The following is a 288,358-nucleotide window of genomic DNA, read 5'->3' as shown; positions in this document are numbered from 1 at the left end:
TCATAGGATTTTCTGCAACTAATCAACTGCAGAGTAGACAGTCTGCTTCCTGTTTACACCGGCTCGCACATGCCCAGTGTACATGACTGATCATGTGATCTGTGTTTTTAGGTGTGATCATATAAACACAGATTGTGTCTGATACAGAGCTAAAACAGAAACTTTGCTGTTATGGCACAAGGTGCATTTCTAAACTGTGTGTCTGTCCTGTTACAGAGATATCTCACTCACATAAGCAAATTCATGTTGTATAATTATACCACCATATGTGAATAGAGTCATGAGCCACATGTATCATTACTATGGAGGAGCTGTGAATCAGAGCTGGAGCATGTTTATGTCCACAGGCTTTTTATCAGAGAACCAGATATTTTCCATCACAGTCCTGACTTTGTGCTCATTCAGGTCTTCAAACGCTCCACCTGTCAGTCACATAACATTGCAAAAAGCAAGGGAAACCTTCACCTGAACACTCCCTGGGATTTATAAAGTGGTTTGGGTTATTTCAGGTACAGCAGGTTCCAGGAGTAAAAGTCTCATTTATTTTCAAAAAGGAAGAAACTGTTAAAAAAATAACTAGTTATGTGTTGAACAGCCTGTTTACTGTACAGAAGTGGAGAAGTGAACCTTTCCACAGCAGTGACAGACAAAGCTCATGGACGCTGGCTCTCACTAACTGATTAAAAATAGTTTAAACTGAATGAACTTGAACCCACATCTTAGTTATAGTATCCAGGAGATTGCTGTGTTTTTATCTTGAGCAACATCAAGTTTAAAAGGAAGCAACTCTTCAAATGAAAATGCCTCTATAAATCATTCAGTCATACATCATCCATATTGATGAGATTTGATTAATTCGCTTTAATTACAGTTAAGTTCATAGTTTAATGCCACTGAACTTTAACCCAGAGACACTCACACTGACACACTTGCAGTGTGTGTGACCTTCAGCAATGAGTGGGCTGTGGTACCCCGTCACTTCCCCCTAACAGCAGGTGTCTTAGACACAAACCACTGTCAGTGGCTTTCACTGTTCTGACAGAAACCCAGGCTACAAGCATGTTGTGAAGGAGCATGGCTGAGTGTTGGTCTGGACTGTGACTCAGTCTGAGGCTGGACAGTCTGCTTTCCATTTAGGCCCACAGAAACATCAGATAAATCCAAGACCAGATCCTGGAGCTGAACCACTTCCTGGGGCTGGAATAGGGTATGACAAGTCCAAAGGGACATTTTCCATCTCTGATCCACTGCCCTGGTTACACTGGCCATGCTGATCTTTACCTTTTCTTTTCAATTTGAATTGGTCTCATGCTGCTGAAATAGCAAAGACAGTTGAATGAACTTGAGTCCCAGCTATGGTCACTCTGATCAAGTTCTTTGGGTCCAGTTGGTCTCACTGGATTCTGTCTGTCCTTTTCAGACCAGACCAGGCTGTGACAATAGTTTAATGCAGTATTGATTGAGTGACGTGCTCCTCACTAAAGCTTCAGCACCGTGACTGTTGTCAGAGGAGGGACAGCAGGTCCTGCTAACGTCTGGTCCACTGAGTGATGGGCTCTGCTGCTGTGTGAGGGTCTGGGTGTGTGTGTGTTTGTCTTTTACACTGGCAGCGTGTTTGTGTGTTGTCTAAATCAGTACATGACCACAGTCTTTCCCTCACCTTAACCAAGTAGATCTGGTTCCATAAACCATAACCTCAGTCATACCTCACCACAGATCCAGAAATTAGTTATTTAGTTAAATAATTAAATAAATAAATAAATAAATAAATAAATAAATAACCACCAGAAGAGAAACTGGTTTGGTCAATTAAGACAAGACATATGACTCAGACAACACATGAACAACTTTCTGCCACATTCTGCTACATTACAAAACTTCAAAATGAACACTACATCAGAAATCTAAAATTACTATGTGAAGTATATGGACATCAGTAACTGCTCACAACCCAAACACACAAAGTCTGGTTTGAGCTCTTCCTCTGGTTCTTTCCTCCACGACCATTTCTAATGAATCAGGAGTCAAACTTTCATATTGTACAACCACCTTTTTTTGATTTGTTTTGTTTGTTTTTTTTATTAACTTAAATATATAAATAGAAGATTTATATGAACATTTTCAAAAACTTTGAAAATGAACATGAAGCCTGAGACATGAGCATTAGCACTGTACAGAGGTTGCATAATGTTGCTGTTTGCAACTGAGTAAAAAAAAAAAAAAAAAAAAAAAAAAAAAAAAAATCAACATGTCTTCATGCTGCTGTAAAACCTGTTGTGTAAAGTCACTGTGCACCTCATGTCAGATATGTCAGAAGAGAGAAGACATCAGCATGTTTCTGCAAACATGCAAACACAATAGGAAACATTATCTGTTATGTGAAGATGATATGTTGACCCAGGTCACACAGCATCATGGAGTACAAGCCTCTATATCTGCGCTGGTGCAGTGTGTGGTGGTTTCAGGGGCCTGGACAGTGCAGCACTCGCAGCTGCAGTCAGCCGCCGTGCACCAGAGACACAGCAGCTCTTTGGTGACACGTACACCCTGAGGTTTTCTGGGTTTGGTTTGGTTGGAGAGGGTTGGTTGGCCTGAGCAATAACACAATACATCCAGAAAAACAGATCTCTCACACACACACACACACACACACACACACACACACACACACTCTTACTGGTGGGCACAGCTTGTATGCATGCACAGCTGAGTAAGGTGCAGCGTGGAGGATGTGGTTTTACTCATTCTGTGTAGAGGAAAACACCTCTGATGCTTGTTATTCACCTTGTGGGGTTTGAAGAAAAACAGTTGCACAGTTGAGTTCAGTGCTGACTGCTTGTTAGCTGTGAAGGTGATCAGTCAAGTCATTGCTTTGCAAAATAACATTAATGATAATGATAACCCACCAATTAAAACATTGGCAGCACACTACTCCTTTTGGGCAGTAATCCAAGCAGGTTTCCATGAAAAGAAATGTTTTGATTTTAAAATGTGTTAAGTTCAGTAAGTGGATTTCAAAGAATAGCTGGTGTCTGTCATGTAGACAGACAGCAGTCCAGATAGGCCTGGGAGACTATCACTATGAATCAGGTGGGGGTCTTTAAAGTGAGCTGTCGAAACAAAGAAGAAAGAAAATCAGGAGCTGTTTATCACTCCGATGGCGATCAGGACATGTCAGTTAGAAAACGGTTACGAAAATGTAGAAAATCCACAGAGTCAGTTCTGAAACTAATCACAGCCACAGAGAACTGACAGGGAGTGTCACGTTCTTCTCAAAATATCAACATCAAATCACTTTCAGCCGTTTCATGGTTTGAATCAATGCTGTGTCAAGTTGTCATCTCAAGACAAATCACTGTTTCACTTGTCAGTGTGCAGTGGGTTGTGCTTTCAAGGTCTTATTGAGGCGTAGGTGTTGGACTGAGGACTGTGCTTAACTGACGTGTCTGCAGAGGAATGTGCAGTGTTTACATGGCAACCAGCAAATCACATGATGATAAGCAGAGACGAGTCCCATTTATTATCTTTCCCTCCATCAGTCTCTGATTTTCCAGCTGATCAGCTGATTGGGAAATGACCGCTGAGTGTGTTTATAGATGAAGAGAAACGAGTAACAGACCCACATGATGGACAGGTTTTCTTTATATTCTACCATCTGGTAACAATGTACATTTATACAACTGCACATCACAAAATGTACAGTACATCTGCTCTTCTACCTGGCCATGGGAACCTGCTGGACACATATTAGCTGCTTGTTAAGTGGCAGAACATGAAGCTGCTGCTTGTTGCTCTGTTTCTTTTCACCGTCGTCCTGAGAGCGCAGCTGAGAACACACTGCAGCTCAGAAAAAAGTGTTTCCATGGAACACAAAAAGTGATGAACCTGGCTGGGATGCAGTTGCTCAGTGATTTCTGACTTTAAGTTAGACACATTGCAAAAGTGCTCATGGATCCATGCAACTGTGTCCTAGGCAGGTTCATCACTTTTGTGTTGCGAATATTTGCAGCACATCTTGTCAAATTGATGAAGATGTTTTCTGAGTTTGTTTGTGTTTTCTGATGCAGTGTGTTGAGCTCTCAGGGCCACCGTACTTTTAGGTCCAGCATGTGAAGACTTGTGAAGACCTGCACTGTGAGGTCACACATGTACATGAGCTGATACATCCAACAAGTCACACACGCACGCACGCACGCACTGGGTCTACCTTGATAGTGCTTGTAATTAGGTGGTGTTCTCTACAGGGGGGGTGGCAGCCTCTGAACTACAGCGGAGAAAAGCCACTCATCAGCTGCTCTGTTTGATGCTCACTCACACACACACACACACACACACACACACCAATGGTCAGAACACTATTTTATTTGCCTACCACTACCATCATCATCATCATTATTATTGGTTTCTCCTGTCTCCTGCTCACTGTCTGGATGCAAAGGTAACATGTGTAATGTTTAGGTGTTAATTCAGGCTGTGTATTTGACTAAACTCACTTTATTTCCACACAGCTTACTATTTAAATATTTTTGTTTACACAATCATTTAAAAATATTTACACGTTTAAAGGTCCCATATTTTACACTTCTTCTGTGTTTTATTTGAAGTGTTGATATCAATAATAATTTATATTTGTGGTTTTAAAAACAAAAAAACACAAACAAAAAAAACAAAAAAAACAAAAACACACTTTAGACTGTATGGGACCTTTAAATATTGACTGGATATATCATGTTCAACAATTTAGCCTCTAAAGGAAAAACAACTGTTCACAACAACTGATATTAGCTTCTTTTTTGTGGGTGTCTTTTAAAGTGGCTGTAGCACATATCTGCTGACCCCGCCCACAGCAGCTCATCACTCAGCTCCTGCTGCTTCTCTGAACTGTCAGCTGATCTGAATCTACTGCAGGTAACACACTGACTATAGACAAGTACCTCACACAACCACATATCTGATAACCTGAACTGTCACTTTGAGGCAGCAAAAGCACTTAATGTTAGGAAAAGATGGCGGTTAAGGTCACATGTATCGGAACGTGTCTGAAGTTACAAAGTGTGTCTTCATATTTTCCTGATACCTTCCGTATAAACATATTTATGAATTGTAATTGTTGTAATTAACAACATCTGGTTGCAACTACATTTCCCACAAAATGTATTTGTAGTTTGAGTTTAGTTAGTGAGTTTTTAGGAGACTGGTTGTGTGAAGACATTGTAGAAACAACAACAACAACAACAACAACAACAACAACAACAACAACAACAACGACTGAATGTAATCCTGGAAGTGAAGTTGGACCTTTTATCCGTAAAAGCGTCTGCTAAATGAAATGAATATACTTACCAGCTGAACTGTAGATTTGTGCTGAAGAAAACAATGAACTCGGTGGTGAAGAGTGCAGATGATGGTGCCTGTGAGAGCATGACATCTAGTCTGGAGAATACAGCTGCTGTCACTGTGTCACTTCTGTGTGTGTGTGTGTGTGTGTGTGTGTGTGTGTGTGTGTGTGTGTGTGTGTGTGTGTGTGTGTGTGTGTGTGTGTGTGTGTGTGTGTGTGTGTGTGTGTGTGTGTGTGTGTGTGTGTGTGTGTTTATATATATATATATATATATATAAATAAATAAATAAATAAACCTTCAGGCTCTTTCTGTGCTGTTGATCTGCCATTTTGCTGAATATGCAGAACAAAATATCCACAGATCAGGTGGATTTTTCTCCTAATCAAACTTTCTGTTTAAATTTGTAGTTTCACATAGAAACATAGTCATCTCTTGACAGAGTTTTTAAAAAGGTAAATGCTGCTGATGATGAGCCTGGATACTGCAGATATAAAAAAAGAAGGAGGTGATGGTGGGTGTGAAAGTTAATTCCTGATCATGGAACAGCAGTTTGACGCTGTTATACTCAGGTCCACTCACTAGCTTTTTCTGGATCTTTCGACTACATCTCATTGTCTTACTCAGCAGAGAATTTGCTCAGCTGTTATCACCTGAGCCATGACTGAGCAAACTCTTGATGAAGATCATGAAGTACAACCCTGCTTCCAAAAAAGTTGGGTCTCTGTGTAAAATGTAAATAAAAACAGAATGTGATGATGTGCAAATAACGTAAACACAGTTCATTGAAAATAGAACAAAGACAACACATCAAATGTTGAAACTGAGAAATTTGTTTTATGAAAAATATTAGCTCAGTTTGAATTTGATGCTGCAACAGGATCATGTTTACCACTCATCACCTCTTCTTTTAACAAAACTCTGTAAACATTTGGGAGCTGAGGAGATCGGCTGCTGGAGTTTTGAAAGTGAAATGTCTCATTCTTGCCAGATACAGGATTTCAGCTGCTCAACAGTTCAGGGTCTCCTTTGTCATATTTTTAGTTTTATGATGCTCCAGATGTTTTCAGTGAGTGACAGGTCTGGACTGCAGACAGGCCAGTTTAGTGTCCGGACTCTTCTACTACGGAGCCATGCTGTTGTAATACACTCAGAATGTGGTTTGGTGTTGTCTTGCTGAAATATGCAAGGCCTTCTCTGAAAAAGACGTTGTGTGGATGGCAGCATATGTTGCTCCAAAACCTGTATATACTGTTCAGCATTAATGGAGCCTTCCCAGATGTGCCAGCTACCTAAGCCATGGGCACTAATGCCCCCCGCAGCACAGCGTCCATGAGCTCCAAAAAGAATTAGAAATTCTGATTGGTCAGACCACAGGACAGTTTTCCATTTCAGCTCAGACCATCTTAAATGAGCTCGGGGCCAGAGAAGTCAGAGATGTTTCTGGATCATGTTTAGATATGGTTTCTTCTTTGCATGGTGGAGTTTCAACCTGAATTTGTGGATGAAGCAACGAGCTGTGTTCACAGACAATGGTTTTCAGAAGTGTTCCTGAGACCATTCAGTGATTTCCACTATAGAATTGTATCTGCTTTTAATACAGTGCTGCCTGAGGACCTGAAGATCAAGACCATCCAGGACTGGTTTTCGGCCATGTCCCTTTCATACAGAGATTTCTCTGGATTCTCAGAATCTTTTAATGATATTATGAACCGTAGAGGCTAAAATTATCAAATTCTTTGCAGTTTTACGTTGAGGAACATTATTCTTAAATTGTTGCACTATTTGTCCACACAGTCTTTCAAAGAGAGGTGAACCTCTCCCCATCTTCACTGCACAGAGACTCTGCCTCTCTGGAGGCTCTTTTTATACCCAATCATCTACTGACCTGTTGCCAATTGATCTCATTACTTGTGAGATATTCAACCAGGTGTTTTTTTTCCTGTTTGTTTGTTTTTTTATTTATTTATTTTTTATTTATTTATTTATTTATTTATTTATTTTTTTTTTTTTTTTTAGTATTACACAACATTTTGTTGCCCCTGTCCCAACTTCATTTAAATGTGTTGCTGAATTAAATTCAAATTGAGCAGATTTTTCATAAGTCAAAATTTGTTAAATTTATTGATTGCTGGTAAAACTGGGAGGTTTGAAGATAAGAGCTTGTTACACACAGTGATGATCTAATGCCAAGATGCATTATGGTAAATGTAGGATCCAGTGCAAACTTGTAGAACAGGTTTTGAAAGTCAGGATGTCTTTACCTCTGCCGATCTGATGGGAGTTCAGACTGAATTACTGGATGAATTACTTATCAACCTGTGCAATATCATCAGAGATTCTGTTTCTGGAGACAAATAAACCTATAAGAGCAAAGTGATGTCCACTGACACTGATCTCAGACATGAACACACTGAGGATCTGACTGATGCTTGACTTCCCTCTGAATCACATTCATTCTTGTGTAGCAGTGTTTAACTGAGGTATAGAACTGGATCATAATTTCAAATGTGTGGGAAATCTCTGTATTACAGACCTGTTGTCAGATGTGTGTGAACTCTCTGTCACGCTCACTGGTGCAGACGAAGGAGAACCCAGAAGCACGACAATGAGGCAGACGAGTAACAAGGGAATATCAGTTTACTTAGTTCAAAAAACAGGCAGAGTCAAAACCAGGAGATCAGAAACAGGCAAACAAATCCAACAAGGAGCAGGCAGGTATCCGTAGAACAAGAAAGGCAAAACAGGGTCAGAACAGGAAGGCAGAACTGGAAATGCTGGAGAGCTTGGCAACGAACAACACAAGACAATCTGGCAGGGAACAAGTGAAAATGGACTAGTATATATACACTGAGGAACTAATGAGCAAATGGACTGCAGGTGAGGAGGAGATGGGCGGGGAAACCCAGGTGAGGGAAATGAGTAGATTGCATGGCAGGGAGGGAAGGCAGGATCTGAAATGACAGGAGAGTTAGTGACATGAAACCAAAATAAAAACAACAAACTAAGAGTTAGTGTAACTACGTTACAGAATCATATAATCTTGTGAGTGTGTGTGTGTGTGTGTGTGTGTGTGTGTGTGTGTGTGTATACTTGGTAAGGACCAAAAAAAGTATTTTACTAACAGAGTGAGGACATTTTGGGAAAGTGAGGACATTTTGGCCGGTCCTCACTTTTTGAGACACCTTCAAATCACATGTTGAGGGTTAAGACTTGGTTTTAGAGTTATGGTTAGAATTAGGTTTAGGTTAAGGTTAGGGTTAGAGTTAGGCACTCGGTTGTGATGGTTAAGGTTAGGGTAAGGGGCTAGGGAATGCATTATGTCAATGAGTGTCCTCACAAAGACAGAAGTACAAGTGTGTAAGTGTGTGTGTGTGTGTGTGTGTGTGTGTGTGTGTGAGATCTTCTGATGAGTGACTCAGCACAGTTATTCATCCGTATCCATGGTGCTGAATTAAAAACACACTTCACACTTCACTGTTCATCACACAGGTTTCCACTCTGACATGTATCATAGGTCATTTGGTAAATCCTCTCCCCACTCAGCAAAATCCAAAACAATATACACGTATCAGATCTCTGCTCTTCTTCCCTTATGATATTTAGAAACCTACAAACCTGTGCATGAAAATGAAATAATAAACTATATTTGTACTTCAGCATGCAGCACAATGTGCTTCACATGCACCTGCTTAAAAATACATGAACAAGTAAACAAGTAAATGAAATGAATGCAAAACAGTTTAGAATATATTAATCAGTCAGGTTACTTAGTAAGATTAAACATATTTCATGAAGGAATTTGCAGAAGGTTCAGGTCACAGTTGTGGTCTGTAACACAAAGAGGCTTCCTTCAGCCATATGTCTGTGTCTTAACTGTTGGTACATTTAATGCTGAAGTGCTGGATGGCCTGAGGTGATGGTTGTGAGAAGGACAGACAGTGGACAGTGGTGGTGCTCAGAGTCTTGTGAACTAGTTTAAAACTGAGAGGGGTCCAGTGTCTGTGCGGACCAGATGTGCTCTTCAGCACTTCTACAGTCAAAATGAGAGAAAACAAAAGCGTGTACAGTGGAAACATGCCAGGATCAACTCAGTGGTGTGTGGTGACTTTTACAGACAGACAAGCAGAGCTGAACAACCACCTAATCCAACCATCCCACCCTCATCCCCAAATCCCCATCTCAATGAGAGGTTCAGCAGTTTACTACCCCAGAGAAAAAAATGTGGAGCAAATTAAAACAAACCTTTTCATGACAGCAGCAAATCAAACCTCTCATAAACTCCGGTCCTGTCCTCTCTTATGGTTTTGTGCTGTCTGTCCTTCCTGTGCTGAACATCTCTCTCCTCCATCTCCTGCTCTCTGTCTAGACATCTTCACCTTTCTCCTTCCTGTCTGAACAAGTTTTAGGATTATTCTTCTGAACTGACACTAAACTGATCACATGTGCAGTATGGAGGGAAAATATCTAAAAATCACTTCAATGGTGATGTTCAACATATTTACCATTAACTGACACTGTCTGGACTGTAGCTGAAGCTCAGAGCTGCGGGAACTTCAGTCTTGAGGAGTCGTTGCTTTTATTTACTGACAAACAGCCTAAAGTGAACAAATGTTACACTGCTACGTTCACAGCTACACTGCTAACTGCTAACTAACCAGCTAACTCTCTGCTCCTGTCGCCAGCCTCACCACTCACTCTCTCTCTCTCTCTCTCTCTACGTACTGATCTCTTCCTGGAAGGAGCTGCTCTCCTCCTGTAGCAATATTCTGTATGAAACTTCTCAGACTTGCACAGTGACGATAGATCAGTGTAATTTGCTATTGCTGCCTTTTAACATCTTTACTTTTACTCACTGTTGAAGTAACTTTTCTAATGTGCAAGTTTGCATAATATTGCAATATCATAACTGATCTCAGAACAGTAGAAGTTGAGTCAAGGACAGTTTACCTAATACACTTTGGCTGTAGCTAATCACCAGTCATATATCTATGATTATCCTCTCTGTGCAGCACAAAAATCCAAAAATGCTGCTCCACTCTCCGCTTGGTAAGCTCCAGCCTTTATCAACAGGACACAGTCACACCCACGAAAATTACGGAAACTATGGGTGCAACGTGCGTAGCTAGCTTCACAGACATTAGCCCCCTGCCACCAGAAGTGGGCAGTAAATTACATGATGAAGGCAAAGGCACCAGATCCATTACGATACTGGTTCTCAAACTTTTCCAGATCAAGGACCCTAAACTTACACAAATTAGACCATGGACCCCAACTGATAATTGCTGTGTGAAAGTGTTTGAAACCCATGACCAAAATAGTCCTATATTCTGTCATTGTGTTATTTATGGGTGGATTAGACCATATTCACTGGAAAGGTAATGTCATACTGCTGTGTCTCAGGTTGCAAGTCATATAAAAGTAGGAAATCTGACAAATCATTCTCATTTCACTGTTTCCCAATCAATCAGCAACTGACTAGACAATGGATGGTGAAAATCCAGAGGGACATCGGGCCACATTTCAAAGTGAGACAGCATATTAGATAACTCATTAAGTATCATTAGACAACAGCTAATGTTATCATTCAGCCTCTTCATCAGATATAAGGAGAGATATAGCTTCCATACCATCTAATTCATGTTTTTGGCTCCAGCTGGTCAAACACTTCTCGTCCTAACGGCATGTCACTGTATCACAGTCTCGTGCCAGGTCAACTCACCCAGTAGTTTTCCAGCTCTCGTCCTATCTTGAGCCCTACAATGATAAATCCCAGAGTAAAAACACCTGACGCCACAAACACACATCTCGGTGTGTATACAGACCGAGAGCTACATGGAGCCTCCAAGACACAGAGGCACCAAACACCACAACATCCCCATGCCTTCCATTTCTTATTTCTCTGCAGATTAAACAAACACAGACATACAACAACCTTGTGCCACAAAGACACAATCATGTGGTGCCTCCAAAACACACAAGCATCTCAGCCGTCCATGCTTTCCTTTTTGTCCCAACTTAGACAAACAAAGACGGACCCAACTGGTATTTTCCAGCGTCTGGTGACTTATCATGCATCAGTGCCCTGCTCCCAGTATTATACCCCTCAGCCAGCCTAAATGTTCCACGGCACAAAACCAAAAACATGCAATTACTGTATTGTGTAAGACTATCAGAAGGTGAGTGTGTGTGTGAGTGTGGGGTGTGAAGTACCTAAGTTTGTGCACATGTGTCTACAATATATTGTGTGTGTGTGTGTGTGTGTGTGTGTGTGTTGGTCTGAGCCTTGGAGCCACCCAGCTGTAGTTGGTATGTTTGTAACCAGTTCTGTGTCCTGTGTTTGGACTGAAGAAGAAAAGACCACCCTGAAAAAAAAAGGTATAAAAATATTAGTTTGTTACTGAAGCTTCTTTAAAAGATGAAGCTCTGTGTGTTGTGCCCCCGTGCCTCTGAGTGGTCTATTGTCGGTCAACAGCACGATGGATTCAGAGCAGCTTGAGGTGTGAAAAGATCTATTCACTCATGTATAGACTGATGTGAACTGCATTGGCCCTCACGACTGAACGTCTTGAAGGCTAAAATTATCTTTAAAGTGTTTCTCATGCTTCATTTCAAAATTCCACTTTACACTATTGGCTCCACACGGCTGTTTTGAGCAGTGAAACCAAACTGCACTGACCAGGTGGGCTGAAAAGACCTGATAAATTTGCTCACCATGCTGTGCTGCAGCTCCAGGACCACTCAGCATGAACTGTGTGGTGTTTTTCTGAAAATGCGGATGTGAGATATTATCATGTCAATATTAATTCCTAATGCTGCATTACTCTGTTTCATCATTAACTTAAACCTCTTACACTTGTGGGACCACACTAACTGATAGGGTTGTGAACGATAAACCGATGTGACCGGATATTCGGTTCAACAAGTGAGAGATACGGCTGCATCGGTAGCAGCCTCCTCAATCGATACGAATTATCAATGAATTCCTAGATGAATCAGTTATAGAGTCATGGATCAGGTATCACGAGACTTTGAATCGGTTGGCAGCATTACACACGCGCCAGGTCTCTAAAACAACGCGAGAGCTGAGGCTGCCCACGAAACGTCGTAGCTGCCTAGCTGGTATTAGCATGAGTGATAAACAAGGGACGACCATGCATGTATTATAAGACCTGGACATGGCGCCGCCCCTCTGCCCTGCAGCCAGTTGTTTCCAGTGGCCACTCGTGGTATTGCAGCGTAAAAATCCCCCTGCGGCCCAAAAAGCATTTTCCCATAGACGGCAACAGTAAAAGAGAGGCCTGTAAAACTTTTAACAGGACACCTCCAGCTGTGCACACAGCCAAATATCAATCTTTCTAATGTATATTTTTAAGGCATGGGGTTTTCATCTGTGTAAAAGTTTTTCAAAGATCAGAAAAAGCCCAGAAAAGTCTTTTTTTCTCTGAGTGACGTCACCACTGTGTACGTGCACTCTATCCACTGTCACACTGTGTCTCGGGAACAAGGATGGTTGCTAGGTTACTGCTAGTGACGTCAGGACGAGAACAAGTTAGTGTGAAAAGTGAATAAACGACACAAAGGCGAGTTTTCTTCTACACACATCAAGGTTCATTCATTTTGTGTTTTTTTTTTTTGCTGCATTTATTTGTCACTTCTTACACTTTTTTCAGGAATGTAACTGTTTTTAATCGATATATTCGCCGCATAATCGGATTCACTAAGACGCCGATATGATTTTTCATAACTTCCTCCGTAACAGTTTTCTTCAGGTATTTTAATTTAAGTCATTGAGCTTCTATGTGATAGTTTCTGTGATGTGTGTGCCAGCAGTGTCTCATCCTGACTGCAGGTCACCAGCCTGTCATCCGCTCACAACAACCGCCTTATTATTTTATAGATTATTTAATGACCTTCACTGTGTCAGCGGGTTAAACTATAACTGACTCCGGCCTGTAACCCGGTTATCGTTCTTACACTGTATGGAATTGATTCGTATGGAATCGGTCTGTAATAAAAGGATATCGTTTTTGAATCGTTTATCACAGAGAGATGTGCAGCCCTACTAACTGAACAGTACAGTATTTGCTTTTTCATTTGTCACTGAAAATAAAATTGCACAGCCACAGCAGCTGCGTGTGACAGGTTCCCAACACCTGATTTAAACCAAGCTATCCTTCGTATATCTTAGGTCTTTGCCAGAAATTCTGCAAAGGCCATATGAGCAGTATTTTCACCAGCTCCTCTCTCAGGCTTTGTCCACACTGTTTTAGTTTTAAATTCATCTCTTCTTTTCTGTTTCCTCCTCTGTCCACTCTCCTCCAGAGTCTTCAGCCCCTAAAACAGAGATGTTCAGAAGAGCTGCTGGACCATGTTTTAGTCTAAAACTCCAGGGTTGTGTTGTAGTCTGGACGAACACAAACAGAGACCTTTGGAAACGATGACGTAGACACCCACGGTGGCTCCTGATTGGCTCTTATCAGCCTGGGCTACCAGTGGTGAAATAACATGGATAATGAATTCAAGTGATACTTACCTTGTTGTCTTTGCAACAGCTGTTGTTCAGTTAAACTCTGTATTTTAACTCTACAACTGTCTTTGCTGTTTCTCCTTCAGAGGATTTACTGAAACTAATCAACTGCAGAGCAGACAATCTGCTTCCTGTTTACACTGGCTCGTACATGCCCAGTGAATGGTCATGTATGTGTGTGTTGTCTGATGTTAGTATGGATGGAGATTGTTTCTGATACGGAGCTAAAACACTCGTTTGAAAAGAGCTCACTTTCATTTTAAAACTGTGCTTTAAAATGAAAACTTAGTAGTGTGGACACAGCCTAACTGAGTCTGGTCATGACTAGGTGCTGTATTGGAGGGTTTTTAGGTGAAAACAACACTGTGAGAGTCAACAGAGCAGTGACGTTGTGAACCAAACAGCTGAACAATGAGTCTAAAACACAATATAAAGTTCTGTAAAGGCAAAGAGAGCTGGTTCATCACTACAGCAGTCACTTTGACATCTTACATTGTCATTTGTTAAATTGTTATTACACAAAAAACATTATACATTAACACTCAGGTCCTTTAAATAGCTTTAATGTTTGAGGACTAAAGAGTGGTTATCTTTCTACTGGCCACACAGGGATGAAGCATGATCAGTCCTCTAACATTACAAATGTGTTTGTTCAGGAAAGGTTTTGTCTTTTTGTTTTCTATGTAACTACTAATGAATTATCTCACATCTGTGAGTGGTGTGTATTGCAGCGCATATGTGTCAGCCAGAATTAACTAAGCGAAGTGATAAAACCTCTTCTGTGGTTTCTAGACCGCACATCCTGTTGTAGCTACGCTAATTAAACCTACACGTGGTCTCACACACCACGTACATACACACAGATTCTGAAAATGTGTGCAGAAATTTGCACTGTAATACCTGAAAGCACATGTTGACAGACACACACACACACACACACACACACACACACACATAAAGTCTTCCTCTGTTCCTCTTAATCAAAATCATACTAAGTGAAGTGTGAATACACACTGGTAAGCCAGCCGCACTGAGTGCGATCTGCACCCAACCACAAGCTCACCACCAGTCAAAGTGAAAAACACAGGTTTTAAACATGCTCCGGAAACAAAAGGCTTTCAAATCTTCATCTGAAATTATCACCAGTAACTGTCACACCTAGACAGTCAGCAACGAAGTCTGTCAGTTTTACCATCAGGTGCTTATGTGAGAGAGATTTTTTATTTTTTTTTAACTTTTTTACTACTAAATTAAATAGTGACATCTTTTCCTTCTGCTGATTGTTTGTTTTTTTTGTTTTTGTTGTTTTTTTGTTTAGTTTTTTTGGTCCCTGGCATTTTTACTTTGATTTTTTACTTACTACCCAATTCTTCTATTTTTTTCCATTTTCCTTTTCTCACCCTAAACCTTTTACTTTTCTCTTTCATAGTACTCTATATTACCAAACTCTCTAAACTGCCTTCGCTGCAGAATTGCTCCTCACAGCCTGATCACCACCCGTTCATGAGGATGTGCACATTTGTCAGACTTTATCATTCACACAATCAACTCCTCTAAAACTGCCAAACTAGGAAAGTTTCACTGCAAAAATGTTACCAACCAGTCAAAAGAATTTTACACTGCTTTTGGAAATCAGCAAGCAATTTTATTTACAGTCTACTGCTATTAGAGTTCAGTTCAGTTTGACCGGACTGATAGTTCAGCTGTTCATTCACATGGAGTCTGTGTTTGTTACAGTAAACATTTTATTTTGGTTACTTTCTGTGTCACATTTAAACTATAAATTCACTCAGATTAATTATGACCACAGCTGAAATTAGTGTTTTTACCCCATAGAGAGAGAGAGGGAGAGAGGGAGGGAGAGAGAGAGAGACAGACTGTCGGTACATGTCTCACAGGACAGGTCTAGAAAATTCTGACTAACTTCTAAATAAATGAACATCACAAATTGGCTTGAACAGAAAATTTTTGACGCACTGAGTATGTGTGTGCATGTGTGTGTGTGTGTGTGTGTGTGTGTGTGTGTGTGTGTGTGTGCACTTGTACTTGCTACATAGTAAGGATCAAAAAAAGTATTTTACTAACAGAGTGAGGACATTTTGGGAAAGTGAGGACATTTTGGCCGGTCCTCACTTTTTGAGACACCTTCAAATCACATGTTGAGGGTTAAGACTTGGTTTTAGAGTTGAGGTTAGAATTAGGTTTAGGTTAAGGTCAGGGTCAGGGTTAGGGTTAGGCACTCAGTTGTGATGGTTAAGGTTAGGGTAAGGGGCTAGGGAATGCATTATGTCAATGAGTGTCCTCACAAAGATGGACGTACAAGTATGTGTGTGTGTGTGTGTGTGTGCGGCCTTTAAAACAGTTTTACACAGGAAAAAAGAACACACCACTGATCCCAGTAAGATAAAGGTTACAACACAGCCATTCTGCATTTTCCTTGAAGGAAACTTCAAGGGGGTAACCCTTCCCAACACAACAACACACACTTACAAACAGACAGTGGTGAGTACTAAACTACCTGCATTTCTGTTTAAACCTGTGTTTCGTCTTAAAATAAGGTCAGAACAAACAATCTCTACCTTAACTAATGACACACAAATCATTCTGTTGTTCTTGTCCATATTGAAAACCTCATTGAAACATTCACGGTGTAAACTGGAAACACCCTCAGCTAATGACTCCAAGCTAACAGGAGTCAGGATCATCTGACCTGGAGTCAGTCAGTGAAACCACACTGGAGGTGTGGGTTGAAACACCCAAACATTTTGAGTAAATGTTCCCAGAAACATCAGCTGATGTGAACCAGGCCTCAGAGGAACAGTTGATCTGTGTGAAACTGAAAGTGTCACAGCATCGTGTCTGAGATGTTAGATCTTCATCAGTCCACAGCCGCACTAACTGTCTATAGACTGAGTCAAAAAGAAGGTCCCCCATCTGATTTCTGATCACAGAAAGCGTTTGAAACCCAGGACCAGTCTAGTCGAACACTGTCATTATCTTACTTATGGATGGAATGATAGTGAAAATAAATTATTCCCCACCACATAGTGCCAGTGTGTGTGCATCGCTGCAAAATCCAAAACCATTGGGGACATAAGGGAGGTGGGTGATGGGACAGCCAGGACAGCAAGAGAGGAATATGGTGAGTGGGTTAAGAGCAGAGGGAGAAGGAGCAGTCTCCACTTCTGTCACAGCAGAGTGTGAGACGTTTTCTACTGACTGATCAAGACTGCAGATGAGTGACCAGCGACTTTAAGGAAGGTGCATGGAAAGACGGTAACAGCAGAGAGAGTCAGCAAGTTTGAAGTCCACACAAACAGCTACAACAATGTCTGGTTTTCAGTCTAAGTGTAACTCATACAACAACACAAAAAGTAATCCAACGATCTGTAGAAGAACAGTGTTAGAAGATTGTTGGAGAGGCCGAACAAAACACTAGTAAGAGTCTTTAACAGAGAATAAAACCAGCAGATTTTAAAGGTAAAAGTCCTGTAGGTATGGATGGTGGGTCCAGGTGGGTCATGCTGAGGGTGGTGAGTGTTTCATTGTGACATCACAAAGTTGCAGAAGACCTGACAGCTGGTTTTAAGGCTCAGTGTCTGAATGCAGGCTGTGTGCATTTCTCTGTGGACTTAGGCTTTGATACTTTCACAGTATTAATATAGAACCTAGACCTGCTTTATAATCACAAACACATGGACATCTACCTTTAGACTGGATGGAGCTTTAATTTCAAAGAATAATGTGAATGATATTATCATTAGGATGAGGGCTTTTAGGATTTGAGTGAAGAATGTAGTGCTGTTATGTAAGTTTGATATGTTGACAGGTGTGATGTAAAGTAGTACTGTCAGAGAGTTCATGAATTAGACACTATAGTGAGTGACAATACAATAAACATAAGTATGTCAACAATGTGCTTCTCAGGTTCTTAACATTGTTTGAAACTCACTCGGATCTGATTGTGTTCACTCAGCAGCTGAACCAGGACTGGAGGCTTTGTGGATACAGATTGCATATTCATACCAGGTGGAGTCTGGGTCTCATTGACTTGACAGAACAGTGACAGACAGAAAATGCTTTTGGAAATCAGTGTCACATGGCCCAAACCTTTATGTGAGCTGTTTATGTAGGTCAGTCCATCTCAATAAATGATTGATCCTTGTCTGACGTGAGTTGAGAGGTTTGGGAAAGACTAGGACCATCATTCATCTGGGACTTATTGCACCTTTGATTCACTGAGGTTTCCTTGGCTCCACTAAAACTGTCTGCAGAAATACTCTCTGGAAGAAAAATTTCAATGTCATAAGTGATGGCATGAATGACCCTCTGAAAGTCTTGGGCCAAAGAATCCGGCACAGGAATGCTGTGGTAATTTGTGGTTGGGGAGCCTTGGTATTCTGGGGCTGAAAATGCTGGAGAGCAGTCCAGGCAGTGTTGGTACAACAGGGAGGATGAAGTGGGAGTACAGTGGAGAACCTGTTCTGCAGCCAGGACAGACTATTTGGACAGCTGGCACAGTTTAAGGAGACATGTTAGAGAGTGACTGAGTTTGTGGTTAAGAGTTGCACATGAAAATCCTGTGGGCCTAGTAATCTGTGTCTGTCTCTGTCTGTGACTGTCTGATAGCTTGTCATTCTGTCTCTGATTCCCTACTCCCTCTCTCTCTCTTACACTCCCTCTCTCACGCTCTTTCTCTCTCTCTCTCACACTCTCTCTCTCGTCCTCTTTCTCTTCCATCTTTGCTAAAATGTCAGCTGTACATTGTAAGCATTCACTCTGCAATTCCTGTCCCTCGATAAAAAGGGAGACTGGGTTTCTGGAAGGCCAACCATACAGCAATCCTGTGGCTTTGGCATCTTCAGAGAGAGGGAATAAAAGAAAGAGTAAAAGAGGAGGAGAGAGACAGAGGAACAGGGAGAGAGAGACTGTCTAGGATGTTAGAGTTTATCCACATGCTTCCAACTGAGGTTCAGCTCCAGAAAATTTCAACTCAACCTTGTAATCTCCTCTTCTAACAACCTCTGGACACTCTGCCCTGCTGCTCTCCAACTCCCCACGTCCTCCTGGTACAATTAAAATCAGGCTCAGAAACTCTGTGTGTGTGTGTGTGTGTGTGTGTTCTGCCTGCCAGCCCCAGGACTCTCTAGTGTTCAGCAGAAATACATCAGTCTTATTGTTGGTAAAACAGCACACACAGTACAATGGACTGATGAGCAGCAACACAATCTCAGGATCACACTGTGACTGTAACGCACTTGTGTTGTTGGAAAATGTTTAGAATTCTACATATGACAGACCCACTAGTGTCAGGACTTATAGTGTTGGGAGGAAACTGATGGAGACATGTTTATAGATCATAGCATAACAACATAAAGCTTACACAACTCTATGATTCAGCTTCACTCGTACAGGGACTGAGACCACAATTATGACCCACAACCTTCTGATTGAAATCAAGCCAGACCTTTGTTTCACTTCTCCCTCACATTTACTACCATTTCTCCATCATTACTGTCTAATAAAGACATAAAATGCTCCCAAAAATAAATAAAGAGAATATGTTCAACTACTTACTGGAAAACTGGTATTAAAAAAAAACCTCAGCTCACACATTAATTACCAGTGTACAGTAGAAGTCAGCCCAGCCTCACTATGTCCTCATGCCTAAGGTCTGTCTTCAGTCTATATTAGCATTGTCTGTAGGTCGACACAGTTTGTCAGTGCTTTCCTAAACAACCCAGATGATCATTATAAATCAGCATGAGTGTTGTCTGATTGGCTCTATGCAACTAAAATGATTAGATAACAATTACAGTAAGATGGTCATGGTTGAAAGAAAACACACGTTAGCACACAAATTAGAATCATACTGGTCTAACTTGTAGAAGAACAGCTCTTTATACTGAATATACAGCAAACCTGGGGCCAGGCCCTTAGGACCCCAGAAGCTCTGGGGTCCTGCTTCACCCACCTCGGAGTCCAGCCTAAGTAAACACACACACACATCCTTGTTTTACCACTGACATAATGCATTCCCTAGACCCCTGTCCCCACAAAGCTGTCAGATCCCACAAGCACGGTGGGCTCCAGGTTTTTGGACCCCGCAAATATAGTACAACAAGCCTACACACACACACACACACACACACATCAATTATCCACTAGCTGGGTAACAGTGACCTCACAGCTCCTCTCTGCCCCAAGCCCTTAATTTCACTCCCCTCAGTAAAAACTCAGTTTTACCTAGATAATACTGTATAACTCAGCTTTAACACGACCACCAACTGCTACAAGATGTGTTTGTGTCATTTCTCACAACTATGATTTCAACTCCAGGAAGCAAATGATAACGTTGAGTTTTCAGGGCAGTTGAAGTGTTGTGTTTCCCACATCTATCTGCACATCTGAACACTAATAAAGCCACTGCAGCTTTTATAAGTCAGTTTTAATTGACTCATGGAAAGCTCACTGCCCTCAAACAGCTAATCACAGACATGTGAAAAACACTCACCTCAACAAATGTGACTGTTACAACATTCACATTCAAACATGTCCTCAGGGCCAGAACACTGCTGTGCTGAGTCGTGCTCAGGGGCTCTTTAAACTGATCCAGGGAAAGGATTTAAATTGACGATATTCGAATCACAGACCAGTGTGAAGCCGGAGGATTTTTTCATGTTTTTCCATGAAGTTAAACCAACTACACAGTCTGGTTTCCAATCCACAACTTGTTTCTCATGAATGTGAGAAACAAATTGTAAAACACTCTGCTCTTGGCCTGTGTAGTAACTTGTGTAGTAACCAGATCACAGCTGATGCCAAGGATTTTAAAATACTTGCTCTCTACAATATGTGTGCACTACAATCGTGGTGTGGTTAGGGTTGTGGTTATGGTAAATATACTGGTTAAGGTTAGAGTTAACTTTTTGTTAAGGATAGAGAAAAAATGATGGTTAATGAAGAGGTGGACATTAGATTACATTACAGAACTGCAGAGCTACAAACATATCAAAAGGTTTATCTAGACAGAAAACATGAGGATACACAGAGCTCTGTCGGGATCAGTGAACTGTTCGCTGTCCATGATAAACTTGGCTCTAGACTTGTTAAAATATACATCTACTTAGGTTGTTGGCATGTGCAGAATCCTCACAAGCATTTTATTCTTGTTCAGTCCACCGGACATTTCTACAAGATGGTGAAATTATAAGAAATCCTGAAAATGTTACTGATCACCACTCCACTGTGAGCTGCTCCAGTCAAACAGCTCCGGTTTGCTCTTGGTGTGAAGGAGGAGTCACAGTTATAGGAGATTTGTTATGTTTTGGACAAAACTGATCCCAGTAGATCACCCCTGCGTTAAACTGACAGTTGTTCTGGTGTAACTAAATTCAGTTTTAAAGCACAGTGTTTGTAAAGATGTGGGCCAGTATTGTATTAGTGATGACACTGATGACTCAAATAAGGAACTTTAGACTCACAAACATCTAAAGTGTTGAACAAACTTCTTTTTCACTGGCAAGAAAATGGATACTCAACTGGGTCCCTGAACCCCCCCCCCCCCCCCCCCCCCCCCCCCCCACTGTGGTGTAGAGAAGTCTGAAAACAGCAGAAGTAGTTCTGCACCATAGTAACTGAGGAGCAGTATATCGATGTGTCCTCTCTTACATGTGTTACATCTTTTCCTAAATCTAACCAAGCCATGACTGTTATGAATGTAACCATGGCGACAAAGGTAGGTATGCTGCTCTCGGTACAGTCTACATGTTTATTACTGTAACCACTACAACCAAGGTCCAGTAACCCTGTCACCGGGAGGGGACACTATTTCAGGAGACAGTGCTATGGGTGGCATCATAGGGTTGTTGGTTGTTCAGGTCGGAGACTGGTTAGATTTTATCAATGGTTTTATTTTGTGGGTATTTGTTTTCTTTCTTAGTAATGAGTGGTGATGAATAGTCCTCTCTGTGTCTTCATGAAGAAATTGAACCTTTGAACAGTGATATAAACGTGTGTTTAGTGTGTGCTTTGTAAAGTAACTTTTCTTTTTAGTTACTTTTTGAATGTATTTCGGCAAACCATCTCATTCTTCTACCTCAGCTTAACCTTCTGTAGAAACACAACATCAAACCAGTTGTTTGATTAATGGAGCTAGTTGGGAGTGCCACTCAGCTGCAGAGGAAACACTACCTGTCAGGACTTTTCAGAGTAAAATGCTTCATAATGTTGCTCTGCTTGGCTTTCTGTCTACATTGACTAATAATCACATATACATAAATCTCTCTACACAAAGCATCTTTCTGTTTGTATGAATGCATAAATAATCCCATCAGAACAACAGAAACCTGGAGCAGTCTGTTTCAGCTACAAGGACGATATGTTTTTCGAACTGCACTCTGTTAAAATTATGCCTCTTTATGTTTCTACCTAAACAACTGTACTCTCCAGATTCCCTGTGAGCTCCAGCTCTTCACTGTTACAGAAGTGCAGCTGAGTCCAACTTGGCCCACAGCTATGCATGGAATCCTCCCCCTCCTTTTCCTCACAGAGTTTCTCTGATTTCTGTTTTCTCCTCGGTCCAGTTTCTACTGTGCACTTCACTCTCATACAACCCTTGACCTTTAGCTCACGTAAGGTGTTATTATCGTCACTAATGAGCACATTGTCATCATCATAACTGTACCGTGGTGTCATAGGAGAAAATTCATCAACGCTCCTGACAGCAGTGTCATTACACATCAGTGTCAGATTCATAGGTTAATATAAAGCACGTCACAACAAACTGTGTTATTCAGGCATTCTGCTGATGTGATTCAATAAATATGATGCAATGGGATGCAATCGTCTACATACTGTGAATAAATGACACGGCCATGTTGTTCTATGATACATTGTGGGTGCAGTTGCAATGTTGCCAGAAAGGAGATAAAAATTAAAATATAGAGTTCAGTGAAACTGGGGGAGTGTTAATGACCGAAGATAACTGCTGTCATACTGCACTTGAGCAAGGCATTGGTCCCTCTGTCAATACTTTTCTGACTTCCCCAACCTGTGTGTGGCTCTCAACCTTAAACTCATTGGCTCCGACTACAGTGCAGAAGTCTCAGTAATTTTCTGAAACAGCTGCTCACTGTAGATTGTAGCAAATGTTACTTAAACAGGGGGAAATAGTACATTTGTTGGGAACTATTTTCTGCGGTGGATGAATCTACATTCAATGCTCCAGCAAGTCTCTCTGGCAGCAGGACACTATGTGTGGGATGAAGTCTAAATAAACTACAGCATGTGTGCTCGTGGTGATGAAGGAACATGTCACCCAGTGCTACAGTGTGGCTCACTGGTGTGCTTTTGGAAACAATGGAGCTCAGTGGTACAGAGGGAAGACGTGGTCTTTATTACCATCCTCATGTTGACTCTCTCAACACACTGAGATGTTTAAGGTTATAAAACTATGAGGAGGTTAAAACAGACTGATGACAGCAGACTAGGAATAAAAGTAACGGGTCATTGTTTCATCTGTATCTGTTCCTCTCAGACCTGACCTGTGTCTGTCTTTGTGTTTCTCTCTTTGAATCTATTGCTCTCTCTCTCTCTCTCTCTCTCTCTCTCTCTCTCTCTCTCTCTCTCTGAGGTATTCCAGAGGGATATTTTAACAAGGGCTGGAAAAGACCCAGGTCTTCGCATGTCAGACTCTGAACAAGTGCCAGCTTCCCCCCTCTCTCTTTCTCTCCCTCTCTCTGTTTCTGTGTCTCTCGCCCCCAGCGCCTGGCCCTCTCAGTGCTATCACTCCCTCAGTTCCCTCCAAGTCGGCACGGCGTGCCGGCAGGAAACTCGGCCAAGTGGGCTTCCTGAGCGAGCGGGAGAGGAAGTGCAGTAATAAGGAATAAGGAAGGGGGTGTGGGTTTAAAAATACCCGCCTATATAAGCTGAGGCAGGAGCCCACTCTCCATCTCAAACTCTCAGTCTGTGCTCCAGCACTGCTCTGCCTTGGCCAGAAGCTTGCCTCCACCCTCTCTCACACACATACTGTACACCCCCTCCACTACACACACACACGCACACAAAACAACACAGCTTTCCTGCCGTGCAGAGGAAAGTGGAGAAGTCTTTGCAGGTGTTTCCAAGAAGTTTAACAAAGACATAAAGTATGTGCGCTGAGGAGATCCACTTTATCCCCAAACACACAGCAATAACTTTGACAGGGGAGAAAGCCCCATCTGTTTCCAATAAGAGATCACGGCTCGCTCTGATAAGCCTCAGACACCTGATACGCCTCCTTGTCACACTGTAAGCCAGACTGAAATGACTGCACACTGATATTAGACTGGAGCAGTTTTGTGTATATGGTCATGAAGCTCTGTATTTTAAGGTGTTTTAGCTGAGCTTAAAGCCTCTATGGTGTTTTCACAGAGCATTGCATGAATCTAAAACACACAACAGCTCAACACTGATTGTTACACTGGTTTGCATCTAATGTAACAACACACTCACAACCTTTTGTTAAAGAATAGTTACACCTAATAACGAATGGGGTCCTGTCTTGTTCCTGTCAGTAACTAGCGCATTATATTCAACAAGTTAGGGATTCCAGTAACTAACAGTTATTTTCACTACAGAATATAAAAATAATTCATTCATTTATTAGTCACTTGTTCTATATAATATTTGAAAGTATTAAAATGTTTTTTCAGATGTCTTGTTTTGTCTGACTTAAGCTGCAAAACCCAAGGATATTGAACATACAGTGAAATAAAACAGGGAAGAGGCAAAATTTGCTGATATCTCACAAGCTAGAACCAGAGAATAACTTGAAGTTTTGCTTATAAATTAATAACAAAATGATGTGTCCATGGTGTTGCACTTGGATGTTCACATGAAATGTGACAGAGGTAGTTGTGTGAAGCCTGAGAGAGAAATTCAAACCCTACCTACTTTCACACCACACCTCATTGGTCAGTGCAAGTGAGTTTGATCGTCTGATGGTCAGTTTTGGAACCTTGTCCGACGCGCCCTCCTTCCCTCCTGAGACCTCGACTTCAGACTCTGTTAGATGATCTGATAAGCATGTTGTTTGAAGCATACTGAGGCTTTCATTTTCATAAGTGCACTGTTTTATCAAGAGATAGAACTGATGGACAACACCATAAAAAGAAGGCCCAAAGTTTTAATGACTGGAGTTATTTTAATAGGTTCTTCTGGGTTTGAACACAACATCTGTACCTTCAGGTTTAGTAAAAACCTTGTCGGAGAACCTGAAACCACACCAACACACATTTGCAAGAGCGTTATATTGTTGACACTATGCAGTAAGTATCAAAGTGCTCAGTCCACAGAGAAATACACACAGCCTGTATTCAGAAACTGATCCTTAAAACCAGCCGTCAGGACTTCTGGAACTTTGTGATGTCACAACAAAATTGTCACCGCCCTTAGCCAAAACCCAGCCAAAACCCCGCCCACCTGGACCCATTGTCTAACCTTGCAGGACTTGGAGGCTCAGATCCTCTCTTCTGATTGGCTGACTGACCTGTTGTTACTAGAGCTCCAGAGAGAAGCCTGAGAGAGGAGATGTAAAACTACACTGAGATGGTTTTTGGTTCTTAAAACCACAAATATATCTTCTGATGGAGATCAGCACTTCAGATAAAACACTGGAGAAGTTGAAATATGGGACAGATACTTCCTGTTCTGGTAACTGCAGGGCATCACCAGAGAGCCAGTCTGTCACTCTTTCACATGTTGACATTAAAAAATGTATTAGTTCCAACCATCATGGCTGACATGAGAGGATGTCAATTCAGTATTATGATTTTGGAGGAAGCAAGTATGAACTGGCTAAACTGTTCCTTACTGAATATATCCGAGACAGGCCTGGACTGGTTCAGAGTCTAAAGGTTGTTTGAGCTCTCAGAAAGACAAAGCTTCAAGGCATTTAAACCTTAAAATAGTTTAGAACATTGAGTCATTGTTATTTTCCAAATTATTAGAGCCAAATAACCAAATTTATGATTTGTTTTGAAATACTTAAATTTTTTGTATCCCCCCACCCCAGCTTGCACTGCCCATTTAAGTATAGATTATGGTATTTCAAAATGTGAGTGAAATGAAGTTACATTTTTAACTTTAGCTATCAAAATAATTTTTAATCTTTAGTTTGGCCCTAAACTTTTGTACAGATTAATTTCAATAGTACAGAGCTATTTAAAACCAAGTAACTAAACAGTTTGAAACTCTCCCAGACAAACATTTAACATCAACTATAGTCTCCAAACCTGAAAAATATCAACATTTAGGTTGGTATAAGCAGACATGTTGAATTAAGTTTCTCTCCAGGCAATATTATGCTATGATTAATATTTTGTTCAACATGGTTCTCAAACATAAAAAGTGATAAAAAATAGAAAACTGCTCTGAAGCTCATCTACTCTGACTTCCTGACTTGCCTTGGCCCCGCCCACCACCTGCTGGCTCCAGGTGTCCAGGTGAAAGAGCAGAGAGGATGAAGATGGTTAGAGGAGGAAACATCAGAGAGACTCAGACTCATGTTGGAGCCTCAGTCAGACCCAGACTCAGATGAGGAGTCTGTTGAGACCAGAATCAGAGACTAGCAGACGGATCAGAACAGTTAGCGTTAGCATCTTTTATTAGTTTATGTTGTGAGCTTCTTCCGGCAGTGGTTGACACAGTGTTAGTGGTTGTCCTAATGCTAACTTTGACTTTCTGTACTGACAAGGTTTCAGGTGTATTTAGCCCTCCCCACCATCCCAACAAGTTGACAGGATTGGTTCCTCAGGTTCTGTGACGTCTGAATCCCTGACTGTCTGAATCTATTTTTATGAGACTGTCATTGGTTCACTGCATTTCAAGGTTGATTATTTCACTCATCATATGTCTTTATTATATAAAAACATAATGTGGATATTAACAAGGTGAAACAGCTGATCTTCATCATAGGGGGTTTTAATTGTTTGAATCATATACTGTACAGAGTGTGGACACCAACTCACATGACCGCAGCCAATCAATGTTTCCCACTAAAAATGAGCCACCTCTTTTTACTCTGTTCACTCTTTTACGCATACTAGCCCCCACCCCACAGAAGAGTCTCTTTGTCTCTGTGTGCATTGGCCCATTTTATATTTAATGTTTTTATTTGGGAATGAGTGTCAGAGAATTTGTATGAATTTGGAAATCTTTGTGTACACAGAGCGAGGTTTGGGCGGCTCTGAATGTCATGTGTTTGCAGCCTTGTTGTGCCATGATGGAAACCTCAGTCTAAACCTTGACACAGAGCCAGATGAGCACATGTGAGGCTTACACAGAGAAACATCCAGCCAGCCAGCCAGGATTCACCTCCACATGCAACACATACACGCTACATCATGGTGTGACTGACCAAAACACACAGACTGTGCCTCTCAGACACACATGGATACATACATGTCCATGTAAAGTCTAATACTTTAATCAGGTGAAGCTTCCAGCGAACAAACAGTAAATTGTTTACTCTTCATGTCTCAATTAAAGGATCAGATCGACTCCACAGTGTGAAAAAGAAACAGTGAGACAGAATAAACAGAGCTGTCCCGCTGTGTGTCCAACACATACATACACAGCACCATCAGCACGAACACAGGTGACTCGTAGCCTCGTTACTGAGCCATGACTCAGTGTGTTAGAGAAAGATGGAGATGATCATGTCTGAGTTACTGGAGATGAAATGAGACACAGCAGAGGAAATAGAGGAAGAAGACAAACATTCAGCTGTTGTATGTCACCTGGTGCACAACTGCTGAAGCATGATATCATTATGAAAGCTATAGAAGAGGCAGAGCACTGGCTGTGGGACTTTTCCTTCTGTGACTGGACGAGGTGTCAGGTTCTGTCAGGACGGTCAGTCAGCATCAGTCACCCACACAGCCCCAACACTGCCTCTGCTGGCAAGAACAGAGACAAAACAAAAAATAAATATAATCATTTTTCAGCTGCATTCATGGTTACATGATGGTGTTGGTCAGGACAGTGAACTGACAAGAACTAAATAGACCAGGGCCTGTGCCATATAGTCATTATTAGTAGGAAGAGACTACAGACTAAGTATGAGCAAGTAAGTAAAGTGAGACAGTAAAGCTCCCAGAACTTCATAAATCAACATAAATCAAATTCTCTGGAATCCAGCTGGAAGCAAACGCAGCTTGTTTGGTCAGCTGGCAAAGTTGCCCCAGAAGAAGAACCTGAGTATCAACCTCCAGGTCTGAAACATGAAGCATCAACAGTGAAATGACAGTGAGTCAGTCACCATAGACTCCCATGTTCCATGTCCAACTTTACAGCAGAAATAAACATGTTTACAGCCTGGTACAAAAATGTTTTTGGTCTCTAGAGATAATTTCCTCCTTCATTACAACTGTACAGCTGAATTTTATAGAACTCACCTGTTTACATTTTATTAAGGACTAAAGTTATGGAGAATTGAGGGTGTGGCCTCTTTGAGTGACAGGCAGTGGAAGGTGTCTTTACCACAAACCAATATCCACTGAAGTCTCCACCACCTCTTTGCCCATTTTCGGATTAGCTGGAAGGTAGGCGGAGTCAGACACTGCCAAGATAGCAACGATGGAGCAGCTCACTCTGGGTTTCTCAACCGCTCTTCAGAAACCTGTGGGTGACATCACAGAGGCTACGTCCATCTTTATTGACAGTCTATGGTAGAAGCAATTAGCTACAGTATCATAGCATCGTTGGAGCTGTTTTCTGTGTTCACTGTAGGCTGGACTCAGACCCCACATTGCATAAGTACTGTACAGTGTTGGACACACCGGCCTAAGTTCTATAAAGTGTAGCACTCTGACTGAATAAAGGGAAAGGACTAGACTCAGCCAGCAGAGACACACAAGTCCACAAAGCCGAAGTGTGACCAGAAGTGTTCCAGCAATAAGCACTTTATTAGGAACACCACACTAACACTGGGTAAATCCTCAGTTCTTCATGTCCTGGACCCACAGATGTTGAAACTTTCCTCTGAGACTGCTCCATGTTGACATGACTGCATCACATTCATGCTGCAGGTCTCCTGTTCTGCCACATCACAAAGAGGTTCTACTGGATCCAGGTCTGGAGACTGGGGAGGCCACTGAAGTTCACTGAACTCACTGTCATGTTAATGAAATGGTAAAAAGGAAAAAGGATTTCTGGTAATATTGACCACTCAGAATGCTTTACACCACAAGCCACATTCATCCATCCACTCACATATGCATACTGCACTTTTCACAGGCAATTTGGACTTCAGTATCTCGCCCAAGGACACTGCGGAGGAGCCAGGAATTGAGCTACTGCTGTGGCTTAACCTCCACAGCTGCCCAAGTCAGTTTGAGACGACTTTATCTCTGTGACATGGAGCATTATCCTGCAGGAAGTAGCCATTAGAAGATGGTGAACTGTGGCCATAAATGGATGAACATGGTCAGCAACAACACTCAGACAGACTGAGACATTCAGATCAGGACTGACGGTACTAAGGCCCAAAGTGAGTCAAGAAAACATCCCCACACCATCACACCACCACCACCAGCCTAGACAGGTTGGGTCCATTGATCCAGACTCTGACCCTACAAACTGCTGCCTCAGCAGAAATACAGATCCATCAGACCAGGTCTCCACCTGTCCAGTGTTGGTGAGTCTGTATCCACTGCAGCCTCAGGTTTCTGTTCTTGGTGACAGGAAGTGGAACATGACATGGTCTCTGCTGTTGTAGTCCATCCACCTCAAGGTTGGGCGTGTTGTTTACTGTGATGCTCTCCTGCTCAGCTCAGTTGTAAAAAGTGGTTATCTGAGTGACTTTAGCCTTTCTGTCAGCTCCAGTCTGTCCATTCTCCTCTGACCTCTGATCAATTCACTGGATATATTTTGTTCTTGGCTCCATTCTGAGTAAAAACTCTAAAGACTGTTGTGAGTGAAAATCCAGGAGCACAGCAGCTTCAGAAACACTCAGACTGACACCAACAATCAGGACACGGTCAATTTTTTTTCTCATTGTGGTGTTTGATGTGAGCATTAACTGAAGCTCTTGCAGGATTCCGCAGGATTTTATGCATTGCACTCCACAGTGATATTGCATAGGGGTGGACTCTGTTTGTTACATACTATACATTTTTATATATCCTTCACAGTAGAAATACAGCAGTGAGCTCCATTAGTCCTGTTAGCTCCACTATACATTCAAAAGCCACAAGGAGCTAAGATATTATCATCGCTAGTTGAATACATCCATGTACACTACACATAGTTATGACTCTGGGTAAGACAGAAGATGGGTTTGCGTGACGTGTTGGAGCTGTGAGAACATATGACAGTGTGATAAGAGCAGATCATCACAGGGACGTCAGCCCACTGAGAGCTGTTACTGAAAGGTCTGACTACACGCCTGCTTGTTCCAGTAAGGAGGGCTGGATGTGTCACTGGGTCAAAAAGTGATGTCTGAATCACCAGCAACATCAAGACTAGGAATGCTTCTGTAACCACACTGAGGCCTCAGCTGTCAATCACGTTACTCACTGGAGAAATTAATTTGTGAACTTCAGTCTCTGACACTCAGGAATCAGAGGTGTGAAGATTCAGTTATCATCTTATTTCATATTCAGTTTTTCTCAGCCTTCTTCTTCAGCTTATATGAACAGCAAATGTTAGCAGTTAGCAGTTAGTGTCAGCATCGAGATACACTAGTAAACAACATCCTACCTCCTCAATATGAACCATAATGCTAAACTATAACAATGATATCTAAAACTTTATATACAATCTTTTGTATATATTACAGTAGTCAACATGTAAAAAACGGGACTCCAAAGATGAAATCACTAAGTAGAAATACCTGCTCAGAGCACGTATTACTTCTTGTACTGTAAATGCAACGATGGGTGAAGCTCTTGCCAAGAGCACTAAGAAAACAGTTGTTATTGCCAACGCTGGCTATGTAGCAATGGTAAAACTTATTAATAGATCCTTTAAAAAAAGAAAACCATATCTTCTTCATATCTTATCTCTGGTGGTATCTGTCCATCTAGATACTTTTGGTTTTATTTGTCTGATCTAAAGATTTTTTTTTCCAAAATCCACAGTGGCATCCTGAACATTTTGGTGCCCTGGGTAAACAAATATCTGAAAATCACAGGTGTCTGAATCATAAAAGTATGAGCAATCTTCAAAACCCACGTTTCCATATGTGACGTTTTCACCTGTTGTTTCGTGGGTGAGAAATTCATGTGATTTTTTATAAAATGGAAGTACCTGGACTTTGTTCATATTGTTGAAAACTACATTTAAAGGTCCTCTCAGACAGGAGGCTCAGATCCTCTCTTCTGATTGGCTTACTGACCTCTTGGTACTAGAACTCCAGGGCAAAGCCTGAGAGAGGAGATGTAAAACTACAACCCTGTTTCAAAAAAAAGTTGAGTCCCTGTGTAAAATGTAAATGAAAAAAAAATTTGATGATGTGCAAATCATCTAAACCCATATTTAACTGAAAATTGAACAAAGACAACAGATCAAATGTTGAAACTGAGAAATTTTATTGTTTTATGAAAAATATTTGCAACAGTTTAAGAATAATGTTCCTCCATTAAAAACAGACAGGATTCTATAGTGGAAATCACTGAGTGGTCTCAGGAACACTTCTGAAAACCATTGTCTGTGAACACAGCTCGTTGCTTCATCCACAAATTCAGGTTGAAACTCCACCATGCAAAGAAGAAACCAAATCTAAACATGATCCAGAAACATCTCTGACTTCTCTGGCCCCGAGCTCATTTAAGATGGTCTGAGCTGAAATGGAAAACTGTCCTGTGGTCTGATCAATCAGAATTTCTAATTCTTTTTGAGGAGAGGGACCATCCAGCTTGTTATCAGTGCACAGTTTAAAAGCAAGCTTCCATGATGGTGTGTGGGGCATAGTGCCCATGGCTTGGAGAGCTTGCACATCTGGGAAGGCTCCACTAATGCTGAACAGTATATACAGGTTTTGGAGCAACATATGCTGCCATCCACACAACGTCTTTTTCAGAGAAGGCCTTGCATATTTCAGCAAGACAACACCAAACCACATTCTGAGTGTATTACAACAGCATGGCTCCGTAGTAGAAGAGTCAGGACACTAAACTGGCCTGTCTGCAGTCCAGACCTGTCACCCACTGAAAACATCTGGAGCATAATGAAATGAAAAATACAACAAAGGAGACCCTGAACTGTTGAGCAGTTGAAATCCTGTATCAGGCAAGAATGGGACATTTCACTTTCAAAACTCCAGCAGCTGATCTCCTCAGCTCCCAAATGTTTACAGAGTTTTGTTAAAAGAAGAGGTGATGAACACAGTGGTAAATATGACCCTGTCCCAACTTTATTGAAACCTGTTGCTGTATCAAATTCAAATTGAGCAGATATTTCTCATAAAACAATAAAATGCAGTGCAGTGGAGTGCCACCAAATTACCAATGGCTGCCAGGCCTCCAAAAATCATTGGGTGAATATGAAAGGCCAGTCAGCCTCTAATTAGCATTTCAAATCTGTGTTCACCAGAGGGCAAAACACTATAAAAGTACAGTATGTTATAAGACACACCCCTGTTCTGTGCCATTATTAACTAAGGAGAAACTCCAGCACATTCAGACAGGTAGTGTAGACTGCTTATAGACATGTTTGACATCTGTCTTTTTTCCTCATGAGTGATTAAAGGCTTTATTGAAGCTGTTCACACACTGAAGGAACATGCTGCGCATCAGCAGGATGACAGATTTATGTCTTATTTTGAAGGAGGAGACAAAGTGAATAAAGTGAGAGATATGCAGGTCCAATGAAGAAAAAGCTCTATTACATGTGGGTTTCCACAGCATGTGAACCGGAATGATGATTGTTGAGTCAGTAACACTCCCTATGATAAGTGGGTGTATGTGTTACATAACACAGATCTGATTGCAGGGGAGCAGTGTTCCTCCTTTTTATACTTTATGAAAGCGGGACTGGATTGATAACTGGGCACCAGACCTATTGTGTATCAGACAGTATATGCGCCACTAAAGCACATTTTTAGATGAAATATTAAGTTCTTGACAGTCAGTTCTGCGTTATTACAACAGAGTAGTTTTGCACATTCTAGTGTTACATCAGGACTCACAAGTGTGTTGCAAAAGGCAAAAAAACCCCAAAACAATAAAAGATGCACTGAACAGATGCTCCAAAAAATGTATTGAGTACAACCACAACATTTTAATGTTTTAATACACAGGCTTACTAGGGCTCAAGCTCCCGGGGCTAGGGTTAGACACCTGCTTCCACAGGTTAGCAACTTAGCAACAACATTAGTGAACTTAAACAAATAATAACAAACATTTAACATGCAAATTCCAGATGGCTATGAATATGAGCTGTAATGTTAGCCAGTGCGAGGCTAACAAATGTTATCTATAACCACCGAAAGGTCACAGGCTAGCTGTGTAGCATTAGATAATGTATTAACACTTAAAGGGGCTATTTGTAAGTTTTGTAATTGCAACATAGCCAACGTTAGCATCAACAGCTGTTAAAAATACCAGTCTAGAAGAAACACTGTAAGTTCAGCATCAAATCTGATTTCTTTACTCATTGGGTGAATATGAAAGGCCAGTCAGCATGAGCTGTCTCCAGAGGTGGGAGGCAACCTCTCATTTTGCTTCTAATTCAAGCACCTATTTTTTTCTACTGATGTTAGCATGCTAACAAGCTAGCTCTAGCCCTGCCAGTCCAACCCGTCACTTTCCAATACCGAGTCAATGTAACATCCAATCTGTCCTGAGGCTGTAGCTGCTCAGAGGACGTATTATAACCTCTTGTATTGTAAACACAATGGTGGGTGAAACTCTTTGCAAGACTGGCAAGTAAACAGCTGTTAATGCTAATGTTGGCTGTAAAGCAACAGAAAAACATACAAATAGCTCCTTTACTAATAATGGCACAAATCATACACTTGAGTAATGACATGACTCATGATGATTTAACTCGATGTATGAATCGCTGCAGGATGTATCATGAATTCCTGCTGCTCACAATAACAAATGATCAAGTCACTATGAGTTTATGTGATCAATTCACACATATTTGCTCAGCCTCTGATTTCTATGAAAATAGAGCCAATAGTATTTTTGACACATTTACAACATAGTAGGTAGAACATGACTTGTGTTTTTTTATTGCGTTTGTATTGTTGTTAGAGGCAGTGGAGTGTAGCGCGGCAGAGCAAGATGACTAAAACCAAAATCATCTTACTAATTAGAGTGATCAGATATGACATGTTCACACAGTGTTGTATGCAAATTTAAGTGAGGCTGATGTTAGAGCAGTTTGGGTGTTGTAGCTCCAGGGCCCTGTGAATTCCACATCCATCCCTACCATCAGTCCTGTCAACAGGTCACCTCAGATTATTGCAACAAACCTCTGAAACATCAACATCAAACTGCATGCAAACTAATATTTATACTAGATCTGAATATGGTAATAGCCTACACAATACACTGGGCACATAACACACATAACACAACAGCAAACATGTCATATTTCTACAGCAATCAAGTCAACAACTATAACAAAACATGAAAAACATAACACACACAAGTAATTAACGATAAAGGTGATCAACCTTCAGTGACATAGTGCAACAAAAAACAAAGATGTGATTATAAAAAGGTCTAATGTCAAAATCTTCGTCTTTGAAGATAGATACAGTATCTACTGAAAATATACAATAAGGCTTCCTTTGGCCTTTTTACTTGGTATTGATCCTGATTTATCACCATGTTCACAGGTGTAGAGGAATCACCCAGAGCTCATTTCCCCCTGGAGACCCCCCAGCAGGTTAATCCACTCACAAACTGGATGTTGTCTTCACAGAACACAAAACTGTTCTTATATTTTGTGCTTCTTAACACTACAGTGACTTGACAGCTGTGCAGCTGTTAATTACACTGAAGACAAAGATTAAAAACCTATGAAAGTAGCTCTGACACCAAGTGCAGTGCTGCTTGGCCGTAATGCATCAGTAATAATAATCCAACAGTGAACACTCAGCTGTATTCTGCAAAATGACTTTGTTCATGTAACATTTTCAGTGTGATGAGAGTATAATTGTATTTTACACTGTGGTTTTACAACGGTATCGTTTCGGTGCTGGTGGGCACAGTATCAGTGGCTGTTACTCTGTTAAACTTTGTGTTCACAAGCTCCTTGCTGCCGTGTTTGAAGCTGACATGTATTAATGAATGACGGATGGACCTCGCTCTCTCTACAGGAGGGCCGCCTCATCATCACCTGTATTAGGCTTCGGGGAGTGTGAGAGAAAAGCCGTGGTGGCGCCTGGTGGCTGAAGCCTGCAGCAGAAAATACACCCTGCGCTGCTCAAGGCATGACAGCCGAGTGGGGGGGGGGGGGGCAATTTTATTCACCCAGCTGCATAGTAAACAAATAAAGAGATAAGAAAATCGTTTGAGAACACGATCATTACCGGGGGAAATACCGCGGTAACTGTGTGCGTAAAAGCGCACCGTGCCCAAACGCATAATACACATGGCACCTGCTGCATCTCTCTTCCTCTTTGTGTAGAGCCTGCGTGCCTTTGCAGTATCGTTTTCGTTGCTGTTTTTTCAACAACGTGCTAATGTGCTTATTATGTCTTTTAGTGGTGCCTGTCCAGGGGCGGTCTCTCTCTCTCTCTCTGCCCTGTCAGTTGTTGGACAGGTTTGAGAGGGGCGGGTTTCCTCCTCTGTGAGGTTAAGTAGCTGCCGGCAGCGGAGCAAAGAGAGCATTCCGCACCAGTCCTACTCCGACTCTCTCACCACCTCCTCTGTATCTGACTTGCAGGAAAACTGTACTTTTATACCGAGGCTAAATTTAGGGGGCTGGTCGGTGTGCTGCGTCCCCATCCTGGACGCGCTTCCTTCCCCCAGCCTCGCATTGGTCTGATTTGTGCAGGGAACAACGTTTATAAGAAAAGCAGCTCCTTCCAGACGCACAGCTACATGAGTGAGGAGAAGCAGCTCATCGGACGACAGAAGAAGCGACGTGATCTGTAGCTTTTTCTGGAGACTCGCCGGACTCTGGTGATTTCCTTTAAACAGAGAAAGTGTCTTTTCTCAACACTTTAGGGATTTTTTTCTACTTTTTTTTAACAACGCGTGGAAATGGCCATGAGTGGGACCATTTTACCATCAATCTCCACATTTGCCAACCAAAAGGAGAAATGCTGGGAAGATGTAAGTTGCGCTGTTTATATATATTTACACTTGTTGTGAGCACTGATCTGAGTGCGGTGTTTTGACTTAATCACATAACTTCTAGCACTTGCTTTGCCAGACTCAGTCATTTTAGAGCACATTGACGGTATTTGCTGGTCCTTGAAAAGTTTTTATAACTTTTTTTGCTAAATTGTGGTTAATTAAATTTTGGTTAATGAAATTTTTAACACTGTTAATTTTAAGACCACTCTCTGAGCACTGTCTGTGCTGTTTTCCAGCTATTTTATCGACATTGTTGAAGTTATCAGAAAGTGCTGTGAAAGATTTTGAAGCAAACTAATCCCGCTCTCTCATCCTCTCCAGAGGTGGAAGGACGACATGAACAGCGTTGCGCCCAACTTGGACAGCAGCTGCCTGGGCAGAAAAGATGAAGAGGACTTAGATAAGTTCTTGGATCTTGAGTTTATTCTCGCAAACACCGGGTCAGTGGTAGAGTCCTATCGGGTCCAGGAGTCCGGGTCGTCCGCGTACCAGCAGCAGCAGGAGCAGCACACCGGGATGCCCCAGCCGCAGGCCAATTACACCTCTGTCCCAGACATGAACTGCCCTCCTCCGCCCTACAACAGTCTGATGGCGGAGCTCCTTCGTTCCGACGTGGATACGAGCTTCTTCCCCGGGAACAGTCCCAGCGTCCAAGGCAGATTCCTGATCAGCTCCACGCCTTTCCAGCCCACTCAGGATTTATTCCCCGAGCACCCGAACATTAAAGTGGAGCCCGCCTCCATGGACACGTACGGACCTGTCATGGGTCTGGTGCCTCAGAGCTGCACCAAAATCAAGCAGGAGGGGAACGTCTCCTGCATGATGTCGTACGAGCAGCAGCCGCGGCTGGCCAACTCCCCGCAGGCTGCCGGCGGCAGCATGACGCCGCCGCTCAGCCCGGACGACCTGACGAGCTCCGAGTGCCACCAGCCCCAGATGTGCAACGCCACCTCGCTGTCGTTCCCGCAGGGCTTCCACGCCCATCACCGGAGCGCGCCAGGGGGATTCCCTCACCCGCACACCGGGATGCAGCTCACTTTCACGGGGGCGCACCACCATCACCACTTCCCCGGCATGTTCGGAGAGGACGCGGCCATGGGTATGCAGCAGCAGCCGGCGGCCGGCCAGCGGGTCCTTCTCACCCCACCGTCCTCCCCTCTGGAAATGATGGACACCAAGCCAAAGAGGGGGCGCCGCTCCTGGCCGAGGAAACGGACTGCGACACACACCTGCACTTTTACCGGCTGTGGGAAAACCTACACCAAGAGCTCCCACCTGAAGGCGCACCTCAGGACCCACACAGGTAAGATCTGCATGTTCAATGTGCTGGACGCTTTTAGCCACTTACCGCCAAGCTCGATTCATTTCCCGCCTCCAAATTACAACGTCACTCACGGTTGTTTTGTGTTTCCAGGAGAGAAACCATACCACTGCAGCTGGGAGGGTTGCGGCTGGAAGTTCGCTCGTTCCGATGAGCTCACACGTCACTTCCGGAAGCACACCGGACACCGGCCGTTCCAGTGTCACCTGTGTGAACGGGCCTTCTCCCGGTCCGACCACCTCGCCCTGCACATGAAGAGACACATGTGAGGAAAGTCCTGAAGGACGAAGGTGGAGCAGACGAGGACTCTATGCATCAACCAGATAAAAAGAACTATAACAACCCTATGATCAGCTATAGAATGATACTATGCAAATATATCGATTTAAGTTCCTATAGGAGTATGAACTATAGTGGTACCATGGCAGGATAAACAGCCATACAGTATAATGAGGCCACTAGCCTACTGACTACACTGTAATGCCTACAGGTATATTTATAGGAATATTATAGTGATTTTTCATGGGGGGGAGCAAATAGAGCATCAAGACGAAATGCCTTCAAATTATATTTGTTCAGAAAATATCTATTTAAATGTTATTTTGAGAGAAACGACAAACACATCACAATTCAATGAGCAAATACAGCAGATATGACAGAAACAGATGAATTCTGTTCAGACTTTTTTTTAATTATGTAGCTGGTACTACTTTTTGTATGGAACGCTGTTTATATAGACAACAAGTGAACAAATGAAAGGATCATTCCACTCAACATGTCAGGGACATGCAGCTGAAGCAACTGGAAGCAGACATTCCTCTGAAAAGCAAATATTTTGTTGTATTTTCACCATTAGTGCCTTCTATAACACATTATTACACATCTTACGAGCGCCATATTCTTCACTGGCTAAAAGACAATCAAAGTTTTATTCTGTGTTATATTGTAAGTGTAAACTGCACGTGAAATAAGCTTTTAGACAATGTTTTGTTCTAAAACTGCCTTTCATTCTGTCCTCCTCGAAGGCTTGAATTGAATGTCATGTCTGTGAGTCTGTCTGTTGTCTACTAGCATTTGAAGTCAGGGTCTCACAGTAGGAATCTCACAGAAATGCAACACCACCTGACTGACAAAGGGCTATTCAGTCTTTGGAAATAAGACTTTTTGTTTGTGTGTTGAAAAATGTACTGCCATGTAAATAGAATTGTTTTTATATAATGTAAATAGTTTATTTTAATGTACATATTAAACTAAATGAACAACATGATTTCTGAGTCCTGAGTCTGACTGTCAAAGGTCTGCACAGACCTGGTTTGATGTGAACACACACACACACACACACACACACACACACACACACACACACACACACACACACACACACACACAAGTTCATGGTTTTGGCCTGTGACCACCTAAAACAGGTCTGGACCCCCCAAAGACAAATCTGAGGTGTGGCAAAGTTAAAAGAATAAATCTGGCCCATACTTGGGCCACATGTTTGTTTTCCTCTCACCCAGTATACACCCGGTTCAATGGCCCGAATCTGCCCCGTATGCAGCATGATTATAAGATGCTACTTCCACATTTGGACCAACTCTGGCGTACACACAGAAAATCTCCCAGCTGTCAATCAATACTGGAGGCCAGCAGCCTCAGTAGGACTCTGCCCAGGTCTGGAAGTATATGGGCCAGACATGGGCTGAGGAATTTGTTGGGCCAGAAATTTCATTTTGTTATCTGGGATTAGGGTTAGGGTTACCAAACCACCGAATGAAAGAATCTGACAAGGGAAGATGAGACTGTTGACCTGCTCATAGACACACACAGTCTGTAACTTCTGTGTAGACAGTGCTTTGCTAATAAGATTAACAAGTCAAAACAACAAGTAAGACAAATCTTCTTACAACTCAAGCAAAAAGATTTTTTTCCTTTCAGATTTTTTAATCGGAATAACTTTTACATCCCCGAGAGGTAAAATTATGCAGTAGTACAGAGGAAAAAGCCGAAGATTAAAATAAAGTCTGAACAAAAATGTCTTGTTTTTTCCTCTTCCCGAGCCTGGCTCAGAGGTTTAGGGAGTTTTATGCTTCATTCCAAAGATTCCAAACTGTCAGACTCAACTCTGGAGAACTGTGAATAAAATGATGCACGAGACCTGTAGACATGCTGGTTTGGAGGTTAATGAACAGGTGAGTCATTCTCAGACACTGGTTGCATCCAGGCCAGAGCCCTGAGTGCCCGGCCTGCAGCATCAGACTGATGCTTCCCAGCTGGAACAGAGCGGCTGCCAGAGCGCTGTGGCAGCTGCCTATAAATACAAACATTACATTGACATAATTACAGAGACTCGATATAGTCAGAGTCTGCGTCAAGGGCACAGGGGCGAACCACAGTGAGTGGGAGGGATGGAGGGGTGAAAAGGAAGAGAAACCCTGTCTCAAATAAACTGAAAAGCAGCCACAGGCATAAAGGAAAGTTCATCGGGAACGAGGAGAAAAATCTGCTCAGAGCACGACAGTGCTCAGGCTGCTGGGAAAGATGAGTGGTGGGAAAAAGACATTGTTGCCACTGCACGTGAAGATGGTTTTGTATCCTGTTTTTATTTGAACATCCACAGTTCAAAAGATGAAGTCAAGCACACTGTCTGTTCAGCAATCTGTTATTTCACATGCAGAACAAACGTAAAACATCCTGACTCTGTGGAGCTGGAGGGTTTTCACCTTCCTAGGAAGCAGGTGTTTAGATGACAAAGATAGTGTGTTACATCAGGAGGCAGTGGTACAGAGCCACAACAGAGGAATGTATTTATATATGAAAGTGACTGTTACATCAAAGTCCACTGGAGCATGATGAGCATGATGAGTGAGGGGGTTAAAACCTCTGAGTAAAGCTCTGATCCACGTCATTATGATCCTCTGAACTGAAAACAGCTTCCTGACAGTGATGCCACTTCAAGCAGTGGCTGGTCAGCTGTGTGGACGTGTGGAGATGGGCTCTCTGCTCTCATTCATCACAGCTACTAACTGTGTGCAACAATGTGAGATCCTTTGAGCAGACACTGGAAGTGTGCACTGCTGTCCCAGTTTGTACAGTTCATCACATCTCACCCTCCTCCCTGTGACAGCGGGCGTTCCACCTCACCTGTTCAGGCTGAGGAGAAAGACTGTGGCCTGTAGACGTGGGCAGAATACTGGCAAAATACTAAATAACACCTGCCAATAACTAAAATTAAAGAGGATGACTTTGTTCATCACAACCTGGGTCTTATTTTAATAGTTTGGGGTTAAGATTCTTATTGGTGATTTTTTTTTTTAATTGTGGCATCACTTAAAGTAACACAATCAGAGGTTGAAACAAGGCTCCAGGTGAGTTTCATTCACCTGGAAAAGAAAACAATAGTTAGATTATCACTCAAACTGTCCATCACCTGCTCGACCATGACTGACCTACATGATGGTCAAAAATGGGAAATAATTATCCTTCAGCTGTAAATTTGAGCTTTGTCATATAGGTCTAGTTTATTTATGTTGACTAATAAACACAAAGATCATTGCTGCTCTTTGAAACTTTTCATTTCACACTTGCATTGGTGCAGCAGTCAGAGGGCCTGCGTCTATTTTTGGTTGTGAAAGGCCACACAGCTCTGTGTTGTCTCCAGGATGGCCTCGTGCCAACCCTGAGAAAAGAGGAACCCCCCCACCCCTATCATTAGTCCGTTTACTCAAGTGAAAAAATCAAACGTTTTCATTTCACTTTTTTCAGCTGGGTGCAGGAGGGTGGCTGCTGCTGCAGAGCGTGGGAATATCCGACCTGAGAGGGGGTCAGATGATTTACATGTTGGTTTCTGTGTTCCCTCAGATATGCAGTCGCGCGTGCGTGCGTGTGTGCGTGCGTGCGTGTGAAATCTCAGACTGAGGTGCCCAGATGGACGCAGACAGGTCAGAGGACAGAGACTCCTGCTCACTGTGGTGGGGTGGGGTGGGGTGGCTTCCTGTGGCCTGCAGTGGAGACGTGTCAGAGTGAATGTGTTCAAAACATGAAGCTTTTAATCAGTGAAGCTTTGGATCAAGGTGCTTTATGTGATGCTGTCACATTGTTGGTTTGCTTTCTGACTTTAAAGGCTCATTTCATCCAAATTCTAAATACAAATATTTTCTCACATACCTCTGAGTTGTATCTATCAGTTTATTTGTCCTGGTTCTGAGAGATCTGTCTTTGAGATTTCTGCCTCCAACTCAGTGCAGTGGGGGTGTAGTACCAGAAGTGAATTTAATATGGAGGTCATGACTGAAAATGTCTTCCTTCATCACAATCCCACCCACCTCAGAAAATTCAATTCTATCTGCTTCTTGCATAGACAGATGTGTATTCCACTGGATCATACTAAAACCTTTTTATTTTAATTCAATGTATAATTAGTTTACTTAAGAAATTCTAAGACAAATCAGAATCAGCCTTTGAAGTTCTCACGTGTAATATTTGTGTAATTATATATTATGTTTGTATTAACTTTGTCTCACTAAATTCCCAGATTTCCAGAAATGGGAAAGGAGGAGGTTGGGGTGGATGGATGAATATGACACAGGAGAGCGGTGTTCAATTCCCATGTGAAAGTAGCAGTTTATGTTGTTTCTATTATCCATGACCGTTCATTGTTATCATTGTAACCATGACAACAAAGATCTTCTAATGTTTATGAAGTACTTACTTCAACCCAAATCACCATCTTTTCCTAAACCTAACCAAGCCATGACCGTTATTATAGTAACCATGGTAACCAAGGTCTGGTATGCCCTCTGCTGTAGGGGTGCTGGGGGTTGAAGAAAACGACCTCTGTGCTTGTTCACAGGTAGATGTCAGTCTAAACATATGTGACATAAAGGTGCATCATACGGTATCTGAGCCTGTGTCAGTGTGTGAGGGAGAGCAGTGGTACAGCTGACGTCCTGACATCACTGAACGCTGACTGAGCGCTGCCTCCCTCACTTTTCCAGCTCAGTTCAGCTGATTGAGAAACAAAAACAGGCTTTTATGTGGTTCTCTGACTGCACATGAACCGTCACACACACTTCCAGTGAGGGCCACACCGCCGCTCCACTCAACAACTCGTCCACCTCTGATCCATAAACCTTATACGTGACGTTCCAACAGTGAAGCATTCCTCCCCGTTCCTTCTCCACGATCCAACACTGATATTCTCAGTCAACATGAGGTTGTAAACAAGCTCACAAGCTCTTGTGCAACAGTTTATCTCTGCAGACCTCCCCACCTCAGTGTTTAACAGCATATTATTCTCCAGCTCCAACACTCTCATGAAACCAAGTGTGTGGTGAGACTGATACCAGAGTGACACCAGAGTGATCCAGAGTGATCTTCCTGGCTCAAAAGGAGAATCTAGGGACTCCAACATTTGCAGTTGAAATCAACACTGTGATTCATTTAAAGGCTTTTTAAGGATCAACACTGGTCCTCTTTTAGTCAATTACATATTGACATCATTTTTTTATTTAGAGGATAAAACTTGGTACCATGTCTGCTGATACTTCACCAGAGAAGTAAGTCACAAAACAGTGGACACAGTAAAAACATTCTTCTGGTGAAATTCAGAGAAGCTGTGAACTTTATCAGCTGTTTGGGATACATCAGTCTAAACTGGAAGGCTCTTATCTGAACACATTCCCTCAGCCGCAGGTGCCCGGCACTGTCTGGGGAAAAGTGGGAATTCTATTTCTGGGAAGAGGATGCCATCTGCTGGGGACGGCAGCACCATGAGAGCAGCAGGAAGCTCAGACTGGAATCCAGAGACTTCAGTTGGGTTTGGACCTTTCCTACAGTTTTCCTTCTCATCGACTCCTTTCTGTCTCCTTGAGGACATGAGGGAGTTAGGGTGAGGAAGGAGTCAAATGAGGGTGAGGGGACACAGACAGAAGGTGAGGATGGCTGCTGTCACCAAAACAAGTTCATTGTGCCCCCTCTCTCAAAACATGGAAAGTTTTTGTTTTAATCAGTATTGTTTTTAGTTTTACTGCACAGTTAAAAATGTTGGTGTTCAAATGAAACTTCTTGTATATTTTTAACATCATTTAACTGGACCCTTGTTTTGTTGACTCAGTCAGGCTATACAACTCATCTGAATTCATTTATCCTTCAGTTGAAGGTGTGACCGTGTTGCTTCAGGTAACAGTGAGTTAAAGACCCTCACACACACCTCACACAGCAGGCCTGATCTAACTTCCTGTTAGAGGGAACACACAATACTGAGTCTTGAACTTTACATCCCAACAAGAAAACACAAATCAAAGAAATTGTCCAAACGACAGCCTTTGTCCAGACAGAGAGGCGTCTGTCTGGACACACTTTTTCCCAGAGAAAGAGAGAAGGAGGAAATGCCTCAGAGGAGGATGGATGAATTGATAGACACAAGAAATGTGTGTGTGTGTGTGTGTGTGTGTGTGTGTGTGTGTGTGTGTACCCACTGACTTGTCTGGTTTCAGCTAAGTAACCAAACTGATTTCACAAAAACAGGGTACAACCATGTTCTCAAATAAGGACCTTACAGGTGGAGGTTCACACACACAAAGGCACTTTGGTGTGTGTGTGTGTGTGTGTGTGTGTGTGTTTAGGTGAGTGTAGAATTTCACCCACAGATTAAATGAGCAGCCAGGGTTGATTGGATACAGACTACCTGCCTGTGTGGAACGTCTCTCTTTCTCTCATTTCATTTTTGTGTGAAATCAAATATCTCTGCAGTCAGATTTGCAGACCTGGTATCTGAGCGGCTGATCTGTTTCTACAGTCACTCCAGGTTTTCACAGACTCTGCAGAAACAGCAGGGTGAGAGACTGTGCTTAGATTTAATGCTAACATCAGCATGCTAACTGCTAACATGCTGCTGATTAACAGCTGTAATGAGACTGTAAGTGAGAGGGAAGCAGCCTCCTCATGTGTATTTAATGATGAGACACTACAAAAAGGTTTCCTTGTTACTTTGACTATACTGTAACTAACAAAAACACAACATCAGCTCACTGGTTTAATGTTACACGAGGTCTCTTTGAGTTGTAGCAGGATGTCAGACTGAGCTCAGGAGTCAAAGTCTCTCAAATGTCATTCACTTCATTTTCTCAAAGTTTTGTTTAAGTGGCGAAAATTCAAGAAACTTCCTCTGGAAACAACATTAACACACGTGCATCTCAGATCTCTGCTGTGTTTCCCTTAAATTACTACCAGATTACATGACAGATTCTTTCCAGGTCACTTTCTAGAAAACAGACTTCACTACATTTCTTTGAAGGTCTAAATTGTTTTTCTAAGCTTCATCTGGGATGGAAGGAATAAAACACTGTACCCTTTATTTATTTTGTTGGATTAAAACATTTAAATGCTTTGTGCCTGAATGATGGAATCAGGCTAAAAAACGAACCCACCTTCAGTAAGTTTTTCCCTCCATCATGGCTGCAGCCATGAAACAGCAGAAGTACATTTCCTCCCATAAGAAGTACTAAATCACTTTAAAGGTCCATATTTTATATTTCAAAACCAAAAAATATCTCAGTGTAGTTTTACATCTCCTCTCTCAGGCTTCTCTCTGGAGCTCTAGTAACGACAGGTCAGTCAGCCAATCAGAGGAGAGACCCAGAACCTCTTTTCTGATTGGCTGACTGTTTTCTGAGTGATAGAATAAAAATAAAGCAAAAAATAAAGATTTCAGGTAAACACTCAGAGAAACCAAATCCTACAAGGTTGGATGGTGGGTCCAGGTGGGCGGGGCTTGGGGCATGGCTGAGAGTGACTGCTTTGTTGTGACATCACAAAGTTCCAGAAGTCCTGACGGCTGGTTTTAAGGCTCAGTTTCTGAATACAGGCTGTGTGCATTTCTCTGTGGACTGAGGCTTTGATACTTTCACAGTATTAATATAGAACCTAGACCTGCTTTATAATCAGAAAACAACTGGACATCTACATTTAGACTGGATAGACCTTTAATTTATGGTTTTTTGAACACATTCTCTACTCAGAGTAACTTTAGGTGGATATAGTCAAATGCAACTAGCCCTCAGTTTGCTGTAAATCCCCTGGGATTAAGTCGGCCCAACACTGGAGCTTCCTGGACCCCACTCTGACATCCAAGACTCCAGCGCCTGAGCTGGTTAATCTGGGAGCTGTTTCGGGAACTGGTTCCCTGAGAAGAAAGTGAGCTCACACAAATGCTGGTGACTGATATTGACAGGCATGATAAACACAGGCTAAACAAGCAATTACCCTGCAGCTGGCGTTATTTTCATCTGTGTGTGTGTATGTTCGTATGTATGTACAGGCAGTGAGGAACATCTCACTGTTTCCATGAATTCCTCCGCTATACAGTCTGAGTTTCCATGTTGGGAACAGTGGAGCAGGAAAGTGCAGCCGTGCTGATGAGGCTGAAAGTAGAAGCTAACAGCTCAGAGGATGGAGGGAGGAGAGAGACACTGAACCACTGGTGTTTACCCTCCAGTTCTCTCTGACCCACATTCCCAGTTAAAAGCCAATGGGCTTTTCATTTCCTCCTCTTCATTACCATTGGGTAAACACCAACCTAGTGAGGAATTTCCTGTTATTCCATAAGGAGACAGTTAGCATACACTAACATAGCAGATCGCTTAGGTTTCAGCTAATATGTCCAGAATTGGCTGCTGTGTTTGCACAGCATTCATTTCACACTGCACAGCTGCATCCTTGAAATGGAGCTGAGTGTAATTCACTGCACATTGTGGCTGTCTGCAAGGGATTGACGTGTTACTGCACGTTGTGTTTGAGCTCTCTGCAAATCTGCCAGAGAGCAGGATGTCTGTATCTCCTGTCTCAGTGTGAGAAAAACTAAGAGGACAGTTGGATAATTCTGGTTTATTACAAAGTTTAAGATGTTATTCTCATTTCTATTGACTATGATAAGACAGCACAGTACCTGAGAACATGGTGACTTAGCCACACGGCTGTAGCCACTAAGGCCTGTACTATGAAACAGGATTTGAACTTTCTGAGGTTTAACTCTGCATTTCAGTCCTATGACGGTGGTTCACTTGTTAACAGGGTAAATCACCATGGTAACCGATGCTGAACTGTTAACCTGCTCCGTGGCAGGTCAACTTCAGAGGATCAGATCAAAACCTGTCAACTGCCAAACTACTGACCAATCAGATACCTGAAAAAACTGAGTCATCATTTCTATTGGATCCTAACAAAAGAGTTTACAATTAAGTGATAAATAATAATGATCAATAGATATTTATATAGATCAGTGGAATTATTTTACTATTGGAGTCTTTCGCTGTGTCCACTCTGGTTTTATAACAGAGCTTCTAACCATCAGAGGTGAGTTTATCACTAAATAACTCCATCAGAACTATTAGAGCTTCATCTGAACTGAACACAGATTCTTTCATCCACAGGATCCAGACAGTGATGAAGAGAGTAGCTCTTCTTCATCACCACAGCTCAGAACAACACGAGGAGACTCTGTGAGCAGAACAGGAAATAAAAACTAAACCTCAGGTCAATGATCCATACACTGATCAATATTTCATCATTAGAAACGTTTCAGTCTCACTGACCTCATCACACATCAACTGCATCAGTAAGAAACTTAATAATAATTCATGCTCTTATCCTCAGTCTGACTTTAACTGGAAATTATTCCTACTGTGTCTTTTTTATTCTAGTCATGTGATCATATTGTCCAGACTTCACCTTGTTAAATGTCACATTTGGATATTGCTGTAAACAAAGTTACCAACAGGTCTCACAGTTTCTTCTCCTCATCCTTCAGAGACCCCCAAACTAGGACAGTTATTATGCATTTAGACCATTATGTAAACAAAATGCATTCTCTCTCTCTCTCTACATTTATACCATACCACCTTATTTCATTAACACTGTATTTTTTCTCTCTCCTGTAGACTGTGCTTCTCCTTGGTCTCTGTCCTAATTCAGCAGGTATCTGTAATTCTGGAGCTGCAGGATCCAGATCTGCTCATACAACACTCATTATTGCTCTTATTACTGATAACACCATTACCTCTGGGCTCTGACTCTGGCTGATGCCAGTGTGGAGGCCTAACAATGGATTACAATTGTGTGGATTACAGTCTGTAATTTTGTTAAGTCACAACGAGGCAGTCACTGCCCCCAAACCACACCCAAAGCCCCACCCACCTGGACCCACCATCCAACCTTGCAGGATTTGGTTTCACTGAGTGTTTTCCTGAAACCTGCTATATTTTTATTGGATCACTCAGAAAACAGTCAGCCAATCAGAAGACTCAGATCCTCTCTTCTGATTGGCTGACTGACCTGTTGTTACTAGAGCTCCAGAGAGAAGCCTGAGAGAGGAGATGTAAAACTACACTGAGATGGTTTTTGGTTCTTAAAACCACAGATATATCTTCTGATGGAGATGAATACTTCATATGAAACATAAGAGAAGTGTGAAATATGGAGCTTAAATTACGGCAGAACTTGTGTCTGTCTTTAACCATCTGTGACAAACAAAACAGCGCTCCAGTCTGATTGAACTGAAATGTTTATTCTAGTAAACAGTACAGACCATGTCGGGAGGATCACTGTTCAAAAGAAACCAGCATCTCTTCTCTCAACTATTAGTGTAACTGTGAGCGATCCCCTACATGGCTCCTCTTCAAGTTCACTTTTCTTCATCTTCACTTTTATGGGACAAATATAATAGACATGATACTATACACACTGTATACACATCGTATGCATCTCAGCAAAGACAGCTCAGATTATTTCACCTTCATGTGAGGAAGGACAGTTGAGGAAGGCGGGAAAAAAAAGAAATCCAACACACCTCAGAAGAAAAAGTAAAGTGAATGAAGAATGAAATGAGTCCGAAAATCAGTCCAGGCTGCTCACTGTTAATCATCAGCATGTCAGAACAGACATTATCAAAAGGCTCCTACCTCATGAAATATTCACTATTCTCAGACAGATGAACATTAAAACTAAGGAATTATTAAGTTTTAATATTGTAATTTTCCAGCTGTCACTTTATAAATATGTTTTTTTTTAATAGTTACAATGATGCTAATTTAAAAATATTGGAGTAATGAACATTGTGTTACCATTTTCCTCTGAAACAGGCTGAAAGTATCTAGGAATGAAAAGTTTTAAGATTCTGCAGCGAGTGGGTAACTTCCTCTGCAGAGACGAAACAGAGCAGGTGCATAAATAAACATATTAAAAACATACACTACATATCAAAAACGTCAGACTGCTTTCACAGGTTACACAAAACGACAATAAAAATAAACATCATCTATTGCACAATGGAGGTATCAGGTGACAGGTACAGTATGAATGATGGTACCGTGTGGAGCTCGTCTCTCTAAGCAGCACACAGATGGACTGAGGTCACAGGTCATGCTGGGCTGGTTTCAGGTAACAATACAGACTGAAATGTCTGTTTACACGACACCACAGCTTTGCTTTCAAAGTGCAGCTGAGCTGTGGCCATGTTGATTTCAGTCTGATTGTTGCTGCACTGTCACATTGTTGAGGAAAAGTAGCTGGATGAAAATAACTGTCAGCATAATAAACTAATGGTTAACGAATCACACTGTTAACTAGCAGCACATTATGTAACACTGATGTTAGCATTAACAGTTAAAACTACGACAGAGAGCTGTAGAAAATAACCGAGCTTTTAAAAACATTACGAACAGATCTGTAGTCTGATCTTCATCCTCAGGAGGAACCAGACAAACAAACTAAACAACAAGAAAGAATGAAAACAGAAAATAACAAAGTTCCTCATGTGGTAACATGTTCACCACAATGTGACAGGAGCATGACAGATATTTGAAAAAGGTTTTATGACTCAGAAGCAGGAGGAAGCTCTTCAGTTACTGTGTACAGCTTAGAGGGAGGAGCTGACTACGTACCAGGGCACTCGTCTCCTACAGGAACACTTGTAACAACTACAGCAAAGTAAAAACTCATGATATGTAAACAAGACAAAAAAATGGCAGAGAGGCAGTTCACACTTGTATCTGACAGAATCAGTGACTGCACATCAGCTCCAGTATCTCTGTCCACTCTGGTGAATTCACATTACGAGCATTGATAGCATTTCTCCTCCAGACAGGCAGCTGTGTAACATCTGTTCAACACTTCAGTCACTGAGCTCCAGTTACTAATTATTTCTCATCAAATTATAGGATTAACAAGTATTAATTTGTCCTTGAGTTTAACCAGTGATACAGTGTGTTAGGACTTTACAGAGACCTAGTCCTGATCCAGGACCATCACATTATGTATCATGGTCCTGGATGGACATGTGATGGAACCCAGACATTTTAGTAAATTAGCCCTTCATTAAATTTGTTATAGGACAAATGCTGAAAATATGAACTCCCCTTATAGTGGATATATAATTAATAAACATCTAAGCCAGAATCCAACAAATCAGGTCCTGGTTCACTGTGACGGTTTAGGTTTAGGTCAATGTAACGAAGCTGATTCAAATCCTGACACAGGATCTCATCCTCAGTAGCGGTGCACTCAGAGCTGCCACTGGTGGATGGAAACTCCCTCACAGAAAGACCAGTGATTAAAACAGTCGGCTCATGTATGACCCCAGCTCACAGTGGTGGTCTGAGCGCACTCTGAAACTTTTCTCTGATTTCACAAAATCACACCTCTTGTTCTGTCGTTAAACGTTGTTGAGGAGTTTGTATTTTCAAAATTCTTCCTGTAACAAACTGAATGAACGTCAGAGATGAAATGTTCAAGTTCCATGACAAGACATCCAGCAGTGCATGATGGTCCTGCTGCTCGTATCATCCATCTCATACAGACTCAGACTTGTTTCTCCCACCAGGTTTTGGTCATGACTCAAACTTTTCAATATGTCAGCCCTTAAACTAATGTGTAGGAGAACAGGTGTGCTCTGAGCAGGAAACACACATGAGGAGGTGTGTAATTGGTCATGGACACACACAGAGCAGACTCGGGGCTCTAAGGCCCTGTTCAGACCTGGGATTAAAATGCGTCCTGAGTGATGTGATCACACGTGCTCAGCTCCAAGTTCGTCTGTTCACACCTGGCTTTAAAATGCGTCTCCAGTGTCCAGTTGTGAACGGATCACTCAGGACGCATGTCAAACACAAAGTTCAGCAGATGAAATCAAACTCCAGAGTCAGTTGAGTCTGTCTCACTCAAACATCAGTCACCACTTCAAGTAAAGAGAGGACAAACACAACAGCAGGGTGAGTGGTTACATCCACGGAGGAACATCAAACATCACAAACAGCTCTTTTCACATGTTTCCAGTTTCCAGCTGAATGACTCCTGATTTCAGCAGGTCGCAGACACTGTGCAGCGTGAGCCTGCTGCTGTGTGCAGCACTGAACCACAAAACAACAAGTCTGATGCTCTTTAAAACAAAAGAATCATGTTAATGACGAAAACCAGCTCATCAAATAAAAACTGAGTTAAAATCCTCGCTCTAAAAAGAAAACAAGGTCAAATGTAGAAAAAATAAGAAATCTTGCCTTTCACTCGCTGGGTGTGGTTTGACTTCACAGCATCGGGATCAGAGTACAGCTTTTGACAAGAGGCATAGTTTGCTCTGTTTCTCTATATACAGTGGAGAGCAGGACAGTGGGCAGTGGAGGTCATCACAGAAAACTCTGCACACAACAGTCTCACGGAAAATCTCAGTCACTGGATATGTTAACATTTGAACCTCTCACTTTCATTTGCCCGTTCAGGAAACCAGTGGAATCCATATTCATCAGAGTGAAATGTGAATATATCCAACTAAAGTTCACACAGGAGCCAGGAGGTGGGGAGCCTCGGAACAGCTCTGGACCAGGGGCCAAACTGACCAGCTAAGGGTTCTCAGGGCAGACGGTAGTGGTGTGGTGTCACATTAAAAAGAAAACATGCCTCAGCTCACCCAGAGCCAGATGAGAGGATCAATATGAAACATTTCATTTCTGTAGGTGCAGTACAGAGTTCAGCACAAAGCAGAAGGAGAGTTAACCCAGAGGCAGAAGTGAAAAGACACTTAACTAATATCGCCCGTCTCACTTCTCATCTGACTCTGGATCAGTGAGCGTGCTTCTGAAAACCAAACTGACCTGAACTGAAAATACTCGATCCTCTTTGTCTCTGCATCAACAAATACTGAATGTCACACCTCGTTTCCTGCAAGCAAAACAGCTCAGCACTGACTGCCACAGTCAGAGGAGACTTCCACATCACGCCTGTACATCAGGAAGAATCTCTGCCAGTTTCAGCTGTGTGTTGTTTTTCTTCACTGGAGGAAGAAGAGTCTGGATCTGCTCGTTTCCCTCTGACAGCAGCAGTTGTGTTTGTGTGTCAGTGTTACACTCTCCCTCCATCAGAGTGACGAAAAACAACACACTGAAACGCAAACTGTCGAGATCTGTCATGAACGCTCAGTCTGTCACATCACTGTTCAGCCACTATAGTACTGATACACAGTGCCCCGCCCCCTCTTCAGCCTTCAGCTCTGTCTCTTCAAGTCAGCAGGAGTTTTGCAGTGATGACTTCTCGTAATGTTGGATCAGGGGTCACACTTGCCCGGTTCTCTCTGCGTCTTTCTTCTCCTCATCGGGTCAGTGAGTGTGGGGGAGGGAATTTGAGTAGTGGAGGTGCAGGTATCATGTAGATGTCAGTCATGTTTGCATGTTAGTCTGTGTGTGTGTGTGTGTGTGTGTGTGTGGCGGGGGTTCCAGGTCATGCGTTGGACATCTCGGCCTTGCTGAGGGCGATGGCCAGCTCCAGGTCCTCCTGCTCCTGCTGCCTGAGCCTCTTCAGCCGCTCACGCTCTGCTCGCTCGCTCTCTCGCTTCGCCCACTCCAGCTGCTGAGCCTCATTCCCAAACTACAGAGAGAGAGGGAGAGGGAGAGAGAGAGAGAGAGAGAGAGAAAGTCTGTAGCATCACTACCCTCATCTATCTACAGGGATGTGTGTGTTGTTACATAAATGACTAATAAAATGTTCCTCTCACCACAATAATGGAATCAGTGGTGAGATGGAAATAATAATATCAAGTGTTGGAAATTATTATTTCCATTTATTTATAATTTCATTAACTCTGGACTGATACACAGGCAGATCTCAGTTCAGATCGATCAAATTCCTTCAGTAACACTTCATTAAGTAGAACAGTAGAAAGATATTTCAGTATAACGCAGTCCAGCACAACTTCACCATTAACTATGACCTCAGTTATAAAGATGCAGCTGAATTAATACCAGAGAAACTGGCCATTATAAGTTTCCTTTAGATAGAACATGTGATGGGCCTGTTGGACGGTTTTATATTATGCAGGTGTATGTTGGCTTTTCTGCAAAAGATACTTGAGGACATTCAAAAACAATGTCACCATTTCATAGTGTTAAAGCTCCATCCAGGGCGGCCCGGTAGTCAAGTGGTTAGGGCGCGTACCATGTTGAGCGCAAGATGCTCTTAGCAGGCAGTCACCGGTTCGACTCCCAACCGGTCCGACTCTTTCCTGCATGTCATTCCCCTCTCTCTAACCCCTTTCCTGTCAGTCTCCACTAAGCTATAATAAAGGCATTAAAAAAAAGCCCAAAAAATAATTAAAAAAAAAAAAAAAAAAAGCTCCATCCAGTCTAAAGGTAGATGTCCATGTGTTTTTTGATTATAAAGCGGGTCTAGGTTCTATATTAATACTGTGAAAGTATCAAAGCCTCAGTCCACAGAGAAATGCACACAGCCTGTATTCAGACACTGAGCCTTCAAACCAGCTGTCAGGACTTTGTGATGTCACAACTAAGCAGTCACTGCTCTCAGCCCCGCCCACCTAGACCCACCATCTAACCTTGCAGGATTTGGTTTACCTGAAATTTGCTATATTTTTATTGCATCACTCAGAAAACAGTCAGCCAATCAGAAGAGAGAATCTGAACCTCCTAACCTCCTAACCTGTTGTTACTAGAGCTCCAGAGAGAAGCCTGAGAGAGGAGAAGAGTAAAATATGGGACCTATACAATGTCCCTCTCAATAAACATCTTGGTCACAATATTTAAAAATAAATAAATACAAATGAAAGGATGCTTATTTAAAATGTTTGTTAATATTAAGTGTATCAGTAGAACAATTCATATCATTATTGGATTTTTGAACCTTTTTGAACCACATATTGATATGTTACTGGTGTTAGTGAGTTCGTGAGTTCAAACTAAAGTAAACATCAACACTTGTCAGTGAGGTTTTCACCTGGAAAAGAAAAGTAACAACACTGTCCATCAATCAATCGTTGGTGTTAGAAACGGAACTTTTTCATTCAGTCACTGATCTCAGACACAAAATTAACTTTTCCTTCTTCAGCAACACATGATGTAAGATCTATTAAAACAAACCAATGCTCACAATCTGATGCCTTTACAGTCACTCATTCAAATAGTTCTCATAATATTACCAAATTGTCATTTGATGTGAATTTGATTGTGTGTTCAGTCTCTTACCTTAACTTTGTCAGGTCCTGTCAGAGAGGTGGATTACAGAACAGAGACGTTATCAAGCAGACACCCCTGAACTCAGTGGATCTAGACTAGTTCACAGGACGTCACAGCACAGCACACAGACACTGAAGGGAAACCTGCAGAGCTTCTGTTCAGTCCTCCTCATCATCTTCATCGTCTTCTTTAGTGCTTTTCACTGAGAGCAGGTGATTCTGCTCGTTCATTAAAGTCAATTGTGAATTCTTACAGAACCAACGAGCCACTGACGCTGAAGTGGACACCCGGTGCCAATCAGGGCCACAGGTGAGACAAATGGACAGGTGAGACAGAGCTGTGAGTGAATCCCTTCAGGTAAAGACAACCAGCAGAGAGAAGTGAAGGACAGAGCAGCTCAACAGGAGTGAGAGGAGGTTTCTCCTCTGTGATGGAGTGATGAGACCTCAGACTGAGGGTCAGATCAGTAAGAGTTCACACACATTCAACAATAAGACTGACTGCTTCACCACGAGCTCTGATCACAGGTGTTTAAAGACAGGTCACATACAGTGGGCTTGTTACTGGACTGTTCAGTAGTGTTACAGTGAATAAGTGGATGAACTTATGTTTGAACAGAATCAGCTGAGACACAATAAACTGGAGCTACTGTTGCAGAGGATTCGTCTTCACTGTAACTCTGCAGAGTGTCAGAGCGTCCAGCTCTCCTCCTGAGAATACAGACAAACGTATGTGTGTGTGTGTGTGTGTGTGCGTGAGAGAGAGAGAGAGAGAGACAGCAGAGGGGTTGAGGGAACCAACACGCTGCTCACATCTCTACAGTGAAATAAATGCTCAATAATAAATATGAATAAAATATTTTGGGTCCATGATGAAACTCTCTTCATTGATGTATCTGTTCTCGTAGATACAAATATAAATCAGGCCTGTATCGTTTCCCTCGCTGTAGTTTCTGTGGTTGTGGCAAGTTGAAAAAGTTGAACCCTGGTGAACAGAGAGCTGTGTGCGTTCTCCCTCGGCTTTCTGCCTGAAAGCACCTGAACATGTAGCAGCTTTGGTAGAACAGTTGGAAAGAAAATATGAATATGATTGAATCAATGTATTATTATATAACATTTAACAGTCAAATAAAAACTAATCATACTGGAAACACTAAATGCTTCAGTGTTTCATGATTGGTAGATGAGGCTTGCTCTTCCTAGCTATAATAACATACAAATACTTGACTTCACCCTGCACTGTGAAGAGATTCTACATGAGCTGATTCTATGAGAGTCTTTACAGGAGAAATGTTTCAGGTCAAACTAATTATTTTTTTAAATAATATAAATAAATATAATTAAATAAGATATATTTTTGGCATTTTTGCCTTTATGTGACAGGACAGTAGAGAGTGAGAGGAAAGGGGCAGAGAGAGGAATGACATGCAGGAAAGAGTCGGGCCGGATGGCAGTCGAACCAGCGACTCAGCTGCTCAGAGCATCTGCGCTCATGAGGTGCGTGCCCTAACCACTTGGCTGTCAGGTCGCCCCAAACTAATGACTTTTGATGGATGAGTGTATCTGTGCTCAGTGAAGCAGTCAGTTTGTATCTGAGGTCCCATCAGAGGCAGAGTGAAGCAGAGGTGTGTCAGGGTGCAGGAGGGTGACCCACACAGGCATCACAACAACACACAGCAGATACAAAGCACTGAACTGCTACTACCAGCAAGGCCAACAGTGAACTGAGACACACACACACACACACACACACACACACACACACACACACACACACACACACACACACACACACACACACACACACACACACACACACACACAGCAAGTTAATGCAGGCAGACAGACTCAAGAGCTGAGAGTTGAGTGGTGATACTGCTGAGCTGAGTCAGTCAGTCAGACACAAACATCATCATTTGAGGGTCCTGGTTATTCACTGGTGGGTTACAGCAGGTTTGTGTTCGGGTCCAGACTGTGAGCATATGATATCAGGCCTCAGGCTCTGTTAAAGTCCGGGGAAACCCTGACAAACACAATATTCTTTCTGCCAAAACAAACAAACCACAAAAAGGGCTGACACCCTTTCCTGCACTAGAAGAAGAAGATGCAGTGAAGCAGCGCAGCTGTGCTCCCACACACCTTTAATATCACACTGCACTTTTTAAAGTGGCTTCCAATGATGTGTCACAGTGGTGAATGGGGAAAATGTTGGGTCTAGTTTCCCTCTTGTTTCTAGTCATAATATCTCTTTGATTGTCTGTTGCAGATAAAATGAGCCTTTGTGATCAGATGGAAATGGTTTTATAAACTACACAACACTTGTCCTGTAATTAGTCTTTACTGGTTTCATCTCTTCAGATCTGATCTGCAGTTGCTCTCACAGCAGTGTGGGGCAGTTTTCCTGCAGCTGGAAGTCACCACAGCTGATGTTTACAGGAACCGTCCCCCCCGGTCACTGTCCCTCTGAGTCAGGACCCAGTGAGTGTCAGAGAGCCTGGCTGTGGACCTACAGCACCAACACTGATCAACACATATCACAGTCCTTTAATTAAACCAGACTAAATGGAAAAGTGACAATTTATGGTTTTACTTGCTGAAACTACTTCTTCCTCTCTAACTAGGTGTTGGTGTATTTTTAAACTCTGGACAGTCTTTATGCTAAGCTAGGCTAACCACACTCTGAACCAGTGTATTTTCTAACCACGGCTCTACATGACTGTGTAGGGACCTGAGCAGGGGTCTGAGCTGTGACATGTGTGAGGAGGTGAAACAGCAGACGTTAGTGAACATGGAGAAGAGTGAGAGAACAGGCTGCCTCAGGTGTGTGCTGTCCTGCCTTGTTACCTGTGCTCTGTTACTCTACAGTGACAGATGTTATCAACTGGACACAGGGCCGGATGATATTGTTCAATAATCAATATCCTAGCATTCACTGTATTAAACTGATATTTTTCTCATATTGATACATATGTTGAAAGTATTTAAAGTAATATTCTGATGACCCGTCTTGTAATCTTATGTAACAGAAAACTTCATCCATGTGGAGCAAAAACCCTCTAAGATTTTTTTATTTGTTTCTAATCACAGTTTGTTTGTGATCATTAATTTGGACACAATTTAAACACAATTATGTCAAATGATGACATGACATAATCATAGTGTCATGATCTGACTGGACCCTGGATCTAGAGACCAGGTTCCAGTAAGTCTGGTTTCAGGTTTACATCATGTGCTGCTGTTAAAGCATCACTACAATCACCAGCCAACTGCACTAAGCCCATTTCCACCTGGTTTTAACACGTGATCTCAGTCTGAACACAGCACTGAACACTTTTCAAAGTTACAAAAATATAATAAAAAGAATATATATATATATATATATATATATAGTGAGGTTATTGTTTTTATGTTTAAAGGTGATTCAAGACTCAAGCCCAGAAACATGTTGGTGCCGTAAATATTATTTTTTGAATTGTGCTAAAACTAAGGTGACTGTGACTTAAACCTGGTCTAGACGCTGACAGTGAAACAGTATCACCCATCTCAACTTACAGAACTGAAGTCTGCAAAACCCGAGGTAGAGTCTTTAGGGGCTTTACTTGATGAGGATGGGGCAAAAGGGTCTTTGCCGCTGAACGGGTCTCCCAGGCCTTTTTTACTCTGAAACGGGTCGATGGCGTCGCCACCGAACGGCTGGAAGGGGTCACACGGTTTGGAAGGGTCAGCGGTGCCAGACATGCTCACTGGTGTGCTCTTACCTGGAGACACAGAAGACAGATCAACATCCTCACAGAGAATCTGTCACCATCTAACAACCAGCACAGACAAACATGTTCACCGCCGTGATCTGACTTTGTCATGTGACAACAATCTGATGGCTGACGGGAAAGTAAACACTACAATCTGACTTACTGAGAAAGATCAGGAGGTACATGCAGGCACCTTCTGTTGTAATACAGAAATAACCTGCTGTGATGATGAGGACACGCTGAGAGAGGCACGGAGTTAAAAACAGACATCTCACAGGGTTCACGTCTCACATATCGCCAGAGGATGTAAACAGACCAAGTGCATGTGTTAACTGATAGCTGAGAGAAATACCGTGACTCATCACTGCTGCTCCCACGAGCAGTTCTCAACATTGTGAACTTAGGTTGTATGTTCATAACGCAGGATCTGATCTGATCTGTTCTGGATTTAACACAACAGCACTAGATCCTCTGGTTCTCACAGCTCTGCCCACGCCCTGCTTCACCTCAAAGATGCCTTCAAGCTTTTGAAAGCCGCACAAGTTTCATGTCCACACGTGGCGCACCAAAACAATTTACACTGAGTCTGTCTTTAAGTTATCACACACAGCTTCATCTTACTGAGAAAGGAAATATTAAAAAAAAACAGCTGGTGAAGGAAAAAACACACACACACACACACACAGCAGAAGACAACACCCAAAGGACCAAAACCAAAAGTGAGACATTTATAACTCATTCAACGGTTTCCTGGTTGATCACTTGGTTGGGTTTCTGCCCACATTACCAACTGTTGGTTCACCAATTTACCTACTGCACGTACACACCAGTGTCACTCATGTTCATAGACCAGAGAACACACACACACACACACACACACACACACATATATATATATTTATATATATACACACACACACACACACACACACACACACACACACACATATATATGTGTGTGTATGTGTGTGTGTGTGTGTAGATATACTACTTAAGATATAGGGCTGAACAATTAATGGAAATCTCAACATAGCCAAGAACAATATCCAAATCAAAGGAGCTGCAAATATTTTGAGAAAGGTAAAATATGTCACAACAAACCATAAATGAGGTTTTGTGGTTCTACAGAGACGTCCGGCTTACAAATCATATTCTGCTGACACAAAAATAATGCTTGTCTGGTACAAGCCCCGATAAAATATTTATTTCAAATATATTTAAATATTTATTTAAAACATGTGAAAATGGAAAAGCAAAAATGGTAACTTATATCACACTATTTTTTTTGGCATGAAAAAAAATATAAATTATATATATATATATATATATATAAATAAAACAGCCTCAAAGCAACTGTTAAATAAATATTGTATGAGTATGAGTGAGAGTAGCAGTAGTAATAGCAGTTAGGACTACTCAAGGTCAGGTTTTAGAAAAATGAAATTAATATTTTTTTGAAGTCTTTCATTTTTTAACTTGGCTGTTTCTGTCCCACATAATTAGTCTGACAGACAAAAGAAAGAAGAAGAGTTATTTTAAGTCTGAAGAACCAACGTTTACTCTGGAGCTCAGTTTATCTGTGTGACAGATCATCTCAAATAAAAACTAACCTTTTTTTCTCAACCTGAAATTATCTGGACTATTTTAAACACTTCAACAATTGAAGACTTTTTATAGAGGTCTTGAATTTAGTCAGTATAACTAACAGACACTGCAGAGGTCTTGATACAGCTCAGAATTTGACAGGAAATCAATACAAATTGAATCTTTAATTTTAAATGCTGTTTATCGACCTGAGTGATGCAGTAACACTAAAACACAACAGTGATCCCAGCGGTGGCAGTTAGTGTTATTAATGGGGAGCCAAGGCTGGGCCTGGCAGAGCATCGTGAGAACGTTAAAAGCACATCATGTTGCTTGTGTAGGTGTTAAACCACAGGACCAGACAAACCGTTGTCATACAACATACACATACGCATTTAGTCTTATTACCCAGATAACCCGGCTGATTGGGGTGAGCAGTTCATTTCACACTCTTCGCTGAGCAAAACTGCATGCCTGGCAATCAGTTTTTTCCTCTTTCAGTAAGCTGCACACACACACACACACACACACACACACATTCACACTTGAGAAACCACAAGTATGAGCCCCACCCTGTTTTAAAATAATCCTCTACATTAGTGGCATCTAATTCTAATGCCTGCCATAGGACTACACTGCAGCATGCAATGTTTAATCTACTGGAAACAGTGCAGGTACAGCTCTGTGTCCTAAATTATGTAAGTTTATCTGCAGCACTGTTACTGCAGCCCCTTTCACACCTCATTAAGTTATGGGAGAAAGTGACAAGTGATTGTGTGTGTGTGTGTGTGTGTGTGCGCGTGTGTGTGTGTGTGTGTGTGTGTGTGTGTGTAAGAGTGAAATAACATAACATAAAGACTTTAAATTGAACATATGAAGATGAAGGCAGCAGTTAGATCAGTGGCAGTGCTGGCACTCGCTCTCTGCACACAGCTTGCAGCCTGACCTTCTCTGAACCACTCACCCTCGTAAACACACAAACATTCACACACACATAAAGGGAAGAGAGAGGAAGCAAGTTAGGGTGTGTCTGCAAACAACAGGCCAAGCAAACCACACACCATCGCTCTTACAACATCACCTTCACATGTGTCTACACACAAACAGCAGAGCAGCAGTTTGTGAACAATCATGAAACAAAATGTAGAAAACCCATTGGAGGATGAAGTGAGCTTCAGGCCTGGGAGCGACTGAGGCGTGAACAGTGGAGATGAGTGGAAAGCAGCACATCTGTAACTGACTTCTCTCTAGTTACCTTCAGCACTGAGTCAGCAGAGTGAGAATAAGTGTGGCCACAATTTAGGCTGAAACATGGAGAAAGAGATTCTTGGCAACTCTAGTTCACACCACAAGAACAAAATGTTGTGCTGTCTCCAAAAAGAAGAAGCCAAACACATCCTCTCTGATCATGACAATTATTCATGAAGAACTTTATTAAAATAATTAAATCCAACATCTTTTAATTGCCCCAGTGTCATTACTGTGAGCCAGAAGTCAAAAAGACACTGTGTTGTGTTGTGGGCAGGGAGGTTAGAAAAGAGATGTTTCCGGAGCTGTGTCCAATCTTTATTCTAATACTAAAATATAAAAAACAAGAAATTGTTTGAAAACATTGAAAATATTTATTTATTCCTAAAGGGAAATTCACTTTTGTCCAGTAGCTTATTCATGTATTTAATTCAGTTGAGTTCGTGTCATTATCCACTGCCTTTGTCTGAGTCTGATGGCTAATCTGAGGCTGGACTGGAGTCTCTGAGTGTACTGTTAATGTACTCCATTGTCCCACAGTGCAATGCACCAAGAACAATCTTGGGAAATACATTTTGCTTCCTCTTTATTAAGTTTAATTAGCAGTGACAGTTAGTACCTAACAATTAATCACACTGGTTTCTTGTGTAGGAAGATACAAGATACCGTCTGTGACCATCAGCACACTGCACACACTCTTCACTACTGAAGTGTAGTAGGCGTTTCCTGGAGTGAAAACTGTTTCATTTCCTTTAAATTCAGGTGAAGTTAATTTGACACTACTTAAAGCTCACTGAATCACAGGTGGACTCACTGTGCTTTATATTACAATGCACACAGCAACAGGTGTAACAGGTGGAATGTGACAGAAGTAGAATCACCACCTCGCGGTTGTTTCCTCCACCAACCAGTCAGGTTTCAGGAAGTTTCAGCACCAAACAGTGACCAGAGCTCCTTGTGAATCTAACCTGTGGAGACTGGAAACCTCTTCAGTCTGAAATAAAGTAACAGTCCAACCTCTCCTCTGAGGACACGTCTGTTTTCATAGAGTTCACCTCCTCAACTCTTTCCTCAGAAATATGCTCGGCTGCACAACAAGTGCTGTGTATTTAACCACAAGACCTGCACGTGGAAAAAAAAGGTGCCTATAGACACTTTAATGAACTTCAATAAGACATTACAGTGCACGTCACTCCTTGCCGCCGCTGGTTTGGAGGGTTTGAATTGAAAATCAACGTAGAGTATACAGTGTGAGATAGCAGCGGCTTGGTGAGAACGAGAAGGCTTTTATCTTCTCTGTACCCACAATGACAATCTTTCCTGTTGACACATCAGAGCAGAGACTGTACTCTCTACACTGGAGGAAAAAAGAAAAACACTTAACTAGAAACGTTATCTGAGCCTCTTCTACCTCTTTTATTCCTCTATCCTCCTCTTTTAATAGTCTTGTCATTTGCTTTAGATTATTGAACAGTATCATATGTATTTATAAGAGCTGGAAAGAGGCTGTTAAACTAATTTCCCAGACATTTATTCGATGTAGATGGCTCTGATAATTTTACTAAACAATCTTCAGACTTGGAAAGACGAACACAGCACTGTAAATACCACACCTACGGTGGTGCTGACTGGCCATGACACCAGGACGCAGAGTTACTGGAGACAACGGAAACCAGTCGCACCCTCATCATGTGAGCGCTGGATCAAACTCACGTCTGACACAGCAAGTTATGAGCATGTTGTATTCAGACCCTCAGGACGCTCTGGAAAACATGGGGCCCATTTTTTCACAATCGCTGAAACACATTTCTTGAAACCTTCCCTGTTTTTCTCCAAACTGAACACAACACAAACCCAGCTGTCAAACTACATTCACCATCTTCCTGTGAAATCTAAATGTCTCCTCAAAACACATTTATCTGAGCTCAGAATCAAACACTGTTTTCAGTCCAAATAAAAACACAGCTGAGCTTCATCACACACGGCAGAAGAAATGAAAACACAATGTTCAGAGCAGGCAGCTCCAGAAATGTGAGCTCTTTATAACAGAGTAAAAGATTCACAGTAACAGTGTCAGTATTACCTACTCTGAGTACTGCTCTTACAAACAGAGAAACTTGCCCCTCTCTGAGTTGCTCTAGGCAGGGTCCAGTGACGGACGGACGGTCCCCCTCCCTGACTGTGTCTATGGATTACAGTTGACTCAGATTGCATCTGAAATGACTGTTTGTGGTCTTGCTCTTCCTCCTCCTCTGCCTCTCAGGTTATTTTCCTCCACTGTTTCTTTCAGACTTCAGCCTTCATCAGCCTGTGCTCTCTGAACTGGCTCATACCGGTTTCATCACATCATCAGCAACAAGTGTCAGTGTTGTGAGGTGTTATGTGTAAACTGTGACATTTGTGCTGTAATTGTGTTCAACGTGGAACACAATGTGGAGTGTGTTTCGGGTTTTGGGGAGATGAGATGTACAGCTTGTGTCTATTGAGGTGATTGACTGAATAAATGTATTGAGGCTGCTGAGCGTTTGGTTCAGAGGATGAAACATAGTGTTTCAGCAACTCAGAAAACCTGTAACAGTAGATAATGAGTATGAACACGTCTAACACCATCACGCTCTCCATCACTCCTGCTTGATAAAGCCCAGGATCAATGTACACACAAACACACATGAATTAGAGTGATACCAAAGTGGGTGTGATATCTCACCTCACATCTCAGAGCAGCACGCTCTAGCAGATCTGATATCACCTGATAACATTCATATTTAGATTCATACTGTAATCTACTGTCCTCTCGAGGCCGTTGGGTCTCATCGAGCAGAGGATGGAGCAGCACTTGGTGGATGTTTGTGAAAGCACTGTCTTTCTTTGACGGGTGACCAGCTCCAGCTAACTACACTCAAACTGACCTTGACCAGCACACTGTTCTTAGATCAGTTCTGCTGTTGCGTGCATTGTTGTACACATGTGCAGATGTGTGTGGAAACTAAATGTGTGTCTAAGAGAATCACTTCAATAGTCTCTAAGTGTTAGGAGGTAGCAGTAGCAAGTGTCACCTGAAAAGCCTGCTCCACCTCAGTGTGAGAGAACGTGGTACAGCCCAGACTTTTGAAATGACACCACCTTGATGTTTCATATTTATTCAATTTACATATTGACAATAAACCTTGTATCAGTGAGCCTTTTAATTCTGTTCTGCTCTGTAGTTATCATATTAACATCGTAACTCACTCTGTATTTCTTCTTTCCTCTGAAACCGTTTTCTCTCCCTCATCTTTTCAGTCCTTTAGATTTTTTCTTTTTAATTCTTCCTTCATTAATGATTTGTCTGGTGATACTCAGTGGACACCTACATACACCCCCTGCCTCCTTCAGCGTGTTAGTAAGACTGGTGTTGCTGGTGATTATGAGCATGATGGTGACGTGGTAACACTGAACAGAGCCTATCATGCATCTCGGTTTTTTCTTCCTTCCTTATTCAGGTAGCCTCCGTTCCACCAGCTTCGGCCAAGCAATACATGTTCCTGCAGAAGCTTTTTCACTTATGTCTTCGCGAGAAACAGAAATGATGATAACAGGACTTTCTGTGCACTTTCTAAGCTGAATGGTTATCCATTACAATACTGGACAAACAAACTATAACAAAGACACAACAGTTATTTTGTTTCAAAGACTCAAGCTGTGCTAAGGCTGTGACAGTATCTTCACCACAGGCTCCACAGACACCTGTAAACAGCTGCTGACACTCACCACTGGGTGGTTTTGGTCTCGGGGGAACGCTTTTCTTCGGTGGCAGAGCAGGTGTGTCATTCTTCCTGCTGAATGGGTCATCCACAAACACTGGCTGGTGAGAAAGAGAGAGAGGAAAAACATACACTTCTGTTAGCAGTCATTTCATTAGAATATAATCTGAGAGGCTGTGATATCATGTAGGTGACGAAGAGTTCTCAAAGTTTGAATTTAAATAAAATCAAATGATTACATTTTAAACATGGTGAGGATGACTCCAGGAAACAGTTCAATTAATCAGTTTTGTAAAGAAAATAATAATAATAATAACAAATAAAAATAACAAATATAAAAATAAAAATAATAATTAGAATAATATATAAACTAAACACAAAAAGTAAGGAAATTTGTGTTTGGTAGATTATTTCTTTGTTGTAACAATGCTTCTTGGAAAGCCTGTTTATTTCCATTTTAAATGGTGCCACATTTGTGAGGAACATGCATTTGTGGGATGAGCAGCAGAGCTGAGTATGTGGGTTGCACCCATGAAAGATTTGCCAAATCTTCTCTGCCAATGCCAAAAAGCTTTTTTTTGCTGTTGCTATTGACTCTTGTTTTGAGCTTCTGGTACCCCCAGCCCCTGTGAGCATGGGCCCTGCTACAGTGGTCAGTTGGTGTCTGCTCCAAGAATGGGCATGCCACGTTTGACTGATCTGGATAGGGCCAGTGCGATAGGGCAACTTCAAGCTGGTGTTCCGCAAAACCAAGTTGCGGCATTATTTGGAGTGAGCCCTAGTACCATCTGCAAACTGAAGGCCAAGTTCCATATAACGGGGGATGTCACAGACAGGCTGCAAAGTGGGCGTCCCAAGAAGACAGCACCCCAAGAAGACCGTTTCCTCATCTTGTCAGCACTTAGGAACCGTAGGCAGTCTTCTACAGATTTGCAGTCAAGGTTTGCAGGACGATATGCCCGACGGCTCCCTGCCCAGATAATCCGGAACAGACTGCACGCAGCCAATCTCCGGTCTCATAGGGCTGCCAGGAAGCCTGCCATGACTGCCCTTCACTGTCAGGCCTGTTTGCGCTGGTGTCTGCAACACGTGCACTGGAACCTGAACATGCGGAGGAATGTTATGTTCAGCCATGAGTCCAGATTCTGCCTACGGCGCTTAGTTCGTAGGGTCAAAGTATGGAGAGGACGCAGAAAACGCTTTGGTGATTGCTGCACCATAGAGTGACATCTTTTGGTGGAGGCAGTGTGATGGTGTGGGGCGGCATCTCCCTCACTGGAAAAACGAGGCTTGTCATCATTGGAGGCAATCTCAATACAGAGAGATAACGAGATGAAATTCTGCAACCAGTGGCAATCCCATATCTCCACAGTCTGGGACCAAACTCTATCCTCAAAGATGACAAAGCTTGCTCCCCCAGAGCGGGGTTTATCAAAGACCACCTCCAGAATTTGGAAGTGGAGAGGATGGAAGGGCCTGCCAGCAGTCCTGACCTCAACCCCATTGAACACTTGTGGGATCAGCTTGGGTGTGCTGTTTGTGCCAGAGTGACCAACACAACCACCTTGGCTGACAAATGCTAGTTGAAGAATGGGATGCCAATGCCAATATGTCTTGTTTTTTCAGGCTTCAATCATCCAATCCACCAAATAACAGACAACAGTAAAAAAAAGAGCTGTTTGGCATTGGCAGAGAAGATTTGGCAAATCCTTCATGGGTGCAACCCACATACTCAGCTCTGCTGCTCATCCCACAAATGCATGCTCCTCACAAATGTGGCACCATTTAAAATGGAAATAAACAGGCTTTCCAACGGTATAAGATTTATTGCCAAGAAGCATTGTTACAACAAAGAAATAATCTACCAAACACAAATTTCCTTAATTTTTGTTCTTAGTTTATATATATATATATATATATATATATATATATATATTTAAAAAATGGCAAAAAGCTAAGTTATTATTTTTAATGAATATTTATTAGTTATTATTAATTGTACCATATTGGACCACATAAGAGATGGCCCTCATTTAACATTGGCCCAAAGCAGAATTTTGGCCTCTGTTACCTTCTGGTAGTCTGGCAGCCAGCTGGCTCTGCCTTCAAAAGGGTCTCTGGGCTTCGACATGTGGCTGAAGTCTGCAAACCCAGCGGAGCTGTTACTGCTGCTGAATGAGCTGCTGCCAAACGGGTCCAATGTGCCAAACAAGTCTGAAAATGACACAGACACGTTTACAGTGAGTGACTATGACTTTGTTAAAATGTTGAGTGTTGCTCAGACCACTCAACCTATTTGTGCGTTGGCAGGTTCAGCAAAAACATCAGATACACTGTACAAGAAAAGCCACAGTTCAGAGAGCAGGAACTGCTCAGAGTCTGTCCAATGGGTTGACTGGACCTGTCGCGGTTGTCACAGAGAGTTAAGGGTGTTCATGGGCTTTGATAATGTTAATCTATGTGTTATATGTTTTGGGTTTATTTCTGTAAGATGCTTCTCTCACAGTTAGAAAATTGTTCCCTTGAGGGCAGGTTCTTTAATTTTGGTTGAGTAATTATATAGCCAAGGAAAGTTTCCTTCCTTTAATGGAATTGTAAGAGTCTGGAGAAAACAACTACAATCAAACAGGTCACAAACAGATTAAAACAACTACAATCGGGGCGGCCCGGTAGTCGAGTGGTTAGGGCGTGAACAACGTGAGCGCAAGACGCTCTTAGCAGGCAGTCACCAGTTCAACTCCTGACTGGCCAGACTCTTTTCTGCATGTCATTCCCCTCTCTCTACCCCCTTTCCTGTCAGTCTCCACTGTACTACAATAAAGGCACAAAAGCCCAAAAAAATAATAAAAATAATAAAAAAAATACAATCAAACAGGTCATAAATAGATTAAAACATCTACAATCAAACAGGTCATAAATAGATTAAAATAACTACAATCAAAAAGAGTCTTACAGACGACTTCCTTCCAGAAGACATCTCTAGCTTTAGTAAGACATGGCCAGCAGAAGTAGTTTCCTCATCATTTTCCTCCCAGACTAGAGGGTTCATCACATTAATTCATTAACATATTTCTTTTTACATCGAGATGGAATCAAGGACCCTGGAGGTAGATCTTTGGTGGTCAAAGTACAATTCAGTTCATTGCTATTTTAATGTAGATGGTAAGAAAATCGTAGCCCAAATAATGATGATCCTTTATCTTTTTACTAATTTATTCCTTACAATTTCCAGTATTTCAGCGCAGAATATTAAAGCAGGATGGCAGAGTGGGTAGACTTAAGCCACTTTGAGTAAAAGGCACGTGACAGTGGGGTTGGGCAATCTGACAATTTCATACCTTGGACGATCTTACTTTGACTTGATCTACTCCTCAGATAAATCGTACAGATCACATCATTAAAAGTTTCTATATTTAGATATTTCATTTTAAAAGATGCTAACCAGACCATGTTAACTGTTAAACAACTAGCTCACTGACTGCAGCTGGAGAGATCAGTCCTTGTTCTGCTCTGCAGCCTCCACAGGCTTGGTAATGTGGAGCATGAACCAGTTCTCCACCTGAGCAGAACAAGAACCACCGTCACCAGCTGCATTCCAGGACGGTGGAGTTACAGTTGGTCTGTGGGACCAGAGACCTGCTTGCAGGCAGGACAACCTGAGGCGGGAGGAGCTGGGGCAGTGACTGAACTTTCAAATTAAAACACTTACATATAGCAGCTCATAAACAATGCTGCCCAAACGTATACTCCAAACTAAGCAAAGAGTGTGATTGGCTATAACACAGTTTGGAAACAAAGGACAGCCTTGTGGGTGACCAGTAGCAGCGAGCTGACAAACATCTGAAAAAGCTTCATAGTGACGGAAAAAATATGAATCACAACTTCCGTCAGGGCTTTCAGAATAAAACCAGAGTGGAAACAGGATGCAGATGGTGACTCAGATCATGGACTGCAATTCTACCCAAAAATATTGTCATGATCTCTTGTCCAGATCGCCCACCCCTGTATGACAGGCTGCTCGGAGTTTGCAAAATGGCATTTGAAAGACTGATGATTTAAAATATTCCCATCCAATCTGATGAGGTTTGAGAGGATCTGCCAGGACAAATGGGATAAAGGTTGCAGAGACTTACCCAAGAAGACTTGAATCTGTAATTGCCAAAGGGGCTTTGACAAAGTACTGAATTAAGGGTCGGAAGACTTTTGTAAATGAAAGATTTCCGTTTTTCATCTTAAATATATTTGCAAAAAAATTCTAAAAACATGTTTTCTCTTTGTTATTATGGATAACTGAGTGTAGACTGATGTGCAAAAATGATTCATTTAAAACAAAATCTGCAACACAATAAACTGTGCAAAAAGTGAAGGGGGTCTGAAAACTTTAACACTTTAAGTATGATGATCCCTGAACCTTGTGTCATTAGGTCAAAATTTTAATTTGGCCAATTGTTTTTTTGGACAAATACAACCATACACCTGAATCATCGGCGTGGGAGTGATTTCTGTATGATTTCTGTAAAACAGCCCAATTAAGTACAGAACATTTTGATTCTTTAGTATCACAAAAGCCAGGTCTGCTGTAAACACCCCCTGATGATGTAATGGAAAGTGTTCATGCCAAATAATTTTAAAAGGGTAACAGCCAGGGGGAAAAGTCCAGCACTTGGCTGACCAACAGTGTAACTTCATCACTCATTACTAATTCAGTCAGTCAGTCAGTCAGTCATGAACATTCACAGATGTAGCAGGTCCAATCAAAGAAAGACTACAGGATGATCACAGACAGTGTAGATGTGAAGGGATAACAAAGTGAGTCATACCTGGTCCTCTGGGTTTTGGGTTACTTGAAGAGAATGGGTCATTGCTTGTGAAGTGACTTGCTTGCTGCAAAAAGCATAAAAAGAAATATCGTGTTAATTCAATAATAAATTCACTAATGTCACAGCCAAACTCAAACACTATGTCTTGGGTGTTTTTTTTTCCTTACCATCTACATTAAAATATTAGTTTACCCACATTTACACAGGCTTGGTGCCACCAGACAATGATCCTCCACAACAGAGTCAACACCAGCAGAGGGAACGGAGTAGTAAGATTTCACTACCAGTCAAAAGTTTTAGAACACCTTCATTTCTCCAGCTGTTATTCAAATTTAATCTTAATGTTTGTCTCACTCAGTAGCTGAACTCACTCTGACCTTCTCTGGAAAATGGAAATCAACACTGTTTGGAAAGTTCATGCAAATGTGTTGCACTTGCAGGTTGTTTTGCTGTCACCTTCCCCCCAGTTCATCCTGAACCAGTTCCATGGAGTTCAGGTCTGGAGACTGTGCTGTTCTTCATCATGTGAAGCCTCCGTTCGGTTCTGACAAACCAGTCTGTTTTCCTTTCTAGTAATACTCACACTAATCCTAATAATACATCAGAGCCTGCAGTAACACAGTTTGTTCCAAAAGACAGAAGGTTCGTGAGTCCTCACCCAGCAGGAAATGTTTGCATTAACCTTCAAGACTTAAAGGTCCCATATAGAATAAAGGTAGATGTCCATGTCTTTTTTGATTATAAAGCAAGTCTAAGTTCTGTATTAATACAGCCAATCAGAAGAGAGACTCAGATCCTCTCTGACTCGCTGACTGACCTGTTGTTACCAGAGCTCCAGAGAGAAGCCTGAGAGAGGAGATGTTAAACTACACTGAGATGGTTTTTGGTTCTTAAAACCACAGATATATCTTCTGATGGAGATCAACACTTCAGATAAAACACTGGAGAAGTTAAAATATGGACCTTTAATTTATTTTCATTGCTGCAGGAGATCTGGAAGGTAACTCATTTCATGATCCCTGAAAAAGGCTGTTTTCTATGAAATTGACATGATATTCAGGTTTTGGTGACCTTTTCACCTTGGGAAGTTTAGAGTTTACCTTTGTACCATTTAAGGTTACTCATCTTGACTTGAGCTGCTGAAACTTCAATAAAAGCTGGAAACATGGTGGAGTTCTCCAAAATTTGACTGGTGGTGTGCATATGTTCAAACTACACAAGGCTCCAGTAGAGAGGCTCACTTCACCCAATGACACATAACCACAAAGTACTCAGTACAGAGTGGTGCCCAAACAGTGAGCAGTCATCTTAAAATCTGGGCCACTCTTTGGATTTTATACAATTATATAAATTCAAATTCCATGTTCTGGCCTTCGATCTTTGTCGGGTACCTTGGAAGGTAGTGTGGCACTTTTACTGAAGGGGTCCGGTGTGGAGAAAGGATCGATCTTTGTGGTCTTCTTGAAGAAATCTTCTGACGAAGCTTTGAAAGGATCTGTCTCTTTGAATGGGTCCCCTCCAAAAGGATCTGCAGCAGAAACGACAGAGGACATCAGCTGTTACAGTTTTCACAGCAGCGTTAACTTTAACTTCAGATGGCTGACCTGCTGAAAGGAATGTGGGACATGAAAAACTCAGATTCCAGAGTTTTGTGAGATGACGGGAAAGGAGCAGCTAAGCACTGGTTGACTGATTAGATATTTGCTGTTGATGTGACTGACCTCATGAATGAAGTGAATACAAGGACCTTTTTGCACATGAGATGTATAAACTTGTTACAGGCTTCATGAGGAAGTTGTCACTTCTCGGTTGTCAAGTGGAGAACAACACATTCACCCACATGCATGCATCCATGTTGCAGGCCCTGCACGGTGGGTTTCAGGACACTAACATTTCCTTTCACATGTGAAGTGGACCATGCTCCTTGTAATGTGCAACTCGATCTTACTGCTCCTCAGTCTGATGCTGGCAGAGCACCTCAGGTCTGAGATCCTACACATCTCTCAAAGAGGAAAACTTCCCACACATGAGGAGTCTTGTTCTTTTTGGGTCAACACACATAAGTGAATATTATCAGTGATGAAATTCAACAAGTCAAGAGACAGATCCTCTGACAGATCAAACTGTGTCATCTGAGCAAAGATGCTTCAGTTATTTGGTTGGTAAACTGTTACTTAAATGAGTCACTTGGAAAATGATTGATGAGAAACCCTGTGTGAAGGATGCATTTCTGCACCTTTTCATGTCACGTAACTGAAACATAGATGGGTAATAGCATTATCTGAAAGTCTACACATGTAATTTGTGCTGCTCCATTAACAAAGATACTTGATTGTGTTTAGAAATTGAATTTCTTAAAATGAGTGAGTGTAAAACATTTTCTCTAGTAAAATGATAACACTCGTGTTCAGTAGTCTCAATAAATACCCGTGGAGGGGTAACAACATTTCTACTGTACTGTATCTCTGAATATTATAAGTTGGCAAAACAGGTTTGCAGGAAGGAAACATATTACACCTCAGTGCAGTAAAGTGAGGAATGAGATTCTGTTTGATGTGTTTTTCTAAGCAGAAATTAATGTTTTCTGTAGAACCTGATATTTTCAGACATGTCTGTACGTGTATGGTCCTGACAGAGCGGCAGATTTTAAATTATTCAGATGGATATTTGCTTTGGATTACTGAGTAAATCAGATGTGTGTTGAAGGGTTGCAATGACGGTGAAATGAAATGATCAAAAAAAAAAAAGAGGAAAAAAAAGAAAACACTAACAGAGAAAATGATAGTTTCAAAATTAGAAAACACAAGTAAAGGCCAAACAAACATTGGGTTGAATACTGTGGAGTGGTGGGAATGAGCCAGAGAAAGTCTGTGATCAGAGAGTGTATCTGGGTGTGACGTTCACTGCTGTTTGAAAACTGATTTCTATCTCTGATCTCTATGTACTCAGCACAGAAGTGAAACTCCTCAATATCACTAAAGAGAGAAGTGTGACAGAAGTCACAGTTGCACACGCTGCTGTTTCATAAATGACATCCACAAAAGACAAGCCCGCCACCTACAGACTGTAAGTAAAGACGGACGTGGCCTCTGTAGCGTCAACCACAGATTTCCACCATCACCATCATGACAGTGCCTGACTCCGCCCCTAATTCTCAGTGCATGCTGATAGAATAACTGTGGCACACACACACTCACATCAGCATCGTTAGCACAGCTGAGCGTCTTGCTCTTTAATCACCAAATTCTAATCAGTTCATTGTTGCATCCAAGCAATTAAGCAATGATGACTGGTTGATTGATTAGAGATTTTCCGCTGCTGATGTGAACAGATGTTTCAAACTTGAAGAAACTTCCTCAGTGTGTTTCTGAGATATCACATTCAGGAGAACGGTACAGACAGAAAACCTGAAAACATAACCACCTGCACCCACAGCTGTCGCCAGCGCGGAGGCATAAAAATGAGACAAACTGCCAAATCCAGGAGACTTACCAAGACTGGAAGCTGCAACTGCTGCCAAAGAGGCTTCTACACAGTCCTGATTTAAAGGTCTGAATACGTTTGTAAATGACAGACTTCAGTTTCTGAGCTCCTGTTCCCAAAGTAAATACCTGTGGTTGCTGTTGGCTGCTTTGCAAAAGGGTCATTTTGGAAAGGGTCACCTACAGGAGAGGAATCAAGCAGAGGGGGAAGAGGAGGAGGAAAACAAAAGAGGAAGAGAGGAGGAAGACAGAAGATAGTCAGTCAGCTGCTCAAGATGAAACAGTTTAAGGATAGAAAGCTTAAGATAAACAGTAAACAGCTGAGAGAAGAGAGTAAAGGAGAGGAATACTGAGTAAAACACAGGCTGAGGAAGCATAAATGGATGACAGAGGAGTCGCATAAAAGAAGATTAAAAAATTTTAATACATATATGTATCCTGAGAAAAAGAGATGAACAGATGGGAACAGTGGAAGTAAAGGGGCTGATAACCTTTGAACGGGTCTGTTATGAAGGGGTCTTCAGAGTGGAAGGGGTCTGTGGGAAGCTCCTGAGGCTGACTGTTGAACACTGACGGCTTCACTTTGAAAGGATCCTCCTGTGGACAGGAGAAAAACAAAGAGGAACACACAGAGAAAGATCTTTTAAGTTAAGTTTTAAGTTCACTGTTAATATTTAGTCCACAGAAGGAATTCAGTTGTTAACCTAGAGATTTAGCTGATTTAATGAACACAAACTACAACACACCAGTTGTTCATTTGATATTGTGTTGTTGTGAATATTGTGTTTGTTGAGGATTATTGTTTTATTTTTCGTTTAAAGAAGCAGTCTTTGGTCATTAATGGCACTTACAGAGCTTAACACACTGTGCTAAAACTAATGCCAGCTAATACAAGACCTAAGCTGTAATATACCTACACTGGATGTAGTGAGGTGCACAGGAAAGGGTGTGTGGGTGTGTGTGTGTGTGTGTAAATTCTTCACATGCCATGCTGACTCTGAGCTGGGCTCTACCTTGTTATGGTTCATTAGAAGATTTGCACAGTTTTCATAGGAAACCATGACTCCGACCCCACTGTTGATCCCAAATATATACATTACACACACACACACACACACACACACACACACACACACACACACACACACACACACACACACACACACACACACACTACACACAATACAGAGTATTGTCTTACATTCACTGTGAGGATACCCATCGACATACTGGATTCTCTAACCTTAACCATCACTTCTGAATACCTCACCTGGACCTCAAACAGTCTCAACCCTCCAAAGCCAGTTGAAGTTGTGAGGACTGACCAAAATGTCCTCACAACGATGGTTTCAAACAAAATTCTCACAACAATCGAAAGACACGCACGCACGCACACTGCATGCACACACACACACACGCACACACTACACAAATATTCAGGATATATGAAAACTAAAAGCTTCCATGTGCTATTCATATGTGAACTGACACCTCTGAACCGAAGGAAGCCTGGACAGTCTGGAACCACAGAAGAAGAATGAGAGCTGTCTGCCAGGTGAGACGGACTGAGCCAAGGTAATGATGCTACTCTGAGCAAGTGAATGAAAGCAGACCTCAATTGTGCAACTTTATCAGAGCAGGGGGAACTCTTCCAGACAAGTCTGCAGGGAACTCGATGTAGAGTCAGGGAGAGAAATTACAACCAGACTTTTAGTGAAAGACAGAAATGACAGCTGAGGATTTCACATGCTGCAGTTTGCAAACTGCTCTAATCTCATGTCTGGATGACAACAGGCTGGAGCAGAGAGGAGGACAAGAAGGGAGGATGAAAAAACTGTGAACAACAGAACAGAGATGGGATTGTGAGGCTATGGGACAAATTCCAGTCTAAAATACTGCAGTATGGTCTACAAATGTAATAAATGGTGAGATGATGCCGGTTTAGTGTTGTGTTTTGTAGTGAGGAGAAAAGTGGAACCAGGCCACGAGGAACCTGGAATAAAAAGTTCGTAACATCTGCGATGTTGATATTTAATGTGACTGACATCGTCAGTAAAATCCTTCTGTTTACGCAATACATCTTTTGACAGACGTGTTCTTAAAGATACTACATATTAACTGTCAGTGTGCTTCAAACAGCTTGTCTGATAGTTCAGAACACAACTTCCAACATCGGAGGGTGGACAATCCAACACCGACAACCAGTTCACACCGTGACTGGTCTGTGGAGGTGTGAGGTGTATTTCACTCACTTCTCAGGTGTACAACACTTTGAATGTCTTTGAGGAGAGACTCTCTGAAAATTGCCCTCTCTCTCCTCTTTGTCGGACGGTTTTCTCTCCAACCCTCCTTCAGTGTCTTTCAGGGATCAGATGGATAATGGATAAAACTGCCCATTAATCTGTGCTCAATAATCAATGACAGAGTGAAAATGATTTTTAGAAATCTGTGCAACTTTATTAAAAATCAAAAAATGAAATCTCTCACTTAAAGAAGTATTCAGACCCCTCATTCAGAACTCTGTAGAAGCTCCTTTGGCTGCAGTTACAGTTCTGAGTCTTGAGTCTCTGAGTTAAGTCTCTACAAGCTTTGCACACCTGGATTTCTTCCTGACACATCCTGTCGAGCTACCTCAGACTGCAGCGCTGCCTCGGCTGTATGCTGCTGGTTCAGAAAACCTCCCACTCCACAGTCACTGAGGCCACTGTTCTCCTGGAACAACTCAGAACAGCTGAAATGATTTAATAACCTTGATCTATGTGTGGTCACAGAGAGTCGGCTGAGCTTGGTTTTGTCCTGACACGCAGCGTGTGGGTCCTTATATACAAAGGTGTGTGTCTGTCTAAACTAACAGGTGGACTACAATCACGTCCTAGACAAATCTCAAGGATAATTAAAGGAAGGTGCACCCGGCCACAACCTGGAGTTGTGAATACTTTTGGAAATTTCCTGTTTTTACTTTGTCATTAAACACTGAGTGTGGATTGATGGCAATTTTATCAATTTAAATTTGAAAAATGAAATGTAATCCATGCAGAATTTTCTTAAAACACTTCAGTATACTCATACAAAGTTAATCATCACTTAAGATGATTTATTCCAAACCACAGGTCACTATCTGAGAGTCACCATACAAAAATACCCCATGGATGGATGTCAGGTTCATTACTGGCCGGTGGCACTGCAGCCATCCCTCTGCTCTAGCTCAGGGGCCACAGCTTCCAGCAGAAGACAGTCAGCTATCTCTCCCTCCGGCCTGCTGCAGCTCTCCTCACTCACCTTAAACGTTTTAAGAACAAATATGGATTCATCTAACATAAATAAAACCTTTCAGTTCAAGAGGTAGATTTACAGCAGATATACACATACACATATTTTTATTCTTGTGAGGACACTCACTGACATAACACATTCCCTAACCTTAACATCACAACTAAAACACCTTACCTGAACCTTAACCTGAATCTGAACCTTAACCTGAATCTGAACCTTAACCTGAACCTTAACCTGAATCTGAACCTTAACCTGAACCTTAACCTGAATCTGAACCTTAACCTGAATATGAATCTGAACCTGAATCTGAACCTTAACCTGAACCTGAACCTGTACCTTAACCCGAACCTTAACCTGAACCTGAACCTTAACCCGAACCCGAACCCGAACCTGAATCTGAACCTGAAGTTGTGAGGGACTTGCCAGAATGTCCTCACTCCATAAGGTCCATAATTCAAACTATTCCTCACAAAGATAGTGTAAGTACACACACACACACACACACACACACACACACACACGATAATCATGTTTTAGGTTTGGAGTTACAGCTCCCATAATTTGGGGGCTATAAACAGGAAGTATAATGTTGCTATGGCGTCAGTGAGTTGATGTTAGCTGTGGTCCAGATCATTTGTTTTTCAGCCTTTATTTCTTTACTTTAACAGTATGAACGAGCTTTGAGCACTTCCTGTTTAGAGCTGACAGAAAACTAACCGTGGTTTACTCTTTGTGAAGCTTTTCTCAGCTTCTTTATGGAGACTGGAGATAATACAAGTTTTGAGAAGTGTAAGTCACTGAAAATAAAAATATGTGGTTCATCTCTGAGTAAGTTGTGACTCCAAGTCAATTACACTGTTTGATGAAAATAAAGAACCTTACCTGTCACTTGTGTCTGTGTCCCACAGCTGCTCTTGTCTGTGCTGATGAGCAGGATAAACTCCAATAACTGACCCTCACTTGTTTTTGAACACCAGCATACATGTCTCTTTCTCCTCTGCCTCCCATCTTTCCATCTTTCCCTCCATCACTCCACTTCAGCTCTCCTGTGCCCTCAGTTTGAAAACCTCTGCTCTGGAGGTTTAATGGGTAAATTAGTGCTTTCTTTTAGCTGTTATCTAATACTGATTTTTTCCCCTTCAGTTGTATTTTCATTTTTTGTATTAGTATAAAATCCCATCTTATGCAGCTTAACCCAAGAATTCCAAAAATCCTGTACTATGACTTCATCTACAACATTTCCTGCACTACTGTCTTAAATGCTGCTGGAGGCAGTCGTGCACATGCAACAGAATTCATAAAAAGTATTGTTGTATCCATCACATGTGAAACACAAAACACCTTCACACTACTTGGTTTCTGCATTGGTTACAAACAAGTTGCTAGTTTCCTGGGTGTGTCTGTGTTATTTTTAGGTAAAAGGTAAGCAGTGACAGGCTGCTGCAAAGTGTGACACACCAACTTTGCAGTGGGCAATTAATTTGAAACCACAGATACAGGAAGTGGAGACACATGGTGTTACCATGTGTGACAACCAGTTAAGGCAAGAGGGTGAAAGAAAGAAGAGAAATAGACAGAGAAGAGAGAGAAAGGTTGATGTAACTACATAATATGAAGTTAGATCAACTTTTATTTCCTTTATAGTTTATATTCACCTCGACCGTCAGCGTACCACACGTGCACCATTCAGATACAATGAAACCCCGGACTGACTAACGAGAACACCAGGACAAATCCTGGTGGGATGCTGCATCAGGGAGGCCCCAACAAAACCACAAAGTGTTTACCACCCCCGTCTGTCTCTCTGTGTGTGCCTGTCTGTCTGTGTGCACATGAGAACACGCGTGTTCTGGGACACTTCCCAACAAACCAGGTAAAAACAGAGTTCTGATGGAGATCCTGACCTGTGCTGCTCTCACCATGGCTAGGAATCCTCCATTCTCTCTGTCACTGAAGCCCTCACTCATGTCAGCAAGGTTGGTCATGCTGCCTCCATGGGTTCCATTCAAGGTGCTGTTGTATTGCTCGATGCTTTTGGACACTTCCTGTTGGCTGTCCTGAATCTGGGACAATTTACTGCGAGCCTGCAGGAAAAACACACACACACACACACACACACACACACACACACACACACACACACACACACACACACACAGAGTTCAGTGATGTGAAAGCTGAAGACCTGCTGGAGTTAAACCAATAAACACAAACATTAACATATCATGTGATAACAGCAGTGAGACCTCAGGCCCCTCTCAGGTGTAAAGCAGTATCCAGTGATAACAGCATGAATACAGAGAAACCACCAAAATCTGATCACTTCATCCTCGAGTCCAAGTGAATGTTTGTACCAAATTTGAAGAAGTTCCCTCCAGACGTTACTGAGGTGTTAGCTTCAGGAGAAGGGATGGACGGACACCAGAAACATTAAGCCTGCAGCTCTGACTGCTGCTGTAGAGCCAGAGAAAATAATCTGTATGACAGCTGTGTTCTGTGGATTATCCACAGTAATGACAACACTGTTTGTAGAAAGAAATGTTGCTTTGTAGTTAGTAGTAGTAGTTTGTAGTAAGTTTTCAGTTCTGTGAGCACAACACATGGACATCCATCCAGATCTGTCGTACTCAGGTGGAGGATATTCAAACCAAACACAACTCATTCTCTACGTTATAGAAGGTGATGATCACAGTGATTGTTCCTTTATATTGTTTGTTGGACAGGTGCATCATACTACATCAACTTGTCACTACTGGACTCTGCTGACCACTGCAGCTGCTCACTGTTAAAAAAGAGAACAGCAACTGTATACAGTCAAGTGAGCATCTTGTACTCAACAGAGTTTGGGCATCACGTTAGGGTGTCTCCTCTTACATCATGGATGGTAAGAAAGAGAGTGGAGAAATCAGGATGCAGCAGGTTAAATGGTGTGTGTGTGTGTGTCTGTGTGTGTGTGATAAAACATCTAACAGTAAAAATCTTACCAGCTGGGGTTTAATCTGGGCCAGTTTAGGGTCCTTGATGTGAAAAAGTTTGAGAACCACTGCTTGAATGGGACTAAATACTGACTTTAGTGGTTATAAAGAAGCAGGTGATACAGTACAATGGCACCCCCTGTTGACAATTTTCAGACACACACACACACACACACACACACACACACACACACACACACACACACACACACACACACACACACAAAAACACACACACACACACGCACACACACACAGACACACACACACAGACACACACACACACACACACACACACACAGACACACACACACACACACACACACAGGCCTTGTGTCCTACCTGGTTTATCTCATCCTGCGTGGCCTTCAGACTCTTGATGATGGTCTCCAGTTGGATCTTCCCTGCAGCCAGGCTCTGCTCCAGCTGGTTCTCCTCCTGCTGCAGCCGGCCCAGGTCGGCCTTCGCCCGGCTCAGTTCTTCCTCCTGGCTCTGCAGGTCTGACTCCTGGGAGTGGATCTGACTCTGGAGGGTTGAGATCTGGAGGCAGAGGAGAAGGAGGTGATGAAGATGGGGTCTGAAATGAACACGTGCCCACAGCAGCACTAACTGGTACGTTACTGAAGCCGCATGCTGCCACCTCTTCCCCTCTGCACCATCTCAGCAGCATCTTAATTATTCTGTTATTCAGCTGAACAGTTAAGACCCAATTTCAAAGTCACCACCGTTAACAATAATATACATTTAATTAATTACTCTTTATCATGTAAGACTCAGAGGTCACTGTGAATATCTCCCTTATCATCCTCACCATCTGAGACTCTTCCTGGCATTTAATTCGGACTTCATTGAGCATGTCTTCCAGTTTATGTTTCTGCTGGTCCATCTCCTCCAGACGCTCCTGAGCGTCTTGTTTCTGAGCCTCCAGCTCCTGCAGGCTGGCTGTCTCTCTGTCCAGGTCGTTCTGCATCTCCTGATAGAAAATGAGTTAAATTAATTTAAACAACCTCCAAGTTCCAGTCCACTGTCACGTCCCATAGGTAAGTGTTCACCATAAAAAAGCAAGTCAGATAAAACCAAGCTGCACTACATTCACACTGCAACCACAGCCCTTTGTGTGTGTGTGTGTGTGTGTGTGTGTGTGTGTGTGTGTGTGTATGAAAGGCAAAGGGAAACAATTATGGTTAAAATGCAACTGAGGATATAGAAACAAAAACAAAGACATGTGATTGACCACAGTGTAATGATTTCATCAGTCCAGCTTAAACAAAGCTGTGTTTATCCTGACTGACCAATGAACAAGCCGCTCTCACCTGAACCTCTGCACTCTTATATCTGATGGTCTCCTCCGTCTCCCGGATGTCCTGCTCCAGAGTGTACTTCTCCCTGAGACACACACACACATACAAAAACATAAGCACACAAACATACACACATGCAGAATTATGACAACACAAAAGAAAGCAAATAACTGCCACCCCCTGCTGTGTACACACATCAACAAGTCAGAGTAATAAGACACTGGACTGGGATTCTATCAAATCCTCAACGTGAGAGGAAACAAAGAGATGACTGTGACTCTGTGTGGAATGAGTGTGCCTTTATAATTACTTTAAATTAAGTATTTGAACTAACCATAAGACTGAACTCTTTAAGCTCATATAATGTCCGGGTTGATTTTGTTTACATCAGGAACTCTTTCTGAGGAGATGATGCTTTAATAGTGTATATATCCCGGACTGTTGATTAGTTATTATGTCTTTGTAGGCTGGTACTGTTATGTTAACATTACGGGTCACTCATTTGAGGGCTGCCCATAGTTGTGCGTCTATGGCACGCCTGGAATGTAATTTAAGTATAATTTTTTTTTTTTTTTTTTTTGTTCTGAGGCTTGACGGAGGCTGTATTCCCCCATAACAAGCACTAAATGTGTGGATTTTCTTTTGGGAGGCACTGTAATCACCATGCTCATGTAGGTGATGGGGTGGGTACATATGCTGGATCTATTTATTTGTTGGGTTTACTTTGCCAGACTTTTGCGTTGGGGCTATTTTCTTTTATTTTGTTTCAGTATCCATGGGTTGCATATTCAGAACAGAGTCTAAGATGTACATAGTATGGTCAGTATGAGTAATATCAGGAGGTATGGTGGTCACCCAGTTAAATGTGTGAGCTGGAATGTCAAATCCCTGAATCACCCGGTTAAACTTAAAAAAATAATTACACATTTAAAACGGCTTAATACAGACATTGCATTTTTACAGGAGACCCATATACGTTCAGTCGTCAATCTGCTTCTCAGTAAAAGGTGGACAGGTCAGGTGTTTCAATCCAACTTCCAGGCCAAGGCAAGAGGGGTGGCTATTATGATCAGTTACTCTGTGCAATTTACAGTGTCTAATGTACAGACTGACTCAGCTGGACGATATGTTATTGTGGTTGGGGAATTATACACGCTTCCAGTCATACTCGCCTGTATTTATGCGCCAAATTGGGACAATCCTATGTTTTTTAATCATTTTTTTTCTATACTACCAAACATGTCAACACATAGTCTTATAATTGGAGGCGATATAAACTGTGTACTCTGATCTCTTGACCGGAGTACTCTCGGGAGAACACCCCTGACCAAATCTGCTCAATCTATCAATTTATTTCTTGAGTCTTACGGAGTAGCTGATGTGTGGCGTTTCCGTAACCCCACGTCAAGGGCCTACTCTTTCTTCTCCCCAGTTCACAAAACGTATTCACGCATTGATTGTTTCTTTCTCGACAAGAGAGTTTTGCACTCTATATTAGAATGCGACTACGAAGCCACAGTTATTTCGGATCATGGGCCTCTGAGTATGAAAATACTCATTCCTGATACACAGCCCATCTATCGCCCATGGCGACTTCACGCTCTGCTTCTCTCAGAGGAAGAGTTTGTTAGTTTTATATCATCTGAAATAAAACTCTTTCTTGAGATTAATCAAACCCCAGGAATGACGTTCTCTACTATCTGGGAGTCATTAAAGGCATACCTGAGGGGTCAAATTATTTCATATTGTGCGAACAAAAAGAAGACTAACAATGAACGCCTTAAACAGTTAACCAATTAAATACTAGAACTGTACAAGACATATAGCCATTCCCCCTCAGCAAATTTGATTAAAAGCCGTATGATACTACAAACAGAGTTTGACAACCTGTCTACTCGACAGGCTGAATATCTTATTTCCAAAGCAAGGTATGGCCACTATGAGCACGGGGAAAAGGCTGGGCGAGTGCTTGCACATCAGCTGCGCCAAAAATATGTCAACCAAACTATTCCAGCAATATATGATGATCATGGTGTAAAACTAACTGATAACAAAGAAATTAAAGAAATTACTGTTTTAGTAAGTTCTATCGGTTATTGTACACCTCTGATTCAACCACTGACCCATCTGAAGTTGGAGACTTCTTTAAGTCCCTGAATATTAGTTGCTGACTTGGAGAGGGATCTTTCAGTCATGGAGGCAATCTCAGCAATTAGAGACATGCAGAGTGGCAAGTCCCCAGAGCCAGACGGCTTTCCAACAGAATTTTATAAAAAGTTCGAGACTCAGCTCTCCTCTCAGGATCTTTACCTCCCTCCATGCGCGAAGCGGTTATCTCATTGTTGCTTAAAAAGGACAAAAACCCTCTTAATTGCGGCTCATATCGCCCTGTCTCCCTCCAGAACACAGATGCAAAAATCCTAGCAAAAATATTAGCTCGCCGCCTTGAGAAAGTGGTTCCATCCATTGTCTCCCCTGATCAGACGGGCTTTATAAAGGACCGATATTCCTTTTTTAACATGAGGCGCCTGTTTAACATCCTGTATGGTCCATCTCCACCTAACCATGGTAGCAATGGGTTGATACTTTCGCTTGACGCTGAAAAAGCGTTTGACCACGTGGAATGGGACTTTCTTTTTAAGACCTTGGAAGCATTTAAATTTGGTCCTAAATTCATTTCTTGGATCAATATCCTATATATGCTTCCAATGACTGCAGTTCGCACTAATAATAATATATATAATATTTTGAGTTGCAATGAGGTACAAGACAGGGGTGCCCTCTGTCACCACTCCTATCTGCGATTGTAATCGAGCTGCTGGCAATCGCTTTAAGACAGAGCTCCACGATCAGGGGGATTCAGTGGGCAGGTTCGGAGCATAAAGTATTGCTATATGCAGATGACATGTTGCTCTTTATCTCTGATCCTCTCTCTAGCATTCCAGAATTACTGATCTTGCTTGCGAAATTTGGAAGTATATCTGGCTATAAAGTCAACCTCCAGAAAAGTGAGCTGATGCCTATTATGTCTACAGATGGGACAGATATCGGGCCAAGTCCCTTCAAGATTAGCCCTAAAAAATTTAGATACTTGGGTATATGGGTAACACGCAATTACAAGGATCTTTACAAGGCTAATTATCAACCTTTGCTATCAAGCCTCAAACAGGATTTAGATCGCTGGGATGCCCTACCTCTTTCCTTAGGAGGAAGGATAAATTCAATCAAAATGAGTGTGCTCCCTAAATTTCTCTATTTATTTCAAAATCTCCCCATGTTTTTAACAAAATCATTTTTCTTCAATTTGGATAGTCAGATATCAGCCTTTGTATGGAATAAGAAGCAACCAAGGATAGGTAAAAACATTTTACAACTGCCCCATACAATGGGGGGCATGTCGCTCCCAAACTTTAGACATTACTACTGGGCTGCTAATATTAGAACATTGATGTATTGGATGAGAAGTGATGCTGATAACCTCAGCTGGTTGGTATTGGAGAAACCTCAATTGAACATACCTCGCCTGCAGCCTTGCTGTGCTCTGAACTACCTTATAAAAAGCCCATTTCTAATTTTACATCCAACCTGACTGTTATCCATACACTGAAGATCTGGAACCAGTTTAGACGATCCCTCAACATTACGGGGCTGTCGCTTGCTGCTCCAGTGGCAAAAAACCACATGTTCATCCCATCAGTAATCAATGATGCCTTTGACTCCTGGCCACAAGTTGGAATAAAGTCACTATACGACCTTTACGTAGAAGATAAGTTTGCCTCCTTGAACAGATATCGCAGAGTTTTGGTATTCCTAGGTCAGACATTTTCAGGTATCTTCAAGTCAGATGTTTTGTTATTTCTAACTCAGACTGTTTTCCCTTATGCCCTCCCGAGTCACTTTTAGACTCTATCTTTAAATGTTCTACTGTTACCAAACAAATTATTAGTAAAATCTATACATTGCTCAATTCACATCAAGTGACCAGTCTGGAGTCACTTAAATTAATGGGAAACAGACTTAGAGGAACCTATTTCAGAGCCAGTTTGGCAAAAAATTATTCAGACAATTTACTCATCGTCTGTATGCCTAAGACATGCTGTGGTTCAGTTCAAGATCGTACACCGTCTTCACTGGTCCAAGGACAGATTATCTAAATTCAAACCAGATTTGGACCCAACTTGTGACCGATGTAAATAAGTTCCGGCCACACTGTTGCATATGTTCTGGACATGTCCAGGGTTGTATAGATTTTGGCAATCTATTTTTGAGGCCTTCTCTAAAATATGTGGGAAAACAATACATCCATACCCTCTAATTTCGCTATTTGGGGTGGCCCCGGTGGGTGTCTCTCTCAGTAAGTGCAATATAAACATGATTGCATTCTGTTCATTGCTGGCCAGAGGGGTTTTTCTCTCTAAATGGAAGGATTCTCATCTTCCAGCATATGGACATTGGATCAGAGAGGTTATTTGTTATATCCATTTAGAAAAAATTCGATATACCATTCGAGGATCTGTTGGGAAATTTTATTCTACCTGGCAACCATTCATATCCTTTGTTGAGAATGTGGCTGCTGCCAACTTTGCTGAATAAGTAATGTAACTGTGTACAGTAAATATGTGACCCTGTGAAATTGTTTGTGGAACCTCTTCTCTTCCGGCTCCCAACGAAGGCGGACGCATCTTCCCCCTCTCTCCTCTCCCTTTTTTTCCCTGCTTTGCATCTCACGTCTCGTCCTGTCTTGTCTAAACCTTGGAAGCCTCTCTCCGCACTGCTCTCTAAATCTAAAATCATGGAATTGGTCAACTGGTCTCTCAACGCAATTGACAGGATCTTCTCGACGAGAAGCCCGGGTTCGGGGGAACCTGTCTGCCCTGGCGGAACATACGCCGCTGGTTACATGAGGGACTCCTGGGAGCAGTGGAGGGTCGTGTGCCTGGCGAGTCTTTCCGTTGAGGACATCGAAGATCTCTACATATTCGGAACTGTGATATCAGGCTTTCTGCTGATTGGATTAGGCATTGCCCTGGTGTATCTGAAAATTCAGAAGACGGTGACAGCAGTCCAAATCCCCACGCTGCCCGACATAATTGATGGAGTGAGTAAAGCTGTAAGCACTCAGACTGTGATTGTGAACCGCAACTTGGGAACCACCTTGGAAGGAGCTGTTAATGCTCAGACTGTGGTCATAAATCGCAACATGGGTCACATCTTGGAGAAGCTTGCAGCTTTGAAAAGGAGAATGGATGGAGATGACCAGAATGGACTAACAGAGTAAGCCGTGTCTATTGAAATACGACTGCTCGCCCTAACCCAAACAATCATAATCTAATCTGCGTTCCGGCCCCCGCAGCACCAGCCTTGGCCAAGGCCGGTGCTGGAACAACTCCCCCACGAGATCTCTGCAGTGGGACGCTTCTACTCCTACCCCCCCCCCCCCCTCCTCCACGGACACCTGTGGATTGTTGACTCCGTCCAGGAACCGATCAAGGATGTCTCCATGGCAACTTGCTGTGTTATCGCGATGACACCCTGCGAACTGAGGCACTGATTGTGAACTAGACGAAGCGACTCCCCAGGCCTATGCACACACACACATTCACGGACACCTCTTACATGTACATATGCAACTCACAACCCAACCCCATCCCACGCCTTCGCCGCTTCCTCCCATTCAGCGCGGCGGGCGGGGTCCGATAGCTGCGCCTTAAATGGCAGCGGCTGCGGCTGGCTGCCTGTCTGCACTGGAATCACCTCCTCCCCCCTTTACCCCCTCCCCTGGAGCAAATTGTCTTGAGTCACTGTGTTGTAAGATGTGTTTGTTTATATATGCCTATGTTGCTGAGGTTTTTTTCCCGAATCCCACACTGTACCCCCCCCCCCCTCCCCCCCCCCCCCCCCCAGGAGTATAGTTTGGGTTCTGTTATTTTTTTCTCCTCTCCTCTCCACTTGTTTTTTCCCCATTCCTCCTTTTTAAATGGCGCCGCAGATGGCTGCCTCTGTGTTTTGGTGCGCTCTGCACCATTCACCAGAACAAATTCCTTGTACGTGAAAACATACTTGGCAATAAACCTGATTCTGATTCTGATTCTGATATTTGTTAGTCTAAATGCATTCATATTTTTATTTTTTTCATTTTTCTTTATTTCTTTTCTGGCTATATGTATATGTATTCCAACATTGGTCTGGTGTTTTGGGGATGGGGTGGGAAGGGCCTATGTTATGTTTGTTTAGATTGGGTTTGTTTATGTAGTTTTGTATTGTTTGTATTGTTCTATGTAGTTGGAAAAATGGAAAATAATAATAAAAAGATTAAGTATTTGAATGAATAACTGATTACTTTATCAAATTAATCAAAAATATGCATATCTAAAAATGTGTTTTTATTTTCCAACATAAAAAAAAAATCCCATATATACAGAGAATCTAAAACCTTTTAGAGAGACTGGACCAAATGAATCCAAAGCACGATCAGAAGATCAATACATCAAGCTCAGGTCCCTGAGAGACAGAGAAGACACTTCATCACAGATACAGAGTTCACTACATAAAGAAGATAAGACCCCAGACGTGCTGTGGTGGTCTCAGCAGACAACATCCCACCTGTATTTAAGAGTGAGGTGTGTGGCAGTAACAGAAGGAGACTAACAGCAGAGAGGACGAGACCACACTGCAGCAAACCCACAGTGGGAATATTCAAGTCTGTCCAATTCAAGACTGTTTTTGCTACTTTCTGAGTTGGACACCTACACCGAGCTGATTACACCCTGACTGGGGTCTCCTCCTTCTGAATCATGCTCCGCCCTCTGCTTTGCTTCTTTGTGGAGAAGCAGGATAATGACTTCAAACACACCAAGCTCTGAAGAACAACTTGCACTTATTCAAGCCCCCTCTGTGTGTGTCACAGTGGATTTGACAGAATACCAGTCCATGGATATTCAGTGGTTTGTGTTTTTACCTGAGAGTATTCCACTGGGTAAAGGCAAGAGTGCTGAGGCAGCATGTTGAGTAAGTGGTGAACAAACAAAAGATTGATAAAATACACACATCAAAGGAAGAGTGGCTGTTTGACTGGGTGGGTGGAGAGATGGATGGATGATAGAAGAAGGGAGGGAGCAGCAGGATGACACAGAGCCAGGAGAAGTAATTAACTCATCCACATCTGTTAGTGCATCTTTCCTTTTCCAGTGTGCATTTTATCACAGGAGAGCGAGTGGACCATAGGTTCACATCCTACAGACTCTACACAATATACAGATTATACACAACCTACAGACTCTACACAGTCTACAGATTATACAGTCTATACACAGTCTACAGATCTGAGGGCATGGTGGGGGCAGCTGTGGGCTACTGGAACCTCTGCTGCTGTCCACTGTCTTTATAACATCAGTATCCTCACTTGTCACACTATGACATGCTTGGATACTGAAACTATCCCATAGATCGTACCAATACATTTCTACATAACAAACTAACCACACAGCACCACAGTAAAATCCAATATTTTAGGGGCTGAAGAAGTGATATGACTATTAAAGCATTTAGATCAAGTCTGGAAGCGGGAAGGCCCGCTGTGCTTAAAGGTTTAAAAAATAACGTAAAATCATCCATGTCTCTGTCTGGTAAGATTGTTAGGGAAGGAACATATTTATCAAACTGACTGACAGATGAACATGATGATAAATAATATTTACTTTGACAATGTCATAAGCCCTGTGTCATATTTACACTGAGCCTGAATCATTATTCAGAATCTCACCCAAAACATTCACTGACAGGAGCATTACAGCCAACAACTGGTTGGTGTAGTAAACCATTCTGAATCAGAGGATACAAAGAGCTCTGAATACTACTCTGGAGCAGTACCAGGAAATTCTGCCTCCTACCTGCTGGGTAGTTTTGTGTGGGTATTATTGTGACGAGAGATTTTCAAGAAACACATTTTCAGAGCCTCAGAATTTCAGTAATGTGTGAGCTCATAATGAAGAGGGTCGACGACAACAGGAGGTTTTGTCAGTCTGTGTCAGTCCATCACACTGTTCGTGTGGTTACACAGTTACACACTTGCACTGAAAACTGCCTTTTAGGGCCGAGTCAAATACCTTTTTGAGCTTTAAGGGTTGGTACTTTCCTTCTATAAAATGTGATGACGATGATGCATTTAAACAGGTGACAAAAATACAAATGATCATGTTAAAAGTGCAGGTGAATTTCAGTTGTTAATTTGAGTGTTTAGTTGGTTTTTGTGGTACTTCTGAAAATACAGTCATGGCTGAGAAGATTCAGGGCCTACAATAATAAACCAGGATCTAGTGCAGACAGGACTCATCAGTGAAGACAGTGATAAAAGTCTGGATGAAGGATTAATGATGGAGCCCGTGTTAGTGACAGGTCCGTCAATCACACAGAGCTGTGACATCAGCAGTGACAACATCAAAGAGAGAGAGGCAGCTAACGAGTATCAGCTAACAGAGACACAACAGCGAGCACCAGGAAACACCTCACTGCAGGGTGTACCTGGTAACAGGAGCAAAGGTTTCTACTGTTTCTACTGACTCTACTGTGTTTACTGTCTCTACTGATTCTACTGTTTCTATTGACTCTACTATGTTCATTGTCTCTACTGACTCTACTGTTTCTACTGACTACTGACCCTACTGTCTCTATTGATGTTACAGACTCTACTGTCTCTACTGTTCTTACTGTCTCTACTGTCCCTACTGACTCTACTGTCTCTCCTGTCTCTCCTGATGTTAGAGCGTTACACTTGAGCTAAATGTGATGTAATGTAAAAGTCTGTTACAGTCAAAGTGTTCATATTTCCAGTGATGTCACATTAATCAGGTGATGTCAGTCATTGTATTTGTTACCTCTGTAACTGGGTTATCTCCTGACTGATGTCGTCCAACTCCTTGATGCCTGTGAACTCCCCTGAACCCACGGAACTGGAGCTGTCCTGTAGACAGAGACAAGCAGAGAAAGAAGAGGAGAGGAGGACAACAAAAAGACAACAGGTTGGCAAAGTAAAGCATATATGTTGAAGAAAGTGGGTTGATGAAATGGCACCAACTGAGCCATGGTAGACCAGGCCACAGGAAGGAGAGAGAGGTAAAGAGAGGACAGGAGAGAAACCAGTGGTCAATGAGAGGAGCACCACAGAGGTGGAATCAGAAGGTGGGAGCTGGGCCATTCACCAACATGTGGGGGACTGTCACCACCTCTGCCACAGAGAGGATTCAGGATTGTATGATTTCATCAATAGTATTCAGCCATGTTGAGAACATTCAAAATGATTTCATGAGGGTGCTTTAGTTTTTTAACCAGCCTTTCTTTGTGACACTAGTCCAAGAGCGTAGAACAAACAATGATCAAACTGAGAACACAGCCCTTAAAGCTGGAGTAGTGTTGGGACACTCGGACACACGATGCTCTTGATTTGACTGAACTTATTTACACCACAGCCACAAACCACTGCCACCAAAGACTGCACCTTCTTTATTAAAGACACCGATTTTAAAAGTTTGACTGCCAACTAAAGCCAATCTTGAATCTTCCCTTGAGCAGCAGACAGGTGGTGGGGTGAGACTGTCACTGCACTGGAACAGAGAAATGTTTTCCAAATGCTTTCCAGTAATCAGCCTGAACAACCAGCCACTGAAAGCATTTATAGATCATACACTGTCGCTCCATGTTACCTACCCACAACTTGAACATTATAGCCTGAGAGAGGAGGAAGAGGGGAGAGGCAGAAACATCAGCAGCACAAGAATTAGGATGAGACCTGAGCACAACAGTGGGCAGTAAATGTGAGTGAGTGAGTGAGTGAGTGAGTGAGTGAGTGAGGGATGATTTCTTTGCTTTACCTCCCCTCACATTACCCACTTTCATTTCTACGTGTGTCACACTGTGAAGTTGTTCACCAAATACAGTGGAAAGAAGAAGTTTGACATTACCTGCTTCTCAGCACTGATTGTTCAGAACATGTGACCTAATTTTCATCTAAGGCACAAGTACAGACAAAGCTAATATCACAGTTATAATCTTTCACATCTTTAACATTCACAGAGCTGGTGAAAAAGGAAATGAACCCTTGGATTTAATAACTGGTTGAACCAATAGCCTCAAACAAGCTGCTGATCAGACCTGCACTCAGCTCAGGATGTCTGGTGTGAGCGGATCTCTGCAGCTCTTTCTACAGCATCTCTGCTGGATTAAAGTCTGGACTCTGACTGGACCCCCCCAGAAGGTGGATTTTCTTTGTTGGTAGATTTACTTTGATGTTCAGAATCATTGTTCTGCTGCATCATCTGCTTCTCCTGAGCTTCAGGTGAACACACACCCTGACATCATCCTGTGAGATACAGCACCATGATAAATGTATTTTCCCTTCAATGATGTGGGGCTGTCCAGGCAGCAAAGCCCCAGTCATGATACTCCCTCCACCCTGCTCCTACTTTAGGATGATGTTTTTTCCTCAAACTCTTCAACCTTAATCTCATCAGTCCACAAAACATTTGCGTGTGGAGACTCACTCTGCTCTTTGACAAACGTCAGGGGCACAGTGATGTTTTCATGGAGAGCAGCAGCTTCCTCTGAGGTGAACACCATGCTCCATGATCTGTGTGTGTTCGACTCATGAACAGAGATGTGAGCCAGCTCCAATGATTCCTTTAAGTCTCTGGCTGCTACTCTGAGCTTCTTAGTTACTGCGCTCATTAGTCTGCATTGTGGTTTTGGAGTCATCCCAGCTGGACGCCCACTGTATTTACAGAGATGTTGTGAGAACTGCATGTGGACTGGAGCCAGGTGGTCAGGGTGAGAATGAGGCTGAAGCCACCAAGGGTGAGAATAAAAACAGACTTTCCACAGTCCTTTAAAACTTTAAAGGCCTACAACTGGAATTGCGACAGAGGCTCTGGCAGGGAGACACAAACGCTGGCACACATATTCCAAGGGTTCACTTACTTTTCTTGCCACTATGAGAAGCTTCGCCTCATTGTGAAACTGGTACAGCTCAAGAAACAGGATGACTACAGACAAATCCTCACACCTTGACCCTGATGTGCAGGAGAAAGATGAGAAAAGAAGAGAAGAACAAGTTTGCACTCACCCGCCTCATCTCAGACAGAGCAGCCATCTCTGATCCCACCGGGGTCATGTATCCTGACATACTCTGCAGCCACACAGAAATCACTTAGTTACTGACTATGATAATCAAACAGGAAGTAATGACTCTGTCCTACATCAGCAGAGACACTTCTAGAGACATTTGAAAAAGGCATCAGTACTCACCAGGTTGTGTTGTGATATCTGATGTTAGTATTATGTCATGTTTTAAAGTGAAGATAAAACAGTCTCTAATTTAGCAGTCGTGTTGACCATATGAAGAACATTCACATTACATTAACATTTCTATGGAGCCGTGGAAGATCAGAGGGTAACTGAAGAAACAATGATATAAAGATCACCTCCACCAAACACCAAGAATGAAGTAACCCTGAGGGAGGAAGAGCTGAGGTGCTACTATATAATAGATATGTACCTCCATCGAGGACAGATCCAGTTCATTTACTGTGACTTTGAATTTTTTCCTCTTAAGAAGTCTGGCTATTGTTTCAGCCATCATCACAAGTAACCACAGAGGGATAATAATATTTACAAATATTACAGTCTCAAACCACATAATGTACATGTTAAAGTTGATGTATTTATATAGTGCTTTCATCCAAAGCACTATATATACACTGTTTGCCTGTCATTCACTCATTCACCCATTCACACACACACACACACCCTGCCACACAAGTGCTGGTCTGTCCACTACAGCGTTATGGGGCTCAGTGTATTGTCAAAGATTCAACCACCAACCCTACGATAAGTTGACAACCCAGCAACCACCCCATGAGATACACACTATACAGACAGCTCACTAAGCTCTAGTGAACATGCAGTGTTTGTGTGTGGACATACTGGCACAGGAGTGCCTCTTTCAGACGGGGGGATCATGTCAGCAGTCAGGGCCTGTGGAGGGTCAATGCCCTTACTGACTTTCTGCTGGATGAGATGCATCGCGAGGGCAAACTGCTCCCTGGTCAGTTTGCCTATCTGCCTCGTGTCTGCCAGAGCCCTGCAGGAAGGAGCAGACGGTCAGCAGACGGTCAACAGACGGTCAACAGACTCAGTTATACTCTGTACACTGACTGTTATACTGAGTAGATTTTCAAAAGAAAAAGAAGAAGAAACTGCTGAATGAAGAGAGTGTATAAACTCACTCTCTTCAACAGATCATATTACATTTACACAATATTTGCAGAAAATCAACATACCCACACATTTGTGGCTGAAACATTTTGCAAAACATTCGTAAAAAATTGACTCTGGCTGACCTTTATCTGAATAAATCAAACCAACTGAATCAAACCTTCAAAGCAGCTTGTTCAATTAAGCACTTGATAAGCTGATAGTTATGCTTAGAGTGAATGGGATTTGTCCTGACACATGACAGGGTGTTAAATTTGACCTCTGTCCTGTTGAAAACCAAATACTTAGCATGGATGATCCATTTAAAAACAATAAATACCTGTCGGCCTTTTCTGCTAAAGCAGAATCTGACAACTGGCAGATCTAGTGGTACCGCTGTCTGATAAGGCACCCTTTATAAATAATGGCTTTACTAGTGGCTCGGTTTTATGGATCAGGTTTAAGCCATCAATGAGAACTTTTGAGTTGCCAGGTTGTGAAAATCCACTTGACTGATTAGACCATATGACCACTTACTGCCAGAGAGGACTGCAAAGGGTCTGGAAGAAAATCCATTTATGAAAAAATGTACCAGTGAATTACCGACAGATAAAAACATCACCACCAAACACAAAACTTGTTCTCATTACTGGTTTATAACTGATCTTTGAAGCAGCACTAAATTAATTATTACCAATTATTAAAGACATCATTTACAACTTAGGAACCCTTTATAAATGCTGCTTCATTAGAGCGTGGTACCAAATATATTAACTCAAGCTTGAAACTTGAGATTGAGCCGAGCTGATCTTTACCATATATGGGCAAGGACATTCTGGGAAAGTCCAGACTGCATGAAGATGTCCTTTACTTCCTGTCCACTGACAAAACCATCCATGTCAGCATCCGTCTTCAGGAAGATGTCGTCATAGCGACCACGGTCTGCCACTGGGACCACCCAGTTCAACACATGCTGAGACAGAGAGAGGAATACGTCAGACTCTGTTGTATTTTGTACAAAGAAGTAGACTGGATTTTTTACATGACAGGCTTCTCTGCGCGCAGCCACCTGTGAGACGTTCAGGGAACATCTGTAAATTGTAGTGTGCACTGTCAGTGTGCACATGAGGCATTTAGGGGACATCTGTAAATTGTAGCTACAGAGAATAACTTGGGTTACACTCTCCCTCTCTAACTGCATGAGCTCTGCAGGCACATCAGTCACACACTGCTCCTCCCACCACCACAGGTAAATCCTCAACCTGTGGGAAACACTGAGCCCATTAACACCAACAAACAGGTACGTCAACTTTGTTTTTGTATTATTATTTATGTTTTATTTACTCAGGATATTTTAATATTTTTTTATTTTTCCAATGTCTGAATGTTCTTGAGGGTGCACTTACATTATTATGCTATTATATCATTATATCAGTGCTATGACATGGTCTACACGATAATAAGGTTTATTTCTGGGACTATATATCATCCAGCAGAAGTAGTTATCATGGCAGGCCTAAGTATGTGAGTCACTGAATTATATCAAAGGCTCCATTTGTTATTCTATCCACAATGTTAGAATCCAGCTCTATCAAAGGTCTCTGACACCACCCAGCTGTAATTCAATTCAATTCAATTCAATTTTATTTGTATAGCGCCAAATCATAATATACATTATCTCAAGGCACTTTACAGGGTAAGGTCAAGACCTTACTTTGTTACAGAGAAAAACCCAACAGTTCCCACAAAGAGCAAGCGCTTGGTGACAGGGGGGAGGAAAAACTCCCTTTTAACAGGAAGAAACCTCCAACAGAACCGAGCTCAGGGTGGGCGGCCGTCTGCCTCGACCGGTTGGGTTTAGGAGAAGATAAAAAAGAGGGGGTGGGGGAGAGGAGAGAGGAGAGAAGAGAGAGAGAGAGACCAGGAACAGCTGTGTAGGTAATGGTGTTATCAATAATAATGACAGATAACAGTGGTTAATAGTAATGATGAGTAGTGGTGGATCTGGATCCTGCTGCTCCCGAGGCAGAGATACCTGCAGAATGAGGACAGAGAGAGGGAGAGAGAGGAGAAGCACAAACTACGGGAGAGAAAAAATACAAAGTTAATGGCATGAAGTCATCGAGAGAGAGAGAGAGAGGGAGAGAGACAGAAATAGAGAGAGAGCGCCCAGTGAATCATGGGAATCCCCCAGCAGTCTAGCTCTATAGCAGCATAACTAAGGGATGGGTCAGGACATACCCGAGCCAGCCCTAACTATAAGCTTTACTAAACAGGACAGTTTTAAGCCTGATCTTAAAGGTAGAGAGGGGGTCTGCCTCCCGAACCCACACTGGGAGCTGGTTCCACAGGAGAGGAGCCTGATAGCTGAAGGCTCTGCCCCCCATTCTACTCTTACAAACTCTGGGAACCACAAGTTGACCTGCATTTAGAGAGCGAAGTGTCCTATTGGGAAAATAGGGAACTATAAGCTCTCCAAGGTACGATGGTGCCTGACCATTAATGGCTTTGTAGGTGAGGAGGAGGATTTTAAATTCTATCCTGGAGTTTACAGGGAGCCAATGCAGAGAAGCTAACACAGGAGAGATGTGATCTTGTTTCCTAGTTCCTGTCACTACTCGTGCTGCCGCATTTTGGACAAATTGGAGGCTTTTTACTGAATTTTTGGGACATCCTGACAATAAAGAGTTACAGTAGTCCAGTCTTGAGGTAACAAATGCATGAACTAGCTTTTCAGCATCCTTTAGACATTTTTGCAATATTGCACAGGTGGAAGAAGGCTGTCCTAGAGACTTGCTTTATATGTGAAGTAAAGGACAAGTCCTGGTCAAAAATGACACCAAGGTTTCTGACTGTAGCACTGGAGGCCAAGGTGATGTCATCCAGAGTCAGTATATTATCACATAGTGTATCTCTGAGGTGTTTTGGGCCAATTACAATAACTTCAGTTTTGTCTGAATTTAAGAGTAAGAAATTACTGCTCATCCAGGTTTTTATGTCCTTAAGACACACCTGAAGCTTGGCTACCTGGTTAGTCTCACCTGGCTTCATGGATAAGTACAGCTGGGTGTCATCTGCGTAACAATGGAAATTTATCTGGTGCCTCCTAATAATGTTTCCTAGAGGAAGCATATATAGACTGAAGAGTATTGGTCCTGGCCCAGAACCTTGTGGAACCCCATGACTGACTTTTGTGATGATAGAGGAGTCATTGTTAACATGAACAAACTGGTGTCTATATGACAAATATGACTTAAACCAGCTTAGTGCGGTTCCTTTAATGCCGACCATATGTTCTAGTCTCTGTAATAGAATCTTATGATCGATGGTGTCAAATGCAGCACTAAGATCTAGTAGGACAAGTATGGAGACAAGTCCATTGTCTGAAGCTATGAGGAGATCATTGGTAACCTTAACCAGAGCTGTTTCTGTGCTATGATGGACTCTAAAACCTGACTGAAAATCTTCAAACAAACCATTTCTGTGCAAATAATCACATAGTAGTGTGCAATACCTGTCCAGATGAGTGTGCGTGTTTATTAGTGTAGTGTATATGGTGTAAATAACCCAGTATGCCAGCCAGTGCAGCAGATGCAGGGCCTGAGGAGCACATCCTGCTATTAACACATATGATTATTATGTCCCGAGGAGATCCTGGGGGTCCGTATCTGGGCTGATCCAAGCCTCGTATCATCTTAAATAAAGCCATTAAATATCTGATTCTGTTGGGGCGCCCCAGTGGCTCACCAGGTAGAGTGTATACCATTTAGGCTTAGTCCTTACCACAGTGGCCCAGGTTCAAGTCCAGCATGTGGCCCTTTGCTGCATGTCATCCCCTTTCTCTCCCCAACTTTCATGTCTCTCTCTCACTCTGACTATAATAAAAGCAAAAAGCCCCAAAAAATAACCTAAAAAAACCTGATCCCATCTTTCCTGTACTCTACTGTGCAGTGTGTCTTTCACCACCACCAGGCTCCACAGAACAAGTATTTAAAGACATGAGAGTGTGAATGTGAAAACTGTTTGGGTGCATCATTGACTGACTGTGTCAATGAGGGAGAAGCATTCTCACACTTAATTTTTCATTAACATTGTATCAATAGTTGAAGATAAAACTTAAGATACCGTCTTTTCCGCACTATAGGGCGCACTGGATTATAAGGCGCACTGTCAATGAATGGTCTATTTTCAAACTTTTTTCATATATAAAGCGCACCGGACTATAAGGCGCATTAAGCGAAACAAAACAGTCAGATAAGTCAGTCAAACTTTATTAAACGCGTTCACAATAACTCTCAACATTGTTCAAACGTTAATGAGCGTATTCACAATAACTCCCAAACTTGTTCAGTTGTAACATGTAAAAAAAAACACAGTCTGATACCGCTAAATCAAACGTTAGCGTATTCACAATAACTCCTTATAGGTCCTTATACACACACACTGTAATATTATGGTGCAGCACAGTATGTATTACTCCGCGACGCTCCTGACTACGATAGCCGTAATGCTGCAAGCGGTGCGGCTTTGTAGTTTACCAAAGTCGTACTAAAACATTTTGACAGAGCGCCGTGAGCGCCGTGTACCACACAAAATCGCTTCGAGGTCAGTAAGCACAACCAGAATTAATCCATATATAAGGCGCTCCGGATTATAAGGCACACTGTCGTTTTTTGAGAAAATTAAAGGCTTTTAAGTGTGCCTTATAGTCCGGAAAATACGGTATTTTATATTTGTGAACCAGGTCCTCCAGCATTTGGATCAAGTAGCTCATAAAATTGATATATGCCAGACTTAGTGGGCTACAGCTGTTATTTTAAAATATAAATACAGGCAAACCTGACTCTATCTGCAAATACCCAGTAATGAAGGATAATACAGGGATTGTCCCAGAAAAACATGACAGGAACATTCCTTCCTTCCTTTTGTAAAACTATTATGTCCAAATCTGTAATTTGCCTTCAGTCCAGACACAGAATGTATAGTGATTATCTGCTGTTCCTGATACTGATCCAGTATTAATTCATTTGTATTTTTGCTTACTATTACTACACTCACACAGTGAATATTTATCCCACATTCAGCCCAATCAGAGGTGAGTAGCTCTTGATTAGTAAAATTGAAATACTAAAATGTCACAGTTTCTCTGTGATGATTTCCTATAATGTTCTGTATCGCATCTATTATGATTATTACTTTGATTTTTGTCCCCTAACAATGGTTTTGCACCAGTAAGATTTCTAGTTAAGGACTGTTGTGTTTAGTGATTAAGGTGTGTGTGGTGTGTGTGTATGTTAGTGTAGCGTTACCTGTCCAGACTTGAGTGTGTGTTTGGGCGACAGGCTGCCAGTGCTATTGAGTGAGTTCATGCTGCCGTGGGAGGGCGTGGAGCGCAGCGAGTCTTTAGGTGGTGGAGGGCTTGCAGGCAGTCCAGGCACAGAGCCAGCCACTGAGCCCAGACTCTTCTTCCTCTTAGACGGAGGGATGAGGGCAGAGGGGAGCAGTGCAGGAACCGGCTCCTTCTCCAGGGCCCGGTACACCAGGTGCATGGCCTGGGGGAGCACATGTTGCTATGAGTACATACTCACTGACTGTATGTATAGTTTTTATATATGTCACAAACCTTTTATTAGTCAAACTACACCTTACATTACTAGTACTGAACCATAACACAATTACAACAGAATGCAGATCATTCAGATTTTTTTAAATGTTTCACTGTATTAGCACTAGTACAGCTTCTGATTATGGATTATTGTTCACTGATTAAGGTGAACCAAAAGAACAGTTTTCAAATATCTGACATTTCTCAGCAGCTTTAAATGTGATTTGACCAAGCAGACTCAATAACTGATTCTATCGCCTCTTGTTGCAGAGGCTGTCGACTGTTGCACAGACGCCTTCCTGTGGCAGGACTGTGCAGATGTAAAGCACATGCACTCAGCGCAGCCAGCAGTAATTAGTAAAGAGATGTTGCAAGAGGTAGGCTACATCATCAGAACAGGGCACTAAGTGGACTGACCAACATCCATGTGGTGTGAGTCTTGTGCTTCTGACAATTAACTAGATATTTCTAATTGATCAGATATTGATACCTTTTGGTTGATTTGTTCATGTTGAACAGAGGTTCAGCTGATCTACTTATCGTGTGACTCGCATAAACTTTAACTGCACATATCGAGTGTTAGAACAATGTCTGCGTTCTGTATGGTTTCTTTGCACTTCAACTCAAAGAAGAAGTCTGTAAGTGTTTCTTCTATGTGTATATTAGAACTGAGGTACTGCTCACGACCTACCACGAGGCGAACGCTAGGTGTACCGAACCAGCCCACGCCCACTCGGCCAGAAAACTCAGACATGACCTCTGAAGCTATAAAAGAGGAGGTCTTATCCTCCCTGAGAGGAGAGTTTTCTAAAATCATAAGGAATGAACTCAAAGTGCGCTGGCGGATGACTTCAACGCACTTAAATCGGAACTGCAAGGAATGAGGTCAGAAGTCGCCAATACTACAAAAGCAATGCGGGCAGGAACCGACCAGATCAGAACAGACATTACGGAGATGGGGGCGGATTGTCCACATGGTCCGATGAAGTAACCTCGCTACGAGCCACAGTATCCAGCCTTAAAAGCCAGGTGACAACTCTCAAAGACCGATATGAGGACATGGAGGGGAGAATGAGACGGGGCAACATCAGGATAGCAGGCATAGACGAGCAACCGAACTCCAGCTCTCCACAAGCGGTCGCTAAAATTATCAGAGAAGTCCTTCAACTGGACCGGGATATAAAGGTGGACCGCTCACATCGCGCACTGGCCCCAGGAATAATGGAGACCGAGAGAAGCCACGGGTGATCATCGCGAAACTGCACTACGATGGAGAAGCCGTGGAGATCCTGCGGAAAGCCCGGGACAAAGCTCCGCTGTCTTACAACGGACACCGCATCGCAATATTTCCCGACTACACCGCCGGTGTTGCCAAGGCCAGAGCTGCGTTCACGGACGTCCGGAAGGCACTACGAGGTCGGAAAGAGATCCGCTACGGCTTACTCTATCCAGCCAGGCTTCGGATCACACACCAGGACGAGGACACGGAGTTTGTGGACCCCCAGAAGGCCATGGACTATGTGAAGAATACCCTCCCAGCAACAGAGACAGAAGGCTGAGTGTATCCTTACATGTAAGATTAGAAAAAAAAGATGAGAACTGACCATGATAATGACGAGTGACTTTAATCTTACGAGCCAGTTTTTTTGTTTGTTTTTTTTTCCCCCTTTCACTGGCTCACTCGTGAAATTTCACGCGGGGACATTAACAATGCCAACTACGTCATTTAACTAAATGTATGCCCCATGAGCGATATAAGGAGCTCTCACTCTCATTAGTTTAGTCACTATTATCATTTAAGTTACATAAACAGTTACCATGTCAGAGCTTGATTATAGCCCACAGGTAATTCATGTTTATAGCTGTGAAGAGCTGTTTGACTTGACACATGTATGTTCTGCAGGAGCCTGAATGAATGAATGATTATCCCTTTTTTTTCTTCTCTTTTTCCTTTTACTTTCTTCTTTCTGTGTCTTAAGCGCACCCAAAGCACAGTCAAATCCAATCTACTGTGCACATTTTCTGCTTGCTTAGCAGTTAGGGACAAGGTCCCAAGTACTATCATATCTGTTAACTATAGTTATAACTGGTTCTATGTTCTTGTTCTGGTCCCTTTGTTCTTCAGGGATCCTGAGTTAAATATAATAACAAAGTCATTCCCTTTCTTCACCTACATCACCATCTTGCTTATCAAAGTCAAAAAACCCCTATGCAGCTGTAGTCATTACCTTGTTTTCTTCCACTCTCCTCGGTTGTATTACCTGATAACACTACCCGCCTCTCCTCCTCTGCTTAGTAATGAAGAATTAAAGTATAAATTAAACTTTGAGTAATGGATAAATTAAAAATCATAAGCTATAATGTGAAGGGTCTTCATAGTCCAATTAAGAAAAAGAAAATATTAAACCAGCTAAAACAAATTAACTGCCAGATAGCATTCCTACAAGAGACGCACTTGTCTGATATAGAACACGAGAAGTTAAAGTCATGGGCAGACAAAGTATATTATTCCTCTCACCGCTCAGGGAGAAAGAAAGGAGTTTCCATCCTTATACACAGACAAATTAATTTTACGAAAACCTCAATACATAAAGACACAGAGGGGAGATATATTTTAGTTAATGGAGTAATTGATGGCATAGAGGTGTCCTTAATAAATGTTTACGCACCCAATGAAGATGAGCCCGGATTTATTAAAACACTGTTCAATACAATATTAAAGTACAGTACTGGCTTGCTTCTGATGGGAGGGGATTTTAATTGTGTAATATCTCAGTTAATGGATAGACAACCATCTTCTAAAGCCCCCCTGCCCCGAATGAGTAAAATGCTTAAATATCAAATTTCAGAAGCAGGTCTGGTTGATATATGGAGAAGTAAGTTTCCAAGAGGCAGGGACTTCACCTTCTATTCAAGTAGACATGCATCCTATTCTAGGATAGATTATTTCCTCACCCCAAAAGCAGAATTGCACAGGATAACAGACATTGAGATATTGCCTATCACTATTTCTGACCATGCACCTGTTTTATTGAAATGGGATATAGGACATAGACCAACAACTAAACAATGGAGGCTTAATACATCTCTTCTTAATGATAAAAAATGTTTTTCCTTCATCATAGAAGAATTCAAAACGTATCTAGATACCAAAGCCTCACCAGAAACGAACCCCCTAATATTATGGGATTGCGCTAAAGCATATATCAGAGGCTGTATTATCTCGTTCTCATCTGCAAGGAAAAGAGAGAGGGAGGCAAGACAACGAGAATTGGAAGATAAAATAAAAATGTTAGAGCAGAAACATAAACAATCTGCAACAACTAGTGTCACCAACGACCTAAATGCAAATCATAGAGAACTTAATAGCCTCCTGTCAGACAAGATCGAGAGAAGCTTAAGATTCATAAATCAAAAATATTATGAATATGGAAACAGGGCAAGTAGATTATTAGCTTTTAGATTGAGAAAGCAGCAATCCTCAAATGTCGTACAGAAAATAAAATCACAAGCAAATATGGCCACAAAACCGAACGAAATAGCAGGGGCCTTTGCTGAATTCTATAAATCATTATATAAGAATACGGATACATGCAATGATGACACAAAACTATCGGAGTACCTAAAACATATAAAAGTAACTGAATTAACAAATTCATCAGCTGAAGAATTAGACAAGCCAATACAGGAATCATAAATAAAACAGGTGATTTCATCACTCAGGAATAGCAAAAGTCCAGGTCCAGACGGATTTGTCAATGAATTTTATAAAGCCTTTAAAGACCTGTTGGCACCTCTGTTACTAAAAGCATACAGATATGCCCTAGAGTCCAAAATTATGGCACCATCCTGGACTGAGGCAACCATAGTAGTAATTCATAAAGAGGGTAAAGACCCCACCAACTGTCAGTCTTATAGACCAATATCTTTGTTGAATGGAGACCTTCGTATACTAACCCTAATCTTAGCTAGACGTGTCAACAAGATAATTACCCAAATCATACACCCTGATCAAACGGGGTTCATCACCGGAAGATATTATGGAGATAACATTAGACGTCTACTGAACATAATATCCCATCAGAAAGACAAGAAATTGGAGTCAGTAATCATATCTTTAGACGCACAAAAGGCATTTGATCGCGTGTCCTGGCGATACCTGCTTCAAACGTTAAAACGGTTCAAATTCGGTCCTAACTGCATAGACTGGATACAAACGCTTTACTCATCCCCACAAGCAGCTGTGAGGGTTAATGGGTACAGATCAGAGAGGTTCACACTAGAACGAGGTTGCAGACAAGGCTGCTCTTTATCACCCTTACTATTTGCTATAAGCATAGAGCCATTAGCTCAGCTTATTAGAGATGATAATAACATAAAAGGTACTATAATAAATAGAGAAAAACACAAAATATCATTATATGCAGACGATGTCTTGCTGTACTTAAGAGAACCCGTATCCACCATACCACATCTTAAGGAGCTCATTACTAAATATGGGTTCTACTCTGGATATAAAGTTAATGTGGACAAAACAGAGGCAATGGATGTAAACAGTCTTGTCTCACAAAGTTTTAAGCTGCAAAGTGGTTTTAAGTGGCCCAGAGAAGGCATCAAATACCTTGGTATTTATATTCCCCAATCCCTACATAATTTGTATGATGCAAATTACACTAAAATAATTCGACACATTAGCAATGATTTTGAACGATGGTCTGCACTTCCACTCTCTCTACTAGGCTGTGTGGAAAGTATCCGTATGAATGTCTTGCCTAGACTATTATATTTATTTCAGATGCTACCTGTGGAAATTCCTAAAAGAACCTTTGATGACCTTGACAAAATGATGTCAAAGTTTATATGGCAAAAAAAACGCCCTAGAATTAGACTTAAAACCTTACAGTCACTGAAATCAGACGGAGGTCTTAAACTTCCAAACTTAAGATACTATTTTTGGGCTGCACAGATGAAGCCACTTATAGTTTGGATCCAGAATGGTACTTTTACACGATGGCTTAATATCGAGAAAAGTATGTGCCCAGAGCCTTTGGAAAATCTGGCCTTTGTAGACACTTCTATAAAAGAAATGGCGGACTGGACAAAAATCACTTTGAAAATCTGGAAAAAAATACAGTCAGCCTTCGGGTTGCCAAAGGTACTTTCATCATTAACAAATATTGGACTTATGAGGACCCTCACTCCTAACACTTTAGATTCTGGTTTTAAGAAATGGTCAGACCATGGTCTAAAACAACTGCACCAGTTAGTCAAGGATGATAATTTGAAAACATTTGCACAGTTGAAAAACGAATTTGACCTCCCCAGGACAGATTTCTTCAGATATCTACAGCTGAGATCTTTTCTGACGACACACAAAGACTGGGGAAAACTTATAAGACCTACCCCCATAGAAAAGTTATTATATCATAACACAAATAACTCATGGAGATAAGAAAATAATTAGTAAAATATATAATGTTTTTTTATCAACAAATGTACATAACTCTGAACACATAAGACAGCGATGGGAGGTAGAGACTAACAAAAACATATCATTAGACACGTGGAAGGAGATATGTACTGAAGCTCACTTAGCCACAAACTTTAACACATGGAGGGAATTTAAGTGGAAAGTAGTTACCAGGTTCTTCAGAACATCAACAATAACAGCTAAGATGGGACCAGCACATGGTAGCTCATGTTGGAGGAACTGTGGTGCTGTGAATGCCAATCATACCCATATATTCTGGCTGTGTCCTAAATTAAGCCTTTTCTGGAAAGATGTTTTTGATGCTCTCAGAGAGGTTTTTTTTTTTTTCTCTCCTTCCTTTAAAAAAATCATTCATTTTTTCTACTTATATTATTTCTTTTTCTTCCCTTTCAAATTATTACTACAATTAAAATTATCTTTTTTTTTTTTTTCAAAATTATGTTCAGTTATTTATTTTTATTTAATTTTCACTTCAAATCTGTGTAATTGGTCCTATGTTTTATTAGTTTTCATTTATTGAACTACTATATTTCATGACTGTTGATTTTGCTAAGATGATGTGCAGCTGTAAACAGAGGGAAAACATGTACATGAAGGGAAATTTGACTTGTCATGTTACCATTGTGAAAAAATGAATAAAAATTAAGTTCTAAAAAAAAAAGAACTGAGGTACTATAACTTCACTGTTTATCTGTGGATTGTTAATTAAACATATGAGCAATAGCAACCAGATGATGGGAAATTTCATTTGTATTCCAAGTGATATGATATTTGGCTTCTTTCTGTTTGCTCTCAACTGAAGCGGTAGCAGTACTGTGTTGTCGTGTTACAATACAAGTTAATGAAATAGAGTTAAGTGAATCTGAGCACCCTGTGTTCTGACCGACACCCCAGGGCAAACATCACTATTCTCCACCTGCACAGTCCTAGATAATCACAGATCCAATAACGCTATTAATGCTTGTACAGCAAGGTGGTACAGTGACCGACAAGGCTGCTTGTGACTGACCTCACATCTTTTAAGCAAATAACATGTCAGCAACTCAAAGCATATAAAGGAGGCAGCCTCTCTTCTGATTGGCTGACTGTTTTCTGAGTGACTGAATAAAGATAAAGCAGATTTCAGGTAAACAGTCAGAGAAACCAAATCCTGCAAAGTTGGATGGTGGGTCCAGGTGGGCAGGGCTTGGGGCGTGGCTGAGAGCAGCGACTGCTTTGTTGTGACATCACAAAGTTCCAGAAGTCCTGACAGCTGGTTTTAAGGCTCAGTGTCTGAATACAGGCAGTGTGCATTTCTCTGTGGACTGAGGCTTTGATACTTTCACAGTATTAATATAGAACCTAGAACTGCTTTATAATCACAAACACATGGACATCTTACTTTAGACTGGATGGAGCTTTAAGGCCACAATTTACCTGTCTTGTAATGGCTACCTACAGCATGATAACACGCCATGTTACAAAGCAGACATCATCTCAAGCAGCTTCCACCAACAAGACAGTGAGTTCAGTTAACCTTAATGGCCTCTCCAGTCACCAGGTCTCAGTCCAGCAGAACACCTATGGGATGTGGCGGAACATAAGATTTGCAGCCGATAAATCAGCAGCAACTGTGTGATGTCAACATGGACCAGAATCTGTTTCAAGCACCTCAGTGAATCCACTCCACCAAGAGTTCAGGCTGTTCAGAGAGCACAGAAGGTCCAGCCCAGAATCAGACAGTTGTACCTAATCAAGTGGCCTCTACATATTTATGTAGTTATCCAGTTAGTTCAGGCTTTAGAGAATCAAAAGCACATACAGACACAATGAAGAAGAAGATAACACTCACCACTGCAAACTCATCTCTGTCCAGATGGCCATCTTTATCTATGTCACTCAGGTCCCAAACCTAACAGCAGCAAATGAGCAGGAAAAGGATCAATGAGGCCGTTAAGTGTAGTTCAAGGAGTAATTAATTACTCCTTAATTAATTTTTCGTTACTATAACACATTGTGAGTCATGTTTATTCATATATGAGTCATTTAATCATGAAACTGGCCTAATTTACCACCTAATATATTTATTATTATCATTTGCTCAAGACTGTGCTACTGTAACTCCCTCTGCTCTGGAATAAACCATGAGTCACTCTCCCGCCTCCAACTAGTTCAAAAAGCAGCAGCTCGGCTTCTTACTGGTTTTAACAGATGACATCACATCATCCTAGTCCTCATTTCTCCACATTGGCTCCCTGTCTGTTTTAGAACTGATTTAAAGATTTTACTGATCACTTTTAAAGCACAAGCCAGGGCCTGGCCCTCGAGCTACAAGACAGAAATGTTAACCACATAAGAGCCAGTACACAGGCTTGGATCCTCAGGCAGGGCCCTTCTGGCTGCTCCAAAGTCAAGTCTTAAATGTAAAGGTAATTTTGCCCTCAGGGCCCCTCAACTTTGGACGACCTGCAGGAGGAGATGTGACTTTTTTTAGATCACTTCTAATAACCCATTTTTATAGACTTGTTTTTATGTCATGTCGTCATCTTATCGTCTCTTTATTGCCCTTTATAGTTTTTATATGGCATCTTCTCTCTGAAATTGTCCTTATATATATTTAAGTATTGTATTGTATTTAGTCTTCCCTCTTTCACTTTACCTTATTTCTGTCCTGTGTTTGTTTGGCCTTACTATCCAGCTTTCTGTTTTTATATTGACCTCTTGCCTATTCTTGCTCTTGGTTTAAATTCAAAGCACTTTGTAAACTCAGTTTTTACAGGTACTCTATAAATAAAGTTATTATCATTATTATAATATAAGAGACAGCTGAAATCAGTACCTTCCCAAGGACATCCAGAGGTAGCTTGGAGTTGATCAGAACTGGTTTGACCTTCTCTCCTGACAGAAGCCCATTGACTGGAGCCAAACTTTCAAAAATCCCATCAAATTTACTCTTTTCTTCAGGCTGGAAGAAAAACACACAGACACAGTTATCTAACAAGCCTGAATGAGCCTGACTCTGTCTTTTGAAGAAGAGCTCATGTTTATTCACAAACTGAACCTGAATGGTTCACGAAATATTACAGCCACAAAACTCTGGGTTTATGAGACAGACGCCCATCATGATCTTTGAGAGTTCAAATGATGTAGCTGATGTAGTGAGAGGGACAGTCTAACCTCTGCTGGAATAAAACCACAAATGTTTGAAAAACTAAATGCTGTCAGACTCTGTGCATTATCTCCCATTAACAATATGTTGTTATTAAACTCATAAAGACAACATACATTGATATTGTAATGAAGTTGGATTATTCTATTTCTCTCTGAGAAACACTTCTATATTCCTTTCATTCTGGTGGCTGTGTGTTTACGTGTGTGTGTGTGTGTGTGTGTGTGTGTGTGTGTGTGTGTGTGTCTGAACACACCCTGACGGCCCAGTGTAACTCAGAGGGGGCAGATGCTGTGCTGCTCAGAGACGGACTACTGGTGTCCTTCTAAAATCAGAGAAACAAAGATGGCTGTCACAGATCTTTCACATGTTTAAACACACATCTTCTTCTCTCATACTGATCATACTCAGAGTTTGACACGAGGCTGAATTACATTATAGCATCACTGGAACGAGTATAATGACTGTAATGTCTGCAGGTTTGATTTTAACACACATGTCAATATTCTGAAAAAACAGTTTCATCCAGAGAAAACATGGATTTGAGCTTTAATGAAGGGACACTCACAAACTTGGGGGGAGGGACTGTGAGGTTGAGGCTGGAAGAACTGACTTCCTGTCCACTCTGAGCGCAGGCCACCAACCGCAGAGCAACGTAAAACCCCTGAGAGAGACAACACACATCAACGCTCTCATTCTCTACCTGAGATCACTCACACTGAACAACATTCACACTCCAGAAAAATACAGATACTCTATCTTTGCCTGCACAGGTGAATGCTTGCTATTCTTGTTCTTGGACACGCTAGCATGAGCTTTTCTCTGTGACGTCTGTAGAGCAGATCATCACAGACAGAGCACTGAGTGAGAAATCTGCTCCCACCTGTTTGTCCAGGTAACCTTTGCCATCAGGATCAGCCAAATCCCAGATCTGAAAAACAAAACACAAACACAGCTTTACAGACACCGTCACAAGAAAAGTACATTTTACTTGTTTGAATTGTATGTCCTCATGTGAACTCTTTTATCTTTTGTAACATGTTAAACATGAGTCTAAAATTGAATATTTTTATTATTATTTTTGTTTCCTGTAAAACCTAAAAATGTTTTTGATGACTCATCTTGAACTTGGGGTTTCTTACATTTTTCCAATCTAATGTAATCTGGGCTGATGAGCTAACCCCATCCAAAATATTAAAATGCATTTGACAGTTAGCCAGCAGGCAGCTACCAGAGCAACGTCATGTAAACCTGTGAAAACAAACAACATGGTTGAATTTATTATTATTATTATTATTATTTATTATTAATTTGTTCATTTAACCCAGGTCCTCCTCCTGTGGGGAGGAGTTTGTGGAGGCCAACTGTCTCTGTCTCTCCAGCTCCCTGTCTCTGTCCTTCATCTGTCTGAGTTTGCAACACACACACACACACACACACACACACACACACACAGTAACAGAAAGATAAATTCTCTAGAACAACATGAAGGCCGGCTATGATTGAAATAATCTAGTTTGTGCGACTTGTCATCGCACCACGTGAAGAGCCTTCTGTCACAGACCCAGGTCTGGAAGAGATGAATCATACAAATGTGATTATCAGTGCACATGTTCAGACCCTGTCTCCTCACAGGCCTTCATGGCATCGCATGAGGTTGTTCATGTGAACAACAAATACACTCGTAGCTCCGTCAGTGTCATTAAACCTTTGTGAGTAAAAGGCCAATCAGCATCCTTCATCGCACACTAGTTCAACAAGATTTAAACACGTAGAAAAGACACAATAACAATTGCTCCAATCCACCGAGCTTTGTGTCACACAACTGCAGCATGCTAACACGAAGCTAATAGTAAATTGTTATGAACAAGCTAAAAGGACAGATTTCTGTATGTAGACTGCAGCTTAGAGAAAACCTGCATTCACACACATGAACATTTGACTTATCATATGGAGCCTGGATACACAGACCATTCACTCACACCACTGGACCAATCAGATGAATCCCCAGCGAGTTGCCAGCTACACTCAGATTAACTGGTGTCAGTTTGGTGGTGGCTGAGGTTGGTGAGCAGGATGGTAGAGGAGGACATAGGAAGTGTATATGCACACTTCAGTATTTGATTATTTATCACAAGTCATATCATCATCGCAATATTAAACAATATTTCATAACTATATAGTCACCTTGTTATCACAAGGCAGTAAACAGTGATAATGTATTCACAACCATCTAAAGAACAACAACACACATTGCACCTTATGAATTAACAGCAGGAGTGATGAAGAGGACCCTTTATGAGCAGTACAGCTGTTCATGACACTCAGCAGAAGTCTGTTCTCTAAATCCATTCCACTCAGCTACTGTGGACTGTGGAGCAGCTAAAGGTGCACTGAGGCAGCTTAACAAGTGATGTCACCAAAACACAATAAACATCAGTCTAACTCTTGCCTGATGTATTTTCTCTCAGAGGTATCCTGTTCAGCTGACTGCTACTGGTGCTGTACAGCCATGAGTGTATCTCATAATCAACAGCACCACATGACCATAGGGGTGATGTAATACATACTTTACAGTAGATGAGTGCAGAGACAGGAATGGATATCTATGGAGGCAGTGATGCTCAGAATCAAAGACACCTTTTTTGTTCCAAAACTAAAGCATATAAGCAGTTTTTTTTTTTTTCAAATACAGGCAAGAAGGAGATTGACTTGACTTCGCACGGCGAGTTAGCCTTTTTGTTCAGACTGAGAAGACACAGACACACAACTGCAGAGTGCAACGTCATCACATGCAGTTACAGATAACACCCACACCCACACCCACACCCACACACACACACAGACGTAGTGTCCCCGTGTCTCATTCCTGCTCCTGTCAGCGCCTGAGCCTCGCTTCGGTCAGTGGTTGTGTTTTTAAAACTTATTTCAGGGCTGCAGCTCACTCTCAGAGGAGGGTGTAGCCACAGTGCTTCTGGTGCAACAGCTCCGTGCTGGACAGGTGACAGGTGTGGTCACAGTGTTTGTGCTCTCAAAGATGTCACAGCACAGAGACGGGGTGAAAATTACCGCCTTCACCCTGGTGTCGTGTTTACATCATTTGAGTGAATGCAGATTGTAGCCTGTCACACTGAGGACAAGAGCCTAATGTTAGCAGGTGTTTGCAGGTTTTTAGTCCAGTGTAAAAGAGGCTAAGAAGAGAAGAAGACTCAAAATCAACGTAAACAAAGCAGCAGGGCAGCAGAGACTAGTCAACAGAGAGAAATTAACTATTTTGATAATCAATCTTGTTTAAGTAATTTTTTCAGGCAAAAATGTGTCATAATGTGAAAATTTTGTATTTTCCTTGAACCAACATTATAGTAAGTTAAATATTTTGTGGTTTTGAACAGTTCAAAACAAGACATCTGATGATGTCATCTTGTTTCCTTAGATAATGCGATGGGCTTTCACTGTTTTCTGATGTTTTATAGGCCAAAGGATCGATTGATCGAGAAGAAACAACAACAGATTAATCTATAATGAAAATAATCATTCAGTGCCTCCTGACAATGCAGGTTTCAAAACTACTGCAGAAATCCTTAAAAGATTTTATGAGGTTGAAAATTCATTTTACGTGTTTGTTAAGACACAAAGTACTCAGATGAAAAAGTTGCTATTGAAATGTAATCAGATGCCATCTCAAATCTTTCCTTATTACATGATAAGAAGCTCTTATTGTGAAATCTTATTGTGATTAAAGAATAAAAGGTATTTGCATCATGACTAACACACACAGTGAGAATCATCCTCTGTGGAGAAGCTGGGTCCAAAAAAGGGTCGACTTGGTATCACTGATCGACGGAGAGCTGAGGAGCTACATCACTTAACAACAACCACACAGTCCAGAGTCCATCATCTCATAACTAAACTGACCACCAGACAAGATGGCAACACATAAAAAAGACTGATCACATTATCCATCCACATGGCAGTAAGTAATGAGAGAAGCACACTGAAATGTCAGAGAGAAGAAAAGGTGGAGGCAAACTGTGGTGAGTCACATTTAGGTGGAGGTGCATTCAGTTTTGTTTATCTGCATCTATCAGTGTGTTTACATGCGCTTAGCAAACCAGGTTACAGTTGACTTTCTCCAGCAAGCTGTTCTCTTAAACATCATGTAAATGAGAAACCTGGTTAGCATCATCAGAGTAGGGAACTGTTCAGAACATCCCCTTACCCACTGAAGAGTCAATCAGCTGTGGTGCTGTTCCAACTGTCCACTAGAGATTTTATCCACTATACAGTGCACTACAAAACTGCCGATCAAAACATAGTGTAGAAGGTGTACCCAAAATGGATCGACCTCGACCATCATGCATTGCAGCCTGTCTCTTGAACGAACTGCAGAAGAAGTCATCTTGCTAACACAACAGGCTAGGTGCTAATGTTAGCTGCTAGCTGATGTGATTTTATTACCTGCTGAGAGAGCCTGGTGAGAGTAACACTCCTCAGACGTCTGTGTTTATGTGACAGAGATAATGATCACAAATATTTGGTGCATAATGATGCAGTAACATGTATCAGCTGCCAAGTACCCAGGTTTCTGATTGGCTATTTCTAGCATGTGCAGGACAACAGACAGCAGACTGATGGATGGAAGGAGAGATCATCACACACCAAGCAATGCGTTCTCATATCTACAATAAGTCCATCTTAAGACAGACTGACACTGACACCAAGTCTCCTCTAAAGTCTAAATAAGTCTGTTTCCAGTTTTCACCACTGAAAATTCAACTGTTTGCTGAATTCAGACGGGAACAATGACGATGAAACATCCTCTCACTGCCCACAGACACAGACACACACAACCCCTCAGAAGTTTGCAGCCTCTTCTATCATTACTTCACTGACACAGTTCAATATAGACTCTACAAGTAGCAAGTCTGTTCCCACGCCCCAATATTTGACTGAAAATAAGACACACACTCATGCTGTGAGGCTCTCTGCCTCTCTTCCATTCACTACATCAGTCTGCTCCAGCCCACACACACATACATACACACACACACACACACACACACACACACCAAAAATAGCAAGCTCAACAAACCACTTCTACCATCTCTACAGTTAAATAAAAAAACTCATGCTTTTGAAGTAGCAGAGAAATGATTTGATGATTTCTGAAATTCGCACATGTATGGGGTTTTACAGCAACCAGCTGACTGCAGTGCATGAAAACACGGTGACCTGGTCACTGAAGTGCATGCAAATGCACTGAAATCCTGGAGTTCTGGTTAAATAAGCTAATAAATAAATAAAATATTACTATTTGTGATTCACCGTATCACAACAACAAAGACACAGTCAGCAGCAGCAGGGTGGAGCCAGGGAGAGGCGATGACAGCAGGCCTGCCTCAGGCTGGGTTCACAACAACTTTAGCCCTGCATGAAAAAAGGCTAATTTCAAAGAGGCCAGTCTGGCGGCACAGTGGGGTTTCAAACGCAGTGGGCTCCAGCAAAAAAAAAAAAAAACAATGCACATTTGTCCGACAATACAGTTGAACCTGGCTCAACTCTGGCTGCACTGCACCAGCCAGTCAAGGACATACGAGCATATGGGGCTAGAACAGTGATATTAAATATTGGCATTGAAAATAAAATTTGACCTGGAATGAAAAAGGAAACAATGGCATTGAAATACTTGTAGTGGAAAAAGTTGTACTGCCCCTGAAATAAATTCTGGCTCTGAAAAGGGGAAGAGCAGAGAAGGTGTGATTTATTTACATTAAAAAGTCTCACAGTCTCACATATACCTAATTTGTAAATGCATGAAATTTCTATTTTGCCCAAGTGAAAACATTTTTCAAAACTTTTACAAATGTAACAAAATAGTTACATTTATTACACAAGTATTGAGGCCCTTTGCTGTGGTCAGGTGCTTCCACCTGTGGCAACAGTCCAGACCAAAAGTCAGTCACACATTTTTGTTCTTTTGTTCAATTTGATATAACGTAATTGATTCTACATGAAAGCCCCAAGTTTCGGCTTCAGTTTGAGCAGGTTTACATCAGTTTAGAAAGAACTGTGTGGGAGATATGTGCAGTGATTGGCCAGTGAGCCCAGTCCGGCACACACACACACACCACACGCACACATTCCCACGTGCATCTTGACCAACAGGCGCACACACAGAGGGCCAGTGTGGATTTTTTCTACAGCCTATCATCGCAGTGGGATTTCTCCCACATTCAACTTCCCAAATTACAACATCACATCACATTTGCCTGTTATAGCAGCAAAACAAGCTGTAAATACAACATGATCTGGTCTCCACAAACTCATTACCCAGCTCTTTAGCTCAGTGCAGGTTCAGTGAGATTTTTAGCATTAAACCAAAACAATGAGATGAAAGATGCTGTAAAAGTCAAACTGCAGAGTCATGATAACTCTCTGTGGGTTTGTCACTATAAACGGCGTCTTTCAGGTAACAAAGTCATGACAAATGTTTTATCTATTGATCATAAAAAAACACTGATCCAGCTTTATCTTGTTTGTTTAAAATGCTATTTGGCTGGTGATTATAAGGTCTGTAAACATACCAGGGCAGACTGGACACATTGCCCTTCCAGCTATTAATAGTGCACATATACACACCAGCAGCACAGGAAAGTTCACTTCCCTGGTCAGTTTTCAACAATAGTGACAGCGGCATCACACCAGAGGCTGAGCTTCAGTCCACTCACAACCAACAGCCGCAGTCAAAACAATAAAGATCCACACACTGCAGCCATGACGTATGAAACAAACACACCTCTGCAGCTCTGTGTGCTGTGACACTGACTCCACAGAAAACAGACACTCTGCCTACCTTCCCCAGCGTAATGTCAGGGAGTCCGGACTTCTTCAAGAACAAGGCAGCTTCTGTTGGTCCGACTCTCCCCGTGTTCCCAGGATCCACCTGAGAGCAAACACACATGTAGCGGTCTGAGAGCAGTGTGACGTGTTTCCACTTCAACTGGCTTTATACATGTTTCACATACATCAGGGTGAGAACTGACATACACTTACCTGTCTGTAGAAGTTCTCATATACGGGGTTCCCACTCGACAACTGTGGCAGAGAGATAATGTGATTAACTTCACTACAGATCAGTGAGCTTCATTCAGACACAGGGGAAGTGTATTCAAATGTGAGGCTCAGCCAGGATCAGTGCTCATTCAAATCATCTTTCAACGGTAGTTTCGGTTTTGCTGGCGGCACAGCGGCTGAACTCCGCTGCCCTCGGTCCAGCTGCATCACCGTATTAAATGACTGGTGCGCAGATGCAGCGGGCAGAGGCAGCTCATCAGCCCTCACGGTCACTCCACCACCGGTGAACTGTACCGATAAGACTGAAGAGCCAGCTCACCTCTGCACCATGAATCACAGCTCGGTGTACAGGCAGTCTACTGCACGGCCTGCCCTCCTCCAGCCCCCCGGCGCTCAGCCCCATCCCCTCACTACTTGCCATCAAGGCTAGGCTAGCTAAGGTTTGCTAACTTACAGACTGAGCGTTATCAGTGTCTGATGCTTTGTCACATGTACGCGCACAGACTGGCCTCTGCACGTACAGAACCATGGCGCTTATTATCTTCACATTTACAACTAATAAGTTATCTGTATGTTATGTCGTAGATAAATAGCTACACGGCTAGCTGGAGCCAGCTGAGGCTAACCAGCCCGCTATCTAACGGTAACGTTACCGCTACGGGCCTTCCTCGGCCAGCTGACTGCCTCATCTCTAGCTGCATTTCAAAGCCAGCTCGTGTTTTGTTCCGAGTTAAATGAAAATAGATAGTCACGAATGAGACATACTGTATCCTGCTACTGATTATCTCAGCCTAAAGTTGGAGTGTAGAGTCGTAAATTGCTGCATCTTTACCTGGGTCAGAGATGTGAGAGCTGCCATCTTCCCTGTTGCTGCGGGAACGCACCCACCCTCCCTCTCCAGGGCAACGCGCCCCCTGGTGGACAAACCTGGCCTCGCATTCCGGGAACATCGCCTACATTGTCCAACAGTGAGTGTATTTAGGCTAAGCTCTTTAGTGTGATTACTTTACAGTTTAAAATGGTTCACCTTTCATTCATGTTTCTGTGCTGGAGCCGCATTGTAGCTTATGTCAGTCTTTAGAACTACAAATCCAGATGTTTGCTGCTGGTGTGTTGGAGCTGCACACAATAAAAAAAAAAAACTAGGTGACAATAAAATGAAAACCTTCACTGGTTGGATTTGAGCTTGTATGTCTGAAATAGTCTGATGTTTGGAGGGAGGACACACTGAGGTGGTCCACACTTTCACCACTCGTCTTCCACAGTGTCCCTGACAGTGAAAATGTGTGGCTCACGAAAAAAGGTCACTTTACTTCACCCACTTTGTAAAAGCCATTTATTTTACACAATGGTGAAACAAAAGATTTTCACAACTATTCAGCAAAACCTCAACCGGTGTATTTAAGGTTGTAAGTAATTTTTTTTGTAAACCCAAAGAGAAAACAAAACAACAGACAAACTGCGATCAGAGCCACACCACACTGGTGCTTTCATCAGTCCTGATCCACCGCCATGCTATAAATAACTGTAACAATCTCATGCAACCAACAACCCTGCGCAGCTACAGCAGCATTAGTCACAGTAAAGTGCCTTTTCCCCCCAAAGTTTATATACCTTGTTTACAGTATGATACAAAACTTCCAGTCATCTCCAGTTCAAACAAAATAAAGTAAAAGGAGAAACAGCAAAGCACATGCTGAATGCTTAAAAAAAACATGTTTTTTGTTTTGGCTTCTAGCACTTTTTCCAATTCCTTTGAGTCATCTTTAGAAACTGTAACTGTAAAATTATCAAGAATTAAAAGTCTAATGATGGTCACCAATCCTACGACACTCGTCTGTGAAATATCTATAACAGCATATTGTAAACTACAACAGTAAAATGAAATGTGTTCAAGTCTTAAACTACCAATAAGGCATGAAGGAGCAATGGCTCCAATTCATACAGCTTCAAGATGCATAGAAGATGTGATATGACACAAACTGAAAGAACTTGATTGCCTGTGGGAGGTGGAGAATACTTGATCATACTGAGAAAGAACAAAACTTTTCTTTAAAAAAAACAAAAAAAACAAAGAAAAAAGTCAGATATTTATCTCATAAAGTCTGTGGCACTTCACAATCAACCTTCAAAATAAACCTCCTCAATCTCCAGAACAACAAAACAAACACACCCTCCAGTGAAAGATCATAACGACAAATTCAAACTGAGTGCTCCTCTGGATGTGCCCACTTCTCCCACAAAATACATCACCACAACACACACACAACCTTGACGACAAGTGATCATAATATACTGTGACTGCACAACTGATTCATTGTATGTGCAAACTGTTGTGCTACTTCTGGTAGTGGAGTTAAGCGCTCGCGTACAGCAGAGAGACTTTACCTAAATGTTGAATGTCTGCATCTATGGAAGCCCATTCCAGCCAAAAAAAAAAAAAAGATAAAAGTCAAAACTTCAACTTTCTGAGTCAAAACAATTAAATACTAATGTTTTATTTTGACGTAGTGATGGTAAAAAAAAATGTCAAATATTGACATTTTAGGTCAAAAGTCTATTTTTTTTCATTCAAATTTTTTATGCAAGACAAACTTTTATGATAGTAGTCAAAATGATGATTAGTTAAAATTTTGATTTACAAAATTTTAGTTCACTTATGTCATATTTTGACTAAAACAGTTGTAATTTTGAGTCATTATCTTGCATTTTGTATCTTTAACATTTCATCTAATTTTTCTTTTTCTGGCATGAATGGGCAGCAAAGTCTCATTTCCATGGACAGAAGCACATCTGAGGAAAACATCTGTGCTGTTTGGACTCATTTAGTCTCAGATATTTTATGTGTTTGGGATTTTTTTTTTTTTAAAGAACAAAAGAAGCAGAAGAAATGAAATGATTAAACCTTAACTTTAATATAAAGCAATGTTAGCTCTCAAATAGTGAAGTCGACAGCTTGCATCACACTTTCAGGTAAATCCAACATCATGGAAGGTTTGTAAACACATGTGTTGAAGATTTGTTTTTGCCACAACAAGCACACTCTGTAGTGTGTATTGTGTGTATGTAAAGTAGTCTAAGTTTAACACATGTTCTGCAGGCAGCCTGTGAGCCCACTGCAGTGGAAACCCTCTCGATGAAAGCCTGTTGGCCTGTAAGGGTGATGCAGACTGATGCAGGACTTCTACCAGTGTGATCACTCAGCACAAGCGGCAGCAGTAATAAAGTAGCAGTGAGGCACAGCTCAGTGTGAGCTCCTACGATGGTCGTCACGGCCGAATGGAGAGGAGGCAGCACAGCTAACTTTGAACAGCATGTCGTCATCATCATCACCATCATCAGACCACAGTCACATGGTGTGAAAAGAAATGTCGTCTTCCTCTCCTGTCCCTGTTAATCCCTGGTGGCCCTGGTGTCTGTGGCCCCCTGTCAAACGGTGATGTGTCAGCTGATGATTGGTTACTCATCGTCCCATGTTTGCTGTAGCAGGAAGTTGGCGGCCAGGTTCTCGTTCTTCTCACAGGCAAAGTAAGCCTGGATGACTAAACCTTCAGGGAAGCCCAGCGCTTTTAACTGGAACACAACACACAGGTTCTTGTCACTCACACACACACACACACACACATATACACACAAAAACACTATAAGAGGCTGCGTCTGAGACAGTTAGTGGGCACACACACAGACTTGAGCATATATTGTGTATTTCAGCTCACTGTTGACAAGTCCTTCTTAACCTAGTTTTTAGCATAGCACTAAGCTGTGCAGTTATCTAACAACAAGACAAATCAGTGGGACTTAATGAAGACAGTGTTGAATGTCAATGTGAGATGTGAACTGACCCTCTCAATGGCCTCCTTCTCCTGTGGGGTGACCTGGATGTAGTTGGTGTGTGGTGACCCCTGAGCCTCAGCACCTTCACCTCCAGCATCTCCACCTCGCGGCTCATTCAGCATCTGTACAAAACGCTCCTGGTGCTGCGTGATTTGCTGCAAGTAACACATTCAGTCAATATGAACACCACCACACAGCTGAGTACCTTCTAGACCAGCACACACGTAACCTGACCTCCATGATCTCAAAATTATATTTACAGAACTTCTTAGTTGTTCTAGGTGATCAAAACTACCCTTTCAATCTTTCAGTGTTGAGTCTTTCTTAAAAATATCCATGGTCTGAATAAGAAACCCTTTTTTGGGGATCTCAGACTCTTGCTGCCCTGAAATCAGTTTGGTTTTGGAATCTTTTCAACAGAAAAACAGACAAACTTGCAGAAGGTGGTGGCAGCACGGTGAGCATGGTGCGTCGGTACCTGCAGCAGCTGCGGGTTGTCTCTGCCGAGCTGCTGCAGCAGGGCCGGGAGGAGGGCTGGGTTCTGCTGGATGATCTGTCTCATCTGCTGGAACTGAGGCTGGTTCCTCAGGAACTCCAGAGGGTTCCCTGTGGAGACAGAGCCTCCACCACCAGCCGCAGGAGGCTGGCTGCCAGACACTGGCCCTGCTGCGGAGTAGATGAGCTAGTTACTGTTGTTGTTGATCAGTGTGAAAGAATAACATGACCAGATGGGAAAACCTGTTTCTGGAATGTACAGTGAGTTAAATACCCAACAAATCAAAGTAGACAATATAATTAACGCTAAGATCCAATAAAAATCCACTATTGTCATGAGCGAGCCCTCCTCACTGATTTGCAACAGAAGTCCAAATGCAGACCTCCATCATGGGGAGCCCAGCTCTGAGAGCCAATGGGAGGAGGATCCAGTCAACTCCTTCAACAGCCTCGTTTTACAAACTTTATTTAACAAAATGTAACAAGCCAGAGCCAAAACCTAGTTCAAGGAAAGCCCAGATTGTAATATTCAGTATGTGTAAACCTCTACTGTGTTGTCATGGTCTGTGTTTCCTTTTCTTCATCCTCCTCCTCAAATCATGTTTTACTTTCACCATCTTCTTTTCAGGATGAGAAGTAGAAGCAGTGACACCATGTCAGTGACAAAATCCTCACCAACATGTCAGCAACAATAAATTTTCCTTTGAGGTGGATTTGCTCAGTAGTACAACCCTGTTTCCAAAAAAAATAATGTAATAAATAAAGTAAATAAAAACAGAATGTGATGATGTGCAAATCAAGTAAACACACATTTAACTGTGTACTAAATAGAACAAAGACAACAGATCAAATGTTGAAACTGAGAAATTTTATTGTTTTATGAAAAATATTTGCTCAGTTTGAATTTGATGCTGCAACAGGTTTGGGACAGGGTCATGTTTACCACTGTGTTCATCAGCTCTTCTTTTAACAAAACTCTGTAAACATTTGGGAGCTGAGGAGATCGGCTGCTGGAGTTTTGAAAGTGAAATGTCTCATTCTTGCCAGATACAGGATTTCAGCTGCTCAACAGTTCAGAGTCTCCTTTGTCATATTTTTAGTTTTATGATGCTCCAGATGTTTTCAGTGAGTGACAGGTCTGGACTGCAGACAGGCCAGTTTAGCGTCTGGACTCTTCTACTATGGAGCCATGCTGTTGTAATACACTCAGAATGTGGTTTGGTGTTGTCTTACTGAAATATGGAAGGCCTTCACTGAAAAAGACGTTGCTGGCTTTTGAACTGTGCACTGATAACAAGCTGGATGGTCCCTCTCCTCTGTAGCCCGGAGGACGCAGCGTCCATGATTTCCAAAAAGAATTAGAAATTCTGATTGGTCAGACCACAGGACAGTTTTCCATTTCAGCTCAGACCATCTTAAATGAGCTCGGGGCCAGAGAAGTCAGAGATGTTTCTGGATCATGTTTAGATATGGTTTCTTCTTTGCATGGTGGAGTTTCAACCTGAATTTGTGGATGAAGCAACGAGCTGTGTTCACAGACAATGGTTTTCAGAAGTGTTCCTGAGACCACTCAGTGATTTCCACTATAGAATCCTGTCTGTTTTTAATGGAGGAACATTATTCTTAAACTGTTGCACTATTTGTCCACACAGTCTTTCACAGAGTGGTGAACCTCTCCCCATCTTCACTGCACAGAGACTCTGCCTCTCTGGAGGCTCTTTTTATACCCAATCATCTACTGACCTGTTGCCAATTAACCTCATTAGTTGTGAGATATTCAACCAGGTGTTTTTTTTAGCATTATACAACTTTTCCAGTCTTTTGTTGCCCCTGTCCCAACTTTTCTGAAACATGTTGCTGCATCAAATTCAAATTGAGCAGATATTTTTCATAAAACACTAACATTTCTCAGTTTCAACATTTGATATGTTGTCTCTGTTCTATTTTTTATATTTGCAAATCATTGGATTCTTTTTTTATTTACATTTTACACTTTTTTGGAAACAGGTTTGTACTTTCTGTGTGCCTGTTGTTTGCTGTTCCAGTGAACCAGTGTTACTTTACTGAACTTAAGTCAGAAACTACATGTCAAGGGGCGGCCTGGTAGTTGAGTGGTTAGGGCGCGTACCATGTTGAGCGCAAGATGCTCTTAGCAGGCAGTCACCGGTTCGACTCCCCACCGGTCTGACTCTTTCCTGCATGTCATTCCCCTCTCTCTACCCCATTTCCTGTCAGTCTCCACTTGTCTATAATAAAGGCATAAAACCCCCCCCCCCCCCAAAAAAAAAAAAGAAACTACATGTCAGGTTTGTGTTTCCACCACATCTGAAGAACAAACACAGTCATGTTCTCTGCTGCTCAGTTGTTACATGATGACAACTGGGCAAAGTGCACATACTGATGAAAACTAGGAGGTGTGGTTGAAAGGTCCAGAAGAAGCTAGTAAGTGGATCTTGGGTTAAGGTTGTTTTGTCAGATCATCAATAATCAGCCTCCTTCTAGAAGTGATTCTGATGCTGTTCAGTCTGTGAGCAGAGCTCGGCACTGGGACACTGCAATGTCCCCATTGGCTCATTGACCTGAGGTCCCCAGGAGTGTGCGCGCACACACACATAGACACACACACACACTAAGTAAAAAGCAAGTGCTCTTACTGTTAGAGGCTGCTGGGGGCTGCTGTGGTTGTTGTGTAGCAGGGGTGGGGGGATTAGATGGAGCAGTGTGTCGAACCGGCTCTTGAGGTGGCAGATCACTGGCCTCTGCTGGGATACCCTGCAGCACATCAACATTTACAACACGCCCAGTAACACAGCAGTAGGCGGGGCAGGAAGTAAAGCTGGTTAAATCCTCACCATGAGCAGGTACTCCACGGCTCGGTCCGGGTTGTTGTAACTGGCTCTGAGCGCAGCGACCACCTGCTCCCGCTCATAACCCATAGACATGATCTCTGACACCAGGTTCTCGTAGGCCGGACCTGTCACTGTGGAGACAACAGCAGAGGTGGGCCAGAGCAGGATTATGGTACAGTCTCTACATGTCTTCTTTATTTATTCATTCTGACATTTTTGCTTTATTTGTATTTGTATTTGTTTGTTATTAGTTTTATAGAGACAGGAAATAGGGAGGACAGAGGGACTGACATTCAACAAACAGCCCGGGCTGGACTCAAACCCAGGCTGCTGCAGTAAGAGCTCAGCCGTACGTGCTCTACCAGGTGAGCTGCCAGGGCGCCCATCATTTTGATACTAGAGAAAACTGCTAACTCGGACTGGGGAGTCATCAGTAGTCGAGGAGCTCTTTGGCGGCAAGGTGCCAGGAGTGCAGGAGATTCACGCTGACAGCGCTGGACATTATAGGGCCGTCTTAGCTGACATGTCTCGGTGACGGTGCCTGTGGGCGAGCAGACTGGGGTGGCAACCAGAGGGTACGGTCAAACCATCAGGGTATCACACTGCTCAACCTCCTGGGGAAAGTCTCAGCCTGTAGCTACAGTCTACAGTCTGTGTCATCCCAACTTCTCACATGCTGCTTGAGGACCTTTAAGGCTTCGTTCCCTCATGAGGCCAGCTGCCTCTTAGACACTAGGACATAAGGATCCAAGTGTAACTGAGTGCACAAAGAACAAAGTGTGATTCCTTATTCCAATTTGGACAATTCATCATGTTGATACTATGAAGCCCACAAAAGACAGAGTTGTTGAGGAGAGATCAGGGAGGCAGTGAGGAGGAGACTGAAGCCGTGTTGCCATTAACCTGTTAAAGTGGCTGAAACATGAGTAATGGAGACACATTCATTTGAAATTGCCTTTCTGTCACCAGACGCCCTCGTCACCTTCGATTAAATATTACAACAGCTACAGAGGTGGATGCAAACGTCCCAACAGTGAGCAGATGCTGGAAATCCGTCGCCATGTTCAATTGGAATGATGATGAAAACCCAGCTTTATTTAAAATTCACAGACTTTTCTAAATAAAAATAATATATATAATCACTTCTGCTGCAGCCTATGACAGCAGACCTTTAACTCAGTGTGGCCATTTATAACAGGTCATTAGACTTGACTGGTCATACAAACTAGTTCGCTTGAAGTTTACTGAGGCCTTCACCCTCAGAGAAAACTGCTATCACCGAAAACAGTAGATGGTGCTGGTTCCAGCAGCCTGTATCCTGGTGGTGGATATTCTCACTCTGACAACAGGAGCCTTTACTGATGTAAACTCTATCAACCACAAATAGAAGGAATAAAACTAAATTTATCAGTACAGTGTTTTTATTTGTTTTTTTTAAATCTACGACAGAGAGAAGAAAAGCAACAGATGTCTTACCGAGTATTGACGCAGCTTCTTCAAGGAGACCCAGTTCATCCACAAGGCTGAGAGAAAAACAAAGAGAGGATCATCACTGCAGAGCCAAACAACCCCAAATCACTCAGAGAAACAAGACCAGTCGTCTGTCCAGCTGTGTGAGGCTGTACATGCTGATGTTTAACAGGCATGATGCTTAGCATGTTCACCATCCTTACTTACTATGTTAGCATGATGACAACATAAACTGAGGCTGATGAGAAAGTCGTTTGTTCTGGGGGTGTTCAGTCAAAAACTAACATACTGGACAAACTTAGGTTTGACCTGCTCCGATCATCAGTTCATCCAAAAAACAAAATCAATGTTTGAACAAAATGTAACATGAGACATGTGAGTCTTCACCAGAGTGACAGACTGACCCACAGAGCAACACTGAAATCATTAGAGGCTGAAAATGATACACACTGGAGAGTAACTCATATTTCCTGCCATGAATGAACAAGACCTTGACAACAGTCATATTAATCACTCCCATCAAAGTTACTGTGTTTTATAATCCATCTACAGCAGCAAACTTCAGCTGAGAGAAAAAGACATATTTTAAAAGGTCCCATACTTTACACTTGTTTTGTGTTTTTGCGTTTGTGTTTTATTTGAAGTGTTCGATCAGAAGATATATTTGTGGTTTTAAGAACCAAAAACATCCCTTCGGACTAGCAACAATAGGTCGGAGAGGCTCTCTTCTGATTGGCTGACTGTTTTCTGAGTGTTTTCTGAGTGTCACAAACTCTTTGTGACACTCCCCTCTGGCAGGAGGCTGCGGTCCTTCAGGACCAAAACCTCTCGCCACAAAAATAGCTTCTTCCCATCTGCTATTAGCCTTATCAACAAGGCTAGAGAGCCCCACTGTTGCTGATCAATTGCACCAATCACCAGAAAAAATTCCTTGTATGTGAAAACATACTTGGCAATAAAACTGATTCTGATTCTGATTCTGATAAACAGTGAGTAAACACTCAGAGAAACCAAATCCTGCAAGGTTGGATGGTGGTTCCAGGTGGGCGGGGCTTGGGGCATGGCTGTGGGCGGTAACTGCTTTGCTGTGACATCACAAAGTTCCAGAAGTCCTGACGGCTGGTTTTAAGGCTCAGTTTCTGAATACAGGCTGTGTGCAATTCTCTGTGGACTGAGGCTTTGATACTTTCACAGTATTAATATAGAACCTAGAACCTCCCTTAATACTACATGGGAAAGTACTGCTCAGCAACATGCTCACAATTTGAGCCTTTGAACTAACCCAGATTTGCTAACTCATTTAACCAGACAAAGAATTAAACTCTGTAAGTAAATACAGGTTTGATCCAACCTGGAGGCAGAAGAGTGGACTGGGTCCGTGGCAGAGGGTTGACTCTCAGGGTCTTCCCTTGGCTTCTCCTCTGGCTGGGTAGCAGGGGTGGGGCGGTCTGCAGTGGCTGAGGCTGTCTGAGCAGGTTCGGTAGCTGGAGCTGGGTCAGAGCCTGGAGCAGCAGCTGAGGCCACAGCTGGAGCTGAGTCTGGGGCTGCGCTCGAGTCCAGAGCCGCTGCTGCTTCAACAGAAGCCGACGGAGCGTTCTCTGGGACTGGGGACGGGGATGGGGATGGGGATTCCGATGGAGGCACTGACTGCGGGGCAGGTGTAGGTGCAGGCGCTGTATGTGTTGGCGTCGATGGCGCCTGCTCTGAGCCAGAGGCCGGTGCTGTAGCTGCGGCTGAGGGTGGTGCCGAAGCTGTGGCTGTTTGGGGAGTTGGCTGAGGGGCTACCTGTGGAGGGGGGGCTGGTTTAGGCTGAAAAGACATTTGAGAATTGATCATTAGTTGTGTGGATATTATGAAACTAAACAGGTAGCAACACTGTTAAGTTTATACTGTAAAGCTGTTAAAAATAAAATAAATAAAAGCTTCAAATAAAAGATGAGTGAATACAGGCTGCTCGCTCATGAATGCTGGGTAAAAAACAGGTTTGGAATTACCTGTACTGTGAAGTGTTGCATGGTAAATTCAGTAAAATGTACAAAGCACCAGGTCCACCAGTTATTTCATATTGTCACAGTCACAGGTTGTCAGAGCAGAGCGACACACGAGTCGAGGCCACCAGGTTCAGGTGAGACCTGCATCTTTTCCTGCTGGTGTCTGTCAGTGTATTCAGTATACATGAGTCAGTGACCCCTGTGGACTGACCTGGTTTTCAGCACTGATTGGTCATAAAATGAGATCTGATCTTCATCCATGACACAAATGTAGACAAACACAGTGTCTCCAAACTAATAACTAACAAACAGTCACCATCTCTTGTGTCTTTATTGAACACAGCCATTAAACATTCAGAGTCATGGTGGAAAAAGTGAGTGAACCCCTGGATTTAATAACTGGTCAAACCTCCTCCTCTCAGCTGCTCAGTGTTCAGCTGGAGGTCTGGACCTTCTTCTTATAGAGCTGCTTCAGCTCAGACAGACTCTCGGTGTGAGCGGCTCTCTCAGCTCAGGCCACAGCATCTCTACTGGATCCAGGTCTGGGCTCTGACTAGACCCCTCTAGAAGGTGGATTTTCTTTTGAAGTCATTCTATGGTAGATTTACTACAGATTGGACAGACACACTGACTTTGATTAACCTGGGAATTAATTTTCCTCAGTTTCATCAAACATTTTCCCAGTGGTGTTGCGGAGTGTCAGGGTGCTCTGCTCCACTCTGAACTGAATCATCTTATCTATAGACAGTTGGTGTGACTGTGGACCGATGAAGATCTTAATTCTGAGATGACTCCTTCAGCTTCAGAAAAACTTGTTCATCCTTCTGAGATCTGTTTTTTTCAAACTCAAAATGGTTTTATAAGACAGAGTGTCTCTAACCCTCTAACCCCAGCTTCAACAACCCTCTGGCTGTTGAAGTCATCAGCTGAGGGGTGTTTCCAGTTTACACTGTGAATGTTTGAATGGCGTTTTCAATATGGACAATAACAAAACAATGTTTTTTGGCATTAAAACAGTAAAAGTTAAACTAGATTATGTTTGTTCATAATTGTAACTTGGATGAAGCTCTGACCACATTTAAGGACAAATGAGGTTCACTTCCTCTTCTCTTGCTGCCGTATGTTGCAGCCTCAGTTGTGATTCAATCCCCTGAACCAAACAACTAAACATTCACCTGTACTACCTGTGCCATGACAACACTCACCACCAGTTTTTCTTCCTAACAGTTTCAATTTACTATTTTTTTCAAACACCTCAACTGTTTATTTATTTTAGTTTAATTGTAATTGTTGTTAAACTACTGTCATAAAAAAACTTCTTGTAAATGTTTCAAATTAAAAGCCTACCAGGGATGAGTTACCATTGTCATTAGCTGAATGCATCCATAAACAGAAAAGTAGAAGTGAATGGAAATCATTAATAGATAATAATAACATTTCTGTTAAGGCTTAAAAAGAAAAACTGAGTGATGAGTGAGAAAGACATAACTGCCTTGAAAAAACAATCTGCAGAGACACTGACCTTGGTAACCATGACCACCACAAAGTTCTTCTCATCGATTTTGTACTCTTTCAGTGGGGTGTCATCATTTAAGATTTTGCCTGTGACATTCAAGCAGAAACGGGAAATGAGAAAAGATTAATGAATCATGTTTTAATAAGAAGCTATGATAGTAAAGAATTAAACATTCAAACATAAAACACAGAGTTATTATCAAGTGCAGAAGTTTTTACTAAGTTCAAGCACTTTGTGTTTGATGTCAGAACATTTTATACATGAACTTTACTCAGATGTAACTTTATAAAGGTCCATATTTTAACTTCTCCTGTGTTTTATCTGAAGTGTTGATCTCCATCAGAAGACATATTTGTGGTTTTAAGAACCAAAAACCATCTCAGTGCAGTTTTACATCTCCTCTCTCAGGCTTCTCTCTGGAGCTCTGGTAACTACAGGTCAGTCAGCCAATCAGAAGAGAGGATCTGGGCCTCTCTTCTGTTTTCTGAGTAAAAATCCAATAAAAAATAAAGCAGATTTCAGGTAAACACTCAGAGAAACCAAATCCTGCAAAGGATGGTGGGTCCAGGTGGGCGGGGCTCAGGGTGTGGCTGAGAGCAGTGACTGCTTTGTTGTGACATCACAAAGTTGCAGAAGTCCTGGCAGCTGGTTTTAAGGCTCAGTTTCTGAATACAGGCTGTGTGCATTTCTCTGTGGACTGAGGCTTTGATACTTTCACAGTATTAATATAGAACCTAGACCTGCTTTATAATCACAAACACATGGACATCTACCTTTAGACTGTGTGGAGCTTTAAGTGCTGTAATTCACAATCTGCACTCAGCACTTTGACAACAGACGAGACACATACTCCAGTCCATGAAGTTCAATGCTGGGGGGTGGAGGGGATGGGGGGCATACCATCATAAAACAAAGCTTGGACTAATAATAACAACACAATCACATTACAAGCTCTTCTGATGACCTACTCGATTCAAATGCAGGATGAGTTTTCTCACTGCTGCTTCAGTGAGGATACTCGGTGTAGCTTGTGAACTTGGGTTAAGTTTAGGTTAGTTTTACAACTGAGTTACCTGGTGTGAATTACAATAAGTATCTCTGTTAAGTCGTCATCTGTCTCACCTGCATAGATGAGTTTCTGTCCTGCAGCAGGAAATGCGTCTTTTCCTCTGTCCTCCTCTATTTTCTCCTTCAGGGTTTTCACCTGACAAACATCAACAAATGAAACATTGATAACAACTGGGAGAGTTACTGAAATTGAAACAACTCCAGATGTTACGCCGACTCACTGAAAGTTACAGAGGGGTAGTGTAAGGCCTGCTGGTTGTTTCTGTAAATGTCATACCATCAGATGTTATGGAAATGTGTTACTGTTCAAAGGTTGATATTCTCCAGAGAATAGGCATTCTGACAAAAAGCTGTACCGAGCCTCAACTGGCAGTTTGGTTTAAACGGTCAAATCAACAGCACAATAAGAAGCTGCCTATAGCTGCTGACAAAACACTGGCCTCCTGTAAATGCAGAGATAATGTCATTCTAACTCATGATTGGGTTAGTGCCTGAAATGCTTAACTTGTATTTTACCAACAGTACTCTGGGTAAATATATATACACCATTTTTATTATCCATGTTCTGAAGACGTATTTTATGTGATTTGAAGACACTGTTTTTTGTGTACTCATTTGTTATAAGTTGTCTGATTCACTTAGACTACGTTATGTTGTAATTTGTTAAAGTAGTTTCCTTTGTTGTTTGCATTTGAATATGAGTCGCTGTGTTAACTGATTTTTTGTAAGTAGTAAAATCTAAAAAAAAGAGAGAAAACATGCAATATTTTGAGAGGTATGGTGTAAAACAGAAACAGCTCAACTACAGTGCAAATGAAGCGATGTAACTCTGATGTAAACATGTAGATGTTTGACCAGCTGGTTTTGGTCATGAAACGGTTCCAATGAAGACAATATATTCATGTTCTTACACAGAAAATGTTCTGCAGGTTAATTCTACTTATTTTGATGTGTGTGTGTGTGTGTGGCATCAGTTATGCTCACTATGATTCACCTGATTACACTTCACAGCAAACAGTATTAGTTAAATACACCTAAGATAATTCACTCTATATTACTGACTCGATTACAAGAAAACTCCAGAAGGCTTTGGGGTTTTTTCTAATAAAGATTTACAAATCAGTCTTCTCATTACGACATTTACAAGCAGGAGGTTTAAAATATTGCATCGTCATTCATGGTGAAACACTGAAACAAGTCAAACACCATCAAGCTAAACCAATGTACATATATTTCCGGTCCTTGTTTTCAGTATGAAACCTTCATGCCGCTTATACATATCCTGAGGACTACCATGAAGCACAGTCAGAAGAGCCAGTAGAATACAGACAATATATTTCATTGTATTATTTGCACTCAGTAGCTGATCAAAAGCCTGACGTTACGGTGTTCTTGAAGTGTGAAATGCTTGTGGGTCAATAAAAGTTGCGACGCCTTTACTTTGAAGGACAACTTGCTCAATTCCGGTCTTGCACGAGCTAGCTGTAGCTACATTACCCCACATGAACTCAGCTACTGTTAAGATCCTGCCAAATTACCGACTTGTCTGACTGCATGTTTGTCTCACTGGCCTAACGTTACTTTTTAAATAAGAAAAACAAGCCACAGTTTGTCCCTCACAGAGATGAGCAGCCTTTACCGCGGCCATGTCTTAACGTTAGCTAGTATTCCCGAATGCTACAGCCTGTACGGCAGCCCTCCTCCCGGCCTGACCGTGTTTACTTCAGCCCCGTTAACTTCTACTCACCGTCAATTCTGGGTCTATTTCTATTTTGAACGTCTGTTGTTGGAGGGTCTTCAGTGTTATCGTCAGCATCTTTCGACGCGGTGTCAGAGGCAGCTGGGGTCAGAATTCAGTGGAGTTAGGGCAATTTCTCGACTGAAGCCGCTCTTTTTGCACAATATCTATTTATCTGGGTCCAAATGTATGTGTGACTCAGCTGTCTCAGCGCTGCGGAGCGAGCTGGGCACGGACGCCATCTACTGCTGGAGGCGAGGCGCAGCACACTGCCGCCTTCAAGTGCTGTCGGAAATATCCCGGAGAGCGGAGATCAGACCGTCCCATCAGGTCTCATGTCGTTCAGCTTCATCTGACCTTGCGGTTCTTTCAGCCTAGATGATGTGATGACCCTGACAAAACATTTATGCTACCTCTGATGAAAAAAGGTTACAAATGCAAAAAATAAGTTCAGTGGCGGTTCTAGAGTCTGTTGGGGCCCTAGGAGAAAAGTTGCCAGGGGGGGCCAACCAATCAGCTTCACAACATGTGATAAATAATCTGACACCAACGAAAACGAATGAAATGGCAATAATTCTATTCCAAATGCTCATGTTTGTGAAATCTCGAAAATAAAGATATAAAGAATCTGAAGAAACTTGTCATTTTAAAAATAAAAATATAAAAAAATAATCAAACTATAAACAAATGACTAAGTGTTGTCACACTGTAAGCAGCCCACATACTGAGACCAGTGCTCATGTGCACATAAAGCATTGATTCTACAAATGCTGCTAACAGGCCTTGTGGTGCTGATGCTACCACTATTGCTCTCTACTGAAAAGCTGTTGGCACAATATGAACATAGAGGAAATAAAACTTTGCAAATAACTTCAAACAAAAATCCATTTAAAAGATTACCATTGTAGATTTTTTGGCCAGTGAGTGAAGCAAATCTACGTACTATCTGTATTGTATTTGGCTGATGGCTGGTGCTAATTTTGTGTCCTGCATTCATAGCATTCATAGCTTAACTGTTGGCTTGGACACGACTTTCATAAAAAAGCTACCATTATTGTCTACCTATCCCTATTTTTCCCTCCAAATCAAATAATTGCATCTGCATACAGTTCCTCAATGTGCACAGATTTCAAATTTAAAATCATTGAATTTAATGCAGCCATCCTCATAAGTTGAAAAGCAGGGAGTCTCAAATGTCTGGAGGGTCTTGAGATAATACACAAAAAACACATTTCCTCCAGCGAAAATGCACCTGTGGGCTACCTGCACAGCCTGCAAGGAGGGGGTCGCAATTAGACTCAAAGGCTCATAATCCCTCCAGGAGCCCTTGTCCATTAAAGGAGTCAACTACTCCAGATTCTAGTGATTAAGTGTTGCACTGTCTGGTGAACAAACTCCACACCCTGTTTGTTACACAGGTTTCTGTTAGAACAGTGTCAAACTGTTTATTCTCCTCAGACTTGACAAAGCTCCCCCACAAACACAACCATGTTAACAGACACTGACCTCTATGTGTAAAATCAGTGGAGGTAAGTTCTTGTTGCATATTTACCTTTCCTTAATGGTACCCGCACACACTGTGTGTAACTGGATAAAATGCCAGTGGGCGGAGGTGTTGATGACTTAAATGCTCCCTGAACGTATTTAAACTCTGAATGTGTCACCACATTTATGGCAGCACAGGCTCATGTTTGCTCTGACACACATCTCTGTTGTTGCAGATCATTTGGTTCAAAACTGAATTGGGACTTTTAATAACTGAACTCAACTTGGATTTTGGTACCATCTTACACGTGTTTCGCTGAGTGCACGAGAAGCACTGGAGGAAAGACCAGAGTCTTCTTCTCGTGTCTGCATCCTGAATGAATGAGCTCAAATAAAGATACTTGTCTCATCTTCGCACCAACATCACATGAACTTACTCTTCATTCATTCTGATGCTGTTGTTCAGGCTTGATGTCTAACTGTGGTCACACTCCACAGACTTGAGGTTTCACTTTTTTTGTACTGACCAAAATGTGTGTGTAGCATCCTGTAGCAAAAAGTGTCAAGTGTTAGAGAGCTGACATCAAATGCTTGGGCAGAGTCTGAGGCTTGTGCACTTATTCTTTGATCAGACATTTCCTGACCTCAGTCAGAAACGTTTAACTCTACAGGCTACTTTAATTCATTCTTTTAGAACACTGATGCAATGCGCAGTGCAGACACATCATCTTAAATGAAAAACAAGATGTTGACGTCAGTGAGAAAGTTGACACCTACAAATCCATGTGTGTATATATATATATATATATATATATATATATATATATATATATATATATATATATATACACATACATATACATACACACACACATACACACACACATACATATATACATAATATACAGAACAGTGTAGTGAAGTGTTGTGTGTGGTTGGTTGACCACAGACCACAACACAGTTACCAAGGAGAATAATAAGCATGGTACATGACTTGGTTTTTTTTTCATAATTTTTCGTCATAAATGAAGTGTTGTGGTGCTAGAGATGGTGTTGTTGATGTTTGGTGCAAGAACCAGCACAAATTACATCATTTATATATTTTTTTACTGAAATGAAAAAAAAACAAAACACTGAAACTGAAATCTTGACTCCTATCACAATATCTGTCAGTAATAATAGTAATAATTTTTTAATGATTTAAAATTATTTTTATGCTCATCATTCAGCTCTATCTGAACAGAAATGAGCTGTCACTCTAACCCTAACCCCTTGTAAAGATACAGGTGGTTACCACATGTTTTTTACCAGACTATCACCCATGAAACATCTTTTTCACACCACACTCAAATAAAACCGACAACATTCACGACCACCATCACCACTGAAGACCAGGGTCAGGTTGTTGAGAGAAGCTTCAATTTATTCACTGAAACTCAAAAACAGTGTGCGCCCATGGGACAGTCACTCATCCAGAACAATGAGAAAATGAGGATTGTAAAAATCACAGTTTGTCTAATGCAGTCTCATTCACACTTACACACTTTACACACACACACACACACACACTGAGCTGGAGGAAGGACGTACACGTACAAATCAGAGCTTTGTGTTTTGAGGGAATGAATGTAATGATTAAATAAATTATGAAGGGGATCAATTCAAAGATGAACAGAACGACATCACACCGGAGAACAAAAAAGTGCATGAACCAACATCACAGACCCTCGACTGGCTGGACTTTCCAACAAAGGCAACGATAAAAAAAAAAGAACTGGCTCTGTGAATAACTGCAGGATGCACACACCTTCAGGAAATCAAATTAAATTAGAAAATTCTCAAACAAAACACACAAAACAGGAGGAAACGCAACATGTAAACCCTTCTCCACTTCGAAGACTAAAAAAAGCAACAGGGGAATCAATAAAAAATAAATCTGATCTGACCCCACCTTGCACCCTTCCCCCACCCCTACACCTGAATAAAAGGCTGCTGTATGAAAGGCCAGAGTCCATAGGGCTTTTGCTAATTTCCAGTCATCAGTTTGAACCTGTAGAGAGAAGCACACAGCAGTCCGGCAACCAGCTCCTCTACAACTCGTCCTTCTCTTTGACGTCGCCGTCCTCCTCGGTCCCGGCGTCCTCATCGGTTTCCTCGTCATGATCACCCTCTTCTTCCTCATTGTCCTCCTCACCATCATCTTCATCCTCCTCATCGTCGTCACCCTCACCGTCCTTCTTCTTGCTCTTCTCCTCCTCCTCTCTCAGTTTCCTCTCCATGTCCTCCTGCTCTTCCTTCATCTTCTTCTCTGGTCCCTGATGGACAAAGAAGAAAAGATGTTTTTAGGGTCCCAGTGTTTTATCTGAAGTGTTGATCTCCATCAGAAGATATATTTGTGGTTTTAAGAACCAAAAACCATCTCAGTGTAGTTTTACATCTCCTCTCTCAGGCTTCTCTCTGGAGCTCTAGTAACAACAGGTCAGCCAATCAGTGTCTGAATACAGGCTGTGTGCATTTCTCTGTGGACTGAGGCTTTGATACTTTCACAGTATTAATATACCTACACCTGCTTTATAATCAAAAACACATGGACATCTACCTTTAGACTGTGTGGAGCTTTAATGTTTTGAACAGGAGTTTGTTTTTAAATTGACAAAGCTGAATATAATTTAATGAATATTATGAAAATCACTGCAGATTGTAATTTCAAGACACTTGATTCTTGTCACACTATAAATGCTGTTGTGACACTATAACTTTGTACACACTGCAGATGACATTGTACATTACTAACTTTTGTTTACACTAAATTCAATAACACTGTATTTCCACTCTAAAACACCATTTAGTCCTCTATCAGTAGTGTGAGTGGTCACCATATAAACTCATTAGGTCTTTCTCATTCCAAGTAAAGTTTGAACATTCATTCAAGAGTTAAATTGTGCGAAGCAGCATATAATTAATTTTGCCTCTGAGACCAAAGTTTATCTTCCAGAAGGAATTAGCTTTGCCTCTCAAGTCTTGCACTTCAGCTCATGGACAGATGGAGTCAGAGATCGAACCATGAAGCTATGTTTGATGTTTGACCTATCGCATGCTCTGAAATAAGACTGTTCTCTGACAGTGAGCACAGACACTGACTAAGCAAATCAGTTGCTAGTCTCACATTTGCATGGCAGCTTCAGAGAAGGGGCTGTCAGCAGGAACTAGCCTGTGAGCTAGACCTATCTTAGCAGGTTGCTACATTTCTAAAATTGGAGCAAATTTTCCAGAAAGTAATGTTTTGCCAAAACTGCCAAATCAGTTGTGAGATGAAAACAACAGCATTTTCAGGTCTGGCTGCTCTCAGCCAAAACTAAACCCGAGTCTTTGCAGTGATGGGCAAGAATACCTCCTGGTGTTTACAACAGGTATTTGTCATGATTTTTGACATTTGAGGAGCTAAATACAGTTAATTAATTAAACAAAACCAGACAGATAAATATATGTGATGAAAATATTGTTTGATTTTGTCTAGAATAGACGGTTTAGTGTTTTGTATTTCTAAGTGCCGTCCTACCTTGGTAGCTCCCCAGGTTTCCTTCCCAAATTCCTCAGCTTCTTTGACATCATCACTGATCAGGAAGTTGTCAAAGATGGTGCCAGATTTCACCTAAACAAAGACGCATTTACATCATTTATTCAAGAAATCCAAAGAAGTGATTATTCTTCTTATCTTGACTCAGTGCTGTCATTGATTCACCACTCTGTATGTTCAGTATCAGTAACTCCATCGTTACAGCTCTCAGTGGGTGAGTAGAAGTTAGAAGTTACCTGCCACAGATCCAGGCCCAGTACTCCAATGCTGTCAAACTTGTATATTGTTGCATCTTGAGTGTACTCTGGGTTGTCGATCTCAGGGTGAACCCAGGCTCCCTTGTAGTCAGGGTTCTCAATCTGCTTAGGTTTCCACTCTCCCTGCAATCACAAGACGACAGGGGTTAGAACTAGTGATGGTCCTGGTTATTAGACCAGGTCCAATCACAGCTCTGCCCTGTTCTGTACCTTATACTCTGGGTTGGTGATCATGGCAGGTTCCCATTCTCCGTCCATGTCCTCGTCCCAGTCATCGGGCTTCTTGGCATCAGGGTCAGGGATGGTCTCTGGCTTGTCCCAGTCCTGAAAGACAGCAGGTCTGGAGTCACTAAAAATACACTTTCATATGGTGCACACTGTACATGAACACTACATGAGCTGGATTTGATTGTGGACACAAGCCTGGATTTTTCAGGCTCTAAAATATATTTTCAGGCTCTAAAATATATTTTATTTCCTCAGCTCAAACCAGCAGAGTGCAGCTTATTCACAGGCAGCACGATCATGACCAAGAGTTCTCTTCAAACTTCAAACAGGAAGTCAATTTTAGACCCAAATGACTTTATGAAACCAATCAAGTGAGCTAGGCTGATATATGACTTCAGAGGAGAACATGTAAGATCTGGTTGATTGATGATTACAACTCCAGAAAAACAAGAATGTTCAAACAGAAACAGACAAAAACAATAAGATATATGTAAATTAATAAAAAAATTAAAATAACAGCAGCACTGCACAGAGAGCAAACAAATAAGTGTCATGTCTTCATGATGACTGAAGCAAAGAGGAGATGTGTCTGCAGACTGGTTTTAATAGTGAGAAGCAAACTGTTCCACAATTTAGGGCTAACAGCTGAAAATGGCTGATCAATGTCTGATAAAACAATCTGAAAAACAGTTCTGACCTTCACTGTAACCAGTGAGGAGAGGCCAGAACAGCTGTGCTCTGTGTCTTACAGTGAGGAGTCTGAACGGGCTGCAGAGACAAGGCTTCAGTGCATGTTGGCTTGTGGCAAGCATACACCTACCCACCTGTCACTCAGAGAGGCCACGCCCTCAATTCTCCATACCTTTAGTCCTTAATAAAATGTAAACAGGTGAGTTCTATAAAATTCAGCTGTACAGTTGTAATGAAGGAGGAAATTAGCTCTTGAGACCAGAACAGTTTTTGTACCAGGCTGTAAACATGTTTCTTTCTGCTGTAAAGTTGGACATTTGAACATGGGAGTCTCTGGGGACTGACTCACTGCTGGAGCCAGACTCTAGTGGTCGTTAGAGGAACTGCAGGTTTTAGCTCCTCACTGTTGATGCTTCATGTTTCAGACCTGGAGGTTGTTGCTTTTGCAGAACAGACATAAATCAAGGCGTATGTCCATAAATGTATTCCAAGTGCATGCTGGGATTGCACCTGCAATCACATGATCACTCAGCCAGACATGTGAAAGCTGATCATGGTTTGAGTTTGCTTTTATTTCAAATTAAGAGCATGTCATTATTCAAGATAACTTTATCCAGGATAAACTAATCACCCCACAGACTGTTATAGGAAACAAATTGGATGCTGGATAAGAATTAACAGGATTACTTTAATTTAGCCTGATAACAGCATGTTAGGCTGAACCTTGTTTGAACAGGATTTTAGGGAATTCCATATTTTAATTGACAACTTGGTGAATCTAATTATTGGAGCATTAGGGTATACTGGAGCATTCACTCAGTCATGTGATTTCATCTCATCAGTGGAGGTATGGTGGAGACCTGTGAGGCTACCTGAGCTTTCAAAGCAGTTACACTCTCCTGCAAGGGAGGAGTTTCAAGCTCAGTGAACTAGTCCTCATCGAGTATCCATGGAACGGAAAGAACTTTTCCAGGAGTTTCATATATTAGATGCTGTGAATACAATTAAGTCACAACCACAAGCCATGACATGTGAAACTGACCTCAGGTTTGGTGTCGTTGGGGTCGTCAATCTTGGCCCTGTCGTCCCAGTCACTGGGTTTCTTGGCCTCAGGGTCCTTGATCTTCTTTGGGGGCAGTATGTCCCAGTCATCCTCCAGGGAGCCAGACTCCACCCTTTCATTGTCAATCTTCACCTCGTATGTCTGGTCTGGATTCAGTATCAGTGTGTACAGGTGGGTCAGCTCGTCATCCTGGGGAGTCGGGGTGGGAGAGTTAGAGTCAGCAAAAAACTTCACGTTCACTAAAGACAGTCAGATGAATGACTCCACGTGCTGTAAGCAGAAGCTACCTGGCATTTGACCTCTTTCTTGATGAGGTGGTTCTGGCCCTTGTAGTTCAGGATTACGTGAACCTTTTTTGTGCTGTATCCACAGATGTCAGGCCCTGGAGAAAGAGGTCATGTTATATTTTTTATTTTCTTTATTTAACTCTGCAGAGGAAGCACAAGAATGAGAGCGTTTGACACAGCTGAATATAAAAAGGACTTGTCAGGAAAACGCTCTCAGGTTGTGTTCGGCGAGGCCTCTGCGCCTCTACAAGATAAACATGACTCACCAAACATGATGTAATACTGTGAGTCTCCATGCATGTCGCTCTGGTCAAGGTCAGAGGGGAAGAGCTTGATGTAGCCGCCTCCGCAGTCGATCTTCTGCTCATGCTTGACAGTGAACTGAATGACCAAGGGCTTTCCCTCGTTGCTGAAGGGCTCAAATCGGGCAGACAGGGCGTAGAAGCGGGCGTCCTGGCTGGTCTGAATACCTGCACAGCAGCAAACAGCTGTTAGCAACAGCAGCTCAGAGCTATTCAGCTTGCAACCGTGTAGTTGTTTCTTCTTGAGCAGGTTTCCCTCTGCCTTGTGTTTCATTCTTATCAAAATCATGAATTACTGTACGTCAGGTACTCAGTGACTTAATAAGGTGCGTAGTGATGTAACCAAGCCTGGATTACCAGCTGGGTGAACTGGGCATTAACCAGCCCACGAGCCCAGGACCCTAAGGGCCTCAAAAGTTCTGGTCTGTGCTACCTTAATTAGAGATTTGTTTTGGCATACATCACTAAAGTATAGTATCAACTGACATCATTGGGTTGACGTACAATCTTCAGATTGTGTCTTGAAATAGGGGCTTGTAAAAAATGTAGTTTCAGTTTTATGTTAAATATTCTTAGATTCATTTGTGTCAATTAAATTAAAGGCAGTGTAAATATATTAAGAGTTAGGGCTGTTGTTAGAGACCCTGATTAATTTGGTCCTGGAAATAATCTCATCACAGACTGTTCTGGCCAGTTCCTTGAAAATCCAGCGTCTGTGCTGTGAGCAGGTCACAGACTCAAACCTGCTTTACCTGCATTTGCATGACAAGACACAATCAGCAACTATCTGACACATGCAAACGCACCAATTTCAGACTAATCCATTTGTATCAGTCCTCTGATGGTATAGAAGAATTACCTTTATCAGCCTCGGCATCTCCGTAGAACTTTCCAGCGCTCAGTTTCCACTGGCCATAGTCTGAGTTGTGCTTCGACTCCAGCCACCGGCTCTTCCATCCATCTGGAACAAAGCAGTCACACTCAGCTGGTTACTCACTGTTAGCTAATACAATACTATCTACACTATACTACTATCTACTGTACTGCTTGTTCCACACACCTACTTTAAATTACTGCACTGCACTTCTCTGAATAACTGGAAGACTTCACAATAAAAGCAGATTTTTTTTATACCAAAAAAAAAAAACTACAGGCTGAATTTGATGACAGGGGTGTTGGTCTCTTTTGTAACCTGCTCAGTTCTTGTCTTGACAGTTAAAGGGGCAACGGGCTGTTTTGACAGTTTTGCTTCTATTTCAACTTTGTTTTATTATATTTAAACAGAAAAGACTGAAACAGCTCTGGATTTCACCTCAAAGTCCTCAACGCTGTTCAGAGCGATATCAAAAGTGAAAGAACCTTTGCACGAACGTACGAGGAGGTTAGTTCATGGATTCCTTGGTGTTATAGTAGACTAACAACATTCAGACTGCCTCCATTTTAACAAAATATTTGAACATTTACTTTACTGCTGTGTTACGCTACTTTACTTTCATTTTTAAGCTAACATTATCTCTCACTTCACTAACAGACGTGAGATGGTCCAGCTGTATTTCAACGTGTTCTAGTAATGCAGAAAGATTATTTCATTGACAAGACCAAATGATGAGAAGAGAAATGACCCAGTTGAAGGCGGTCACAGCAGCTACATTCACAACACCACCATTCATAGGCCCACACAGACTAGAAGACGTGGGACTGGCTGTACTGCACCTCCATCCTGGAACTGCTCCTTGAAGTAGACGGTGGCGTCGATAGTGACAGCTATCGATGCAAAAACTGCGAGGACGGCCACTGGAAGCTTCATGTCGGCGGCTTGGGTCCGGCTCCGGGGGCTGAAGAGAGCAGAGCCGCGGAGGAAGGAGCTAATAAAGACCGGGGCAAACGTAACCCGAGAACTTCAACTGCGCCGAGCCCTGCACAGATGGCCGCTCCTCATTGGACAAATGTCTAGCCAATGAAATGAGACCACGAGTTACTTTTCGGAAGCGCTCGGATGGAATCGGACAAAATCGGAGCAGGGTGGGGGCGTGCAGCGTTTCCCCGTTCCGTCAGTATTCAGGGAAGGTGTAAAAATGTGTGATTCATCCCTACCTGAAAATAGGAGCAGCCTTCACCTGTACAGCAACCCCACATCCGCCTTAATACTCTTAATACTACAAAATAAAGCTCATGTCGGGTTTAATATAGAGGCCCAAAGAACCAGTGTCAGGAAGAGGACTGACAAAAGTTTGGAGACAGAAACAGTTCAGACCGACTGCCCCCCTCGGTGTGGTTTGTGCTGTTGTGTAAAAGCTGTGCTGACAGACCGGTTACAGATGCTCAATGATTCTGAAGCTGTGCAAACAGGAATGTCAGGTGAAACCCGATTGTATTCTGATGTGGCAGGTTTTCTGTCTGTGGACAGATTTTGTTGCTGCAATAGCATCAAGTGACAGTCAGCTGAGTTTAAAGATGGGTGGGGGTCGGCCCAAGAGTGCTAGGACTCATGTAAGAATGTAGTTCCTTTGTGTCATAGCAAAGTGTCCGAATATTTACGTCAATGTGATATTTCTTAGTTTTTCCCTTTTAATAACAAAAATGTCTAAAATTCTGTTTTCATTTTGTTATTATGCTGTACTGAGTGTAGATGGATGGATGAAGCAAAGGATGAACACATTTTAGAGAGCCACAGCACAGTATGGCTATTAGTGTAGATGACAGTTGTTGATGATTTTTTAATGAGTATTCTGTCTGATTAAGAGTTTTATAAGGGACTAAATAGTATTAAAGTCATTGCGGCATATTTTTAAGTTAAAAGGGACTTTTAAAATTAAAATGTGAATTCAGGGTGTACTAAGCATGATACTTTATGCAGCTTTAAATTCCTCTCTGAACACCATTCATCCACTCTATCCATTACAGTTACCCAGTTAAGTTTGTGGTTTTCAGTATTTAAATCACTTTGGGCAGATTGTTATTGATCATATTTATTTCTTAAAATTAAACAACATGTTTAATCTGATTACTACTGTAATAATAAGCATATTAGGCAATAGAGAAGAGACATAAGGAACTTTTTATGTAAGATAAAGCATGTTCTTTTTGGCATTTTGCTGATTAGGAGCAGCGGTACCCAGGTAATATCTCTAGTGCTTTAAGAAGTATTCAGATTCTTTACTTGAGTAAAACCAACATTACTACAGGGTAAAAAAGGCTGAGTAAAAGTCCTGCATTAAAAACATCATCAGAAAGCTTTGTCACTATGTTGAGAGGTATAAATAAGGTTTCAGAGTGGACCCAATCAAATACATTACAAGATGGTTTGTAATGTCTGAGTGGGAACTAGAGACTAATAAATAAGACACAATACAAGTATTTGTGTTCTTCCTCCATCTTTGAGGAAGTTACTACTCATCCTTTTACAGACTGCAGACAAGCTGTGAGTGGCTGTCAGTGAGTCTAAGGTGTTTCCAGCACGTATTGTGATCTGACGCAGAGACCAGAGTCAGATTATTTTAATGAAACAAAGTCTTTAAATCAAACCTTTTAATTTCAAAAAGTTTAACATGATCCAGTTGTTACCAAGGACCCCACTGACCATGCTGGGCTTCTGCTGAGGGAAGGTTTTCAGAGTCAGGGACAATCTCACCCACAGGTCAGGTGAGGTCAGGCTGCAGGTATCTGTTTACCTCTGTACTTCCTGTGAGCCCAGTTCAAGTTATGAAGCAGAGATGAGGTGTGATGACGCTGGGGGAAATACTCTGCAGTCACAGGATGCCTTCACAGCAGTTTAGTGCCAACAGTAAGAAGTGTCTGTATAATGAATAAATACTTCTCTCTGTGTAAAACAGTGGGGATGTGGTCTGGCTCATAGTTATTGTGTGAGAGACTGATCTCTGGTTTGAGATAAAATGACACTGAAGCTCCACTTTGTCTAGGCAGTAGTACCAACAGTGGCCACAGATGGTCCCCACAGGCTGCACTACAGGTCAGAGAGACCTCATGAGAGAGGAGCACATTGTCACACCGCGGTGAGGTCATGTTGGTTTTTTTTGTCCTGTCTCCATGTCTTGTCTTGTCATTTCCTGTTTTATTTTGAAAGATTAATTCTCCTCTCGTTTCAGGTCACTTGCCCTCCCTTGTGTGTCTTGGTTTGATTGTTTGATTGTTTCCACCTGTCCCCTATTACCATGTGTTTAAGAGTCTGCGTCTCCCCTTGTCTGGTGCCGACGATCTAGCCTTCCACAGCGCCGAATCCAATCGGTATCTTGTTCCTTTTGGTTTTAGTTCCTTGATTTTAGTCCCTCCAGTTTTCAGGAGAGTTTTTTGTTTGCGGAGCCTGATTTAAAAATAAAGATTTTTTGAAACCATCCTGCACCTGTGTCCAGAGTCCTTGCCCGGTTGTGACAGTACACACTGGCCAGAATGGACGCAGCAGGATCCGAGCAACTAACTGCGGCTCTTCGGGCACAGGGAGCTCGCCTCGCCCGTCAGGATGAGCAGGTGGCTGCTCTGGGCCAGGGAGTCAGTGGCCTCGCCCATAGCCATGAGGACTTCAAGGCTGTCGTTTCTGCCCAGCTAGGGCAGCTCACCGAGCGGATGGAGCAGCTCTTCAGTCACCCTCAGAAGACGGAGACTGTGTCTGCTGCGCCCGAACCCCCGCCCGCTCCCACCATCGCCTACGCCGGAGCTGGAGCCCGGCTGGCAGCTCCTGAGCGATTCTCAGGAGAACTAGGACAATGTAAGTCATTCCTTGTAGACTATGAAATGCATTTTGAACTCTCCCCCAACGCATTTCCCACAGACCGAGCCAGGATTGCTTTTATGATTTCCCACCTGGCGGGAAGGGCGAGGGCGTGGGCCACGGCAGAGTGGGCAAGGGGGTCCCCGCTCTGCAGCTCCCTCCAGGACTTCAAGGAGGCCCTTCATAAGACCTTCGACCCGGTCTCTACTGAACGGGAAAAGGCGAGGGAGCTGAGTGGGTTGAGGCAAGGGCAAGAGTCCGTATGTGACTACGCCATACGCTTCCGGACCTTGGCTGCGGAGAGTGGGTGGAACGCCATGGCCCTCTACGACGTCTTCCTGAAGGGGCTGGCTGCCCCCGTTCAAGAGCGGCTGCTGCCCCTAGACCTGCCGCCGGACCTGGACTCCCTCATCGCTCTCGCGGTCCTTACTGATAACCGCCTTCGGGAATTTGAGGCTCTCCGGAGAGGGTGCCAGCGGTTGCCAGACCGCTCACAGCACATCCCCGCTGTTCCCTGGTCTGGTCCCGGCCGAACATCATCAGATCAGCGCTGGCAGTTTCCTCCTGCTGGAGATGAGGAGCCCATGCAGCTGGGCAGGGCCCGGCTCACTCAGGCGGAACGACAACGCCGCCTCAAGGAGGGGCGGTGCTTCTACTGTGGGGAGCCCGGACACCTTGTGGCCGCCCGCCCGGTTAAGGCAGATCGGGTGAGGCGCCAATCCACAGCTTCCGGGTCTGCTCCACGTAGTTTGACCTCTGTCAAGGTAATACACAACACCACAGTCCTTGAATTGGATGTTTTGATTGACTCTGGGGCTGATGAAAGTCTTATGGACTGGGAGTTAGCAAAGAGGTTGGGGTTAAAGACCAAGGCCCTCTCACAACCCATTAAGGCTAGGGCCTTGAATGGTACTGAACTGTTCACTGTTACAGACGTCACAGAACCGGTGGCCCTTACCTTAGACAATCACTCTGAACTGATGAATTTTTACCTGTATCACTCACCTGCACGCACACTGGTACTGGGACATCCATGGCTCGTCAGCCACAACCCCCACATTGACTGGCCTACGGGCAAGATCCTGGGGTGGGGGGAAGACTGTAAGGGGAAGTGCCTGAGGGACCAGACTCTTGGACAGGCTACCACAGTTATGAACAGTGTTTCTGTTCCTCCTGACATAGAGTCCCAGTACCTGGATCTGACCTCCGTACCTGCCTGCTACCACCATCTCAGGGAGGTTTTTAACAAGGTCAAGGCCACGTCACTTCCACCGCATCGTCCGTATGATTGCGCCATCGAGCTTATCCCCGGCTCCACCATTCCCAAGGGGCGTCTGTACTCAGTGTCAGGGCCCGAACGTCAAGCCATGAAGGACTACATTGAGTCGTCACTGAAGGCAGGGCTCATCCGCCCATCCTCATCACCTGCTGGAGCCGGTTTCTTTTTTGTGAGCAAAAAGGATGGGTCCTTAAGACCATGTATTGATTACAGCCCCCTCAATGACATTACAATAAAGAATCGCTATCCACTCCCTTTAATGTCGTCTGTGTTTGATCAGCTTCAGCAGGCCACGGTTTTTACTAAGCTTGATCTATGCAACGCTTACCACCTAGTTCGAATAAGGGAGGGGGATGAATGGAAGACTGGGTTTAATACTCCCAGCGGCCACTATGAATATCTGGTCATGCCTTTCGGCCTCACTAATGCCCCTGCTGTCTTTCAGGCCATGATCAACGATGTGCTCAGAGACTTTCTCGACCAGTTTGTCTACGTCTATTTGGATGACATATTAATCTACTCACCAGACCTTGACACTCATAAACAGCATGTTAACCGAGTCCTTAAGCGTCTTCTTGACAATCACCTGTATGTCAAAGCTGAGAAGAGCGAGTTCCATGCCGATACCATCTCCTTCCTGGGCTTCATTGTAGCCCCTGGAAGGGTGCAGATTGATCCGGCTAAAGTGAGCGCTGTGGCCGAGTGGCCGACGCCGGATAGCCGCAAGAAGGTTCAGCAGTTCCTGGGGTTTGCTAACTTCTACAGGCGGTTTATCAGGGGCTTTAGCGCAATAGCTGCTCCTCTCCACTCTCTGACCTCTCCCCAGGTTCGATTCATCTGGACCCCGGAGGCGGAGGAGGCGTTCCAGGCCCTCAAGCGCCGCTTCACCTCTGCGCCCATTCTCACCTTGCCGGATCCACAGCGTCAATTCGTGGTGGAGGTTGATGCATCTAATGTAGGGATCGGGGCGATCCTGTCTCAGCGATCAGAGGTGGATGGCAAGATGCATCCCTGCGCCTTTCTGTCCCGGCGATTGAGTTCCATGGAAAGGAACTATGACATTGGCAACCGGGAACTGCTGGCGGTCAAGGTTGCCTTGGAGGAGTGGAGACACTGGCTGGAGGGGGCCCAGCATCCGTTCATTGTGTGGACCGATCACAAGAATCTTGAGTATATCAGACAGGCCAAGAGACTAAATTCACGCCAGGCCAGGTGGGCATTGTTTTTTAACCGTTTTTGCTTCACGTTGTCTTACAGGCCGGGGTCCCGGAATGTCAAACCAGACGCCCTGTCACGCGTCTACGACCCGGAGCCTGTTGCCAAGGAACCAGAACCCATCCTCCCACTTAACCGTGTGGTTGGAGTGGTCACTTGGCAGATAGAACAGGAGGTGAAGCAAGCAAATGGTGAGACGCCTCCGCCCAGTGGGTGCCCAGAACATCGTTTGTTTGTCCCTGTTGAATTGCGCCCACGGGTAATTCATTGGGCTCACACCTCGCTGCTCACCTGCCATCCGGGAGTCCGGAGAACCATGTTCGCCATCTCCCAACGGTTCTGGTGGCCTTCGATGGAGGCGGGGGTCCGGGAGTACATCGAGGCTTGTTCGGTCTGTGCTCGCAACAAATCGTCCTCCGGGTCACGCATGGGACTCTTGCAACCTTTGCCGATCCCCTCCAGACCATGGTCAGACATCTCTATGGACTTCATCACGGGACTCCCGGTCTCGAAAGGTAACACCACAGTCCTGACTGTGGTGGATCGCTTTTCCAAGATGGCACATTTCATCGCTTTGCCCAAGCTGCCCTCAGCTAAAGAAACTGCTGTAATTATGAATGCAGAACATTTTCAGGATCCATGGGTTTCCTAAGGACGTCGTGTCTGACCGGGGGCCCCAATTCGTTTCCTGGTTCTGGAGGGAGTTCTGTCGACTCATCGGTGCCACTGCGAGTCTGACGTCCGGATATCACCCAGAGGCCAACGGCCAGACCGAACGCCTCAACCAGCAGCTGGAAACTGGCCTCCGATGCCTGGTTTCCCAGAACCCGACTTTGTGGAGCACCTACCTGGTCTGGGTGGAATTTGCCCACAATTCTTTGCCCACCTCGGCCACTGGTTTCTCCCCCTTCAAGTGTGCCTATGGCTACCAGCCTCCTGTATTTTCTGACTTGGAGCCAGAAGTGTCGGTTCCCTCCGCCCACGCCCTGGTTCGTCGCTGCCACCGCATCTGGGCCGCTGCCCGCCAGGTGCTCATCCGTCAGGGGGACAGAGTCAAAAGGGCAGCGGACCAAAAACGCCGTCCCGCACCAGAGTATCAGCCCGGGCAGAGAGTGTGGTTGTCAGCCAAGGATCTTCACCTCAAGGTTCCCTCTAGGAAGCTGGCTCCGCGGTTCGTGGGTCCTTTCCCCATCACCAAGGTCATCAGTCCAGCTGCCATCCGTCTCCGTCTGCCCAGGACCCTCCGTGTCCACCCCACTTTTCACGTCAGTCAGGTTAAGCCCGCTAAGGAGAGTTCCATGGTTCCGGCCACCAAGCCCCCACCGCCTCTGGAAGCAGCTGATGGGAGTCCACTTTATAGAGTGAAGAGACTGTTAGCTGTGCGCAACAGAGGCCGGGGAAAACAGTTTTTGGTGGATTGGGAGGGGTACGGTCCAGAGGAGAGACAGTGGATTCCTCGGAGTTATATAGACGACCCTTCCCTTATTCAGGACTTTTATAGGGGCCATCCAGAGTTGCCTGGTCCGTCAGGTGTCGGCCCTAGAAGGGGGGGTTCTGTCACACCGCGGTGAGGTCATGTTGGTTTTTTTTTTTTGTCCTGTCTCCATGTCTTGTCTTGTCATTTCCTGTTTTTATTTTGAAAGATTAATTCTCCTCTCGTTTCAGGTCACTTGCCCTCCCTTGTGTGTCTTGGTTTGATTGTTTCCACCTGTCCCCTATTACCATGTGTTTAAGAGTCTGCATCTCCCCTTGTCTGGTGCCAGTGTGTCGTTTATGTCGACATTCATTCATGACGATCTAGCCTTCCACAGCGCCGAATCCAATCGGTATCTTGTTCCTTTTGGTTTTAGTTCCTTGATTTTAGTCCCTCCAGTTTTCAGGAGAGTTTTTTGTTTGCGGAGCCTGATTTAAAAATAAAGATTTTTTTGAAACCATCCTGCACCTGCGTCCAGAGTCCTTGCCCGGTTGTGACACACATCAGTGATCCCTGCATGAAAGCTGAAACTGGCCTTAGATAACTATCTAGTTAACACTCAAATTTAGATTTTGTTTTGTTAAAATTTCAAGTTTAAGTTCAAGGCTGTTGTGACAGAAACACAAGATAATATGTTGACACTGTCTGACTTCTGTCGCAGTCACCAGTCACCTACACACTGTGTAGCAGGGGTCTCCAAGCTTTTTACTCTGTGTCATGATTCAGTCAGACCTGAACACACAGACATGATCACACCACTGCAGAGAAACCTGCTCAGAAACCAGAGAAGAAGAAGCTTCTCAGTCAGAGACCCAGTGATAGTTGGCAGTTTCATCCAATGGTTCATAACAATCAGGAAGTTAAAACAGCTCATCCACTACACTACACTACACTATTCACTACAAAACTTGGGCTAAAAAAAATGTGGCTCAAGTTGAAGCACACAGCTGAATTCACTGTATCCATGGCAACATATTTCCTGTTTGTTGTAACAGTTTAGTTTATATCTGTTGTGTCACCAACAGCGTATGTGATGTAAACAAACTTGACAGTGTAACTTATTTCATTTGACTGACAACTAACACAGGTAACCTCTACAAAGGCAAAAGGTTGATGCAAGAGCTGATGCTTGTAACCACTTTCAGCATTTAAAGCTCCTGTGTGCTGTATTTCTGCTTTTTGATGTTTCTTCATCTGAATGCACAAACTTCAGAATCGCTCAGCAACATTTGTGATCGACGTCAGACTGTATTGCTCTTCTGAATGTTTGAGCCACATGTAACATACAGTGATGGTAAAACCTGGATAACTGAGTGGAGGAACATGCAGGTGGTTCCACACAGGTGCAGTGAATGTCCAGTCATGTTCAGGATAAAGATGCTGATCAGAACCAGTTGACCCTGATTTTGTATCAAGAGGAAAAGATCTCAGTGACTCTGAAAGAGGCTTCGTTGTTGGAGGGACAGTTTGAGTAGGAACAGTGACTGAGGGACAGACTCAGTAAACAGCGTCTCATTCAGTGACCGTGATGTTGGTGCATCAGTGTGATATTGAGGAGGCACAGAGGAGCAGCTCTTCCCCAGCTGACTGAGGATGTCAGTGCAGGATGAGATCAGACTGTGTCAGCAACAACAGATATTATAGCAGCTGCAGGACATGGACCTCTTTACAAAGATGAATCCACATGTGAGAGTTCAGTGGTGCAGAAACCAGCAGCTCTGGTCTACAGAGATGTGGAGAAAGTGATGAGTCAGATGAGTCGTCCTTCATGTTCTACACAGGTGGGTCAGGACATGTTAGCGTTCACCAAGAGGGCGGTACAGGTCTGAGAGCTGGACCCCTACACTGAGGGGACCCACTGCCTCTGTTCTGCTGTGGGGGCATTTAGCTGCTGTGGTTTGGGTCCTTGTCCCCTCAGAGGGAGGGGTCAGTGTAGATCAGAACAAAGTTGTTCTGAGTGATCATCTTAATCCTGTGATGAAACACGTCTGTCCTGATGGGAGGGGTCTCTACCAGGAAGACAGTGCCCACATCCACAGGTCACGTGGGGTCACTGATGGTTTGATGAGGATGATGATGTTGTGAATCATTTGCTGTGACCTTCACAGTCACCAGATCTCAACCCAGCTGAACAGGTATGGGAGGTTTAGACAGCGTCTCCACCACATCATTAAAACACCACAAGAGGAAATATCTTCATGAAGAATGGCGGTCATCCTGCAGTAGAGTCCATCCTGCAGTAGAGTTCTTCCTCCAGTAGAGTTCATCCTGCAGTGGAGTCCATCCTGCAGTAGAGTTCAGAGTTCTTCTGTGGTGGAACAACATCTGACTGACAGACTTCATGTTGGTTTCTCCCTCAGTGAGTCCCCTGTGTGTCAGGTACATGCAGTAGCTGAGGCTGATGAAGGGCTCTGCTTATGAAGGTGGAGGTGACCATGACAAGCTGGGGAGAAAGTTTGCATACCAGCTGATACTGAGCAGCATGGTTCTACATGCAAGGTTCACGCCACATACTTCTCCTCCACCCTCTCCTTCCACCTACTCCAGCAGCTTCCTGCCTCCGTCACATGGGACTGGTTACCAAGCTGTTGATTTCAGTTCCAACCAACAGTTAAAGAATATATGTACATATTTCGATGCTCAGGTCTGTGTGTGTCTGTCACTGTCAGATCTCTCTGTCATAGCAGTATAGTGACAAACTGAAACAGGCAGCAGGAAGCAGCAGAGACTGAGGGACACACCAGACGGGAAAATGAATCCTGGTTAGATATCGTATGATGACGTGTGAGGGTGAGACAATAACAAACAACACAAGAATAATGGGTGCATGCATGATAAACCCTGACTTGATGGCATGTTGTGATCCTCCAGTTATGAGCCAGGTTGTATAAATTCAAACATCAAGGTGTCAGAATACTAACACTCTGCAGGAGGTGTGTAGCACACAGCAGGGAGCTCTGCCTGGAGCTGGCTCAGGCAGTTACAGCTAAAACAAGGTCACAAAAACTCCAAGTCCAGATGCTGAACAACAAGAAACAACATCAACATAATTGACCCTCTGAGGGTCTCATACAGGACAATGTCAGACAAAAGAAAGAAAGAATCGTTAGAGGAAAAAGATCCCAGCTGCTGGTAGAGTGAGTGACAGCTGGATGGTTTGATTGTCACATGCTTCATCACGCTGCTGCTGAGATTAGCATAGCTTTCAACAACCACAGCTCACACACCAACATATCTGCTATACACCCATCCTGACATTTCAAAGTTAAAGTTTGTACATAGTCAATCAAAATATTTATCATGGTCATACTGCACATTAGTGTTTGCATCAGAAGTTATTACATTATTAATTCCAACCACAGCAACTTGATGAAATTGAAGGATATGATGTTTGTAAATGCATGAACAAAAAGAACAGTGGGGCTGCTTTGCATGTGTGTTCAACACAAAACAGCTGCAGTTTATCAACACAATCTGTAGAGTTTCTAGTCCATAATTACATACATACATACAATAATTTATATAATAAAAGCAATGCTTACATCACTACAGTAGTCTTTTTTATTGTTACTGAAGTTAAAGCAGCAGGTGGATTCTCATAAATGATGTTATTTAGCAGTCTTTATAACCCTCCACACCTCTGAACTAATATGACATAAACACAAACTACCACCGTCTCCCTCCAGGACAACTTGATGAAACAAGACTGGGATAAGGTATACACATGGTCTGAAGTGGGCTGGATGATCTGGAACGGTCCAGCACCTTCTGCAGACACACACAGACACACACACAGGCCATCCCCACAGATCACCACGTGAGGTGATGGTCCTTTTAACTTCACCGTTGCAAAAGAATTGATGCACCATTTAACAACACATAAAAAGCTCTATGTTGTGCATTCATAAGGTTTTTATAAACATCAGTTCTACCTGTGATCAAAAACTAGCAGAGTAGAAATGCGCTGCTGGTGTGAACAGCCAGGCTGCTGCTCACATGACACAGAGTTGGCCTGGCATTATACTGAAAAAATATTTTGTAGATGACTAAATGATTTTATCACAAAAGATGATATACAATAAGAATTTCGACACAGATTTATTATCAACTGCAGGAGAAAATAATGAAAATAAATTGGGGATAGGCTATTTCTTGAGACCAGCTCTATGATGGGGAGGACATGTGCACCTTACACCAACACATGTAAAACACACCTAACGACTTCCAGTTATGGCGGCTTGCTGAGTAGACGCGTGTAAGACTGCTCTGCTACTAAACGGTTTAAATCCTTGCTAAAATAGGCCAATTTTGTACATTATTCAGCCCAACTACAACACCGATAAGAAAATACAGATGAAACAAAGAAAGTCAATTCGGAGCAAGACACAACAAACCAAAGTAACAAATTTTGCAACTCCGACTGCCAAAGCCAAGTTCACCGTTAACAACAAGGCCATGGAAGCTAGTGCTAGCAGCGCTGGCAGCGCTAGCCCTGATAAACAGTCGGAGGGAAACAGTACTGCTGCCAGGGAAGAGCCCAGTACCTCTTTGACAACAATACTGGCAGCTATTAACACCATGAGGACTGAGATCTCATCCAAATTTGATGGCATCCTCTCTGCGAATGAAAATGTAAGGAGAGATATTACAGACTGCTCAGAAAGAATTACGCAGGCGGAGACGAGAATCTCAACAACAGAAGATGATGTGACTACGCTGCAGAAGAAGGTGAAAAACCTAGAGGGTTTTTCACCTTCTGGAAGAGAAGGTATTGGACCTGGAAGCTCATTCACGTCACTCCAATGTATGGCTTGTTAATCTACTCAAGGGCACGGAAGGTGAAGACACCTGTGGATTCCTGGAGAGCTGGATACCGGAGGCTTGGAGCACACAGGCTTGGCCCAAGAAGACAACATAAGACTGACTCCGCACCTAGAACCCTCATAATGAAGTTTCTGAATTGCAAAGACAAGGAAGCGGTGATGAGAGCGGCCAGGGCGAAAAAGCAGGTCCTCTACAAAAATCATCCAGTGCAATTTTACCAAGACATGACCGCAGAGACGCACAAGAAACTAAAAGTTTGAGGACTCCGTTCACTGGGGCTCCGGTACGGTATGATCCCCCTGCCCGGCTTATTGTTACCTACAAAGAGCGCTCACACATCTTCAACAGCCCCAATGAAGCAGAGCGCTTCATTAAGAAGATCCAGTCAGACAACCATCCAGACTGAGGTACTGAAGAACACATGACACTGTAGGAAATGTAATCCAACACTGCTGATGGAACATTATTCTGATATTTGGATGCAGTGTAGAGACAGGAGTGGGGGGCAGAGTGAAAGTTGTTGTTACACTGAGTTCTGAGCGCTCTCCCACCCTGATCTATTGATAAAGGACAATTTTCTGATATGCACTGTTTAACTAAGCAAATATGGATGCGTTTTTCGTTTGCTGGGTTGCTTTAAAAGAATTTTCTAAAACACAGTAGCAGAGTAGTTACGCTCATTCCGTTGTTTTTTTGTTTGTTTGTCTGTTTTTGACATCAGCATAGCTACACTGATCCTCACACTGTGCGGACTGGCTCCTTGCTTTTGGGAAGTCCAATATATGAAGGGGAGGGGGGACACCTGACGGGGTAACACTCAGGTGGACTGATGATAGCCGAGGGAGATAAATTTTCTTTTTGTTCATTTTTTTCTTCGATCTGAAAATACTTAAATTGTTGGGAAAATTCAAAACAATCGGTCCATCTGTCTGTTGACCTTAAGGTTAGAATTACATCCTGGAACTGCAGAGGGCTACAGAAAACAAAAAAGGTCAAGCGAGTTATGAGCAGGATTAAAATTTTACAGTCTAAAATAATATTTCTTCAAGAAACCCACCTAACACATGAAGATGAGCTTAAAATGAGAAGGAGGAGGAGTGGAAGGGTAAAATTCTGTCAGCTCCCTTTACCCAAGGGGTGTCATGATCTTGATCCACGATTCTATTCCATTACAAATTCATAAAGTTATCAAAGATAAGGCAGGACAATATTTGATTATTCAAGGGACAATTCTTAGGGAACAATTAATTCTAATAAATATCTATGCTCCAAATACAGACGAACCCAAATTTTTCCAAAACCTGTTTCTTACTATTGTCTCTTTACCTGGTGCTTGTATAATGGCAGGTGATTTTTACTGCACCTTAGATCCCCAGAAAGACAAATGTTCAGGTGTCGATCAGTCACATTCAAGAAGCAGGGGTGTAATTCATCATTTTATGAAAGAAATGAGTCTAACTGATGTTTGGAGGGAAGATAATCCCAATGGGAAAAAATATTCATGTTACTCCAGTACACACCAGTCATATTCCCGCATAGATTTCTTTTTGGTTTCAGCACAACTAAAATATAAAATAAAGGACGTGTCCTACGACGCCATACTCTTGTCAGACCATGCCCCAAACTCTTTAGTCTATCATGACCCTAAACTGGCTAGTGATATTCCCAAATGGAGATTTAAAACAAAATGGCTGGCTGATATTGGCTTTGTTACTTCTCTAGATGAACAGATTAAATATTATTTTGAGCGTTTAAGGCCATTATCAGGGGGCAAATAATTAACATTACTAGCTTTAAAGCTAAAGAATCCTACAATTAAACAAAATAATTAGAAACAAAAATAAAGAAATTAGAAGAAGAATACTACCAGTCAGGTTCTCAAGATGCCCATAAAAGATTACTTTTGTTAAGAACACAATACAATGTAATATCTACAACAAGAGCTTTATCAAGTTTACTACGACTTAAACAGACATTCTATGATCAAGGGGAAAAGCCTGGCAGAGTGCTAGCATGGCACATCAAACAACTTAAGAATGAAAGACTTATAACCTCACTACAAAATGATAATAATGAAAATATTGTCGACCCAATTGAAATAAATGAAAATTTCAAAATATTTTATGAAAAGTTTTATAGCTCGGAAATAGGTCCAAATACATCTGAAATGAATAATTTTCTGGACAAAATCCAAATTCCCAAGATATCAGAAGTAATTAAGGAAGAACTAGAGAAAGATATAACATTAATGGAACTATATATGGCTATTGACAGTATCAAAGGAGGGAAAACCCCTGGGCCAGATGGAATACCCATTGAGGTTTATAAAATGTTCAAGCATAGACTGATGCCTGCTTTACTAGAAATGTTTAAGGAATCCTTTCACAATGGAATCCTTCCAACATCATTAAGGGGAGCACTAATCACTTTGTTGCCAAAACCGGGCAAACCGAACAACAAATGTGAAAACTTCAGGCCAATCAGTCTTTTAAATGTGGATTTAAAAATTTTGAGTAAAATAATAGCCAGGAGACTTGAGAAAATAATTCCGAATATTATTGACAAAGATCAAAATGGCTTTGTACAAGGTAGGCAAGGCTTCCATAATGTTAGGAGAATTCTAAATATATTATTTGAGGAGAAGGGAGCAGCAGATACAGCATTACTGTCATTGGATACTGAAAAAGCCTTTAACAGGGTAGAATGGCTTTATTTATTTGAAATCCTCAGACGTTTTGGCTTTGGAGAAAACTTTAATAAATGGATAAAACTACTATATACAGAACCATATGCTGAAATCATGACTAAACGTAATATCAGAATCAGAATCAGAATCAGAATCAGTTTTATTGCCAAGTATGTTTCCACATACAAGGAATTTGTTCTGGTGATTGGTGCAGTTGGAGGTTCTTGGAGGTTCTTGTAAACAACAGGTTTACACAGTTTTAGTTTCTGCCTGTATGTGGGAATCAGGTGGACCATGACATGGTCAGAGTGGCCCAGTGCAGCCCGGGGGATGGCGGGATAAGCACCACTGATTGTGGGGTAACAGTGGTCCAGAGTGTTCCCCTCTCTGGTCGGGCAATTAACAAACTATCTGTATTTGGACAGTTCGTGGCTGAGGTTCCCTTTGTTAAAGTCACCAAGGACAATAACTAAGGAGTCCGGGTTGGTCCGCTCCACACACAGTATCTGCTGTGGCCTGTGGTGGGATGTAAACACCGACCAGGATGAATGAAGTGAACTCACAGGGGGAGTAGAAGGGCCTGTAGTTTATGATGAAAGTCTCCAGGTCAGGAGAACAGTGCTGCAGGATCACTGTCACGTCTTTGCACCAGCCACTGTTACCATAAAAACAGATTCCTCCAACTTTCGTTTTGCCGGACAGCTCTGTGTCGCGATCCGCTCTGAAGAGCTGGAAGCCGGCCAGCTCCAGCGCAGAGTCCGGATCGATCCACACAGCCACGTCTCCGTGAAGCACAGGACGGAAGATGAAGAAAAGTCTCTGTTCCTCTGCACCAGTAGCTGAAGTTCATCCAGCTTGTTGGGCAGTGAACGCACCTTGGAGAGAAAGATACCTGGGAGCAGTGTGCGGAGTCCGCACCGGCGGAGACGCGCAAGCGCACCGGCACGTTTTCCTCTCCTCCGGCGTTTCACTGCAAGAGCAATGGTCAGTGCACCTCAGACCAAAATGTCCAATAATCCCACAGGTGAGTTGAGAAAGGTGGAAAAAAATCCACTAGAGTTGTTTCTCTGATGTTAATGAGCTCTAATATATCCAAAACCATTAAGATACAAAGAGGATGTAGACAAGGAGATCCCCTATCCCCTCTCCTTTTCATTATGGCTATAGAACCACTGGCAATAGCAGTGAGAACGCACCAAAATATAACAGGCATATCAATTGGGCAACAGAAACACCATCTGGCTCTATTTGCAGGTGACGTAATCATATTCCTTAAAAAGATGGGAAAATCCATTCCTGAATTATTAGAACTCCTTAATGTATTTGGAAAAATCTCAGGATATAAATTAAACAAATCAAAATCATCGATAATGTTCTTAAATCAGTTAGAATGTAAAAGTCCTCCTAAAGCCACTCAATTTAAAATTGTGGATTGCTTTACATATCTAGGCATTCAAATTGTCCCACAACTTAAATATGTTGTTGCCAGTAATTATGAACCATTACTACAAGAAATCTCAAAATTACTGTAAAGGTGGACACCCATACCCATGTCACTAATAGGAAAAATAAATGTCCTTAAAATGAATATAATGCCCAAATTGTTGTATTTGTTTCAAAACCTTCCACTTCCTCCTCCAAGTAACCTGTTCACTCAGCTTAAAAGACTGTTCGTTAGATTCCTGTGGAATAATAGACGTCCCCAGACACGACTATCACTACTGTACTTACCTTATGACAGAGGGGGACTCAAATGTCCCTGCCCTCTCTGGTACTATTGGGCAGCTCAATTAAGAATAATGTTGTTTTACTTCACAGAAAGAGATGTTCCTCTCTGGAAAGGAATGGAAGAACTACAGCTAAATCTGCCCCTCCCAGTATATCTGTACTCAGCAAGCACTAAAATTCTCAAAAAGAACACAAAAAACCCTACTGTGAAAAATATGATTGTAGTGTGGCATCAAGTTAAAAAATATCTGAGAGAAACACCCCCCCTCTCTATCTTCAGCCCAATATGGGGTAATTACTCCTTCCCTCCAGGTAAATCAGACGGGGGGGGGTTTAAATCTTGGGCTACTAAAGGACTGGGAAAAATAGGAGACCTTTACAACTCACAAAAAGTGCTGATGTCATTTGGAGAAATAGTTGATAAATTGAATATACCCCGTAATCATTTTTTTAAACACCTGCAGTTGAGAAACTTTATTAGAACACACCAAAATCAAACATTATGCATCCCTGAAAGGTCTACAGTAGAAAAATTAATGAATATGGATTGCTCAGGGAGGGGTTTAATATCCAAAATTTATAAATGCCTAGTAAATGGAAGTACAGAAACATCAGCAGGACGACTGGGGGCATGGAGAGAAGATCTACAGGAGGACATCCCAATGGAAAAGTGGGAGAGGCATGCTCTCAAGCACAATCAAGAACTACTAACACCCGCCTGAAATTACTACAATACAACTGGTTGATGCGAACATATATCACTCCAGAAAAACTTCACAAATATAACAGCGCTATACCTGATATTTGTGTTAAATGTGCGAAGGAAAAAGGTACATTTTTCCACTGTATCTGGCAATGTACAAAAATACAAAAATTCTGGCAAGAAATAAAACAATGTATTCAAAATATTTTACAGATTCAAATACCCTTAGTCCCACATTTGTTTATATTTGGTCTATATCTAGATAATTTGAAGTTTCAAAAACATCAATGAATATTTGTAGACTTAAGTATACTCATGGCAAAGAGAGTAATAGCCTGCTCATGGAAAAACACCAGTAGCCCAAGTGTAAAGAGGTGGTTGTCTGAACTGTCTTCAACTCTCCCTTTAGAGTAAATTACATATACAATGAAACATCAACAACATAATTTCCACCAGATCTGGGACCCCTTTATTTGCTATGTATTGAGGACAGACTCGTCTCATGTGATGGAAGAGCCTGGGGACATGTAAACAGTAGCGCTTTGTAGTACTTAATATTACAGAAATATGTTTGTTATAATATTATTTATTTTTCCTTATATATAATGAACTCACTAACCTGATTCCCAACCAAGAATTTGAAAACTTGTAAGGGCTGGGGGTGGGGGGTTGACATGTTCGTTCAAGACATGTAATTGTATTTCTTTGTATTTCTTTGTTATATTGTGAAAACAATAAAAAGAATGTTGGCCAAAAAAAAAAAAAACACACCTAACAACGTGTAAAAAGACATGGCAGTATCGAACACGTCTTTACCTTTTAAAAGTCGTCCTAAAATTCAGCATGTATCTTATTTTGCCAGTTATCATTATGTTTGTTGCTATTTTAGATGGACATATATCTATAGGTTTACGGTTCAAATTGATGTCTATCATTATTCTTGGGATTCTGTCAAAAAGCACAAATGTTAGCATCCACAGATGTGGTTTCTAAATAAAATAAAAATCATGTGTCCTCGATACTGAATATTTATGAAGCTAAATGTTTAACATGTAGTCTGCAGAATGTCCACCTGGGGCCTCAATCAGCACACACACACACACACACACACATCTTTGTTTTATTATATTTGTATGGACCCTTCATTGACATAATGCATTACCTAGCCTCTTACCATAACCTTATCCATCACAATTGAATGTTTGTGCTGTGGTTCCTCACCTGTGGGCAAATATATTGCAAGTGGGCTGACAAATCATTTGTACAGTACAGTTTTGGTGAAAAATGAACATAAAAATATATACTGACTGATTGTTTTAAATATCTTTAAAAAATAATCTTTAACAGCGTTAAGAACTCTTCTGATTTTTTTTAAGGCCTCTAACTGTGATAAGCCAATGATGGGAACTTTTCAGTCATTGCTGGCTGGACCACTTTGCTGCCAGTCCACATCATAGACTTGTATTTTATAGGTTCCCAATCTGGGTCCCCACAAAGCTGTTGAACCCCACAAGTATGGTGGGCTCCCAGTTTTCAGACACCACAAATACACACACACACGCACACACACACACACACACATATATATATATATATACATACACACACAAACATATCAGGAGAATGTTCCCTTTATGCTGATCTGAAATAACTCTGAGTATTAACAGGAAGTTGATGCTTACCAACTGAGTGACTGGCAACGTTTACAATTTCCTGGTGAAAACCCTCCATCTTCTCCCAGTGGGAGGTTCGCTCTGGATCCTAAAGCACAAATATAAAACCAGCTCTGCACAAGTGCTCAGTTTACAAGACTCATGAAATATGCAGTTCAGTCAGATGCTCTTATAGAAAACAAATGTTACCTGTTGTTTTGTCAGATGTTTCTGACAGTGGGTATGACTGTAGAGGGAGGAAGGTTTAACTGCATGGGTCCATGTTTAGAGGAAGACTTGCATTTTTATATAGATGGCATCAAACTGAAAAGCATCGTCTGGGTAGGTAATCAGATAGACTGTGGGCTCTGCAGTGACAGATCTTTTCTATTTGCATTTTCCTAATTTCAAATGTAGATACAGCAAAATGTAGTAAGTGTCTAATCTTGTAATTTTGTGTATTAGATTTTGAATGTGGGTTCAACAGTTTTTACAACAGTATGTAAATGTGTAAAATGGAGATTTTTAAAGATGTAGTCACTAATTTTGTGTCACAGCAATGACAAGTCACACAGTCCACAGTTTAGTCTTGATTGTTGGGAACTCACAACATAGAAATGTGAGTTAGTGAAAAAACAAAACCGTAAAACATGATATCTGCTGTAGTTGTAGAGCAGATTCAGACAAGGTGAAAAGCAACAGGTCATAATCTGAAGTTATCCTTCATTTGGAAGAAATAAGACTGTGACAACTACTTGCATGTACAGTCCCTGACAAAAGTCTTGTCGCTTGGGTACAAGTTGACCGTAAGTGCTCCTCAAATATATGTCTAATCTTTTTTTTTTTTACAAGAAATGGCTAATTTCAATCCCAACAGCTTTTGAAATAATGTTTTGGTGCCAAACGAAACTGCTGAAAAGCATTCTAACGTTCACAGCTTGGAAAAGCCCACTGAGTCACTTTTTGCAAAGACAAAAGTCTTGTCGCCTTGTCATATGATGCACTCAATCCTAGATTAGAGCCTCACCTGTGATCAATAATTGATCGATCAATTAGTGGGTGTGTATAAAAAGAACCCCAGCACAGCAGACCTTCACATCAACTGCAACTTGACCTCTGACAACATGCCTAAGATTCACCCTGAGACCAAAGCGTTGATTATCAAGAGGCAATATCAATAGCCTAAAATATCAAGAAGTATTAGCTACCTCTTACATTCCCAACCATAAAAGGGGTCAAATTTTGCTGCAGGATGGTGCTCCATCACATACTTCCATCTCTACATCAAAGTTCCTCAAGGCGAAGAAGATCAAGGTGCTCCAGGACTGGCCAGCCCAGTCACCAGACATGAACATCATTGAGCATGTCTGGGGCAGAATGAAAGAGGAAGCATGGAAGATGAAGCCAAAGAATCCTGATGAACTCTGGGAGGCATGTAAGACTGCCTTCTTTGCTATTCCTGATGACTTCATCAATAAATTGTATGAATCATTGTCGAACCACATAGATGCAGTCCTTCAAGCTCATGGAAGTCATACAAGATATTAAATATGGATCTCACAGCACCACTACTTAATTCACTGATGTTATGCAACATATTTTTGTATTTGAAGTAAATTATTTGTTCAATTTTCACGTTACTCTCTGTAGGCGACAAAACTTTTGTCTTGCCAAAATCTGACATTTCTGTGTTCATTAAATGATCAATCTTTCTTCAGTGAAGCAAATTTTAAATTAAAAGTCAGGTTATAAGCTGTTGTTTCTACAAAATGGATAAGTGACAAGACTTTTGTCAGGGACGTTAGGGTTAGGGTTAGATCATGAGATCTTATCAGCTTCAATGAACTGGACTTCAACCTGTCAGTGATCCTGTTCCTGCACTTTTAGAGCTGTGTTAACAAAATGACTGTGCTGGACAAAAGTGTTAACTTTGTTTGTCTGGTGAAGTTGTTGGGTTCCTGCTCCTCTCTGTTGTGAGTTAATGCTTTCTCTGTCTTCTCATGAGTTTCATCCCACAGTCACATGGGAGGATGTCTCCAAATAGTCATCAGACAGGCTTTCAATAGGAGTGTCTGTATTTCTGTGGTAGCCCTGTGATGCATCAAGGACTTGTCCAGGGTGCCCCAGAGCATGCTGGGATTGCCTGCCACCTCCTCCATCCCGACAGAGGAACAAAAATGCAGCCCCTGAAATTTCTGAGGAACATTATGTTACTAATAACATCCCGTATGCGCTGTCGTTTACATCCAACATCAGTGCATCACCACTTCACACAAACAGTACTCGTTTCCTTTTGCATAAGGTTAGTTAGAATTAGCAACACGATAGCCGGAAGTTCAGAAATGTTAACTTCAGAATAAAATGGGGGATGTCGACGTTTGTGTGTTTGTTAATTTTGTCTAACGTTGGTGATGCTGTGAGTAAAGTACTGATAATATTGCAGCGGTAACTTCCGCTGTGTGTATAGGCTATAACCTACACAACTGTGGTGCCGATCAAAATGAAGAACATCTGTCAGCGCAAGTTGCCACTTGTATCTGGATGGTTTTCCATTAACTTAAATGAAAAGAATGTAGAGTGAGCTCATAAAATAAACCCAGAACAGCCACCTTGGTATAGAAGCTTTGGATACATAAAGAAATGCTCATTAGGCTTTGTAAGTACAAATAAATGAAATAAAAATAACGAATAAGATACTTTTCATTAAATTCATATAAAAATATTTTTGTTTTTAGTTGTTTCCCTCAAGGTGATTAATGACTGGTGGTATTTTGTCATGACTTAAATACAGGAAGTGAAGCTTTTAAGTTTAAGTTTTTGTAACACAGGTTTTGAAAGTCTTTCACAATGTTTTCTTTTTTTAATCAGACATATATATCTATATGACTATGAGATTGTAGCATAAAACTAGTGCACCGTTTAAATACCGTATCTCATTTAAATTTTCTGAGTTATGTATGTATTTACAAAGTAGATGGTACGTTTACATGATTGGTGAGAAGCTTTTATTGTGAAGGTGCTGATCAGACCCGGTGTTCCTCATTGACGGTAGCTTCACGCTGCTCTGGCAGGAGTGACTCGTTGACTGCGGCGACCGCAATTTCGGCAACATGGGAGATGTAATGGGATTTATTCTAAACGGATTTTAAGAACCGTCGGGAAAATGGCAGAAAGGTGAGTCTCTCAACATCTGTGCCGTGTTTTTCTCCGCTCGCTGTTGTTTTCGATGTCTGATCTGAGAAGGAGGCAGCCCGCCCAGCGACGAGGTTAACAGCGGTTCGTTTGGTCGCTGTGCCGAAGCGGGTGTTAGCTAGCTGGTCACTTATTCGCTCACACGTTTCAATATGAATTTCAGTGTTCATAAAGGGAAACATATCTGTGAATGCAGGCTTGTGCTCTGGCCGTTCACCGGGTTGTCGGTCGTTGGTTCGGGCATTTTCCTCGGGATATTCTTCAAGGTGGAGGGAGCGGTAGAGGGAGGCTGTACGGCTGGATGATGATGATGATGATGATGATGATGCTGCTGCTGTTGCACCTGTCGGTCTAAATTGCTGTCTCTTTGCTGGAATGCAGCTAACCTGCTCTCCTAGCGGGATGCTAGCAGCAAACCCAGCGCTGAGCCCTTTATCAGTGTGCGCTGATGCCTGGCCGGGCAGGTTATCCAAATCCTCCCTCGCAGCATCTCCCATCCTCATGATGGATGGAGGCACCTCCCATGAGAGGAGCCACTCGAAATGGAGAAGTGTGGCACCGTCCCGTCATCTTTGTAACACCACCTTACGTAGCTTTGTAGTTGTCAATATGCAGAAACACCCCAGCTTCCCAGCCTGTGCCGTAATGCGTGGCTGCCTCTCAAAAGAGAGACCCAGCACCGAATTCCCTTAAAAATCTTTTCATGTCATATGAACTTGCTTACTGGAAAATTCGCTTATCTCATAACGCACAACCTAACAGCCATTTTTGAATCAGCGCTTCTCTGTGGGAAATTCGGCATTCATATAACCCATCAATGGATTGAATTAGTATAGTAAAATGTCCATTTCCAGATGTGCTCCTCACTGATCGCCATAACCTCCCACTGGTGGGGGTGGCGAAGCAACGACAAAAACTTGTAGGGGATGAGGAGTTGGCTGGTTTATTGGGTCATCTTTGTATTCGAGGGCAAATGTTAATGATGCTGAAAACTGTTCCCATGTTGTATACAGAACATGCAAACTTGCCACTGGCCAAGGAAACAATTAAAAACAGTTGGTTTTTTAATTGAGTTTGGAGTTAGGGTTAGGCTTAGGAACAGAGAACAGTTGTAGTTGCATAAAGCATAAGATTGGAAAATGTAAATTTTAAACGACGTTTTTTGCTCTTTGAGTAAGGGTGTGGGCTGCATGTGGGACATAGACAACGGCAGTGTGTCCCCAGCAGCAGCAAAGCTGCTCATAAGCCTGATTTAATAATTGATGGCTGTTAAATTTTGTTGCAGGGGTTGTTTGGCCTCATGTAAATCACCACTGCAGCTCTGCCCCACGGGCTCTGGAGCATTATACATATCCTGGCATGTTTCTCAGAGTCCTATCACACAGACCAGAGGCTTAGTTCATCCAACCCATTAGTGTGGTCAAAATGGACTATCATCATTCACACAAACCTGACAACTGCTGAGAGCACATTTGGTCCAGTGACCCCATGTTGTAGATATGGGTCAAAATATGATCCGCTGGTAAGGTCCAGCGTGGAGATGGGGGCCATGTTAATGGCATTTCTGCACTTGGAGGAGTGTGGCCTATTTGTGATTTTTATCAGGGAAATTGTACTATTTATGGATTTTGCACAATCAAGAAGGAAAGCATCATCCCACAACCTGTATCAGGCCCCTTGCCTCTCACCACCTTCCACAAGAAAAACAGCAGCATTTGAAGTCAGTCAGTTTAACTGTGAGCACGCTGATGTCTTGGTTGAGGTTGGGTGATTGTGTGTCTCTATTTACATTGTTGTATTGACTGACGGAGGCGGGGTGGCTTTGCTTAAAGGTCAGTGCTGAAAGGATTAATCAATTAGTCAGTGGTCAGAAAAAAGATAAAGCATTTTGATAACAGATTGTTGGTCAAGGCAAATTATCGATCAATATTGTCAATCATTCTCTGGTTCCAGCTGCACCAGTTAGTGTTGCTTTCACCGTACCGACATGTCAGTGAAACAGCAGACTGTCATTTTGTGAGTGAAAGCCATTTCACGCATGATCCAAACCTGAAACAAAGAGAAACACAAATACATGTGTGTGCTTTAAACTTTGTACAAGAGCAGTATAAAATCAAGTCCTGGACAAAATCATGATATGTTTTATTTTCTTTGTGTGCAGTGGATGGAACCATTAGTGACAATATGGGTTTTGTGCCTCTCAACAAAAGAACTCCAGACAGATGTGGGTCCAGTCGTGTCAAGTTGGTGTGAGGATGGTTTCATTGACCGGCAGAGTGTTTGAGACAGAATCTCTGCTGGTTTTGTGCGGATATCTAAATGAGCACTTGGTACAATAAAACCTTTAGCTTGTATTTTACACAAACTGGCCCCTGGTTAGCATTTCCCAGAATGCATCTCAACAGCCTTGCATGAATTTAATGTTTGCACCCATGTTCTATGCATATAAATAGTGGAGGTTAATGTGAGTGTGATTGCAGCTGCTGTCCAAGCTCAAACTCTCAGCATGTGTTGTGGTTGCACTGAATTCTGGTCTGCAGAGAGAGAGTGAAGACACGATGTGCACGTTTCCCTCAGCATGATTGTGAAAAATGGTGCCACTAATTAATTGCGGTTTAAACGATGCTGTGATTAGGAATTCACCTTTAACTCTTTGTGGGGGCAGAGGAAACATCATTCACAAGAATAAAAGAAACAGTGAAGAGCGAGCGAGCTTCACCAGCAGCTGAGGATCTCCAACAGTCTGACTGCTCCTGATTGGTTTAATGATCAGTGCTGAGCTCGGATCTGTCGACCCACACATGACTGCTCCACACGGCTCGCGTCCACATGTCTGGCTGTCTGCCTGACATTCGATCCCATCTGTAGGGTGGGGCGCTGAGGTTATGTGTTGTGCCAGCAGCACATGGTTGAAATATTCATATCATCATGGTGGAGCCACTCAGCTGCTGCCACATCTGTCACATATACTCACGCTGTCTCCAGCATCTCCTGCTCGAGGACATAAAGAGGTCAGGTATTCAACATGACTGTAGTTTGTAACAAACGGATCCACCTGATCTCACTGACTGACCCCACCTGCTGTGACTGAAGAGCCTTTATTAGCACTGGGCTGTTATGAATGTAAAGAGCAGTAATGCTGGAATGACTGATTGTGAATGCAGCCTGCTGAAGTATTGACATCACAGGCATGACTTACTGAGATTTTACACAATTATCGTCATCCAAAACACTGTTCTGTTACAAAGCCAATTCACACTATCACCCCACCAGGTATTAACTGTGATGTGGACCAATCATATTCTGGGTAAAGATGTGAGGTCACACACAGGTAAACACAGGTAAGCAGAGCAGTTTAGAAGCTCACAGTGAGCTGCTCTGCTGTCGCCATGTGGTCAGTGTCTGACTCACAACAGTTCATATTATTGGTCCAATATTTGCATGAAAAAGCCACCAACAGCACAAAATTCCCAGGCTTTCCTTTCCTGTTTGAAAATATATACCTGCAAAACATGTAAATGAACAATGATATGAAATAAGTATCCAGTATAAAATGAAACTAGTCAGTGGTGGGAGGCACGGCGTGAGACTGATGTGCACACAGAGACTCAAGCAGTTCAGATGGGAGAGTGTGACACAGGTTCAGCAGACGTTAGTTTGGTGACTGTGCACAGGGGGGCCTCAGGTCCCCACTGCAGCACACAGGTCAATCACTCATGACCAAATGTCAATTAGTTTGAAGACAGTGAAATCAGACGTTCTCATGTCAGATGATTTTATTTTTCCACCTGGGCGGGGCTAAATCCTCCTGGGCTAGCTGGGGTCGGGTTTCCGTGCAGAGGGAGAGTGGGGGTGGGGTCATGGGGGATCATGTTTGAGAGGAGAGATGCAAACTGACAGGGCTTTTCAGAATAAAATGGATTATGTAAATTTATATCGATATAAATGTTATTGTCTCATCCTGTATCCCGTTTGAACATAATTCATCAGAGCAGCTTGTCACAGTGTAGGGAAAGAAAAAAACAAGTTTACAAGTACCAACAGCTTCGCTGGGCTCTGGGCTCTGCACTCTGTTCTCCACAGTAGCTGCTGTCACTGTAACTAGCCACGCAGGCCATTGGTGGACAATACGTAGGAAAGTGAATATATTTAGCTATAAGAGACACAGAGGGGAGATTTTTGTCTCTCCATCTGCCTCTTATCCTAACCTTAACCATCACGAACCAAAGCTGAACCCCGGCCCCTCCCTCACCCCTGTGTGGTAAATAACTCCAGGCCGAGTGGGACGCCTGTTCATTTCTCTCTGTTCACATCTGTGTGTGTGTGTGTGTGTGTGTGTGTGCTGTAGATAAAGCATGTAGTAATGAAGTAGCACACCAGTCTGTTGGCTTCATACATACTGATATGTGCCTCATGGTTGTTGTGATTTGCTGCGTCAGGCTCCATCTTCGTCCCACTCCTCCTCCTCCCTTATTAACCACATGACGGGATCAACACACAGTTCAGTTCCTATTGATGTTGTGACATGAAAGGACAGCAGCTTGTACAAGGCTGCATTGTGAGCTGTTCATTTTATTTCCATGTAGTCGGTAAACAGAGCGGTAGAAAGAGGCATCAGGCACACACGCATCACTGTGACCTGGACATGAACAGGAGGTTTGACTTCACTGGGAAGGTCAGTGGAGATGAACTGGACTGTGTAATGTGCTGTTTGACCAAGCCTGTCGTCACAGCCTGGTCCTGGCTGCGTCCCGCCGCCTCCCTCATCCCTCTCAGACTGGATCTGGCTGCTCGTTGGTAAAAGAGCCAAAAAAGCTAAATTACAGCACAAGAAAATCTGTTATTGAACCTTTATCGACAGTGGCCCTCAATGCACATGCAAACAGACAAAACACAAACAAATTCAGAAGACATCCTCATCAGTTTGACAATACATGAGCTGCAAATACTCACAACACAACACAAGTGTTTCCAGGGGACACTAAAAAGTGATGAACCTGCTAGGACACAGTTTTTTAGGTTAAAGCATTGAAGTGTGCATAGATGCATTATGGTACATGGGTGTGTCCCAGCAGGTTCATCACTTTTTATTGTCCCCTGGAAGCACTTCCATTGTGTCGTGAGTATTAACAGCACCTGTGTTGTCAAATTGATGATGTCTTTTTTGTGTTTTGTTCTTTTGCAAGTGTCTTCTTCAGTTGCAGTGTGTTGAGCTCTCAGGGCCACTGTAGTCCCATTTTCTGATGAGTAGAAAAAATGTCAAACATGTAGCAGCTTCTTATTTTCAGCCTGATTAAAATGACAAACATCTGTTGCCAGAGGTGAGAGGTGGTTTGTGAGGAGGAAAAAACAGTGTGACAACAGTCATGAGCGTGAGTGGACTGTGTCGTGTGTGACCAACAGAGGAGGGGCTCCTCTCCTGAATGTGTCACATCAAACTCAGTAGAATATATCACATTATTTTAGTGTAGAAATAAGGTGTAAAACAGACATTAATGAGGCAGCCTTCTCGGTCTGTGAGTGTTAGTTATTTATAACTTCACAGCTTCTTGCAAATGTTTACTGCTAAACCTACGTTGTTCGATCAGATAAGGGATTTGAAATGATTTAGATTGGATAAACAGATTTGATGCTATCAAACCCCCAACCCTGTTTTCCACACAGTCTTTTGCGTATATTTGTTATGTTGCCTCAGTGAGTTGTAGAAATGTCAGAAGGTTTTATTATTCTCTCACTGAAAAACATGAGTCATCGACTGAATCCCTGTTTGTTGAACTGATCTCGGAGCCGTTCCACATGTGGATTCATGTTCTCACAGGCTCATCAAAAAATAATTTGGATCCCATTATCTGTTTGTCGCTGCACAGGAGAGTCCGTCTTCCTAAGCTCATGGTAGTGAACGTAACTGAATTGTAAGATTATATTGATTCTGAGGTGTCAGAGGGAACATGGAGGAAGGGATGAGGCGGAGCCAACTTTCATGTCACTGAGTCAGAGATAAATGAAATGCTGAAGTGGAAAAGACAAGAAACATGAGAAGCGGCTGTAGAGAAGAGGCAGTAATAATGCAGAATTGTCTTTATATTCACTGCATGTTGTTGCTGGTGTTAATGTCACATCAGCAGAGGTGTCCTGAGCAGCCATGTGCATTAGAGCTGTCATTGGCCCTGTTGCATCAGTGAGAGTCAATGCAGAGTTTCCCAGAGTGTGATGTGTGGGGTGAATTATCGACCCGCTGTTATTGACCTTTCTGTTTTCACATGCGGCATGTGCAGCAGAACAATGAGAATGGATGGTAATCAATCAGAATACACTGTGATTCTAGAGCAATGATGGGAACATGTTTCTGGTGCCTGCCCCGATACAAACACAAAGTCCTGCTGTTCATGAGCACAGTGGATCTCCAGCAAGTCCTGGTCAGATATACAGCTGGTGTTGTGGGTGGGTCTCTGTTAATGTTGCACGGTGTACCGATACTAGAAAGGTATCGGGATGTAAGAAACGGTACGATATCCCATTTTTTTTAGTATTGGTACTTTATTGAAATAAAAGACATGCATCCTGTATATGTGTACAGCACACTGCCTCCACTCTTTGTCCTGCTCCTTGCACGCGTAGACTAGTGGGTGTGGCAACCATATTTTCTGTCATGCAGCGGGCAGGCACCTCTCACAGGCACCAGAGTGGGGTCGGAGACAGACACAGCAGACATGAGGACAAGCACAGGATCCCTGATAAAACTGAGGGGTGATGTGAAATCTGGAAGTAGTTACAGTAGTACAGGGTCAGACAGTGAAGGAAACCCACAGACGCCATGAGGCCCGTCTGTAAAACATGTTCCAGAGCCTTTCAAACAAAGGGAGGTAACACATCGAACCCGGCTAAACATCTGGCAGACAAACATGGCGAACTTTACAAAGATTTCAAAGACCGACAGGTTAGTGAAGGTGACAGGAAACATTACACTCCCAAGCTCATGACTTCAGTTGTAGGCTCAAAGTGAAACAAGTTATCTGTGATAAGCAGACTTTTTTTAATCACAGAATTTTGACGAAGCAATTAGCCTATGACAATGGATTAGTTTAGCCTAGGTTCTGAGTGGTTAACGCGTTAACATGATACAAACGCAATATTCTTGCTGATACATTGAGTATTCAAACAGTACTGGTAATGTTTATCATGGCATGTAGCCTACAATTTGTCAATAATTATTTCGTAGACATAGGATACTCGAAAACGCGCCTGGTAGAGCTTAGAACGCCGAAGTTTAGCGTGTTGAGTCATATTAAAAGTGGCAATAATTATGTGGTAGTAAATATGGGCTAAAGTTATCAAAGAAATCCCATAAACTCAGGTTTCTGCTCAAACTTTCTGCTCAGTGCTCAAAAACCAGGACAGGAGCCAGCGAGTGACAGAGGGAACCTTAGCTTTTATTATTCCATTATTTTTCCAGATGTTTGAGGATTTTGCCACGGTATCATTTCAGTATCGGGTATCGAGATATTTATGGCAGGTATCGTCATCATTTTGGTATCGTGATAACACTAGTCTCTGTATTTCTACACAGATATTGCGGTGCCACTGCCACCACTCCGCACACTGGATTTACAGATATTGTGAGACGCTATAAAAGACTGAGTTTGACAAAGAGAGTGAGAAAGAGCTCCAAACTGCTGACCCTTTGTTTTTAGCTCCCATGCTATGTTAGCAGAATGAACGGCTCTACTGGTGCACTGCTGACACAGGTCGTAGCACATAGGACTAGAGAGGTTCACACCAGCTGTGACGCCTGTGAACGTGTTAATGCTCTGACTTTTCAGTCATTACTGTGTTATTACATGAGCACTCAGTCATTACTACTGTGTTAAGACAGTTCTCACATGACCACATAAACTGTTCATTGAGGAGTTGTTGCTCACTGTCGCCAGAGATCCCTCCTGAAGCAATTTTAATGTAAGTGATGGGACAAAATCCACAGGGTTTGATTTTCATAGTGCTGCTCCCAACCAAAGATTTTCCTACTTGACTTGTGAGAGAATTCATTGAATTATGTTAATACATTTTCTTGGGGGGCATCAGAGTCCCGGGCTGAGAAACAGTGTTTCTATGTGCTGTACTACAACATATAGACCTGTAATAATGAGTCTTTAAAATCAAAATTTTACGAACGTGTGCACGAAGTGAGCTGCTGGTCAATGACACCGGCAAAAGCTGTGATGATTCTGAGAGTGTCGGAACAATCAGCGAGGAGAACGTCAGTTCGAGAGGTCATGCTAACTGGCTAACGTGAGGCTACCTGCATGTTTTGAATGATAAGCCATGTTTGGGGTCAACAAATGGGTGAAAGTTTACTTAGTGTTTCAGTATTTGATGTAGAGTGTGACTGCTGTCAGACAGGAAGTGTTGGAGGAGTCCCACTTGTGACACGCCTGAGGAAAAATAATCAGTTGTTCCTGCAGTTCACTTTGTCTCTTTGTCCCGTTCAGTATTTTATGGCTGAATTTGCCCAGTTAGGCTAAACTAAGCTGCTCAGTTACATTATTATCTAACAACCACAGGGACCAGCCGTGAAAACAATGTCTTTGACTGAGTGAGTGACTTGAGTGAGTGACTGAGTGACTGAGTGCAGCCTGCTCCTGTGGAGCGACTAATATCAATTATCAATTATTGGGGGCAGCAGTAGATTTTATGTCTTTGAACATCAGGACCAGTTGAGTTCTCCTCAGTCTGGGGGGCATGATGGAGGATGGAGGAGCAGAGACAAACTATGAGGGAGTATTGACAGGCTGTACAGTGGAGAGGTGACGTTGTACTGAGCAAACCGCAGCACAGTGAGAGCAGTGTGTCGCCTCCATCACTCTGTGCCCCATAATGAATGTGACACAGTGTTGGGCTATCGAGCTCTTGCTCCTACAGTCGGACACAGATTGCTCATAGCTGCAGCAAAGCCTGTTTGAACCAGAGAATGAAAGTGAGCAGAGATGGCAGCATATTGACTGGCACTGACTGTGGATGGGGGGTGGGGAGGGGGTAGAGGATAGAGGGCGTATTGACAGATGAAGAGATTGAGAGAGAGACAGCACTTTCTCCCTCTAATAGGATTATTGTGTAAATGTGTTTGATTTAAGGGCTGCCCCCAGAGGCTCTCAAAGGGGGGGGGGGGGGATGAAGATGAGGAGGGAGAACAGTACGGGCTGTATGAAACGGAGAACAACGTGGATCTATGATGTATATCTCAGTTCTTGAGTGTGTTACGCTGCAGTCTGCTGCCACGTCCCTCAGTGCGGGAACACAAAGACAATTCAAGGACACCTCCCTCCTCAGACTCGTTAGCACTGCTGAGTGTCCCCATGTTGAACCATGAGCTGACAAAGTGTTCAGCAAGTGTGTGTCCTGAACGTTCACACTGTGCCCTCACCAAGCTGCGTTCTTCACACACTCTGATGCTGATTCTAAGAAGGAAACAGCCTTCATGTGTTTTTTTTCAACACAACGCAGCCGTGCATCATTTTGATTTAACAGAGGCTGACACACACAGCCACCGCATGTGCAGTGAGGACAACTGAGGATGAGGATGGAGACATTGACTTTAAACAGATCACAGAGGTGGGTGGATATACTTTTTAAAACTGTTCTGCAAAACATGTATCACACACGTCCTGTGTGGGTCTGTTTTCCATGACATGTCGTGTTTTCTGTTGACACAGTGAATCTTGTTTGGATGATCGGCGGCTGTGGCTCAGGTAGTAGAGCGGGTTGTCCACTGATTGGCGGATCTAAGTGCTGAAGTGTCTTTGGGCAAGACACTAAATGACTCTGCTGCCACTGGTGTGTGTGAATGTGTGAATGTGACTGTAACGTAGTGTAAAGTGTTTTGAGTGGTGCATGAGACCAGGAAGGTGCCATATGAACGCAGCCTATTGACCAGTGCATGTTCCCAGTGATCCTCTGATTGTAGGTGTGTGCACTGTATACAGCCTGCTTTTTGTTCATATGTTGTTTATTGGTGAAGATGTTGTTAATTCAAACGTTGCATCACTCTGCTTCAGTGAAGCGTCTCTGAGCTGCTGGTGCAGCTCGGGGTCAGACTTACAAAGAAAATGGCTCACAGTGATCTGCATGACAATTCATTTGTTTTGGCCGTGGCCCAGTTAAAAAGTTTTTTTGCATATATCAAATTCATCTTACATTTGGAGACAATAAACTTGTTCATGTGGAACAAAAAGAAGATGATGAGGCTGCTCCAGCAGCAGGTGGAGGTGGAGTTCATGTGGATGTTAATTGTGAGGTTGATGCAGACACGTAAATGTCTGCAGTGATTTCACAGTTCATTGATGATCAAGTTCAAATTCAAAATCAAAACTCTTTGTCCACAGTTTTTTGCACTTTGTGTCTAATAATCTGTGTGTAGTTGTATAAAGGGCTGCACGATATGCAACAAAAATCAGTAGCATCATTTTGGCAGATACTGTGATTGTCATGAAGTCATGATCTCAGTCACAGTGATCATTTCTGCTTTTCATTTTCACTGAAAAAAAAGTGATTGATTGATTTTTGTTGGGGCTTGTACCACACAAACATATTCAACTCTGACCCTGGAGACGATGGTTTGTAGGCTGGAGCGTCTCTGTAGCACCACAACACTTATGGTGCTGACAATGCTCAACAACCTTTATGAAAAAACCTGCAGCTCCTGCGGTTTGGATGTTGCACTTGGCTGTGTTGCAGTTTCGATTATATTTCGATTAATTGTGCAGCACTTATGTATCTGCTGGTTTTTAATGGGTGTACAGTAAATCTCCTCTGTGCCGTGTTCACGCCGTGTCTTCAGAGGAGGAGAACTTTTCCTGCAGGACTCACGGTTGCAGATTGTGTGGATGACATGATCATCCTCTGATAACGTGTGAGACTGCTGGAGACAGAAAGCATCACATCTGCAGCTAAATACAAAAGCCTCAGTGAATCTGGCCCTCGGTGTGTGCGTGTGTGTGTGTGCTTGTGTGTGTGTGTTGTCATGGCAAATTGTGATCCTGGAGACACCTGCTGTAGCGGGAACTACCACCAAGGAGGTTTGAGTACTTTGGCAGGTGTCTCTGCACCTGTCTGTGTGTTTGTCCGTCTGTCTGTGAACAGGTTGTGGATCATGGTACACATCCACTGTGACACAAAGTCTCACAATCCACAAACATGTTTTTTTATGTGTGTAAAATCAAACCATGGAGCGATTTAAAAATACACAGAACTTACTCTGTAAATATTAACATATTTGTGGATCCTTGGCCACGTGATGTTTGTGACTTGTGTGTGTGTGTGTTTGTGTCTTCCATTTGTACTGCAGCTGATCTGGTGAAAATATCCACAAATGTGTGGTGCAGTTACCAGCTACATCAGCAGGTGGCGACTCGGGACGTCATGTGACCCGACGCTTCAGTACCAAGTCGACGGCAAAACTCAGAAAATGTGACGGACTTGTTTTTCTACAGTACTGAAGACACACAACTCTCCACACACAACATTCACAAAGGCTAATGTTAGCTTGTTTAGGCTGTGTGTGTGTGTGTGTGTGTGTCTGTCTGTCTGTCTGTCTGTCTGTCTGTGTGCGCGTGTGTGTGAGTGAGTGCATGCATCTGTGCACAAACACATGCACAATGTGCGTTAGCACAGCTTCTGTTGTTATCTGTTTTTTGCTGCTGTTACACATTTGGTATCAAGAATCATGAATATTAGATCGTATGAGGGCGATTGGACAAATATATCGGCTCTTGGCGATTGGCTGAGTCCATTACCAGTTGGTTTTTTGGGTGGAGATTTTTTAAGTGTTTTGGGTGATTTTTGTCATTTTATTTTGCTAACTTTCAGGGTCTGCCTCATCAGAAGAGAGCTCATGCAAATTTTTACTGTTGGAATCTCTAGCTGCCACTATACATTTGCAAAGACGGCAAATTGCTTTGTTTTGGTCCCCTGGCTTCACGGTTCACCCAACCCTAGATGGTATTGGTGCAGACTACCAACTTTCTGGTGACATTCCTTCACATGAGCCCACAGAGCTACAGGCTGTACTGGACGGGAATTCCTAATTACAGAGAGGGACAGCAGCCTGGCCTGCCCCCAGAGGTGAAAGATGAAGTGGAGCTGGGGATGGACGGATGGACGGACAGATGCTTCCTGCTGCTGCTGGAGTGGGAATGAATGTTGGACTTCTGACTTGGACCGACACATCAAAGTCATGGAGACTCCATCACGAATGCTGATGATCTGTAGAACAACACATGAGACAGAAGGACCTCCTCAGTGTGAGCTAACAGCCACAGATCAGAGTCATCTGTGGCCTGCTACAGACGGATCCTGAGTCAGAGGTATTAGAGGCAGAAACGATGCATTGATCAGCCTCACTGTTTTTTTTAACATCGCAGGGGTCTCATGTTGTCACTGGATGGATATTGATTAGTTCAGTTGCCGGGAGGGTGATGTGTGGCAGGAATGGTGGTTGAATGTGACCTCAGCTGCAGCTAACAAATCCACTCAGCTTGCCATATGGACGCCGTGCACATGCACACACTCCACACAGGATCAGCCAGAGAGACCATGGGCTTCTTGGTTCTTCTCCCCGATTGCTCAGTTTGGTCCAGGAGGAGCCCAGGAGGAGTCCTGGAGGAGTCCTGGGCCGTATCACAGAAACCTCCTCTCTTAAGTCTTATGTTGAGACAGGAGTTTTCCCAGTTTGGTATTAGGATCAAATCCTAACTAACTTCAACAACCCTCTTATCTCACTTCATCCTATCTCATCTCAGGTTAGGAAATCCTAAATACTCAATCCAACATCAGTTAGCAACCTTTATGTCTGTTACCTAGCAACCAACACTACTTTTCTCATCTCACTGAGGTATTATTAAATTTCTCCTTGAAACGTACAAAAATGGAAGAAAACAATGACTGGGACTGAACTTCAGGACAGATGTGTTGGTCTGTCTGTAGAAGAATCCAAGGATTTACAGCGGCACTGACTCAGGAGATGACAGAGACAGAGCAGGTTAAGATGGGCTGTGTCTTCTGATGAGCGCTTTGCCATCAAACTGCAACACATCAATAGAGTCTGTCACAGCCCCTCAGTGACTGAGGTCCAGCGTGCTGACGTGTCGTTGGATGTGTCCAAGAGCAGTGACGTGGATGAAACAAGTTAGCTCAGAGATGGACAAGTGAAAGTCAGGACAGACCAACAGTTTTCCTCAAGTTAGGAGAGTTTGAGTCAAGGAGCTGGCGTTTTACACTCTTCTCTCCTCAGTTAGGATACAAACATTGACTCAGGAACTCTTCGTCTGTAATGATTTTTTCCTAAATCGGGTCTGAACCCACGTTTCCATGGTTACCATACAGTTAAGATGGGATCTGCAAGTTTCTGTGATACGGCTGCAGTTCTTCCAAACTTCTTGCAAACTTGCAGCAGCAAATGTTGTAAACCACATCCTAACGATGGGATAAATTCCATAGGCACTAACCCACTATACGTTTTTTACAGGTTTTATTTATTCCTAGGTTTATTTTTTATGACTGACAGTCAAACGGGATAACAAAACTAAGATTCTGTGGCGTTTTACAAAGGGGTTAACCTGAGCCCTGCAACACCAATCACATCACATCCATTTTTCTTCAGGGCGGATACAAGTTGAGCTATCGTGAAGGAAAAAATGGCATTGAAACATCAGCAGTGACAGCATCTGTTTCTAAAGTGATGTGTGGATCTTTTGATGGGCGTCATTGTCTCTGAACTCAACTACACAACCTCGTACGGCACAGTCACATGTTTTTGTCAGAACTGTTTGTTTTCATTTTTCACTGCAGTTTACTCTCTTAACACATGAAATATATGATAAAATCTGAATGTTTCTGTCGATCATGAATAAATATCAGAGATCAACCAGTTTCTCTGCTGATGAATCACAACAGGATGTTTAACTGCGCGGCCTCCAGCGTTCACACAGGGACGTACCTGAGAACATTTATATTTCACTGAAAGTTAAATTGATAAACTTAAAATTATGAGCATGATGAGTTTGTTGGTTATTATGGGATGGCATTATTAATGCATTAGACTGAGGATAACTGCTGCTCTGTCAGAGCGTGTCGTCTCTGTTTTGCCAGTCAGCATGTCGGTAGAATTAGGCTGTAAATTCAAGCTTCACTATGGGCCAGTGGCCACATCTGTGTGAATGTGATTAACTCATGATAATAATCTGAACAGCTGTTAAAGACCCCGTGACGTGACACTCGGTCGGTGCAACAGACTTACAGCGTTTTACAGCGTTCATGTCATGTCTGACCTGTTTTCAGTTTATTTCTCCTCACTAAAGTTAGAATATTTAAGACGTTATCAGCTGTTTGTCCACACAAGCAGACAGGGAGGAAAAGAAACTAGTAACTGGTATTTTCTTCACCAGTTTGTCTCTTCAGAATAATCCAGTCACCAACTGTCCATTAATGAAATTAAGCTGCACATTTAAGGATCCTCCTCATCCTGGAAATGTAACGGTTTGTAAGAGTGAGATTAACAATGTAACAGGACATACAAGTAATTCAGTCCAGGGCAGAACACGACATAGTCCATCGATGTCACCTATGAAATCTCACCTTTGGACGTTGTAACGAGTAAATTCAGAGTGAGAAGGACTGGTTTATGAAAAACAACAGCCTACTACACGTCATATAATAACACAAACAACGACAGTATCATGTCACCTATCATAAAGTACGACAAGTATTACTCATGTAGATTTTAATAGGTATTGATTACACAGAAGGTCGAATTAAAAATATAGATAATAGCTACATGATTAATCGCCTGATTAATCGGCTATCAGATTTCTCCTGCTCTAATAGGTACAGCCATTTGCGTGTGCTGTTTTTTGGTGTGTGTGTCTGTGTTTTAGGCAAGATGAATTAATGATGAATCACCAGAGTCTGTGGTCTGGAGCCTCAGAGCTTCACTTTGTAGAGGGTGGGAGGGAGCGAGGGGTTTACAAGCAGGAGGCAATTTTAATTAGCCATGCTGCTGTTGAAGAACTAATCAGCTTTATGTGGGGATTGCGCACACACACACACACACACACACACACACACACACACACACTTAGGATGCTGACAGCTTGTGAAAATAAAACATCCCCGTCAGGCATTGTTGTTTTTGGGGGTGTCAGGGTTGGGGGTGGCAGGAGATCGGTGGTGGGGGTGAAGGCAGCAGAGTGAGAGAGGAAGCTGGAATGGGACACTTTGATTTGTACACAATTAACACACACCAGCAGTTTTTATTTAGTCCTCAACCTCTGTGCATCATGTAGTTCTTCCCCTCCCCACCCATGGTGTGGGGGTGGGTTGCCTGAGGAGTAACTACAGTATGTGGCTTCATTGCAGAACATGACAGCAGTGAATTACACTATATATAGGTGCGTGTGTGTACTGTATATATAGTGTATATAATGCAGCACTACATTTAGTCCATTCCTTTTTTTCCTTTCCGATACGGATTCTGATATCTGAACTTGCTAAAATTGACAGATGTTCCCTAAACGCCTCATGTACAGGCTATCAGTACAAGCAGGCGGCTGTGCACAGAGAAGCCTCTGGTCCCCACTCAGTTAGCCAGACAGGTGTGTGGCCAAGAATTAGTATGTTTGAAAAGAGTGAAATGAAGTGTGAGGTTGAAACAGTGGTTTTATCTCCTGTTGGCTGCAGACATGGAAACACAGGCTCTTCTCTGTCATTCAGATTAAACCTAAATGTTCCACCAGCAGAGCTGTGGAGTGCAGCTTTGAAACCAAACAGCTGGACTCAGGAAAAATACCTCAAACAGCTCGTTATCTTCACTTCAGCTGGTTCACTGTGTGTGTGTGTGGAAGCACTGCAACCAGAAATGACAGTATAAGGTTTCTCAGCGTACTGTCTTTCTGTTCATTCGATGCTGTGCTGTCTCTATATGGCAAAGTAGAGAAACCTGCTGTTTATTCTGGCGCCATGTTGATTAAGCGTTGGTGACACAACAGGCAACATGAGGTCAGCAACAATTATCAAGGTCATTTCCACGTAGTGTAGCTTAGTCACTGATGTGATGATGGTGAGAAGCCTACTAATATCCATCAGTTGTTAATAATAATAAAAAAAGATGTGATTATTCCTCTTAAAGAAACAGGTTTGAACCATGTGAATATCTGTTTTTGTCCATCATGTCTGTTAGAAGACAAACCAGAGGAGAGCTCTTTGGTCAGGTTTCATTTCGGAGACGTGCTCCAGGCTGTTGGTGCTGTTGGTGCTGCAGTCTGCAGTGACAGACCATCATCCACTGATCAAAACATAAAGTGTTTCCAAACAGGACCTCTTGAGATTGTTGGTAATGCAGATCACTCTCTCTGCAGCCGGGCGTGGTATTGAACTCTCTGCCATCATTACTACTCAATTTCTCAATGAGTGAGATTTTTGAAACAGAATTGATTTGTATGCACACTTTATAACTCTGATGAAAATAATATGTGTGCATATTTCTGCTTTTGTGCGTACACACAGTTTCAGTCTTGAATCTACAGAGTTTGTTGCATCTGGCCCCAGGTCTCCACCTGTCCAGTGTTGGTGAGTCTGTGTCCATCGCAGCCTCAGGTTTCTGTTCTCGGTGACAGGAAGTGGAACCTGACATGGTCTCTGCTGTTGTACTCCATCCAGCTTGAGGCTGGACGTGCTATTCACTGTGTTGCTTTCCTGTAAAGAGTGGTTATCTGAGTGACTGTAGCCTTTCTGTCAGCTCCAGTCTGTCCAGTCTCCCCTGACCCCTGACCTCTGATCTCTCTCATCAACACAGAGCTTCTTCTGCTCACTGATGGTTTTTGTTTTTGCTGCAGTTTCATAAAAACTCAAACCCGACACCATCAATCATGAATGTGATGTGAACATGAACTGAAGCTCCTGACCTGGATCTGCTACTATATTATAAATGCAGATGTACAAGTGTTCTTAATTAAGTGCTGGGTGAGTGTATATATGATTGTTGTTGTTGTTGTTGTTGTTGTTGTTGTTAATTATGTTATTATCATTATTATTATTATCATCATCATCAGGGTTTACACCATGACAAGCAGCAGACAAAGAAACTGAACTAAGTGATGTGTGGTGTGTCTGTCGATCTCCTCTGCTCTGTTTCAGTTCACACCTACACACAACAGGCAGCTCTGTCCATGGTTCTGAAACAGCTGAGACACAAACCTATTTAAAGACACAGGTCTCTGCTTAAATACCAGTCAGCTGGTCAGAGTGTGTGTGTGCACGCTTGTGCGCGTGTGTTGTGGCTATATGCAGGGGACGCATTTATTATTTAATATTAATTTACTACTACTACTACTACTATTACTACTACGACTACTACTACTACTACTACTACTGATGATGATGATGATAATGTAATACACTGCTCAAAAAAATTAAAGGAACAGTTTTTTATCAGGGTATGGCATGAATTCAATTACACTTTTCTGATAATGATTTGGTCAGTTAAGTGGCAGAGGGGGTTGTTAATCAGTTTCAGCTGCATAGGTGTTGATGGAATTATCAACAGGTGCACTAGAGGGGCAACAATGACACGACCCCCAAAACAGGACTGGTTTTGCATGTGGAGGCCATTTCAAGTTTCTCCCTCTTGATCTTTTTGAACTGGTTTTCCATTAGTGTTGGCTTTAGCTAGAGTCATTATCACGACTGGGAGCATGAGGCGATTTCTTAACCCTACAGAAGTTGCACAGATTGTCCAACTCCTCCAGGATGGCACATCCACGCGTGCCGTTGCAAGGAGATTTGATGTGTCTCCTAGCACAATCTCCAGAACATGGAGGAGATTCCAGGAGACAGGCAGTTACTCTAGGAGAGCTGGACACGGCCGTAGACGGTCCTCAACCCATCATCAGGACCGATATCTGCTGCTTTGTGCAAGGAGGAACAGGTTGAGCACTGCCCAAGCCCTACAGAATGACCTGCAGCAGGCCACTGGTGTGAATGTTTCTGCCCAAACAGTCAGAAACAGACTTCATGAGGGTGGCCTCAGGGCGCGACGTCCTGTAGTGTGCCCTGTGCTCACTGCCCAGCACAGTGGAGCTCGATTGGCATTTGCCATAGAACACCAGAATTGGCATGTCCGCCACTGGCGCCCTGCGCTTTTCACAGATGAGAGCAGGTTCACCCTGAACACCTGTGATAGACGTGAAAGGGTCTGGAGAAGCCAAGGAGAACGCTATGCTGCCTGCAACATCATTCAGCATGACCGATTCTTTTGACAGATCTGGGAGGACATCCCACAAGACACCATCCGTCGTCTCATTAGGAGCATGCCGCGACGTTGTCAAGCATGCATACAAGCATGTGGGGGCCACACAAGATATTGAGAAGCATTTTGAGTTGCAGAAATTGAATTTTGGCAAAATGGACTAACCTGCCACATAATTTTTTCACTTTGATTTTTGGGGTGTCTATATATTGAGCCTTCTGTAGGCTAAAAACTTTTATTTCCATCAAAAGATGTGCCATCCTTTTGTTCCTAAGACATTAAACTGTCCATATCAGTATAAATATCCAACATATTATTTTTTCACATTGAAATCTGATGTGTTTTCAAAGTGTTCCTTTAATTTTTTTGAGCAGTGTACATTCATGGCAAAACAAGCCAAATATTGTCTTGACATTGGCAAAGTCATCGTCTATTGGCAATCGCTCTCAACATCGTTGATCACCAAGATTATTGTCTATTGGCACAGCCCTAATTATGACAGTAAAGAATAATCGATAAAATAAAAAAATTATTGACTGATAAATCAAAAATGAAGTCCAGTAGTAACCTTCATGTCTTACCAAGATGATTTATTAAAGATTTTTAGCAGTAAAGAAATAAAATTATTCAACGGAAACATATAAAACATTATTTAAAAAAACCTTAAATGTTTTACAAGATGACACTGATTCTTTTCAGGATAGTTTTTCCATTTTCCGTTTATTGGAACATCACATTGTGAAGTGACAGGAGACTGCTGCCGTATTAAATGGATCATTTTTATATACATATATATAAAAACATGATGTAATGTGTGTCCATCGTCACAGGTTCTGGTTTCCTGTACTAAATGTTTAGGAAGTGAAATTAAAACTATGATCTTTAGCTGAGTTGCTTTTTGCTTAAACCTAAATGAACTTTAAGCAGTGAGCCAAAAATTATTTTTCTGTTTTTAAAGACAAAGCACAGACTAAAGATGACATCCTGGTCAGAAGATACCTGTCTGTCTGTCTGTCTCTCTGTCTGTCTGTCTGTAAAGGGCTGTTACAAATGTTTTGTCGCTTAATGTGAAGTAGAGCTGTCAATCATTCAATTTATTGATTAGTGGATTGAAAGAACATCAATCACAGGCTGTTTTGATAACTCATTAATCATATTAATCATACATGATAAACAAAAACAAATCATATTGTGATTATTTTGGCAGATATCGAGATATGAGTCATGATTTCCAAACAAGCTTTTCCCTGACGTCTGGAGAATCTGACTGGTAGGCTGGGGCTTTGTCTCTGTAACACCACAGCACTTACAGTGCTAACAGTGCACAACGATGTTGTTGTTGATGTCACCTTGTAGCTCAGGTCAGTGTGATGGACATTTACCTGTACATCTGTACGCATCATCAGAACAACCAGTCTGACAGTGCTTGAATACAACAGTTCAGTATGTCAGTATACCCATCAGTGTACCCATAATCCCTTGTGTCTTAAGGTGTTGTCTTAGGCGAGGACAGAGACTTAGGTTGCTTCTTTGCATCATTGTTTCCTGCTCAGTGAACTGAAGTAAAGCGATGATCACTACTGGTTTAACTGGTGGAGAACGCAGCCTGTATTTACACATAGTGAGGGTGATGGTGCAGCTATTAGACTAATGTCACAAGTCCATCCATGCATGACAAACACCTGTGTGTGTGTGTGTGTGTGTGTGTGTGTGTGAGAGAGAGTGTGTGACTGACAGTGGGAGTTAGTACTGTCTGTGGTAGGTATTCAGTTTCCGGACACATCACACATGTGCAGCACTCAAGGGTCATAGGATTGTGAAGGCCATGGTTGCTAGGAGACCATCTCCCCATGCTTTTGTGTTCAAAAGCCTCCAGTATAAACTACTGCATCACACCTACAGACAGACACACACACACACACACACACACACACACACACAGAGACACACAGACACACAGACAACAGAGACAGATGGCTGAAGAATGGCTGTGATGTTTCCCTGTTACAGAGATTTGTGGAGCAGTGGTCGGTTGGACTGGTGAACCAGGATAATACTGTTTCATTATATTCAGGTTATAGTTGTATAAAGAATCATTTAAAGTTAGTTAGTCCTTACTGGTATGTCTTTGATACATTGTTTAGTTTATTAAAGAGTGTTTTCACTTTTTACTTAAAAATTAAAATAGTTATTGATTCATTTTCTTTTGACCAAGTAATCAATCAATCAACAAATCATTTCAGCTTCATATGGTATATGTATCTTGATGTCACAAATACATGGCGATGCAACCAGTGTTTAAATATAGGTTTTGATTTAACAATTGATGGTATCAATTTAAATGTATGTGTATGTGTGTGTGTGTGTGTATGTGAATATAAATGCATATTGTTATTGTGTGTGTGTGTGTGTTATTACTGTTTGTGAACTGTGACAGCTGAAATCTGTTGTAGCAACGCTCTACACACTGTTCACCAGTGTAACGTCGCTACGTTAGCCTAAACAAGCATCAGCTGTGTGCTCACAACATTAGCAGCTACATTCATCACTGTTCAGTCTGTCAGAATACAGCACTGACCGGTTAATGAATATTTTCACACCAGGTCTGTCACCATGTTCGCCTGACTATATGGTGGTGGTGGTGGTGGTGGTGGTGGTGGTGTGTGTGTGTTTGTGTGTGTGTGTGTGCATGCGCGTTCCAGTCTGTACCTGTCTGTGTACACAGTAGCCTTCAGCAGTGATTGATTATTAACTAAATCAATTAATTTTTGGGGCAGTTGGTTAAAAAATGACGATTCTGATAATAATGACACTAATAGTGATTGATAATAACAGATAATCAGCCAGGCTGATGATTGGTCAACTCTAATCCACAGCTGTCATTCCAAGGTCCTATTTTTAGCATGAGAATGAAAATATAAAATGGGTAAGATGGGTTAGATTATACACACAACAAACCTACAGAGTTTGTGTAGAAGATTGTGTAGATCATTGAAATCGTTATGGCTGTGAATGGAGCAGAGGGATGTTTTTGTAACATGGCGATGAGCTGATCTAAAGCCAGGCTCAGCAGTTAGAGGCTGGGCAGGAGACGGCAGGAGCTCGTGCTGCTGTTGGAGGCTGTGTCTCTTCTGCTGCTGCAGCTATTTTTAGTGTGTGGGTGTTGAGAGGTCCAGATCACCCTACCAGATCATGGAGGCTCCACAGAGACTCCACCACCGCCACTGGTGCAGGAGCACACACACATACACACACACACACAGCACTGTAACAGTGTGGGTGGCGGTGGTGATGATGAAAAGAGACAAAACAGCAGTAACTCCACTTGTTTAGATCCAAATGGGAGGAATGGGAGAAATGGAAAACTCCTCCAGCACCTGTAGCATAAAGAGCAACATTACTGTCAGACCAATGTTGTTGTGAACGCTGATCCGAGCTGTGACAGCTGTGAGTGTCCTAACATCGTCTGTGAGGCTTTCACTTTCAGAACCAGGGCTGTTCCCTCCTCCCACTCTGCACTTCTATCATCTTTTATCGGAAGAATAAAGAACAACACAGTGGAACATGAGATTTCCATGTTAATGTAGTTAATTATAGAAAGAACACACACTGTTCTCTGCCTTTTTATGCCTCTGTGCCAGCGAGAGCTGGAGGCAGCATGTTTTCACCTGGTCCATATGGAACGTGATACACCAAACCACTATCAAGCACTGGACTCCAGGATGAGGTGATTGGCTCAAATGTAAACTTCAACTTCATCATGATTATTTTATTCTTCTACCTCCATTAGGATTAATGAGCGATTAGCTTGGTGCTTATCGGTCCCTCTCTCTTTGATCCCTGTGCTCTTCTTATTCAGCAGTGAGATTGTGTCCAAGTGATGAAACAAACTGGCTGTGTTACCTTTGGTCGCTGTCCGTGTTGTATTCACCACAGCCTGGTCAGTCAGGACGACATGTCCCCGAACAACACTGAAGGAATTCAAACCAGGAGAAGCTGACAGCCAAGGTGGTGAAGACAACAACTCCCATGAACCCACGCTACTTTACAATGTTATTCAAGGCCATCATTTCTTTTTGTTTTGATTGAGAGACCCCTCGAGGAAGTACTTAAATACTGAGTGTTTAAGTTGGTGAGAGGATCTAAATGTCAGCTCTGATACTGTTTCAGTTAATTGCCCCGCCCCCATCAAAGGTCACTGTGGCCTCACAAAACGCGTGCTTGTGAACGCAACATCTCTGGGACGCCTCCAGGGAACTCCTACAAATTTGGCACAAATGTTCACTTAGACTCAAAGATGAACAGAAATCAGATCAGAATTGGGTCAAAGGTCAAAGGTCAAGGTCACTGTAACTGCACAAAAACACCTTTTTCACCATAACTATACCCTAACTATACCCTAATAATGACTCTGTTTAACACAAATGTCTAATAGGTTAAATGATGTCATGATGAAAAGTGATGGAACTATGGAAACAGTAAAGGAGCAGCAAACACAGGACATCAGCTCGAAAGATGAGCTCATCTTCATCTCTTCATTTTTCTTCATCTTTGTCTTTTTATCTTCTGTCAAACAATATTTCTCAAAAAGCGAATAATGATTCATTCAGTCCAAAGCAACACAACTCAATCACAAAATGCTGAAAAGGTCTGTTAGCTGACTTTGTTAGCATTGTCGCACTTTGTGTGTTTGTTTCACACTAAAGGCCAAATTGTATTTACTGTGAAACACACGCAGGAAGTTAAATAAAATAAACATAAATCATTTATGTATGAATCATTGTCAGAAACATTGATGTTTTACATTTGAGGTTTGAGTCTTGCAGCGCTGACTCATGGTTTCAGTAGTTGTGTAGTTGGTGACACACCTCAGTACAGTAAAAAAGGGATAATGCGTTATTAGTCTTAGTGGAAATGTCAATGCATTAAGCGTCATGTTGTGGTGGACTGATGTTATCAGCAGTTCATGATAGAGCATCTTTGTCTGTTGTGTAAGTGATGATTCAAATCAGTGTGTTAAACAGATAGTAACTGCCTGTGTTGAGTGTTTGTGGCTAACAGCTGTGTGTATGTGTGAGATAAGTGTTTCAGTCGTATTTACTGTGTCTTTTGTGTGTGTCCTCTGAGGAGGACGTTAGTGGTGGGCCACATTGACAGGAAGCTGCAGAGACACTCGGTCTCTCACTGTGTCCGTCCTCCAGGGACCAAACCCGCTGTGCGTGTTTTAATTCATTGGATTTTCACAGCTGGCAGCCACAGGGAATACTTAGATTGGATTGGATTGGCTTTATTGTCACTGTAACAGTACAAGTACAATTGCAGCGAAATTACAACAATCACCCCGTCAACACATAACATAACATGACAGGATGACTTAGCAGGATAATATGAAGAGGGGAAAGGTCCACTTGACTTCTGAGCAGACAGACAGGCTCGCATGAGCTCGCATGCAACACAGAGACAGATACAAGATGTCTCCAAGCTGCCGGAGTCAGCCTGCAGTGGAGGGGACAGCCGCTGGCCTCAGTGTCACCAAGGAGCTGTGAGAGCGGAGCAATACACGGCCTTCATCACACCGGTCACCACGCTGTGTTTATTCACACCAAGCTGCTGAAACAGGGACAGTTTCAGTGACATCACATAAACACGCTGTGCGTCTGAGAGCCCAAAACAGAGAGGGAGAAAATCATTTCACATAGAACAATCTTCTGTCTGAAAGACGAACATATTCCACAACATGTCACACTGGTACTTCAGTAAAAACACATTTTACTGAGGCCAACAGCATCAATCTGCTGAGATGTGTTGAATCACTGTTTAGATTTGGAGCTAGAGGGTGGTGGTGCTTTAGTGTGGAGAACATTCTGACTATCAGGAGATCAGGTGGTGATGATGATCATTCTACCTCCAGTAACGTAGATCATGGTCAGGTCAGTACTGACTTACATAAGACATCAGCCATGATTGTCAGTATTAAGATAAGTGGCTGAGGGTGCGTGTGTGTGGGATGAAAGTGAAAGAGCAGGTCATGCATTTAACATGAAGCAGCTTGAAACTGGACAGAGCAGCCATGAATGTTTCATTAGATCCACTGAGTTTATTAGTGTGTGTGTGTGTGTGTGTGTGTGTCTGTAGAGACTCCAGGCCTGCTGAAGAGAGGCCTTGACCTTTCCCTTTTTAAACTGCAGTTATATGGTAATGTTGTTTTTGGAAAGTTGGACTCCTGAGGGATCACTAACTATGATGATGTGGGAGACGAGTGTCACGTAGACAGATGGTGGTAGACTAACCATCATTAGTTCTATCAGTCCTCTAGATCACCTTTTTACTGGGCGTTCAGACCAGAAACAGCCCTGCATGAAGAAACTGCAACATGCTGCGTTATAATCCTCTGAGACCAGCAGTGAGCTGCTGCGTCAAAGCAGCACTTCCTCTGAAATGACTTCTACAGCCTGACAGTGTAATGAAAAGTACCTGATGGGCGTCTCAAACTGTCGTCATCAATCATGTTGTAGCAGTGTCTCAACATTAGACTGCATCAATTCCTCTGACTGAAGATGCACCATGTTTACACACTCAAACAGTCACACCATGGTGGGCAGAATCCAGATGATGAGAACTATTATGTCCACACGTATTCAGATACAGATCATGTATTAATAGCAGGTGGACATGGGCTCTTATGCATCAATGTTATCTAAAGAAAACTGCTTGCTAGCATTGTTAGCTTTTCTTATCTAAGCCAGTGGGCACTGCTGCATGACAGCTGAATTTTTTTAGATCATCACAAAATATCTGCTGCTGTAGACCTGGCCGCCGCTGCCGCCGCTGCTGCTGCTGCCGCTGCTGCTGCTGCCGCTGCTGTTTGTTTGTCTAGGCTCGTCTTCGGCCTCCTGGTCAAACCAGCTGTCTGTTAGACCATGGGTGTGTGAGAGAATTGCATCCTGTATTCTCTAACTGAAGATGACCATCGCTCATGAGGGGACTTGAGGAAGAAAGACGAGCTCTCCATGCACCTCTCCACACTCACCACTGCCCAGGCCTCACTAGCACTAGTCCCACTGGACTCTGACACCACCCTGCCTTGGTCTGGGTCCATCCTCACTGTAAAGATGCAGGTTGACCCTCGGAGCGAAGCCCAAGTCTCCAGCTTGTTCTACCCCAGAGCTCTAGACTTTGGTGAAGTGTAGTAAGCTGTGAACCAAGTGCTCCCCTCACTGTGCTACACCAGAGGCTCTCCATCTGAAGAACAGGTTTCAAGTCCAGAAGCCCACTGTTGATGTGCTGGATGAGGAGAAATTCCCACTTTTGCAATCTGTTCCACCATGGCAGTTTGTCCATCACCCGCAAAAACACACCACTACTGCAGATCGCTTTTGCCCAGTAGACGAGCTTCACTCAGGACCTGGGACGTCCACCAGAACAGTTGTTGAGGGCAGTCATACCAACATTAGCTCTGTACTGGGAGGAACTTGGGTCATCCATGGTCCATCATGTCCACATCAGCAGGTCCTGCACCTCCTGCCACCCAGGTTGTGCTTGTTACAGACATCAACATCTCCTGCCTACAGCTTCACCACCTTCCCCAGCAGAACGGATCTCTGTAGACAGCACCACCTCCATCCTGATCGTGCAGGCTCCAGTCTTTTATCTATGAACATCGAACTTGTGACGCACTGTGACTCCCATGTCAGTATTTCCTATTAATGCTGTAATTAACAGTAGACCAAAGCCCAGTAATAAGGAAGACAGAAAATCTCTTTATTTGGAAAAGCTTGGTGTTATTTTGGATGCTGATCTCTCCCTTTACCAATATCACCTGAACAGCATCATTCATATCATTAACAAAATTAATCGAAACAGACTCTCAGAGACTGGTCCATGCAGGTTGGACTACTGTGACCCTCTTTTACAAGGATTATCCAGACAGTCAGTAGGATGGCTCCAGCTCAGCCAGAGTCCTGATGTATACATGAGAATTTGAACATGTTAATCCAGTACTGAAATCTCTTCACTGGCTCCTGGTACAACACAGAATCACCTTCAAAAACCGTCTAATAGTCCATAATCAGTTCATGGTTTGGCTCCTAATTACATCTTTGACTTGCTCACTGATTATAACCCACTCAGGTCATTAGGCAGTGGTCTTCTTGCTGTGGCCAAAATCAGACCCCAGTCCGGTGAGGGTGGTCCTGCTGTCTGGAACCAGCAGTGTGCTGATGTGAGGTCCATCACAACTGTTCCCACATTCAAAAGCAAACTCAGAAATTTCCTCCTCTCATGTGAGGCAGGGGTTTCTGTGTGGCTGTGTTGATGTTTTCAGCCTCTCTGACACAGAGAGGACAGAGGCAGAGCCATCAGAAATGACAGTGAACTGTGTCTTGTATCTGTGTATTTTCCCTCTGTTCATTCAGTGCTGTGAGAATATGATTAGATCTTGTAATGGCAAAGAAACCTGCTGTTTATTCTTGTCCATATTTTGGGAAATTATTAGAAAAGTATACTCTGGTCTCTTTATTAAATCAAAGAATTAGAATTAGAAAAGAGGACACAAATAAACAGACAGTTTGACAGGAACAGAGATGAAAAGTGTGGACAGGAAATCCTGTTGTTCATCAGAAGGATGTGTAGTGAGCAGTGTGTCTGCACCTGGCTCAGGATCTCAGCTGGGAATCATAAATGAATTCAAGGAATTCACTGAGGAGTTTGTAGACTGGGGGGGGGGGGGGTGTCTCTGCTGTCTCACTGGAAACCTTTTAGTTCCCGGGACAAATCCTCAAAAACTGAATGAAATCCTTTTTCCAGATTTTTCCACACCATGTACTTTTAGACATGATGGAGGATGAGGACGAGTCCTCTCCCCTCCTCTCCTCTCTTTGGGGCCTACCCCCTCAGCATCAGGCCTGCTAACCCTCACAGGGACACCGATTAAGCCAATTGAGGGCAGATAAAGAGACACAAAGGGCTGAGTGAAAGGAGAGGCCTGATTCCTACTGGTGCTCAGCCAAGAGGGAATAAAAACACCAGTGGAGTCTGGATGAGGTCTAGACCCCATCCTCTTAATCCATGTGGAGTAAAGCTCCATCTGCTGAAACCCATGAAAGAGGCTGCTCTTGTTAACGTGGCCTGTTCATACATACACACTCCACTGAATTGACATGGATCCACATCCCTTACATCATTACCAATTAATATGGATGTGCCAGTTTAATTTATGATAAAGTTACCAAACCCTGTAATCCTGTAGTTATACAACATTACAGCTTGACCTACAGCAGAGACATATGGCCACTGATATTACAAAGTTTTAATACCTCCCCTACTCATTTTGTTTAGCCCACCTGCTCCTGGTTTGTTCAGTGAACCTGGTCCTGGGCTCAGCTGCAGGGAGAACCAGGCCTTCATGTGAAACAGGCTGTGTGCTCCATGTTTATGTGTTATGCAAAATCAAATTTCCACATCACCAAATCCATCAGTACAACATGTTGTGTACTATGTTTAGATTAAAGAGGCAAAAACAAATGAGAAAGTGGATACTTATTGCCAAACCCCTTTTCCTCAGAAGAGTCTACAGGTGGCTTAGGTCCCTGCTCAGATTCAAGGACTTGACTTGGGAGACTCTGTAGGAAGCAGTTACAGTCTGCTGTCATTTCTCCTTTATGAAACAATATGCAGACTTAATATCTGCATCTGCTCAGATGGCTACACCAGTGTTAAAAGATCGAAGGCTGTGTTTTTGTCAGGTTTATTCTTTAGGTACTAGGGCTCCTTATTTAAGACCCTCCCGAAAATCCAAACTTTCCTTTCCATTAACATCTGTATGATGTTTTTATATTATAAAGACATAGGGTTGTCACGATACCAGAATTTCAGTAGTTGATACCAATACCTGTGATTTTCCACAATTCTCGATACTAATTCGATACCACAATTTAAAAAAAAAAAAAAAAAAAACCAGGGCGGCCCGATGGCGGAGTTGTTAGGGCGCGTACCACATGAGCGGATGCTCTCAGCAGGCAAGCGCCGGTTCGACTCCCGACCGGCCCGACTCTTTCCTGCGTGTCATTCCCCCTCTCTCTCTGCCCCTTTACTGTCACTCTCTACTGTCCTGTCAATAAAGGCAAAAAAATGCCCCAAAAAATATCTTAAAACAAACAAAAAAAAAAACAGAACCCATGTACTTTTAAATTCACTAATTTATTGAAAAGTGCTTTAAACTGTCAAGTATTTAACACCACTATAAAAACAAGCAATACTGTGGTTTATGGTAATAAATAACAACAATATTCAACGATTTACATTCAAAAAAGAACAGCAGTGGCATGGAGCCTTCAAGTATATAAAACAAACAATATTCTTCTTCTTATAAATATGCAAATAAATAACAAAACAACAGTGGTGTGGAGCCTGATCTCACATAACTAAAACCTCTAACACCAGGGACTGTTTGCATGTCGGCTTGTTTGTGTCTAGAATTGCTCCGTATTCATCCGCCTCCGATGCAAAATATTTCCACTCGCGACTCTTCGTACCTGTTTCGTCACCGAGCCGACGTGTTGTGCTTCCACTCCCACTTGCTGAAGCCATTGTTATTGTTATCCATAGACTGTATATAAAAGTTATTATCTCAGGTTTTCTTCTTCAGCGCCGCTGACTGCTCTGTGCTGCTCACACGCGTATACTGCCCCCGTCACTTCCGCCAAGAATCGACACGGCTCGCCGAGGGAAAAGTTGAATATTCGGTTCTGACAGTACCAGAAAAAAACAGGTATCGATGTATTTTTTGCGTGTTGGTATGGAATTGGTACCGGAAGTATCGGTTCTTGTGACAACCCTATAAAGACATATGATGAGTGAAATAATCAACCTTGAACTCCAGTGAACCAAGGACAGTCATATAAACAGATTCAGACGGACAAACCAATCCTGTCAACTTGTGGGGACCGGGGGCCGGGCCAAATACACCTGAAACCTTGTCAGTACAGAAAGCCAGAGTTAGCATTAGCACAACCACTAACACTGTGTCAGCCACTGCCAATTACAAGCTAACAACATAAACAAATAAAAGATGCTAACTATGCTAACTGTTCTGATCCGTCTGCTAGTCTCTGATTCTGGTCTCAACAGACTCCTCATCTGAGTCTGGGTCTGACTGAGACTCAAACATGAGGCTGAGTCTCTCTGATGTTTCCTCCTCTAACCATCTTCATCCTCTCTGCTCTTTCACCTGGACACCTGGAGCCAGCAGGTAGTGGACGGGGCCAAGGCCTGATCCAGGTTTCTCAGTCGGGAAGTCAGAGTAGATGAGCTTCAGACTAATTTTCTATTTTTTGTCACTTTTTATGTTTAAAAACCATGGTGACCATGTATGGATCAAGTGCATTTAGGGCATGTGAGTAGAAAGCAGGATTAAACAGGTCTGGGTGGTAAATATTAAAGTGAGGGTGCAGTGTTTGCTTTTGGTTTAGTTATGTCAGGATCCCTCCTTAAGATATCAGTGAAATACTGCACCACTGACTTCAGACCAGCTTTTTTTTGGTCAATCACTTTCTGCTTCCTCAAGACAGCAACATGGCGGGGTGGTGTTTAGCTCAGTTGGTAGAGCACCCGCTCCATGTGTTGAGGCTATAGTCCTCACTGCAGGCTACCCCGGTTCAAATCCTGCGCTGGGTGGTCCTCTCCTGCGTGTCATTCCCCCTCTCTCTGCCTCCCCATTTCCTGTCTCTCTCAACTGCCCTATCCAATAAAAGCCAAAAAAATAATATTTAAAAAAAAAAAAAGATAGCAACACGCCAACAATGTGCCTGACCACGCCTTGTTTTGAGACCAACATGCCTATGGGTGCTCAGATGGGGAGTGTATTTGCACCGGGTGTAAAACTGGACCCCTAAAGTTTAGGGGAAAGATGCCTCAGTAAGAGATCTGTCAGAAAATAAACACATACTAACCCACACATGTTGTGTCATAGCATCTACACAAATACAAACTGCACACAGGCCACTTAATAACTTTCCTCCACTGTCTTTCATTGTCCCTCCTCTGTCTGTCCATTAACCTTCTGCATGCCTCTGTCATCTAAACACCAGTTGCCTTCCCACCCCCACCCCCACACCCTCCATCTGCATTCTCATCCCCCTCTCACCCTGTGTCTCCACCAGCCTCTGTCTGCTCAGTCATGTGACCCTCTCTCCCTCTCCTCTGTCCTCCTCTTCATCACGCACACCGTGCTCCCATCACCAGACTCACTGCAGGCCTATTAAGCATACTGATAGTGGATTTAAGGCTTCTCTGTGTGTGTGTGTGTGTGTGTGTGTGTGTGTGTGTGTGTGTGTGTGTGTGTGTGTGTGTGTGTGCGCACTGCAGCAAAAATCCCATCTACTTCCTGTCTCCATATGCTGGTTGATGCTAGTAAGTTGCTCTAACTGTCTGACTGAGCCCCAGAGGGCTGTAACCCATCCAGCCTTGATCACTGAGCAGCAGCTAACATGTGGTCTGTTGAGACCAGGTGTGGACTTACTTTACACTCAAATACATGGTCACCAGAATAAAGTCAAGCGAGCAGAGTGAACGCATAGAAAACATGTGCGTTAGTGCTAATTTGCAGCTATTCTCAGCTTTGTCAAAAAAGTTGGGACCATTACAGTCTAGTTTAAGTCAAGGCAGCATTAGCAGTATTATATTATCTGCACAGTCCTGTTACATTGCACACTGTAAATATTCATACAGTAAATATTTATATATTTTTTGCACTACATTCCCCATGTCTTTATTTTTATTATAAACATTCCACATCTTTGTTGTAAATAGTTTATTTTATTTGATTTTAATTTTTAACTTTTAATTTTACTCAAAGTTTATTCATGTTACACCAGCACAAATTCCTTGTATGTGAAAACATACTTGGCAACAAAACTGATTCTGATTCTGAACAGTGTTAGCAGTGTTAGCAGTGTTAGTGGTTTTAGCAGTATTAGCAGTGTTAGTGGTGTTATCGGCGTTAGCAATGTTAGCAGCATTAGCAGTGTTAGCAGTATTAGCAGCGTTAGCAGTGTTAGCAGTATTAGCAGTGTTAGTGGTGTTAGCATCATTAGCAGTATTAGCAATGTTAGTAGTATTTGCAGTATTGACAGTACTAGTACTAGTTACAATAAATTTTTAAAGCTTCCTTTTTGTCAGTGAAGTGACTTTTCCAACACTGCTGCAGACTCTGCAGGTTGGAAGGTGGATTGACTGTAATTATTTGTCACGAAAACATATTGAAAGTTTTGATTTTCATAATCCATTTGAAACCAAACTTTCAACAGTACTGTATGAGGAGACTTGGCTGTAGTTGTTGTTTGTCTCATGTCCTTCACATTACGTTTTGTTTTTATGCCACAGCAACAGTGAGAGCCGTGGTTGGTGGTTTGATTCCCTCAACATGTGAGCAAGACACTAAAGATGCAGTTTGCCAAATTATCAATTATCTGTTTGAAAGAAAATACATTGACGACTGTTTTGATAATGGCTAAAGTGAAGATGCCAAACAGCTGATTGTTACAAACTCTCAGATGAGAGAATCGACTGCTTTTCCTGATATTCTGTCATAATAAATAGTTTTTAGATGTTTTATAGACCAAACAATTAATCAAGAAAATAATCAGCAGAACTGACAGTGAAAATTATTGTTATTTGAAGTTCTACAAGTCATTGAAACCCAAATTACTCCTGATTTACCTGTTGGTAGAAAAGAAATAAGTTATTTGGATAAAAGCAAACTTCAGGAGTATGGATGTCACTCATGGCTGTGATTCTTTGTGCGGCCTTTTTGCAGCTGACATGCAGGACAAAGTCTGACTGCTCAGAAAGTCACGTTTGAACTGGTGATTTGTTCAGACTCACTGAACACAGTCCACCACATTGTTTAGTTATCCTTACCTATAATCAAAAAGGAGTGGATTAAAAATGTTGAGTTTTTAAAGAATTGTTGAAGTGTTGCAAAAAAAGCTCGGCTGAGGTGGAAAAGTTGGAACATTGATAAAAAGAAAAAAGTGCAGTGGAAACAGTGAGTGAATAAATCATGAGGCACACGGCTCAAATTAAAATTGGACAGGAAACAAACAATGACAATTTTTATTACATCATGTTACCGTGGCCTTCACATTCTCTTTTTATGATTGTGGAAATGAAGTTAAAACTTTTGCTTCTTTTGGTAACCACAGTTCATGTGCTAAGCTAGGCTAACCACATCCTGACTCCAGCTCTGACATGAGATTAACATCGTTAACATCGTCGTTAGACTGTTGAACTGCCCCTTTAATTACATGTGATTGCAACTGAGGGGCAGTAATTAAAGAAATTTTTTAATTTGTTAAATTTGGCACAAATCTTTCCCGTAGCATGTTCATCTCCCTGACACAGTGACAGTTGTTTCTATTGCATGTAAACCATCAGATCCACAGTGGACATGTGAGGCACAGTAAATCCACATGAGACAGATGAGCTGTTTCAAGTCACACATCTTAACTAGTAGAGAATACAACTGAGTGAGAGGAGGAGGTGCTGGACTCAGTGGTCCTTTGTCTTCACATGCAGACCACTGTGAGAGGCGTTTTCATTCACACATTAAAGTGTGACAGAGGAGGTGGTGACGGAGGAACCTCTGTGGTACCCCTTTTCCACCAAACTGGTTCCAGGGCTGGTGCTAGAGCTGGTTCGTGGTTGGTTCAACTGCGAACCGGTTTGCTTTTCCACAGGCGGGTGCCAGCCAGAGAGCCACGTCATCGCGTCAATGTATACGTATACGTCACGTCATTTCCTCAATAGAACAAGCGCCAAATTCAATCACCACAACAAAGATGGAGGACTACGTTGCGGTCATACCTGTCAAGTATCCCGTTTTGGCCGGGAAAGTCCCGTATTTTACCCTTCTTTCCCGCTGTCCTCCCGTATTAGTATTTTCCCGTAAATATCCCGTATTTTAACCTGCGTTATAAAAAAATAATAATACCGGGCCCGGGTGGAGTAAAATACGTGAGATCGATGGGACAGCAAATTTTCGTTTCTGAAGAGGAAATAGAGTAAAAATTAAAAGAAAAACTGTGAAAGAAAAGCAATATGAAATGAAAAGAATGTGTGGAATGAAAATAAAATGTAACAAGCACTGTTGAACAGATAATATGCAAATAAGACATTAAATAAATACTTTTCATATATACCCTTTTGTGTTTTCATTCAGGCTATAATGAATGTTCACAGCATGTCAACAAAGGTAGGCTTAAGTGGTTGACAGGTGGTGATTTTAGCTTTCTTGTACACCTGTCTTAAAATGTAAGGGATACTGGAGCTTGGTCGGGGTGGTTAGACTGCTGGCGGCGGGCGCCGGAAAATTTCCCTTATTTTCAAATCCGAAACTTTGACAGGTATGGTTGCGGTTCAAGTGTTGCTTTTCGAGCCTTTCTTGGGGAGCAAAATTTGGCAATCCAGCAAGTAAATACTGCTCGACGATTATGCAGTGAACAGCGATCACGCTCGAGAAGACGGTCAATAATCCCGCCCCCACTCGCTGACGTAAGCCCGAAGCCCCCAACGTAACGTGGTTCTTTCTACTGGCCCAGCAAGGAGTTGGTGCTTGCCTAGCACCGGTTTTGAGAGCCAGGAACCGGTGCTTTGTCTGTGGAAAACCAAAGAACTGGTGCTAAGTCTGGCTCTAGCTCCGAACCAGCCCTGGAACCAGTTTGGTGGAAAAGGGGTATGGGTCAGAGGACATGGAGGCCTTCCACTTCCTCTCCACAGGATGAATGGGACACCCTGCTCCCCCTGCTCCCCCGGCTCCCCTGCCTACCTCCCCTCCTCCTCTCCTCACAAGGGCACCAGGGTCAGAGGCCATCAATTGCTCAAAAGCTGTGTGTTGTGTGTGTGTGTGTGTGTGTGCTGAAAAGAGTGGATAATGACAAGGGAGCACTGACCAACAAATTTGACTGAGCTTGTCCTGAGTGGAGAGAAGGTGAGAGAGACAGAGGGGACATCTGATAGGACAGCAGATGCTCCATCAGCCGCCTGCCTTGTAAAGGCATCGATTGTGGCTGGTTGTGTTGTAAGGCCGGCAGTATGACTGTCAGGCATGTTAGAGCCACACTGCAGCAGCAGCATCCCACTCAGCAGCTCTGTGTGGAGCTGCTGTCCTCCACTGTACCTGTGGATACAGCAGAACTTTGAGCTTTGAGACTGTGGGTCCAAACATTGTACACCAGAGGATAACTGGGCAGACTTTGGGTCAGACTCCCCCTCTCGCAACAGTCATGGTGGCAGTCCTGATTTGCGGCTGGTTTGAACTGATAAGTTGCCCAAATGATCCTGTAGTGTTAGAGGTTTACAGACATCATCTTAATCTTACAGTTTTGGAGTATATTGAGTGTCACTCAGTATATGAGTTGATATCACTCAAGCATCTTAAATGTCAGTGATAACTTTAACCATTCCATTTGTTTTTATTGGCTTTCTTACATCATCTTTAGTGATGATTGGATATTCAAGTGCTTAAACTCACATAATCAAACCTGACTATTGTGTTTCCTCAATGAGAGTAAAAAGTGGTGGAGCGTCGTTCCAGAGCCTCTGGCAGCACTAGCCCCGTCCAGGACCACACACGCTACAGACACTCATGCACACCCTGAGTGACTGTCACACAGAGGACTGGGAGAGGGCCGGGATAAACTTTATGACTTTGGTTGATTTTTCTAACATGTGGTGTGATTGGATATCTGAAGGAGCCATGAGGGGACAGGTTTTCAGGTTAATCCCACCTCCCTGTGCACATCTATAAGCCTTTTCTTCTCTCTCTTCACGGTGTGACTCTCCCACCTCTCAGAGCACACACACACATACTGTCACACAGATTACACAGTTTAATCTTGATTAGAATCGCAGAGTCCTGCGCTGCTGAATGCTGCTTAGCAGAGCAGAAAAGATGAAGCGAAGGAGGAGAAGGACAAAAAAGACAAACCCATGTGGCACAGTAGAAAGACTGCGGAAACAGAGAGAACACAGGGAGCACAGACAGACACAAGGGCTGCAACCATTATTTTCATGATCAATTAAACAGCAGCTCATTTTTGTGATTGATTAATTGATGGTCTACTTCAGCAAACTGTCAGAACCCTTCACTGAGCTGAAGGTCTGGAGGTGTCACATCTTATTTTGGGTTAATGTGACCAGAGTGTGTGTGTGACCAGAGGGTTTACGTTGTCGCACTGTCCCGTTCTTGTAAAACACAATGTCTCAGGAACGATGTGAGGGCGCAAACGTTCACACAGTCTCAAGGGTGATCTGATTAGAATTTGGTGGTCAAAGGTCAAAGGTCCCCAAATATATATTTTTGGCCATAACTCATGAATTGATACACTAATTATGACACGATTTAACACAGCTGTGTAACAGGTTAACCCTTTAAAAACGAGTGTGTCGTCGACGACACATTTGCGCAGGCATACTTTGGATTACCGTAACTCTGTCATGGTTTGAGCAATCGGAAAAAACCAACGGTTTCTGAAAGCTAAGACCTTGCGCTTCAGGCATATAGGTGTCATTACGGTAATTTCACCAGGCGGGCATTTCGAGGCTCCGGTGTTAAAGGATTAAAATGATGAGGTGATGACATTTTATATCCAAGAGGTCAAAGGGTCAACTTTACTGTGATGTCATAACGTCCTGCAAAAATACCTCTAGGCATTATATCAACACTGTAATTCAGTTCCTGTTCTGTTTAAACTCTAAATGTCCTCTGCTACAATTAATATTTTGTTTAACATGATTTTCAAACATAAAAAGTGAAAAAAAAAAAAATAGAAAATTAGTCTGAAGCTCATCTACTCTGACTTCCTGACTGAGAAACCTGGATCAGGCCTTGGCCCCGCCCACCACCCGTTGGCTCCAGGTGTCCAGGTGAAAGAGCAGAGAGGATGAAGATGGTTAGAGGAGGAAACATCAGAGAGACTCAGCCTCATGTTTGAGCCTCAGTCAGACCCAGACTCAGATGAGGAGTCTGTTGAGACCAGAATCAGAGACTAGCAGACGGATCAGAACAGTTAGCATAGTTAGCATCTTTTATTAGTTTATGTTGTAAGCTTGTAACTGGCAGTGGCTGACACAGCGTTAGTGGTTGTGCTAGTGCTAACTCTGGCTCTCTGTACTGACAAGGTTTCAGGTGTATTTAGCCCCGCCCCCCGTCCACACAAGTTGACAGGATTGGTTCCTAAGGTTCTATGACGCATGAATCCCTGACTGTCTGAATCTGTTTTTTGTTTTTGTTTTTTCATCAGGGAGCAACATAGAAAGTCATTTCAGCACCATTACACACATACAGAGCTAAACAAAAACATGTGTTTGGACAATTGTACTAACTCTCCAAGCTATTACTCTCCCTTTCATTTTACCATGTATAAAATAGGAACAATTGAACAAAGAAAGTCACATTTACTCATTTTTCCATCAAGATTAGCAGACTGGTACTTCAAGCCATGTAATAGAGATACTTAAAGCAGTTCAGGTCTCCGTGATCTTATATATTTGATCCATTTTGACCACCAACTCTTAAACTTCTCAGACTGCAATTTTAGAGCGAATGTGAGTCTCTCCATGATGTAGATTTCGTGAACAGTCCCTTTGCCAGTCTTCCAGTATCGGTGTGTTGGGTTGTAGCCATTTCCTTGTTATAGCTTTCTTTGCTCCAATCAATAATATCTTCATTAGATATTTGTCTGCTATTGATTGCATATGTATTACTGTGGTACAAAAATACATTGAGCAGACATCAAATTGTATAGTCATTTGAAACATATATTCCAGACAATCAAGGATGTCATGCCAGAAAGATGAAAGTTTTGGACAATCCCAAAATAGATTAATGGTTGGCCACATCTGCACCACACACCCTCCAACAACTTGTTCCATTACCTTGGTGTCTCTTCTGAGCAGGTGTTATAAAAAATCTCACAATGTTTTTCCATCCAAACTCTCGCCAGTTGTGTGAAGTTGTGGTTTTCCATTGTAATTTACAAATGTTTTCCCATTCATCCCCAGATATGACCAAATCTCCCTCCCTTTCCCATTTACATTTAATATGCAGGCTGTTCGAATTCGGGGAGTCTTGGAGACCTTTGTATAATCTAGATATTAATTTCTTTCCACTCCCAGATTTATAAATTGAAACAAAAACCTTCAGGATATCACTACTCTGGTCCTCTGTCAAAATTGTATTTAATTGATTCCTTACTTGGAGTTATCTGAAAAAATCCTGCCTCTCTAAATCATACTCCCTTTTGAGATCGTCAAAACCCTCCACAGACCCATTGTGTATAAAGCAACAGTAAGCCGTAAGGCCCCTTTCTGTCCACAGTTTAAATCTATTGTCTGTCCTATTTGGAATAAAATCCATGTTATAAGCGCACCAACGTAATATGTTTTCTGCACCCTTTAAGTTGTATTTCCTAACTACCTTGTGCCAGGTTTTTAGTGTTACTTTTATCCAGGGGTTATTCTTATTTGCAAGACTGTCTATAAGTTTTCTGTCTGACATTACTGCCTGTAAGGGTGGACCTACAGAGCCTCCCTCTTCTATTTCCTTCCACCTGGCCGTGAACTGCGAGTCACAGAGATACCCCAGGGTTCTTATCTGAGCCGCATAGTAGTAATCTTTTAAATTAGGCAGCGCCATTCCTCCCTTGTCTTTTGATAGTTGCATTACTTTAAATTTTACCCTTGGCAGTGTTTCCCATACATAGACCATTCTGTGGCGCACTGCCACAGAAGGGAGACCAACCGCCACAGAATGATTCTGGGTTTTTTTTTGGGTTTTTTTTCCGTTGTTGTTGTTTTCCCTCTCATCTATGCTCTCAATGTAATATCATTCCGTTCATTCATCTCCGCATAGCGCTCTTTCTCTGTCATTCTTGGACACACACGGACACACACAGACACAGGCACACGCACACGCGTCTGTGAATTGCAAGCGGGATTTCTCAGCGATGAATAGGGTAAGCACATTGGAGTGTTATATTAATAATAAGTTATATTTCATTTTATCTCCAGATAAAAACAGATCTCAGGAACAGGCTTCAAGGGGAACACCTGGCAGCCTGCTTAAGACTTTCCATAAATGGGCCCGAACCCAAGGAGGTCCCTTATGAGAGAGCACTTGAGTTTTTTTTCAGGAAGCCAAGAAAAATTAGGTGTTCTGATAGGGCATGCAAGCTTTGCACCAAATAGGCTACAGTATAAGAACATGAAAAGAATCTGAATCAGGCTTTGTACCATAGGTAGTTTCTTTATTTTATTTGTGTTGTTGGGGCACAGGTAGGAGCAATTTGGTTATTGGCTTATCATATTAATGATTATCAGTGATAATCACCAATATATATATAAATGTTTACTACAAGTAGTAACCTCGGGGCACCACCCTGTCACCAGGGACCAATGACCAAATTGATGGCTCAAAATACAGTCTCAGAAGGTTAATTGAAGGATAAATTCGAGCACTGACTGTTGTGAATCCAGCTGTTATCACAAATATAGTCACAATAATCACTGACAACGACTAGTTAAATTATAACGGGATTTATTAATAAGAGTAATAATTATTCAACATAACATCACTTAATATTAAACCGATTATAATTCAACTATAACTAAAACAAACATTGGTTACTAACTAGATGATTACAGGCAAAACACATATGTACAACCGTGTGTGTGTGTGTGTGTGTGTGAGAGAGAGAGAGAGAGAGAGAGAGAGAGAGAGAGAGAGAGGATGTGACGAGGTCACGTGAGTGACGTGTCAGTAGGAACCAAGATGGCGGCAGAGTGAGGTACTCGCTAGAGCCAAGATGGCGGCTGGCCGCAGAGTGTGAATGGCGTGAACACGAGAACAAAGGGAGGGACCTTGAGCCTTACGTGTATGACGCGATCACACTCTGGGGCCTGAATGTGAGAGATGTGGATGAGGTGCGTGATTGGGAGGAAAGAGGGAGAATAGAGGTGAAGAGAGGAAAGAGTCCACAAGAGATCGTCACCACAGTTAATAATCACCACAACATCACTACACAATAACGGAGCCAGAGAACCGAGCTCGTCTGGTCGGATATTGGTCCTTTAACTAGTGATATTTGGCTTATTAAGCTGATCACAGTGAACGATCTAAACAACAGGATATGCAGCACTTATAAGTCAGATAGCACCAATACAACACGCTACACTAACTGTGTCTCTGCCCAGACATCAGCCTCTTACTGTGAGCTGCTCCGATCCTTCGGAGTTAGAACAGAAAGTCTCTGGGTCTCCACAGCTCGGTCCTCGGCCGGAGCTCGGCGGGTCGTGTCTCGCTCTCCTGGCGATGACTGTGATGAGTTCCTCGGCGGCAGCGGGAAGATCACAGATGAGGGACGGTGAACTTTGTTTGTCTTTAACAAAGTCGGCGCTCGTCCTCACAGGACGTGAAATCAGCTGATTGCACAGCGATCTACGTCGGATCCGAGAAGAAGAGAAACACAGCAGTCTGTGCGCTCGGCCTGCGAGTTGAAGACTGTGACCTGGGCTTGAAGAAGTTCTGGAAAAAGGTCGGATGTTTGCAGATTGCTCCCTTTCAGCAGCCGAGTCGCGGAGAGAGCTGGAGGAGCTCTCTACTGTAACTGGTGCACGGGAATTAAGTGCAGGAGGAGGGTCGCAGCGCAGCTTTTATTACCTGAGTGACGTCACCGGGGATCCCTGCTGGGAGTGCCTGGCCTCGGCCAATGCCTTTGCCGAGTTTTCTTTCAAACTCCAATTTTACACCTATGTGTGAATTGTGGGGGTGGTTTTGGCCCATAGCCTGGAGGGAAATGTAGTTCACTCCTTTGTTCTCCCCACGAGGCATGGCTCGAGTCAGGCTTCAGGAGAAGCACGCGGGCCTCTCTATTGTTCCCTTCAGGATGCATGGTTTGACACTCAGGCCTTGGAGTGGCTTGTAGGCCTCTCCATTGTTGTTCTCAGAACTCATGGCTTGCGATCCCAACAGTGTTAATATTTTATTGTTACATTATTTTATTTGACCCAAAAACTAAGAACAGGTTATTGGTTGAGGTATGTCTTAAGTTAATTATTTGAAATAAAAACCTCCAGCTGAAGTTGTTTTGTGCAAATTATTCCTGTCACAGAATCTAAAGATTGAAACTAGTTGGGGTGAGAAATGAAACCAGGCAGGGCTCTGGTAAAAATGTTTTTAGTTGTCTTCTCTTAAAGAACTTACTTTTAAAGAAGTAAGATTGAGCTGAATAATTCCAAATGCTGTAGCTTTATAATGGTCTCAGCAGGTGACTCTGAAGAACAATAGATACAGTTTTTTCATATGGCAGCTTCAGAAAGTGTTGAACGCCGCCCGCTGCATACACTCTGCATACAATGACTGACTCCACCCACCGCCATGACACTGTGACACTCGATTCCCCCAACGGTGTCAGTGGAGCACCACAAATTGCTACCTGGTCTGTGGGAAATACTGCTTGGTTTTTTACCCATCCAGATATTATCAAGAAATTAATTTCTGCCATTCAATGAACTGTCGATCACTTATTTCAATTGGCAGCGATTGGAAAAGATACAACAGGCAGGGCAAAATCACCATTTTGACTGATTCAATCCTTGAAGTTAGACTGAGAAAAGGAAAGTGATTCCATCTGGAGATGTCAGACTTAATTTTAAGGTTGAGAGGAATATAGTAGGCTTCGAATAATTTTGTAATGTCTTGAGTAAGATTAATTCCCAGATACTTCATTGATTTTTTGTTACAACTCAGGCTGTATTTAGTTACCAAATCATCTGGTAGGTTAAAATTAAAGGTCATAGCTTGAGTTTTCTCAATATTTATCTTATAGCCTGATAATCTACCGAACATATCTAATGATGACATTAAAGTTGTTAGGGATGTTAATGGTTGGCATAAGAATATTAACACGTCATCTGCGAACAAGGATATTTTGTGTTCCTGTCCTGCTATATTTATACCCTTGATTTGCTTGTTTTGCCTAATGTATTGACTGAGGGGTTCTATAAAAAGGGCAAAAAGAAGTGGTGAACAGGAGCAACCCTGCCTACAGGAACAAACAAAAGAATTTGAGAGGCTGCCATTTATTTTAATTCTTGCTGTTGGGTTATTATAAACAGCCTTGCTTCTATCAGAGTATAGTGAAATCCAAATTTATCTAACACCTTATACAAAAAAGTCAGTCTTACTGAATCAAACGCCTTCTCTGCAGCCAATCCCATTAACATAGCTTGTGTTTTGTTTTGCTGGATATGCCACATAATATGTAGCATCCTCCTCAGGCTGTCTTGGGTCTGTCTCTCATGGATAAATCCAGTCTGGTCTAAATGGATAAGAGATGGCAAAATTTTTTCAACTCTCCTAGCAAATATCGACATATAAATTTTGTAATTTAGATTTATCACTGAGATTGGTCGATATTGTTTACAATCTAATGAATCTTTGCCTTCCTTTGGTATTACCAAGATTATAGCTTGCTTCCATGAGGGGGGGATCTCTCCCTTTTTAAGTGCTCCATTACATATCTGACACAGTTTTGGAATCAACTGTTCCTTGAAAGACTTATACCATTCGGCTGTGAAGCCGTCCGAACCTGGGCTTTTATGTGGTTTGAGTCTTGATATTGCTGCTTTGACTTCTATTTCAGTGATATCCGTAATTAAGACCTTATTTTGTTCTTGTGTGATTGTGGGAAGATTTAGGAATTCGAGAAAATTCTTCATCTCGTCTCCATTATCTAGTTTTGGTTGTGAATATAATTCCCTACAGTAATTTTCAAAACTTTGTTGAATTTGTTCTGATCTATGCTGTATTTTCTTAGTTTGAGGGCATCTTATCTTATTAATAGTGGCATCTGCCTGTTGTTTCCTCAGTTTATATGATAACAATTTAATTGCCTTGCTACCTGCCTCATAGTACCCCTGTTTTAGAAATACGTTTCTTTTTAACCGCTTCTGTGGTTATGTCATCTATCTCGTTTTGCAGTTGTTTAATTTTAATTAATACTTCTTTGGTCCCTGGTTTAGCTTGATGGTCTTTTTGTAATTCTTTAAGTTTGGTGTATAGGGAATTGAGCCTCTCCTGTCTATGTTTTTTTAGTGATGAGGAAATTTAAATTATTTTCCCCCTCAGGACTGCCTTAAATGCATCCCACACAATAGGAGGAGACACTTCACCATTATTGTTTTCTTTAAAATATGTATTTATTGCCTTTTCTAACCCTTCTTTTACCTGGGGGTTATTCAATGAACTTGAGTTCAATTTCCATAGTCTAGACTTTAAGTTATTACCAATATCAACTGTCATAACTATTGGCGCGTTATCAGACCCATCAATTGTTCCAATATCACATGACTGAATTCTCAATCGTTCTCTTTTAAATGCAAAGAAATAGTCAATCCTTGAATAAGTAGATTGAGGTGCAGAGAAGTAAGTGTAGTCACGGCCTGTTGGATTAAACTCTCTCCAAACGTCTACTATGCCAATTTCTGTCATCATTGAGTTTATTTTATTAATCATGTCCTAAATTGGAGGTGGAAGATTCCATTTTTGATAATCTTATATTCATATCTCCTCCACATATAAGCACACCCTGAGCTTCAGCAGACGTCATATCAAATATTTTTTTATAAAAGGTCCAATCACTCCCAGGAGGAGCATATATGCTAAAGAAAGTTACCATCAGCCCTTCGATCCTTCCCGTTATCATTACATATTGGCCTTCCTTGTCTTTATTCTCTGAAATGTGTTCATATTGGACTTGATTTGAAATAAGAATGGCAGACCCTCTTCTATGTCCTGACTTATAGGATGAATAAAATACATGTCTGAAGCCTCCTCATCTCAGTTTTGCATGTTCAGTTTCAGATAAATGCGTTTCCTGAAGGAATGCTACCTGAGCACCCTCCCTCCTCAGCTTTGACAGTATCTTGCCTCTCTTAATAGGATTAAGTAATCCATTTACATTGAAGGAGACCACTTTCAACGTATTACTTGCCAGTACCATTACTAAGATTTGTTTTCCAGTTTATAGATGGAGTTTGTGTGACATCTCTATTTCTGCTTTGAACTGCAGCAAACACATGAACAGAACAACATCCAATGAGGTTTTGAACTCTTATAAACTGAGAACCTTCGTTAGGGTTTCCAAAGGTGGGGTTAAAAGAAAAACCCTGTGTGAGGTGTTTAAGCGCGGCCCTGGAGAGGGAAAGCCTCTCTTCTGCAAGAGGGCCCTCATTTGTAATGGATTCAGCCAGAATCTCATCCACAAGAGTGCCCCTGACATATTAATCATCCTAAATAAGGCTCTTTGAAAACTGAATAAAGTCTTCAGTGACGTCCAAATCTAATCGAATTCTTTTTAAACAATACTTGCGTGATCATTTTCTACTTGGCCGTATCTTGACCTCTCTGCTCCGGATCCCAGGTGAATCTCTGGAGCTTGTCTTTGACTGTTGGTCCCCGGCATGTATGCGTCTGTGTACGTTCCCGTCTGCCGCTCACCGACCATGACAGCCTCCGGATCCGCTCGAGCAGCGTCTTGGGTGGTTTCAGCACCGTGACCGGCAGCCCTTTCTCTGCCATTTCCTTCGTTGCTTCCTCGGCTGTGTTGTAGGTGCGCCTCCCTTCCGCGTAAAAAACTCTAAGTCTGGCCGGGAAGGGTGTCTGAAAGCGGATCCCTTTTTCCTTCAGAACCCTCTTAGCTTCCATGTACTGTTGTCTTTTCTTCAACATACTCGGGGCGTAATCATTGTCCAGATTAATGTGTTTATTTTTCCACATGAAGCCCTTATTCTGCCACGCTGTTCGTAGAATTTTCTCTTTTGTCTTGTAGGTCAGAAACTTGATAATTATGGATCTCAGGGGTGCTCCTTCTCTCGGTACAGGTCCAAGTGCCCGGTGTGCCCGTTCAATATGAAGATCCACGTCTTCTGTCAGAGACAAGCCATGTTTCAGCAGTTTTCCGATAAACTCTATCATTGATGAGGACTCGTTCTCTGACCCCTCCGGGATGGAATAGACTCCGATGTTGTTTCGTCTGGATCTTCCCTCCTGGTCGTCCTGTCTTTCTTCCAGGTGTGCTTGGAGTTTTATCAGCTCCTCCGTCACTTCTTCTAGTGACTGCATTCTCTCCTCTGTGTTTGAAACACAGTCTTCTACGTCGTCGAGTCTCTTTTTGGTTTTGCCGATCTCTTCTTTAATTTCCTGGAGTTGTTGCTTATTGTCTTCTTTTATCTCAGCGAGAATGGTTTTCAGGTTAGCCTCCATGTTAGCTTCGTCTTTTGTTAGGGTTAGGGTCTGTTTTCCGTGTGTCTCGGTGTTCTGTGCAAAATTCCCAAGTCTGCCTGTCTCGCACTGGAGTCTTGCCCTTAACCATGCTTTTCCGTCAGTTTTAAATCGAGTTCATCGAGTTAATGGGCACTTAAATCCTAGTAGTTGGGAGAGATTCTCTCTTAGGCTGCCATCTTAGCCGCTGGTAAACTGGAAAACCCCTGAATCTGTTTTTATGAGACTGTCATTGGTTCACTGCAGTTCAAGGTGGAAACACTCAGTCATGGTGTTGACTGATTATTTCACTCATCATATGTCTGTATTTTCTAAAAACATGTGGACGTTAATGAGATGAAACACTGGTTTTTCATCAGAGGGGTTTTAAAGTAAAGTAATATTTCAGAATATTTAGATGGTTTTTGTTTGTAGAAAAATGAGAGATTCACTGGTAGAGATGCACTGATTGATTGGAAAAGGTTTTCAGCGTGATTAGCCGATCAGTCTCGGATATCCGATTCGGTAGATTTGGCCAAAAATTTACCATAATGTTGTACCATGCATCAATAATTGACTAGGTACTGAAATAAGAATGGGCCACAAACCTGGATCTGAATGAAAACCAGGTCGGAATGAGAGAAGACCTCATATTCTCCAGTCAGAGCTCAGCCCTAGAATCCTCCACAGCCAGTGTGTTTACACAGGCTTACAGAGTTCAGAGTTAACACAGAGTTGGTATGAACAAGCTAGAAATGAAGAGAACTACATTTTTATTGAGGATAATTTCTGACATATTCTCAAATACGCTTGGAGGCTGAGACCAACCAGCTTCTCTACCCACGACCCACCAGCAGCACCAGCTCAGCAGTTAATCACACACTGTAGCTGTAATGAGCTGGGCCTAGCCCACTCTGAACTCTGCAGAGTCCCAGGAGACAGAGCAGCACTCTCACCTTCATTAGGGCCAGACGTGTTTGTGGAGTTCATTGTGAGTATTCAGATGAGACCGGGGTCAGTTTCCACACCCTGACGGTCAGATCATCTCCGTCTATCTTGATGCAGAGGCGACTGTGCCTGTCACGTCTGGACTGTCTCTAGATATGACTGGACTGGAGCTGACAGTAAAATGTGCCTCTGGTTTCTACAGAGTCAGATCACGATCACATGTCTCTGTGCACGCCGTCATTTCTGTCTCCTTCTGTTTCGTACAGCGAACGTCTTATCATGTGAAAAAGTGAAAAAGCAAATGTTTAATGTCTTGGCAGGCTGGAGTTATGTGACAGTGTTGTGCTGTGTCATGTTTGTATGTTATTAGCAGCTGGCTGTAACACCCTGATGTGTCAGTGTGTCAGAGTGACTCCAGTGTTCTCTGGTGTCTGTGTTGGCAGCAGATGAGATGAGGAACTGGAGCTTCCAGCAGAGTCCATGGATAATCAGATAGAGTGAAGGAAATCTTATCAGGGAAGCGGATTTACTGGAAGTCTCACACAGAGTCTGAAACTATTACTGACAGTGGGAGAGAATAAGATTTAACTGAAGTGTTTGAGAATTTAATTTAGATTATTGTGAGTGACAGGTGTGTCACTGAAACGTGCCTGTGACATGTTGGAGGAGGAAACAAACCGTCCATCACAGGTTACAGACCTACTTCCTGCTTCAGGTCTGACCTACTGTACTTACATTCAGTACTACACCCACTGCAGTTTCCTCCACCTAAGGCTTCACCACTACTTGTCATGTCTTTCCAAATAGCAGTAGACTGAGGGGAGCTGCCCCCTTTTTAGCTTTTTAGCAGAGCTTCTCATGTGGGACAGTGTAGTTACAGGTACTTGAACACACCATGGAAACAGCTCTGTGCTGCTGTGATCATAGATTTAAGTGATGTCATGTCCATGTGACCAGTCTGGAGGGAGGAATCAGAATCAGAATCAGTTTTATTGCCAAGTATGTTTTCACATACAAGGAATTTTGTCTGGTGATTGGTGCAATTGATCAGCAACAGTGGGGCTCTCTAGCCTTGTTGATAAGGCTAATAGCAGATGGGAAGAAGCTATTTTTGTTGCGAGAGGTTTTGGTCCTGAAGGACCGCAGCCTCCTGCCAGAGGGGAGTGTCACAAAGAGTTTGTGTCCAGGGTGGGAGGAGTCAGCTACAATCTTCCCTGCATGCCTCAGAGTCCTTGAGGTGTACAGGTCCTGGAGGGACGGAAGATTGCAGCCAATCACCTTCTCAGCAGAGTGGATGATACGCTGCAGTCTGTTATTGTCCCTCTCCGTGGCAGCAGCATACCAGATGGTGATAGAGGAGGTGAGGATGGACTCAATGATGGAGGTGTAGAAGTTCACCATCATAGTCCTTGGCAGGTTGAACTTCTTCAACTGCCTCAGGAAATACATCCTCTGCTGAGCTTTTTTGATGAGGGAGCTGATGTTTAGCTCCCATTTGAGATCCTGTGTAATGGTGGTTCCCAAGAAGCGAAAATGCTCCACGGTAGCCACGGGGGAGTCACACAGGGAGATGGGGGTGGGTGGGGCTGGGCTCTTCCTGAAGTCCACTATCATTTCCACTGTCTTCAGAGCGTTTAGCTCTAGGTTGTTCTGCCTGCACCAGGTCACCAGACGCTCAGTCTCCCACCTGTAGGCAGACTCATCGCCATCAGAGATGAGTCCAATGAGAGTGGTGTCGTCTGCAAACTTCAGGAGCTTGACAGACTGATGGCTGGAGGTGCAGGTGTTGGTGTACAGGGAGAAGAGCAGAGGAGAAAGAACGCAGCCTTGTGGGGATCCAGTGCTGATGGTCTGGGAGTCAGACACGTGCTTTCCTAGCTTCACGTGCTGCCTCCTGTCAGGTGATCCATCTGCAGGTGGAGTCAGGCACTCTCAGCTGGGAGAGCTTGTCCTGCAGTAGAGCCATGTTGACGGCGTCATCTACAGACCTGTTGGCTCTGTAAGCGAACTGCAGGGGGTCCAGGAGTGGGTCAGTGATGGATTTGAGGTGGGACAGGACAAGGCGCTCAAATGATTTCATGACCACAGAGGTCAGGGCAATGGGTCTGTAGTCATTTAGTCCTGTGGGCCTTGGTTTTTTGGGGACAGGGATGATGGTGGAGGATTTGAAGCAGGCTGGCACATGGCAGGTCTCCAGTGAGGTGTTGAAGATGTCCGTGAACACCGGAGACAGCTGATCAGCACAGTGCTTCAGGGATGATGGAGAGACAGAGTCAGGACCAGCTGCTTTGTGGGGGTTCTGCTTCTTAAAAAGCCTGTTGACATCTCTCTCCAGGATAGAGAGAGACGTTGCTTTGGTACGGGAGGAGGGGGGTTCTGATGTGGCTAGTTGTTGAGGTGCCAGGGTCCCTGCTAAAGTTGGGGAGGAGAAGCTGGTGGTCTGGAGGTGGTGGCTGGACTCGCGGGGGTTGGTGTCAGGCCTGTCCCATTGTCTTTCAAAGCGGCAGTAGAACTCATTCAGATCATTGGCCAGACGGAAGTCGTTAATGGAGTGGGGGGTTTAGGTTTGTAGTTAGTGATCTGTCTGAGCCCTTTCCAGACAGAAGCAGAGTCATTGGCTGAGAACTGGAGCTGAAGTTTCTCAGAGTACAGTTGTTTAGCTTCTCTCACCGCCTTGCTAAACCTGTACTTGGACTCTTTAAACCTGTCCCTGTCCCCACTCCTGAAAGCTTCCTCCTTTTGCCTCCTGAGCTGACTGAGCTTAGCTGTGAACCAGGGTTTGTCATTGTTATAACTCACCTTGGTACGTGATGGGATACAGCAGACCTCACAGAAGCTGATGTATGACGTCACAGCCTCTGTGAACTCATCCAGACTGTTGGAAGCAGTCCTGAACACTTCCCAGTTAGTGCAGTCCAAACATGCCCACAGATCCTCTATGGCTTCACTGCTCCACTGCTTCGATTTCCTCACAACAGGTTTACACAGTTTTAGTTTCTGCCTGTATGTGGGAATCAGGTGGACCATGACATGGTCAGAGTGGCCCAGTGCAGCCCGGGGGACGGCGTGATAAGCACCACTGATTGTGGTGTAACAGTGGTCCAGAGTGTTCCCCTCTCTGGTCGGGCAATTAACAAACTGTCTGTATTTGGGCAGTTAGTGGTTGAGATTACCTTTGTTAAAGTCACCAAGGACAATAACTAAGGAGTCTGGGTTGGTCCGCTCCACACACAGTGGTGGGATGTAAACACCGACCAGGATGAATGAAGTGAACTCACGGGGGGAGTAGAAGGGCCTGCAGTTTATGATGAAAGTCTCCAGGTCAGGAGAACAGTGCTGCAGGATCACTGTCACGTCTTTGCACCAGCCACTGTTAGCATAAAAACAGATTCCTCCACCTTTCGTTTTGCCGGACAGCTCTGTGTTGCGATCCGCTCTGAAGAGTTGGAAGCCGGCCAGCTCCAGCGCAGAGTCCTGAATCGATCCACACAGCCACGTCTTCGTGAAACACAGAATGGAAGATGAAGAAAAGTCTCTGTTCTTCTGCACCAGTAGCTGAAGTTCATCCAGTTTGTTGGGCAGTGAACGCACCTTGGAGAGAAAGATACCTGGGAGCAGTGTGTGAAGTCCACGCCAGCGGAGACGCGCAAGCGCACCGGCACGTTTTCCTCTCCTCCGGCATTTCACTGCGAGAGCAACGGTCAGTGCACCTTTGACCAAAATGTCCAATAATTCCACAGGTGAGTCGAGAAAGGTGGAAAAAATCCTCTGGAGTTGTTGCTTTGATGTTAATGAGCTCTTCTCTGGTTAAAGAGCTCCGGAAACCAAGGCAGAAAACTGCATATATAAAGAAAATAAGGCAAAAAAGTGCGCACCAAAACACCGAGGCAGCCATCCGCGGCGCCATGGCAACAGAATTATTGGTTGATCTGCTGATGAATAATATTAACTACTGCCTGCACCATTGACTGGTGGTTTAAATAGTCAACTCATCAACTAGTCAACCAGTTGGTCGAAGCTCTTCCTCTAACCAGGTAGTGGTTTACATAATTTGGCCAATCCTATTGGTTGTCTAAAACCTGTGTGATGGTCTGACTGCTCATGTTTCTTGTTGCACAGTGATGTCACCATGTTGCTCAGTGCGTCATCACACCGATAAAAACACTGGACAAAAGTAAGAACATAGGACTAAAGATCTAAAAAAACACACAAGTAATTTCAATATTCATGCCTCTGAACTGGTGAGAGCCAGAGCTGGAGGAAGTATGGTTTTGGGTTGTCCATCCATCCATCCATCCATCCATCCATGTATCCATGTGAAGGCGATATCTCAGGATCCATCCGTCCATCCATTATTTCTTCAAATTTAGCACAAACATTCATTTGGACTCAAAGATGAACCAATAAGATTTTGGTAGTCAAAAAAACTTCACAAAACTTTGGCCATAACTCAAGAGTTCATCTTGTGAGAAAATACAGATGTGCAGGTCATCAAACTGACAGATGGACATTTAAAATATCACAAGTTCAGGAAATGGAACAACACGTGCACATGCATCACATGCACATCCCTCATATACAGTACACATACGTACACATACATACATTTATGGGTGTGACCACGAAGCACGGTGGACAAGGATCATTGCAGCTTGTGTGGAGTCCTGGCTTCTCCTCACGTTGCTCCTCCGTCGCTGGAATTCAAGGAAGGTGACAGTATGACTCCACATCTGTCTCAAGGACCTACGCTAGAGAGCCGTCCCTGGACGTCATGTGACCAGGGTCAGAGAACAATAAGCTGTGTATTGAGGATGAACTAGCATCATGTTTTCCACTCCTGTGTTTTCAGTGTGGTGTTTTTTGTCTGTTAGCTCAGACTGCAGGCAACATAGTGGTTATCTCGGAGCAAAAAGGTTGTGAGTTTGAATCTGGAACGGGTTTATCACCTTTCTGGGTGGAGTTGACATGTTCTTCCTGTGTGTGTGTGTGTGTGTGTGTGTGTGTGTGTGTGTGTGTATGTGGGAGGGGGTTTTCTCTGGGTGTCCTGTTCTTTTCAGGGCCCAAATCATGCAGCTTAGGTGAGGTGTTGACTTGACGTTTGAGTAGTTGTCTTATCTGTTGCCTCATTTACACTGAGCCATTGACACATATTGGGCTGATTAGATGTTGTCCACAACCAAAACAGCCAAATGGAGCCGAGCAGCGGTGGAGATGGATGAAATCCACCTCTACCAGTTCTCAGAGGGTTCCCCAGACTGTTCCTGGAGACACTTATCACTAACATAACCAGGAAGAGTCTGGTGACTGGAGGGTCTCAGGTTGGAGCCGTAGAACAGACCGCCACACCATCTCTCAGATGGAATGAGCTCAGTGAGGAAGTGACTCGTGTGGTCTCTGTCTCTTCTACCTACCTCTGTAAACTGAGGGGAAAGCAGCGCACCTCACCCATCCTTTGTTTTCATCCCTCACACGATGGCCACAGGAAAGAATATTAATGTGCTGCACATGCGTGTGCAGTTGTACTGTGTGTGTGTGTGTGTGTGTGTGTGTGTGTGTGTGTGTGTGTGTGTGTGTGTGTGTTACCTCCCCAGAAGGCCCGGTGTTGCTCATCTTCCCCCTGAACCCGGTAGAAGTGTTCCCTGGCTGATTATTGCTTTTCATTTGCATAATAAATGGTTATTCATTTCCTATTTTGCAGTAGTGCTGATGAGACTGTCAGACAAGAGGTGCAGCAGCTGTTTGAAGAGTCAGAGCAGTGGGGAGTTGGTCATCAATATTTGGGGATTGTCTCCCACCTCTGCTACAAGAGAAGAGATGCTGCTCTTTATTTTTCATATATTAGAGATCTGGTCCAGAGTGTTCCCCTCTCTGGTCGGGCAATTAACAAACTGTCTGTATTTGGGCAGTTCATGACTGAGGTCACCTTTGTTAAAGTCACCAAGGACAATAACTACGGAGTCCGGGTTGGTCTGCTCCACACACAGTATCTGGTCTGCGAGCGCCCGCTGTGCCTCCTGCACGTTTGCCTGTGGTGGGATGTAAACACCGACCAGGATGAATGAAGTGAACTCACGGGGGGAGTAGAAGGGCCTGCAGTTTATGATGAAAGTCTCCAGGTCAGGAGAACAGTGCTGCAGGATCACTGTCACGTCTTTGCACCAGCCACTGTTTGCATAAAAGCAGATTCCTCCACCTTTGGTTTTGCCGGACAGCTCTGTGTCGCGATCCGCTCTGAAGAGCTGGAAGCCGGCCAGCTCCAGCGCAGAGTTCGGAATCGATCCACACAGCCACGTCTCCGTGAAGCACAGGACGGAAGATGAGGAAAAGTCTCTGTTCTTCTGCACCAGTAGCTGAAGTTCATCCAGTTTGTTGGGCAGTGAACGCACGTTGGAGAGAAAGATACCTGGGAGAGGTGTGCGGAGTGCGCGCCGGCGGAGATGCGCAAGCGCACCGGCACGTTTTCCTCTCCTCCGGCGTTTCACTGCGAGAGCAACGGTCAGTGCACCTCTGACCAAAATGTCCAATAATCCCACAGATGAGTCGAGAAAAGTAGGAAAAAAATCCACTGGAGTTGTTTCTCTGATGTTAATGAGCTCTTCTCTGGTGAAAGAGCTCCAGAAACCAAAGCAGAAAACTGGATTTATAAAGAAAATAAGGCAAAAAAATGCGCACCAAAACACCGAGGCAGGCTTCCGCGGCGCCATGGCAACAGAATTTTGCCATGTTTGGTTAGTCTATTCCTATGGCTGTTACTACTGTCTCTGAAGTGTTTGACTGAGTCTTCCCAACACAGAGCTGGAGCTCGTCTCATGTTGCTTTCTGACAAAGCACAAGAGCAAATCGTTTGCACAGTGAGTGTCTGGAATAAAGAGCAGCAGATAATTGTACGCTAGGCTGCTGCAGACTGTTTGAATATTATTTAATAGAACTTTCCTGTCCTGGCCTCTGGTATTTTCTGCATTGCAGTTTAGGTAAGATCACAGGGAAAAGTTCAGTGCCTGCAGACATTCATTCTTCTCTACAGTGAGTTGATCTCTGTCTTAAACCCTGCCTCCCATCTTGGAGGCATTTTGGGTCAAAGATGAACCTTGACAGCAAAATCTGATGGAAGGTTATTGATTAAAGGCACACAATTATAACTGATCATCTGCTTCAGGATAAATGTATTCAGTGTTTGCACACACAGAAGAAACCTGTTGTATCAATCAATGTGGTCACTGTAAAAGTACAGTTACCATCCACTGTACTGAACATGCACCAGGTCAGGGACCAGATTTCTCTCCCAATCCGACCAGAGTTTGGAAACATGACTCAGTCTACTGTTTAGTTCTGAAGCCTTTTCTGTCTGACCGTCACTCCAAAACCCAAAGTACCATCCCGTTGGACAAAGACATCAGTGAACCCTCACAACTGAGAAGCTGGAACCAGAGAACGTTTATGAAGAACAGTGTGAATTATTGTAGTTTCAGGTCAGTCCAGCTCTCATGTGGAAATGCAGCTTGCATTAGTGGAACATTACAGCGTACCTGCTACCTGATCTCACTGTGTGTGTGTGTGTGGGGTGGGGGGGGGGGCAGATAATTACATAATTAATTCCTAAAACAGGCTGAGAATCTGCTAAAATTAGATCCTCAGTGTCTTTGCTCAGAACAGATTTCAATGGTCAGTTCAACTGTGAATATCAGTGTGAGTAGAAGCATGTAAAGGATTATGTTGGGGTGTGCCTGTGAGTGTACTGCATGATGTGTTCTGTGTGTGTGTGTGTGTGTGTGTGTGTGTGTGTACTTGTACTTGCTACATAGTAAGGACCAAAAAAAGTATTTTACTAACAGAGTGAGGACATTTTGGTAAAGTGAGGACATTTTGGCCGGTCCTCACTTTTTGATACACCTTCAAATCACATTTTGAGGGTTAAGACTTGGTTTTAGAGTTATGGTTAGAATTAGGTTTAGGTTTAGGTTAAGGTTACGGTCAGGGTTAGGGTTAGGCACTCAGTTGTGATGGTTAAGGTTAGGGTAAGGGGCTAGGGAATGCATTATGTCAATGAGTGTCCCCACAAAGATAGAAGTACTAGTATGTGTGTGTGTGTGTGTGTATGTGTGTGTGTGTGTGTGTGTTCACTGCAGAGCTAATGGCGCTAACAGCTGGTGTATCCTGCTGAACTAATTCATATCCTCACTATCAAAGGCTACTGTGCAAACTCCTGCTGAGCTGTAGTGAACAGGTGTGTGTGTGTGTGTGTGGCAGACCCATGCCACTGGGTGTGTTGATAGAGAGATTTCAGAGGGAATGAGCAGAGGATGAAGTAGTGAGTGGATGTGTGTGTACATGTATCCAGAGGCTCCTGAGTGGGTTTTATTTTCATGGCAACACTTAGGGCTGGAGTGTCTGTCCATCCCATTCTTGTGAATGAGATATCTCAGTGACACACTGAGGGAACTTCTTCAAATTTAGCAAGAACATTCAATTGGACTCATGGATGAACTTATTTGATTTTCGTGGACAAAGGTCAAAGGTCACAGTCACTGTGACCCCCACAAAACACATTTTTGACTATAACTCACAAGTTCATTCACTAATTATGACACAATCTCAACTGTTTGTAAGGATAAAATGAAGTGATGACTTTTTATATCCAAAAGGTCAAAGGTCAACTTCACTGTGACAGCATAATGTTCTGCAAAAACACCTCTGTCCATTATTCAACACTGTAACTCAGGAAGAGAAGATTGTGAGCATGTTTCCTGATACTTGGCTGCTTGGTGGAGGAAACAACCACCAGGCTTTGATTCCGGTTCAGCCAAAGATCTTTGAGTGGGTTTAATGTTTATGTGACTCAATGGACAGGAAAAAATTAAAATATAAATGTAAATGAATATGAAATAAAATAAATTAATCTAAATAAAGCTGGAGCAGCCTCTCTTCTGATTGGTTCGCTGACCTGTTGTTAGAGCTCCAGATGTTTCACATTAAAAGCCTGGAAAGAGAAAGATATCTCCTGTTAGCTCCTGGAAGGCAGATAAAACATCCGCAGGAAGCGTTGACTGACAGTAGCTCAACACTGAAGAAGAACAAATGTAATCACGTCGTGAACAAGAACATCAGTGTTTCTGTATAAGGGCCAAACTCAGAGTAGCAGAGTGTCTGCAGAGTATGACACAACTGTGATTGTGTCATAAATCTGTGGAAATGTAGATTATGATGATGAACTGGAGGAAGTGTTGAGTTTGCATTTAATAAAAAGAGAAGCAGAGGAGATGACAGCGAGGCTTCTTATTACAACACTATAAGATAAACAGGGGGCATTCAAAATAAATGTGTTTCATGATGGGGAATAATCTGAGCACAAGTATGTTTTTGAATCATGTTTGGTTTATAGACTAAAGAGTAAACAGTGTGATGATTTCACAATGAAGGGTTTTTTACACTTACTTAATGAATAGGCTTGGTCTGTCTGTCCCCCACCTCCTCCACTCCCCCACTGTCCCCCTCTCCTCATCCAGGACCCTCATCCTATTCAAATCTTATAAAGTGTTCTCTGGCTGCTCGCTCGTCTCCCAGCAACAGTGCTGCAGTGATGTCAGTTTGAGGACGCCTCTGGCACAAGAACTACAGTTCTTTTGCAGAAAATGTGCAAACCAACCTTTGTGGCTGGACCACAGCAGCAGGACCAGGCAATAAACACCAACGTCTGTGACTGACTGAGGAGGCGTAGCCCTAAACCCACAGTTCATGTAACAATTGTGCCAGCACAGTGTTGAACATAGCATTATTATATTGTTGAATTTATAATTCATTCATACATTAATGAAAGCAGTCGAAGTGTACATTATGCTCAAATGTCCTGCATATTACAGACACCAGGAGTTTATGGATTCTTTTGACGGGCACACTCATGTGACAGAACACCTGGATTTCCAACAGTGCTCCAGATGTTCAGTCAGACTATGAATAGTCTACAGCTCAGTTATTTCCTGTGACAGTAGTATGTTTATGTTGATGTTGCATTTTGAGATTATTTCTTATTAAATGTTGAAGGGTTTTTTCATGCCTGGCTGAGTGGTGCTCTCCACGGTCCTGATAGGATTTAATTCTGCCATGTTAAATTAACATTTAACCCTGTTTTGTTTCTCTTCCCTGTTTTGCATGTTTCTTACTGTAGTGGAGTTCTCACAGTGGGTCAAATTAAAACTAAATCTTGCTTCCACTGGAAGTGGAAGTGTTTTTTGCAGTGGTTTCTCTGGGAAGCTCTCCATGGGTTGAAGTGGCTGCTCTAACAACATCTTACAACCTCAGATTGATCACTTGGAGGTTTGATTTGGTCAAAGCTGAGCTCAGTGTTCAAGCATCACCCAAATACAACATGTTAGCATGTGCATGCTCAGACTGTCTGTTAGGAAAACCTCTGGCTGATTCTTTTGACCAGTGTAAATGTTCTTCTTAAAGAGGTTTGACTGTTGTGAAATACAGATGGGTGACAAATTAAAGGAAAAGCCAAATTAATCATCTCTGTGTTTGAGGCAGAGCAGTGATCGATGCTGCAACCAGCACAGTTTGGTGTTTTCCTCACACCGGTGTTGTTTTTGCTGCTCTGTCTAGTTTTGTGGCCAGTGGAGGGAGAGGGGCAAACAGGTGGAAGGTTAATTCAAATGACGGCACAACGTTGACTTGTTGGTGGTAATATGTTATGCTGAGAGTTAACTTCTCAGTCACGTCTGTTTATAGAGGAAAGTTATTCTGATTAAATATTTGATGGAGTGTTTGTAACATGCAACAACAATTACAGAATCATTCTTAAAATGCACATCAGTTATTGTAATTATAATAGATGGATTTAAATTGACATAAAAAATCAAAGTTTAATGGGATTATAGCATCAGTAGAGCAGTCTGTATGGGTCTATAAATTAATATAGATGGTCTACGCTGGTTGCCTAGCAACCTCACAGTTCAGAGAAAACTCCAGGAAGTTACTGTATCTGACCAATAAATATTTGGCCTCAGTGACACCACAGACTGAAACAAGAAGTAGGCTAACACAGTTCTGTTGTGGGTCGTCTTCAATCAGGGCAGAATATTTTAAACTGCAGCTAACATCACATTTTATTACCCAATATAAATACATGAGTTTAGATAATCAAGTTTTCAGTCCACATTAGCAGCTTTCAGAGTGCATGCTAACAGAGCCTGTGTCTGCAGGCTCGACTAAACTGGGTCATTTGGAACACCAACACATCAACCAATTATGGCCAATTAATCCTACTATCTCCGCTGTGGATCTTTCTATTTAACTGGCTTGTTCTGCTCCATTTGACAAGCATCCACTCTGACAGCTGATGTACCACTTCTTTCTCTGCCGTTTCTCTCTCACACACAATCAGACACAGCAGCCAGTAAAAGCTGAGGCTGCCCAGTGCTCAGCCAGGCTCTGCAGCTTAAAGAGCAGGGATGATTCACACGATCTCTGCTGGGTGATGCTGAGTTTGGGATCACAAGGGAACTGACAACAAAGCTGATAACCAAGATGGTGGTCATAAGTTCAGTCCCAGGCTTTTGAAGGACACATCTTTTTTTTTTAAGTCATTAAGAACCCTATGGTTTTTCTCCGGTTTGTTATTAGTATTATTTGTCTTCTGCTGCAGCTCAAATTGCAGTGAGCTGGAATGAGCTGGAAACATAAACCTTGAAGACCTGATAACTGGAAATGTTGTGCATGGCTCCCAGGAAATACGAGCCCAATCAGCCGAACGGTGTCACTGTAATTAAGGTTTGAGAATGCAGTTTTGGAAAGGCCAAGCCCCTCACACTGTCTGTTCAGCTCAGTGTGTTCTACAAAACAGCCTCTTAGACCACAAAAGTCCACCATATTGGATTTTTTGCTATTTGCATAATATGAAAAGCAGTAACATAAATCACACTTATTGAATTTTCACTTAAGCAACACCTAAAAATTTAACAGAAGCTGCAGACCAGACTCTGATCAGTTCATCTTTGCTTCCAAGTGTTTGCATCAAATCTAAACAAAGTCCCTCAAGGTGGTCTTGAGGTGCCACAAGGGCAAAACCTATTTTGTGAGGTCACCACAGCCTTGACCTTTGACCTTTGACCACCAAAATTTAATAACTTCATCCCTGAAGTGTATATTTGTGGAAGAAGTTCTGTGAGGTTGTTACTGAGATATCACGTTCATAAGAATGGGACAGATAAATGTTTTAAATGTTTAAATAAGGTTGAGTAATTTTCTAAAACAGCTGCTCAGTGTAGTTTAGTTTTGGGCTGAATCATTCAAACAAAAGGATGTGGTGTATTTTCTGGAGACTGTTTTCAGTGGTGGATTGGCTGCTGTATTTGGCGCAGCAGAAAGATGTATGTAGGACTGAGTCAGAATAAACTAGAGTGTGTGTTGATGGTAATGAAGGAACATGTCATCCAGTGCAACAGTGTGGCTGTTTTCCACAAACCTGTCAAATGACTGCTGCTGAAGCATCATCCTCATCCTCCTCCTCCTCCTCCTCTGCTGCTGCATGCCTCTCAGTGAACTGCCGTGCAGTTGTCAGCCCACTCACTGCTGCTCATCAGTTATTGATTGACCTCTTATCCATCCACAGCACACAGCCAGCAAACCTGCGGCTGCATGCTCTCACAACGCTGTGAAAATGATTGTTTATTAACTGTGTGTGTGTGTGTTGGTACATGAATGTATCTATGTAATGTGTGAGTCATAGTAAGGCCTCCTCCTCCTCTTCCTCCTCCTCCTTAAAGAATACTGCTGCATTAGAGCTGAAGACAGATGAGGTGTGTGTGTGTGTGTGTGTGTGTGTGTGTGTGTGTGTGTGTGTGTGTGTGTGTGTGTGTGTGTGTGTGTGTGTGTGTGTGTGTGCTGACATATGTAGGAGCAGACTGTACAGAGTGTGTGGGTTTCCATTTTATTATTCATAATATATTTTAGCTCTGTGTAATCCCTGTGCAGTGTGCTGATGTTGTCCTCCATTAACAGCCTGCTGTGCACTTTATCTTGTTTTCTCCTCTGACTGAACCAAACCTGGTGGGTCTGGTGTCCTGGGACGTTTAACTGTTCAAATTCAAAGACCAGAACCAAACGACACACACAAGAACAACAACTAAATTAAGTTACCCTGCGGACACGAGAGCCATTACAAAACAATCTAACCACAACCATTAGCCCATGATAGCAGCGGTGGGATACGCTCCACAGCAGTGCTCACAGTTAGCCAGTTAGCGATAGCAACATTTGCCAAACACATTTGTAATATTGATAACAGCTAGTTATCAATATTGAGCTAATGTTAGCAGGCTACCGTAGTGATCTTACACATGGAGGAGAAGAAAACCAGTTGTGAGTTCAGCTGGAGCCCTGCAGGCTTCTCCTCTCAGTAAAGACAGACCAGTACTGGCTCCACGGTCGGACTGGGAGAGAAATTCAACCTCAGACTTCTGCCAGGACCGTGGCTGAACAAATGACACTGACAGAGCCGGTAAAAACAACAAACTGTAATTTTAGTCATTTTAGTTTGTGCTGTATCCAATGGCTGAGGTGTAAAAATAATTAATTTGCCTTCATAGAATTTAATGCACTAAATAATGAATAAACTGAACGTGTTAGGTGAGTGTTATATGATTTGTAAAGTTGATTTAAGTGCAGCACAGAGCACTTTGATATAAGGACTGGGGTTGACCTGTGTACAGCTGCTGGGTTATAAATCTAAAGGATGTCACTGGCCCCTGCACCGAGGGTACATCTGGGTGGAAAAGGTGAAGCTGAGGTGCCTTTGAGCAAGGCCTTAACCCAGTGACTGTGCTTATACTGAGCAGCTTCTTGTGGGAATGTGTGGAAATGTGTGTTTGAACAGGGACTTCCTGAAACAGACAGAGGCAACAGAATCAAAGAAAAGACGATTAAATGTAGAAAAAAAAAATCAGGTACAAAAAGTAAGCAGGAAGTGGCTCACATGCAGCTGTGTGTCTGGTAAAATAAAAGCATTTCAGGAGCCTAAGTGAAATCAGAGTACAACCCATAGATCCATGTAGTTGGATTAAAAGGATAATCACATTATGGTATTTGCAGGGGCTCTGCCGTAATGGCATTGTTGCCTTAATTATATTACCATTGTGATGGATGGAGGCATTTTAAAAGCTGGTTTGCTTTCTTTCTGTAATGTCTGTGTGCACACCGCAGCAGTGACGGGCTGTCATATGTCGAGATGTTCCAGACACACAGACTCCACCGGCAGTGTTTCTTGTAACACTTGGTCCCTCAGAGTTAACGGTTACAATATTTTTATTTTTCCCATTCAACACTTTGAGTCTCTTTCTGTTGCGGATGCTGATTGTGGGAACCAGTAATTAGGAAGTCCCTGCTGAAGATGCTGGCCGGTCAAATGTAAAGTGCTCCTGTTTTTTCACATGGTTACACTTGTTTTCTGCTGAGTGGTCACTGTCACGACTCAGTGAGCGGCTGTCAGAGGTGGACCTCCAGCAGTCACATCACATACACTCAGTTTGCTAAAAGTCTCATTCCGAACTCTTCCCCTGCAGGTTGGAGTGGGTGGAGATCATCGAGCCACGCACGCGGGAGCGTATGTACGCCAACCTGCTGACGGGTGAGTGCGTGTGGGACCCTCCGCAGGGCGTTCGGATCAAGCGGACCGGCGAGAACCAGTGGTGGGAACTGTTTGACCCCAACACCTCACGCTTCTACTATTACAACGCCTCCACCCAGCGCACAGTGTGGCATCGGCCCCAGGGCTGTGACATCATCCCCCTGGCCAAGCTGCAGACTCTGAAGCAGCACACCGATGCCACCAACCCCCGTCCTGGAGGAGGAGGAGGAGGAGGAGGAGGAGGAGGAGGGAGGGCGTCAGCCGACAATAGCCCGGGACGGAACAGCGGGGTCAGTCGAGAGGGAAGCACTTCCTCCTCCCTCGACCAGGAGCTGTCAGAAAAACAGGGCAACAAAGAGGAGGGCGACAGGTGAGGCTGGTGGTCTGTGGGTGAGTCAGTTAAGAAGAGACATCAGAGGGCACAGACACAGACTGAACATGTGTAGGTCTGTCTGCAGGTGCATGTAGAGGAGGAGGAGTCTGATGACCTGCCCCAGGACGTCCCCTGAGGCAGATTAATGTAGGCCGCCAGGGTCTGACAAAGAGGAAGACGATTTGATCATTATTTTAACTGTTTATCATAAGTCCTGAGTCTGACCATGTTCAAAGTAGAGATGCTCTCATCACCTTTCTCCTTCCTGATACTGATTCAATACCTGAACATACCACAACATATCGGCTGATACTGAGTATTGATCTGATACCAAAATATCTCTGTCCCGCTCCTCCAATTCCCTCACTTACTTCTCCAACTGTCTCTCGTCTCACCTCATGTGTGTCTCACTCACTGACTCAAGCCGCAGTGGTTGGCTGAGTAGTATCATGTGACCATGAAAGCTGCGCCAGTTGAAACAGAAACACTCCATCAAAATGTAATAATTCTCAGTCATTTACAGGCACAGCTCAACTTCCTTTGTAGGCCACTGTTTTAGAGCAGCGAAGAAGAATTGATTTCCAGGAAAACTGCTGTGTAATCTGTGTTTTTTAAATAATTCATTACATGGTATCAGAGACTCACATACATACTCAACAATCCCTGATCCAGCATTTCAGGCAGAATCTGAGACATGGAGTCTTCAAAAACCTAAAATCAAAATCCAGTCCAGATTCAGATCCCTAGTCCTGAACTGTGTCTTTAAAGTCAGAAAAATAGTTTAGTAAGACAAAAAAAAACACACACACACACACACACACACACACACACACACACACACACACACAGGAGGAATCCGTACATATAATAATAATGCTCCATAGACTAAAAAGAAAAAAGTGAAAAACACTGTAAAATAAGACTGTAAAATCTCATGTTGTCTTGTTCCCGCCCCCAAAGAACAAAGAATCACTTCAGGCTGAAAAGTTCCTCTCGAGTCTTTTCATCTTGTGTCCTGAAGTCAGGAAAGTAGTGAGTCAACACCATGTTGTTACTTCAGAGAAACACACCTGTACATTAGTTTATCTGCAGGTTGAGAAGTTACTTCCTGCAGAACAGCCAATCAGAAGCCTGAAATAACAGCTGTCATAACTGATACTTAAGCCTAAACAGCAGTCACTAATCTCTATGAGCATTTAGGTCTGTGTGATATAAAAACTGAACAAACAAGGTGAATAAACAATGAGACGGAAGAAGAGCAGGGATTAGACTGTGTCAGTTCCTCTCCCTCTCTCTCTGTCTTATCCTCACTGTCCATTAATTCCCTCCTCTGTCACCTTCAGAGCCTCTCACCTCTCTCTACACTCAGTTTGCCCCCCCCCCTCCCCCGTCTAACCTGTCTTGGTTTGCTGGTTTGCTGTAATCTGCTGCAGTCTACACTGATTGGTGGATATGCCTGGCTGGGGTCACAGTGTCCTGTAAATGTCTTCTCTGCTTCAGCAAGAGGACACACACACACACACACACACACACACACACACACATATGCAGGCACTGAGTGCACACAGAGTACACAGTGTGCGAGCACCCTAGCTGTTGTAGCCAGTTATTCACATTGTGTACACTCAGAGCAAATCACTGCTCTCAGAGACTATTAGAGCCTCTGTGTGTGTGTGTGTGTGTGTGTGTGTGTGTGTGTGTGTGTGTGTGTGTGTGTGTGTGTGTGTGTGTGTGTGTGTGTGTGTCTCTCTCTCTCTCTGTGTGTGTGTGTGTGTGTTTGTGTGTGTTTGTGTGTGTGTGTGTCTGTGTGCAGCTCAGGGAAAACAATATGTATTGTGATGCAGGTTTGTCAGACCAGTTCTGACATTTATTAACAAACCCACTGACCTGCTGATGATTCAGAAGTGAGTGGTCTCAGGAGTTGTGGGGAGCATGAATGTGCTCAGTCTGTGGCTCTGGACAGAAGTAAAGGCTGGATAGAAACAGCTAACTGTTCAACATCACTGTGAGCTCTGCTGTAATGATGCCTCATGCTCAGTTTGCGTTGACACCATCAGAGAGGTGTTGTGTATTACTGGGATGGTAGTTTGTGGTTCTGCTGAAGTACGAGGTGTTTCTAATTATCAGAGCTGATGGAGACTGAACATTTCCTGTTGCTGCCTCACATTAAAGGCCATTAAAAGCTAAGTGAAAGACAGCAGGGCTTTTTTAGCAGATGTGCTTGAATAAAAGTTTGGAAACACTGACTCTGAACTATTCAATAAGTAGCTTTCACTAGTGAAAAACATTGTGAGTGTGGCAACACGAGGCTGAGCTCTGATCAAGTATCCACACCCCTACTGAAAAACTGCATTAGAAACATGGACCATGTGGCTTAATGATGGTGATGTCCATTCATCTGTCCAGCATGGTGGTTCAGAGCGGAACAATCTGAACCTGCACAGCCGTCAACTCAGATATTATCTGTTCATCATAGATATTCAGGAGCAGAATCAAAGACAAGATATACACATGTAAGACAGATGATAGATTGTCTTTTAATACTGGATCACCACCATCATGTAGTTAGAGCAGGAAGCAGCAGTGTGTTGAGACAGTCTCTGGAGATCAAATCAAATCAAATCAAATCAAAGTACTTTAATGATCCCAAACTGGGAAATTGTTGCGTTGCAGCAGCAGCATAACTTACAATATGTACAATACGATACAGAAAGTAACAAAAAAGAATGTACAATATTTCAATAAGGGCACAATAAGGGCTGTGAGGGCTAAGAGTGTATTTACAGCTGTGCAGGGTGTTAAAGAGATAATAAATAAATAAATAAATAGATAGATAGATAGATAGATAGAGGCTGCTGTCACAGAGAGCAGGCAGTTTGTCATGGACCGCAGTATTTCGGCGTCTTGTTCATGAGTGAAGGTAAGACGGAGCGAGTGATTGACAGACAGATCAGTGCAGCGTTGTACCGGACCAAAGCTCTTGATTTACCAGTCCAGCTTCGTTCCAACCCCCACCTGTGGTCATGAGCTCTGGGTAGGGACTGAAATAATGATACTGCAGATACAACCGGCTGAAATGGGTTTCCTCTGCAGGGTGGGTGGTCTCAGCCTCAGAGATAGGCTGAGGAGCTCAGAGTCGCTGCTGCTTCATGTTAACAGGAGCCAGCTGAGGTGGTTCAGACATCCTGGTTAGGACGCCTCCTGGGTGTCTTCCTTTGGAGGGTCACGTCCAACTGGGAGAAGACCTCGGGGAAGACCCAGAATTTACTGGAGGGATTACATATCCCATCTGGCCTGGGAATGCCTTAGGATCCCCCAGGTGGAGCTGGAGAGAGGCACATCTAGAGAACCCTACTTAGTTTGTGCCCCTGCTATTGACAAGCCCCATTAATAATCAAGGAATATTGTGAGCCCGACTGAGCAGTAATGAAGCGACGGTAACTGGACTGGACTCAGGTGGACAGGTGATGAGGCTGAAGCACCAACCTGCTGCAGCCTCAAGAAACATGAAGAGAGTCAGTGGAAACAATTCAGGAGCCAGAGAAAATATTCTACAATATATATTATATAATATTCTGAATGATGATGGTGAATCATGGTCATCAGGGTCGTCATGGTAAAAATGATCAGCTGTGCTATAACCGCCGCCCACACTGTGATCTGAATGTATTCATGTCTGATCCATACTGCTGACGCTGGGGTGGTCAGACAGTTGTCTCTCTGCTGTCTGCTCAGTAAATCTTTAATCCAGTGAATGATTATAAAGCACACACACACACACACACACACACACACACACACACACACACACTCACACACACACACACCAAGCCTTTACCTGCCCCCTCTGTCCTTTATTGTGAAAGGGAATTATTCATAGCAGGTCCAGGAAACTGGAGGTGGAGCCACTTTTGTCCTCAAATTTTTGATCCTGTGTGTGTGGGTGTGTGGTGAGAGGCCTGGTGGCACAGCTGCAGACTCTCAGTCCAGATGGCTGAGAGATCTGCTCTCACTCCTTCTTTATTGGATCTGGTTCTATATGAAGTGTCTACCAACTCTATCAGTCTCTCTCTCTCTCTCTCTCTCTCTCTCTCTCTCTCTCTCTCTCTCTGTCACTCCACACACACACACACACACACACACACACACACACTCTTCTATCTTTGTGAGGACACAAAGATGACCTGATACATTCTCTAGCTCCTTACATTCACTTTAACCATCACGACTCAATGTCAAGCCCTACACTAAACCTCATTCTAACCTGGACCCTAAAACCAGGTCTTAACACTGTTGAGTTTACTGTCTTTTCTCAATTCAAGTAAACTTGCGCGTTCGTTTGATGAAGTTAATGCAGGAGGCGAATTCTTTTCACTAATTTATTGAACAAGCTTTCACAAAATTAAAAGAGGATCGTTACAGAGCTCTGGGTCCAAACTATCTTTCCCTGACAACAACATGCAGCTGTGCCAGTTCACGAAGTTTGACACACTAACTTCCCCCTAGCCCGGTCTTTTTATTACTGTTACACAAAGGAAGCAAAGAATGTAGGTTGAACTCTTCTTCATTGGCTGTTGCCCGACCAGCCTTCGCCCAGGCGCCTCCTTCGCAGTTATCTGACTCCATTTGACCTCCTTCACTCATGTCTGGGCAACAGCTGATTTTTCTGTGTGTGAAACAGAGAAAAGAAGACAGAGACAGACACAACACTCCCATCCCCTCAGGGCTGTCTCCCCTCTATCAGTTAACCGTGCCCTTGCACACTTCTGTCCTCGTCTTTACCTATGCAGTCTATCCGTGGCATGTCCGCCCTGCATCTGGAGAACAACCCCTTCACACATCCTTGGCTTCACTATCTGTAACACCCTGCTCCCTGTTGAGACTTCAGCAACTCCCCAATACATAGTTATCAAAAGCAAGCATCATAACCTTGCAATACTCACACACACAATGCTATTGCACAATGCTAAAAATATTCTTCAATTCCCCCTTTTGGCCTCAGATACTCTGAGGCCAATCTTACATTTGCTCATAACGATAGATCATCTGCTCTTCTCCTTCACCCACCAACAGAGGCATCAGGTATGGAGGAGGAGCTTGTTTCCCCTCAATGGTAGTAGTGATGAGACGTACACAGAGAGAACGAATACATGGAATACAGCAACATCCACATAAAATAAGCAATCCCATGACTGCTACTAGAGAAGAAATCACTGACACCACCAGATTGCGCCATTTACCAAACCATGATTCAAACATATCAGTGAATGGGTTGTCAATACCTGTGTGAGATGCCATCTCCTCGTTGAGGGCACGCAGAGCAGTCAATGCTCTAGTGACGGAACCATCTGGAGCGGTGTTGTTGGGGATAACTGTGCAACATTGATCTCCGCACATGTGACACACACCCCCTTTTTCAGCTAACAACATGTCCTGCGCCATCCGGTTTTGGACTGTCATCAGAGAGTTTGCAGCCTCTTGCCCAGACAATCCTGCTATGGCATCCCCAGTATGATTACCCAAGCTTTGCACATTGTAATAGATGTAATTTATGCGATCAACATTTTTATTAATTGTACACCACCAACACAAAGTAGACTCAAACCCTGCAGCAACCTGATTCGCCAGTTTGTGTTCATCAGGAACTCCTCGGGGAACTCCTATGGAATCAATATAGGTTGGTGAGTCTTTCATTGGATCAAAGGTACCATCAGTATCTCTCTTATGTCTACCACTTAATGTGCCTTGGCTGATCTTTCTTCCTACCGCCTCTAATGGAACTGCTAGTCTCACTAGAGTGCATACTCCTGACCACTGACTAGGCAAGGTGTTGTACAGAGTGTTACCTCCGCAGTACCAGAACAAATCAGCTCTAGCCCACACCAGAGTGCTAGCGTTGGTCCACGAGGTCACATCTACTGTGTCCTGACACTAGTCCTCTGGGACTTCTCCCATTTTAACTACACTAGTTCTAGCTAAGCAGGTGTAGTTACCTGGTCTTGGAGTGAAGACTGGAGGGATGGTGTTATTCTTAGCAGGTGGAAACATAGCACAGAGAAAAGAGCAATTAGCTGGGTGCACTGTCATGTGTAGAGCAAGCATACAGTGAAACCCAGTTGGATCTTTTTCTGGGAACAGCGGCGCAGGTACCATTAAGAGAATGGGTCTAGCTGCTGCGCAGGCTAGACAGTCAGTCATACCCTTTTCAGTGGCACTAGCAGTTACCCAATCGAGCCACAAGTTTTTGTCAGCATATCCAGTTGACATTTGGACTATGTCTTTGCCTGTTAATTTGGCCAGATCCGATTTCACTACACCACTTGGCTCCTCCTTTTGCACTTGGGTGTCAATTTTGGTTCTGGGTCGTGGTGGTGGTTATAATAGACACTTTTTTCACAAGTTTGAGGAAATTAATTTTAATCAAACCCATTGTGTCTCTGCCGGATTGCTCTACTCCTAATACTAAAAATAGTGCGTCTCCAGGACAATGATGCTTAATCTGTGTGTTTTTTGTTGGGTCTTCCATCATGCCTTGGAGAGTAAGAATTATGGGATTCAATCCATCCCCACTAGTGCCAGTGGTCCGGGCCAACCCTAACTGGCTCCTGACGCACACCATGCCCGTTGAACATACTCCTGAATAAGCCACGACCTGCTCCCACATCTGACACCATTGGTAATAATCAGTATGTACACATACGTAAAGGTTGTAGCCCCTCCATTCCTCATCAACCCCTTGACAGTCAATAACACGGTACAAATCAAACTGCCATCCTGTGCTACTCCCTCTGGTATAATTCAACTCCATACCTCCATATTGCTACAAACACAAATCAGTTGTCTTACCATTCTTGTTAGTTAGAGATCTCTTTGTGCGATTGGTGGGTTTTTGTGATGCTAGGCTCACCTGTGCCTGGTGTCCGTGATGTCCGTTAGAGCAGTCTTCTCCCAAATCAAAACTGGTACAACAATCAAAAGAGAAATCACACAGAAAACAACCAGCCTATGCCATCTGTTAGATGGAGGCGTCATGGCTGGCACAAATTTCATTCTGTTATTTTTCAAACAAGATAATATGAAAAAACACTTCTACTTCAGGACTGAATCTTAACCTCTGTATCTGAGAGAAAACCTTTCTTCAGAGAGCACTTAAAACCTTCACACCCTATTCACTGGAGTTCATACAAACACCTCAGAGTATATAAAAACACTTCTAAGCAAAATATGCAACTGGCAATAAGCTGGATATATGAATGTTTGTTTTCTTTTTTAACGGTCACTGGATCTGTCTGCTGTGTGTCTTTTAATGACTGTCTGATGTTTTCCAGGGATCTCCCTGGGGGTTCAGCTGGAGTACACCTACTCCAATGAAACCACGTCTCCCCTTTACCTGTAGATACCTGTAACCTCTTTCTCTTTTTACCATGTCAGTATAGTCAATCACTATTTCCTGACAACAGAAATTTTCCTTCGTAAGGTTTAACAGTACTTTTTACATTATATACATTGCAGATTGAACATTCTTTCACATGAGTTTCAATCATTGCTGGCAGGTATGGATGCCACCAATGACAGAGATGTCTTTTCATCTGTCTCTTACCACAGTGTGTTAACCCATGAGCTTCTGTCAATACTGATTTCATCAAACCTGGAGGCAACACTGGTTGGCTGTCCGGTGCTCTCCACAGCTCATCTTGTTTCACTGCTCCCCTTTCAACCCATACTGATATATCATAGGGAGAGGCCAGTTTTTGTTCTGCTATTAACATATTTACATTACACTCAGGTAACAAGTCATGAATTGTTTTTTCTTCCTCATTTCCTCTGGCTACCTGCATGTTTGACCTATCATGTCCCTTGCATTTCATTACCACCACTGCTGTTGGTTTCATTAGCGCTTTTGCTAGTTCTTTCATTTCTTTCTCATGTTTGATAGGTGACTGGGCTGATGTCAAAAACCCTGCTCTGATCCATTGGCTTAGTTCAACATGTATTGCTCCTACTACGTAGGCTGAGTCTGTGTAAATGTTCACCTTCCTTCCCTCTGACAGTTCAAGGGCCGTTATTACTGCTCTTAATTCAGCTAGTTGAGCTGACACTTTCCCTTCCACTTTTTCTGCTCTGCAGCCTGCAGCCCTTTTGTGGGATGTCTATAGCAGCACACATCAGTATACAGTGTGTCATCTGCATCTGGGATTGGTTTGTGTTGTAAGTCGGGTCTAACCTTTACATCTCGCTCCACTCTTTCCTCACGTTGGTGTGGTGTTCCTTCCTCCATGTTGTCAGCCATGTTGATGCCTTCATGTGTGTAGGTGATGTGTGCGGCTCCTAGAAGTTTTTCTAGCCTAGTCTGCCTTAGTGATGTCATCGTGAATGTAGCTGAATTGACATAAGCCACAATGCTGTGTGTTGTTAAAACTGTCAATGCATGTCCCATTACTATGTGTGCTGTTTTTTGTTGTAGTTTAGCTACTCCTGCTGCATGTCTCGTGCATGGTGAATGTCTTGCCTCTGTTGGATCTAGAGTTACACTAGCATACATCAGTACCTGTCTACCTCCCCCTTTTTTCTGAAAAAGCACTCCGTTTGCAGAATGTGCTTTTACAGAAACATCAAGGAAGAATGGTTCTGTGTAATCTGGAACAGCGAGATCAGCAGCTTGAGACATGTCTTGTTTGAGGTTAATGAACGCTTGTTCCGCTGCAACCGTCCAATTTCAACGTGTAGTGAGGTTTCGCATACCTTGTTCATTAACTAGGCGGCAAAGAGGAGCTGTGACTTCACAAAATGCTGGAAAAAAATGTCTGCTATATCCCGCCAAACCAAGAAATGACAACATCTCCTTCACTGTGGATGGTTTAGAGGGATCAAGAAGTGCAGATCTGTGATTACCAGAAATGGCAGTGCACTTAGAGGACACCACACAACCTTGAAACGTCACTGACTGCCTAAAGCACTGTAGTTTGGATTTTGAGACTTTAAAGCCTATCTCGAACAGCTTCATTAACAGGGAACGTGTCGCCTCTAGGCAGGAGTCAGGTGATGGAGCGGCTAATAATATGTCATCTACATATTGAATTAGTACCACACCCTGTGGCAGGTGCAACCCTTCCAACTGCTGTTTGAGTACCTGGTTAAACAGTCTTGGTGACAAGATGAACCCCTGAGGTACACGAGTATACCTAAGACGGCGTCCTTGGTATGTGAATGAGAAGACGTCACGCAGATGGTCAGCTAATGAAAGACAGAAAAATGCGTTAGCCAAATCTATGCATGAAAACCACTGATGTTGAGGTGTGAGAGTTGACATAGCAGTATAAGGATTGGGCACGAGGACCGTTGGCGTCGCTGTGATCTGATTAATGCGTCGCAAATCATGAGCCATGCGGTATCAGGCAGATACCGCATGGCACAGGCAGTGTGTTGTTTCTCCACAGGAAGAAGAGTGTTCCAAGGTGAGGAAGAGGGTTCAAGAACACCGGCTTGTAACAGCCCTTCAATGGTGTCCTGTATGCCTAGATCAGCTTCAGGCTTATGTTTATATTGAGGTTGCCAAATGGGTGTGTTGTCAGATAAGTCAAATGTCAATGTGTGAGCAAAAACCTACATCTGTGGGTCCTTGGGACCACAGGGAGTCAGGTAATGTGCTAAGCATCATATTAGCATTTTCATGGTCAGTTTTTTCTCTGCCATGGAACCTCTCCATTTGCCTGTGTTCCAGGATCACTACATCACTTGTTGCATGTGTTATTTTATATGCAGATTGTGAAGGGGAAAACTGAAGGCCAGAAATCTGAGTTGGCATCCAATCTGTGACGCCACTCAACCTTTTTGTCATGGGACCCAAATCTTTAGCTTGATGATTAGCATGAACCATTAAGGTGATATGAGGTATGGCTTCTTCAGCCATCTCATACCATACACTTTGTTCTGGTGTCAGATCAATGACTGCAGCCACACCCTCTGGACCTGCCAAAATACACTGAGAAGTGATTTGCCAATTCTTCCCCTCAATCTCATCATAAAACGCATGTTGGTACATTTCATTACCTTCTCTATCATAGAACAGAGTGACATGATAAGGATCAATGGGGGCAGCATAGGGATGCAAAGCCTGCAACCAAGGACGCCACTGCGTGAACAACGTTACTACACCATTATGTTTCACATCCTCAGGATCCAACACACCCCAGTAGATGTCAGCCCACAGAGTTGGCGCTTGTGGAGTTGTGTCAGCAGCCAGCATCATATGTGAAGTCGTATGCAACGATGGAACAGAACAGTTCGTGGTTATGCCATTTGGGAACGTGACTGTGAGCCCATCCGGACTACACAACACAGAAGCTCCGCATTTTATCAAGAGATCTCTACCCATGAGGTTAACAGGGCATGATGCTAGCTAAATATACTGATGATGAAACACTTGTCCCGCCACCACCGTGCGGAGAGGTTTCGTGGTCTACTCGAGAACCCAACAACCTGGACACTGTTAGAAGAAAGTCTAGATTCAGACAGTTCATTAATGATGGTTGAATATCTTGCTCCTGTATCCACAAGGAAAAGCAGTTCTTTGTTATCTACCATCATAGGCATGTAGGGGTCTGCCAATCCTACATGCTCCTGAGCTCTCGGGCCCCGTCAGTACTCATACTCTTCAGAGACCATAGGGTATTGACCCCTTGGTGGTGCAGTCCCTGAGTTTGGTGCTTGATGCATACACTGCCCCTGTTGCTGAGGTGCTGGACTGTGATTGGGAGGCTGCCATGGCCTCGGCCCCGGCTGATATGCTTGTGGGCAGTCTTGAGCCCAATGTCCTGTTTCATGGCATATGTAACACTGATCTAGCGCACGGTCAAAACCTTCGGTAACCGCTACCTCTCCTGCCTCTGCCCCAAAAGACCCCCGCCATGCCCCCTGTGTAATTTCTAGGATGTCTAGGTGGTCTAGGCACCCAATTCGGCGCTGGATACAGGTCAGGATGGGTGGGCGACTGCGGTTGAGGCTGTTGCACCATTTGTTTTGAGGCTTTCTTTGAATCATTTACAAGTTTTCTGGCAGCCTCAAGCTGAAGCTTCAGAAGCTGAGTTTGTGCTACTTAAGTCTCTGCCTTCTCTGCATCAGTTTTACTTTCATGCGGTGAGAGAGATGCCTCTCCCACTTTGCACAGTCACATCCTGGGATGTCAGGATTGCTTTCCACAGCTGTTTTAACAACTTTGGGTATTCCCTCCATCACAGCTTTCCTAAACAGTGACTACTGCAGCTCGCTAGAACCTGGATGCTCTCCAGTGGTGTTTGTCCACTGTGTTTTGCATCTAAGCAGAAAAGCTGGAACATCCTCTCCCTCCTGCATTGAGAACACTAGTGAGTGCACTGCCCTGTGTGGAACTGGATATTTTACACGCATTGCTTCGCCTATAACAATGGCATGTTGCAAAAACTGCGCTGCATCAGCTTCTCCCCTGAGCTTAGTCATTGCCTCCACTTGTCTCACTTCCCATTCACCAACCATGTCAGTGAATGAGAAGGGCTTATAAACCTGGCCTTTACCTGGCCCATGATCTAATAATGGAAAATTTCCCCTGGTGGTTGCTCCGCTGCGTAAAGGATACGGAGAGCGCGATCTTTCTGGAAGCTGTAATATGCCTGCTGGCATCTCAACACGCCCACTAAACGAGAGTGAGTGATTATTCTGTCCCTCATCTCTGCTTATCGCCTCTCTGTCGATGCGTTCTAGTTCTGCATCATTTAGCCCTCGTTCATTGTTGTCAGGTTCCCCATCACTATGGTTCATATCCTGTTCGTTACCTGGATCGTTTCTCGGTCTGTCCTGTTGCATTGAAAACTGCACATCCATATCACTAAATGGGTTATCACCGCCTCGTTACTCTGATCTGTGGGTACCTGTCCCTCAGTTTGCATCTGTTTCCAGACCTCATCATATTTTTTCAACTTCTTTTCTCTCTCCTCCCTAGAACAACTGCTTGACAGTTGTGCTCTCACCTTACTCCACTGCTCTCCCACTGAACTCACCATCATATACCGTGGAGGACCACACCCTCCATTCTCCTCACATTCCCGATCAAATTCCCCATCCATTATAATTACCTTAACCTCCCCTAAACAGCCAGTCAGTTTGTATGGCATACATCCGAGCAACTGACCTGATCAATGGATAGTGTGTTCAGCCAGTCAGTGTGTATGGAGTACACCCGAGCCACTGACCCAATCAGTCTGAACTTTTTCAGTGAGACGTTTGGCGTACATTAGTACCGTTTAGGTTTCAGCCATACGTTTTTTCAGCCCGAGACACTGCACACAGAATCACTGAGACACTGTTAATATCTACCACCCCGTCTCTCTGAAGTCGGACAGTGTTACAGGGACTGTCCATGCCCGTTAACACAAAAATATCACACAGTTTGGTCCCAGACCATCACCCTCTCAGGCCACTACAGGTAACTTCAATATGAAACTTCTTACTATAGCTGAGAATCACAAACTCATCCCGAAAACGACAAAATAAACACTCTGCGAAGGACTCCCCTTGTCCCCAGCGTCACATTTGCTTCCCTGGCCTTTTAAACGGGCTACAATTTATGCAGTACTCTAAAACCTACCGCATGGGCCTCTAACCCAAATAAGATTTAAAGAGTCGACTAACCTCTTCGAGGCTACGTCCCCGACGCACCTGAGCCTTGGTCCCTGACCGCTCTTAATTTATCTGGCCTCTCACCAGAGAGGCAATAGCCTCCAGAAGACTCTAACCCTCCGGGGCCTGCGCAGGTTCCTGGATTAACATGATTCTCTTTTACATTGTTTTGCTTGGTTTATACAGACAAAGCAGATAAATGGACAACTTCAAACTTTTTACCGTTTTCCAATTCAGCAGATCTTTTGATTAAACAGGTGTCTGCTTACCTTTTAGAAGAGGCGGCCGCAGTCAGATTGTCCAAGTATCGTAGTTGTCTGTTTTCCTCTTTCCCAAGTTGTCCTAGAATTTGTATCCTGCCTTCATCACGTCGGGGTCACCAAATTGTTGAGTTTACTGTCCTTTCTCATTTCAAGTAAACTCGCGTGTTCGTTTGATGAAGTTAAAGCAGAAGGCGAACTCAGAATTCTTTTCACTAATTTATTGAACAAGCTTTCACAAAATTAACAGAGGATCGTTACAGAGCTCCAGGTCCAAACTATTCTCTCCCTGACAACAACATGCAGCTGTGCCAGATCACGAAGTTTGACACACTAACTTCCCCCTAGCCCGGTCTTTTTATTACTGTTACACAAAGTAAGCAAAGAATGTAGGTTGAACTCTTCTTCATTGGCTATTGCCTGACCAGCCTTCGCCCAGGCGCCTCCTTCGTGGTTATCTGACTCCATTTGACCTCCTTCACTCGTGCCTGGGAACAGTTGATTTTTCTGTGTGTGAAACAGAGAAAAGAAGACAGAGACAGACACCCTGCTCCCTGTTGAGACTTCAGCAACTCCTCAAAACATAGTTATCAAAAGCAAGCATCATAACCTTGCAATACTAACACACACAATGCTATTGCACAATGCTAAAAATATTCTTCAACACTCAAACAGCCGGACCGAGTTTGGACAATACTTTTGTTCGTCCTCACTATGCAGCATTTATTACTGCGCTAGTGTGTAAACTGATTCACACGAACTCTTCATGTTTTGTGGCAGAGGTAGCAGTCCAGTTTTTTTATTTATTTATTTTTTTATTGCAGATTTATTTGTAATGTTTCGCTGTGGCTTGGAGCATCTGAACAGAAACAGTGACCTGGACGACCTTTAGATCCTTACACTCATGAAAACAGCAAGTACCCTGTAATAAACAACCTTTGTGGCACGTCACAGTAATATACTCATACTGATGCATAAACCACAAGTCAGTGAACGACAGTGAGCTGCTACGGCAAAACTGACCTTAACAACTATGTGAGGAGCTGGAGGGATGATTTCCAGTGGTGCCAGTTCACAGTCTGGTGGCGCCCTCTTCATTTCACCCTCCACGGCCTCCTGTGCTCGGCTCTGGTTTTAAGGTCTACGTCAGACCCCCTCTTTTTAGCTTCGACAAGTGCAGTTCTGGTGCAGCATTAGAGATGACCTCCTCACTTCTCTGATAGAGGACCTGAAGCACCGCAGTTGGTTTGGTTGTTAATAGTCTAGTAGTCCAGGACTTCATGTTCATGATTGATGAATGTATCAAGTTTCAACATACATACAAAGTGTGTCTAAATTAGAATATAATAATCAATTAACATTGTGTTGAATAATCAGGATGAGTTCATTTAGGTTCATTTAGTATAAAAATGCCTTTTAGTGTTTATCCAGACAGTGTTCCTGAGCTGAGCGGCAGAGGAGTGATGGGAACACAGAGAGGAGATATTATACTAACATGACTCACAGACACTCACTGATACAGCGCTGGTCTGTGGCCAGTCCAGCCAGAAGAAGCCGACTCGTAGGGGTCGACTTAGTCCACAGATCCAGTACTGGAGTCACAGTACAGATCCTTCTGTCAAATATGATTCCAGCACAAGTTGTTAAGTCACATTTTCACTTGTTACAGTACTGGAGTACTTGATTTCAAGTAAGTATTGAAAAGTATTGTCATGTATGTTTTGTTTTATATCAATACATCGTTGTATTATTCCACATTTACAGAACCATCGTTAGGACACTGACAAGTTCAGACATGACTGACTGTGATTGGTTTTTCTCCTGTGATGAACACAGTGTATGGTCCATCACATTTTTCAAAGTAAAAGAAAATTCATTCCTCTGACTAAAAGCTCTGCTTCAAAGTAAGAGTACTTCATAGAAATGTGGTGGAGTCAAAAGTATAAAATAATAGCACAAGAAAGTCCAGTTTTTTTTTCACTGTGAGCTTTTATTCTGAAAGGTTCTGACAGGAAGTTCCAATGGTTCTATTGCCTGCCTCACAGACCTCTCAAATGCTGGACATATGATGTTTAATATGAAAAAAAGAAGTCAGGGCCGAAGTACTCAGGTCTGGTCGTCATAGCGACACATACCTCTGTTGTATCACCCTCACTGTTGTGTTATTTACAAGTGCAGGTGAGGATTATTTTCCCTGGTGTGTCTTTGCCATGTAACAGTCAAGTCTGAGTGCGGAGGTGTCAGACAGGTGGTGCTACAGTAGTTTAATGTCCAGTGGCAAGAGGAAGTGAGACCTGGTCACCTCCTCTCAGCTGCTGATCACAGCCGCTCAGTGTTCAGCTGGAGGTCTGGACCTTCTTCTTATAGAGCTGCTTCAGCTCAGACAGACTCTCGGTGTGAGCGGCTCTCTCAGCTCAGTCCACAGCATCTCCACTGGATCCAGGTCTGGGCTCTGACTGGACCCCTCTAGAAGGTGGATTTTCTTTGTTTGTAGATTGACTTTGATGTTACAGGGGCGTCAGCTGCTGCTGAACCTCAGAGCTTCTAAACCTGGGAATTCATTTTCCCCTTGATGATGTGAAACTGCTCCCTCCACCCTGCTTCACCTTCAACCACGATGTTTTCATGTTGGTGTGAGTCCTTGGTCCACCAGCTTCCCATGTATCCTGCATGGACAAACATGCAGCAGTATGCATGTTCATCCCAAAGTCTTCAAGCTTAGTCGGGGTGCTGTAATGGTTTTTTTTTTGGAGAGCAGCAGCTTCCTCTGTGGTGTTTATCTCAGAACACCATGCTCCATGATTTTCATATGGTCGACTTGTGAGCAGAGATGAGACCAGCTCCAATGACTCCTTTAGGCTTTAGCTGTTACTTTAGCTGAGCCTTTGGAGTCATCTTAACTGGACGTCCTATTCTAGGGAGAGAAGTCACAGAACTGAATCATCTCTTCTACAGTCTGTGTGACTGTGGACTGATGAAGATCTAACCTCTCTGAGATGACTCTGTGACTCCTTTAGCCTCAGACAAATGAACTGTTCCTCTGAGATCTTTGCTGTGAGGCCCGGTTCACATGCTTCTTGTGAGTAACAAACTCCAAATGTTTGAGTGTTTTTATAAGTCATAGTGTAACCCACACCTCCAGTCTGGTTTCACTGACTGACTCCAGGTCTGATGATCCTGACTCCTTCTGTCCATGTCATTAGCTGAGGGTTTTTTTTTCCAGCTGTGTTGTGTGTATGTTTGAATCACGTTGTCAATATGGACACAGTGAGTTGTGTTGGTGCATATTTGTATCTTGGATGAAGATCTGATCATATTTATATGTAATTCTACAGCATTCACTTAGTTTCTCTTGACAGTATTTGATGAGATCAAAGGATAACACTGGCTCTCGAACAACACTGAGAAGAATATTGACAGTTTTGTGTTGTTTGGTTCTTGCTCTTGACTTGTCTGGCACAGTTTAGAGATGTATGCAAATGAAAACAACACAATCTGTGCTCAAACACACTGACAGTCACTTACCTTCCTCTCATCGTCTCGCCAATCTGGGCGAGAGATACATCGCCTCTCGTCTCTCTTTTTTCATGAAGCATGAAAAGCAAAATATCATCACTGCTGGAGTTTGATGACTCAGTCGTCGAGTGGTTGCACCAAAATAAAATGAATAAAACATGTTGGAGTGAACAGTTTGGTGTGCAACGCTTCTGTCAGCTTTAAACACACTAAACTTTCACATTATTTGCATTGGAATTAAGTTTGAATCCAGTGTGAAACAGTGTAAAGCCTGAGGCAACCTGTAGGGCTGAAATATGAGGCATCAACAGTGAAATGACAAACCATGCAGTTCCTCTAATGACCACTAGAGTCTGGCTCCAGCAGTGAGTCAGTCCCATAGACTCCCATGTTCAAATGTCCAACTTTACAGCAGAGATAAACATATTTACAGCCTGGTACAAAAACTGTTCTGGTCTCTAGAACTAATTTCCTCCTTCATGACTACTGTACGGGATGAATTTATAGAACTCACGTGTTTACATTTTATTAAGGACTAAAGTTATGGAGAATTGAGGACGTGGCCTCTTTGAGTGACAGATGGGTGAGCGTATGTATGCTCGCCACAAGCTGACATGCACTCAAGTCTCAGCTCCACCAATGCCCCACTTCTTTGACCATTTTTGGATTAGCTGGGAGTTAGGGGAGGAGTCAGGGACTGCCAAGATGGCAATGGCGGGGCAGCTCACTCTAAGCTTCAAAACCGCTCTTCAGAAACCTGTGGGTGACGTCACAGAGGCTATGTCCATCTTTATTTACTGTCTGTGGCCTAAACATGTATTAAACCCACATAGTTTGTATTCAGACATATGATATATTTGAATTCAAACATTTTCACAAGGGACATTGTTTTTGCTAGACTATTTATTATAAGCCTGACTGGTAAAGTTCATGACAGGTTTTTAATTGGAATGAAAGTATTTCCCCAACATTGATAAATTCTCCCCTTGTCTGAATTGAAGGGTAAATTCTAACTGTAATTGTATTCTCTGTTGTAGCACTGGCACGATCAACATTTCCACACCACTGGCCACTGTCTGACACACACTGGGACTGGTAATACCTTAGTGAAATGTCTCAGCCACTGGAAGCTGACTGAGCTACAGAAACTTGTTTCTTGTTGAAGACAAATGAGAGGAAGGAGCGTGCAGGGTGACGCTGCAGTGACTAAGACAGATTGAGACAGACTTGAAGAGGCAGGGAAGGTGTAAATTGATTTGAAGGTCAAATGATCTGAATAATTTAAGGATAATGACAGACGGAACAACTTCTAATGTGTGGTTAGCAGACGAGGAAAAGGTTGCCAGACAGAAAAAGAAGAATAGAAACATGATGGTGAAAGGCTCACTTACTAAAGATACCAGCACAGCCCTGTAATGGTTAATCCCTATCTCTCTCTCACTCACACACACACACACACACACACACACACACACACACACACACGCATATTAATATCCACAAGCATACAAACGCTTACACTGCCACTATTGAGCACTGGCCCTGGGGATGAGTGTGTGGAAGCATTTGGAAATGGAGGGTGGCCAATGCTGCAATCGATTTCACACTTCCCTCCCTCTGGCCTAGTTCACCTCTTGTTCTCCAGCCCACACTGCTCTCCATCCTCCTCCTTCCTGTTGACAAGCAGAATGACAAACAAGCAGAGTGTGAGGGCCCACTCACTGAGGAATGACTGAGTGAATGTGAACCCTTAATATCATTTGAGCATTGTTTAAATGCTGCAGCTTCCCTGAGTGTTGTTGCTCACCCTGTGCATCACTTTAAAGCTCCACATTCTACACGTCTCCAGTGTTTTATCTGAAGTGTTGATCTCCATCAGAAGATATATTTGTGGTTTTAAGAACCAAAAACCATCTCAGTGTAGTTTTACATCTCCTCTCTCAGGCTTCTCTCTGGAGCTCTAGTAACAACAGGTCAATCAGCCAATCAGAAGAGAGGATCTGAGCCCATCTGTCTCCAGTTGTGAAAACACTGGTTTTAACTCCTGTTTAGCTTCTATTTCTATCACTTCTTGTCTTTGCTGCTGAATGTGGTTCCTTGGCGTGATGGTGGTGATGATGATGGTGGTGGTGGTGGTGGTGATGATGGTGATGATGGTGATGATGGTGATGATGGTGGTGGTGGACGTGATGATGGTGGTGGTGGTCGTGATGATGGTGATGGTGGTGGTGGTGGACATGATGATGGTGGTGGTGGTGATGATGATGGTGATGGTGGTGTTGATGGTGGACGTGATGATGGTGGTGGTGATGATGGTGGTGATGGTGGTGGTGGTGGACATGATGATGGTGGTGGTGGTGATGATGATGGTGATGGTGGTGATGGTGGTGGCGATGGTGGTGGTTGTGGTGGTGGTGATGGTGGTGGTGATGGTGGTGATGGTGGTTGCTTTCAAAGAGCTTCAGCCTCTGTGTCCACGTCACTGACTCCCTGACAAGAGGCTGAACACCTCTGGGCAGTTCTTCTTCTTCTTCTTCATCCTCTACACTGACTCACTGTCCCTTGAAGAACAGAGTGGTGTTATGAGATGATCTTAACTCACTAACTTCATTAGACATCTGAGCAACACAATGCAGTGATGTCTTTGACATCAGAACTGTTGTTTCTTCACATTCTCTTAATATTTTTACATTTTTACTGTCAAGCATTATTAAACTAAAATACTTTGATTTACGCCCTTTAAATATGGTTTCAGATTAAAGCTGGGGTAGAAATCTAGAAAGAAAAAAAAAAGATTGGCTCATTGACCTGTTGTTACTAGAGCTCCAGAGAGAAGCCTGAGAGAGGAGATGTAAATCTACACTGAGATGGTTTTTGGTTCTTAAAACCACAAATATATTTTCTGATGGAGATCAACACTTATTTGACCATGAATCTCTACATTACAGCTCAGTTCCAGAAACACACAGCATGAACACAGATGTCAGCTTTTGCATCATCTTAGGCTCCGTCCGCACCATCATGTTTTTATTTTAAAACACTGTTTTTAAATGAAAATGATCCGCGTCTGAAAACACAGATCACATGACCGTTCACATACACTGAGCATGTGCGAGCAGGTGTAAACAGGAAACAGATTGTCTCTTCCGCAGTTGATTAGTTAGAGAAAATACTGTGAACGAGGAGTAAAGACAACTGTAGAGTCAAAATGCAGAGTTTAACTGAAGAACAGCTGCTGCAAAGACAACAACAACAAAAAATGAATGAGCTCGGTTGCAAACGACTGAGTAATTTAGAAATGTGTTTGATCCTCTTCACTCTTTTTACCTGAATGTGTTTCATGAACACGCTGAGCAGCGGCTGCTGCCTGGAGTTTGGTTTTCACATCCAGCTGTGACGTGTCCAAAGTCTTCACCTGTGAGATGCACAGCAGGACCACAAACTAAAACAGGCACCATCTGGTTTTTGTGGCTTCGGTCAAGCCATGATTTTGATTTTGACAAATCTGTAATCACATATAAGTTTCTATAATGTCACATTCTGAAAGAGATTCAACCACTAAAGAAATGCCCACTCATTTTCCCAAGAATTTCCCTTTAAATTCAGCTAGGTAAATAACCTTTCTCCACCTTAGCTCAAAATTAATGTGCTTTAATCAAAAAATTGAAATAATACAGACATGTCATGTCTAACACCCGGCCCAAAGCTCAACACAAGTGTCTTTGTTAGGTTCAGACCGACATAGTTTCCATTTTCCCGTCCAGCTCCCACATTGTTTAAATAGCAAATACACTTGGGTGTGTTGGTGTTAAAACGAGATGTGGTCAGGAGCATTGTTGGTGCATTGACCAACAAGAACCTGCTCTGAATTTTTTTTTTTTAGTTTATTTAGTGGTACACTGCTGATTTAACTGGAGTCAGAGACATTTAACCAGACTCTCTCTCCTCTCCTCTCCTCTCCTCTCCTCTCCTCTCCTCTCTCCTCTCCTCCCTCCTCTCTCCTCCCTCCTCTCTCCTCTCTCCTCTCTCCTCTCCTCTCCTCTCCTCTCCTCTCCTCTCTCCTCTCCTCTCTCCTCTCTCCTCACTCCTCTCCTCCCTCCTCTCTCCTCTCTCCTCCCTCCTCTCTCCTCTCTCCTCCCTCCTCTCTCCTCTCTCCTCTCCTCTCCTCTCCTCTCCTCCCCTCCCCTCTCTCCTCAGGACTTCTCCCTTCAGGTGGAACACTGGTACGAAGGAGCGCATGCTGATCAAGGTGACAGACAGAGAGCCCAGCTTCTTGGCCCATCAGGGAAATGGTTACTCCCCCTGTGACCCCCCCACCCCTGGTGCTCCTTCTGGAGGGGGCACCACCTCACGAACCCGGCGTTCCTCTGGAGGAAACTTGCCCTCAGAACCTGACGGCTCCCCCGTTCTCTACACCGACCGGCGTCAGTCCCCCTTCCTGAAGCGCGCTGAGCTGGGTGGAACCGGCACCCACCGCCGCTCCTCGGCGGACTCCCAGCCTCCCTCACCTCGCTACGCCTATGAACCTCCACTGTATGAAGAGCCTCCGTCAGAGTACCAGCCCCCTCCCATCTACGAGGAGCCTCCCACTGACATGCAGCTCTCTGACTCCTCTTCCTTCTATGGCACTGGCAAGTCACCTGCTCGCAAGTCCTCAGCCCCCCTCTATCACTCCCCCAAACAGGGCCAGTCGCCCTATGGCCAGCTGGTTCTGACCAGGCAGAAGTGTCCAGAGAAGACCCAGAGTCTGGAGTACAGTCCTGTGGGGAAGGAATACGTCAAACAGCTGGTGTACGTGGAGCAGTCGTCTTCCAGCCCTCGCTTCAAGACTGCCGACCGCCTGCTGCGTTATGGCACTACGGGGGGCTACGGTGGCTCATATGGGGGGTCCTATACTCTGCAGCACAGCCAGTCTCTGATCAGGGACCCCCGCCTACTGCTGGACTACAGTGGGGAGGGTGGAGAGGGAGGCCAGAGGTTGCTTTATGAGGACTCCATATCCTGGACGTCCAGCCAGACGCACTCCCTCTCCTCTTCTTCCACAGGTGGTCCGGGGGCGTTCTCTCCCGGAGGGAACCGCAAACGCAAGAGTCGCAAGCCGTCCCTCCCTCAGGAGCTGGCACACTGCCTGGGCCCGGAGGGGGAGCTGACAGGCACAGCATCAGAGGCAATGTTGGCCCAAGCCCGGCTGGCATGGGAGGCCCAGCAGGTGATGAAACAGAGGAGCAGTTGGGACTCAGGGCAGGGAGGCGGGGTTGCCCAGGGCGGCGGCTCCAAAGATGGCTATGAAAGTGACGGGGCGGTGCCTCTGCCATTACCAGGGCCAGTGGTGAGGGCGTTCAGTGAGGATGAGGCGCTGGCACAGAGCGACGGCCATCACTGGAAACGCAGCACTTTCGATCGGCTGGGCTTCCCTCAGGCTCTGCTGGAGAAAAGTCTCTCCGTCCAGACCAACCTGGCCTCCCCAGAGCCCTACCTCCACCCATCACAGGTAGTGCTGCATGCTGGGAGCCTGTATCCGTGTATCCATCAGTTCACAACCGGTCTGATCGTCTCACTGCAGCACACACACAGACCCTCAGTGTGAGGTCGTCCGTCCGTTCCCCCCCCCCCCCCAAGGAGAAAGTCATGGATGTTTCATGTAAGGCTGCTAAGCCTCAGATTGGCTTATATAACAGTCACACTGCAGCCTGGTCCAGTGAGACGCTGTCACTGCACCTACAATAGCACCATGCTCAGGGAACTCACACGCACACACATGTAGAGTAGGAAAAGAAGGGATGAGTGAGTGTGTTTATTGCACCAGCTGTACCTGTGTTATGATTGAACAGCTCAGAACAGAGGAGAAGAAGTCTCTGGAGGAGTTAGTTACATCGAACGTCCTGGGACATAGTGAACACATTGTGACATAACACTGGACTGAAATACTTCACATTCTTCTAGTTAATCTGTGTTATAGTCAGAGACCAGTAACATGTGGTTACTGTTGTAGTCAAAGACCAATTAAAAGCAGATTTAAATGATTTACTTTTCCACTGCTGAAATGTTTGATTGACCAATCCTAAAGGTTCACAGAGAGGAGAGAGAGAGCGGAGGATGGAATAAACAGAGACAGAAGAGAGTTTATTCAGCAGTAGAGGAGGTCAGAGGGCCAGAGCAAGCAGGGAAAAATGTAAATGAACCTTTATTCCACTGAAGTCTCTGTGACATCAGATGAAATATGAACAGGGCAGTGTTCTACTTTAAAACAAATATTTTAACATTTTCGGAAATTCACTCATCCACCTTCTCTCTCATGTCCATGTGTAAAGTCAGGATGTGCGTAGCCTAGCTTAGCATAAAGACTAGGAAGAGGGAGGAAGAGGGAGCCTTTAGGTAACTGCTGTCCACATCTCCACATGAACTCATTAACACTGTGTCTCAGATGAGTTTGTGTCTCTGGAACAGTTGTGAAGAGTTGTGTACTGAAAGATTTTGTTGAGAACAACCCAGTGACTGTGTGCAGCTTCCTGAAATCGTGTCACCATCTGTACGATGGTGCCTGTACAGAGACCAAAATTAAAATCCATATGTGACAACCCACATTACAGGAGACACATACACTGCACAATGGATAAACTGCTGCTCATCAGGAAATGGTCTGAGCACCGTCCTCCCCCTGAAACCACAAACTGACCAGTTAATATTTTGATTTTTTGTGACCTAATGTCCTTTTGTGAAGCTCCACTGTCAGAGAAGACTTCACAAGCAGAGCTCCGGTCCTGAAAATGAGATTGTTGTGTTTAAGTTGCAGCCTCTAGTGACCATATGGGGACTACAGGCATTTAGCCTTGTTTAAAGACTTGTTTTAAGACTTGGTGTGACTCACTCGGTCCAATGAAATGTCTATAAACCCACTTTCAGCTGCTCCTTATAAGATTCTGGTTGATAATCATCATATTTAATATCATATTTCAGTGTCAAAGGCACTGAACAGCAAGTGCCAGCAGCTGTGTTTACCTCCTTCATACAGTGTCCTTGTCCCCACAACGTTCATGAAGCTTTAAATAACTTCTCCTGTATCGTTTTTGCTGCTCCCAGCTGTTACTTCAAACTTATTTTCAATCGACACTAGAGAATAAAAGAAGTCATTGTTGCACTGAAATAACCTTGTGGATATTGACGTATTAACACGTCAGTATTAATCCCACTCAGCTCCCTCTGAGTGCTAAAGAAACTTTGAGCTCTCAGAGCTCTTCTGTTTCCTCTCCCCCTCACTCTTTTCTTCTTTCTTCACCTGTCAGTCGGAGGACCTCGGAGCCTGCGCCCAGTTTGAAGCCAGTCGAAATGCAAGGAATATGATGCCGAGCGCCAGCTGTGGCATCTTCCCAGAATTCACCCTGAGAAAGCCCTCCTCGGAGACCGACATCGAGAACTGGGCGTCCAAGCACTTCAACAAACACACACAGGTACTGCAGAGGACGAGTGTATCAGACTTTGATATGTTCATACACATCATACACATCACGATGTACCTGTCTCATTTTCCATTAGTGATTTTACCACCATATCTTCTGTTGGTATGTCTGTTTTTATCATTTGGAATTGAACCACAGTGATTTCAGAGAGTAATTGCAGACATAAGAAAAGTCTGTTTAACATGGGGGAACACTGTGAGTGAAAAATCCAGCTAAACATCCTGTTTCAGTGAACAGCTGATCGCTAATCAGGTTTAGCTACTGAAAAAAACACATGAGCTGAGCTTGAAGGCTCTTTCTTGATCCAGGAAACAGCAGCTTTACAAAAATATCTCAGCACAAGGTCCAACTTGTTTCTGAAGGACAGGAGATGTGATTGACAGTTTCACAAACAGAGTTTTACCTCATACCAACTTGAGCTGATCATTTGATTTAGATTTGTGTTAAAGGTCCATACAGTCTAAAGGTAGATGTCCGTGTGTTTTTGATTATAAAGCAGGTCTAGGTTCTATATTAATACTGTGAAAGTATCAAAGCCTCAGTCCACAGAGAAATGCACACAGCCTGTATTCAGAAACTGAGCCTTAAAACCAGCCGTCAAGACTCCTGGAACTTTGTGATGTCACAACACCCTCACCCATGCCCCAAGCCCCGCCCACCTGGACCCACCATCCAACCTTGCAGGATTTAGTTTCTCTGAGTGTTTACCTGAAATCTGCTATTTTTTTATTGGATCACTCATAAAACAGTCAGAAAGGCTTTGATCCTCTCTTCTAATTGGCTGACTGACCTGTTGTTACTAGAGCTCCAGAGAGAAGCCTGAGAGAGGAGATGTAAAACTACACTGAGATGGTTTTTGGTTCTTAAAACCACAAATATATCTTCTGATGGAGATCAACACTCAAGATAAAACACAGGAGAAGAGGAAAATATGGACCTTTAAGTCACTAAACTTTTGTGGATGTGGTTAAATATTGAAAAAATAAGCACATCCTGTCAGGAGCTTCAAATCATAGTCTCTCCAGACTGAAAAACAGACAAGTGACAAAGTAAAGGTAAAACCTGAATAAATGAGTGGAGAAACACAACGAATGCAGCAGTGAGTGGTTTAATTATAAAATGAACTTCCAGTCATGTTCAGCATAAAGATGCTGATCAGAACCAGTTGATCCTGATTTTGTATCAAGAGGAAAAGATCTCAGTGACTCTGAAAGAGGCTTCGTTGTTGGAGGGACAGTTTGAGTAGGAACAGTGACTGAGGGACAGACTCAGTAAACAGCGTCTCATTCAGTGACCGTGATGTTGGTGCATCAGTGTGATATTGAGGAGGCACAGAGGAGCAGCTCTTCCCCAGCTGACTGAGGATGTCAGTGCAGGATGAGATCAGACTGTGTCAGCAACAACTGATATTATAGCAGCTGCAGGACATGGACTTCTTTACAAAGATGAATCCACATGTGAGAGTTCAGTGGTGCAGAAACCAGCAGCTCTGGTCTACAGAGATGTGGAGAAAGTGATGAGTCAGATGAGTCGTCCTTCATGTTCTACACAAGTGGGTCAGGACATGTTAGCGTTCACCAAGAGGGCGGTACAGGTCTGAGAGCTGGACCCCTACACTGAGGGGAGAGAGAGAGAGAGAGCACTCCAAACCACACACAGCTGTTTCTGTGATTCTCCCCCTGCTCTGATTAATAAATGTAAATAAAAATTTAACAATGCTTGTTTGTGATGACAGTTTAGTTTTAACAGTCAGATCTGAGGTGTGCTCTTCTCCAGGCTTTGTGGATTTTTGGATGCATTCCTTGACTTTTCTCCCCTGACCCACTGAGCAACACCTTCTACGGGACCTAATAATTTACAAATGAAGCACTGAATATCTGACTCTCCACTGCCTTTCTCTAGGAGTTTCTGTAGGTGTTTCTGTAGTTTCTGTAGGAGTTTCTGTAGCATGACTAGAAGGTGTTCTGTCAGTTCTGTAGGTCTCCCTTCTTACGTAGACAAAACTCTGAGGCTCAGTTGATGTGAGAGGTTTGTCTCTGAAGTTGCACTGGTTTGCACGCACTCCTGAATAAATAACACCCTGCAGATCTTCCACACAGTTTTTGGCTGTGTATCTAAATTCAGGCTGATGTTTCCGGAGCTCGTTGGCAGCGCGGCGCTCTGTTGGAACCTGAACCAGCATCTTGTGTTTCTCAGTTGACGGAGCTGCTGTTGCAGTTTCAGGTGATCCACCATGATCCACCTCCTGTTGTTGAGTTGAAATATTTTTTCTGAGAAGCCATTGCTCCATAGTTGTTCCATGTGACAGCTAAAAACTGGCATTAGCAGCAGATGATATGTTATTTTATTATTAATATGTTGTTTTGTTGTCTCCACAACCATCTGGCCACCCCCGGAAATTATCTTGCGACCCATTTAGTGGTCAGGACCCCAGGTTGAGAACCACTGACTTAGAGAACCAATGACAAGGGGCAGTGAAGTTGTTGTGACTAAATTAAAGTAGACTAAATTCTACACATTTTTATTTCATAAAAAAATTTAACTGCAACTATGTAAATCAAATGTTTCTTTATTTTCAGGCCCTGAAACAGAAAAGATCCAAGTCATCTATATTCATAACTAAGGACAGATGCTCATATGAATGTCCCTCCTGTTAGCTCTGCATTAGAGCTGTTACAGTGTCAGATTTTCAGCATATGATTATTGTAGAAAATTGACTTTGTGGTAGCTGGGTCATCCAAAGAGCTTTAACACCAGTTAAAGCCTGAGGACCAGAGGAGATTCTCACTTAGTGACTGTTACAGGTGACTCAAGGTCAATGAAAGCAACGATCAGTAAACAGCTGAACTCTTACTTTGATAGAAAGAAACAGTCACTGGAACAGAAACGATAACAAATATCACTGACTCACTGAAATCATTTAACTGATGCACAGTCAGCCTCATTCTCTATCACATGCAGATCTACATACTACAGCAAACAAACTCATCAGTTCAGGTGTGGTCTAATAGGTTGAGGGGCTAAGTCCTGCCTTCCTGGGACTGGGCAGGAAGTAAAGTTTTCAACAATTATCGCGACCAAAACAATTCACAATAACAACATTAACACAATATCTATAGAAGATTGAAAGTAATATTGATACTAAAAATAATAACCTATCAGTCAAATTCATCTTTGGTTAGTGTGAGTTTTGTCTCTTATTTAGCAAATGAAAGCAAATACGAGTGTGAGGAGGTGGAGAGTCTGTGACTGACTACAACTAGAACAGTTACACTCAATGGAGAGTGAGAGGGCAACAAGACAAACTGATCGACAAACACCTGCCATCACCATATCATCAGATGTGTATTACTAACACAATATCAACATTTCATTTTTCAAATATCATGGTTATCTTCAGTATTGGTGTATCACAAAATATGTGGCTGTGTGTGCAGAGCAGAGACATGACAGGAATATGAAGTGCTGTTTATGGCTGAGGGCTGAAAATTCTTCTCACTCAGCTCTACATTTATGATCCTGTCAGTCCACGTCAACAGGCTGTGGCTCTGCGTTAATTTAGTTTCTTATTTATTTCATAGGGACAATGCATTTGAACATAGTTCTAATACAAAGCATGAAACTGATGTGTTGCACAAACTGTTTATATCTGTTGCTAATTTTCAGCTCTTGCACCTGATTTGGCTTTTACATGTACAGTGTAATGAAAGTTTTCACTGTCATAAAACCACAAGACACTACAGATATGTGTTACGTCCCTTTGGTGTAGTCTAGGGGTGGACAGGGACAGTGAACAGGACAATCAAGGATTTGTAATGAGCCAGAGGGTAGTTTGATGATTTATTATACAAACGTAGACTTTAACACAAAACACCAAGCGGGGTTAACAAATGTGGGGGGAGAAAGGCGAAGGTGCAGTGCCAAAGGAATGAAATCCAATAAAACAGAATGAGGCCTACCCCTAACTGCTGACTGAAACAAAATACACAAAAGAAAACCTGTCAAATCTGATCTAAACCAAAAACACGGGGTGGCACCCACCACTAACCTAGTGTTTTTAGACAACATAGAACTATGTGGTGAAAATGTAAAGGGTACCCCCAACTTACCTATCCTTTCTCCCCCACACAAACCTTCAAATAACAATTGTAGTCAACACGACACAACACAGGCAGTCTGGTAGGGCAATCAGGGGAAAATGAGCGCGAGAGCTCCTCATCCAGGCTCCCCTTTATGTCAACTCCCCGGTAGATGATTGGCCACTCGGACCGCCTGGGGACCAATAGGCCGTCCTCCAGTCTGCTCAGGTGCAATCCAATCATCTCATCAGCACCTAGAGGGAAACTAGGTGAGGGAGAAAAACAGGAAACAGAGGGAGGAGGAAAACAACAACAAAAAAAACACTATGCCCCTGCGTGGCACGTAACAACCCCACCCATACAAGTCCAAACATAATGTTTGGAACCATACTACATCACAATCTACCTAACTATACAGCACGTGATAGTGCATCAGCAATGATATTTTCTGATCCCTTCTTATGATTTATTTCAAGGTTGTAATTTTGAACAATCAGGGACCAACGCATAAGACGATGATTGTGGTTGTACATTCTTTGAAGGAATACCAGGGGATTATGATCAGTGAAGACCTTGATAGGCTTCACACTTGACCCTAGGTAAACCTCAAAATGCTGGAGGGCGAGCAAGAGTGCAAGAGCTTCTTTCTCAATGGTGGAATACTTGAGTTGGTGTTTGTCAAACTTGCGAGAGAAGTAGCTCACAGGATGATCGATGCCTTGGTCGTCCTCTTGCAGAAGCACAGCCCCAGCCCCAACTGCACTGGCATCAACTTCCAGTTTAAAGGGCAGAGAGAAATCCGGGGCAGACAGAACAGGAGTGCAACAAAGTAGACCTTTTAGGTTATCAAAAGACTGTTGACACTCACCAGACCAAACAAAGGGCTTTGAGGGACTGGTTAAAGCTGTCAGTGGGGCTGCCACAGAGGAAAAGTTCTTGCAAAAACGTCGATAGTACCCAGCCATCCCAAGGAAACGACGCAGCTCCCTCCTGGTAGATGGTATTGGGAACTCAGCAATGGCCGTGATTTTTGCATTCGCAGGACATACTCATACTTGACCAACCTGTTGACCAAGATAGAGAACAGTACCCTTCCCAAACTCACATTTAGCAAGGTTTAAGGTCAGAGATGCAGTCGACAGGCGGTTGAAAACTTCTCTCAGTATGGTCATGTGGCTGACCCAGTCCTCAGAATACACAACAATATCATCCAGATAGGCCTTACAGTTAGAAACATCCCCCAATACTTTATTCACTAGCCTCTGAAGGGTAGCAGAAGCGTTACACAGTCCAAAGGGCATAACCGTGTACTGGAGGAAGCTGTCAGGGGTTACAAAAGCTGATATTTCGGAGGCTTGACGGGTTAAAGGAACTTGCCAATATCCCTTTAACATATCTAGTTTACTAACATATTTTGCAGGACCGATCTCATCAATACAATCATCAATACGAGGCAATGGATGTGCGTCTGGGACAGTGATAGCATTAACCTTGCAGAAGTCAGTACAAAATCTTGGACTTCCATCAGATTTAGTATCCAGGAGACAAGGGGAACTCCATGGACTACAACTTGGTACTGCAAATCCATTCTGTATCAGATATTCAACCTCCTTTTTCATGGCTTCTCTTTTGGCTGGATTAACCCGATAGGCCTGCTGTTTGATTGGTATAGGGTTAGTCAGAATAATATCATGAGTGATGGCAGGAGTTTGGAAGGGAATGTCACTGAAAAGGCCTGGAAAATCGGATATAAGCCTCGTAATGTCAGCATGCTGGTTATCAGGGAGATAAGACAGATAGTGAGGCAAATCAGACAATACCTCAGTGTTAGTTAGTCTTGCCCTCCTGTGGTGTGGCATTTCGCATCACCAAGCCATCATCAGCAGCGGGAGAGCTCACCTCAGAGATGGATGCCATAGGTGAGACAACAGTCTCACCATAGGATGTTGATGGCCCATTTTTAGCCTCTCGGGAGTGGTACCGTTTCATCATGTTGACATGGCACACCCTGGTCTGTCGCCTGCGGTCAGGGGTTTTGATAACATAGTTGGTGTCACTCAGTTTTTGCTCTACCACATACGGACCTGAAAATCTAGTGGAGAGAGCAAAGCCAGGTACAGGTAGGAGAATCAAAACCTTGTCACCTGGTTGAAACAAGTGAGCCACTGCTTTCTGGTCATGGCTTCATCTTTATTTGGGAAGAGGCCAGGGCATCCCTAGCCAAAGAGCAGGCCAGTTGGAGGCGCTCTTTGAGCTTGGCCACATACTCTGGAATGCTTTTGACCTTCTTCTCTGGTATGAACAGATGTTCTTTAAGGACTTTTAATGGACCTCTGACCTCACGTCCAAACACTAGTTCAGCTGGACTGCAACTCAGTGACTCCTGTACTGCTTCATGGGCAGCAAACAGAACAAGGGGGACACCATCATCCCAATCCTTCTGGGAGTCATTGCAGTGCTTCCGCAGCATGGATTTCATGGTCTGATGGAACCGTTCGAGTGCCCCCTGGCTTTCAGGATGGTAAGGGCTAGAAGTTACATGATTAATGCCTAAAGATTTCAGGGCCTGTGCAAACACCTTGGGTTTAAAATTGGTGCCTTGGTCGGTTTGGACCACCTTTGGCAGACCAAACACAGAGAAGAACTTTACCAGGGCCTTGGTGATTACTGGAGCGGTGATTTTCCGCAGTGGGACAGCTTCTGGGAACCTAGTGGAAGCACACATTATAGTTAATAGAAACTGATTCCCAGTTTTACTTTTCGGCAGTGGCCCTACACAATCAACAATCACCCTATCAAATGGTTCACCTGTTACTGGAATGGGACAGAGAGGAGCAGGGGGGATCACCTGATTGGTTTACCAGCGAGTTGGCACACATGACAAGTACGACAGTACTGAACAACATCAGATTTCAGTCCTGGCCAGAAGAAATGTTTAAGGACCCTGTTATACGTTTTTGTGACCCCCATGTGTCCCGACCATGGGTGATCATGAGCCAAGGATAGCACCTGGGAACGAAAAACTGTAGGCACTACAACCTGATAAACCACGCCCCAGTCCTCATCCTCTGACACATCACTAGCCCAGCGGCGCATCAACAGTCCATTATCAAGGATGTAGGCCACTTTCTTCTGCTTTGCTGCTTCCTGACTAAGAACAGAGGAGTGACATTTGATGAGAGTGATATCACCTTGTTGGGCCGCGATGAATTCCTTTCTGGTGGCTGGCAAGTTTTCAACCCCTGGACTGGGGAGAGATGACATAATGTCCACTGGCTGGGCCTCGGAGGGACTGTTGGATTTAGTCTCTACAACTTCAGGAAACTGTTCTGCAGCCAGAAAAGAATCAGATAAGTCAAGGCCATATTTTCTCGACTGGGCTCTGGTAACCACACAAGCAGGAAAAATATCAGGAAGTGTTTGTGAGGTGTTGGCAGACTCCACGTTCAAATCAGGATGGTCCATTACTTCAGGGACTGGCATAACCTTGCCCCCGGCTAGGTCATTACTTAGTATAAAATCGACACCATTAATGGGCAAAGCAGGGCATACAGCAACGTTAAAGAATCCATTAACCAAGGAAGACTGAAGATGAACACGGTGCAAAGGAGCAGGTATGAAATTCATTCCAACCCCCTGAATGACTGCACTTGAATGACAGAGGTAATATACCTTCTCGGATAATGGACGGAGAGCCTCCTGTGTCTCGCAGCATCTTTACTGGCAGCTGCTCTTTTGGATCCCCTGTAAGTGAGACAAAGCCCTCCAATATGAAGGGTTTGAAACAGGAATCAGGTTCAACGTCATTTTGTGACCTTTCAGTGCCTGGTGGCTTAGTCTTAATTAAGCCCATGCTTTTAGGCTGTGGTAAGTTAGGCTGTGACTGTTTACGTTTCAGAGTGAGACAATCTGCAATAATGTGCCCTTTTTTATGACAATAAAAGCATCCACGAGCCTCACGGGGAGGTGATGGTGGGCCCTTATCTTTCCCTAAAGGAGGGTGGCCAGGATCAGGTCTTCCAGGATGTGATACTAAAACTCTTTCTGAGCGGGAGGAAGACAAAAACACGCTTTTGTGGGTTAGAACAAATTCATCAGCCAAGACAGCAGCTTTAGGCAGCGTAGCTACCTTTTGTTCATTTAGGAACACCACCATTCTCTCTGGTAAAACATTCTTAAAATCTTCCAATAGCACTAACTGACGAAGGGATTCAAAACTCTCTTTAACCCCATTAGCAGAACACCACTTGTCAAAGAGAACACCTTTTTCTCGTGCAAACTCAACGAAGGTTTGCCCACTGGACTTTTTATGGTTCCTGAATTTCTGCCTGTATGCCTCTGGCACAAGTTCATAAGCACGCAGAATTGATTCCTTAAGCACATCATATTGCAAGCTTTCCTCTAAAGAGAGAGATGACACCACCTCTTGTGCTTTACCTACTAGCTTGCAGTGAAGTAGGATAGGCCACATGTCCTTAGGCCAGTCTAACGCAGTAGCAATTCTTTCAAATGCATTGAAGTAGGAGTCAACCTCTGACTCCCGAAATGTCGGCACTAAAGCTCCATGTTTACTAACATCAAAGCCTTGTTTGTAAAGGTTTGCATGTGAAATTGCAGATTTCTCTGATGAATGTGGCAACGTCTGCCCAGAAGAAATTCTCAGGGCCTCTACTTCAAGCTGCCGCAACTTGACTTCTTTTTCAGCTTCTATTTCAAGCCTGCGTACCTGGAGTCGAAGGTCATATTCTGCTTTACGCACCCTCTCCCTTTCCTCTAGCTGAAGGCAAGCTAAGCGAACCTTCAGTCTGGCATCCATACTGGATCCATGGGACCCTGGAGAGAAAGGCTCAAAACGAGGCAAAGTAGCAGGAGGAGCCTCACATTCAGCCATCTCCCCTGTAGGAGTAGCCAGTGCAGCCCGTTCCCCTTCATCTCTAGGAGAGGAAACACCTGATCTAGCAAAAGAAACGCCATCAAGAGAACCCTCAGCCTTAGGCTGTGTATCGTCTACTGGGACCATGAGGACATTTAACTCAATTAGCTTTTCCAATATCTTCTTTTTGATTTCCTTTTTAATGCCATACTTTTGTACTGAAATATTAAAGTGTGCTGCTATAGACAGTAAATCATCCTTGCGACATAAATCTACCTTACCAAAACTGGGATTCTCAATAAAGTCCTGCAGATCAAAACCCATTCTCATACTCTTTGCCGAAACAACAATGACTCATCAAAACTCTTGATTGTCTTACAGCCCAGAGAAAAAGTGTCCCGGATGAGCCCCCAATTGTTACGTCCCTTTGGTGTAGTCTAGGGGTGGACAGGGACAGTAAACAGGACAATCAAGGATTTGTAATGAGCCAGAGGGTAGTTTGATGATTTATTATACAAACGTAGACTTTAACACAAAACACCAAGCGGGGTTAACAAATGTGGGGGGAGAAAGGCGAAGGTGGAGTGCCAAAGGAATGAAACCCAATAAAACAGAATGAGGCCTACCCCTATATCTGTTGCTAATTTTCAGCTCTTGCGCCTGGTTTGGCTTTTACATGTACAGTGTAATGAAAGTTTTCACTGTCATAAAACCACAGGACACTACAGATATGAAAGCAGAGGAAAACACTAGACTGAAACGCACTGATTGTGATGTATAGTCTAAGAAGAGACGACAGCAAAAACAACACAAAACAGAAAACACAATTGATAACATCCTACAGTTAGCTAAAAATATACAGATATACAGTCAACAATAGCACAACAAACAGACAGATAGTCAAACAAAATCAACTAGCAATAGAAACAATAGAAACCCTAGATACCTAGACAGAGACAGCTCTGATCTGCTCGTAGCAGCTCTTAACCTTTGTTGTAAAGGTTTTTACATCTGGACTTATTTTGATTTTAGTAAGTAGAGATTGTAGTCAGTAATGTATTCCAGAGTCGACAGTCCTGCATGGAGAAAGCTGATTATCCAAATTTACATCCACGATGTGATATTTTGCAGTTGCCATTCAGCACGCTCCTAGCTCCTGTCTTGCCTTTGATTATATCTGGAGAGAGACTCTGGGCCTAAACTGTTCATACATTTATAAACTAATTTGACAAAGCACAGATGAATAAAACTCTCAAAACTAAGTGGATTGTTAAGATCTTTTCAGTATGTGACAGTGATGCCATTGGACAGGCTTCTTGTGCCTGAGTGTATAAGGATGCCAGGGGTCTAACTGTAGACGGTGACGGAGCCCACATGCTGATGCAATATTAAAAATGTGAGAAAATCAGAGTGCATAAATAACGGGGCTGCCTGCGTGGGTATGCATGTCTGATTAATTTGAAGCCATTAAGGTTGGTCTTCACTGTTTGTGAGATCCTCTTCACGTTTATCAAATCTGAGCTGTGGATCGAAGATTATTCCAAAGAACATGAAGGTGTCGGTGTTGGCGTGGAGATCAAATCTAACTACTTTCAGTGTTGTTCCTTGTTTCTCTGCTGCTCCTCTAACCCCTCTCCTCATTTGTTTCCCTCCATCCCTCCCCTGTTCTCTCAGGGTCTGTTTAGAAGAAAAGTGTCCATCGCCAACATGCTGGCCTGGAGCAGCGAGCCCATCAAGAAGCCAATGATCGTGACCTCAGACCGCACCGTGAAGAAGGAGGCCGTGGAAATCTTCAAGCTCATCCAGACCTACATGGGAGACCGTCGCTCCAAGGCCGACCCCCTGTCGGTGGCTCTGGAGGTCTGTGGACACCCTGAATCACTGCTGTGTGCCAGCTCACAGTCCACCCCCTCCTCACATTTATTCGCCCTACAGGGCACAGTTTCAGTAGGACTCCAGGCCTGTACTCTGGGTTTTCAGTCCTACGACAGTGGTTCACTTGTTAACAGGGTAAATCACCATGGCAACTGATGCTGAACTGTTAACCTGCTCCGTGGCAGGTCAACTTCAGAGGATCAGATCAAAACCTGTCAACTGCCAAACTACTGACCAATCAGATACCTGAAAAAACTGAGTCATCATTTATATTGGATCCTAACAAAAGAGTTTACAATTAAGTGATAAATAATAATGATCAATAGATATTTGTATAGATCAGTGGAATGGTTTTACTGTTGATGACTTTCCCTGTGTCCACTCTGGTTTTATAACAGAGCTTCTAACCATCAGAGGTGAGTTTATCACTAAATAACTCCATCAGAACTATTAGAGCTTCATCTGAACTGAACACAGATTCTTTCATCCACAGGATCCAGACAGTGATGAAGAGAGTAGCTCTTCTACATCACGCATTTGAGATCTGATCCCTCAGACCACATTCAGAGGTGGTCTGGGCCACATGTGGCCACTTTCTTTTAGCAGTGTGTGAACGTGAATGCGTCCTGGGCCACATTGAAGGACTGCCTCCTCCACTTACATCCTCTGACACAGTCTGATCAGTCCAGAGTGTCATAATGAACCCAAATTATTTCACTGTTTTTAATGGATAAAACCTGATTTTACTGTCAAGCTTTGAACAGAGCAAAGATTCACTCCATACTGCTCTCCCTCTCTCTCTCTCGCCCTCTCTCTCTCAGTCACACACACAAACATAGGCTACACACAAGCAGACGACAGACCCGTCTGTCTGACAAAAACAACACCACATACCTGTTAATGAAGTGGGGAGGTGAGATCAGATCACCAGTGGTCACTGAGCCACATGTGGAGTAACAGTTTAAATCCAGGTGTGAACAGACAAACTCAGATCACTGAAGGCTCATGTAGTATAATACCAGGTTTGAGGCCTCTGTGGCAGCAGTTGATGTGATGAACAAACAGTTTCCTCCTTACACATCCAGCAGACACAGAGCAGCAGCATCAGTGGTTCAGAGCTGTGTTTGTGTCTGTTTAGGTCTCGTGGCTCTTCAGCAGCTAAGTGCTCCACATGTTCACCAGCTGGTCTATAACTCTGTCTGTGTGTGGTGCTGGGCAGGTTGTACAGGAGGTTATCAGGGCTTTTACACTGAAAACAGCCGCAGCTGGAAACGAGGCTGATGAGACCAAACAGTGAAGTTCATAAAAGTCCATAAAACCAATAAAACAGTAAACTAAAACAGGCTGAAGGCTCTGAGGAGCTCTTATGAGCCATTTATTTACATTTACACTTGACATTTACTCATGTGGCACACACTTATATCCAAAGTGTGGGACATCACTAAAGCTTCAGGTCAGTAGAGACCTTGGTGTCAGGACTCAAGTCTACATCTGTTTAACAAGTGAAGGAGATCAGGTTAAGAAGTGAAGTGAGAGTCAGAGTCAGAGCTGGTTAGACATGTCAGGGTGTTAGAGGAATTAGGAGAGGAGGTGCTCCCTGAAGAGAGGGAGGGACGCCCCTGCTCTGAGAGACTTCAGGAGCTGGTTCCACCATCAGGGAACCACGGACCAGAGCAGTCTGGACTGAGACTGTCTTCTTTACAGTATGAAAGTGTTGATGACTATATGAAGATGATGAAATGTGACTGACAAGAGGAAGTAACAGTCATAATAGAGTCTACACAGCCTGCACCATCAAAGCAGCTTCAGACAGGCAGTGTGTCTGTTGTCTCAGACGACTGAAACGTCTCCTCTGTAGACAAGGTTTCTGTCGGGGAATCTTCAGCAGGATCATTGATCAGAGTTCAGTGTTTTCAGTATTTAGTCTACGCTCCCAATGGGCTGGACAAAATATTGGAAAGAGCTCCTGGTGTAACACTGTACAGTCCAACTACAGCGTTAACCACTGCCTCCTAAATGATCACAAATTAGAATCAACTTTAGTCAAAGATTCACTCACAAAGACACAAATATCAAAAGAAGAAGGAAACCTATACTGCTTCACTCACTGGCTGTGTGTCTGTCTCTGTCAGGTGGTGGTGCGTGGGTGGAGTAACCAGGGTCTGCGTGACGAGCTCTACATCCAGCTGTGTCGTCAAACCACAGAGAACTTCCGCTACGACAGCCTGGAGCGAGGCTGGGAGCTGATGGCCATCTGCCTGGCCTTCTTCCCCCCCACGCCCCGCTTCCACACCTACCTGGAGGGCTACATCTACCGACACATGGACCCCCTCAACGACACCAAGGGTGGGGGAGCAATACACCAACACAACATTAAAGAGACATTTAGGCTTTGTTTAACAGTAACAGCAACAGTAACAGCTTTTAGATACTCGTGGTCTCAGACGATGGCTCCTAACCCTTGACCATCAATCTGGTTCTTAATACTGTGTCACAAAAATGTATCTTTTTGCTGTGGGCGTTTGTGAGGATGAACTAAATTGATTCTTTTGAACCCCTGACCTCTAACCTCTAACACCATCAGACCCAAATTTCCTTTTTTACACAACAACAACAAGTCTTATAAGCATGCTCCCAGGAGACCAGGAGACCTGATTCCCTACCATCAGGGTAGCTGTTACATTTTTAACCCCACTGGCCAACATACTCCTCAGTATTTCACCCTTCCTCCTAAAAATGATATTTGCCCTTGTGCATTAGTCATTTAAAACTATGATTTTAGGGAGACATGGTTGAGTTTGTTCTAACACTTTTCTATTGTTCAGTGAAACAAACATTAACCGATGCCAGGCCAACAAACATTATAAGAGGTGTTGGAGGACTTGTGTCTTCAGTTTGTCCAGCTGACAGGGAACTGTTGGTATTTAATTTTATTTTCATGCCTCTGCACTGCGGGACGGAGGTCGTCTTATAAGGTATCAGTTCTCTAAATGTTTTAATCAGGCCTTGGCTCTTTGGGGAGTTTAACAGGATTTCAGGACTTTTTGTACCATTTACCATGACACAGCTGGACATGTTTGTATTTAGCTGATTATATCAGGATGGGTTTGACCTTTTCAGCCTCTCAACCTCTTCTTCTATGACAGAGTTCGCTGCCTGACTACAGTTATCTATGTTTCATATTATTCTTCATTTCTTTTTATCTCAATGCTGATTAGTGTCTTTTCTGGTCAAAACAACTTGTCACACCACAGATGTTTATAAGGGAAAATAATGGGCAAGGTTTTTATAATGTGGGGAATATTGAAGGATGAAATATCACTTAAGAGGGAAACTGATACACATACATTATATCCTCAGAGCAGTTCTGACTCTTATTCTTAACAGGAAATCGATAACCTGCAAACCCAAACCTCTTGTAGAAGTCAGCTGCTGTAGAAAGCAGCAGACACAGTGAGAGACATCAACACTGATGACCTCTGAGTGCATCTTAAAGGTGTTTCTGTTTGTGTTCTGTCCCTAAATTCAGACAGAACAACACTGCACTGGTGCTCAGAATATATCAGACATCAGACCAGTCTGCTTCAGTTTCCTTTGCTTGGCTGGTGTTAAATACAGAATGAAAGGTTATGAAATGTAATGATTCAGGTCAAAGGAGGTCTGGTTATTCAGAGGCTTAACCATGGGAAACACTGAATACTGACAGTGTGTCTGTTTCATGTCTTACCTTTATTTTTTAAGATTTAAAATGAGGAAAAAATATCAAATTACAAGTAACAAACATATTGAACTCAAAGTCCACTTACTACCAGTTACTCTGCAAGTTCCACTGCCTGATGGTGACTGTGGTTGAAAGCTCTGGAAGATGCTAGTAAAGTTGACCATAAAATTGTTCTGTCAGTTCCAAACCCAGTTTTATTAGCTCTGATATAATAATACTTTTATAGTTGTTGGATTTTAGACACAATTATTTCAAAATACCCTTTTTCAAAAGTCTGCTTTTATTTCATTCTGATAAACATGAATTTCCTAATAACACCTGTATTTTTTTTTTTTTTTTAAGCCCCACAATTTGATAAAACTCTTATTGTCTCCATGGAAATCTTTAGTAAAAGGCAAAAGATTTATATGATCTGAAGAGAAACGAGAGTGTACTGTAACTTAACAACTGTCACCAGAATTAGCCACATAAGAGTTCAGGCCATCAGGAGTTAGCTAACAATGCTAACATGGTTTCCTCAGACTCCCACCTAGCTAGAACACATTAGCAGCCTTGTTAAGTGTCGAGGCTTGAAAGCTAATTAAGTCCAGTTACTGTGTGTGTGACTGTGTTTATTTACAGCAGCAGCCTCTAACTGGTTGATTCAGAGTAACGTTGGCTTTTTTGCTGTTTCATCTGCTAACAGATGCTAATTGGCTAAATTAGCAGCAGTTGTTGAGTTTAAGAGAGGCAGGAGGTACGTGATTGACTGAAAAGTGACATAATGAAATAAAAAGTCTCATCATCATGAAATAAAAGAATAAAACAAAATATTTTACACAGTATATTCATGTGTTTATTCATTTCATGTCTGTTATAATGAAAGAAATCAGGCTTACCTGGTCATCTGGTTCACCAACAGGCTGCTTCACCTCTGACCATGTCCACTTTATGTGCACAAGTGACTGATGTGTGATGAAGTCTTCTTTTCTCTGTTCATTCAGGAGTGGCCATCAGCAGCTATGCTAAACACTGCCACAGGAAACTGACAAAAGCTGCACTGACTGGAGCCAAGAAGGTGAGAAACTTTGTCTCTGTCTGTCTTCATGTTGTTGTTTCTACTGACATCAAACAACAAACTCACTTTCACTGGAAGCATTTCTGGTCATTTTTGCATTTTTATTGTCAACAAATCCCATGAATAGAGTTAAACCAGTTTGTCTCTCAGACTCCACCCCAAGCTCCCTGGCTCCTACTGAGGATGTAAATCTTTAAATGTTACTGAAATAGGATGAAATGGTGCATCTGCTGGGGACTGTTCACCAGTGGATTAATCCACATTTGTTGCTGGAGTCAGAATAAAGTACTGCAGCTCTGCAGCGCTGGATTCACACACAGTAGGATCAGTTATTTACAGCCAGCTGAACTACAAATCTCATTTAGAGTTACAACCCAGATCTTAGATCTTGTTGCTGGGTCCCCTGCCCCATCTCTTCTCAACCCAAATGGTCAAGGCAGACCCCCCACCACCATCACCCTGAGTGATGTTTTGTTTAGAGGAGCTTGTTTGGCCTGTACAGAGCCTAGACAACCCCCCAGCCAACACCTCTGGAACGACCTGGAAGCTGACTGTGTGGTGACCCTCTCTGATGCTCTGGGGGCTGAATGGGAACTAATCCCTGTAGCCTGGTGGAAAGCCTGGAGCTGTAGGAGAGGAGGCTGTTACAGCAGCAGATTAATACCCATGGTTTGGGTATTACATGTCACAAGAGAGTGTGTGTGTGTGTGTGTGTGTGTGAGAGTGAGCGAGAGTGTGTTGGCAGGCTGCAGCTTGGCTCAGAGCCTGTATACCATGTAGTGCCAGAATCTCAGCAGGTCACAAACAGAAATCATTTGTCACTGTCAGGCCTCCACAGAGAGTGACTGGTGTTAACCTGCCGCCCTGTAACAGCACGTTAACGAGCTGCAGGTCCTGTGGATGGACACACGTGTCTCTCATTGACATCTGAATATCTGACTGTCCTCTCCTCCAACTGCTTCCTGACCCACATCCCTCAAGTGCTCAGGCTGCCCTTCATCTGCCCTGCTGCAGGAACATCAACTCCTATGTGTGTGTCTACAGGGTCTGCAGAAGCCCTGTCTGGAGGAGATCAAGCACGCCCAAAATGCCATCTTCAGTCCCTCCATGTTTGGCTCCTCCCTGGAGGAGGTGATGGCGCTGCAGAAGGAGCGGTATCCGGACAGCCAGCTGCCCTGGGTGCAGACTCGCCTCTCTGAAGAGGTTCTGGGTCTCAATGGGGACCAGACAGAAGGCATCTTCAGGTGAGAGAGAGAGGGGAGCAGTGGCTGCAGAGGATGAACACGATGTTGGTCTTTAGCTGTAAATCAGATGTCAGTGTTCAGAATGGAAAGTCATTTAATTTTGTTGAAGGCTTAATTAATTAATGACCAGTGTGAGTGTGATGGACACTCACCTGCAATTCAACGTAGTAAATCCACAAATTATGACAGAGTTGTGTTCACTATTTCATATTGTCCAAACGTGCACAAGCATAGAACAACAAGATTTAAAGTCATTTGTATTTGATGAATTCACTTTGTGTACACACACACAAAAGGCACACAGGAAACATGATTGTAGTCATCAAACAGTGGTGGATGCTCTCAGCCTGCAGTCTGTCTGCTGCTGAGCAGGTCGTGGACAGTGTTTTTTTACAGATGTTTGGAAACATCTGTCTGTTTTCACTGAGAGAGCAGTGAGAGAGAGGCAGAGCAGAAAGAAACAATGAGCTGAAACTCACTGTGCAGCCGAGGAGAGCTGCAGACTCAGCTATAGGTTCACCACAACCAGAGACAACTTTCCCATCATCACACCACATCACAGCCAGCAATCACAGGCGAACCAGCAGGTGTACTGCATGAGATATGTGCGTGTAAAAGAGAAAGATGGCGGACGACGTGAGTGGAGGTGTCAGGGCTGAACCACTAGAGTTGAACAGGTGTGATACACACATGTCTCAGGCTGGGTCCTGCCCCCCTCTGTGTGTAGGTGAAGGTTAGAACAGGGAGGGGGGAAGGAAGATCCAGTGAACTGTCCACAGTAACACAGCAGGTGAACCAGCACCAGTACAGCTCATTGGCTTTCAGCAACACAAGCAGCTCACAAAAAGAACACAAACCAACTCTAACACATTAACCACAATCAGACACGCAGCTGACAACAGTAATTACTCCACAGTGTTTCACAGCAAACACACGACACAGCGGTCTGTCCTCATGACACACACTGTTATTAACACACTGCTACAGAAAGCAGTTGAGGTGTGTGTGGATGCAGCTTCAGCCTGATCTCTGGCTGAACGCTGGCAGTCACGACGAGCTGGTCTCAGTGGCAGCAGGAAAACAGTGGAGGGAAAAACAGGAAACCGTTACCTGACACAGCCAGAGAATCAGCTGTCTGCTGCAGTCAGGACGTCCTTGGTGACGTGTGGCCTGCGTCTAAAGTTAAGTTCAGACGTTTGAGTAAGATGCTCCCTTTAAGCCACCAGAGTCACAGCTCCTGCAGGAGTGATGCCGTGCAGGAAGGAACAGAGTGAAGTGGGTCCACTGTTATTACCATGGTGATGTCACAGCCGCGTAACCGGAAACTCCCAGAGGTTGGAGTGAATTTCGTCCAATGAGAGGCCAGAGTTTGAATTTAAATCCCAAACTTCACAAATTGTGAGTCAGGCTTGATCCATTGTTCTGAACACATGGACTGAGATCCTGAGCAGCCACATGTTTCTCTGTGGGACAGGAAGCACTCGGCTCCTTCACTGTCCAGCTGTTTGCAGGGTTTTAGGTTTTACACACCTGAGTGGAAACCTGGGAATAAAGAAGTGCAGAGGAGATGAGAATGAGAATGGAACAACAAAGGGCTGAAGTAACCTTCATGTGACCTTTGACCTCCAGGGTACCTGGGGACATAGATGAAGTCAATGCCCTCAAGCTGCAAGTGGATCAGTGGAAAATCCCCACAGGACTGGAAGACCCACACATCCCAGGTAAACACACACACACACACACACACACAGTTGGAGAGTGCAGCTGAACAATGTGGGTCTTCTGTGGACCTGGTTCTGGTTCCACACTGCAGCAGGTCCATGTAGGTCCTCACACTGACTCTCTGCAGTAACACAGCAAATGACTTCATGAAGGTCTTCATCAGGTTTTAAAGGTGCTTTCACTGACGTTTCACTGTGTGTGTGTGTGTGTGTGTGTGTGTGTGTGTGTCTCCAGCGTCGCTGCTGAAGCTCTGGTACAGGGAGCTGGAGGAGCCACTTATCCCTCATGAGTTTTATGAGGAGTGTATCACTCACTATGACAACCCAGAGGCAGCTGTCAACGTGGTGCTGGGTCTGCCACACATCAACAAACTGGTGCTCTGCTACCTCATCCGCTTCCTCCAGGTAACACACACACACACACAGAGTTTATAACATGACCTGATACAGTTGACTACGTCCTCAGTTTCACACACTGACCACACACGGTCCAGACACCAGGTCTGTGATTCCCTCTGCACACACAGACACAAGTGGTTTTCTTGCTGCTGATGTATTTGCAGACTTTGTGAACACTGAGCACAGTATAACCATGTTAACTCAACGTAAACATTAGCAGGTAGAAGGACATTTTACCAAAGTAAAAAAACAACAAAAAACAAAATAAAGACTTTGTTGGCTGCATGCTACAAAAAGAGGGAATACGTCTCTGTATCTTCCTTGTATCTGTTCTGAAGTTTGTTGTAATCGGCTCAGAAACAATGTCTGTGCTTCCTGCTTGCTTATGTCTCACACGAGAACAGCCAAACACATTTTCATGCGTAACCAAGTATTAACCCAACGTGACATCGCCCATTGGTTTGTTAGCTGCTGTTTTGGAGCCTTGAGTTTGTCATTTGGCCATCGCCATCTTGGTTTTTTGAGACCAGAAGTAAAATCTGTCAATCACATAGTAGCCCCGCCCTAATGCATCCCCTGCTTTATGGTCTCTTTTCCCCTAAATGGAGCATAATTTAAAAAATGAACATCATGTTGTATTGAAGAAGACTTGAAACTAGAGACTGAGACCATAAACTCATCAGGAAAGCCTTTACTGAGGTAATAAATCAGTGAGAGGTAGAGACATTTTCCCATAGACTTCAATACAATCAAACTTCTTTGTACAACCAGTGGAGTCCCCCCCCCCCGATGGTCATTAGATAGAATGAAGGTTTAAGGCTCTTCAGCTCTGGCTTCACTGTTCAGACCCAGAGTCTCTGTCCAGGTTCATAAACAGTCCATATGCGTAACTTTAAGCCTTCACAATAATTGTACTATTGCTTATTCTGAATGAAACAATGTACAAATAACAAATGCAACAGAAGCAAATTCCCATTTATAAAACTTGATATAAACAATGTAAAAACTTTAATGGCAGCAGTTACAAGGTCTGGACTGAGTTTTGGTTTGTTACCGTTTACAAAACTAACACTGTGGGACTCTTCACTGGAACACTGAGCCAGACAAAGTAAATCCTCACCAAATCTGAAGCTCATATCAAAACGACAGGTGCCACCTATACAATTCAATTCAATTTTCAATTCAATTTATTTGTATAGCGCCAAATCATAATATACATTATCTCAAGGCACTTTACAGGGTAAGGTCAAGACCTTACTTTGTTACAGAGAAAAACCCAACAGTTCCCACAACGAGCAAGCGCTTGGCGACAGGGGGGAGGAAAAACTCCCTTTTAACAGGAAGAAACCTCCAACAGAACCGGGCTCAGGGTGGGCGGCCGTCTGCCTCGACCGGTTGGGTTTAGGGGAAGATAGAAAGAGGGGGAGGGGGAGGAGAGGGGAGAGAAGAGAGAGAGACCAGGAACAGCTGTGTCGGTAATGGCGTTATTAATAATAAAGACAGGTAATAGTAATAGTAAAGATGAGTAGTGGTGGATCTGGATCCTGCTGCTCCCGAGGCAGAGATACCTGCAGAATGAGGACAGAGAGAGGGAGAGAGAGGAGAAGCACAAAACTACGGGAGAGAAAAAAAAAAACAAAGTTAATGGCATGAAGTCATTGAGAGAGAGAGAGGGAGAGAGACAGAAATAGAGAGAGAGCGCCCAGTGAATCATGGGAATCCCCCAGCAGTCTAGCTCTATAGCAGCATAACTAAGGGATGGGTCAGGACATACCCGAGCCAGCCCTAACTATAAGCTTTACTAAACAAGACAGTTTTAAGCCTGATCTTAAAGGTAGAGAGGGTGTCTGCCTCCCGAACCCACACTGGGAGCTGGTTCCACAGGAGAGGAGCCTGATAGCTGAAGGCTCTGCCCCCCATTCTACTCTTACTAACTCTGGGAACCACAAGTTGACCTGCATTTAGAGAGCGAAGTGTCCTATTGGGAAAATAGGGAACTATAAGCTCTCCAAGGTATGATGGTGCCTGACCATTAATGGCTTTGTAGGTGAGGAGGAGGATTTTAAATTCTATCCTGGAGTTTACAGGGAGCCAATGCAGAGAGGCTAACACAGGAGAGACGTGATCTCGTTTCCTCGTTCCTGTCAGTACTCGTGCTGCCGCATTCTGGATCAATTGGAGGCTTTTTACTGAATTTTTGGGACATCCTGACAATAAAGAGTTACAGTAGTCCAGTCTTGAGGTAACAAATGCATGAACTAGTTTTTCAGCATCCTTTAGACATAGAATGGGTCTGATTTTAGCAATATTGCGCAGGTGGAAGAAGGCTGTCCTACAGACTTGCTTTATATGTGAAGTAAAGGACAAGTCCTGGTCAAAAATGACACCAAGGTTTCTGACTGTAGCACTGGAGGCCAAGGTGATGTCATCCAGAGTCAGTATATTATCACATAGTGTATCTCTGAGGTGTTTTGGGCCAATTACAATAACTTCAGTTTTGTCTGAATTTAAGAGTAAGAAATTACTGGTCATCCAGATTTTTATGTCCTTAAGACACACCTGAAGCTTGGCTACCTGGTTAGTCTCACCTGGCTTCATGGATAAGTACAGCTGGGTGTCATCTGCGTAACAATGGAAATTCATCTGGTGCCTCCTAATAATGTTTCCCAGAGGAAGCATATATAGACTGAAGAGCATTGGTCCTAGCACAGAACCTTGTGGAACTCCATGACTGACTTCTGTGATGATAGAGGAGTCATTGTTAACATGAACAAACTGGAGTCTATCTGACAGATATGACTTAAACCAGCTTAGTGCGGTTCCTTTGATGCCGACCATATGTTCTAGTCTCTGTAATAAAATCTTATGATCGATGGTGTCAAATGCGGCACTAAGATCTAGTAGGACAAGTATAGAGACAAGTCCATTGTCTGAAGCTATGAGGAGATCATTGGTAACCTTAACCAGAGCTGTTTCTGTGCTGTGATGGACTCTAAAACCTGACTGAAAGTCTTCAAACAAACCATTCCTGTGCAAGTAATCACATAACTGGCTTGCAACGACCCTCTCAAGGATTTTGGAGATAAAGGGGAGGTTGGATATAGGTCTATAATTGGCTAAAACGTCAGGATCAAGAGTAGGCTTTTTAAGTAGAGGTTTAATTACTGCAACTTTAAAAACCTGCGGTACATAACCAGTTGATAAAGATAAGTTAATCAGACTTAATATAGAGGTGTCAAGTAAAGGAAAAACCTCTTTGAACAACCTTGTTGGAACGGGGTCAAGAAGACAAGTTGATGGTTTAGATGAAGAAACTGTTGAAGTGAGCTCAGGGAGATGTACAGGAGAGAAACAGTCAAAATATAAGCCAGTTACAGTTGACTCTGAGGCTGCTGAACTGGACAATACATCTGAACCAGCTGTGGGGAGGAGATGGTGAATTTTTTCTCTAACAGAGACAATTTTATCTGTAAAGAAGCTCATGAAGTCATTACAACTGAGGGCTAAAGGTATAGATGGGTCAACCGACCGGTATACAACCCAGGAACCAGCTGAAAAGGCTTGGCCTCACTCTCTGCTGTGTGTTGCGTTTGCAGGTATTTGCCCAGCCTGCCAATGTGGCCATCACCAAGATGGATGTGAACAACCTGGCCATGGTCATGGCTCCCAACTGTCTGCGCTGCCAGTCTGACGACCCCAGGGTCATCTTTGAGAACACCCGCAAGGAGATGTCCTTCATCCGGGTGCTCATCCAGCGGCTGGACACCAGCTTCATGGATGGAATCCTATAGCCCCCCCCTCCCCAACACCCACCACACACACACACACACACACACACACACAGACAATCCATACATTACCCCCAGCCTCCTCTTCGCTCCCTATAACCCCCCCATGACAGGCCACACACTCCCCCAGCACAGGAGCATCACACACACACATCTCTGCTGCTGGGTGAAAACCTTGCATCTCCAACATGTTTACTTTTGTGGAACTAACACAACTGATTTGATTTTGTCCACTGTTCACTTTGAGTTGAACCAGCTGTTTTTTCTATTTCTGTAGCTGTAGTCTTTGAACATTTCCATAAGAGAAACACCAGTACACCCGGAGTCACATGGTTTTCATATGATAACAGTACTGTGTGTGCCTTCACATGCATCAATAGACTCTACAGGTACAGTCTGAAGGAATCAGCAGGGATCTCATCGTTTCACTGGATTCATGTTAGTTTCAGTGGCACACTCAGGACCTCAGAGGTTCATTTCAAACCAACTCTCTGTTTGTTTTCCCCTGCTCATACACACACACACACACACACACACACATTACACACACATATCTGTACATGCACACATGTACATAAAAAAGTCTTCTACAGATGCCATCAAACACAGAGCAGGAAATCCATCACACACACACACACACACACACACACACACACACACACACACACACTGGCTGAGCAACACATCCATAGGGTTCAACACCAGATACACAGCCTGCCTGTAGCAGTGTATCAGTGTTTTATTATGTCAGGTTGCCCCTGTTAGACGCACGGCCCAGACACCAGGTTGAAAGATGTTGGCAGCAAACAGCCCTCGCGGTGTTTGACACGTCCACCACTGGGTGGGAGCTGAACAGGCTCCTCACTCCTGTGGTCCTGACGTAAGATGGCAAACTGGTGCAGACGGACACCATGAAACACAACTCTTCATTCTGTCAGTCAGGCGTCAGCTGTGCACACAGACAGTGTGAAGATGACAGCTCTGCTAACCATCAAGTGAGAACATGGACACTAAATCAACCCCCCACCCCATGTTGTGTTTGTCTGTACACTCCACATATTTTAAGTAATACAACACACTGCACTCCTTGTATCATGAGAGTGGGTCGTCACTCATCTTGCTTCCTGCCTGACTGTGGCTCAGCAACACTTGATACAGGGTCTCTGCAGGACTTAGAAAAATGTCTCTGAAGGTGTTAATAACTGACATTTAATGAAGTGTATTATAAAGTGTAATATTTTCCTGCTGTAGCAGTCGTCACTTCTACAGCTACAGGATATCCTGGAAACCCTGTCTTACTGCTGATTTCAGCAAAAACATGAAAGAACTTAAATGAATTAATCATTTTCAATTGGTTTATTCCACATCCACATTAATTTAATTAATTATTAGGAATTATTCATATATATTAATGAGAAGTAGTGAAAAATATATGTATATTCAGATTTTATCATATACATGATTGTGACACATTGATTAAATTACTTTTTCTATGTACTACATTTCAGTTGGTGAGTCCTGCAGAAACCCTGTTCATGGTTGTGTAAATGTTGTGTGCACACTAACACCTGTCACACACTGCATTTACATACTAACATTGCATTTAGTGCTCTCCACATGCCACAGAGTGAAGAATCTGGACACACAGCTCGCTGACTGTCAGCAGTCTGTGCTAAACTGTCATGCTGAGTGTGAGCAGGTCCAGTGCTCAAACTTTAGCATAGTCTATATTGTTACCAGTCTCCCTCTCAGAAAAACTGTCAGTGAAGCTGGCATAGAATCCATTATTAATACAACACCAATACAATCAGTACAGATACTTAAAGGTCCCATAGTTTAAACTTCTCCTGTGTTTTATCTGAAGTGTTGATCTCCATCAGAAGATCTATTTGTGGTTTTAAGAACCAAAAACCATCTCAGTGTAGTTTTACATCTCCTCTCTCAGGCTTCTCTCTGGAGCTCTAGTAACAACTGACTTTTTTCTGAGTGATCCAATAAAAATATAGCAAATTTCATATAAACACTCAGAGAAACTAAATCCTGCAAGGTTGGATGGAGGGTCCAGGTGGGCGGAGCTTGAGGCATGGCTGAGGGTGGTGACTGCTTTGTTGTGACATCACAAAGTTCCAGAAGTCCTGACAGCTGGTTTTAAGGCTCAGTGTCTGAATACAGGCAGTGTGCATTTCTCTGTGGACTGAGGCTTTGATACTTTCACAGTATTAATATAGAACCTAGACCTGCTTTAGAATCAGAAAACACACAGACATCTACCTTTAGACTGTGTGGAGCTTTAACAAATAAAGTGGCTGTTCAGGTTTTGCTACAGGACTTGGCAGCAGCAGCTTCACTATGTGAACAATTTGAAACAGTGCTGACGGGAGGTTTTTCTTCCCCTTCGCTCATTCTGGCATGAATGTGGCTTTACTCTGCTGCCCAATAGCTCACACTATGCTAACACTTGAACAGCAGCTATTGTGGCCACAAGTGACAGTGGATGAAAACACAGAGTAACAGTAACACAGATAGAGTCATAAAGTCATCAGACTGACTTAGTGATGTTCTTCATCCATCCATCCATCCATCCATCTATACTACTTATCTGTACAGGGTTGAGGGCGGGGTTGTTCCTCACACAGTAAAAAGTGTGGTGATGTTAGCTAACGTGAACCACCCCAACACAACTAAAACATCAGTTCTACTTTTTCTTCTGTGAAAGAGAGAATGTGTCATTTCTTCTTTCAAAAGTTCCATACTCTGACTTTATCCTCACAGTGTAACATACTGAATACTGTGCACCTTGGTGATGGCTATAGTTCAGTAGTAGTTCAGTAACCTACAGGGGGTGCAGGGGGTCCTTGGGGTCCATGTTCTAATCACTCATCACAGGAGAGGGCAGTCATGTGACAGGGAAGCCAACCAAACCCTGACTTACTTCCTCCTCTGTGGCTGAACCTGCGCTAACACAGGATGTTCTCCTGTGACTCTCGCCTTGGCTCCATGACAGACCATTGCGTGTCCCTGGTTGTAACATGAGAACAGGTGTGTGTCCTCCAGCATGAGGCCGTCTCGCTGAAATCTGGTCACGGCCGCTCTGCCACAGTGTTTGGTGCTGTACCGTCACTCCGGCTGTCGCAGTCCCCCTGACCACGAGCCACAGATACCATAGGAGGGGTGACAGCAGCACTGCCAGTGAGCATGCTCGTAGAAGTACCAGCCCCCCCGCCCTCCCACCCCACCTGACACCACAGAGCAACAGTCTACTACACCCACCACCACCACTGAGCCCCCACAGGCCTTTCTGCTCACTAATGATTTGTGAATGTGACTTCTTGTCCGCGTGCTCGTCCGTCTTCCTGTCTGTCATTGTTTACAAAATGATGTCTCTTACATCCATATGGTCTGTGTCTCTGAGCGAGTACTGTTGTTGTTGATTGAATTCATTTGAGATTTTGCTGTATTTAACAGAATTTCTATGTTTTTTAACCCATTCTTTTTATATGATTTAATTTATTTCTATTTATTTGAGATTTCCTTAATGCCTTCTTGCGATATTGTATTCTAGGCTCCAGTGAGTGTGTTTTTGTTACAACACATGAGCAGATGTATGTGTATGATTGTGTGGAAGTGTGTTTTCAGTGTGGTAGGGCACATACGTGTTGATGTACAGTATGACAGTGTGTGTGAATCTTGCTGTACCATTTTGATTCATTTGAGGGTTTTTGTGACACAACTTGAAAGATGACTGTGAGTGTGCGTCACGGAGACACACACATGGACCATTCTGGAAAAACACTGACTTCCATCTTAAAGGTCCCGATGACACTCCTCTCTGTGGAGAGGCTGTGGTGAGTGTCACTGTGTATGTGTAATGTGCAGCTCACTCACTCTAACATACACACTCCAGATAGAAACGTGTATATTGACACTGTACAGACTATGTAAAAATAAGTATATACAGAAAGAAGAGAGGAAAAGCACCATATGTGACAGTGGAAATTGCTGTGGAAGTTAATGTAACAGGGTGGAGGTTGTTTAATTTCTTTTTTTTTTTTAAAGTCTTGTTCAAATGTAAATTTTCCTCACACTGGTAGAAATCTACAAGTGACGATTTAAACCCATCTCTGAACAGTCTGTGGACTCCACAGGTTTCCACCCATCGTATACTCAACTACCAGAAAGTGTTTTAAGCCCTGATATCTGTACCTGTGGGTCTGAGTCATATCCACAAAGAGGTGGTTTGTCTGGAGGGACAGTTTCACTTTTTAAGGGTCTGGGAAAACCAGAAATTGGCAGAGAGAGATTCCTTCATGTGTCATTGAGATGATGGGCTGCAGAAGTGAGTGATCCGTCCACAGCAGCAGCATCATCATCACTGAGGAGAAGAGAGTGGACAACACGAGCTCAACCACCACTCATACTCAAACTAGCTGCTAATCAGAACAGAGCTGTGACAGTTTCACCACTAGAGCTCTAACTCATGCACATAAATTGTGTTTTTAAACTGCTACAGATGACACTTTAGCTTCATCTTACTGATCTTTAATCCTCTGCTGGAGTAACCTACAACATAAAGAACACATGATCAGTGAGATGTTTTATTTAAGTAAAACTTTCCCAAAATGAGGAGTTTAGTAGGTTTCAGACGTCAGAGTTTACAGTCCCCACTTTTTGGGGAAAAGGAAAAAGGGAAATAACCTCACATTTTCTGACCCACTCCAGCCACTCACTGCCTTTAGTACGTCTAATTGTTGGGTTGTGAAAATTATCAAAATTGATCAGACAAGCACTTTGTTTACAGCAGAGTGACACCTTTACGCACAGTCAGTCCAGTTTATGTCTGTGCATTCAGTAAAGATATGGTTTCAGTTAGCTTAGCTTAGTTTAGCTTATTTTATCTTAGCAGGGGGAAACTGCTTATTTAACATTGCCAAAACTGATACATTGCACTTTCCAATGACTCCAACACTGTCTTAATCACAGGTTGTACACACAGACCAAAACAGGCTGTGAACATGTTTATTTCTGCTGTAAAGTTGGACATTTGAACATGGGAGTCTATGGAGACTGACTCACTGCTGGAGCCAGACTCTAGTGGTCGTTAGAGGAACTGCAGGTTTTAGCTCCTCACTGTTGATGCTTCAGGTTTCAGATCTGGAGGTTGATGCTTGATTGTACCTAATTTCACACACGTTGAACTAGAGGCTTAAAACTGTTTGAGCAGCTGTTCATTGTCCTTGTAGTGGGGTTGCCAGGTTTGAACACAATAAGTGAGCAGCTCATGAAAAATATATGATGTGTACAAAAACACTTAGCTCTCCTCTGAAGCGTGGAACATGGCGTCCTGTTGCTCCTCGTTCAGTCTGAGAATGTTTTCATATTATGATAATGACGCTGAGCTCATCTGTTCTGACAGCCAATCATTCAATCAACCAATCAACTCTAACCTTCACAATAACAACTGCTCCCTCACTGACAAACTGACTTCTTTATGAGGTATGAGTGCAGGTGAACGTTTTATTTCCTGTGAAACCACTTAGTAAAGGAGACGCCTTGAAGAGAGGCAGCCCAGACTATGTTGCAGCGTGTATGAGTGTGTGTTTATGAGAGTGGCTTTGTTTTATGTAAGTGATGGTTGTAGATAGACCCAGCAAATCAACCAATTAGCATGCAGACACTGGGTCTCCATTCTCTCCAACTTGAATTTACTAAAACGTGAGAATATACAAGGAAAACAAACTGAATTTACAGAAGAGTGTTACAATATCTAGCATTAAACATCCACTAAGAAAAAGGCTGAGCTCTTTTTAATCCATTTTTCTGATTGTTTTTCTACTTGATTCCTACTAATGATGAATTGGTCGTTGGTGTTGATGCTGTTCGTCTAACGTAAAGATAATGACAATGAGGAGAAAGTGTAAGACAGCTGCTGTGAAACTGCTCTTCACCTCGACGTCAACCCTTTTCAGTTGTATCTTAACGTCCACTGTCACTGCTGTCCGAGAGAAGAGTGGAAGTGGAACGGACGTTGGTTTAATAAAGGATTCAAATGTCAAACTAACACGAGATGCTTTTATTTTACAACTGTGTACAAATGCACAAATTAAATGTCACATTTAATAAATATAACATACACAGTATTTATAAAGTGTGATTAAGTAAAATGATGTTATGTTCTAACATTTAATTACAGGAGAGAAACAAAGAATGTATGAACCACTCATACAGCTTTCTCCACCTCTCTGCTGTCTCTCAGTGCAGTGTCCACACACACGAGGCACTGCAGGTCATCCAGACAGAGCTCAGACACAGTCCACATGTGACTGGACATAGTGGAGAAGCGACTTGCCAGGTTCCTGTGTTTTGTATGAGGTTTTCTTCAACAGTGAGAACACGTCATTGCATCAGTGCAGCTGTCTGTACTGAGCTCAGATAGACTACAGTCCCTCTCCTCTGTCACAGACTGAATTACACACTTTACATGAAGCACTAAATTTTTACAGGCTTTCACTCCCACAGGGAGTCGCAGCAGTTTGTTTTTTCTCGAGCTTTGTTTACATGTTGCTGATGTGGTCGACCATCGTGTCGGTGGATTTCCATCCTTCAATCAGCAGAGCACAGAACGGACGGAGTGTTTTCAGTGCAGCGCTCCACGTGTCTGGGTCTCGATCCCCTGGGTTCCTCCTGAGGTCAAGGGTCAGTCGATGTGGTGGGCGATGTGTCCTCAGTCTCTCAGCGAACTCGAGCAGCTCAACAGGCTGAATGAAGTTGGAGCTGTTCAGAACAAAAGACAGCACATGGAAATCATGATACAACGTGTAATAAACAACAACAATATAAATACATGTACACAACACAGTGGTGAAAGTGAAGTCCTGCAACAGACACAAGTACAGAAGCATCTTTAGTGTCATATACATGTATTATTACTAATATGTTTCCATGCAGCATTTTAATGTTGCATATGACTGAGGTGGAGCCAGGTTTATAACAATGGATCATATTTTATAAGCTGATCATATTATTTATGTAAAATCTTAAGCAGTGAGGTGGGCACTATGAAGTGGCATCTTGGCCACAGGAAATGAGGATGACTGATAAGAATTTAAGGAGACACAGATTAATAATGGGAGGCGTCTGGCAGCATGAAGACGAGGTGACACTTCTGCCATAAACAGAAATGTGTCAGGTTTTTAAACTAGTTTGATATTTAATCTTCATACCCAGCAACTGAAAGCACTGCTTACTAAAATACTAAATATATTTAATTTTTAACAGAACACGCTAAAAATAACAAAGGATTCAAAGATTTAATTCGTCACATACGTAAACTAGTGAAATGCAGGCACAGAGCAAAGCCAACGGCCACTTTATTAGGTACACCTGTTCAATTGCTCATTAACGCAAATATCTAATCAGCCAATCACCTGGCAGCAACTCAATACATTTAGGCAGGTAGACACTCCTGCTGATATTCAAACCCAGCATCAGAACGGGGAGGAAAGGTGGTTTAAGTGACTTTTAACGTGGCGTGGTTGTTGGTGCCAGACAGGCTGGTCTGAGAATTTCAGAAACTATTGATCTACTGGGATTTCCCACACAACCATCTCTAGGATTTACAGAGAATAATCACTCGCTACCACACCAGGTACCTCTCCTGTCAGCTAAGAACAGGAAACTGAGGCTACAGTTCACACAGGCTCAACAAAACTGGACAATAGAAGATTGGAAAAATGTTGCCTGGTCTGATGAGTCCTGATTTCTGCTGTGACATTTGGATGGTAGGGTCAGAATTTGGTGTTAACATGAAAGCATGGATCCATCCTGCCTTGTATCAACGGTTCAGGCTGCTGGTGGTGGTGTAATGGTGTGGGGGATATTTTCTTGGCACACTTTGGGCCCCTTAGTACCAACTGAGCATCGTTTAAACGCCACAGCCTACCTGAGTATTGTTGCTGACCACGTCCATCCCTTTATGACCACAGTGAACCATCTTCTGATGCTGCTTCCAGCAGGATAACACACCATGTCACAAAGCTCAGATCATCTCAAACTGGTTTCTTCAACATGACAATGAGTTCACTGTACTCAAATGGCCTCCACAGTCACCAGATCTCAGTCCAATAGAGCACCTTTGGGATGTGGTGGAACAGGAGATTCACATCATGGATGTGCAGCTGACAAATCTACAGCACCTGTGTGATGCTATCATATGGACCAAAACCTCCGAGGAATGTTTCCAATACCTTGTTGAATCTATACCATGAAGAATTAAGGCAGTTCTGAAGGCAAAAGGGGTCCAACCTGGTAGGGGCAGGTTGTAGCTAATAAAGTGGCCGGTGAATGTAGGACAAATGTATATATATGGAAATGTACAAACTATAAACTAAACTATTTGCAATGCGCAGTGAAATGCAAAAGATTAACTGAAGACTAAAATAAATGAACGGTGACTGTAGCAACAATAATGAAGATGAGGAGAAAGTAAAGGTCAGCAGTTTTTCACACATGTGATCCCAGCTTTAAAAAAAAAAAAGGAATTTTATTCTGAAGTATGACTGCGATGGTTTCTAGATGATTTCCTAAATAGATGGACTTAATGACAGTGGGAGGATTAAGCCTGGATTATGTGTGGTATGTTGATGTGGAGTTACCACAGTTGTTGGGACTTTGTGGGTCGCAGTGAGGTTCTGCTACAAGTTATAACAACATCAGGCCATTAAATCTACAATGCATACATTTTTAGTTCTGGAATGTTTGTACTTTTAATTATTATGGGGCAAATTCTGCATCATTGGATATGTGATGCTTTTTAGGTACATGGTGTGTACTTAATTAAAGTGGCACTGAGAAACAAATACAACATTCACATGCTAACATTTTCAGTCTCAGCAACATGACGAGCAGTTGAACCTTGAGATCAGGAGCCCAAATCTTTTCCTTTCATCCTAACAACTGTGCTCTGTGCCACGTCAGCAGCTCTCACCTGATGTCCAGTCGTTTCACTGAGCTTGGTGAAGATCCTGAGAACAGCTCGGCCAGCACACACACATTCTTGGCTGTTGACACAGAGAGATCATTCATGAATCAGAGACACAACAGAATAGACACATATCACTCATCATTTCTGCTGAGAAGAGAGAAACCAAACAAGCTGTGAACACGGCACTAAAATATTAAAACCATTCAGGCTGACGTGGTGAACGTGTTAGCAGGATTCATATTTGTGTCCTCTCTCCTCAAGCTCTGCTTTGGTCTCCACCAACTCCTGAGAAAAACCTCTGGCTCTTTAGCTGCTAAAAGCTCCATGATGTTCACGTTAGCTAATGCTAACATTGTGTGTCTGCTGTTTTGTGTTTGACACATGGTGTACAGAGGGTTTTCATCAGGGATCCATGGTTACTTCATGAATCCTTAGTGACTGTACAGCACTCTGCTGGCACCACTGAGGATATAACCTCATCTTGGATGAAGAGTTGGAAAGAGAGGACACATTTCAAGCTGGGAGCTTTGATGTCTTTTTATATCTTTCCCTTCTTTTGCAGAAATCAGTGAGATTAATTTGCAGATCCTCCAGTTCCAGAGTGTCAGAGGAGCAGGTGGCGGTTGAGTGTTATCATGAGGTTTGAAGAGTCAGAGTTTTTGTCATCAGCTGACATTTCCTGATGACAATTCTTGACCTGCTTTAGAAGCCCTAGTGAGTCAATTAAAGCGTTGAAACGAGTTGATGTGCCACACCTTTGTACGTGTCAAAGTAACTGTTGATGAAATGAAAAGTAATACGCATCTGAAGGAAGACCCATTGCTCTTTTCTGCAGGGGTTGGATTTACTTCTTTAACTATTCACTTTAAAAATCAATGTCATTGGCCAAACATCTGGAAACAGCTTTATGAACTTTAGATTATGATTTTGCACAGAATAAGGACTGTCGATTTAGACCCTTAGCTTTCTATGGTGAGAGGAGGAATCATAACTCTACATGTAAGAGTTGTATTAAGATAGAACCACTCCCAGATCCCACATTCTTCATCTGATTATCATCAATTACCAGCTCAGGATCACAGTCAGTGATACAGTTGATACTGATAAGTGTGCTGTTGTAAAAATGATATGAATACAATGTTCCTAAACCATCATAAAGTGGACTCCTGTCAGGGGAGAGATGTGAAGGATGATCTTACCAAGCCGATTCTGAGCCAGGCTGAGTGTGTGGAGAGAAGGCACTGACTTCACAGCTGCCACCAGCTGCTGCAAACTCTCCTCCTTGTCAGTCCACTTCTCAAGGAGGCGGCAGTCATTACAGCGCAGCTCTGAGAGCAGGAGAGGAAAAGGGGCAAAGATTACACTGTGGAACTGATGCGAGCTGAAACCAACTCTGGACGACACCAGTTTTGTCCAGTACGGTTTAATTATCAGGGAGGAAATCAGTCTCTGCGTTCCGGTTGGCAGTCATGATCACTCTTTTCTTACCTTCCAACTTGCAGCTCGTCAGTAGATGTAGGATCTCAGGTAGACAGTCAGACAGCTTCATGTCTTCCAAACTGAGACTCCTCAAGCAGCGGTTTGACTCTGAAAGTTGATGACATGTCGTTACTGACAGTGCTTCATGGCACAGTTGTGTTAGAGCTAGACTGACAAATGGTCCAGGCTGTCTGAGGGCTGGGCGGTAACTGCAGCATGGAGATGCCAAATGAGGTTTCAGGTCATTTAGAAACACTGTCAGCATTACATCACCAGAGCTCATGTTTCAACTGTGAATCAATCAATCAATCAATCAATGAAAGGGATCCATTTCAAGATTGTTTGTTAATGTTTTTAAAAAAAAACATCATTTTGGATTTTTAAACAGGATAATGCTCGATAATGCTGCAACACTTTGACTTCCCTCCTCTGTCTGCAGCTCTCAGCTTCGACCCCACTGCTTCCAGAAATCTTTGAAAACGACTCACAGACATAGTGAAGTTTTGTTCTTTGAGTAATTTCATAAAACAGCTGTCACTGTGGTTTTTAACACGTTACTCAAACTGGAGGAAATGGTGCATCTGTTTAGGACTATTTTCAGCTGTGGATTGATCCACATTTGGTACTACAGACAATATTTCTGGACTGTGTATGTGGGATTGAGTCAAAATAAACTGTAGTGTCAGTGCTGGAGACGGTTCTGGCTAGATCCATCATCATTCTGCTACAGGGGAGGAAACACTCTGGCTTGTCTTCACTTCTTTAAACCAATCACAATTGTCTTGGATGGCGCTGAGCCCAGGATGCAAATATGGTGCATCTGCAACACAATGTTGGAGGGGAACCATTTGCACATGCAGGGTGAACGCTGTCATTAAAATGGCTGATTCACTACAAACTCTGCAGTTGTTTTCTGACTCTGCAGCACAGATGTACATCAACTGTGATTGTATGATCCATATCTGACATTTTCAGCGTGCAGGTTGCAGCTCAGAGGTTGTTGTTGTCTCCTGTAGCGAGGAGGACTTTAAAGCAGTCACAGGCAGGGGAAGCGGAAAGGGAGAATGCCGCCTGGAGTAGGCGCCCAATGACAGGTTCATATCTACAGCCTACCTCCAATGAGACAGCCTATGTTCATGGTAACGAAGGAGCAACAGTGTAGCTCATTAATGTGTTTTTAATCCTTCTTTTACAACAATGCAGCTCTATAGCACAGAGACATATCAAGCTTTGACAACACACACAATACTGGTTAGGAGTATCAGTTCATTGTTAGTTTGGGTCTTCTCATGTAATTAGTTGACAATAAGAAAAATATTTAGTATCACCGACATATCCTTAATGTGCTTATGTGAATTCTTCTTTCATAGAAACAGTTTCACTCCTAATTTCACTTGCTTTTCATTGCCAGTGTTACACAGAATTTTTATTCATTCACTTTTAGTCATGATCCACTAACAACGGACAAAATCTCATAACACAGAGGCCTGGTGCTTTGTGCTGACCTTTGAAACTCTGACTGACATGACACATTACCTGAGAGAGTGCTGAGGAGGAGGCTTAGAGAGGAGCCCGTTGGTAATCTCATGCCAGCGACGTGAAGAGAGGTGAGACGTGGGGAGCGTCTCAGCACAGATGCGATGAACTGCAGATCTGTTTGGAGCTCAGCTACTTTGACTGTCAGTTTCTCCAGGGGCAGCTCTGCTGAAATCAGGAAACAGGCTGGTTTTTAATAAACTACACTGCTGTGGTATTAATTCATGCAGTATACAGTTTGACCTACGGGTTTGTTTTGTCTGACTGTCAGTTCACGGAACACATTTAGAGCTGGAGATGTTGCACTTGAAGCAAACTACTTCACAGCAGAAGTATTGTAGCAAGATGTTTGGATGCCTTGCTTCACCATGAGAAAAATCCTGTGACCGAACGAGGCCTCGTTATTTCATGCCTATACTTGAGAGATATTGCTCTGGTTTCCAATACTGGATGTTCATGTCAACAGATTCTAGAGCAGGCCAATTATCTGATCTGTTATTCGGCAATTTGTGCAATCATTATTCTTTAAACCAATTTCCAATCAAATTAATTGATGTAAAAATATGCTACTTTGGCTCTGATGCAGCCACCTCTCCCTGTCTGTATTCACCACTCTGTAGTCTCGAGCAATGTTCCACCCAGAGCACCATCTGATGGTTACACACCACGTGTAAGAGCCTATCAACACCAAAGGTCACTGTTAACAAAGGGCCACAGGCGCAGAGTGGAGCAGCTCCAGGGAGCCAGCGCAGATGTGTGTATCAGGTAAGACAGCAGAAGTTGCTGAAGTCACAAAAATACCACAAGTTTGAGAGAGAGAGAGAGAGAGAGAAACCATTGCTAACTGCAAAGCTAAAGAATACAGCAGATCTGAAAAGAGTGATTCAAATTAAACTTAGGTTTGGACATTGTACACACACACACACACACACACACACACACACATCTTAACCCTAAAAACAGCCATTTAAAGTTGTTTTTGGTGTGCATGTCAGAACTCTTCAATAACTACATGTAAAGAATCCTTATCAACTAAATCAGTTTAGGTTACAGGTTTCTATTATTTAATAAATAAGTAAATAAATGGCCAATATAATTTTATCGGATTGTTTAAATCCTCAAATATCAAAATTGACATTGGCTTGAAAAATCCTTTACTGGTCAGGCCTGGACATCACCACGGGTAATATCTCAAAGCCTTCTTTCTTGCAGAGGTCTCTCCTTCTAACTACTACAGGATTTGTTACTCAGAGCTGGACTGATCCTGCTCATTTCAGAATCAGAATCAGAATCAGAATCAGAATCAGTTTTATTGCCAAGTATGCTTTCACATACAAGGAATTTTTTCTGGTGATTGGTGCAATTGATCAGCAACAGTGGGGCTCTCTAGCCTTGTTGATGAGGCTAATAGCAGATGGGAAGAAGCTATTTTTGTGGCGAGAGGTTTTGGTCCTGAAGGACCGCAGCCTCCTGCCAGAGGGGAGTGTCTCAAAGAGTTTGTGTCCAGGGTGGGAGGAGTCAGCTACAATCTTCCCTGCACGCCTCAGAGTCCTTGAGGCGTGCAGGTCCTGGAGGGACGGAAGATTGCAGCCAATCACCTTCTCAGCAGAGTGGATGATACGCTGCAGTCTGTTATTGTCCCTCTCCGTGGCAGCAGCAAACCAGATGGTGATGGAGGAGGTGAGGATGGACTCAATGATGGAGGTGTAGAAGTTCACCATCATAGTCCTTGGCAGGTTGAACTTCTTCAATTGCCTCAGGAAATACATCCTCTGCTGAGCTTTTTTGATGAGGGAGCTGATGTTTAGCTCCCATTTGAGATCCTGTGTGATGGTGGTTCCCAAGAAGCGAAAATGCTCCACGGTAGCCACGGGGGAGTCACACAGGGAGATGGGGGTGGGTGGGGCTGGGCTCTTCCTGAAGTCCACTATCATTTCCACTGTCTTCAGAGCGTTTAGCTCTAGGTTGTTCTGCCTGCACCAGGTCACCAGACGCTCAGTCTCCCACCTGTAGGCAGACTCATCGCCATCAGAGATGAGTCCAATGAGAGTGGTGTCGTCTGCAAACTTCAGGAGCTTGACAGACTGATGGCTGGAGGTGCAGGTGTTAGTGTACAGGGAGAAGAGCAGAGGAGAAAGAACGCAGCCTTGCGGGGATCCAGTGCTGATGGTCTGGGAGTCAGACACGTGCTTTCCTAGCTTCACGTGCTGCCTCCTGTCAGACAGGAAGTCGGTGATCCACCTGCAGGTGGAGTCAGGCACGCTCAGCTGGGAGAGCTTGTCCTGCAGCAGAGCCGGGATGATGGTGTTGAAGGCAGAGCTAAAGTCCACAAACAGGATCCTGGCATAGGTCCCTGAGGAGTCCAGGTGCTGGAGGATGAAGTGGAGAGCCATGTTGACGGCGTCGTCTACAGACCTGTTGGCTCTGTAGGCGAACTGCAGGGGGTCCAGGAGTGGGTCAGTGATGGATTTGAGATGGGACAGGACAAGACGCTCAAATGATTTCATGACCACAGAGGTCAGGGCAATGGGTCTATAGTCATTTAGTCCTGTGGGCCTTGGTTTTTTGGGGACAGGGATGATGGTGGAGGATTTGAAGCAGGCTGGCACGTGGCAGATCTCCAGTGAGGTGTTGAAGATGTCTGTGAACACTGGAGACAGCTGATCAGCACAGTGCTTCAGGGATGATGGAGAGACAGAGTCAGGACCGGCTGCTTTGCGGGGGTTCTGCTTCTTAAAAAGCCTGTTGACATCTCTCTCCAGGATAGAGAGAGACGTTCCTTTGGTAGGGGAGGAGGAGGGTTCTGATGTGGCTCTGATGTGGAGGTTAGTGTCAGGCTTGTCCCACTGTCTTTCAAAGCGGCAGTAGAACTCATTCAGATCGTTGGCCAGACGGAAGTCATTAATGGAGTGGGGGGGTTTAGGTTTGTAGTTAGTGATCTGTCTGAGCCCTTTCCAGACAGAAGCAGAGTCATTGGCTGAGAACTGGAGCTGAAGTTTCTCAGAGTACAGTCGTTTAGCTTCTCTCACCGCTTTGCTAAACCTGTACTTGGACTCTTTAAACTTGTCCCTGTCCCCACTCCTGAAAGCTTCCTCCTTTTGCCTCCTGAGCTGACTGAGCTTAGCTGTGAACCAGGGTTTGTCATTGTTATAACTCACCCTGGTGCGTGATGGGATACAGCAGTCCTCACAGAAGCTGATGTATGACGTCACAGCCTCTGTGAACTCATCCAGACTGTTGGAAGCAGTCCTGAACACCTCCCAGTCAGTGCAGTCCAAACATGCCCGCAGATCCTCTATGGCTTCACTGCACCACTGCTTTGATGTCCTCGCAACAGGTTTACACAGTTTTAGTTTCTGCCTGTATGTGGGAATCAGGTGGACCATGACATGGTCAGAGTGGCCCAGTGCAGCCCGGGGGACGGCGTGATAAGCACCACTGATTGTGGTGTAACAGTGGTCCAGAGTGTTCCCCTCTCTGGTCGGGCAATTAACAAACTGTCTATATTTGGGCAGTTCATGACTGAGGTTCCCTTTGTTAAAGTCACCAAGGACAATAACTACGGAGTCCGGGTTGGTCTGCTCCACACACAGTATCTGGTCTGCGAGCGCCCGCTGTGCCTCCTGCACGTTGGCCTGTGGTGGGATGTAAACACCGACCAGGATGATTGAGGTGAACTCACGGGGGGAGTAGAAGGGCCTGCAGTTTATGATGAAAGTCTCCAGGTCAGGAGAACAGTGCTGCAGGATCACTGTCACGTCTTTGCACCAGCCACTGTTTGCATAAAAGCAGATTCCTCCACCTTTGGTTTTGCCGGACAGCTCTGTGTCGCGATCCGCTCTGAAGAGTTGGAAGCCGGCCAGCTCCAGCGCAGAGTTCGGAATCGATCCACACAGCCACGTCTCCGTGAAGCACAGGACGGCAGATGAGGAAAAGTCTCTGTTCTTCTGCACCAGTAGCTGAAGTTCATCCAGTTTGTTGGGCAGTGAACGCACGTTGGAGAGAAAGATACCTGGGAGAGGTGTGCGGAGTGCGCGCCGGCGGAGACGCGCAAGCGCACCGGCACGTTTTCCTCTCCTCCGGCGTTTCACTGCGAGAGCAACGGTCAGAGCACCTCTGACCAAAATGTCCAATAATCCCACAGATGAGTCGAGAAAAGTAGGAAAAAAATCCACTGGAGTTGTTTCTCTGATATTAATGAGCTCTTCTCTGGTGAAAGAGCTCCGGAAACCAAAGCAGAAAACTGGATTTATAAAGAAAATAAGGCAAAAAAATGCGCACCAAAACACCGAGGCAGCCATCCGCGGCGCCATGGCAACAGAATAATTTTCAACTGTTACTTTACATTAGTAGAAGTCTGACAGTACCTGACATGTCTGACTCAGCATTCCTGGGATGATGTGGTGAGAGGTGTGGTCCCCAGACTACAGTGTGGATCTCTACATGCAGGGACATCAGCTTTAGCCTTGCATCGAGCAGGACCTCTGTGAGTTTGGTGTAAGGCAGGACGCCGACGTTGAGATCAGTGAGGGAGCTGTGGGAGCTCTCAGACAGCTGCCTCAGGGCTCTGGCCAGGCCCAACACATCAGAGTCCCTGAAGGTTGCTAGATGAACAAACAAAAGCAAATCATTGCTCACAACTGAACAAATGTGTCATCTTGTGTTGTAACTATTCTCTGAAGGAGAAATAATTCTATATTTCATTTTTGTCAACTGATTAAATGGATTTGATGCAATAATACTGTTTACAGATGCCATGTTCTTAAATTCATCCCTGCTCAGTGCCAAACACTCCCCTCTGCCTCCACTTCATTCTTCTCCTGACTGTTTCAATCTGCAGTTCATGCTCTGTTGGAGTGTAGATTTCCACATGCAAAATATTTCATCCAAACATTATACATACATATATTAAATGATAATGATAATAAGATCCAGGGCTTTGTTCTTTTTCCTTAGTGTACAAAGTATTTATTTTCCCTGTACATTTAATTATTTTTTGACCTTAGTGGATGTTATGGAGAGAGAATTAATTACTATATTTTGTCCCTGTTCTGAGCAGCTGCTGTGCTGTCTCTAAAAATAAAATGGCCAATAGCTGGGAGTTGTTACACATATTTTACCTGGGTTTTGCCAAACAGAATAATTGTGAGAGTATTAGACTATTTTAATAAGACAAACTTCTTGTACAGCTGTTTTTGGTTCAGAGAGATTTTAACATTTGATTACTGGTACTTATTTTCTTTATGAAAAAACATTTTTATAGAAAATCAAGTTTATATTTCTACAGGTTTATCAAAAAAGTAAAAGTACTGTTTTAGTCTCAGTACCAAAACTCAGGTATTATATCAACAGCACCTACAGAACAGTGATGTTCTTGAACACACATGCTGACAGGAAACCTGACAGGTTCATTACAGGCAAAGACAGTTAAAAGTACCCCGTGGAGTTTCTGACCTCTAATGGTGCAACTAAGCAGTTTGGGAGAGCCCGTTAGGTTTGTCTCATGCATGAGCACACAAACACAGATAACTGACACATATTCATCCCGCCAATGGTTTCACACTATTCTGCTGGTCTACAGGAGGGGTGCTGTGCTAAGCCATGCTGCAACATGACAAAAAAGACAGTGAAGAAACTTAGTAGCACATTAATTAACAAACTTACAAAAGCTGTGAAGAGTTAGGGAGCGAAGGCAGAAAAACGTGGGCAGGGCAGAGTTCAGCACCCTGAGGGAGTCGGACCCGCAATGTCTGATCTCCAGACGATCAATCTGTCCCCATGGACAAGCCCCTGCTGAGGGACCATCACATGGAGTGAAGGTTTGACAGAGAACTTGAGGGTCCACAGTGAAGTTTGTTTTTCCAGATTCCTCCTCAGCGGACACAGAATCCAACTTGGAGCGTTTGCACGGGGTGACTTGATCATGCTCATCTCCTGAAGCCCTGGCCTCAAGACCTGGACTGCAACTGGGCGTTCCTGCACTGGCTGAAGCAGCATGGGAAACACAGCTTTCCTTTTTGCTGTTTATGAGGTCCTTCAGATCAGGATTTACATACTGAGATCCCCTTCCATGTAGGATCCAGGCCAGTGTGATCGGACAGTCCACTTGTATGACAATTTCTTTAGCCACCCCATGGTCTAGCAGGCGATGGAGAACATACAACGCAAACTGTGTGCAGCTCCTTGATAGCTCAAATGACTGCGGTACACCAACACTCCTGATGCGCTTCTCTAGGAGGTTCAGAATAGGCCGCTGCTCAGCAGTTAAACTTTGAAGGGCCAAACTTGTAATGAGTAAAAATTGTTTGATACATTTAGCTGCAGCCCACATGAAGGATGGTGTGTTTAAATTTGCGCTGTTTCTTATGACAAAGTGGTTCCTGAAACCATGAAATACAAGTGTAAAAAGTATTCTCATAGCTTCATTTTTGGCTTCTTCTTCGGTGAGAAAGTCTGCTGCCTGAAATGTAACATAGGACACTTATGGGTTCACATATAGGTTCTCGATGTTACCTTACATTAGATTCTTCATTATTAAAGGAGGCATTACACCTACACGGTTAGGTCCATACAAGTCCCGTAGGACTCCAGCCCATCCGGAGTAAGTAGATATTCCTGAGAGAAGCCAAACAAAAATTATATTAAATCAAAACATAATTGTGAATTCCTCTTATCAAATCAAAGGTAGTGTCTCTACGAACAAGGGAGAAACACAGAACACTATGTTAACACTTCAACCACAGTTCTTACCTCTCTGATTTAGCTCAGGTTGGACCTCATCCAACTGACACACAGTCAAATGCAGAAGAAGCTCCTTAATGAGAGGCACTGGCAGATCTGAGTTGTGACAGACACGTTAGGACATTTCAACAGTGGACACCAACTCCCCCAGCTTCAGTGAGTAACGGTTGGCCGGGCAGTGGTTTGTAAAGTATATTGGCTAAGACTGGACGATTAGCTTCAATTGTCTTCATATTAAATTCACAATTTTTAGATTTTAGGGAAACGCTCTTGAATGAGTAATATTGTGAAATGTTACTACGGATTATTAACTGAATAATGTGGCCATAAACTTGCTAAATTACTGAAAGAGTTCAGCGCAGGTTTGTCTCCACTTATGGGACAAGTAACATCAGCTACATGCTAGCTTCGCTAACAGTTAAGAGTTAGCATAAGTTACTGCTGTTCGGAGTATTAGCTCTTCATGTTCTCCAACGTTACAGCGACATTAGCGTAAATAATCAAATATTCCACACGTACCCAGAACAGCCTCAGTGCCCAGGGCAGCAAAATGTGTCCTGACAGCACGGAAACACAACTCCTTCAGACACATCTTCTCCGGGTTTGTTTGGTCTGCTTTTTGTTTAGCATTAATGAGGTTATCGTTTAATTACGATGCTAACACACGCCAACTGACAGTAAACAGCACCGTTTCCATCCGTGTCAGGGCGACTCTGAGGCGGCTGGTTTGGGACTAACCATAGACTGTATGAAAAACCAACACGGATTCTTCTTCTTCTTCTTGTTTCTCTCGTTTATTGGCGGATGGCAACCAGCGTTACAGCGCATTACTGCCACCCACTATGTGGGAGTGTGGACCAGAGTCACAAATCCCGTAAAAATAAAAATAAGATAAATAAATAAAAATATATGTATTAAAAATATAAATACATATATAATGCTCAGGGTAGCGTGTAAAACCACTTGTATAAAAAAAATATCAAATGTTTTTAAATATGATATGTTATTATCGCTGTATGATTGGAGGACCATGTGGTTTGACTTAGTACTATATATACTATATAAGTTTGTTTCAAATAATGGAAGAGACTCCCTGATCCAATAGCAAAAACAATTTTTTAAACCCAGTTCTTGCATTTCCACCTCCAGGCTTCCTGATTTCCCTCATTAATGTGTCTCGTTGTTGACAGTACTCCTGGCAGTGAAGAATTACATGCTCCACTGATACATCCTGAGGAGTGTGTCTTCAGTACATGCAGTGTTTTATTAAGTCTGGTATGTCATTATAATGTTATAATGTGATGCTCCTTTTAGCTGTCCCCACTGTGCCCATCCCTTTCACTGTACTGCATAAAGGTGTTGTCCTGTTTTTCCTGTATCCCAACTGTGCTGCCACTCTTTAATGATGCTTTCTTTTCACTTCTGCTTCACTAAGTAAATTCTTACTTACTAAGTAAGTTCATGGTCTCTCCATCTTTTAGAGCCAATTTTGCTAATGAATCCAGAGTTTTATTGACCTTAATCCCTCTGTGAGCTGGTATACACATAAATGTCGTAAAAATGTTTATATATTTTAATCTGTACACACTTTCATATATCTCATTAACTATATCCCACCGACTGTGAGATGTGTATGGCTGCAGTGACATTAACACAGAACAAGAATCTGAACAAAGACTAAACGTTTTAATTTGTAATTTTTCTATCCACTGTAATACTGTGGCTATTACCATTATCTCTACTGTGTACACACACAAATGATCTGATGTTCTCCATTTAAACCGAAACTGTGTATAGAAATCAGCTGATACTGAGGGAAACAGGCAGGGTGGAGTTACTGATAACTGAACTGTAGGGATATTTTTCTTTCTGAGTTAATGTCTTTTTCACTTTCTCATCACAATGGAAAACACTCGCGCTTGACCCTCTCTCTCTCTCCCAGCATGGGACCTCTGCTGTTGGACGTCTATCCGCAGAGTGCCCTTGAAGATTTGCCCAGTAGTTCATCATTAACTGTTTGCATCTGCATTTCACCCACCTCAACCCGCAGAGAGGACACAGGAGTTGTTTTAAAAGCGCCACAACACAGCCTCAAAGCTGGAGTCTGCACCTCCTCCAGCTTCTTTAATGATGCTTTTGCCGCTGAAGCATAAGTGATATAGCCAGAGTCTTTCAGTGACCCAATCTTAATAATATACATATTTTTCATTGCAGGTCCGCTCACTCCCCACTCTGACCCTGTTAAACACCTCATCACATATAGTATCTTTCTACATCTAGCATTTATTTTATGAAGATCATTCCATGTTAAGTGTCAAACCACACACCCAGAACTCTGCAGACTTTCACTTGTTCAGTCCTCTTGTCA

The 288,358-nt window shown here is 43.1% G+C and overlaps 5 protein-coding genes and 1 pseudogene across 16 annotated transcripts; 2 read left to right on the top strand and 4 right to left on the bottom strand.

The window, feature by feature from the left end:
* The first annotated feature begins 35,689 nt into the window (after positions 1–35,689).
* Positions 35,690–38,755, top strand: LOC139626434 (Krueppel-like factor 2). The gene is made up of 3 exons (XM_071486729.1): positions 35,690–36,143; positions 36,489–37,470; positions 37,582–38,755. Exons 1-3 carry the CDS (start codon positions 36,072–36,074, stop codon positions 37,755–37,757), a joined length of 1,230 nt encoding a protein of 409 aa, XP_071342830.1. The 5' UTR covers positions 35,690–36,071; the 3' UTR covers positions 37,758–38,755.
* Positions 38,756–48,031: 9,276 nt separating this feature from the next.
* Positions 48,032–114,661, bottom strand: LOC139626431 (epidermal growth factor receptor substrate 15-like 1). 9 transcript variants are annotated; one of them, XM_071486723.1, is made up of 26 exons: positions 114,567–114,661; positions 113,714–113,755; positions 113,514–113,603; positions 107,544–107,591; positions 107,229–107,324; positions 106,917–106,985; positions 106,331–106,456; positions 105,344–105,403; positions 97,726–97,968; positions 93,232–93,389; positions 92,147–92,303; positions 91,287–91,349; positions 89,047–89,132; positions 80,186–80,258; positions 79,684–79,845; positions 79,215–79,412; positions 77,802–77,981; positions 73,116–73,221; positions 72,754–72,804; positions 70,534–70,670; positions 69,143–69,206; positions 66,394–66,536; positions 64,330–64,423; positions 57,598–57,756; positions 54,009–54,025; positions 48,032–52,398 (listed from the first exon to the last, which is right to left on the bottom strand). In XM_071486723.1, the coding sequence occupies exons 1-26, from the start codon at positions 114,591–114,593 to the stop codon at positions 52,252–52,254; spliced, it is 2,796 nt and encodes a 931-aa protein (XP_071342824.1). In that variant the 5' UTR covers positions 114,594–114,661; the 3' UTR covers positions 48,032–52,251. The 9 variants fall into 9 exon arrangements, 6 of the variants coding, with proteins under 6 accessions (XP_071342824.1, XP_071342822.1, XP_071342823.1 ...); XM_071486721.1 differs by lacking the exon at positions 54,009–54,025 and having other exon boundaries at positions 57,551–57,756; XM_071486722.1 differs by lacking the exon at positions 54,009–54,025 and having other exon boundaries at positions 57,551–57,756; positions 77,817–77,981.
* A 392-nt stretch (positions 114,662–115,053) lies between these two features.
* LOC139626381 (uncharacterized) lies at positions 115,054–138,523 on the bottom strand. Its single transcript, XM_071486698.1, has 19 exons — positions 138,298–138,523; positions 137,444–137,545; positions 136,549–136,752; positions 136,283–136,377; positions 135,975–136,184; positions 134,225–134,338; positions 133,994–134,137; positions 133,740–133,832; positions 132,274–132,495; positions 128,705–128,797; positions 127,012–127,093; positions 125,896–125,975; positions 123,734–124,191; positions 122,389–122,435; positions 120,916–121,043; positions 120,718–120,835; positions 118,047–118,231; positions 117,577–117,723; positions 115,054–117,307 (listed from the first exon to the last, which is right to left on the bottom strand). The coding sequence occupies exons 1-19, from the start codon at positions 138,389–138,391 to the stop codon at positions 117,194–117,196; spliced, it is 2,730 nt and encodes a 909-aa protein (XP_071342799.1). The 5' UTR covers positions 138,392–138,523; the 3' UTR covers positions 115,054–117,193.
* Positions 138,524–158,609: 20,086 nt separating this feature from the next.
* Positions 158,610–271,073, top strand: arhgap39 (Rho GTPase activating protein 39). The gene is made up of 11 exons (XM_071486720.1): positions 158,610–160,045; positions 220,176–220,610; positions 241,238–242,531; positions 244,324–244,488; positions 255,124–255,309; positions 257,457–257,670; positions 260,029–260,102; positions 261,147–261,346; positions 262,976–263,067; positions 263,303–263,472; positions 267,063–271,073. Exons 1-11 carry the CDS (start codon positions 160,035–160,037, stop codon positions 267,255–267,257), a joined length of 3,036 nt encoding a protein of 1,011 aa, XP_071342821.1. The 5' UTR covers positions 158,610–160,034; the 3' UTR covers positions 267,258–271,073.
* LOC139627278 (U5 spliceosomal RNA) lies at positions 259,372–259,477 on the bottom strand (annotated as a pseudogene).
* Positions 271,074–273,303: 2,230 nt separating the features above from the next.
* On the bottom strand, positions 273,304–287,182 carry lrrc41 (leucine rich repeat containing 41). 4 transcript variants are annotated; one of them, XR_011692273.1, is made up of 11 exons: positions 286,510–287,182; positions 286,000–286,086; positions 285,806–285,864; positions 284,914–285,709; positions 283,617–283,853; positions 279,250–279,414; positions 277,723–277,821; positions 277,434–277,562; positions 276,238–276,310; positions 275,194–275,383; positions 273,304–274,025 (listed from the first exon to the last, which is right to left on the bottom strand). XR_011692273.1 is itself a non-coding variant. In XM_071486727.1 (10 exons), exons 1-10 carry the CDS (start codon positions 286,580–286,582, stop codon positions 273,806–273,808), a joined length of 1,941 nt encoding a protein of 646 aa, XP_071342828.1. In that variant the 5' UTR covers positions 286,583–287,182; the 3' UTR covers positions 273,304–273,805. The 4 variants fall into 4 exon arrangements, 2 of the variants coding, with proteins under 2 accessions (XP_071342828.1, XP_071342829.1); XR_011692272.1 differs by having other exon boundaries at positions 273,887–274,025; positions 279,250–279,417; XM_071486727.1 differs by lacking the exon at positions 275,194–275,383 and having other exon boundaries at positions 279,250–279,417.
* Positions 287,183–288,358: the final 1,176 nt, after the last annotated feature.

Source organism: Trachinotus anak, unplaced genomic scaffold (assembly GCF_046630095.1).
Source record: "Trachinotus anak isolate AG129_WGS33_773 ecotype Australia unplaced genomic scaffold, CSIRO_AGI_Tana_v1 ptg000010l, whole genome shotgun sequence".
In the NCBI taxonomy this organism is placed as follows: domain Eukaryota; kingdom Metazoa; phylum Chordata; class Actinopteri; order Carangiformes; family Carangidae; genus Trachinotus; species Trachinotus anak.
The sequence above is the reverse complement of the archived record's forward strand: the minus strand, read 5'-3'. Positions and strand labels throughout refer to the sequence as shown.

Bases quoted from the DNA above. Each gene is read 5' to 3' on its own strand.
- LOC139626434 (XM_071486729.1), top strand. From the start codon at position 36,072: ATGGCCATGAGTGGGACCATTTTACCATCAATCTCCACATTTGCCAAC. The intron at 36,144-36,488 runs GTAAGTTGCGCT...CATCCTCTCCAG, and splicing joins AGGAGAAATGCTGGGAAGAT to AGGTGGAAGGACGACATGAA. The intron at 37,471-37,581 runs GTAAGATCTGCA...TTGTGTTTCCAG, and splicing joins GCACCTCAGGACCCACACAG to GAGAGAAACCATACCACTGC.
- LOC139626431 (XM_071486721.1), bottom strand. From the start codon at position 114,593: ATGGCAGCTCTCACATCTCTGACCCAG. The intron at 113,604-113,713 runs GTAAGTGTATGT...GTTTGCTCTCAG, and splicing joins ATGAGAACTTCTACAGACAG to GTGGATCCTGGGAACACGGG. The intron at 106,457-106,916 runs GTGTGTTCAGAC...TTTTTCTTCCAG, and splicing joins AGTTACACTGGGCCGTCAGG to CCTGAAGAAAAGAGTAAATT.
- LOC139626381 (XM_071486698.1), bottom strand. From the start codon at position 138,391: ATGAAGCTTCCAGTGGCCGTCCTCGCAGTTTTTGCATCGATAGCTGTC. The intron at 133,833-133,993 runs GTAACTTCTAAC...GTCTTTGTTTAG, and splicing joins TGGGCCTGGATCTGTGGCAG to GTGAAATCTGGCACCATCTT. The intron at 132,496-133,739 runs GTAGGACGGCAC...TTTGTCCATCAG, and splicing joins AAACCTGGGGAGCTACCAAG to GGACCAGAGAAGAAGATGAA.
- arhgap39 (XM_071486720.1), top strand. The intron at 220,611-241,237 runs GTGAGGCTGGTG...CTCTCTCCTCAG, and splicing joins AACAAAGAGGAGGGCGACAG to GACTTCTCCCTTCAGGTGGA. The intron at 263,068-263,302 runs GTAAACACACAC...GTGTGTCTCCAG, and splicing joins GGAAGACCCACACATCCCAG to CGTCGCTGCTGAAGCTCTGG.
- lrrc41 (XM_071486727.1), bottom strand. From the start codon at position 286,582: ATGTGTCTGAAGGAGTTGTGTTTCCGTGCTGTCAGGACACATTTTGCT. The intron at 285,865-285,999 runs GTAAGAACTGTG...GGCTTCTCTCAG, and splicing joins ACCTGAGCTAAATCAGAGAG to GAATATCTACTTACTCCGGA. The intron at 285,710-285,805 runs GTAGGTGTAATG...GTTACATTTCAG, and splicing joins ACTTGTATGGACCTAACCGT to GCAGCAGACTTTCTCACCGA.